Source organism: Durio zibethinus, chromosome 4 (genome assembly GCF_047325235.1).
Source record: "Durio zibethinus cultivar Kanyao isolate XHJ-2024 chromosome 4, ASM4732523v1, whole genome shotgun sequence".
NCBI lineage: Eukaryota > Viridiplantae > Streptophyta > Magnoliopsida > Malvales > Malvaceae > Durio > Durio zibethinus.
In genome coordinates, this window is record NC_143165.1 from 371,062 (window position 1) to 630,110 (window position 259,049).

The following is a 259,049-nucleotide window of genomic DNA, read 5'->3' on the forward strand; positions in this document are numbered from 1 at the left end:
TTAATTTTAACATATATTTTTTAGATTATAAATTTTCTTAATGTTTTTTTTTTATTGATGAGTTCATAAAAATTAAAATAACTTATTTTGAAATGAGTGATTGTCTAATCATGAATTAATCTTATATTTTTATGTTCTTTATCACACATTTTACACTAAAATCCAAATCTCTTTTAATTTTATGTTACCAAACCTAATAAATAGGTTGTTGGAAAAATAAAGACAAAATATGCTTTCCAATTTTAACTGAAATTTTGTATGGAGAATTTTTTATATTTTGATTTCAAATTAAAATAAATACAATAACAACATATGAATTTAGTTAAAAAAATATAATATTATCATATTAAATTTAATTAATTAAAATAATTTTATAAAAAAATAAAAATCCCATGCGTCGCTCGGGTCACAAAGTAGTTATATACTTAAAGATAGAAATATAAGGCAAAATTTATTACTTTCATTGGTGATATAACGCTTCCAAATTTTTAATCTTTTATATGTAATTTTACTTCGCTAATAGGTATAAATGAAAACATATATATTAATTATTCAATCAAATAATTAATAAAACTTATTTTAATATGTAATATTTTACCATAAATTAGAAATTTTGAAGAATTTCTTAAAAATATTAACTTAATATATATTGTATATATTTATTTAATTTAGTTTTAATACTTACATTAATATAAAAAGTTATGATTTTAACTTATTATTATGTGTTAAACTATGAATAGTAAATTAAAAACATTCACTCTTATTTTTCAAGTCATTTACACTTGAACTTTTTCTTCTTTCTTTCTTTATCTTATGAATTACATTTGACATACACTGTGATTACTCTATTTTTTTATATACATAAATAAATGATAATATAGTAGTAAATAATTAATAACTTAATAGTTAATTGTTAAAAACTTAAATATAATCAATATAACTTAATATTAATTATTAATAACTTAATAATAAATTAGTAATAATTTAATAGTAAATAAATGATAGTTTAGTAGTCAAATTTGATAATTTTTAGTAAATTAGTAATAATACAATAATAAATGCATAATACTTTTATAATAAATCAATTATAATATAATTATAAATGCATAATCGCACAGTACTAAATCAAGTATAAGTTAACAAAAAACAAGTAATAACTTAATAGTTAATTATTGATAATGGTAAATCTATTATAAATGAATAGTCTATAATTGATAATTTAGTAGTTATTCATTGAAAACTTAAAAGTAAATCAGTATAACTTAATAGTAAATCATTAATAACATAATAGTTCATCAATGATAATTTAATATAAATCAGTAATAACTTGATAATAAATTATAGATAATTTAGTGATAAATTAGTGATAATTTTGTAATAAATAATTAAAAATTAAGTTTGTAAGTTAATGAAAATGTAATAATAAATATATAAAATATAATAGTAAATAATTAAAATTTTAATAGTAAATTAATAATTTAGTAGTAAATTATTAATAATGCAATTCTAATTTACTAATAATTTAGTTGTATTGCAGTGATAATTTAGTATGTAAATCAGTTAATCATTGATAACTTTTTAGTAAATAATTAGTAAATCAGTAGTAAATCAATTATAACTTTATATAAATCTTCAATAATTTAGTGGTAAATCACCAATAATTTAATGGTAAATCATTCATAACTTAATGACAAATCATTTATAAATTAGTAGTATATTATTGATAGCTTAATAGTAAATAACTGATAACTTAATTGTCAGTTATTAATAACTTTTATTATACTTAAAGTTACTAGGGATTGAACCTTGGATATTTGTAAAATCAAAGTCAAAACTTTCATTTTAAGGGTTATAAACGTGCCATAAACATATTTAATAAAAAATTATTAAAAAATTTATAAACTTGAATAAAACAATAATATTATTTTATATAAAGAAAATTATTTTGTATATTATTAGTGGACCTTTAAATTCATGTTTGATAATTGTAAATGCATAACAACATATTAGTAAATTAATGATAAGTTAATAAAAAAAGTGAACTTAATCGATAATTTAATAATAAATCAATAATAAATTAGTGATAACTTAATAGAAAATCAATTTCAATTTAATAGTAATTAATTGATAAACTTAATAGTAAATCATAAATAACTTATAGTAAAATCAATTATAATTTAGTAGTTAATTATTGAAAACTTAAAAGTAAATCAATAAAAATTAGTAGTAATTAATCATTAATAATTTAATAGTTAATCAATAATAACTTAAATAGTAAATCATGAATAATTTAATATAGGTTAGTGATAACTTAATAATAAATTAGGGTTAATTTTATCATAAATCTATGATGATTTTGTAGTAAATAATTGAAAACTGAGTAGCAAATCAATGATAACATAATAATAAATATATAATAATATAATAGTAAATTGTTAATAATTTAGATGTAAATTATTGATATCTTAATAGTAAATTACTAATAACTTAGTAGTAAATTAGTTAATCATTGATAATTTTATAATAAATCATCGATAAATTAATAGTAAATCAGTTATAATTTTATAACAAATTATCAATAACTTAGTAGTAAATCATCAATAATTTAATAGTAAATCAATCATAACTTAGTAGTAAATTAATACTAAATTAGTAGTAAATCATTAATAATTTAGCAGTATATCATTGATAGCTTAATAGTAAATTGTTAATAACATAATAGTAAATCAATGATAACTTAATCGTCAATCATTGATAAAGTTTTTTATACTTGAATTGTCAGAAAATTGAATTTTTGTTGTTAGCAGAAATTGAGCAAAAAATTTTATCTTGAGAGATTAAGATAAACTTATAGTAAACCTATTCAATAAAAAAGTTTAGTGAAAAAAATTCTAAATTTAAATGAAAATATAATGTTATTATATAAAAAAAATTATCTTATACTAGAACTAAATCATGGTTTTCCTACCGAAATCTATTGTTAAATGTATGATAACATAAATTTTATTAATAATTATCAAAAGTATATCATAAGTTATTAAAAAATTACAAAAATTATATCAAGAGATTATTAAAATTTACAAAAAATTATTAAAATTGTATTGAAAGTTACAAAAATTTTATCAAACATTATAAAAATCAAAACTATATAAAAAGTTATCAAATTTTATTTATATTATACCAAAATCAAAATTAAATTATTAATATTTATCATTATCAACATAATATCAAAAAAATTATTTATTAAAATAAATTTTTAAAAATAAAAATTACACATACATCATGTATGCGTCAAAAAATAGTATTTATATATATATATATAAATATATCTTTGATCTCTTCCCTCGTACAGCTGTACTTTGAAATTTAGAATTTTTCAACAGAAATTGGAAAAATAAAAAGAAAAGAAAAAAGCTTTTCAACAGCAAGCCTCTATTAAAGAGAACTTGAAAGTCAACTGTACCGTGTGTCCTGATCTGTTGTTTCTTTTTGAATTGCTAGTACCTTTTCTTTTATGAAAAGGGTGGAGGGAGCAAGCATTAACTAATTAATTGTAATAACGCGGTGTAATAACTAATTAAATGTAATGATTAATTCATAGTCGGAATCAGTTTAAGAAGCTGGCAGGCGTTTACCAAGAAAGAGAGACCATGTCATTGCCATTCCTTTGCTTATATAATTCATTCTATATCGATATGGAAATGTCAAGTATCAATCCCATTTGTGAGAGTGAGACAACCAGGTCAGCACCATTCACCATAAACAAAAGGAGTTCTTCTTTGTATATGAAAATATAAATATTACAACAATCTTTTCCCCTTAGCCAATGCTATTAAAAAGTAAAGTATAATGCAATTTTCAATGTTCATTGACTCTTAGAAGAAATCTCCCCCAACCCTCACCCCCCCCCCCCCCCCAAAAAAAAAAAAAACTCATATAAAAGTGAACTATATATTACCCAAACTAAACCCATACATCCCACATGAACGGTTCTTTCAAATGTAGTTACTTGCTACTACTGTAACAAATTGTTTAAAATGTCAAATCCTTTCCATTAATAATAATAATAAGAATAAAGCAAAGTCCTCCTTTTTTTATAAACATATATATATACATATACACACAAAAATATCAGTTAGATTAATTGGTTCATTACAAATAATTTGTGAAAGTAAGGTCTTTATTAATGCAATTCTTTATGAGTTAATTTGAAGGAGGGAAATCCCAAATGATACTCAGCTTTACAAAATCTAAGAAGTAAACGGTTCCATAACATCACTTTCAATTAGTTTTTAGATAACCTTAACAAGACAGTATGTCCAACGTCACAATCCACAACCTTATCAGTAAAATAAAAAATATATATTTCAAGCATCTTCAGGCTTTAAAAAAAAAAAAAAAACTTCCCTCGTACATTAAGTTGGTCAAATAGTGAATCATAAATGTTAAAGTGGATTATTTCATGTCTCATAAATTTATAATTTTTTGTAGCCTTATATTTAAGTTGAATTCTTTCATTTATTGTTAATTGGTTATAAGTTAAATGCTTAACATGACATTAAAGCTAATATTTTTTTTCATTACCCTTTCTTAATTGTCACGTGAAAAGCTTATTCTATCTTTGCTTATACGTGATCGGGACCTGTTAAAATAGATTATTTCACATCTAATAAATTTTTAATTTTTTATAGCCTTATATTCATATTACGTCTCTTCACTTATTGTTAATTGGTTTTAAGTTAAATGCTTAACGATAAAGACTAGAAAAATGACCCCTAAACATAAATCCATAGCAAATGGATCACTTAGTAATAATAAACATTGACATTTAGATTATGTTTGGTACATAGGACGAAGGATAAGATAGTATAATAATTATTTTATATTATGTTTGATTTATATTTAATTGAAAGGGATAAAATTATAAAAAAGATTATCATCATTTTGGTATAAGATGATTCAATCCTCTCAAAATGAAGAAAATTATTTTTAATCCATGAGATTAAATTTACTGTCATAACATATAAATCCATAAATCTATAGCTGGACACAAAGTAAAGAATTGCCACCAATCTTTTTTATCATGTGTGATTGGCCACCTAATGAATCTATACTCTTAAGGAGCTCTTAAGCTTGACTAAGGGTCTATAAAAAAATAGGTTTAGGTCTATCAACCAGAATAAAGCTCGGGAGTTCAGTTACATATAAAAAAGTTTATAGCACTCCCACATGTCCATCTAAAAGATGGTACCATCTTATTTTAAATTTATTCTAAAGTCTTAATGCTAATGGTTTTAAATTTTATGTTAAAATGTTAGAAATAATTCTTCAAATTCTCCATTAATCTGATAAAATTCTTAAAAAATATTTTTTTCCTTAAGAGTATTCAAGGATCCCATTTGTTTTCTTGAAGAGGCTACATCATTGAAAAAAAAAATTTTGTTAGTTTTATTTTTTTATTTTTTGATTTTTTTAATTTAAAAATATATTTAATTATTCCACTATTTGGGCCAAATTAGAAATATTTTCTCTTTTAAATTTTTAAAATTTTTACCATTTGGGCCTATTTAGAAATTCTCTTTATTTATTTATGTTTTTGGATTTCTAAATTTTTCATTATTTAGGTCAATTTAGAAATTTCCTTTTTTAATTTTCTTCTTTTTTTTTTTATCTTCGGAAGGAAAATAACATGAAAATTATTTTTTTTGAAGTTTCATTTAAATTCTTCCACAATTTGGGATAAATTTAAAGAAATTTCTCACCTAGAGATTTCTTAAAAAATTTACCATTTGAAATATTTAAGAATCTCATCCTTAGATAATTATCACCTATTTTCAACCAAAATTTTATTTTATTTTATGTTTTATTTTGATTGAAAATAAAATATTAATAATTGTTATTGAAATTTTATCTAAATTATTTTACCATTTGGGATAAATTTAGAAAAAAATTTCTCACCTAGAAAATTTATAGAAATTTACAATTTGAAAATTTCTAAAAATGTCATCATTGGATAATTAATATTTATTCTAAAAAAAAATTATTCTTGTTTTATACTTTTTTATTTTTCTTAAAATTTATTCATGCAAAACAAACTAAAAAATAAATAAAATAAATAAAAAAGGAAAAAAATATCAAAATAGGAAAACGACTCGACTCGGTGACTTTGGTGGCTCGGCTTTAGGCACAGATAGCGACTCGGGGGATACGACTTGGCGGTTCAGCTCGAATCAATGGATTGGCTGATACGCAGGTCGACAGAAGTGGGTTGCGTTTGAGTCGAGTTATCCGAATAAAAACACGCAGATCTTGGGGCCTTTTAAATACCAAAATGATATCGTTTTAATGGGGGGATAAATAGGCCAAATTCCTTCTTTTTCCTTCAGATTTCTCTTTTTTTCTCTCTATCTTCTCCCTTTTTTCTCTCCTTCTCTCTCTAAAAACTCAGATGAACTCCAGTTGAAAATTCACTAAATTTTGAAAAATGTTACCAAAATTTGGGTTTGTTCACCAGAAGTCAATAGGAACTTCATTGGTCTTTGGTAATCTATCGTCAAAAATTAGGGAATATGTTGGAATCTGGGAATCCCATTGGAATTTGGTTGGATTCTGAAAAACCTGTTGAAAAATTTAATCGTCGTCGAAAAATTCACTAAAATATTCAACTAACATAAAAAAAATTCACCGAAAAACTAGAAATTTTTCAAAAAATTTTCTACAAAAATCCTCTTTTTTAACCCAAAAAACTCTAAAAATCTTTCGATTACTTTCTATCTTCCCTTGCGTGATGCTTTTCTGACTTGTGTTTCTATTTTTTTCTCTGTATTGAGACTTGATGCACATCTGTATATGTAGGGTTCAAGATCTTAGAACCCTAAACTAAAAAAAAGTTTCAATCCCTTTAATCTTCAATTCTAAGTTTATCCCAACTTTGATAACCCAGCAGAAACAATTCAAAACAAATCTAACCACCTAGAATTTTTCCTAATTTTTTGTTTCTACCTTTTTTTTCATTATTATTTTTAAGTAATAAAAATAAACAAACTTCGAACAAATTGAGGTGTCTACAGTTGTCTCTTTTTACGTATTTTTTTTGCAGTAGGAATTGTGCAAAGATGTAGACACCCTTTACATCCAATAATCATCCCAACATGTTCATTTTTTTGTTTTTTATTTTTTAATCAGACACTTACACTGGCTAAATAACACAAAACTCCCCTCAGCAAAGGCTCACAACTTTTGAAAAAAAAATAAAGCTCTCCTAATCAGAGATTCAAACACTTTTGAAAAATAAAGGCTCCTCTAAACAAAAGCTCAACAACTTTGAAAAATAAATAAAGCTCATCTAATCAGAGGCTAAACAACTTTGAAAAATAAATAAAGCTCCTCTAATCAGAGGCTTAACAATTTTAAAAAATAAATAAAGCTTATCTAAACAGAGACTCAACAACTTTTAAGAATAAAAGATCCTCTAAACAGAGGCTCAATAACTTTAAAAAATTAAAACTCCTTGACAATCATGTTTAGAGAAGTCATAGATCATGCCTGATGAAATTTGTAATGGAAACTCAAAGATTCTCAATTTGAGTTCAAAATTTAAAGGTTCACAATTCAAAGACTCATAAGAATTTTTAGATTCGCAAGAACTTTTCAGCTTTACAAAAACTCACCAAAATTTGATTAGGGATTTGCATGCAAATTGCAAGAATCACATCCAACATTTAAAGATTCAAATTCTGGAGATTCACATTTGAATTCTGGTGTTTCACACCCAAAAGTTAAAAACTTTAAGGTTTCACTTCCCAAATGTCAAAGATTTTGATTCAAAAAATTTTCACTTTAAAACTTGAGGATTTCATCCTAAATTTTCAAAACTTCTCATTGAAGTTCACACCTAATAATTTTAGAGTTTCACATCTAATTTTGAAGGTTCTCATTAAAAAATATAAAGCTTCTAGTTCAAATTCAAAGATTCATATCCAACAAATTTTGGGGTTTCCAATATCAAAGATTCTCATTTGAAACTTAAAGATTTTCATTTGAAACCGCAAAGATTCTCATTTAAAAACTCAAAGATTCTCATTTAAAAACTCAAAGATTCTCATTTAAAAACTCAATGATTCTCATTTGAAACTTAAAGATTATCATTTGAAACTCAATGATTCTCACTTGAAACTCAAATATTTTCATTAAAAAACTCAAAGATTCTCATTTGAAACTCAAAGATTCTCATTTGAAACTCAAAGATTCTCATTTGAAACTTAAATATTTTCATTTGAAAACTCAAAGGTTCTCATTTGAAACTCAAAGATTTTCATTTGAAATTTTAAAATTCTCATTTGAACCTCAAAGATTCTCATTTGAAAACTCAAAGATTCTCATTTGAGGATTCACAATCTTGTCTTAAAAAACTTTATTCAAATATTCAAAAAACATTTTTTTGGATGACTTTCAAACTTTTATCAAAATCAAAATTTTATATGTAATGAATGTCATGATCAATGATGCAAATGCAATAGTCTGGATTCTCACAATAATGTAGATGGGATATCCTAGGTCATAATTTAAATGTTTGTTGGCTGATGCATGTCCAAACCAAGTTATATATATGTAATGCAAAAAAATGTCATGAAATTTTAATTAATCGTGATAATATGGTTTTCAAGATTCCTCTATCCCATATTTCCTTTTAGTTGTTCAGAATAAATTCTGTCCATTGATCCATAATATTTGATCACCACTCACAAGTCATGTGTTCCGTCTACTGATCCCTATTATTTTCATCATTTGATCGTCATTCACAAGCTTTTCAACATTAGCCATGAATTTCGTCCACTGATCCATATTATTTCCATCATTTGATTATATCTCATAAATTATATCTAGCAATCCATCACCATATTTGGTCCATCCATGTATCATCTTTTCAAGTTTCTACCATCTTTTCATTTTTTTACCCCCTATCATCCTAGATTTTTTTTTCAAAAAAAATGCAAGAATCTTTCATGAACATCATCATTCATTCATCATCATTTCAAATCATGAAAAATATAATGCAATCATACTTTCTTGATTTATTCTGAGAATGCGAAAATAAGAGAACACAATATGAATCGAAAGAAAGGTAATCAATGAGAAGTGAGTCCGGTACAAAAACAAATGGGCAAAGGAACAAATTCAAAGTATATCACTAGGGATGGTATTGAATGTTACAATAATGTCCAAACAATGAATACTTAGACAATTCTTAACATTAATCCAGAATTCTTTTTCAAAAACTTATTCCATTAACTTCGAGATCAATTTTGAGCTTATTAAACTTTACCCCAGCTTTAAGGGATCTTTAGATGTCTTTGACCTTCTTCCATGTGAACTGTTTATCCAATTCTCAACTTAAAGATTTTTATACCCAAATCGCCCTTTCGGGTTTTCAATTTAAGTTTTCTTTTCTCTTATTTTCATCTTTTTTTTTCATTCTTTCATTTTTTTTTCTTTTTTTTCTTTTTTTCATTTTTTTCTCTTTCCTTTTTTTCCTTTTTTTTTTAATTTTTTTCATCCATTGGTAATATCTCTGACACGTTAATTTCTAGAGTAATGTAGCATGATTCCTATGTTCTATCATGAGCATGCCTTAACCCAATTATGATCATTCAATTCAAGCACTCATATTTGATCTAAATAAACTTTTAAAAGTTGTAATGTAAGCCGTGGTGAAGGGTCATGAAAAAAATGGATAAAATAGCTCAAAACATGTGTTTAAGGGTTCAAAACTAAATAATCATTTCTCATCATTTGATACAACTTTCCATTTTACCCCATTCCACATCATTTCACTACTTTTTTCTTTCTCATTCACCTTATTCCTCACAAAATGATTCTCATTATTTTGCGTCAAATCATGTGTGACATTCAATTTTTTTTCTCTCTTTTTTTCCTTTTGCTTTTTTTTTCTTTTCTATCTTTGAGACCTTTTTTCTTTTTAAAAATTATCCTCTAGTGTGGATGGTAATCCTTAGTCAAAATTTTTTAGAAAAATAAATCATAATAGGCTCAAAAAGGGTAACAATGGATGGTTTTTCAAATGACAAAAGAAAGATGATCATTTTTCATCTCAAATGTGAACTCTTTCCTTAAAAATCATCTATTGAACAAAACAAACTTGTTGATCTTTATAAAGATTGCACATCTTAAAGACATATTAATTTCACAACTGCTAGTGGCTGGCTTTTTTTGTTCAAATAGTTTCATCAGATTGAACTTTATCAATGTGAATGAGTTTTCAAAATTAAATCCCAAAATTATTGTTATCATTATCTAAACATTCATCATTTGAAATTTGAGAATGGGAATAAAAAGATGTGGTAAATAACAAAGTATGGAATAATGATTTGGATGAAAAAGTAAATGTAATAAAATGTATCAACTTGTCTTTTATGATAATGAAAGAAATCTTATTGCATGAAAGAATTCCTAACATTACTCTGAAAGAAATCTTAAAATGACAAGTAACTTTCAACTAGCCTTAACATCATTCTCAAAATTATGCCTCTGTGTGATCAAGTGAAAAATTTTTATTAACATCTTGCCTTACTAATTCTCGAAGCTTACCAAACCTTTTCAGATCAGACTTTGCACCTTATGTTTGAAAGCAGGACAAGTTTCAATGGAATGACCCACATTCTCATTATGATAATCGCACATCATATTAGTATCATATCACTTTGGATAGGGTGGCTTCAATGGTTCTACAATGACTGAAGATATCAAGTTATTCTTGATCAATTCTGGGAATAACTCAATGTAAGTCATGGGGATAGGGTCAATATGTGCCCTTTTCTTGGTTATTCTGAGATCTCCTTAAACCACTTCCTTGATTGTTAGGCTTTGAAGCTGATGCAGGTACTTAAAAGGTTAATTAGTAAGTTAGTGGGTAAGCTAATTATGGATATGGTTGGTAAAGGGCCTATACAATACCATTAATTATGGGATAGTAAACAGGATGAACTGACAGTGGATATGAAGCATAGCTTTTATATTGTTGCCCATCAAAATTCATAGCTTAGACTTTAGTTTTTTTCTTTTTAGGTAACCTTCCTTTTTTAGTGGTTTCTCCTTCTTGAAGCTTGCAATTCTTAATGGCATTTTCAATGATTACCATATTAGTTAAGTTATTCGTTGCATTCCCTATCATTTTTTCATAATAATGAGATTTTAAAGTACTTACAAACAGCATTATAGTCTCTTTCTTAGTCAAAAGTGGCTGCTCTTGAAAAGCTACATCCCTTAACCTTTAGACGTATTCCTTAAATGACTTATTTGCCTTTTTCTTTATGTTTTACAAAAACAAACAATCAGGGGTTAAATCTATGATATGCCAATACTAATTAATAAAATCACGGGCCATATCACTTCAGGATTGAATGCAAGTCTTGTCCAACTGGACATCCTACCTAACAGTAGAGCCAGTAAAACTATCTTAGAATACATGCATTAATAGCTTCTCATTATGAGCATGGGCAGCCATCTTCCTACAATACATGATAATATAGATATTTGAACACTTTGTATCATTATATTTTTCAAACTCTGAAACCTTGAACTTCAGAAGAATGATCATATCTGGGACTAAACAATGCCCAACAGCATCCATGAAATCATAAAAACTAATTTTCTCTACTGCTAGCAACCTTTCCTCTAACAAGTTTATCTTCTGTTCAGCTTTTGAGCCTTCTAAAATTTTTTTCTCTTTAGGCCTTAGTTTTTTTTTTATCTTATGGATTATCCAAGTTGGGGATTAATATTGGTTCTACTGCCCTTTCAGTAAAGATAAAATTTACATAACTCTGGTACTATTCTGGATTTGAAATTGATGACATTTCAGGATATGTATACCCTACTAGATATGTGAACTGCTGTGGTGGTGGGTCTTGTGTGGATTGGGCTTGATGCAGCCCAAAACCAGAAAGTTACAGAGGTTCATCCACCTCTTGTGATGGATGATCTTACTGGCTAGTATTTTTTTTATATTCTTTTTCCTTTGTTTAACTTATTCAAGGCATCCAAAATCTTACTCAACTTTCATTCTAGCTTCTCTTGAGCTTTCTCTATCCTCTCAAGATGATTAAAATTTTTTTATTTCATTTGTCTTGCTCAAGTTCTTGTATTATATTGGTAAGTTAGTTGTGTAGAGTTTTTGTTTAGTGGAGTTATCCTTAAACCTTGAGTACCATAATTATGTATTATTAGAAATGCTATGCTTTATGCATGATATGTTGATGCATGAATGAAATGTACATTTTTATGGATGAAATCTAATATGAAAATGATGTAGATGCACAATGTTAAATATGACAATGAAAATGATGCATGATATGATAATGCAAATGCACAAAGTCAAACAAAATGGTTAGATAAGCAACATATCACACAAATTATTCCTTCTTGTATCCTAATTTTAAGGTACATCTATTGATGGGTGGGAATAGCTCTATCTTCAGGTTGGCCTTTTAAGTGCAAACTATATGCTGAGTTAGGTAATTTTAACTACTAAAGGTTCTCAAATTGTTTCTTACATCATCATTTATCATAAACTAGTAAGGCAGTCCAATCCTCACCCATCATAGGCTACTAATAGAAATGATTCAATTTAAATGAGAGTATTTTGCTAGCCATTGCGAAGATTATCATCTCATGAGAACGTAGGTACTTTACTCATTTTTAAGAAGGATAGAGCTTGGGTATAGAGTTCATGTAATATAAATGCAAGTGATAATGTGTGTGAATGAACATAAAATTATCAACCCCCATAAATAAAATAAGAGACAAAAAAAAATGTTAGTAAACAAAAAAAACATAATTATTGCACTTTACAACCATTAGACCTAAGGATAGGATAAACTTAAAATTATTATGGCCTAACTCTCTATAGCGTCCCCAGTAGAGTCGCCAAACTATCATAATATATACATCTGTAAATTTATAGCTAGACACAAAGTAAGGAGTCACCACCAGTCTTTTTTACTAGGTGTGATTGGCCACCTAATGAATCTATCCTCTTAAGGAGCTCCTAAGCTTGACTAAGAGTCCATAAAAGAATAGGTTCGAGTCTACTAACCAGAACAGGGTTTGAAAGTTTAGTTACATATGAAAAAGGTTATAACACCCCCACATGCCCATCCAAAGGATAGTACCATCTTATTTTAAATTTATCCTAAGGTCTTGATGCTAATAATTTTAAATTTTATGTTAAAATGTTGAAAATAATTCGTAAGATTTTTCATCAATCTAGTAAAATTCTTAAAGAATGTTTTCTTATCTTAAAAGTATTCAAGGATCTCATTTGTTTCCTTGAAGAGGTTCCGTCGTTGGAAAAAAATTTTTTGTTAGTATTATTTTTTTTTTAATTTGAAAATATATCTAATTATTCCACAATTTGAGTCAAATAAGAAATATTTTCTCTTTTGAATTTCTAAATTTTCACTATTTAGGCTTATTTAGAAATTCTCTTTATTTATTTATTTATTTTTGGATTTCTAAATTTTTCACTATTTGGGTCAATTTAATTTTTTTTTTAATTTTCTTCTCTTTTTTTATCTTCAAAAGGAAAATAATATGACAATTATTTTTTTGAAGTTTCATTTAAATTCTTCCATCATTTAGGACAAATTTAAAGAAATTTCTCACTTAGAGATTTCTTAAAAAATTTACCATTTGAAATTTTTAAAAATCTCATCATTGGATAATTGTCACATATTTTCAACCAAAATTTTATTTTTTTTATTTTTTTATTTTTTTGATTGAAAATAAATATTAATTATTGTTATTGAAATTTTATCTAAATTATTTCACAATTTGGGACAAATTTAGAAACAAATTTCTCACATAAAAAATTTATAAAAATTTATCATTTGAAATTTTAAAAATTTTATCATTGGATAATTAATATTTATTCTCCAAAAAAACATTTTATTCTTGTTTTAGACTTTTTTTTTATTTTTCTCCAAATTTATTCATGCAAAAAATACTTAAATAAATAAATAAAAGAAAAAAAATACTAAAATAGGGAAACGACTCAACTCCAAGCACAAAAAGCGGCTCAAGGGATGCAGCTTGGCAACTCGGCTCGACTCAAAGGATCGGTTGCTACACGATTGGCAGAAGTGGGTTGCGCTCAAGTCGAGTTGCTCGAATAAAAACACGTGAATCTTGGGACCCTTTAAATGCCAAAACGACGTCGTTTTGATGGGGTATAAATAAGCCAAATTCCTTCTTTTTCCCTCAGATATCTCTTTTCCCTCTCTCTCTTCTCCCTCTTTTCTCCCCCTCTCTCTCTAAAAACCTAGAAGAACTTCAGTTGAATATTCACCAGATTCTGAAAAATGTTACCAGAATCTGAGTTTGTTCATTGGAAGTCAGTCGAAACTTCACTGATTTTTGTTAATCTGTTGTTGAAAACTAGGGAATACTCGAAATCTAAGAATCATATCGAAATGTGGTTAGATTCTGGAAAACTTGCTGAAAAATTCAATCAGCGTAAGAAATTCAAAAATTCAACTAGCATTGAAAAGTTTATCGAAAAACTAAAAATTTTTCAAAAAAATTTCCAAAAAAATCCTCTTTTTTAACCCTAAAAATCTTTCGATTACTTTCTATCTTCCCTTGCGTGATGCTTTTTTGACCTGTGTTTTTGGTTTTTTCTCTGTATTAAGGCCTAATGCACCTCTGTATTTATAGGGTTCAAGATCTTAGAACCCTAAACTGAAAAAGAGTTTCAACCCCTTCAATCTTCAATTCTGAGTTTATCTCAACTTTAATAACCTCGTAGAAACAATCTAAAATAAATCCAATCACCTAGAATTTTTCCTAATTTTTCGTTTCTACCTTTTTTTTTTCACTATTATTTTTAATTAATAAAAATAAACAAACCCTGGACAGATCGGGATATCTACATTTACATGTCTTATTATACTATTAAAAATTATATCAATACTTTTAATTGTATAAACTTTGAGGAAGGATGATTTTAATCAATAAATAAATTATTTTACCTTAATCCTTATAGACATCAAATATAAGTTATGATAGTATTATTTAATCTAATTCTATTCATACTATCATTTTATCCTATTCTATTAGAATTTTGTATACCAAATATGATCTTAGTGTGTTACAATGGCAAACATATGATTAATTCTTGACTCACGTACTGATTTCCTCCTCTAATGTCCCAAGCCCCTGTTAAGTCTTATAGATGAACCAACATCCATGATGAAAGCACCTATTTGAAGTAATGCTGATTCTTTTCCTTAGTGAAATGGCAATTAATATCTTGGATACCAAAACATATATACCCTTAATGCCCTCTGGATCAGGTTCAAATCCTAAATTCCCATAGAACTCCACAACTGCAATGAAATATAACAAAATTATTTGAAGCAATTCAACAATTTATATACATATAAACATACGGTATAACTTGTCAGCGGTAACAAAAGGGCCAATCTGTTTTAACCTTTCAGATTGGAATTTAATTTAATTTCATGGCAGTTAAGTTAAATTTAAAGGGTTTGATACCTTGACTATCAGCAAAAAGTGCTATATTACCACCCCTACGTAGAAGAGTCATTAACAGCTTTTCAACCATGTCCTTACCCGGGACTTGGCCCTGCATTGCATGTATACTCTTAGAAAGCAACATTGAAGATTCCGTGGAATTTTTCTATAAAGTCTAAATCATTTTCCTTGGGAAGGAGGGAAAAGATTCCAAGTACTTGGTCTACAAATATCACCTAGCATTGAAAAAGATTGTTGATATCCTAAATTAAAAATAATAGAATATTGTTTTGATGATAAGACCTATTCAATCTGGACTTCATTTGATTTAAATAGTTATTGCCGTTTGGTTAATACTAAGTTCCTTTATTTCCCAAACTAGCCAAAGTCTCTATTTTACACGTCAAAGGCACAATCATGATCAGCTATTCCAGTAATAAGTAGATATCCTTTTTCCCAATCATAAAGCACAAATGCCTTACGGTTATTTTAAAAGAGAATTTTAGCTTATTGACAAAGAATTCCCCTTTTAACTATGAGATTTTCAAAGATCTATCCAGATCTATGGTGTTGAGGAAATGCCCCTGACGTAAATACCCCTCCAAATCCCATGATTTAGATTTAGATTTCGATTTCGAGGAAATAACGACACCATTGAAAATTTCTTATGGAATAGTCTTTCGTAATTATTGTTCACCATAATATGTTGGTGGTCCATCTTAGAGCTGTTTTTTGGTTTTTTTCAATTGATTAAATTTCCTAGTCTTTGGGCCCAGTTTCCATTGAAATTTTCAACTTGTTGCATTGAATAGTAGTATGTGGAGGTTCGGTTGTTTCTTTGTGAATTACTAGTACCTTTTCTTTTATGAAAAGGGTGGAGGGAGCAAGCATTAACTAATTAATTGTAATAACGTGATGTAATAACTAATTCATAGTCGAAATCAGTTGAAGAAGCAGGCAGGTGTTTACCAAGAAAGAAAGACCATGACATTCCCATTCCTTTGCTTATATAATTCATTCTATATCGATATGGAAATGTCAAGTATCAATCCCATCCGGGGGAATGAGACAACCAGGTCAGCACCATTCACCATAACAAAAGGAGTTCTCCTTTGACTATGAAAATATGAATATTACAACAATCTTTATCCTTTTCCAATACCCAATAGCCTTTAGCCAATGCTATGAGAAAATAAAGTATAATGTAATTTTCAATGTCCGTTGATTCATAGAAGTATAATGTAGAGTTTGGTGGGAATTTGTCAGGAAACAAGTGAAAGCACCGAACCTTGTGATTTTGTACGGTAAGTCGAGGTAAAGGTTTTATTTTGAGTACCATTTCTCGAAGTTATTATGATTTATCCAAGCAAAGGATCATTCAACATGGGGATGATATTACCGTAAGACCTGTCCTGGATATTCATTTCATCAAGAAATTGTAGAATGTTTTTACTACTAAGCAATGTGAAATTGTTATGAGATAATTAAATTCAAAGTCATTCAAAAAAAAAATCTGAAACACTATCTTCATTATTAGTGATGATATTCTATTATTTTCCAGACAAAATGCACAATTTTAGTATTTACATACATAGCTATTGGTTTCCCATTTTTCACGTAAAATTAAAGCCATATACAGTGACTGAGCAGCCTCATTACATTTGCTTTCAAAATATTCAACATGATGAACTGATGAGAGCACATTTGATTCCAACATTGAGTAAACAAGGCTGCTTGCATCAGCGAGGCTTGATGGTGGGGATTACACCGCTAACAAGTTCACTTCCTATGATTTCAGTGGTCATTTGGGGATGGGAATTCTTTCCAAAGTAGAGATGCGATGAGCCAACCCCTGACACTTCGGAAATGGACGCATCTGACTCTGTTGGAATCATGTCGGACTCCGGAAGCAGTGAACATAAGTTCTCTAACTCTCTCACAACTTCCAACATTGTCGGTCGTTCCTTGGGATCATCCTGGCAACACTTCAGGGCCAGTGCCATAAATTTCTTGATGATTTCAGAAGAGTATGAACCCATGCTCCGGTCTATGATGGAAAACATCAATCCTGATTGACAAGCTCCATAAACCTGTAGTACACGTTTACTTATGATTTCATAAAAGAAAAAAGTTCAGGATTTCCAGATTGCTTGCCTGAATATGCTTATTTAACAATGATTCAGCAACAAATCCAGAGAAGATTTACGACTTAGAATGCAAACTTGTAAACTATAATATCATCACAGTGTTTCTAACTATTTTTTCTATTAAGAATATTGAAATGAATTTAGAGAAAGAATCAGATAAGGAAAAATATGTTTCACCTGACATTGATACAAACTCAATCACCAAAATCAATCAGGTATAATTATTACAGAATGATAAAGCTTAAAGATAACTGTTTTTTTTTTTTTCTTTTAGAGAAAAATCTTCCAGCAAAACTGAATAAAGTGCTTGCAGTGGAATAATAATTAGTACCTCTCGGACAATGTTTCTGCCATGAGAGATAGGCGGCATCCCTGTCAAAAGTTCCAGAAACACTATTCCAAGGCTATAGACATCACTTTTCTCTGTCAACGTGTGAGTCAAGAAATATTCAGGATCCAGATAGCCCTATACAGAAAACAAAATGGAAGTAAACTTCATGACAAATCAAAATAATTAACTAACAAAGCAGCATAAATATCCGACTGCAAGCAAGAACTCATGCTTCAACTGACGGGTGTATCATTTCTCAAAAATTAGGTGCAAAAAAGATATTTTTAACTGCAGCTCAAGCCATTGTATGAGTTCCAGGTCACTCAGAAATTGGAAGATTAAAGTCCAAGGTTTCTCTTATTGGGTGAAAATTAAATCCCAGGTGTTGTATAATGTAGAACTAAGTTATGCTAGTTTGCCTGTGGGAAATGTGATATAATCACAAAGCTCTTACTGGTGTGCCTTTCACAACTGTGGATACATGAGCAGCAGCTCCTTCAGTATCTGGTACTGGTGCAAGCCTTGAGATTCCAAAATCAGAAACTTTAGGAGTAAACTTGAAGTCCAACAATATGTTGTTTGCCTTGATATCCCGATGAATTATTGGTGGGTCAGCTTCAGTATGTAGGTAGAGGATGCCTTTGGCTGAGCCCAATGCAATGTGCAACCGCATGGGGAAACTCAAGGTATGCCTGCATCCATCTGTGATTTCCTCACATAAAGCAATGTGAAATTTTGCAACAACATAAAGCAACAGTTAAAATCATTGAAGTGGAAGATAATATTGGTAGATTTTCAGACAAATATCAAGATGAAGTCAAACAGCATGTACAATTAGGAAAATGGTCAGGATTTTCAGAAAGTATACATTTGAAAGAAACCACCTATACAGTTTTGGCATAGGAAAGGTATCGCTGTATTTAGCTTGTAGTTTCATTCTAAAAGGTAAAAACCTCTCGTGTGTGAAAGTTTTATCATGTTTAATTTACATTGCTGATCCAAATGGCATTATTCAAACCATGTGCGTCCACACAACTTGATTAACACAACTGTGCTCTCAACATCAGAAAGCTGAAGAGAAATTTACCTGAGAGAAGATCATGGAGAGAACCATTGGGCATAAACTCATATACTAACATCTGAGAACAAAAAAAAGCCAAAAATTAGCCTTTCTTTTTATACAGATATCAGGTATTGTTGTAGATGCATCTGACTTAAGCGGAATTTTTATCCCTTTTTTCATGAAAAGGGGCAATAAATTCAGTATATCTAACACTTGCATAGTCAGCCAATATGATCCGAGGAGCTTTAAAAGGATCCGGAGGGAATATCCAAATTTTATTGTAACCTTGAAATGTAATACGAAAGATATCCCTGGCATTTAAGCAAGTCTGCACCAAGATTCTACATTTATGAGATAAAAGATATTGATGATAGCTCAAATGAAATTCCATGGGTTAGGGTTCTTTTTTTTTTTTTTTGTGACGGAATCGGTTAGGAATTTAAACATATGGGCTCTTCTCATGATTTCATTGACAGATGGGTTTTTTTTTTTTTTTTTCTTGTTCAACTTTTGTTTCCCTTGTACTCAGTTATATTGGTTTGTAACCTTGAAATGTAATACGAAGGAACAGCCATGACTGCACCTGCTCGCCTTGTTCGATACAATATCCAACCAAAGAAACCAGGTTCCGATGATGCACTCGCGACAACAGTTCTATTTCAGTTATAAATTCTATCTGACCCTGCAAAGATCCTTGTTGGCCACGCTTAATTGCCACTACTGTTCCATTAGCCAAAATGCCTCTGTAAACCTTTCCGTAGCCTCCTTGACCAACTTGAGTGGTATCGTTGAAACCAGTTGTAGCTGCTTCAAGTTCTCCAAAGCTGAAGTCCTTAACACTATCAGTTCCGATCGGAATTTTTGCAACTGCAATGGGGATGAAACAGTAACAAGGAGGAGGATAAATTAGGTAATGATCATTGCCTTTATATATGACAAGAAAGAGATAATAGCCAGGCGATTGAGAAATTACATGTGGACTTACTTGACTCTTTTTTTGATATGTCATGCCCGGATTTGGTGCTCCATATATAGAAGAGGACCGTAACTGCCGAAGATATTACACCTACAAGGGACATGACCCCTAAGATTATTCCGATTATGGCACCTTTACTTATTCCTGATTTCGAGGACTGGGGATAAACTGCAATAACAAGAATCATTTAGCTAAAAATTGAAGTATACTTGAAAACTACTGGAGCACCTTGTTCAACGTACAATCTACTATATATATATATATATATATATTAATAAGAGGGTAGCAATGGGAAGTGAAGAATAAAAGACAAAAGGATTTATGTACATGCCTAAATTTAGAGTAACAATTGTAATTAACATGCATAATGTTCATTGAAAGCTGTAAAGCTATCTGACTTCATTTTCTACCTTCTGTTTTCCTTTTTATTTTCTATTCATGAATTTTTACCCTAGCCAAAGTTTTTGTTGCTGATCAAAGGAAATTTATATTTGTATCTTTCCAAAAATAGAAAAAACAAAAAATTAAACGAGTGTATTGATGAGTTATTAATGATAAGACACTGATAAGATGATCCTTCTTCCTTCATACTATAATTTATAGGAAAAAGTAAATAACATGCAAAACCTCCTATAAAAGACTACAACTTTCTAAGCCGAGACTTATAGCAAAAACTTTTTCCTGTTGCATAGAGTACTGTGCTATCTTTGACAATGACAAACGACGTACAGGATTTGCAATACATGATGATTAGCTGCATTAATAAGCGAAAAGTGTTTTGTTGACAGTTAAGATCATCAGTTATGCTTCTTGTTTTCTGTTTCTCATTTTTTTCTTTAACAGCAAGTAAAAAAACTGGTTTGATGAGATCTTTTTGTTCAAAGAAATAAAAGGAAAAGAAAAGGAGTCATTTATGATAATCCTGAAAAAGAAAAATGAAATTGAACTGTAAATTTGTAAAGGAAAAATTAGATGCTTGATTAGAACCAAACAAAAAAAATTGAGGAACAAGAAAAGAATGATACAGTAATGTAGAGATACCATTTGAGTAAAGTCCGAGTGTAAAACTGAGCAGCTCATATGAACCAAAGATGTCATCCGGAGGAATTGAAAGTGTAGCAATCATGTCTTCGATCTGTTGTACCTCAGTGTCATTGAATTTATGAGTCTTGTTGCTATATTGATATTGAGGGAAAAATTTTAAATACAGCAGTAGCCTAGGACCCGTTTGCCATATAAATGATTCCACAAATAGTTGATAAAGATCCAAGCCGAGATTGGACGTAATGAACATCTTATATGAATAAATATATGGACGAAAATCTGATATGGTAGGACTTTTTAAGCGTAACGTGACTCCTAAAGGTGCAGCACAGAAGCAAGGATCAGGAGATTCTGGGACATAATCATAGTTGTCACTGAGAGGACAAGATTGAGGTAGGCAGCTGTCATTATAGTTACTTGAGCTTCCATTTCCAGATACAAAATCATCATTTCCAAGAGTAATTCGACAGAATTGGGCTATGTTTAGTTGATTTGCTAAGGTACACACAGGATTGCCCTGGAGCCTAAGTATCCAGGAAGCACTAATTAGAGATTATCAAAGTATGTGCAACTGTTATGTTAAATTAATATATTACATAGCTTTACATGTACAGAAAAATAAAAGAAAATAAAAAAAGAATCAAGGCTCACCTAATTGTAACATTTGAAGGAGGATCTATTCTGCCTGAAAAATTTGAAAGCGAATTACTCCGGAAATCTCTGCAAGTAAAGCATGTGCACAGAGGACCAGGCAAGTCAAGCGATTCATCCACCATGCTGGACGTAGTTAATCTCAATAGCATAACAGATATCATAGATCTCTCAACAATATCCTACTTTTGTATTTCTTTAAGTAACTTTTTGCAATAAATGTAGCTCAAAATGATAGCTTTCTCCCCTAATGACTTACATGATAAGTCTTGCCTTAGCAGTAAAATTTACATTTCGCCAAATAGTGAAGGGAACATCTCCACTTAACGAATTGTTTTCCAGTGACCTGCAACAAAAAGCAAGTCTCATTAATTAGTCTGTTCTTCTTGCTATCATTCAACTTGTGTAAGATAGTCCACAATAAAATAATTCAATCAATATTGCTGAAACATGCAATATGAAATTCTTGTAAAGGAAGTTGGCAGTAAAAAAAAAAGATTAATTCTTACAATCTCTGAAGATGAGGCAGGCCTGAAAAGTTTGAAGGGATGGATCCGTTCAGCAAATTATAAGATAGATCACTGCCCCATTCAAAGAACAAAAACAATGATGATCCATTTTATCACATCAATGAAAAAGAGTCATTTTATCATATCAATGAAAAAGAAAATTCATATAATGGCAACAGCAGCTAAAATTCGTTCGTGTGTGCGTGTGTCAGAGAGGGAGAGAGAGAACTGAGTTTTAATGACTTTGTACATCAACAACCCTTACATAGTTGTGATGTTATCAGAAAGCTTATTCATTGGGATCCCTCCAGTAAGTTGGTTATGGCTCAGATCACTGAAAATATGAACAGCACAAATAAGTGAGATATACTTAAATTTGGTAATCAGCCGAAAACTATTTAAATTGTTTAAATCATCATGCATACAGAACAACATCAATGTCAAATGTCAAGCGTACAAAATCGCAGTATCTCATTATGACTAGCTTGATATCAACAATAGACCAAAGAAACTGGTAAAAATATTAACACACAAACAGGCATGTGACTAAAGGAACCAATTATAGAACACTCTTAAAAAAGCCCAAAGACTTACAGATAACGAAATGTTGTAATACTACTGAAATCAGGAATAGCTCCATGCAAGCTGCAGTTCCTAAGACTTCTGTTAAGATGAATGGAATAAAATTATGCACAAATTTAGCAGTTTGGGGAACATTATAAATTTAAAAAGAGGAACTGTAAAAGAATGTGAAGACACAAGACTATGAGAGCCCATGCTACAACCCTTGACATTTTACTATTATTAGTATCCTTTTTCCCCTATCTGAACAACATGTTTGATGGCATATTTTGAAAGGAAATTAACCCATGAATAAACTGAAAGTCAATAGAGAGGGAGAAACAGAAGCTGACAGTTTCAACAGGTTGGGCATGTTGCCGTAAGAAGCAGGAATCTCTGTTCCACCAAAATTGTTATTATCAAGTTGGCTGCATTAAAAGGAAATGCTAGTATGAGAATTAATCATAATTCCATTCAAGGAAACCATATTTATTTCAGTAGACAGCATGAATATGGAACAACTTTAGGAAAGAGTATCTGAAACCAAATGATGAAGCTGTTTAATTAATCCTACAACTAATGATTAGTAAAATTTCACAGGTTAATTCGTTTTGTAATAAAATGAACGATGCTTCATTGCATCAAATGCATTTAGTTCGTTTTTAAGTATCAAAGGCATATAGGGTAGACATAGCAATAGTACTTGATCTCTTCTCGTAACAAACAAAAATATGTGATTCTTTATGCACTTTGCATTTACATGATATTAGTTAATTTTGAGCTAAATCGCTGATATGCTTCATTCAATAGCAGCAAGATACAGAAGGAATTGGTCTGGGACTAGCACTCAAAACCATGATATTTTTGTACACTGGTAGAAGAGAAATAATAAGTTAAACATATGAATACTTGAAAAGGAAAAGCTTTCTCATACAGCATTTTCAAGTTTGGCATCTGTGAAAATTCTGGTGGTAGATAACCTGATAAGTTATTATTGTCCAACAGGCTGCAAATCCATGGATATAAGATGATTATAAGTGCCCACAATTAGTGACAAACACAAGAATATAGGAAGTTGTTCCGTTAAAAATAACACGCGCAATGCTATTGATTATCACTGAGCTTACAAATGCTCAAGTTGAGGCATGGTGAAGAGCTCTGGTGGAATCTGACCACTAATTGAGTTGTTGTTCATGTGACTGCGGTCAACAAAAAGCATAAAAAAAAAAGATTATTAATGCAATTACTTCCTAATATAAAAGCATTTAATTTAAATATATATTATTTACTCACAAGTGCTTGCACTTGGCCAGATTTGCAAAAGATTTGGGCAGTGATCCTGATATCTGATTCAAATCAACCTGAAACACCACTAACTTGGGCAGATAACCAAGCTCGTCTGCTAAAGATCCAGAAAGCTGATTTCCACTTAAAAGCCTGCAACCACGAGTAGTCTTGTAAGCTTTGTGCAATGAAAATTTGTAATATTTTTAACAACAAATATCTTGCTCTATTCTCCGGAAAAAAACACAAAACAAAAGAGAGAAGCATATCAAGAACTATTTCTTAGTGATCATGTAATCATCTCTATCCCCAATCAGATGATGGATGAATTCAAAGAATCACATCTGAACTTACTTGCACAAAATAAGAACTTAGAAAATTTAAAAATAGGAGACAATGCTCACCTAGTAGTATTAAACTTACAGAAGAATGCTGATACTTAATGAAGAAAAATGCCAACTAGATTTTGAAAGTTCTGTCCCTCATTAGTATGTCCCACAGTGTTATTATGTGCTTTGAGTTATAAACTTTATAAATTCTACTAGCCATTAATTGATTATATATCATCATTTTATTTGTATCTTATCTGCAAAAAAAAATATCTGGACCTAACATATTAAAACTGCCTTTACACTTGTTTTGCCAGTGGAGAAAGCAGTTTGTCTTGCTAAGCACAAAATTTCTTTCCAATCTATAAAACGAGAGAAAGCTAGAAATTTGTCACAGCCATCAGCAAGGAAGAACTACCATGGATAAAGTCTCTGATAGGAAAAAATTTCTTTTGTTTGTTTCTGAATAGGAATTACTTACAGAAACTTCAATGATTTTATATTGCCTATCTCCTTTGGTACACTGCCAGTAATATTATTCCCCATAAAATTCCTGCCCAAATTGAAGGAACAGAAGTAGTAAGTTATTGATGATGATGCAAGAATTTGACAATAGCTCAATGACATAATATCTCCAGCAAGATCAACCCAAAACTTAGGTGTTGATCTGATACCACTTACAATATAGTCAAATTAGGTAGTTGGCCGATTTCAGGGGCAAGATCTCCAGAAAGATTCAATTTTAGCATCCGCCTGCATCACAGCAGAAACCAGGCAAAACAGTAAACATTATCTTGATGTGTAAATTAAACAGACCATCTTAAGTCTAACATTTCACTAATGTTATGGACTGTTGTCTTAAAGGCCACTAGTGAAGTGAAATTATATCACTCTCCTATTCTTCTTTTGTTTAAAAGAATTGGCCATGTGGATCCATCACCTTAACCACTTGAGGTGCATGTCCATATAAAACAACTTAGCTCTTAAGATAAGAAAATCATGCAAGTGACAAAGTGAGAGGAGAAAAATGCATCATCTGAGTAATCATTTGGTGCTGAGATTATTAGTTCCCAAAATAAAAGTTGTTGCCTCATATCAAGGATAGATGTCTTCACTCTTCAATTAAATGCACAGTTTGATAGGGATATCACAAAACAATCAAAAGTCTGATATTGTAGAAATAAACATTTCAAAGATGAAATTATAATAACAAAAGTTAGATTAAAAAATCAGAATAATCAGAACAATCAGTAAGGAAATGAATAAGCATACAATTCATGAACATGCCAATAACCATCATCTTGATACGTGCAGATTACCCCAGTCCATTTTGATACACATGGATCTCTTTTTGTCCAGTTTCTGAGGTTTTTCATTGGATCTTGGAGTTTACGCCAAATGCCATTCAGTGCGTCAACTGTAATTCAACACAAACAATCATTTAATAAATGATTAACGATTCAACATGATGAAACACTAAATGGTCTCTAGAATTTATCATTTTCTCTTCTTATTAACTAACAAAATATGAGCCCAAAGAAAGAATGTAAACCCAAAACAACATCAACCTTCAGATGGATAAGTAAGCTGTCCTGAAGCAAGAAGAGCAAAGCAACATGAAACAGCAATAAGAACAATACTTAGTATTGCCTTTGCCATCTGTCAAACATACATATTCAACACAAAACATTCTTATATCAGTACAAATATATTAACGAAAAGGTCATTAAAATCTATATGAAGAAAAAGGATTGCAATAAATTACTTCATAAAAGAATTCTAAAAAACACATTTATTATATTTGTGTAAAAATTATTTTTTAAAAAAAGGAACGAAACAAACTCTAGACTTCTTAATTAGCAAAATAAAAAGTGTGAAATGCATGCCTTTCTTTCCTGTTCTCTTTATTCTTTATGGGAACCACAACAAGATAGTGTTAATGCATATAAGAGCATTAAAAAGACGAAATGTTAAGGACAAGCAAAAGAGAACAAAGTCATACAGACTATCTAAAGATGGTACCAATTAATTTTGTGTCATCCATCCATCAAGCCTAACAAAAATTTTTTTTTTTTCAATTCAAGAAAATTTAATACTTGAAATTAATCTTAAATTACTTCGATATTTTAGTAAAAATTTAAGAATATTTTTTCACTTTAGGAGTATTCAAAATATCTATTAACACTCTTGAAGCAGCTCTCGTCGGATCTAAAAAAAATTTTTTTTGTTGGTTATTTTCTTATTAAAATCTTTAATATTGGACAGTTTTCTAAATACTCTAATATTTTAGCACTATTTAGAAAATAATATATTGCCTAAAAATTTAAGTAGAAATTACTATTGCAACCTTTTAGTAATTTCATCATTGGAAAATTTAAAAGTTTCATTTTGTAATTTTTAGAAAAAGATTGATATTTCAATTTTTTCTTAAATATTTTTTCTTAAAAATTTATTCTAAAAAAATTGATATTTCAACTTTTTTCTCAATATTTTCAAAATTATTTTATTTGTTTTTATTGTTAAAGAATTTAGAAAAAATGATATTTTAACTTTTTTGTAAATATTTTAAAAATTTTATTCCAAGAAAAAATTGATATTTCAATATTTTCCTTAGCATATGTTTTTAACAAACAAAAAATTTTATTCTTAATCTTTTATTTTATTTTTTATTATTTTTGTTTTCAAAGAATTTAAGAAAATTTGATATTTCAATATTTTCTTAAATATTTTCAACATTTATCTTAAATAAAATTTAAGTTAAAACATTTCCTTTTCCATGCAAATTTTTAAAATGTTTCTAAAGTCACATCCAAAATTCACCCAAAAATAAAATAGAGAATTGCAAAAATAGTAATAAAGAATATAAAAAATACAACAAAAAAATCAAGTAAAAATTAACAATATATATATAAAGAAAAATATCACAAATGCCTTGGTAAACTCAGGTCAACGGTTCAGTGATTCAAGCAGTTGGATGGTTTAGAGTGGTTCAGATTGGTTCAACAGCAGTTTCCATGACTTGAAACTATTTGATCAAGTTTAGTGCCAATTTGCAAGCAATTCACCTAAACCTATCTAGGGCTCAAACCTTTGGTCAGATCTAAAACCATGTGTGGATCTTGGCATTTTTTTTTTCCACTTATAAAACTCTAAGTTTTTTTTTCTTCTTCGTTGCATCCTTTCTCTGAAAATAAACCTCTCAAACTCTTTTATTTTTTTCAGACAACCAGCCACCATTTTTCAAAAACTGACGATCGATCATCATGCCTATCATTATTTATTGCCACTAGCTGCTAGTCATCCGCATTTGTTGGATTCCAAAATTCAGTAAAAGGTTCCCCTTGACCCCTTTGTTATCATTGTGACTTTAGTTTTTCCTAAAATAGTCTCAAGAAACCTAAATCTACTCTTAAAGTTTCAGGCAAAACTTTTTGAGATCTTAAGCCTCACCATTCTAAAAAAACCCAATTTTTTACTATGTTATTCACCTTCCCAAGACCTTCTTTTCACCCAAAAAGCTAAGCTTAAAATCCTTTTAAAACTTCAAAATCGAGACCTTCTTTCTTCCTTAGTATTTTCATTTTTTATATATTTATTTTATTTTTCTCTGGCGTTGTTGTTCCTCACTCTCCTTGAGGGATGTGATTTTTTTTTTATTTTTGTGAGAATTTTTAGGGTATTTGGTAATGAGTCTCGGGTCTATAGGTTTTTTTTTTGTTTATGGGCTTTTTTTTTTGTAGAGCTACCAACAGTGGGTAAGGGAATGGGTTTTTGATGGTGTTTGTGGACAATGATAGGTAGTAACTTGGTTGGTTTGGCTATAGGTGTAGAACGATTTTTTTTTTGTAGTGCTCTTGTTTAAGATTGGCCTAAAAAATTTTCCCCCTAAATTCCCTCTCTATTGTCTGTGATTTTCATTTTCATTTATAGAATGAATTAGGCGTTCAAATTCCAGATTTTCTAAGATCACAGAAGAAATTTTGAACCGTTGCAGAAGACTTTTAGAAGATTCAGTAGGTGGCTAGCCCTGAAAAATGGAGGGCGATAGAGTGGTTGGTAGCCTGATTTTAGCTAACAGCCCTATAGTGTTGCTAAAAAAAAATTTTAACTTTTTTTGTTCATTCATTTTTTTTTTTAATTTTAATTTTTCTTAATTTTTAGTAAAAAGAAAAAAGAATAAAATTAAGTAAAAATTCAATTTCTAATGGGCCTTAACAAGTGCATTGCACTCTCAGGACTTGACTTAATAAGTTTCAAAATAAACAATTGGCTCAAACAAAATTAGATGTTTACAGCTGTCTCTTTTTGTACATTACTAAGAATTATTATAGGGCAAAGACCAAAAGGCAACAATTTTGTTCGGGAAGCGTGATTTTGATATTTCAATAATCCATTAGTTTTTTGCTTATTATTTGCAAAAATTTATTCTTAGTAAAAACAATTTCTTGAATTATCCTAACACTTAAAGTGAAATTCAAGAAATATTTTTTTACTAGAAAAAATAGAACTTTTTCAATTTTCCTTAATAATTATTTTTTAGTTTTATTAAATTTTATTAAATCTAACTAGAGGTAATTAAACTTTAAAAAGCTCCTCTAACTAGAGGCTATAATACTTGAAAAAATCTTCAAACCAGAAGCTACAGTATTTTAAAAAACTCCTATAACTAAAGGTAATAATACTTTTAAAAACTCCTTGAACCAGAAGCTATGATATTAAAAAAAAAAAATCCTCTAACAAAAGGCTATGCCATTTTAAAAACTCATTTAACTAGGCTATGGCACTTGAAAAATCTCCTTCAACTAAAGGCTATGACACTTTAAATAAAATTCTAAAAGGTCTTATAATTATGCTCTTTGGTCTTATAAATCATGCTTAATTTTGAAATAGTCTTTTAACTAGAGCTCTTAAACTTAAAAAACTCCTAACCAGAGGCAATGAAACTTAAAAAACTCTTAACTAGAGGCTATGACACTAAAAAATAAAAACTTATTTGAAAGGAACCTCAAAGATTCTTATCTGAAGAAATAAAAGATAAAAAATTTGATATTCATATCAAAAGTTTTCATCTTTGATATTCTCATCGAAAGCTCGAGATTCACACTAAAAGGTTTTTGAGATTCACATCGAGGGTTCGAGATTTACATTAAAAGTTTAAGATTCACACCAAAGTATTCTTATGATTTATATCAAGAGTTTTTGAGATTTACATCGAAGGTTCAAAATTCACACCAAAAAGTTCTTGAGATTCCCATTGAAGGTTTAGGATTCACACTGAAAGATCCTTAAGATTTCATCGAGTGTTTAGGATTCACACTAAAAATTCAAGATTCACATTAAAAAGTTCTCAAGATTTGTATCAAAGGTCTTTGATATTCACATCAAAAGTTTGATCTTCATATCGAAAAGTCCTCAAAATTTGCATCAAGGGTTCAAGATTCATATTGACAGTTCAAGATTCATACTAAAAAGTTTTCGAGATTCGTATCGAGAGTTCTAGAGATTCACATTAAAGGTTAGGGATTCACACTAAAAGGTCCTTGAAATTCACAATAAGGGTTTGGGATTCTCACCAAAAGGTCCTTGAAATTCATAGTAAGGGTTTGGGATTCTCACTGAAGTTCAAGATTCACACTAAAAAGTTCTTAAGATTCACATAAAAAGTTATCTAGATTCACATCAAAGGTTCGAGATTCACACCAAAAGATTTCGAGATTTGCATTGAAAGTCTTCGAGATTCAAATCAAAGGTTCAAAATTTGCATAAAAAAATCTTTGTCTCAACAGGCTTTGAGATTCATATCGAAGGTTTAGGATTTACACTCAAAGATTCTTGAGATTTACATAAAAAAATTTTCATATGTCTTTGGATATTGCCATTGAAGGGTTTTGATGAAAACTTGAATACTCAGATATCACTACGAATGAATTTGATTAAAACTTAAATACTCGGATATCACCATCGAGATTTAAAATTTTAGAATTTGAACACTTGGATAGTGCCATCGATTTTTCTTTTTTGTAGAAAAATTTTTTTTATTCTTTTTGTTTCTTGAATGTCATTTATCTTTTTTAATTTTTGGCAACTCTTCTCATTTTTCCTGAACTGTTTTTTTTTCTTTTTTTTATACTTTTTCATTCGATTTTTTTTTTTGTTCTTAATAGACTCTTTTTTCGTTCTTTGCTTGACAAACCCTATTTTCTTCATGATAATTTTCTTCTTTTCCTTTTTTTTTTGTTTTTATTTTTTCCTAAAAGAATATTTATATTCCTTATTTTTTCTCAATGTTTGCAAAATTAACAAATGCTATTACGATGCAAATGTTTAATCTTAAGATAAATGGTGAAAATATGAATATCTCTTCACCAATGCAAATGATGTATAATTCTTTTCTAGAATGTACCTAACAAAATGCTTAACAAAGATACAAATGTAGAACTTATCCTAATGATGCAAATGCCAATGTCCTTTTCATGTAGATACCTTTGCATATACTTTTTCTCTAATGCAAATGCAAATGCAATTATGCAAATGCAAATGTTTTTCTTATGATGTAGATGCAAATAATGTAAATGCAAATGTCTTTTTTATGATACAAATACACTGGTGCAAATACGAATGTGAATGTCTTTAACATAATGTAGATGTCAGTTATGCAAATGTAAATGTCTATGTTGTGATGCAAATGCCACAATCCAAATACAAATGTGAATGCGAATACCTTCTTCATAGTGCAGATGCACTGAAGCAAATGTGAAATTTTCAACTACCATAAAACCAATGCAAAGATTTTTTTTGTTTCATTTCTCTGTTTTTTTTCAAGAACAAAGTCTTTTTTCAAATTCTCATCATTCAAAATTTTATTCATCACAAAAATGCCAAAATAGTCATAAAATTTCCTCATAAAATTTTCAAGATCAATAAAATATAAAAAGTGTATTGACTTTTGAGTCCCTTAAAAATTAATGACTGTTATTTGGAATGCCTATTAATAGGGAGATTGCTAATTTAACTCTTTTCACTGGTGCACAGTTCTTAATAAGGGATTAACATGGGTTGTAATGAAAAAGATATTACCCCTTTCCATTTTTGACTAGGCTCACAAGAAAAAATATTTTCAAAACACTTTTCTTTTCTTGAAAATCAAGCATGGCTTAACACTTTTTCAATTCCTTAACATGATATTTTAATGTGCATCAAAACTAGCCATTTTTTTATAAAGATTTGAAAGAGAAACAGTTTTGGCTTTCAATTTTTCCTGTTTCACTAGATGAAAAATCTGTAAGGGTATCATGAATTTCTCTTTTGGATAAAGCTTTGAAAACTCTAGAATTCTTTTAAGGCATCAAGAATGATTATTGTAACTTTAAACTACCCTTTTAGGGTTTTCACCTTAGATTTACATTTGGTGTTATCATGCATTCTAACATTCAATAGATTTACACTAAACAAAAGTTTCTAACAAAAAGGTACTTAGTAAAATCTCTCCAACCAATAACAGGTAATACAAATTTTCGAAGATATAGATATTTAATTCAAGTGTCCACATTTAATCAAAATAAACTTTTCAAAATATGTAATGTAGGCCAAAGTTCAAGTTTTTGAAAGAATGGATAAATAAGCCCAAAATATATTTATAATGATAATTAGACCAAGGATCATTTCATGTCTATGGAGCATTTCTTTTGGATGAAAAGGCAAGTATCTCTTTTTTTTTTTACGTTTTTTTTTAAAACATTTGACTTCAATTCCAATATTCTACTTTCTTGAATTTCATCTTTTTTTTTTACTTGAGATTTTAACTTAAAGCTTAATTCATTCACTTTTTGCCCCAATTTCCATCTTCAAGGTACATGTCAAAATATCTCAATGTTAGATATTTTTCTTTGAAGTCTGGCTCTATTGCCCATGATCTTTGAAGATGTCCCTACTTTGCCATTCGGTATAGAAGAAAATCCTTAGTTGGGGTTCATTTTGAAAAGAAATTTAATAAACTCAAATGAGTAGCAAGTGAACAATTTTCTATATGTAAATAATAGAGAAAGATGGTTATTCATCATTTAAAAATGATCACTTCAATTTAAGAGTAAGTCATTAATGAAGGGGAAGTTATATAAGAAGGGCTAAAAAATGCTTTTTTGTTTTTATTTGTTTTTGGTTTTGGTTTTTTAGTTTTTTTTTTTAATTTATGTTTTGTCTTATAATAATTTGAATAGCTTAAGTGCATGATATAACCATCAATTAATTTTTCATGACTGATGCCCCATCTTGTTTACTTACTTAAACGGGAATTCATATAATAATGAAAGTCATGTTGCATCAGATGTCTCAAATTTCATTGTGAAGTGAATAAAAAGCTTTTGCATATTTTGCAAGAATTAAGGAAAAAGTATCATGGCAAGAGATAAATTGTCTTAGGCAATAAAGAATTTTACTTTTTGGTTAATGTGCCTTAAGGCGTGGAATAAGAACTACTTGAAAGAGAAAGTTCAGGTATTTTTCATGTCTATGGTTATAAAAAAGATTCGGATGCTTCAATCATTTCAACCAAAACTTTGACACTCATTTAATTACCAATTAAAAAGTTTGAAAAAGTATCATGCTGAATACCCAAAACTCAAAATGAATTTTCAAAATGAGTCTATTTTGTTCTTTACCCATATAATAGCTTCATTTTTTGGTATCATGAAAATTAGGTTAATGCAGCTCACACTCATGATTTTCAAAGCATTAGACTTATTTTGGATTTGAATCAAAAAGCATTTGGTGAAAATATTGATATCTAAGGTAAATTCATTTCCAATAATGATCACCAATTATTTGGAGACTCACAAAAAAAATTTTTATTCTCATCATTTAGAAATTCAAATTATGCTAGGCTTTTATTCCAAACCATCTTTTACATATAGAGAATCATTACATTATTTTTCTTAAAAATTTATACAATGTCAAAGTATAATGTCAAACATGTACAAAATGCAAACCTAAACAAGAAATGCCTCTTTTATTGACGTCAAAAATTCAAATTTAATGTGAGTTATATATATAAAAAAAAAAAAGCAAAATGTTAGTCTACCAAAATTTTCTTTCTTTTTTTTCTAAAACAAAAAAAAAGGAATTTTACCGTCTAAAATATACATTGATAGATGTACCCCTCTTTAATGGGATTGAAAGCAAAGTATTTACAAAGATGATGCAACATTTATGTACACATGATTAATGATACGCAATACAACAATGTTTTCAATGATAAATCATGTGTTCGCATCATTGATTATGTACTTGCAATACAACAATATTTACGATGCACATGAAATGAACATATTTACACAAAATGTAAAGTATTTACCATGTAGTGCGATCAAAATTTTTATTTTTATTTTTATTTTTTACTTTTTTGTATTTTTTAAAAGAAATTTGAAAGAAAAAAAAACATTTTGTTTTTTTAATGAAATGAAAGAAAATAACCCTTTTTTCGATGTAATTTTATTGTTTTTATTTTTATTGATTTTATTGAAATAAAAACTTTATGCAATCCTAGACGAAATCAATTTAACAACAGATAGATAAATTATAAAACTAGGAAGGAAATTCAAAAAACATACAACAATGCATTTTCATGTGCCCTAATCAAGATGTATTCTATAAAAATTCAATATGACTCTCTCTAGGGTTGGCCTTTTAAGGTGCATTATATGTAGGGTTTAGGATTTGATATAAGTTAAAAGTTTCCAAAATTGTTCCTCATTGTCATCTATGCTAGATTAACAAGGCACTCCAATCTGATCCTTACTCATGACAAGTTACAAATAAAAATGATTCAATTTAAGTGGGACTATTTCAGCAATCATTACAAAGACATTAAAATCTCATCAAAGCATAAGTATTCTACTCCCTCCTAAAGGGACAGAACCTTGGTACAGAGTTCATGCTACACACATACAGCATGAACGATAAAATATTAAAATAACAAAAATAAAATCAATAAATAAAAGAAATCAAAATATTGAAATTCAAAAAAAAAAACCAAAAAAGATTTTTTTGTTAAAAAAAAGCCTTGATAAGACAAAATCAATTACTAGCTCAACTCTCTTGGTCTTTAATGGGGTCGCCAAGATTTCATAATGTATTTGTTTAGGGACTTGATCGCTAGACATAAAGAATATAAGTCACTACCAATCTTTTTTAGTGTGATTGGCCACCAATCTCATTTTTAAATAAATCCTAAAATTAATTAAGATTTATTTTTAAAAAATTTTGGTTTGTGAATCAAAGCTGGATTTGAAAACACAATTACGTATGAAAAATGTTATAACACCCTTATAACGCCCATCCGAAGATGATACATATCGATTTTGTATTATCCATCAAGCCTAACAGTTTTTTTTTTAATTTAAGAAAATTTAATATAAAAAATTAATCTTAAATTACCTTGATATTTCAACATAAATTTAAGAATATTTTCTTACTTCAAGAGTATTTAAGACATCTATTAACACTCTTAAAAAAATCTATCATCAAATCTAACAAATATTTTTTGTTAGTTATTTTTTACTAAAATCTTTAATATTGGACAATTTTCTTAATACTCTAATATTTTAGCAGTATTTAGAAAATAATATCTTCCCCAACTTTTTAGTAATTCTATTATTGGAAAATTTGAAAGTTTCATTTTTTAGTTTTTAGAAAAGTATTGATATTTTAAAATTTTCCCAACTATTCTCAAAATTTCATTTTAAGAAAAAATTGATATTTCAACTTTTTTCTTAGCATTTTCAAAATTATTTTATTTATTTTTATTCTTAAAGAATTTAGAAAATGTTGATATTTAGGAAATTTTGATATTTCAACATTTTCCTTAGCATATTTTTTAACAAACAAAAAATTTTATTCTTAATCTTTTATTTTATTTTCAAAGAATTTTAAAAAAATTTGATATTTCAGTAGTTTCCTAAATATTTTCAAATTTTATCTTAAATAAATTTTAAGTTAAAAGATTTCCTTTGCTGTGCAAATTTTAAAAATATTTCTAAAGCCACATCTAAAATTCACCCAAAATACAATAAAAATCATAAAAATAGGAATAAAAAATATAAAAATACATTAAAAAAAAAGTAAAAATGAATAAAAAGAAAATATATATAAAAAAAATACCAAAAATGCCTTGGTCAACTTTGATCAACAGTTTAACGATTCAAGTGGTCTAGGCAATTTTAAATTGTTTAGATTGATTCAGCACTAATTTTCCTGAATTGAAGCTATTCAGTCTAGTTTAGTGCCGATTTGCAAGCAGTTAACCTAAACCAATCCAGGGTTAGTTAACAAATGAGGTAACTGAGTCAAGCACGAGGACCCTAAGTAAGATCTTGGGCCACGAGTGGATCTTGGCCCCTTTCTTTTTTTTTCACCTATAAATCTCTAAGTGTTTTTTCTTTTTCATTTCTCCCTTTCTTTAAAAAAAAAAAAAACTCCCAAACTCTCTCATGTCTTTTAGACAACCAACAACCATTTTTCAAAAATCAGCGATCGGCCATCGTGCCTACCACCTTTCGTCACCGGTGGCCATTGGTTACTCACATCAATTAACTTCCAAATTTTAGTAGAAGATTCCCCTCAACCCCCCATATCACCATTTTAACTTTGGTTGTTCCTAAAAACATTTCAACTTATATCTACCTTTAAAGTTTCGACTAAAACTTCTTGAGATTTCAAGCTTCGTTATTCCAAATAACCTAGTTTTTCACTATGTTCTTCACCTTTCTAAGACTTTTCCCTTCACCAAAAAAGCTAGGCTTAAAATCCTTCCAAAACCTTCAAAATCAAGACTTTTTTTTCTTCCTTTGTATTTTGGTTTGTTTTCATGTATTTATTTTGTTTTTTTTGGCACTATTATTCCTTGCTCCCTATGGGATGTATTTTTTTTTATTTCTATAGGTATTTTGGGGTGTTTGGTAATGATTATACGATCTGTGGGTTTTTTTGTGTTTATGGGTTTTTTGTGTAGGGATGCCAACGATAGGTAAGTGAATAGGTTTTTAATGGTGTTTGTAAATGATGATGGGTAGTAGTCTAGTTGGTTTAGCTATGGGGTTTAGGCAATGGGTGTAGAAATCATTTTTTTTTTATAAAGATTGGCCTCAAAAAAATGTTTCCCAAAACTCCCTTCTTATTGTCTATGATTTTCATCTTCATTTATGGAATGAATTAAGGGCTCAAATCCTATATTTTCTAGGATCACAGAAGAAATTTTGAACCACCATAGAAGACATTTAGAAGATTCGATAGATGGCTAGCCACAAAAAATGAGGGGTGGCAAAGTGGCTGGCAACATGATTTCAGCTGCCAACCCTTTAGTGTTGCTGAAAAATTTTTTACTTTCTTCTTTTTTTCTTTCATTTTTTTTATTTTTTCTTAATTTTTATTAAAAATAATGGGTCATAACAAGTGGACTACACTTTTTGGATTTGACTTAATAAGTTTCAAAATAAACAATTGACTCGAATAAACTTAGGTGTCTACACTCAGTACAATGCTAAGAGCATTCTTGATCAAGTAAAAAAGAGTAGGTAAAATGGCATAATCTAAGTTGGGAATTTTAAAATTTAATTATGGCTTTTAGGCTCAAAGACTTTGTCTTTTAACCTTAAATAAAGACAGGTTGAACTTTAGGGAAAGCTTAAGTCATATAGGTGCAAATATATATATATATGACTTAAGCTCAACGTAAAGTTCAACCTCTCCATATTTAAGCTTAAAAGACAAAGTCCTTGAACTTGAAAGCCATATTTAAATCTTAAAATTTCCAACTTAGGAATTGCCATTTTACCTATATATATATATATATATACATATATAATTCAACTCCTTATGACAATTATACGTTATATATTTATATATCATCCATATTTAAGCTTAAAAGACAAAGTCCTTGAGCCTGAAAGCCGCATTTAAATCTTAAAATTCCAAACTTAGAAAATGCCATTTTACCTATATATATACATATACAGTTGAACTCCTTTCTTATGACAGTTATACTATATATATATTTATATATCATCCATAAAAGTGAGTAAAAATAGTGATTGACTTAAATACTTTATAAAATTTTAAATTAATAAATTTATACTTAAATATATAAGTTTTATCAATTTATTTAAGTTTAATTTAAATTAACCAAAATTTAAAATAGAGTATATGCGAATTAGACTATTTAAAATTTTAAAAATTTAATTACCAAAGTATTAAAAGTGATTGGCTAAAATATTTGTTAGCCTTGAATTGATAAAACATTTTGAAATGATGAAACAAAACTTTGCTAAACTTGAATTAAAACGATTTGAACTTAATTTGAATACTTTTTTAGCTTTTAATCTAAATAGAAATTTATTCAAATTCATCTAGCATAGTTTAAAAATAGAATTGGGCAATTTAACATAGAAGGGATTGATCCCCCTCTCAATGGCATCAATTGATTTTTTGGCCAAAAAGCTTTGTTGTGCAAATTTCGTGAAAACTAATCGATTCTCTCCTTGTATAGATTGATTGGTTCAACAGTTTTAAAGACAAGATTGATCCCTTCGTAAAGGAATTGATTAGTTTTTTACATAAAATGCAAACTTTGCTCTAGACTTTAAGAGTGGATCGATCACCCAGAATAGAGGATCAATCATTTGAAAAAGGGATCGATTGGTTATTGATATGGATCGATTGGTTGTGCATTTTCATACATAAAATTGTTTGATTTTTAACTGACCCAATCAATCCCCCTTAAGAGGGGATCAATCACCTCTTATCCAGAATGCTTGTAACAATTATTTATGTCTAAAATTTTGCAGAGGCTCCAAACAATAAATACAACTAATGGCTATCTTTCACTTTTAATATATAAATGAAGGTCTCCCACCATATTTGAAGCAACTAAGAGTCAAGAAAACTTATTTACATCTATCTACCATTTTTTCCAAATATTAAAAAGCATTTTAGTGTGAGAAAAGTACCTAAATTCTTATTGTATCTTATTTTCTCTTAATATTCTTTTCGATCTTAATTGTACATTAAATTAGTAAACACCCAACTTTTGAGAGGTTCTTTGAGTTTGTAAAACACTTTAAAATTTTGAATTATGAGGTTGTGAGCTTAAGAGGGAGGATAACCCTTAAGAGATTATGTTGTTGATTGTATAGAGCTTTAAAGAGCTAGATTGTAACTTTTGACACATAGTGGATTAAACTTTTTGACAAGTGAAGCTAAAGAAGAGGATATAGGTGCCTAAAAGAAGGGTTGTATCTCTATAAAATTTGATGTTTGATTCTTTATCTCAGTTTCTTGCTTTTAAGATTATTAGTACTCATATTTGTTATGTTTACTTACTTAGAAAAATTGATTTGTGATCTTTGTGCTTGCTGAATATTGAACTTATAAAAAAAAAATTTATTATCAACCAATTTACTCTCCATCTTGGTTTAATTCAAGTCTTTGAGCTAACAATTCTTTTAAGACCTCAAGCACTACCAATTATCCCAAAAATAATTGCTATTAGGAAGGTAAATACACTAACCTTTTAATGCATTCAGCACATATAAGTGCCTACGGCATTTAAGCACAATGAGTTGATGGATGAGGCCAACCTCCAATATGCCAATAATCTCTCCCCCAACAATACCATTGGGACTCAAACCCATGACCTTGGCTCTGATATCATTTTTAGGACTTCAGGTGCTACCAACTCTCTTAAAAGCAATTATTATTAGAAAGACGCATACCCTAACCTTATAATACATTCAGTACACACAAGTGCCTATGACATTTGAACATATGGAATTAATGGATGCGGCCAACCTCTGATCTACCAATAACATCTTTAGTAAATATTTTTATAAAATTTAATTTAAATGAATTTTTTATTAGTAAACTCTTTTTTATAACTAAACAAAAATGTGCTAAAAGCGATTGACTAAAATACTCTTAAGGGTCGTTTGGTTCACAGAATATTAAATTCTTGAAAAGAAAGTGATCTTCGAGAAAGTGTTGATTTTTAGAAATGAGAGTCATTTTACTAGTATGAGAATATTAGATTTTTTTATTAGTTTAAGGAAAAGTCAGATTATTTAAATAAATTCTTTTTACAATAATGTCCTCATTACATGTCAAATATATTGTTTATGTTAATTATAACATAGTCTCTGACCAACAAAATTTGAATTCTAATATAGTTTTTTTTATTAAACATAATTAAAAATAAAATAAAATATAGTTTTACAATGTTAATGTAATAAAAACATCAAGATTGCCTTGAGGAAAAACAAAAGTTACACAAATACCATATTTTTTAAAACAAAAATGTAGTATTTGGTTCAAATACGACATTTCTATCTTGTAAAACATCATATTTGAACCTAACAAAAAATTAAGCAAAGAACAACCACGACGTTTTTCTAATAAAAACATCATATTTAACATTTAAACAAATACTATGTTTCCATATAACGAGAATATTTCCATATTGAAAAACCCCGTATTTAAGAAAAAATAAAAAAAATTTAAAGGTCAATTACAACATTTTTGAATATAAAAATGCCATAAATGACAAAACATTACAGCTAAGACATTTGTTAAATCGCATCTGTCTGCTTTGTGTTAGACCAATAAATATAGAAAGATAGGACAACTGGCTCAAGTCTTGATGCGATGACCCCTATGCTTATGGCACATATTCCCTTTCCCAAGTCTTAATGAAACCATACTACATTTACATCAACATTATAATACCTACACTTGTCTTTTATGTTCTATCTACAATCTCAAATTCTTTACAAATATTTGACATTTTCATCATAGTAACCATTTCATTATAACTCTTTTAATTTAAATGAACAAAAAGGAATTTCTTAAGATTGGGTTCTAATATCTTTAAATTGTAAAAAGAATTTCTTTGTTATTTGAAAAGTTATTTCATTAAAAACTATGACGTTTGTTATGTCAAAAATGCAATCTTGATAGCAAAATGATAAAACATTACATAGGTGATAAATTAATTATACCATAGCAACTACAACGTTTTGTTCATGAAAAATATCATTGTTGTAATAAAAATTTTTAAAAAAATTAATAAACAATAATTGCATTCAATTCCATACAAACGTCATATTTGACATTGAAAAAAATAATAATAATCAAATACTATGTTAAGTTTCCAAGAAATGCAGTATTTGTGCTATTTGTTTTTCAATACTACATTTGTAAATAAAAAATTTATTATTATGTTTCTTTCTATACGTAGATTTTCAAAAGGGTAAAATATAATAAAATAATTTTTTATTAAAGTTAAAATGTTAAAACAATAATTTTTGTCTTAGAATTTTAAAAAACCATAGAGAGATGTAGGTTTTTTATTCCAAAACTTATAGGTACTGTTGAAAAACTAAAATTACTCCTAACAATTAGATACTTGTGAACCAAATGTAGGAATCACCTTCCCACAAGCAAGATTTTGAGGAAAAATCTCATATTCCCCCTAACCAAATACCTCATTAATGAAATCTTAATTTCAAAAATGTTAACAGTGATTAATTAATCTATCATTAGTAATTTTTTTATAAATATTAATTTAAAAGATTGCGTCTTCTTGTTTTTCTTGAGCTTTGCCTTTCCAATGGCTTATTTCCTTTTCGAACTCATCCATTTCATATTGTCAACTGAGGTAAGATTTAGTAACTTTTCGAAACATGAGTTGGACTCGTAATTTCTTGTTTTCTTGGTGCAAATCTCTCAAATCATTATTGGCCACACCTCTTTCTTTTATGAACTTTTCTATCTACTCTCTTATACTTCTACTCGTATCTCAATTGTCTTATTTTTTCATGAAGTCTCCAATTTTCTTTTCTTATTTCCTCATTTTTAGCTTTCAATTCTTTCCTAATAAGCTTGACTTTTGATAATTATGCTTCTACCCAAAGGTTAGCTAATTGATGCGAGCCGTCATTAAAATGGAGCATAAGTTTCTGAGTCTCTTTGCTCCCTAAATCTGGTAATTATGAGTGACCTTGTCGAGAAGAGGCCCTAATCTCAACATTCACATCTTTTTTCATCCTTTGATTAATTGCTCCAATGTTCTTTGTGGATCGGGTTTCCTATAGATGAATTCTACTTAAGCTAGGCCATAAATGGTAGGAACAAACTATTTTGCATTAAATTACCTTAACACTATCAACGGAACAAACTATTTTGCACTGAATCCCATCATCAAAGGCTCATGTTTATTTTTCAAAAATTAATGATAAGCATGCAATGTAAAATTAGAACACATTTTATTTAACATTTTTTTAAGAAAAATTTTTTTATTAATTCCCTTTTTATTTTTATTTATTATATTTTTTTAGAAGAAAATGGAAATTTTTATTATATTGAAAATTTTTAGAAATATTCCAATATATAACAACATTTAATAAAAATCTTTTTGCCTAGAGATTTCTTAGGCATCACTACTCATATTACTTTAAAATCTCATCATCAAATAAAAATTTTCTTTCTTTCATTTTTTATTATTTTATTCATTTTTATTATTTTAAAGAAATGGTGGAATTTAAACTTACCAAAATTTTAAATTTTATTTTCATTTTAAAAATAGGTAATACATATTTATTTAAGAGATTTAGAACTTTAATCATACATAAATAAAAAAAATAACTAACTTAAAATAATAATAAAAAGTAACAAAAAAATTTTTTAAAAAAAACTTGAATCGAGCCGATCAACGACCTGGTCAACTATCTGGGCACTGATTCGAATGGTTTAGCATTATCCAAAGGTTGTGTTTTACAGTCAATAGGTTTTTGAATAGTTTAGTTGAGCCTATCTAATCAAATCAATTCTAGGTTTGAAAGAGAAATAGGTTAACAAGTGAAGTGCGTGGACTAATGGGTCAAGTTAAACTAATGCATGGATCTTTCTAGGCCCAAAACGATGTCGTTTCGACCTCTTTTTTTTATATAAAAAGAATTTTTTAAACTCATTTCACCCTTTTTCTCTACAAAAAAAAAATTATAACAAAAATTTTCTCTCTACCATATGCTAATAAACGATTGACCATTGTCTTGTCACCATTGTGCCATCGTCGCCATTGGTCACCATTGTCAATTACCAAAAAATCCTTTTTAGCCCTCTTTTTAATTGTTTAAAGCTCATTTTCTTGAAAGTGACCCAAAAAAAACCCAGATTAGCCTTTAAAGTTTTTGGCCGAAAACTTTCACTTTTTTTTTTATGTTGGCACTATGGTTCCCTACACTAAAGCATTTTTTTTTTTTATGTTTGGTTTGGTTTTTTTCTAAAAAAAAAATTATGTAAACACCTTATTTGGTCCGAGCTGAAGGCCATTGGGCCTGGTACAATAGGATTTAAGCTAAAGCCTATTGGATCCGATTCAAGATCCAATTAGTAGGCTCAATTGGCTTTTATTTTTATTTTTATTTTTATTTTTATTATTTGTCTATTTATTAATATATATTTTTATTTTTATTTTTTAATCTATTAATATTTTTATTATTTATCTACTTTTATTTTTTATAATTATTATTTATCTATTTCTTTAATTTATCTAATTATTTTTTGTTATCTATTAATATATTTATCTTTTTTATTTTGATTAATTTTCGGTTAAGATTAGGATTAGGATAAAAAAATTGGAATGAATTTGACCGTGATTTGAGAATTGACAGAGTTTGGATTGAATTCAAATATTGAATTCAAACCCCAGAAGGAGTTGGGATTGATCAGAAACTTTTCTGATCAATCTCTATAAATAGGTCCATAAATCACACGTAAGGGATAGAGAAAAAAAAGAAAACAAAGAAGTGAAACAGAAGCAAAAAAGGTTTAGAGGCAGTATAGGATTTTTAGAAGTTTTTTTTCAAATTTTTGGAGTTCTTTTTCTGGAAAACTTTTGAAAATTTTTCAGAATCTGACGAAATTTTTCGACGATTTTTTCGGTCAAATTTGAAGTTTCTTGTGGCTTTTTTCAAATTTCGATAAGAATTCAACTGGAATCTAGAATTGTTTAGAGAGAAAAAGGAGAAAAGAAGGGAAGAGAGAGAAAAGGAGAAAGGAATTCTAAAAAAAAATTGATCTTCAGCCTTATATACCCTCCCCAAAACGACGTCGTTTTTGCATTAGTAAACCCACAGAATCCGCGCTTTTTGCCAAGATTCGACCCAACCCGTAGCGTACCCGAACCAATGACCCGTTTCTTCGCCTGGGTTCCAACCAAGCTGAGCCCAGTTGAGATCTCGAGTCGCGCATTTGAGCCGTGATTTTTGGTCTTGAGCTGAGTCGTATCCCAAGCCTGAGCCGAGCCATTTTCAAATTTTTGGTATTTTTTTTTATTTATTTTTTTTATTTATTTGTTTTACTTTTTTTATTTTATCAAAATAAAATAAAATAATAAGAATAAAAATTTTGGGAATAAATATTATCTAATGATAAAATTTATAAAAATTTCAAATGAAAATTTTTATAAAATTCCTAGGTAAAAATTTTTGTCTAGATTTGTCCTAAATTATAGAATAATATAAATAAAATTTCAATAACAATAATTAATATATATTTTCAAACAAAAAAATTAAAAAAAAGCATAAAAATATAAAAAAATTTTGGAATTCAATACAAATTACCCAAAAATGAGATTTTTAAAAATTTCAAATGATAAACTCCTAAAAAATCTCTAGGTTAGAAATTTTCTCTAAATTTGGCCCAAATGGTGGAATGATTTAGATGTAATTTCAATACAAGTAATTGTATTCTTTTCCACATAAAAATTTAGATTGAAAATATTTGATAATTATCTAAGGATGAGATTTTTAGAAATTTCAAATGGTAAATTTTTAAGAAATCTCTGGTGAGAAATTTTCTCTAAATTTGACCCAAATTGTGGAATAATTTAGATGAAATTTTAATAAAAATAATTGTCATATTATTCTCTTTCCAAGGAAAAAAGAGAAAAAGAAAATTTCTAAATAGACCCAAATGGTGGAAATTTTAGAAATTCAAAAGAAAAAATATTTTGAATTTGGCCCAAATGATGGAATAATTAGATTTATTTTCAATAAAAATAAAAAAAATAAATCATTTTCCAAAGACAGAGCCTCTTCAAGAAATCAAATGGAATTCTTGAATACTCTTGAGGTGAGGAAGTATTTTTTAAAAGTTTTACCAGATTGTTGGAGAATCTTAAAAATTATTTTTAATATTTCACATAAAATTTGAAACCATTAGACTCCAAACCTTAGGATAAATTTGAAATAATATGGTACCATCCTTGGGATAGGCATATGGGGGTGCTATAACCTTTCTTACATGTAACCGAATTCTCGAACCATGTTCTGGTTAGTAGACCCGAACCTATTGTTTTAATGAACCTTAGTTAAGCTTTGGAGTTCCTTAAAATGATAGATTCCCTAGGTGACCAATCACACCTAATAAAATATTGGTGGCGACTCCTTCAAGTCAATGTCTAGCGATAGATCCCTGGATCTAGACGTTATGACAAATTGCTTTCATAGAACCCCTTAAAAGAAACTCTTCCTTTTTTTCTCTTTTTCTTCGACAAAATTTTTCCTTCTTAAATCTCTTTTGTCTATCTTTTGGTATTCTTGGCAGGCTATATTTATAAAGCCAAGAACAAACCCCAAATCCTAGATTTTTTGAGATATTGGTGGAATTTCAAACTCAAAGTTAGGAAATTTGTCAAGGTAGCTGCCAACTGTTAGTGGCCAACTGAAATCTTAAACCTATTTGGCTGGTTAGCAAGTTGCGCATGAGGTGCATTTAATGCACCGAAGACTCTTAGTGAAAACATAAGAGAAGGAGAAAAAGCAAAAAAAAAAGAGAAAAATAATAAATAAAAATAAAATAAAATAAAGATGAAGAAAATAAAATAAAATAATAGAGTAAAATAAAAACAAAATATTATTTGAATTAAAATTTAACTGTGTCTTGGTCCAATTGACATAAAATTTAAGCCTCACATAAATTTTGGCCTTGAGGCTAAATGGTTAAAATTTTGGCTTTTAAGCAGAATTAACATAGAATTTAGACCCTTTAAGTCCAATTGTCATCAAACCTAGCAAAGTCCAATGAACGTAAGATTCACTCAATTGAAATCGAAGCCTATTTCAGGTAATATGGATAAAATTAGGTGTCTACAATGGCCATCATCATCTTTTTCTTTCTCGAATCGATTGTAATAAATCATCTCTTCATAATCACCAATAATAAAAATTGTAGGATTATCAAGTTCTTATAAGATAGTCACATTTCGTAGAATAAAAATTTCAACTTCTTGGTACAAGTCTTCATTTAAATTAGTTTTTTGTTCTTCATCTCCATCAATATTACTTAGCTGATATATGCTCTTGGCTTTTATTTTGAAAGCTGCCTACCAATCATTCTGATATCTTCCTCTAAAAAGAAAACTAGTGTAGGACACTTGATACACTTATGCAACTAAAATAAATAGTTCTTTGCTAGCAAACATTGCATTGTATTTAATTTCAACAAGATCATAACGGGGATCTACCTTTACCCCTTTCTCTATGTTAAACCAATGACATTTAAAATTATAACCTTACTTTCTATCCGAAAATACTCTAACCCAATTATATCTTCTAAGATACCATAAAAGTCACGCTCATAATCATTGTAACAACTTCCTTTCACACATATGTTACAATTCATTGTTTTTCGAGTTTGGCCATAGTTGTATGAAACTTAAAATCATTCATAAAGTAACCTTTGAAATGCCTAACCATGTATCTAAGGCTATAAACTATCTCAACTAGAGGATGATCAATTTCACCATTTTGCTCTTCAACCTATCCAATCATAAAACATTAAAATTGATCATTGTTTAAATTTATACAAAAATATAATTTCTATTCATATTTGATATTATGCTCAAAACTTACAAATTGTTTTAACCATTGTGGAAATCTTACATCACATGCTTTCTTCAATTCTGCATCATTTATATTTCTAAATTCTCTTTTCATCAAATCATCAAATATTCTATCATTGTAAATTACGAATTAAAAAAATTGTCAACTTACTAGCAACATGCATTAAAAAGTTGATATAGTATGTTATACCCATTAAAAAAGGAGGGACTATTTTAAGTATCTTTTATAAGTGGAGGAACTCTTTAATAAAGAATGAAAAATGCATAGGACCTATTGATAAATAACCTAATTTTCTTAATAGGGTTAACTTATTTTACTATTTTTGGTTCATGACTAATCGAAAGAAAAATAAAAGCTTAGTTCTCTTCTTTTTTTTTATATAGAAAAGACAAATCGAAGGATTCCAAGTGAAGGGTAACAACAAAATCAACAAGGAGAATTGTCTGTCAGATGTGAGTAAATAATTTTTTTCCATTTTAGAGTGTTGATTGTTAAGTTTTGAGGTGTAATTTATAATCGAGAAATCCTCAAATTTTAGGGTTTTCATTATCCCTCTTCAAAATTAGTTTGGGCAAATAATTTAAACTTTAATTAAGGTCTAATTAAGTGTTGAGAAAGTTTGGTAATGTGATTTTATTGCTATAAAAATAAAAAACATGAATTTGATGGAGTTAGAAAGGAAAATTTATGTCTCATATGAACCTTGATGTTTGCAGTGATGGATTAGGATAATATTCTATATTAAAGGATAAAATACTACTATGATTGTTATATATAGTGGAAAGCTTGCTGAATTTACTTTTCAAGAAAATAAACGAAAGTGAATTTGGAGTTTCCTATGAATAAATAAGTAATTTTTATTAGAAGGTATACAGGCTATTTGGTAGCAACATATGTTGTGAATTTTAAAAATTATTTTAATTACTCCACAAGGAATCACGAGATGGGCCATATATGGTTGGAAACTTATTGAGTCTATTTTCTAATGCATTAAAAAGATTTTAATTCTGAGTTGGATATCTTGAGATATGGTCATTTTAGTGAAAACAGGCTACCAAAATTAGTTACTTGAGTTAAATCTTGTTTAACTTAATTATTTTTGGTATAATTGGTCTAAAAAATGGAATGATTAATTACTGTCATATTGAAATTATCTTGAATAGGCTATTAATTATTTTGGAGAAAAACTAAGTGATGAAATCAAAATAAGGCAAGTAGAATCTTACACACTTTACTTATTTTCAAATCTATGTATATATGTATGTTTCTAAATTAATGAATGTTTTATTTCATTATTTTTGATGTATGAAAATAGGATCAAGCATATGATTATTTTGTGTTTCTCTATATAAACTTTGGATTATGCTTGTAAATGAAATGAGAAAATGATTTATGTTTAAAGAATGATTTTATGATAGCTATGTTTTTACATTCTTGAAAAGTGGGATCATCGACACCAGAATTAGTTCTATGGCTCTGGCTAACAAGTAATAGTAGTCAGTATAGATATGATCATGCGACTCTAATAGGTTATAGTTATTAGTATAGGGCCCTGGCTAGCGGGTTATAATAGTTAGTAATAAACATGTGGACAAAATAATCGATACAGCCAATATTACGGGTTATAGCAATAACCGTAGCTAACGATAAATGAATGATAATGGTGATTTATGATGAATTTTTTTACAAATTGATCCATGATTTGGTGACATGTTTGATAGTCATTTATGATTTATGAATGCTTGACAGAATGCTGATTTTTTAATTATTTTTGACATTGTGAGTGTTGAATATTTTTGAAATGATCTATATAATACGTATGAAAACGATGTTTGATCCGATAAGGTGTGTAAACCTATACTTGCTGAGCTATGGTTTACTTATTCCCCATTTTCTTTTCTTTTAGATATGATATGAATAATAAGTATGATTAGTCTTACAAGGAGCTAGAAGAATATGAGCATTAGAGAACTACTTAGTTAATAGGATTTTATGAAGTATCATTTCTTTTAGTTGTAATACTTGACATTGAACCTTTGAAAACTTGTTATTTAGTTATTTTACAGATATTAAAACTTATTGAGAACCTTATTTTATTTAAAGATTTTTCAATGGTTATGGATTAGGCTTCGTATTGCTTTGGGGTTTTACTTCAAAATAATATAGTCATGTTATGTCTCGATCTCGAGGTGTAACATAATACTTACTTAATATAAGGTTTTATCCCTTCACAATTCAATAAAACATATAAATGTGTCTTGGTCTGTTCATTCGCTGATAACCATTGAGACTTATCTTGTGGATCCAATGTTCAACCAAGATGAGTGAAAACTGAAATGTCCTCTAGATTCCATCACTTATCATCATTACGTGAAACCCAATTCAATCTTGTTGGCATATTTGGATCAAAATAGAATGAGTAAAAAGTGGACATCTCTTCTATAACATATGCCTCACATGTAAATACTTTAACAAATGCTCGATTGATGTATTTTTTTTCATGAGATGATGAAGAAATCTAGTCATCATCATAGCATAATATAAATGTTATTGAAGGAAAATTCAATTACTCAACGTTAATGTGTAACAACTGAAATATATTACCTTTTAAATGGATGCATCCATCAATAATGAACAAGTCCACCAATTTTTGTCTCATTAGGTAAGTGACTCAATGAATGCTTCATAGAATCAAATAAACCTAGAGGAAAAATCTTTTCTAATTTGTAGATTGTTTCCATAATTTTTTTCTATACTTTTATATGATTTACATTTATTTTTGTAGAACATAGATTTCTAAAAAAATGAGATAGCTCAGTAATTGCATCCCAAATAGAGTTAAGCACCAAATCACAAAGGCAATTGAGAGCAATCATTGTATGAAAATATAACAATCATGACTTTTCATCCTATAAAACTTACCGTCAGCCATATTTAAGTATCGAGCTATGTTAGATGCAAAATCATCAAGAAATCCTACTTGTTTAAACCATGCACAAACATTTTTGTTCTCTACTATTTGCTTAAATGTAAGAAGCTTTAGGCATGAAAATTTTTTTCATTCCTTTCAATCAATTCCAACTTGGGTTGCTCTCAATACACCTTAAGATCTAGTCTAGCTTTTATGCTATCTTTGGTTTTACCTTTAAAATTTATCATTGTGTTAAAGATATTGTCAAAAACATTACGCTCAATATGCATCATATCAAGAATGTACCAATTAAGATTAATATGTCGATAGGACAACTCTCAAAATATAATTTTCTTCACCTAATTATGACTTTTGCCTAAATCGTCTAACTTCTGATAACTAAATTTCGTGCCAAATGTGATATCATAGAAACTATCTAACCAAGCCATAATTTTTTCACCAAATAATGGAACAACAAAGGAGTCACACTTAACTCCTTTTTGAAATTTATCTCTTTGCCTTGTAAAAGCATGATCAAAAGGCAAAAACTGATGATAATAATCGAAAAAGCAAGGTTTTTTATTATAAGCCAATCAAAAAAATTTTATTGTCCCATGCAATAAGGACATGATAAGTTTCCATGAATGCTTCATCCATACCATACACCATATTTAGGAAAATCATTAATTTTCCATAAAAAAGCTACCTTCAAATGAAAATCTTATTTTTTATAAGCATCATATGTCACAACACTATTTGACCATAATATTTTTAACTTCTCTATTAAGGTTTCAAGAAAACATCTATATTTTAACCTAGATTATTTTTTCCTAAAATAACCATATTTAACAAGATATATTTATTTCTTCATACACAACCATGGTGGCAAATTATACTCTAATAGCATTACTAGTTAATAAGAGTATGGTTTCACACTTGAACCAAATAGACAAAAACCATTCACACATAATCCTAGTCTTGCCTTTCGAAGTTCACGTACAAATGATTTATGCCTGCAATTGAAATGTTCCCAAACTTCACCATCAACAGGATATCAAAGCACATCATCATAACTTTGATTATAGGCATGCTATGCCATATATTTAATAGTTTTAGTTGACATATAAAGTCTTTAAATTCTCGATTTCAGTGGCATATAATATAAGATTTTATAAAGAACTCATTTTTTTGTCTCATTACCAAATTTCTTCATTAAATATCGAGGATGATCACATACTAACAATATGTCAAATTTACTACTTCATTAAAAAACAACATGTAATTGTTTTCGTATACATGAATTTTCTTATAACCCAATCCAAGTTTCATTATCTTTTTTTTCATTGTATAGGAGTTTTTTGGTAATTTATCATCCATCGGCAACATATCTTTCATTATGCTCATCAGATGATTAAAACATGATTCACCCATATTAAACTCTGATTTACAATTTAAAAGTTGTGACATAGCTAAGAGGATTGTGTGTTTTGTATATTCTGACCACAATGGTTCATCTACATCATTCAACAAATATTATAAGCTTGCCACATCTGCACTTGGATCTTCCTCGTCAACTCTTATCTCACTTGCATCCACCCCAAAATCAAGATAGGCAATATCCATAACTGTTTTTAGTATACAAATTTTTTGTTCTTACTTCATTAATTGATTCAAAGTTGTTTCTATTTATTAATGTTTGTCCTATTTCTAACTCTCCATCTGAGACCTTACTCTTATAATCAAAAGTAAATCCCTTATAATAAAAGTGCTCACTTACAGCATCCACTTTTAAAAATCTTTTGTTCTCACATTGGGCATAAAAACACCTAATATTCCCATTACTTACAAAATATGGTTGAGAAAAAGTATATTCAATAAATTTATCCACATTATCGTGGAAGTTTTGACTAATTTATTCATTTACATCTAAACAAGAATACATTAAAAAAAAAACGATCTTGGTTCATTTTTTTAACCGTAATTGCATCATCATAAAGGTTCACAAAATATAATCTTAGTATCTAAATTGAAATATAAGTAATTAAAATCTTATAAACAACTAAAGTCCTATAAAGTGTTAAATATTTTTATTGATTGATTACATGAGCAATTATTGGTATACTTTACAAAATTATCTAAAGGATAACATGAGGTAATTATTAATCTATTTTAACAAATAGACATCAATGACACAAAAAATCTTGAAAATTCATCATGCATACTATAAAATAACATCTTCACAACAAATCCAATGTTCAACACAAAAATAATATATTTTTAGTTTCAATGACTAAAGAACATCTTAGATGCTAGGTTTTTCAGTACAATTCAAAGTGTTGTAGGAGATTTTCTCAAAACATTTCTATGAAACTTATTCTACTTTCAAAGTCAATGGAATGAAAAATAATTAAAGTAAGTATTATAAAAATAAATGACAAAAAGAATATTCATTAAAAAGAAAAGATTGAAAATTTCATACTTCACCAATAAATCATGAAATTAATATCATAATAAATTAGTAAATGAACATAACAATGCAATTAATTTCTTGTGTGATTTAAAGTTTATATTTTGGTTAAGTCTTGAAATCGAAAATCACAATTTGTTTATTATTTTTTTGAAACAATTAATTAATTTATTTATTATTGATTTACACGTTTGCTTGTGAGCAATTAGAATAGATTAAGACAGTGATGTGAACAAATTAAGACATTTACCAAAATTTAAAATAATTAATTAATTTATTTATTATTGATTTACACGTTTACCTGTGAGCAATTATAATAGATTAAGACAGTGATATGAACAAATTAAGACCTTCACCAAAATTTCGCCAAGTTGTTTTTCTATAACGTGATAAACATCTTTTTTAATTTGCATGCCCCTAAGGTTTTCTTTTTTAAATCGTAGTCAAGCACTGAAATTGCAATTTAACTCTTTCCCAAATTATTAATTTTGACTTTTGCTAGTCAAAACTCAAATGTGGACTTCTACAAGAAATAAAATTAGAGATATATTAATACGGATAAGATCAATTTATATTAGTATAAAATTATTAATTTTATATCACGTTTATATCTTTTTAAGTTTTGTATGATATTTATTTTATTAATTCAATCGCTAAATGTTATTCTTTATATATATATATATATATATATATATAAAAATCATGCACATAAAAATTCAAATTAATTAAAAATACATAACCATTTTTGAAAAATAAATATTTAAATATTTAAATTTAAAAAATAAGATATATATTCTTAAATTATATGATATATATATAGCAGATTGAGTTGAAAATTTACATGAATAATTTCAACTATTATTTTGTGTTTTATAATAGGTGCATGTCTGTTTAGTTATTGACTTTATAAACAATATAGAATTTTAGTCATTTTAATTGCTTGTTTCAGGCATATTCACGTATATGATGAGACTAAATCTTTTTTCATTCTCTAAAATTAAACCAAAGCCACAGACTTTGCAAAGCAATTAATCTTAAAAAAACAAAGATGAATTCGAATTGCATTCTAAATCGATATGGAAATGTCAAGTATCAATCCCATCCGGGATACTGAGACAACCAGGTCAGCACCATTCACCATAAACAATAGGAGTTCTTCTTTGAATATGAAAATATGAATATTACAACAATCTTTTTCCATTTCCACTACCCAACAGCCATTACTCAATGCTATTAAAAAGTAAAGTATAATGTAATTTTCAATGCTCGTTGACTCATAGATGTAGACATCCAATTTGGTCCAGGCTCGAATCAATTGGACTTGGTCCAAATGGGTAAAATAGGCTCATTTTTACTTTTATTTTTATTAGTATTATTATTTTTTTATTTTTTATTTTTTAAATATATTTATTATTTATCTACTAGTATAATTATTTTTATCTATTAACATATTATTTTTTTGTATCATTTATCTATTAATATATATATATATATGTTTTCTTTATATTATTTATTTTTTTCTCTTTAACTTTATCTTTTTTTGATAATTTTCGGCTGGAATTAGGATTAGAAAATTGGGATGCATTCTACCGTGAATAATGGTAGTAGAGAATCATAGTTGGATTAAACCATTAAAAACCTAATCAGAAAGGGAATTTGGATTGTTCAGAGATTTTGAGATTGAATCCCTATAAATAGATCTACAGAAAATGAACAGAACACACACAGAGAAGAAACATAAGCTAAAAAAAAGTTTTAGTGCATTAGAACAGTTTTAGGAATTGGTGAGAATTTTTTTTCGAATTTTTGGCTTTTTTTTTTGAAAAATTTCTAAAAATTTTTCAGAATCCGACAAAATTTTTTGCCGAACTTTGAATTTTTCGACGAGTTTTTCGACCAAATTTGAATATTCGGGTGATTTTTTCAAATTTCGATAGAAATTCAATCGAAATCTGGGATTGTTTAGAGAGAGAGAGAGAAAAAAAAAAAGAGAAGAAAAGAGAGAGAAAGAAGCGGTCTGCTGAAAAATAGAGATTAGAACATTTTAAACTTACTGAAAACGACGTCGTTTTGACATTACTATTCCCAGAGGATCCATGCGTTTTGAAATCGGGCGACCCGACTCGAGTGCCAACCCGCGTTTGACCCGTGTGTGACCCAAGTGCTAGCTGACCCTTAGAGCCGAGTCAAGCCAACATCCCCGAGCCGTGTCTTCGAGCCGCCCTTTCTATCTTAAGCCGAGCCATTTTTTGAGCCGAGCCGAGCTGTTCAAAAGGTTTTTTTTCTCTTTTTTTATATTTATTTATTTATTATTACTTATTAGATTAAAATTATTTAGTATTTTTTTTATTTTTATCTTATTTTATTTTTTGATTTTCTTTAAATAAAATTTTAAAAAAAATATTTTTGAGGAGAAGTTAAAAGTATCAATTTTTCTTGAAAATAAGTCTTCAAAAAAAATATTTTTGAGAAAAAATTGAAAGTATCAATTTTCCTTGAAAATAAGCATTCAAAAAAAATATTTTTGAGGAAAAGTTGAAAGTATCAATTTTCCTTGGAAATAAGTTTTTTAAAAAATATTTTTGAAAAAAAGTTGAAAGTATCAATTTTCCTTGAAAATAAGTTTTCTAAAAAATATTTTTGAGAAAAAGTTGAAAGCATCAATTTTTCTTGAAAATAATTTTTTCTAAAAAAAATATTTTCAAGGAAAAATTGAAAGTATCAATTTTTTTGAAAAATAAAAGTTTCAAAAACATTTCGAGGGAAAATTAAAATATTAATTTTTCTTGAAAATAAAATTTTCAAAAAAAAATTTTTTGGGGAAAAATTAAAAGTATCAATTTTTCTTAAAAATAAAATTTTCAAAAATATTTTAGAGAAAGTTGAAAGTATCAATTTCCCTTGAAAATAGAATTTTCAAATGCTTTAAAGAAAAATTGAAAGTATCAATTTTTCTTATATAAAAGCAATGAGTGTTTTTTTTTAAAAAAAAAAGAAGATTTATATCGAAAGTTGAATCACTATTCTTTTTTCTTATTTTTTTAATTTTCTTGATTTTTTTAATATTAAATAATCCGATAATAGAGCCTCTGTAAGTGAAACAATAGTCTCCTTGTATACTCTTGAGTTGAGAGAATTTTTTCAATTTTTTGCTAAAAGTGTTAGAGTTAATTGAAAATAATTTTCAATAATTAATTACTTGGTAAAATTTTAAGGCTTATTGGATAACACAAAATTAAGCTAGTACCATCTTTCGATAGGCGTTGTGAGGGTGCTACAACCTTCCTCACACGTAACCGTACTCTGAAACCTTGTTCTAGTCAATAGATCTGAACCTATTCTTTTAGGGACCTTTAAGTTTATGTGTTCCTTGAAAGGATAGATTCCCTGAGTGGCCAATCGTACCTAAACAAAAAAAATTAGTGACGACTCCTAAAGCTAATATCTAGCGATAGATCTCCCAGATCTAGATTTTATGACAATAAAAGAAATCTCCACCACCACCCCCAAAAAAATAAAAACTAATATAAGAGAGGAGAATGGAGATAACTTTTAAAACCCATGAGCATGAACCTGATGCAGTCTGAGTCAGTGAAGTATATATTACCCAACATAAACTCATACATCAAACATGAATTGTTCTTTCAAATGTAGTTACTTGTTACTTCAAATGAACTCAATGCATTTCTTTATGAGTTCATTTGAAGGAGAGAAATCCCAAATGATATTCAGCTGTGCAAAATTTAAAAAGTAAACGGTTCCGTAACATCACTTTCAATTAGTTATTAGTTTTTAGATAACCTTAATATCCAACTTCACAAGCCACAACCTTATTAGTAAAATAAAATAATATATATTTCAAACATTTTCAGGCTTTAAAAGAAAACCCCTCATGCATTGAGTTGGTCTAATAGTGAATGATAAAGACTAGAAAAAATGACCCCCTAACATAATCGATATTGCAAATCCATTGCAAATGGATTACTTAGTAACAAAAAACATTCACATTTAGTGTGTTACAATAACAAACATATGATTAATACTTGACTCACATACAGATTCCCGCCTCTAACGACCCAAGCCCCTGTTAGGTCTTTATAGATGATACAACACGATGAAAGCATCAATTTGAAGTAACTGCTAATTCTTTTCCTAAAAATATCTTGGATACCAAAACATATATACCCTTAATGCCCTCTGGATCAGGTTCAAAACCTAAATCCCCATAATTCCACGACTGCAATGAAATATAACAAAATTATTTGAAGCAATTCAACAATTTATATACATATAAACATATGGTATAACTTGTCAACAGTAACGAAAGGGCCGATCTGGTTTAACCTTTCAGATTGGAATTCAATTTAATTTCATCGCAATTAAGTTAAATTTAAAGGGTTTGATACCTTGACTATCAGCAAAAAGTGTTATATTACCATCCCTATGTAGAAGAGTCCTTATCAGCTTCACAACCGTGGCCATACCAGGAACTTGGCCCTGCATTGCATGTATACTATTAGAAAGCAACATTGAAGATTCCGTGGAATTTTTCTATAAAGTCACAATTATTTTCCGTGGGAGGGAGGGAAAAGATTCCAAGTACTTGGTTGACAAATCTCACCTAGCATTTAAAAGAATTTATGATATCGTAAATTAAAACTAATACAATATTATTTTGATGATAAGATCTATTCAATCTGGACTTCATTTGATTTAAATAGTTGTTGCTGGTTGGTTAACACTAAGACCCTTCATGTAACAAAGCAGGCCAAGTCCCCCTTTTCCGCGTCAATGTCTCTATTTACACGGCAAGGGCACAATCATGTCATGATCAGCTATTCTAGCAAAAGTAGATATTCTTTTTCCCAATCAGAAAGCACAAATGCCTTGGAAATACATACGGATAAGATAGGATAGGATAGAATAGAAAAGAACTTGAAAATTGATTTCTTGACATGACAATTTGCAATAGGCGATTGTCTTTATGTTTTTTGTAAGTGGTTAACGCAATGTGCTATGTTCAGCCTTGACTTGACTATGGGCTCCTTCAATACCTATCCTGAATTTGTCCAAACTTAGCATCCCAGAGCCCACCATGAAACGGGCCTCTCAATAAGAAAGAAACAGGAAAAAGGGCCTGAGGCTGCTTTCGGATATGTAATACATGTTATATAGAAGCAACCAAATTAAGTTAGTTTATTCCAAAGTTATTAGCAGAGAAGAGAACATAGTTCAAATTGACAAAGGGTTGGAGAAAGTAAGTAGCATATACTACTTTCTCAAATTTATTCTTTTGTGATTGATAGGACTACTTTCTGATCAAATGAAACATTATTAACCTATGTCTTCAAAATCATGAAGGCTAGCTGAAATATGCAATCCATATACAGCAAGAGAAATTGATCATGCACCTCCTTGTCCCACCAGACACCTTCGAATCTGCATGAATATATAACATAAATAACAAATTAAACCAAAAAATTTCATCACAAGTTCGTATATATAAATATATATATATAATTTAATCTATGATTGTATATTATATAATGCAATATATATATATGTAATGTGTTCCTTTCATTCTTTTTCCTTTTTTTCTTTTTGGGCAACAATGATAGGCTTGAAGTCGAAGAATGATAAAATAGAAAGCTTGGTAATAAGTGGTGAATATTGATTGTATGGTTAGTAGTAAATATAGACCTGACCTGAGGTAGTTTCTGTCTGAAAGCAACATCCAGGCGTGCATCTAAAGTATTCTCCAACACTATCTTCCCGTCTTCTGAAGCCAACACAACTCCGCCCGAGCTATTTCATATATTTCATGCATGTATAAACCAAGCAAAACAATAAGGTTTTCATGTTACTCCCGATTAAGGCAGGAAGGCAGAAAATGATATTACGTACCAGTAAGGTTGATGGGAATCAGCCTTGGTGGGAGGCGGTGGAAGGTAGACATTGTCGATGGTAACCTTAGGGGTTGCTACTTTGATTTTGTCAGCGTAATCTCGTTTTGCTTCTTCTAAAACCGACTCAACCACCTTTCGATCGACCTCTCTGCACCTCAGCAACACTGCTGTCTCCCTCAGCCTCACCAGACTCTCAACAACCAATGCCTTGAGGAGGTTTTCATATCCCCTTTTGTCATTTGAGAGACGCACCAGCTGCTTTCTCGCACTTTCCTTTATGGAGTTCACCAAATCATCCTGTGCTTGAAGCACTTTTATTCTTGACGCGTTCAGTTGCATTGAGTACTCACTGCAAGCACTCAATTATATTTACTTCATCAATATTTATTTATATATATATGTATATATATAACAAAATACTCACATTTTCTTGCGAATTTCCACCTGCTTTCCCTTCCGCTCATACTCTTGTCTGATCTTTCTCCTTTCAGCTTCAACTATTTGCAGCTTTTCAATGTTAAATTCCTGATTCTTATATGTACAGGTCTATAATTATTAGCTGGATGCATGCCTAGGAAAATACTAGTGTGTGTGTGTGTGTGTGTGAATATATATATATATATATATATATATATATATCAAAACAAAGAAGAAGATCAATTACAACCTCTTCAGCAGAGACAGAAATCTCATTGGCTTTCTCCTCAGCCTCTTGGCGGATGAATCTCACCATCTGCTGAATTTGCCTTGACACATCTCCATCATTCATTCTTCTTTTTTTTTTTAATTTGCTAATTGATTGCTAAGGATTTTTTAATTAATAACAAATCAATCAAATAGGATTTATCAAGTTATAATGAGAATGAGATTCTTTTTCTTTTTATTTAGTCAATTCTGTACGTTGGGAAGCTAACAAAACTGCTTGCCTCCCCTGTCTATGGCGAAATTTCCTGCCAAATTCTTTATTTCTGTTTTGGACCTTGAATGATTCCGAATTTTGAATGATATTTTAATTTATTTATTAAAAAATGAAAAAAATTTATTTTTCTATATACCAATTAATTATCGTATATGTTCACTTTAAAATTTTAGTTTTTTAATTCTTATAAATATATTTTAATGAAACATGGATCAACTCTTGTAATCTTTAGTTTGAAATTTATAAACAATTTTTTAAAATGGTCGAAAGTTTGCTTTGAGCTTAATCCTACGTGATTAATAACAAAATTCTTATCAATTGAATTAATCGGTGTGAATAGTTTTTTCTTTTTATTTGAAAATACCAAGTGAGCATTGATTTGCTCCTCTCTTTATTTTTTTTTTCTATAAATGGTTAATGATTGTTACATTAATTAATTCATTGTGACCAAGGATTACACGTCAAATGTAGGTTGAGATTTTGGTCAACGAGTAAACATGAAGAAGAAGAAGCCCATTGCTGGTGAGAAGGCCAATGTCAAGTGTTATTGCAGAGGCAGAGGCGGAGGCAGGGGCATTCCCTATTGTTTTTGGATTCATTAAGGAACACAATACATTGGATTCGGGAGTTTGAAAGTTCGGTTGCCCAAACATTCTCCTTGCAAATCAGTCCATTGGTCGCCAACATTCCCCCATATCCTGTACCCTTCTTCCATTAATTGCTTTCGAATTTCAGACTTGAAAACCACCGCACTTTTCCCTTTGAAAGGTTGGGTCCTGTTAATTTAGAAACAAAAACAAATTAAAAACGATTTTAATCAATCTATTACTTGGTTTAAATGTCTCAGTGATTTGATTAGCCTCCAAATATACCCATCACTTCAATCTTCATGATAGTAATTTGGCTAACAATGATTCTCACTTCAAGACCGGACAGGTATGTCAAGTTGCGTGGTTTGGCAGCTTAGGATGAAGAGGAACCTGAATCGATGTGTCTTTCCTTATCTAAAACATTTGGGTGTCTGATAACTCCAAATTAAGATAACAATAATAATAATAATAAAATAAAGACTTGCATGAACGTTGACTACATATGACAAAATTCCACAACTATAAGCAGCATTAAATTAATAAAACTTAATTAGCTAAGCCTATTTTGTAATTTATGATTCAAATGTTATAAATAGTATCTGAAATTTATGCTAACTGGAAGTAGTGTTAAGTAATTAATATGTGTTTGCAACTATTCATTTCCAAATTATTTTTGGAATCTAATTGACCTTCTTCTCTTAATGTTTCAAAGCAAGCAAGTTAGCTTTCTGTGTCCATGCGTCAGCTTCCTGGAAATTTCTCCTCATAGAGACATTGACCTTTCCAAGATATTAATACCCCACATATCATATAAAGAAGAAAAGTAAAAGTTGGTGTACCAATAATGCACGCGTCTTACCTAAAAATCACCCTTTCATAGCCGACAAATCCTTGGTTATGCAAATTAGCAATGGTGGAGGGGGCTAGCGTCTCCTCGTCTCTTCCAGTTAGCAGGAACACCTTAAATCTGCTGTCGATCAGCTTGGTAAACAATCCAAGTACAGCAGGAACCGCTGGACACCCTCCCTTCATTGCCCATGCCTTGAAAGCCGAAGGATCATAAGGGTCACACCTATATATATGGCTCACAAATTAAGTTGAAATTCAATTAGCCAGGAAGGATCTATTGATCAAATTAAACCTTGATAATAATTAATTGAGGTAGCAAATTAAAATTAGTACCCGTATTTCTTTCCCTTGTAGTAAAAGATATTTGAGATGCAGGTGTCATCAACATCCAGGATCCAAGCATCCATGCCATCGCCACCCACAACTAGATCCCTAACGTAGCTCTCTATTTGTTCCACGATATAGTTAACGTCCTGCTCGTATTGCCCGCCAATCATGTAAGTTTCAATGTAGCCAAGGCAATGAGTTGGGACGGTGCGCCATCCACGCACATTGTTGGTCTCCACCGCCATTCTCCAGCTCAAGCACTCGTTAGGGACACTGTCAGCTGGTGCACTTCTTCTCGAGTAAGCATTTGTGCCAATTGCCTTGGAAAATATTGCTAAAATGAAAAATATGAATGTCTCTCGCACCCAATTCACCATTACTATAATCATATTCTGTCCCTAGGAAATAAAACCCAAATGCAAAATATCTCAGTTATTATTGGAGCAAGAATTAGTTAAAGAAGAAAACTTATATAAATAAATATATGTATAAATACTATGTTTATAGCATATGTCTAATTATATTTGTTCTTGTGTTACAGGCAAATTAAGAGAGATGATGGAGGAAAGTAAAGATGTCAACCCGCTAATTAAATAGTAAATCATTTCGAACTTATATAAGTGCTTGTGTAAAATGAATAGAATGACAGTTTTTATCTAAGATATAGAAAGAAAAAAAAAATCGCTGCTTTCAAGCATTTGGCATCATGAGTACATGTGTCTCTGGTAGGATTCGAATCCCTTTTCCTTCAAAAAACCCATTAAGTCATTAACTGAAATAGAAAACAAACATATCATTAGGAGAGATTTGATAAAGATGGCAATCACCATGATGAGGGTATTGCAAGCACATGAATTGCCAGACAAACGATGGCGCTAAGCGATGTGGTTTGGTTTGGCTGGTTTATATAGTCTATAAAGAGCATGAAAAAGGCACGATGACCACTCGACAGTCATCAATAGTGATGGCAGTGGATAACGCAAGCAGTAGGAGAAATTAATTTTACGACCATAGAATCCGCATAGATATAATTTTCTTGTGGAAATTTGAGGTAGCTAGCAGAAAAAAAATGGCAGGCAGCGAGGATAATATATCTTTTTGCTCTGACTAGCAAGACCTTGTCTGCCACGTGAGTTGCACCGAATTATATAAAAGTATTCTTGGTTGACTCCTGCTCTACTATTTTGGCCTATTTCAAGAAGCAAGGTTGAAGAATCAAGCTTCAGTGAGTGGCTGGGGAAGGAAACGGTAATATTAGTATTACGGAAATTAAGACCGTGTCTGATCACTAATTAATAATCGGTTAATGATTGTTTCTGATTTAAATATTAGTCTCCCACATGATATCTCTTCTAATTAACTAAACAAAGAATCCAAAATAATGAGATTTAAATTCCAACATATTACTTGCAACGATCAAACCTCATTTGCAACGGTTGAAGCAAATGGTCCCTAGCTAGCTAAGTTCTTCAATATATGTTTCCAACCTTACAAGTTCAGTGCATATTCTTGCCATTTTTTTTACTTATCAAACGCACACAAAATTGATTAAACATTTGATAACTAGCCTCTGTGTAAAGGATGAGGAGGACGCCAATCAAACCATAAGAACTGTATTATGAAGAAGTACTTATTCTAATTTCTAAGACTAAGAACACAAATACTCTTGGAATAAAGGAAGAGGTCAAAAAGATATTAGAAGATGGAGGCTGCTGCCTTGAAAGAGATCCGAAACAGCAAGAAATTAATATATATAATCTCCAACAAAAGAACAACAAATCATATACCAGATTTGAAATGAGAGAAAGAATATGTAGACTGTCTGAGATAATTTGAGTGGAGTACTGTTTGAGCAGTCATAGCTTGTACCAAACGTCTCTCAATTTATAGTTGGATTCTTTAACCCATCAGTTACGTCCACAAATTCATTGGATGGATCAAAGTTTAATGATTGACTATAGGTATTGGACTCTTTTTTCAAGAGGATCTATATATGATCTCTTAATTTATTGTCCCAAATGAATGAAGTGTTGAAAGGTGCAATTTAAAGCGAAGGAACAAATGATAGGTGAGATGAGATAATTCAATTTAGGCTAAATTTTCAACACGTGCTGTCTAACCTAAAATTAATTGCAAATAAGTAACTCAGTTTAAATGTAAATTCACAATATATATAGGTTTTGGTTTATATTAGTGTCCATATATAAATTATATATATTATCAGTAAATTAAATAATTTATTAATGAGATAAATTAAATTATATCATTTTATTAACAAATAAATTTTTAAAATATATATTAATTATTTGTATATTTATTTTAAAAATTTATATTTATTTATTAATAAAATAATATTATTTAATTTATTAACAGTTAACATATAAAATTTATATACTAATAATACATTAAATATAATCTTATATAAATCCAAAACTTAACTAATGTATATTTTATTACATTAGGTGTATCCTGACAGTTTGTCAAGCAAATAAGGGATAATTCCAGAACAATAAGTAATATGAAACACTTGAAAATGAAAAAAAAAAAAAAAATGAAGTCGGTCTAGTATCATGGTTGTCTATCTGTAATTAGTATCCTTTAACAATTACCAATAAAAACTGAGTAAGTTGAGATTTGCGAGAAAAATGCAAATGAATCATAATCACCCAAGAAAAAAGATGCAAATGAATCACCTTGCAAACATTGGCTTGAGAAAGGAAGGATGGCACACCTAAAATAAGGGAGACTCGGGTAGCAGAGCTAGCAGCAAGTAGAAAACTTTTTTTCTCGAATTAGAGAGAAAAGCATTTTAACATGGCATTCCCTTGAAAAAATGAAAAAATGCTAAGACTTGCAATGCTATCTAATGAAGCAAAAGCAAAGAATGAACAACCAACAAGCATAATTAGGAAGGTATATAAATGGGAGAGCTAGAGAATAGATTATGAGGGCAGATAGAACCCTAAATCAGGCTCTAAGCAGGATAGGTGCGGGTGTCGTCAGAGAGCACAAAATTAAAGGGTTGTGATGTGGCCCAGAAGAGGAGTTACCCAGTGAAAATAGATAATAATCAAATCGATCAGCAAAACCAACGGCCAGGGTCTGCAATGGGGGGAAGCCAAGGTTTAACCCAAAAGTGTGGTTGGAGTCAGAGCCCATTCATTGGGATAAAGTGGAGGCATAACCATCTCTGTCTCACGATGCCGTACTTTAGTTTTCGTCTGTGCATTATACAATCCCCAATTTCATTTTTTCCATTTAGCATTGTGATCACCATATGCATGCGTATATAGATTTGATTATTTAATTATGATATAATTTGTTGGTTGATTATAATATAATTATAACTTTTCTTGTATTTATTATTTCATTTGAAAAAAAAAAGTCTTTCATTCACTATTACGTAATTCCATATTAATCTATGTAAGTCAACAATGTGCTGACCAATCCATATTCGGTGTATAAATGTTAGGAATTATTATTCATACAATATATATATATATATATATAGTTAGTTAATTACAATAATAAGGTGCTAGTCAGGGAAGTTGGATGCTTCTTATCAAGCCAATGCCAAGTTTCAGTGCGATTCAAGAGACCAATGAGGTATCCTCTCAATGGCAAAGGCAAAGAGGAGGCTCAATACCTTTGGACATCATGTTTAAATTTCACCATAAATGACTTTGTGAATTGATTTGTTTATTAGGTTTATTTTATTGATTTTATATGCAGGATGGTAATAGTTGCTTTTATTTTTAATTATCACTTGTATTTGTAACTTTATAAATAAATAAAAAGGTATGATTCAAGAGATGATGGAATATACATCATTAATTACTTAACGCCAGTAGCTCGGAGGATTTAAAGATGATGTGGGATATATACAATCTCTCTTTCTATGTATTGTGTTTTCAAGGTTGCAAACTAATAGTTGATTCAATTCAACTTTAAAATGAATTTATAGAACTAATAATCGTTATAGATTTGAAAGTAAGATCATGCACTATTCCCAGAACCAATATTAGTACCATTACCTACCCGTGCCACTATGACATTACTTTTTATGTAATATATATATATATATATCATTAATTTCATTGCAACATCTCATTTTTCCCACCACAATTAATTACCTTGCAACTCAAGTAGTTCATGATTAGATCTGTCCTGAACCGGATAGATCGGGGATTTTATTAAGATTTTAAATTTTTAATTCAATTTGATCCGTTCAAAATATTATTTAACGAATAAAAATAAATTTTTAATTTTTAATTTTAAAATATATATTGCAAATATATATTGCAAAGATCCTCTTTAAAAATATTAATATTTTAATAACTTTTTAAAAATTAAACATGGTAAGTGTCACAATCCATATTAATTAGTACAATATTTTTACTTCAACCCATTAAATTTTACAATTTTATTTCAAAAAAAATATTTCAGAATATTTATATTTTAAATTGTACTTTAATTCTCAATAAATGTAAGATTTATGGCCTCTTTCTAAATTCATGACACGATTCCTTAACTAAAGATTTCCAAAGATCAATCCGATCCAACCCCACTACAAACGCCTATATCCATGATTCTTCTCTTTCGAACCACTATTGCCAATTCTCCTTGCCTCTGTTGGTTTCAAGTCCATCCAATTAGAGGTTAGCTAGTTAGTCTTTTCTGTTTTCTTTTTTTTTTTTATTCCTATTAAAACATACGTCAACAATATTGCTTGATTAATTTATATTTATATTCCTCTTGAAGTTGAACAACACGTTAATTTTACCTAAGAGATAAACAAAAACAAATTGTTTGAGGCTTTAGCCGTTTGACCCAGATTAAAATAAATGGCATGTTAAATTAATTAATTTAATTTCTTCAGCACTTAATCTGAGTGCCACTTTCTGAAATCTTCTAGTGTTTGGAATTGGGTGGAGCACAAAATCTTGAAACTTCTTGGAGCATGCAGGAGGCACGATTAGCCAAATGGATGGAGAACTAAGTGTCCAAGCGGTAATTTTATTGGATTAATGTTTGTAAAAGAAGTAATAATTGCAATGTAATGAACAAAATAAAAAAATAAAAAAAAAGATCAACCTAAAGTAGTAATTAAGGAAAGGTCAGAATTACTAAGTCAACCCTATTGGATTATTGGAGGATTGTTGTTATGATGATGAGATGAGAGAAGATTTTATTTATCAATTATTAGTTATCCATGGTAAATCGATCGAAACCCAATTGGTAAAATAATAGTATATAGTATTACTTGTATCTTTCAGATGAGATTACAAATTAAAGTCGGTGCATGCCTCCAGGAATCAAGCTAAGATGATTTGTCAATCTCCCATTATCAGCTACCAAACCCACCTGCTGGCTGCTTGCAATTTTATTATTCAAATCTTGTGTGATGATATTGGAAATGATGGCATTATTACCAATTTTATCATTTCTCTCTTGCTTGTCTTAATTGGGTCACTGAGACATACCACAAACCATCTTTCCACTCAAAAACTGACATGAGTTTTTCATCGCTTTGCTTCTAAGGGATTTTCTTATCTGGTGGTTCCCAATCATTATTATCATTATTACTAGATAATTTGCCCGATTCCGATCGGGATCAATTTTTCATTCTAAAATAATATTAATTATTTGAATTTAAATGTATACATTTTTTTTATTTATGTATGAAGATATAAAAATCGTAAGTTCCAAAATTTTAAAATTCTCATTTTAGGATTTTTTTGCAATTAAATATATTTAATTATTCAATTTAATTTAGTAAAAAAATAGATAAATTGATATATTTTAACAGGTTTTCTTTTAAAAATTTTAAATTTCTTGTTTTCATTGAGTTATTGATTTTTTAATTCTCTTTTAAAGCAAATTGTAAGGAAACAAAAGGCAAGGCCTAATTAAATGAAAATTGTCTTTCAATGGTACCTTTAATTTTTAAAACAATATAAATTATTATATTTCCTTATTTATGTATGAAGATATAAATAAATATAAAATAAAACATTAATTAAAAAGAAAAGTAGTCTTTTAAGGGCTAATTACTTGAAACTCATCAAACAATTATCGATATTTTGTAATTTTTGTAATTTTTTTATCAAATTATTTATCAAAAATTGTTTTTATTAATTTTTTACTCAAAAGCTTCTTTGTCTGTAAGCTTATAGAAGCTATTTGCTTTTCTTTCTTTTTTTTTTCGATTTTAAACAATTTAGATTGACCTTTAATTTTAAATAACATAAAAAAATTATTAAACATCCAATTATAAGATGACAAATGTCATCAAATTGAATGCCCTTACGAATATTAATAGATTTATAGATTACTTTTTTTTTTTATTTAGTGGTAAAAGATTTTTGTGTTCTGCCAAGTACATTCTTCTCTAAGCCGATTTAAATAAGTTTATTTACATAGGCTCTACTGAATTTATGAAAAGTTATTTTTTTTATAGCCTTCCAACGAATTCGAACTTAAGTAATAAAGAATAAAATTTTATTTTACGGCTTGAACTAACCATTGATAGCTTTGGAAACTATTTTAAATAATAATAATAGATTTATTAAAATTTAAAACAAAAATTTATTGAAGGATAATTATTAAATAACATGTGTCACGCAATGAAAATTTCAATTGAATAACTATTTACTGTTACAATTGAGGGATAACTTTTATATTATGGTATAGATATATATAGTTCATATTGAGGTTGGTTCCTAATTAAATCCTAATCTAATTTACCCATCAAAGTCCAACCTACAATACAATATGTAATTTCTTATGATATTGCATCTATATATAATAAAAATTACAATCATAATCAAATAAATTATCATATCCATCAAGAAAAAGAAATTAATAAACAAGTACTTGTAAATCAACAATCAGCAAATCAAAAAGCTAAACATGGCTGTAAAGCTTGAATTTAAGAGTTAATAAATATTATTCTAAAATCTCACCCTTTATTATCATTAAAACAATTACCCGATTGCTACAGTAGAATATATAATATTAACATATATATATATATATTCATTTGTTTAACAAATTTGGACATGAAATTGCCCCAAAGCTGCTACTGAAACAACGATATGACTAATGGTAATGGTGTTGCCAATGACTCAAAAGAATTTCTTATACAACGCACTAAACAGCAGTAAAAGGAAAAAGAAAAAAGTTCCACATGAGATCCTGTTAAGTTGCTTTCTAGATCCAAAATTTGCCATCAATAATTGATGGCACATGTGAGACATTGACACCCCAATCCTTTTGCCATTTATTTGTCCCATGCATCGATCCTATCTCCTCTCTTTCTCGTGGGTCTTGCCTAGTTACTTCTCTCGACTGTTGCAAGTGTTGGAATAAGGTTTGAATGAAAAATATGCATGAAAAATGGAAATTGGGGAAGGATGAAAATGTGAAATAATTTCACTTATTTTGGCGAGAGAGAGAGAGAGAGAGAGAGAGAGAACTGTTTTAAAAAGCTGAGATCAAATCAGTTAGATATTCATTTCTCCGTTCAATCGGTTGGTCTAATTAAAGATGTTTTATTTATTAAAATTATGAATTTGATATTACAGGAGTGTTAAATATAATAAATATTTAATAAAAATATGAATTTAATTTTATGATAAGATAATTATTATAAAAATAAGGTATCAAAATTTTAAATTTTGACACTTATAAATAGATTTTAAGTTATTAAATATTAAAAAATTAATGTTAAAAAATAATTTAACGAGGATCTAACTTTATTAATGGAATGTAATTGATTTGTTCTTAACTGATCCACATGCATCTATTTGAAGAACTGTCCCGGACCGGATAAGCTCCACCGTTCAACCGGTTCTGGCAACAGTGATAAATAACATGGGATCATATGTGAAAGAAGAATTTTATTAAAAATAAATTCCAAATTAAAGAAGGATTAAATTGCAGAGAAAGCACAAGCGAAGAACATCCGCCCACAGGTCGCTTTTAAACGGAGGTGGTAGTGTCGGATTCCTCTATTGTTTGATGAATATTTTAGGAAGGAAATTAAATTTGGTGGTGGGTTAGAGCATTTGATTCTTTCGCACCCTTCATTTTATGAAGGATATAATAATATATAGATAGATAGAGAGAGAGAGAGAGAGAGAGAGATCGTCCTGCAATTGGTGATGAGTGTTGACGGACGAGGATGACCCTTCCATCTAACCTCCTTTATGCAGTGCAGGTGCAGGCAGAGGCTCCCCCGCCATGGATGGCCCTCCACGATTCAAAACACGTGTCACGGTATTTGTTCGGTTTGGTCCACCCAAAGGACTCCTGTCACGTCCAGGCTTATATCTTAATGGCTTCCGTTTGGATTTCCATAACTCACGTAAAATCATATTATAAAAAATTTTGGAATATTTGGATACCGAGTCGGTGACGAATCCATTTATAACAAAAGAAGGTTCAAGTGACAATAATCATTTATTTTGATATAAAAATTTTGAAATTAAATTAAATTAATAATTTTTATTAAAATTATTTCTAATAAATAATTTTTAATTATTATTTTTATATAATCAGATACAATATATCTGATTTTTATTTAAAAAAGTTAAATAATTTATTTATTTTTGAATTTTTCTAAAAAAATTTTTTTCACTGTATAAATCCTTCGTGCACGTCACCAAAAAAGGATTATAGGTGAGGGATATTATTGTGCTATGTTGTATTAGTTTAATGAGCGTTAAAGAAAAGACTTGACCAAAGCAATAGTGTTTCTCTTTTAGGTGAGGAAAGTAACCTAGTTCAATTGTCACATATATAGTACTAAAAATGAGGCTTATAATATGCTTTGATATACCTCATTAAGAAAAACTAAATTTAAAAGTATTCTAATAATTTGGGAATAAAATTTTAATTAACCCTTATAGTGGAAAAAACTCCAAAATTTACAAGTCTAATCATCACTACTCTTTCTCTATGTCATGACTAGTTTTTCCATAAAGGGATACATGTTTTATTTTCTCCATTTAATGATTACAAGTTCAAAATATTATCTAGGACAGGACACACACTTGGCTGTTAAAATATTTAAATATATATTTTGTAGTTTAATGATATTTTAATTTCATGTAATAAAAAAATTTAATTTAATTTTTTTTAATTAAGTTGGAGGTTTACTTATATATTATATTCTTTACAAATTTAATTTAGTAATATATATATATATATATTACTAATTTAATCACATGAATCTTTTAATTTGTCATTTTCTTATCATTTTTATCCAAAGAATTTTTTTCAATAACGAAGGATTTTTTAACATTTAATTTTTATCATTATTTTATTCCTCATTTATTTATATATGTAATATATTAACTAACCTCTTTGATATTAAATTCACAAAAAAAAATAAATATAATTATTACGAATTATGAACCACAAATAAAACCATCATTTTTTGAATCTTACTTTAGGTTTTAAGTATGATTAAAGTTATTAAAATGAATGAGAACCCAACATTTGAGACCTAAAAGTCATAAATATTTAATTCATCTCTTATCAACTTAAAAATATCAACTTCACCTCATAGAATAAGTGTTAATAAAAGAGATCATATAGTTAACATTCATTTCTAAGATAGATATCATATAATTTATGATTAAAAATAAATAAGAGAATGTGTTAAATGAAAAAAAAAACAATAAAATAAATCAAACTGTCTAATGAAATAATTACAAATATATCACTAACTAATTCTTATAATGATGTGATTTAATCCAAACTTAATTGCATAAATAAACACTCGTACCTTTTAGGAAACTTTAATTGTTTCTAAGCCATTCAACTTTTCTTGTAAGTTCTTTAAAAAAAAAAAAAAGCCTTTGCACCTAAGTTAAAAAAGCATTAATTAGTCGATTAATACGCAATCCAACAAACCAATACAAGTCATGACACCAAACAATTTTTGGGAATATTATTCTGAAAATGCTTTGCTATAACGTAGGATAAGACCTGGATTGGATCAAGTTTATGTCTAATATTAACAACTTATTTGTTTGTACAAATCCACCTCGACGTAATAATTCGGGTCTTAAATTTTTTCAGGTTCGATCCTAATTGTAAAAAGAATACTTAGGTTCGTTCGTTAAGACCCAATTTATGTAATAAATAAATTCAAAAAAAATAAAAAATAAATAAAATATTAAAATAAAAATTTAGAAAAATATGTTTTGTAATATTTATAAATTTTATTTAAATTCATTACTAAGATTATAACTAAAAACCAAAACTTGACTAAAACAGTTATAAACAAATAACTAAAAAATTAGAATATAAAACTGAAAATAAAAATAATAAGAAATTATAGGATTATGGAATAAAAAAAATGACGCATAATATATACCTAAAAAAAATTATAAATGCTGAGAAAAGAAAATTTTAATCATTAAATTCTGATAAAAAAATAAAATGGATGCTTCGCCGTTCTAACTTATAGAGTGATAACTGATGAGAGAAAATTAAGACAAATAAAAGGAGAAAGAAACTTGGAGATGTTAAAGTACAAGGAAAAACGGAAAAGATACATGGAAAAGCCTTGCTTTGAGAGAAGATGAAATTTATGAGAGGAACGGCTATTAGTTTGGGAGAAGATAAAAAGTTACACAGACAAAACAAAACCCTATAAAGTCATAATGTTTGATTTTTACTTCTTTTTTGTTTATACTTTCAATGTTTTGATACATTTCTCAATTTGTTTTCAAATTTAAAATTAGTTTTTTAACTAAAATGTGATATTTTTAATAAAATCTAAATATATAAAAATAATTATAATAATTTAATTATATATAATTTAATTGAGTTGGGCCAGATTTTAACATTAATTTTTTTTTAAAAAAAAAAACTTGTTCCAAAATTTAAAGGAATTTAAAATTTATATCTAAGTCCATTTAATAGGTCTTAATTTTTTTTGTTCAAATTTTCTTAAAATTTAGACAATTTTTTTATTTTAATAGGTAATCCAATTTTTAAATAAGTTTACTAAGATATAAGTCTATCCCATAATATTTTATCATATCAAAATTGTTTTTAAGAATTAAAAATTCAATTCCTATACCTAATAATTTCTTTGAACGGTTGCCCTTTTTTGTTGAATAACATGAGATAATTTGTTAATAGAGCACTTACCATGTTTAATGCTTTTTTTTTTTGACTCAATAAATAATTCTTAGGACACAGATTATTGGGCTAATGTCTCTAAAAATGCTTTATAAAAGTTACTTTAAAAAAAAGAAGATTCCAACAGTTCAATTTTGACTTTAAGACAAGTTCATATATAACTCATTTTTAAAAACTCCAATTCAATTTTTTTTTCCCTTTAAAAATTTATATTAAATACATCAAAATCAACGTTTTTTTTAAATTTAATAAAAAATAAAAGAAGTGACAACTAACAATTTAAAAATGAAAGAGTAATAATTGTATTAGTATTAGATTAGTATGATTTATTTGGGTTTTTTCATTTCCCTCTAAACGGGTAGTTGGTGGAATTAGAATCACGGACATCTTTTACTTTTTTTTTTTAATTTTTCTAAATTTTGAGATGAACAACAAATGATCGATGATTGATTTAATTGATTAAGATTTATATTTTTTTATAAAAAAATTTTAAATTTAAATTTTATTGATAATTATTTATTAAAATCATTTTAAATATACGATTTATAATCATTTATTTTAAATTATTAAATATAATATATTTTATTTTGACATAAAAAATTAAATAATCTATCCATTTCTAATTTTTTTTCACAAAAAAAATTGAAAGATAAATAAAAAAAAAAGGCAAAGCAATAGCATCATCAACATAAGATTCATAAAAAGTCATTTTCCTTTAGAGGGTGGGACCAAAATGTGAAATACTATCCATCCCTTACCAACCTTCAACTTCCATGTTTCCACCTCAAAAAAAAAAAGAAAAGAAAAAGAGAAAAGCCACGCCAAATATTTTTTTTATGTATAAATAAACCAAACTGATAATATAATAATGCGATTTTTTTTTTGGATGAAAAAGATGACATGAGCATGGGATCGGTTTAAGACTTCACATCGACACCACACCTGCCATTGCAAATAAATTTTGTTTTATTATTATTATTATTATTATTATTATTATTATAGGAGAGGAAATAAACAAAAATAAATAAAATATTACCATTATAATACTTAATGATTAAAAAAATAAAAGCTGCTTGCGTGAAAAAGGCGGGGACAGAAGACGCAGAGCACTGCACAGATCTAAACACCCACTTCACTTCCCCACGTATGACTTTATAATAATAATAATAATATTTAACATAAAAAAATTAGAAAGAAAAGATACAGTAACAGCCCGGTGATTCTCTGTCGCATTCCCCCATTTCTCTTTCGCGGTAGATCTCAAGCTGCCTCAACCCTTCCTCTCGCTCTCCCTCTCTCTCTTTCTCCTTGAGGCAACCTGCATTTTCACCAAAAAAAAAAAAAGTAAAAAAAAAGAAAGAGAGATGGGGTTGGGGTTGGAAGCATCAGGCTCAGCATAGGAGTGGCACCACGCAATTTGTTGGAACACCCAACCCAACGAAGATGATAAATAGGAATTTAAGGGACTCTCTGGTGAGCGGCGGCTGGAATATTAATAACAAAGTTCCGGCGGCCTCCCATCATCACCGCCGTGGTCAAAGTTTGAATGGTGGGTTTTTTCCCAGGGATTCAGACGAGAATTTGGATCTCTTCTCCAAAAACCGCCGTAGCCTTTCCGTCGCTTCCTCCGATGAATCCTCCGATGGTAATCACAATGCACTTATTTCTGAAATTTTTTATTCTATTCTATTCGTTTCTTTGTTTGTTTTCCCTTAGTTTCATACTATTATTGTAAGATTAGTTTGTCGGTTTCAAAAGGGGCAGTTAGCTGAGCTTCTTTTCAATGGGGAGGAGGGGATGGAAATATGAAAAAGATTGATGGTTTTCGTTTCTATTTGCATATTGCAATGCAAATATGGCCTCAGTGGGAACGAAGTCTTTTAATAAATGAAAGAAGGTTGACCCAAGTGAAATGAAGAACGCTTTTAGTTTTCAATTACTGAAATACGTTTGATGTTTTGATCTTGCAGTATCAATAAAAGTGGGAAGACTATCACTTGGATCAGCAAAAGTGGGAAAGGTTGGGCTTGATGATCTACTTTCCTCTGCAGATGGAGGAAAGCATGACTATGACTGGTAAATCAATACTGTTATTAGTAGCAATAATAATAATACTAATAATAATTTCCTTTTCTTTATATTCAGATAAATCACAGCTCTCCCATTTCCAATTTTAAACTAATTAATTGACATGTAAAACTCTTCATTCCATCATTTTCACTTTGGATCTGTTTGGTTGACAGGATCTTTCAACTTTGAATTGGAGTTAGCTTTTATTTATTTCACTCATCTATCATCAAAATTGATTTTTTTTTTTTTTTTGGTGCTATTTTTGCTTTACCTCTATAGCAACATCATGGTGAAGGCAGGATTTAGCTTCAGTTCAATTTTTTTCTTTTCAAAAACCAAACTGAATTCTCCCCTATGGCTAACACTTTTCCCCTAACGTGATTTTGCAAAAAAATAAATAAATAAATAAAGGTGACGGGAAAGCCATGCTTTCCCCTTGAAGAAATTAAAGTCACAATCTATGATGTTATGGATCATAATAGTAGACACATCCACTTTGCCCTGATGCTTAGCGTTTCTCAGTATATCACTTTGAAGCTGGTCTGCAATGAACAGAATGCAGAATACAAACATCTAAATGAACTACCTTTCTTCATGCAAATTTCTACTTTTCACGTTATTTTTACACGTATCAAGTTATCTTTGATTGATCTGAAGTTTAAATTGTATGATAATAATTTTACACTTACAATGATGTTAACTTACTCAAAGTAAACAAACTTTGAGATGAATATGTACACCCTAAGTTTTAAAAGGCAAAATTTAATTGCTTTAGTGGTCCAATAACTATTTGAAGAGATTATTGGGTAACATATTGATGTGCTAACTCAATTGAAACTTGAATTTAGACTCTGTTTGGAAATCCTTGTCTCTCTGTCTATGCATATAATAACTACTTGTGTCATTAGGCTTCTGACTCCACCTGGAACTCCGCTTTTTCCTTCATCTGAGGGATCCAAATCTCAGTCAACTTCCCTAGCTCCACGAAGCAATACCAAAGTTAGATCAGTTTCAACCACAAAGGCTTCAAGGGTATGCATTTCCTTCTTACTTTTAGACTTATTTTCCCCTAACTTTTATGTTCCTGCAGTTCTGGCAAAATTACGGATTGATGTTTACATGGTTGTTCTCTTTTTTGGTTGGCATTTGATTCTTGTTGAGTTAGCCTCTGCATTGGCCAGTGTACAGTGCCTCAACCACTTGAAGTTTTCAATCATGAGTAACTAATTTTTCTATTATCTCTGTTTCAGCTTTCAGTTTCACAATCTGAAAGCAATCATTCCTCAAGATCCACTAGAAGCAGTTCAGTAACTCGGCCTTCTGTCTCTTCTTCGTATAGTACCTATTCCACAAACAGGGGCACTTCAATTCTCAATACAAGCTCATCTTCTGTGTCATCTTATACTAGACCATCCTCTCCTAATACCCGCTTACCATCAACAGCAAGACCTTCTACCCCATCTGCCCGCCCCACATCATCACGACCCTCAACTCCTTCAAAAGTCTCTTCATCTCTCACCAGCTCTTATATTGACAAGAGTCGACCATCACAAAGTTCAAGGCCATCTACTCCAACTTCTAGACCACAAATCCCTGGAAACTTGAACTCAACAGCTGTTCGATCAAATTCTCGTCCATCGACTCCCACACGTCGGAATCCAATGCCTTCTCTATCTTCAGCGGCTGGTGTTTCGCCTTCTGCTGGGCACATTATTTCAAATGCTCGCAGTGCAGCTCCTTCCTCCCGACCAAACTCCCCCGGTCCACGAGTCCGGCCCCAACAACAGCCAATTGTGCCCCCTGATTTTCCTCTTGACACACCACCAAACCTTAGAACAACTTTGCCAGATAGGCCTATCTCTGCCGGTAGGTCTAGGCCTGGTGCTTCTGTCAACGTGAAGGCAAACCAGGATACTAGTAGTTCTGTAAATATTCCAAGAAGACATTCATCCCCAATTGTCACAAGGGGAAGACTTTCTGAACCTCCTGGTAGGACTCGTGTCCATTCCAATGGGCATGCATCTGACATTCATGAGTCTCGAAAGACATCACATGTCTCAGATTTAGCTATGCGGAAACCTGTAAAGTCTTCAACAACCACTGCAGATAGCACGGGATTTGGGAGGACTATCTCAAAAAAATCACTGGATATGGCTATTAGGCATATGGTATGCTTAACTTCAACTTTTGATTGAATGAAATTCTTTACTCCAAGGAGAAAATCTGCTTGTTGCAAATGTTAGCCATTTGATGTGTTTTAAAACCTTTTTTCTTTTTCTTGATCATGTGCTAAGTAATTTTAATGCAGCAAAGGAATAGTGTCATTGAAGTAGATTATAATTGTTGGTTTAACAGTTGGAATTGGTTGTAATCTTTTCCATGGATGCTTCTGCACTAGTAAGAGACTGCATCGTGTTAGGTTACTAAGAAACAAGCATTCCCACTTCCATGGGATATATATGGTCTATCATGCGGGATAATCCTAACACCATTTATAATCTCTGATGTAGGACATAAGAAATGGCACAGGGAGCATTCGTTCCCTTTCTGGCACAACCCTTTTCCCTCAGAGCATCCGATCTGCTACTTCCAAAACCCAACCTCTTCGTTCCTTAAGTGCGTCAAACTCTGTCAATAGCAATGGAAGCCCTGGTAGCTTGAAAAATGGAGACTTCTCTGAGAATGGAAATAGTCTTAGCAGATCTGCTTTGAACGGATGTGATTTCCATGATGGGAGATACTCTGCCAAATTAAGTGAGGTGGACATCTATGAGAGCTCTCGTTATGATTCAATATTGCTGAAGGAGGACTTGAAGAGTACGAACTGGCTGCATAGTATTGATGATAAATCTGATCAAGGATCCATCTTTGATCATGGATTTGAGCCTCTGCCCGAACCTTTTGGGCTTTTATAACATCTAAGAAGTGGGTTTTTTCATCTTTACAATTCATATTTATTCTTTTTCCTTTTATAATTTGTTGCCTTATAATTATTTGGTTGCTTTGAAAGAATGTAATCTGGCAGCTTTTACCACTGAATTAAATGAGTGAGTGAATAAGGCAGTGAGAATCTGTTTCTGCAAAAGAAATTTTGATATACTAATTGGTCTTAAAGTATTCATCTGTGGGCCTGTAAAGATTGAAGCAGATTTTTGGCATTGTGCCGGTGCCCAACTTCTTCTCATCCAGGGTATTAGGTGCCTTACATGGCTAAAGTTCTTCAATGGTAGAAAACACGGGAAAATTTCGTTTGCTAAAAGCCAACCATGATGAGCTTATTTAACTTGTAGGGTCATGATTTCAGACCATATGGTCCTCGTCGACTAACAGTGTTCATGCTTCTCAGCCCATGGGGTGGAGGAGCCACACTGGGCCATCATTCTATTCTGGCCCAGGCAACACAACAGTTGAATGCATTTTAGTAAAGATGAACAGGGGAGCTGTGAACCAAAAGGAGTTAGGGGTTTTTTTCTTTTTCTTTTTTTTTTTTTCTGGAATCTCTCAATGTTCTGTAGTAATTTTGGATCTCGATTATTTTAAAATCAAGTTCGGTTGAATCTCATAAGAGGGATAAACTCTTTTAATATTTATTTTTTTTATTCATAAAATTCGAAACTAAAATTTTATTTTAAAAAAATTGAATTTTTTATCACTCGGATTAATTGACATTAAAAAGATTTTAGTCAATAGAAAAGAATGACATAGTTCTGGGGAAAAAACGCATATTATTAATACGTAACTAGAACATGCCATTGACGGCAATATTCAGAAAGAAAAAAAAAATGATTAACCTAACACGTAGCAGGTGGGAAGGGAATACCGGCTTTAAAATATATTCCACTCAAAAATTCAACTGAGTATGGTGTAGGTGGTTATGAAATGAATATGACATTCTTAACTTTGGCAGCAACTAACTTCAAAAAAACTTTGGCAGCATCTTTTGAAACAATTTACCTAACGCTTAAACCAGAATAATAAAAAAATAAATAAATCTTAAGCTGGCGACTTTACAATATATTAAGCTAACTAAATCTAAACAAGATATTCTTCATTATCTTATTATTAAGTGAAGGCTAATCCACCAGTTTAAGTCAAACCCTTTTCTTTTATTAATAATAATAATAATTAAACTTTGAGAACAAACCCACCTTCACTTGCTTCAATTATTAAGATTCTCTCTCGAATATGACTTCACTTAAACCATGTGATCAACTAATCTAAAGGATTCTTCTATCTATTGGATTGAAACATTATTTCGAATATGACTTCACTTAAACCATGTGATCAACTAATCTAAAGGATTCTTTTATCTATTGGATTGAAACATTATTTGAAAGGAAGATTTGAGCTTTGCAACTTTCTTTTTTAGTTTTAGAGAGAAACGAAAACCCTTTCTTTGGACTTTTATTAATAATGTAGCCAGCCTAACAAGGGCAGGGGGAGTTAGAAATCAGTTTCAAGTAGAAGGGCACTTATCTTTTGGTAATTTTTAGTATTACTAAGTTACTATGGTATCCAAACCCAATCTTCCACCTAATGTTGGCAACAAATTCTTGAATCAGAACTTATCTGTCATCCCAATCCCCTAAATGCATACCAATTTCTTGTTCCAAGAGATGCACAAAATAAGTTAATGGCTTCGGCCCAAAGGTTCATTTGTACCTCCTTAAATGAATTGAAGTGTCCAATAACTACAAGTTTTAAAATCAAAACATAAAAGCCTTCATGGTGTCGGACTATATGGTCCAATTCCAGCCAACAAATTTGGAAAGCTGTATGCTTTCATGATCCTCAGTGTCACGGGCTAAGCTTTTTCTCAATGAAGCGATAGACCGTATGACACTAGAATGGACGTTTCTACCCAAGTCAACCTAAAATAGTTTGATATCTGAATAGGCAACAACAAGCCACAAGTTAATCTCAAATATACACGAGTAAGCACATTCATATCGGAAGAAAGGAAAGCACATCGGAGCAACACTTGAGATTTTTGAATAAAAATAATATTTTATTAATATCGAGAATAGTACATCGAGATTTCCCACCATGTTGGGACCAGAAGGGTAGCCTTTGACAGGTGGCCTAGCACATACATTAACCAGTGGGCAGCCCAACAATATGCCGACTGCTCACTCCCTTTAAAGAGCAAACGAGATTTTAGAGTTATGCTACCACTAACCGTTACAATGTTTGAAATGTGGACACTTTTCCTAGCACAAAAGATCTAGCCTCCCTTTTTGGCACCTCTACCTGGTTATGGCCCTATACATGGGTGGCTCATGACAACCTAAGCCCGATTATAGCCCTATACAAGGTTGGCTCATGACATCCTCCCCCACCTATTCTATCGACGTCCTTGTCGACTTGCTGACTTGAAATTCTTCAATCTTCCTCTTGAATGCTCGGAGGTCATGGTCTCTTTCCCAACTAGTTTCTTACAGTCCTAATCCCTCCCACTTCACTAAGTATTCACGGACTAGTCTTCGAGATACCTTGGTTTCCCTGTCAGCTAGGATCTCTTCAACCCGACGTTCTGAGGGTGGCTTTATAGTGATGACGGCCTTGGTTGACTCCCTGTGGCTAGCGTCTATAGGGTCTATATGAAAAGGTTTTAAGTTGTTCACATGAAATATTGGGTGCACCTTCATCCACTTTGATGGGTCGATTTTGTAAAAAGCGTTCCCCACCTTAGAGAGGATTTTCACTGGACCCTTATATTTATGCACCAATCTATGATCTCACTTCCTCAAGAACCTGGTTTGTTCAAAGATTAGTCGGACAAGAACTAAATCACCAACTTGGAATTATTGCACCTTGCGACCTTTGTCTACCCATTTCTTTATTCGTTTTGATGCCTTCTCCAGGTAGGCTTATGCAATCCCTGTGTTTTATTTTCATTCTTTGCCAAGGTTGAATGCTCACGGATTCTTCTCTCCATATTGCTCCAGAGACGTATGGGGTAGCCTTGACAGTTATCCAGTGACCACCTTAAATGGAATTTTATTATTAGAAGAGCTCTTGTTGGAATTAAAATAAAGCTGAGCAACATCTAATAATGAAAGCCAATCCTTTTGATTGGCTTGAACAAAATGCCTTAAGTATTCCTTTAGCAACCCATTAAATCGTTCAGTTTGGCCATCGATTTGGGGGTAGTAGCTTAAAGATATGTTGAGTTGGGACCTCAATATCTTGAAAAGTTCTCTCCAAAAGGACCTCGTAAATCTTGGATCCCTGTCGCTTACAATGTTCTGAGGAAGGTCATAATATTTGATCACATGTTTAAACAGTAGCCGAGCTGTATCTTTCACAGTACAATACTTTTGGGTGAGAATGAATGTGGCATACTTTGAGAAACGATCGATCACCACCAAAATAGCCCTAAGATCGCCAACTTTGGAAAAGCCTAAAATGAAGTCAAGAGAGATACTTTCCCATGATCTAGTGGGCCTGGTAGTGGTTTAAGCATGCCTGCAAGTTTCTTGTTGGCAAATGAGGCAAGTCTTTGTATAGTCCATCACGTCTTACCACATGTGAGGCTAATAATATCCTTGTTTCAATAGAGCCAAAGTGCGTTGCCAACCCAGATGTCTTACCCATAGTGTGTCATGGCATTCTTTCATCAACATCTGTCTCAGACCTCCTACTTTTGGCATAAAATCGAGGGCCTTTTGTCTATAAGACCCTATTCTCTTGTCAAAAATATTTGGACTTTTCTTCTTCAACTAACTTCAGAATGACATTGGCCTATGGGTTCTTTCCTAAATTATCTTCAATCAACTTGTGAACATCTGTCGTAACTTTACTAGCCACCATCGGGGCAATTCTCCTAATGGCCATTAACTCTACTTGTTTGCTCAATGCATCGACCACTTGATTGTTCTTTCTAGCGGTATGCTTAAAACAAAAGTTAAACTTAGCTAAAAATTCTTACCATCTAGCTTGCTTCGCTATGAGTCTTGGTTAGGTGAGAAAATGGCTAACTGCCGCATTGTCTGTCTTCATGACAAAGTGTGAACCTAACAAATAGTGTCTTCAAGTCCTCAGACAATGAATTACCACCAAGAGTTCTTTTTCTTAAGCTGTATATTTCCTCTCAGCTTCGCTTAGATTTTTACTTTCAAATGCTATTGGGTGATATTCTTGTAAAAGCACTCCCCCGATAGTGAAATCAGATGCATCTGCCTGAACTTCAAAAAGCTTCTCAATGTCAGAGAAAGCTAAGACATGGTCTTTCATAATGGCTTTTTTCAATCTCTTAAAGGTCTCTTGACACTTGTTTGTCCAACCCATTTATGCTCCTTTTTCAATAGCTCCGTGAGGGCCGTAGTCTTACGAGAGTACCTTTCTACAAATCTTCTGTAATAATTGGCTAATCCCAAAAATGAGTGAAGTTCACTAACATTCTTCGGTGTTATCCACTCCTTGATGACCCTAACCTTTTTCATGTCTATTTGAATATGGCCACGTTCAATAAAGTGACCTAAAAAGTGGATTTAGGTCTGGGCAAAAGCACATTTCTCTCTTATCACATACAATTGATGGTCTTGTAATCTTCGAAACATAAGGCGCAAGTGTTCTTGATACTCTTTCAAAGTAGAGCTATATATCACTATGTCATCTAAATAGATGACCATGAATTTGTCAAGATAGTCATAAAACACCTGATTCATCAATGTACAAAATGTGACATGAGTATTAGTCAGTCCAAAAGGTATAACAAGAAATTAAATGCACCATACTGTATTACACAAGTGGTTTTTGGCTCATCTTCTTCCATAATTATGACCTGATGATAGCCAGATCTTAGGTCCAATTTGGAAAAATACTTGGCTCGACTTAGTTGATCGAACAAATCTGTAATAAGAGGGACGGGATATTTGTTTTTCACGGTGACTTTGTTCAGGGCCTTGTAGTTTACATATAACCATAAACTTTCATCATGCTTCTTCTAGAATAGCACGGGTGCTCCAAAGGGTACCTTTGATGGCCTAATAAACCCGACTTGTAAAAGCTCGTCTAATTGTTTTCTTAGTTCGACCAACTATGGTGGGGCCATGCAGTAAAGGGCTCTAGCAGGGGGTTTGACTCCTGAGAGGAGCTCGATTTCATGGTCCATCGATCTTCGAAGGGGTAGGACCTTAGGTAATTTCCCTGGCATCACATCTTCGAACTCTTCCAACACTTGTTTCACCCCATTGGGTATCGATTCCAACTCCATCCCTTCTTTGTAAATCGGTATGGCCACAAAATAGGGTTCCCCTCTCTTTACCCCTTTCTTGAACTATAGAACTGAAATCATTTTTTTCCATTCTTCGATAAGATAGTGGCCGACACCACACATGGATGTTCTCCTAAGAACAATAGGCAACTAGCGACAATGATTGGGATCACCTGAGCCAACATCATGAAGTCTAATCCGATGACAACATCAAAGTCATCCATGAGGGTAACTGTAAAGTCTACCTTCCCTTTCCATGACCCTAACTTGGTCATCACACTTTTAGAGCTTTCATTGATCGCAAAGGCTGGTGAATTAATGCCTTTTATTTGCCTACAGTCCTTACTGACCTTCAGACCATACCTTTGTGCTTTCTTTGGTGTGATGAAGGTGTCGGTTGCAACTGTGTCTACTATGACCTTGGTGATCTTCTCGTTGAGTATTAGGTTCACATGCATCAGGCCTCTACCCTGTTCTTTCTTTATGGTGCTTAATTGGGTACGAAGGGCATTAAAGAACCTTATTGAACCCATCCTGGCTGGCTCCTCTTCAACTGTCTCTGATGCTTTTGCAGACTCTTGAGATGAGGCTCTTAAGACATTAAGGGCTCTTTTGTGTGGGCATTCAGCCACTTGATATGGCCTTTTGCATAATAAGCAAGCTAGCGGTTACCTAGGCTTGAAAGTCACTACATTGTTTGCCTTGGGTTGGGTGCTGTCTTGACCAAAGGGCCTCCTATCTGATCCCTCACTAAAAGGTCAATCCACTCTGGTCATCTTTTTCCCACTCTCAAAGTTGAAGTTACTACCACCTGATGGAAGATTTTTTTCATTTTAAGGAGCCATCATTATAATCATGGAGACGTTTGGCTGCAGCTATGGCAGTGGCCACATCTTGCACTTTCTGTCTTTATAGTTCTATCTTGGCCCAAGGCTTGAGGCCTTCAAGGAAATAAAAACATCTTGTCATTTTCGAACATGTCTCTAATATCTAACATCAAGGTAGAAAAACTCCTTACAAACTCTCGCATTGTTCTCGTTTGCACCAATTCTCGAAGTTTCTTTTGGGCCATATACTTTACATTTTCAGGGAAGAACTGGTTTTTCAATTCCTATTTCAGATCCACCCAAGTTTTAATCGAGCACTTATCGTTGACAAACTTTGAATGCCACCACAGTTTGGCATCCCTTATAAGGTACATCAATGCCATTGCTACCTTATCTTCCTCTGAATCAGTGTGTACAGCTTGAAAGTATTGTTTCATGTCAAATAAGAAGTTTTCTAGCTCTTTAGCATCTCTCGTCCCCTCATAGCATAGAGGTTCCAGCAACTTGGCCCTTTTTTCTTTTTTCGTCGAGCCAGAACCTGATCTGGCCACAACCATCTGTAAGATGCTTACTTGCGCTCTGAGCTCTTCAAACTCTTTTTGGAGAACATTCAAGGCATCTCTAGCCTCCTTGCTCAAGCTATGTAAGGTATCAGACAACTCCCACTGGGTTGTCTCGATCTCCCTCAGTCGATCATTGGTCACCACATGAGCTTTTAACTCGGCCATCGAGGCCTCAAGCTACTCAAGTCTCTGTTGATAAGTGGATCCACCACTCGTGACCATTTCATCAATTCTCTAGCATTTCTCAACCGTGCTCTGATATCACGTATCACGGGCTAAGCTTTCTCTCAATGAAGCGATAGATTGTGTGACACTAGAATGGATGCTTCCACCCAAGTCAGCCTAGGATAACTTGATATCTGAACAGGCAACAATAAGCCACAAGTTAATCTCAAGCATACACAAGTAAGCACATTCATATCGGGAGAAAGAAAAACACATCAGGGCAACACTCGAGATTTTCGAATAAAAAAAATATTTTATTAATATCGAGAATAGTACATTGAAACTTTCCACCATCGTCAGGGCTAGAGGGGCAGTCCTTGACGGGTGGCCTAACACATACCTTAATCAGTGAGGCAGCCCAATAATACATTGACTGCTCACCCCCTCTAAAGAGCAAATGAGATTTTAAAGCTATGCCACCACTAACCGTTACAATGTTTGAAATGAGGACACTTTTCTTAACACAAAAGATTTACCTTCCCCCATTGGCACCTCTACCCGGTCATAACTCTATATATGGGTAGCTCATGATAACCTAAGCCTGATCATGGCCTTATACAAGGTTGGCTCATGACACTCAACCTCTGACCCAATCGCCTCAGCAGGAACCTTCCCTCTCTTCGTTACGTTTACCTTCAGCGTAGCAATCGGAGGTTCTGCGCTAGTGTATTTTATGTTGCTTTACTCTTACATCAAAAACCGAAAGGTGCTCGAAGTGAGAAACCTAAGGAGGATTTTGGGAGTGGGATGCAAGAGGCTGAGAAGAACAAGTTGGAAAATTCATCCATGGCAACATCAAGTACTGAAGACTTGCATGGCTGCATTTCTGATTTGGTGTCACTGTTCCATCTAGAAGCGAAGGATTTCGAGATCCTGGGGTGATTGAAACTCGAAAATTTACTCAAAAGTCCGATGTCTACTGTTTTGGTGTACTTCTACAGATGCTGACAGTGACACCAGTCCAATCATCAGGGCATGAAGATATGATTGACCTTCCAAGGTGGGTTTAGTTTGTTGTTAGAGAGGAATGGACTGCTGAAGTGTTTGATTTAGAGCTGATGAAATATCAAAATGTTGAAGGATCGCTGGTGTAGATGCTTCAGATAGCAATGAAACGTGTAGCAAGGTTGCGGGATGCCAGGTCTACAATGGAGGAAGTAACTAGGATGATTGAAGAATTTCGGTCATCTGATTCTGAAAACCGGCCCTCTTTGGAGGACAACAGGTCCCAGGACTCGAATACTCAAACCCCATGATCAACGCAGCCATGCTGTCGATGTTATGAGTTCAGACGTTAGGCACAACAACGAGGATTCAAGGTGGATGTTAAGGAGGCCACCATCTATGTTTGCTCCAACAGTCAAATGCGTCGTCGTCATATGTGGAAGAATAAAAGGCCCAAAATTGTAGAATGTTGGGAAAATCAGTGGAATAATCGCACCCGATCAGTATATATAAGAAAAACATTAATTATTACAATGAAACCCAAGAAGTTTTGCTGCATGACAGGCCATTGCATGTCCTTCGGACGACCATCCCATCCGATATAATGCAAATGGTTTGAACAACACCAACAAGAATGACAGTTATCCACAACACCAAACATAAAATTAGTGCTCCCTCTCGGCACACATATTTATCAGTCACAAAACAATGTAGAAGGCCCAATTTAGGCCCATCTTTAATCTCTAGTTCAAATGTAAACCATGTAGATTCCAAATAATAATAATAAATATTATCGATAGTAAATGAAAAATGCTTCTAAGCTAAGACGCCGAGCTTAAAGTGTCCTTGTTAGTTGTTAACCAGGTCAGCGCCACTAACATATTTAGCCGCAAACGATATTAACCGGAATGGAGCACCAATCAAGGGAGCATCTGAGATTGGCACAAAATTTTCTTCACCGTCAGTAGCTTGTGACTCCAAATCCCGAACATCAGTATCATCCAAAGGAATTTGCACAATCTCTCCAGAGTCCTCAGCCTCTATAAAAATTGGAAGAGGAGCAACATGTTGCCCATCCACATTCTCACCATCAATTTTCCCATTGTAAACTGGAGCAGCTTCTACAGCATCCATCTTTGGAGCCATCATAGAACCATTCTCAACGGATAGAGCTACAGAATTAGACACACTTGCAGTTTCAGCAACTTTAGCCATCGGAACACTTTCAATGCCTGTAGAATGTCCTGCTGCCGTACTTTGTCGATTAAGCTTAACATACAACTCGTTCACCTGACACAAAGTTAGGCAAATTCACAACATGAAAAAGTCCTGTACATTGTCTTTAAAAAGAAAAAATAGTACCAAAAATAAATCAGTGTATTGCAGGATGAGAGGCACCTTCTCAACAAGCTCTGCATTCTCCATGATCAGTTTGTCAACCAGAGCAATTGCTGCTTCAATCTGAGAGTTCAGGTCCTCATCGCCAGAAGCTTGCTACATTAGAGAAAACTAGTCAACTACATTGTTCTCTCTCCCAAAATTTCTTCAGACATAAACACTGTACGTTGTAACCTTTAATTGCTAAGTAGACCATAAGTAATTATTTGTTCATTTGTTTGAATATTTCTGAATAACTTCAATACAACAAAGCTTAAACCAACTTTTGGCAGAGGAAACCTCCCAAAATAACAAACAACCATGGAGGCAAATCCAAACATCTCTCATGAATCCTCAATTATGGTGAAACTAGCGAAATTTGATACAACCGAAAACAGAATAGCCAACACACTAGAGAAAAAGGGAGCTAAAAGTAAGTTAAAGGAACCAAACCTTTTTAAGTTCATCTGATGACGGACCAGAGGTCATGTTCCTCTCAAGGTTTTGAATATATAACTGCAGGCCGGATACATTTTCTGTGAGCTGCTGATTTTCTTGCAAAAGCTTGCTCCTGGATTCTTCCAACTCAACCACCTGCCAAGCTTTGTTTTAATTTCCACATCAGAACAAAAAGAGTTGTATTGCAAAATGGTTTGAGTTTTGTGCAGCCCACAGTTGGCAATACTGATAATTGAGAATCACTCATTGAATTTTGTCAAGCAAAATAGGGGATAAATCACACCATAGAGCCCAATAACCTGCTAACAAAGAAGCCTTCATAGTAAGAGGGTGAAAATGCTGTACCTGCATTTTTAGTCTTGTAATTTCACGATTAAGGCTAGAAATTGCTTCTTTGGTGGAATTCTGCAAACGGTCAATATTTAAATCAGAACAACAAAACTGATTATTATACTTTAAAATGCTTAAGATTCAGAATTCAATTCAATCTCAAGTCCTTATTCCTTATAAAGCACCATTTCCCAAAAAAAACCATAAATGGTCAATGTGATTCTGAACACTCTCCAAATAGAATCCAACCAGATCCCAGGCTCTTAGTTCCAACAGATAACCATCTCCCAATAAAATGCATTATTCAAACACATGATAAGAGCAAAATTGACTACCTCTGTCAGAATCGAAGACTCTTTCTCTTTCTCTAGCTGTTTAATATTCTCCTCCAAGTTTGCCTGCATGTTATTATCCAACTTTTTCAAGATTACAAAACACAAATTTGTGGGAAAGACTACACAATTAGGCAAGCAACACAAATAAATATACCCAGAAAAGATTTAAACCCAAAAACACAGACACAAAAGGCAAATCAAGACAAACGGAAAACTAATGAAGCCAAATAGAAATTTACCGCTTTCAGATCCAGAGCAGTTTTTTCCTCCAGTAACTGATTGTTATTCTCCTCCAAGCTGGCCTGCATGTGGCATGTCATCAAATTACCAAATTCATCCCAAATTTTGCTAAATTCCTTCAAATGACAATGCTAAATATACAAAGAGACAGATAGCTGCTTTATTAGAAGTTCATTTGTCATTAAAGGATAAGGGCGAATATGGGGAAAACAAGATGTCAAAAGATGTTTCCTAATATAATAATCTATCAACCTAAATTACCTTTTCTTGAAGCCAGAGTTCTTTTTCACTATGTAATTCTACAATATTCATCTCTAAACCAACCTGTAAGTCATCTCATTAGATAAAACAGTTTCCAAGAGAGAAGGGAAATAAAGGACATTAAATTAAAGTCAGGAAAATAATAGCCCTTTAACCCCACAAATATGTGCATATGAAAATACATATTAACTTTAGTATGTTGTACCAAAAAAAAAAAGAAAAAGAAAAATTTAGTATGTTACCACTTTCTGCATATGTGATTCATTTTCAAATTGCAATTGTTGGATTGTCTCCTCTAAGGAAGCCTGCAAGAAGATGGAGGGCTACTTTATGCTTCAACAAGAGAGAAGTTTAAATTGCAACAGAAATTTTTATATGACGACACGCAGATAGAAAAAGGTAAAGCCATCCTTTATGTATTCAAAAAGTTGAAGAGAATTTTAGCTGTTAACCCCAGCATTACCTCTTTCTGTAGGTGTGTATCATTTCTATGTTGTAATTTCAGGATTTTCTCTTCTAAGGAAACCTATAAGAAAAAAGTGAGTCACACACGCTTCACAAAAGAAATCAAAACAAGGAAACATTGAAACACGACCAAACTAGAGAACAGTTTTTTTAATATATATATATATATATATATATCTGAAAGCAATTTCAAGAAACATTTTTCAGTTGATAGGGGCAATTAGATTCGCATGATATTACCTCTTTCTTTAGGTGTGAATCAAACTCATTTCTTAACTGCTTGATTGTCTCTTCTAAAGTAGCCTGTATAACACAAACGCTTAAACTACAAAATTAAGTACACAAGAAAAGACAGGGAACAAAACAAACATTTTCTAGTTTAAACAAAATTTAACAACATAATTTGCTTATTTCCTCCCATTATAACATCAAATTAACCTCTTTCTGTATGTATGATTCGTTTTCATCTTGTAAGTGCTTGATTTTCTCTTGCAAAGTAGCCTGTAGAAATGTGATGGCAATCAAATCCAAGGCAAATAAATAAATGATAATAAAGAGCGAGTTGAGAGATTAGATGAATCTATATTACCTCTGTCTGTACATGTGATTCATTCTCTTTCCGTAATTCTTTAAGCAAATCCAAGGCAAGAGCGCCATTAGGCTGATGCGTATCCAGATCCAGCTCCGCATTGTCATCGTGGAAGCAATCGCCGATATGACCATTGAAATCTTCGTCTGCTTCGGGAGTTATGCGCTGCTTGTTTTTCTTTTTCTTGTTTCTCTTATTGTTCTTCTTCTTCTCATCCTCCATTTTCGTTTAGACTCGATCCAACGAAGAATAAAGACAACAATTTATGGATGGATGATGGAGCACCAAATCCAATAGAGAAACTTTTGATGAAATCTTTTTGTCTTTACTCGTTTAGGGCTTTCGATCCTTCCCCTTTTTTTCTTTTTCTCTCTCAACTTAATAATTAATATTTATTAATTATATAAAAATGTTTTCTTTTTTATATTTAATACTTATAAATTTGTACCTCTTAAAGCTTCTCTCTCCATTATTAATTAACGACAAAAGGGAAAAAAATTTTCAACAAAAATTTAATAATTATTTAAATTTTTAATATTTTAGACATAAATTTATGTTTATAATTAATGAATTTTCGTTCAATAAAAATTTAATTGATAAAAATAAATATTTGAATATTTAATTAATTATAATAAAAAATTAAAAAATTAAATTATTAAATTTTTATTTAAAAACATTTTTACCTTTTAATCTAATTAATACCTAGGTTTAAGGATAAAATTTTTTTTAATTTTTAAATGCTTAAAATTCAAATAAATTACTTATTAAATATGAAATTTTACCTTTTTTTTTTTATGAGGTTGCCTATCTACAATTTTTACAAATAGTAATTACACCTGAAATTAAACAATTTTTAGTGTACATACAATCAAACATTTTTAATAGAAAAAAAAAAAAGGAGACAATATGGCTTGAAATGTAAATTTTTTACTCAAAATTTGTCTCGTAATTATCAATTGAATTAAGTTAAAGTATTTAAGTAAATCAATTTTTATTATATGAATATAATATATTCAATAAAAAATTAATAAACACATTAATTCTAGATTAAATTTTAATGACGCTTAAACTTTCAAGATTTTCATTGCCATTGAGAGAAATAAAAAAAAAAATCAATACAATTTTATATAATAAAAATAGAAAAGTTATCTTTTTAATAATATTTTTTCCTAAAAATGAAAAATAAATTATAGTAGTTTTTTTTTTAATAAAATCTATATTACTTTCCCTTTTTAACTGTGAAGCCGTATGTAAGACTCAGACATGTGTATAAGATGGCCTAGAAGCCCCCACTGTTCTTTCTCTCTCACTGTCTCTCTGTTTTCAGCGACCGACTTTGAGTGTGAAGTGCGGGAGGAGAAAAGCGGTGTTTTTATTTTTAACGTGTCCTTTCCTTTCTGTTACTTTCTCCCAGTTTTGTTTTCCCTTTGATGCCATATATTGTCATTTATGAGATGGGTTTTATTGTGATGTTCCTTTTCCAGGCTCCAGTCCGGGTAGGATCCTTGTGTTCTGATCAAGCATCATGGCTTCAAAGCGGATTTTGAAGGAACTCAAGGATTTGCAGAAGGATCCACCCACTTCTTGCAGTGCAGGTTCCATTGCATGTTCTAGATATGCTTTAATTTTATGCCCTCCTAATAATTATATTGTTGATCTTATCCGTTATTTTGCTCTGATAGTCGTTTATGAATGGGCAGACTACTTTTTCATTGTTTCCAACTGTGTCGTTAGTCATTAGCTTATGAATCGGTTAAATTCCAAACGAGGTTGTGTATTTGACTATATATTTATACATGTGTACACAAGTTTGCTTTTATCCATTCTGGCTGCTTATTGCCCAAATTTTTTATCCTGAACAAAGTTCTTCAGGCTAAAAAACCCCAATCCAATCACATCATATATACATATGCGTACACAAGTTTGCTTTTATCCATTTTGGCTGCTTATTGCCCAAACTTTTAATCTTGGACAAAGTTTTCCTTTATCTTAGGCTAAAAAGCCTGATCCAATTACATCAGTGGAAGCATGATTGAACAATCAATCAATCACACAAGATACAATAATTTAACATGGTTCGGTCCAATCAACCTATGTCCATAGATGAGAAAAAAAATCCACTAGTTGTAGAGAATTATAAACATACAACAAATCATATCAGTCACATCAATACCCATAGATACTCTCAATCTCCTTTAGTCCTATGAGTATTCTCAACTCAAACAAACACATATCCTTGTGCACACATTCACCATACCTATGTGGACCCTTTTAGTCTCCTCTAGTTCACTCAAACATACACACATTAAATCCTTAGTAGTCCTATGGGTTGTCTATCTCATAAAACCTTACAACTTTCTTACATCTTTTTTTTATACCTAACCTTATAGAGACTTCACATATTTATAAGTATATAAACTTGCCTATTAAAAATCTCCTTTCTCTTAGAATTCTTCTCCTGCAATCTTTTTGTCCATCAAGCAATATCTCACTAATCCCAAACAAATATGTTATTGGATTTGACTCACTATTCTTAACACTTTATACTAAAACTTTCATGTGGTGTTTTCATCTCTAATCTCTTCTTCATCCAACTCGATTTTTTGATGCAATTGGGAAGCTTCTTCCTATAAGCGTGATTAGCTTTAGATGAAGTATGGTGCTCCTATATTAGAATGACACATCATGGTCAAACCATTCTGGTAAAATATTTCTTTCATCTGGTTTTAAAAAAAGGCTTGTGTTGACTTTTTGGGTATAGTTAAGTGGTATTTAATCTCTCAACCTCTCAAAGGTTAGACCCTCTTGGGGTGGTTGTGGTTTATCATTCGTTGCTATTTTTAATTTTAATGGTCATGTGCATCAATAGACATCATTTAGTAACCTTTGGATGCTTGCATTGTTTGTTATAGGTCCTGTAGCAGAAGACATGTTTCAATGGCAAGCAACAATTATGGGCCCCTCTGATAGCCCTTATGCAGGAGGTGTATTTTTAGTTACTATTCATTTCCCTCCAGATTATCCTTTCAAGCCTCCTAAGGTAATTTTCTGCTCTTGCAATGTTTTAACCCTTTGTGGTATTTGTGAAAGCTTGTTATAAGTGAATCATACTCTTTTGATGGATATTGCTGCTCTGTTGTTTAGGTTGCATTTAGGACCAAGGTCTTCCATCCAAACATCAACAGCAATGGGAGCATTTGTCTTGATATCCTAAAAGAACAGTGGAGCCCCGCACTAACCATTTCCAAGGTTTGACTTTACTTCGGCTAATATTATGCTAATTCTAGTCCAAAACCTCTGTTTTATGGCATGCATTTCTTCCATTCATGGCTACACAGTATTTTCCCTGGGAAGATAAAAAAAACATGGCACTTCTAAACGATTTCAATCTTCAGTTGGTAAAATGACTGTCTATTGGTTACAGGTTAGACTTGCACTCTATGAGTTTGAATGCATTTTCAAATTTTGAACAATCACTACTGTTCCTTTCTGAGTTTAAATTTATTTCTGGAACTGAATGATTAATATCAGAACAGAAAGACCGCCTCCGCTCAAATCTTATTGGGAATATGCATCAACTTAAGCCACTTTCAATGACGAAATTATTACTAATCTTTCCTTGCATTAGCCTCTGCTGCTGCTTGTCAGTAGAGTTTGTCTCGAAGTGGGAACACATAGTAGAAAAACTAACACAAGTGCAAATCAGGTTCTGCTCTCTATCTGCTCATTGCTGACTGATCCAAACCCTGATGACCCACTTGTTCCGGAGATTGCTCACATGTATAAGACTGATCGGGCCAAGTATGAAGCTACTGCACGCAGTTGGACCCAGAAGTATGCTATGGGATGATGGTAGTTAGCGTGTAATAGCTATGGCTCTTGTTTTGGGAAGAGAGGGGGTGTTTTCCTAGAGGAACTTGTCCTTAACCTTGTTTCGTTCAATGTTGAAGTGGCCTAAATAATGTATCAGACAGAGTCTGTAGCCCTAAACTGCTTATTGAATGTTGTGTATTGAACATTATGCAAGGTTGTAAGAGATGCCACATTTCATTCTTTTGCTGCCATTATATGAAGCGTTTTGTGGTAAACCAAATTTAAACTTTTGTAAGTTTCACTCTTTGATACTTCATCAAAGAAATAAAAAGAACAAAAATGAATCCTTCATCTTTCTTTTTTTTTTTTTAATGGGAAAAGAAAAACTGTTATCTCTCTTCTTTTTTTTTTTCAAAAAATTTTTCATTTTCTTAATCTTATTTTATTTTGGATTATTTAATCTATATATTGGTAGTCAAAATTTTAAACTCTATAGCTAGATTATATGATTGACGTGCATATATTTCAATAAGTTTAATACTCCTCTCGTCTTATTTTTATTTATAAAAAATTGATGTATTATGATATTTAATATCAAAAAGTATAAAAGTATAAAATATAATTTTGAAATATAAAAACGTAAGAGAATTTATTGTTAAACAAAAATATAAAAGATAGAATTTTGAGACCAAGAAAAGTAGAAAAATATGAGAGAGAGAGAGAGAGAGAGAGTAGTGATTTGGTTTAATTATAATTTGTAAATAACAAATTTATGACTTGGCCAAAAAAAAATTATAAACTTATTTTTTATTTATTTTTTGAGTTGTTCTTAATACTTATATAAGGTAAAGAGCAAATATGATATTAGAAGTATAAATGATACATTAATATTCACAAGTTATTTGGATTAGATTCGAATAAAATTCAAATTCGGTTTAATTATTATTGAGTCGAGCTCGAGCTCGAGTAACTTGACTTATCGATCGAGCTGAATTAGAATATTCTTATATCCAGCTCGAGTAACTTATGAGCCTAATCAAGCTTTTATATTTAAATATATTTTTAGTATTTTAATTAATAAAATATCTTAAATTCAAGTTTAAACTCTAGCACAAATAATAAACTCTTATCGAGTATATGAATTAAATTTATTTTTATATATTAATCGAGCTTAATCGAGTGAATTCGAGTAACTCGATTTCAATCACAAATTAAACTCGAGTTAAAAAAATGAAACTTGATCAAATTTGATCAAAATATCGAATCGTGAGTTGAAAGTCAAATTTGAGTTTTAACTTGAGCTTATCACTGTATTAACTCAATTACACCTATAGTCAGTACTGGCTAAATTCAATATTTTTTTTTCTTTACAATTTTCTATCCATTAATACAGAAAGCAAATGTGAAATAAAAAAAGAAAAAAAAGAAGCAGTACACAAGGTGATTAAATTATTAAAAAAAAACTATTCCGTAACGGAGAATATTTGGGGGCATATAAGTAATATCTAGTCAAAGGCGAGGACGAAATGGACACGGTTTGAGGTTTGACTCTGGTTGTCTGATACTTGGGTTTGTCATTTTTCCATGTTCGCCAATCGTTTATTGATTTATCAGAAATTTCAAAGTGTTCCAATCCAAAAAATCATAAATTTTATTTAACCCAAATCTTTCTGGTTAGGGTTTCTTAGTTTTTGGTTCCAATAAGAGTTTTTCAACTGTAAATGTTGCATTGATTAACGCATCGAATTGGGGATTACGCGCTTAATTTTTTCAGGTAAATTAACTGCTGCTTTGTTCATTCTTCTTTGAGTTTATTCACGTTGCTTTACATTCCTAATTTGCCTTTCTATCAATTTGTTTTAGATTACTCTTTGCTGTTTCCTTTTTTTCTTGGTTTCTGTTAAAAGCAAAAGAAAAAAAAAACATCTTTTTTCGTTTTCAAGAATTAAAGCTTAAAATTTTGATAAGTGAAAAAGCCGTGTCTATTTGTTAGTATTATGTTAGAATTGTTATTACATTTTGACTATGTTTGCTCAATCGGATAGGAATTTCATTTTTGGAGATTTACTTTTGTTTTATGGCAAAGGTTTCTGGTCTTTTAAAACAGGATCTACTAAGATGGAATTTTTATTAATTTTTGTTTGAGAAAGCTGACAAACCTGTAAATGCTAAAGAATAATACTCATGTCTAGAGAGACGTTCTCCTTTCTTCTTCCATAGCTGTTATCAATGAATTAAGAAAAAGAGGGAGATTTTGGAATTTTCTGTGTTGTTGAAGTTGATAGCTCCAGTTTTTTGTTCTTTACTGTTATAATACAATTTCATTGGAACAGTAGGATATTGGGACTGCTAGATGGACAGTTAGATTTCATTTGTTGTTGTTGATGACGACTTTTTGTTAATAATGGTTACTTTTTAAGCTTAACAACTCCTTTAGAATTTTATCAAAGGACTGTTCATTAGGCAAAACTAGAGCTATTTCGCCTTTAGAAGTTTGTTGCGGGTATGGAAGTAGAAGGATTTAATTTAACTGTTTTATTAAAATGAATTGATAGTTAGATTGTTTTTTACCATGGTTTCAGTCTGTGATTTCTGTATTTTGATGCCTTTCCAACTTTCAGGGTGCTGATAGCTGCAGCTGGCATTTTGGTAGTTTAGAAAATATGGGACAATGCTTCCCCAAGGTAAGTGTTTTTAGCACAATTCATTTACTTTATTTTTTGCCTAAGAGTTTTTGTTTTTGTTTTTGTTCCTTTTCTTGGCTTTATTGCATTTATTATTTTAGTTCCTTTTCTATTAGTGAACAAAAATTGATAATTTTAGTAACTGCACTACCACAAAAAGAGGAAATGTTTTTTCAATCTTTTGAGTTTGGAATAACTACATGTATCTGATGAGAGAATTTTGTTGGCCAAAATGTAATGAATCTTTGATAAAGAAACTTTAAAATTCTGAAACATTTTAAAATTAAAGTTTGTTGTTATTTTACTTCAATTGTTGGATGTGTGAGCTGGTTTGAGTTCCACAGCTTTGAATAAGAAAACTAAAAATGCAAGAACCATGAGAAGCAGAATAATGGAGCTCCTAGTGTTTCTTGCAAATTGAATCAGTATATGTTTTTATGTAGCCATTGGATTTTGTTCTTTTTTGTGTTATAGTGTTGCAATCTGGTTATGCTAATCAGATACCATAGATTGATTTTTTTTTTAATTTTATTTTATTGTAGGTGTTGAGTATATGGATATATTTTGTAGTTTGTTAATTAGGGGAACCAGTTTTCTAGCCTCTTTGTTGGCTCATTATGATTTATTCATTGTAAAAAATCAATTTAACATTTATTTATAGAAAAGAAAATAAGGATTTTACATTAGTGACAACTCTAATGCCTTAGAGAGTGTGCCTCAAAATACTATTGTCTTGCTTTGGGGAATGGGGTCCTGTCTCAGAACAACATTCAGAACACAATGCTGAGTTAAACAGTAATGATTTTATTAATGATGTGTTCCTTTAACCAACAAAGGTAATTATTTAGTCTCTACTTACCTTTTTTTGTTTCAAGACTTATTGGACCTTTTTTTGTTTCAAGACTTATTGGATAATCCTGCATGGATTTTCATTCTGCCTTGTTTGAGTTGTATGAAGAGAATTTATGATGCCTGTGATATTTGTAGGCACACTCCAATGAAGCTGATTCAGAACGGTTTGTTGAGTTTGTTGGTGGAAATGTGCAACCTGTTACCTCCAAAGAGGATTGGGATCAGAAGTTGTCTGAAGCAAAGAGAGATGGCAAGATTGTAAGTTTCTTATCACTTTCTACTTGGGCAAGAATAAGAGAGCAGCAGTGACATTGGTAGAAGAATCTTACTATCATTTCTCAAAAGTCCCTTTGCATTATATCTCTTCTGATTACATGTTAATTTTTATACCTGTTGGAGGTAAAAAAACTAGCCCTTCTGTTATGGTCTCACACATGAAAATTCTATATGTGATTAGCTACATCTATGATGTTACGTTGTTCATCATGAAAGTTTTCTCTAGAGAACTCATCAACAATAACTAAATCTTGGTTTGGGAAAAGATCTGTAATATTTCTATTCAAGATAAACATAACTGCTGGAAAAATGATTGGACAGGAAGATACAAGTTTTCTGTGATTTTATTTTCTTCTATGTTATATTCAGTTTTAAGTTGGAAGGGGCCCAAAAAAAAATTTGTTTTACTCTGTAATTTGACTGCATTGTGCATTTTTCAAATATTTTTTGGTTTACATTGATAAGGTGGCTTTAGGACCGTAATTGACTTGAGTTGAGTCGATACAGTGAAAAGCTCGAACTTGAGTACAACTCGAAACTTGGCTCAAGCTTGATTCAAAGTAAAAATCGAGCTCGCTCGATTAGGCTCGTTTATCGAAAAATGAGCTTGATTATAATACCCGATTTCAAGCTCAATTATTTGTTAGAACTCGAGCTCAAGCTCAAATTGATATATATATATATATATATATAAGGATAAAATAGTAATTATAATAAAATACATTAAAATATAAAGCTCGATTAGAATTGCAAGCTACTTGAGCTGTGTATTAGGATGCTCAAACTCTGCATGCTCAATAATTCGAGTTTGGCTTGACCATGATTGAGCCGAATTTGAGTTTTATCTAAACCAAGCTTGAATGGTTTGTGAGTACTAATGTATCATTTACACCCCTAGGTGGATTCATAAGCAAGAAAATATGTATTATTTGTCTTTTTTTTCTTTTTTTTTATTTTTTTATAATCCTCACAGCTTTATGGATCCCTTACTTTTTCAGTTGTCTTTGCCTGGAAATACTACTTGCCCTTGGTTCACTCATCTGAGTAACATGCAATACATGTTTACTTGAGAACTTGTTGCTTCCTTATGAGTGCCTTAATGTATCTAATGTCTGAAGCCCAATGATTTATCAGGTAATTGCAAACTTCAGTGCAGCTTGGTGTGGGCCTTGTAGAATGCTTGCACCATTTTATTGCGAGCTCTCAGAGAAATACCCTTCTCTGATGTTCTTGTTGATAGATGTTGATGAACTAACTGTAAGTACCGAAAAGTATTTTGTAAAGTCTCTCTGCCACCTCCCACTTTATATCATAGCTGTGAGTGTGTGTATGTGTGTTTGTGTTTTTTTTTTTTTTTTGGTAGTCTCATTTTATTTATTTATTGCAATTAATGAATATATATATATATATATATATAAAATTAAGACATCAACTTAGTAGAGTGGTGTAAACCATATCCTGATAAGTAACTTACTCTTAGTACTGTTAGTGGAACTTGTTGCTGCAAGAAGTTTGTCTTGTTGCATAAAAAACAAATTTGGCTAGAAATATATGAATGGTAGTATGCTCACTAGCAGATAAATAAACCAAGTGGGGCGGCTACCAGTTTGATCTTGATATATTGGAGGATTCAAATCACCCTAAAAAGAAATTAGGGTTTATACTTTATATGATAGTGGGTCCCCCTATGTAGCTAAGAGATAAATTTATAAATAAAGAAACACAGTGACTTTCTAGTAAATATCGTAAGTTGTGAAATATCCAAATTGATAGGTGAAAAAATACAAATGGGGTTGTGTGATGCAGGAGTTAAGCACCTCATGGGATATTAAAGCCACTCCTACTTTCTTCTTTCTTAAAGATGGGCAGCAAACAGACAAGCTTGTTGGGGCAAACAAGCCAGAGTTGATGAAGAAGATTAATGCCATTTTAGATTCGGAGGCCAATTCTGGGAAATGACATTTGTAATGGTTTCTATTTGAGAGCATTTTTGTGTTGTTGTGAATGTGAGCTTTGGTTGCTTATTTGTAAACCCCCTCCTCACCCCCCCCCCCCCGCCCCCCCTTTTTTTTTTCTTGTTGTTTTTGTATATGTGTTGATGTATGTGTGGTATTTGTTTTAGAAGGCCTTGTAATCAATGACCTGGTTCTGGCAGCTTGGGAATCTTTTCACTTATATTCTTCAGAGCATAAAACATTCATCCGAAATGCAAAAGTTGTGTTTCATATTCATGTGTTATCACTATTTCCAATGTTGTTTTTGTTTCTTGTTTTTTTAACAATCTATATTTTGAAGATTTCAACATTTAACTGAAGCATATGTCTTCGAATCTTTTGAGCATTTTTAGTATTTGTTCTTAAATCTTTGTGTTTCGGAAATATGAAGAAAATATATAAAGTTTGTCTGTGAGTTTTAAGGTCAAAACTCCAAAGCGGATGGTGGTGGAGGTTTCCCAATAATTGGGCTCACCATGTGGACCATCAAACCCCTTCCCTTCCTTAAAAAATCGCAACAATTACGTAATTTTAAGACTCTCCATAAAAGAAAAAAATAAACAAAAAATGGTCAGAAAGAATTCTTTTTTTTTTTTTATTTGGAAAATGAAGGATTGATACTTGGTTTTTTATTTATTTTTCATTTGTATAAGGAATACCTTATCCATCCCCATCATCGAATAATATGAACTTCCTTATCACAAGTCTATTAATCCAAAACATTCATTCTCCCACTAATTCCATCCCACGTTTTGCCACCCCATCCTAATATTTTTGTCATTCATTGTCATGTACAATTGACGTTAACACTAGACTTATTAATTTTGATCCAAACCTGAAAAATCATTCAATTCATATAAATTAAAATCCGATATAATATGATTTAATTATAAAAAAAAATTAACAATTCGTACTCATTCAATCCGGAATTGAAAACAACTCAAATTTAAATTAATTCAAACCTGAAATAACTCAAATACAAATTGGATAAAAAATGATATGAAAAAATTACTCAAAATTATTCAAAATGATCATCACCCAAAACAACCCGAAACTATAACCATCCAACCAAAATTATCTAAAATTTTCAAGACCCAAGATTGGCCTGAACTAAAACCCAACCCAAATCCATCCGCCCAATTGACCAGTCTAGACTTTACACCAAACTAACATGGACCCCACCCACATTGCTTTGCGTTGGCCTTTAGCTAGTGTTCTTTTAGGTCCTCTTTCCTCCTTGTTCTCAAATAGGAGGAACGGACAGATTGTTTTGTATCATCATTCATCAAATAAGCGCGTGACATAACCAAATACACAGTAGTAGAGGACTGATTAGTTCAATCCAAATGTCAGTGCAACCCATTAATTTTACACTCTTTATGAAATTTTACATACAAATTATAACTGACTTGACCAAAACATATTGAGTGAAGGGATAATATATATATATATATATATATATCTATATCTATATCTATGTATATATATATATATATATATATTAAAAGTAAATGAATACAACAAAGAAAGCCTAATTTTGATTCCGTGCTCAACTAACAACACCAAGCGTGTTGGCTTACCGAGTTCTGGGCAAGCTCTTGCCAAATGCAGTCACTTCTGCCCTTCTAATCTCAACGCCCTTTAGGGTTCATGATCTGTGAGAAAAAAGCACTAGGTGTCAATCCATCAGAGTCTTCACTTGCCAGGCTGCGACCACCAATACTCATAATCATCCCGCTGCTCCTAGAATCTGTCACATTACCATCAAAACCATGGGATGCATTGGGATCTTTCTTGCCTTTACAGGTTACATCGTAGGTCCCCTCGCCGTCCATTTCACCAATTCCCTGGCCACTCTCTTCTGCGCTTTCCTGTAGCTGCAAAGCAAACTCCAGGTTCCACAGCACATCACCCATAGATGGTCTGTCAATCCCCTGATCAGCCACACACTTCATAGCAGTCTCAGCAAACTTTTTGAAGCATTCCTGTGCTATCTTTCCTTTCAGATATGGATCCATAATCTGATCGAGGATGCCTTTCTTGTAACAATGTGCTGCCCACTCTGCAAGGCAGACTTGCTCCTTTGGCAATGCAGGATTCAATGCTGGATGAGCACAAAGGACCTCAAAGAGGACGACTCCAAAAGAGTAAACATCAGACTTATCAGTTAGCTGCTGCCGTCTGAAATACTCGGGATCCAAATAGCCAAAGCTACCCTTCACAACAGTGCTCACATGAGTATGATCCAATGTGGGGCCAGTTTTTGACAATCCAAAATCAGAAACTTTCGCCACCCACTTCTCATCCAGAAGAATGTTCGTTGTCTTCACATCCCGGTGAATAATAGTGTGTTTGGCACCAGTGTGGAGATAGTGTAAGCCACGAGCAGCCCCAATGCATATTTCAAGCCTTTGCTTCCATGGAAGAGGAGGCTTTTGGGTTTTGTATAGATGTTCACGCAATGTTCCATGAGCCATATAATCATAAACTAGGATCATTTCACAGTTCTCCTCACAGTAACCAATCAATGAAACAAGGTGGCGGTGGCGGAGTTTGGAAAGCATTTCGATCTCAGTCTGGAACTCATGCACACCTTGCTCAGATAGGGGGTTGCCACGCTTGATTGCAACTTTAGTTGTCCCACCATCAATTTCTCCCTTGTAAACTTTGCCAAAACCTCCCACCCCAAGGAGTAAAGCCTCATCAAAGTTGTTTGTGGCAGCCTTAATCTCAGCAAATGAGAAATGGCGGCAAAGGTTTGAAGGAAGGGAGGAAGCATAGCTCCCTGTGGTATTTGTCTTTGCTGAACCTGCAGAATGTGAATTTCCATACAACGAAAGGGGAAGCCATCCTGATGGACCATCACTTGTGCTAGTATCCTTTCCATGCCTATGACGTGAAACAACAATAACGCAGAAACCAATAACGAGAGCTAAAACCACTCCACCGCAGACTCCACCGGCAATAATTGCCTTCTGGTTCTTTGAAGGACCTTGATGAGATGGCAAAGCCAATGACGGGTCAACTAAATCCTGTTTTGGACCAGGGGTTGGATTGGGCCCTGCAAGGTTGCTTCTTGGATCACTAATCTTGAATATCTCCACACCATTTAAGATTGCATCATAATACTGGGGCTTGTCACTCGTGTCTGGATGCAATGCAAGCCAAAGATACTGCTGTGAATTCCCTTCAGGTACAATGATGATGTAATCCCTATACACAGGAACATCAACTTGTTCTTTTGCCAGTGCAATGACATCAACCCCATGCTCAGCAGTTTGATTGTTGAGGAAGACATTAAACACTCTCTGATTAATCTTAGTGATGTTATCTGTAAACTCACAGAAATGTAGCCTGACCAAGTAAGAGAATCCAGAGTCAATACCGAACATCCAGGTTAAATTGAAATTATCATTTATTTGAGCATTCGGCCCCATGGATCTAGCAGTAGTGTACACATTTTTTGGTGCAATATAAGTAGGATCAATTGTAACATTTGGATCAGCAGCTCCTGGTACTCCAAATGCTGCCCCAAACAGGTATGGCTGATCATCATACCAAGACCTAAACAAACCTGTATCGCCAGAAGGTGGGATATCATTTCCACCCACATTTAGTCGGTAAAGGTTCTCGAGTGCTGTGCTGTTATCAATGGTGAGTGGAGTTTTTTGACCCACAATCGTTATCCCATCGGTATTACTATAAATATCAGGCATTGACAAAACCTCAATCCCATTAACAAAGGCATACGCATTTGAAGGCATCGAAGAGGGACTAAATGTTAAGTTCAAATGGTCACCATCTACGTTAATGGAATACTCCTTAACAATGAAGGCGTAATTCAAAGCTTCACTTGTTTGAGCAGCGCTGAAATTCTTAAGAAGAGTATAGAAACCACAAGTGACTGAAAACAAAGCATTGGTTGCATTCTGTCCGTCATACGAATTAGCATAGAAATACAACCTAACAAACTTCCAACCCGCTGCTACTGGGAAACTAAAGGTGAAGTTAGAGCGAAAAACCCGGGCGGTCAAGTAAGGAACTTCAGGAACCGCAGGATCTTGCGTGGCAGCTTGGGAAGTGACAGAATTCCCACTTCCCACCAGAAACTTGGACCCAATATCCGGAGTCCATTTCCTATTATCGTTATCGGTAAGCTCAGATTTCTCACCACAATTTAGGAGAATTTTCTCAGTTGGTACATAGTCAGCAGCAAAGACAACTTGAAACAAGAAGGAGGCAAAAATGATAATAGACATAGGAATGAAGTGATGACATGAGTTCCTCATGGATTCAACAAGTCAAATGGAGTTCAAAACGCGAGATCCGGGACAGAAAAAGACTCAATCTTTGAACACAAATGAAAATATCAAAGGAAACGCAGAATTCCTTAGCTAAAGGAGCATAAAGATTTCAGATCCAAAGGATAACCCAGCAATCTCAAGAACAAAAAAAAAAAAGACAAATATATCTAAAAGAATGCAAAAATGAAAAAAAAAAAAAAAGTAGCGTGAGAAAGAAGTGGAAAGGAAGAGAATTTCAAGCCATTTACCTTTTAGGAAGCCGAAGAGAAGAGAGAAGTCAGTGAGTGAAAGTGGTAAAGATTGCAACAGAGAGATATGAGGGCTTTGTTTATTTTGGCTTGAGAGAAAGAAGAAAGAAAGCAGATGCTTCTTGTTTCTACATTGTGGATTTGTGGTTTTAGTTTAGTTGTTGTGTTGTTTTATGTTGAGTCTGAATTGGAAGGCCCCAGCCAGACGAGCTTATTTACCTTTTTAAGTTTGTTTAGTTGCAGTAACGTTGAATTAGCAGTAGTCGTAATACTTTTTTTTTTTTGAGAAAAAAGATGACATATGCAATTGTATGTTGAAAAGACAAAAGCACCCTTCGATGTGTTAACCCTACTTACGAGGTTTTGATGATCGGATAACAGATGATAGATAATGCTTGTATTTTATTTAATTTAAACTTTGATTATTTCCTCTCTTTTCCTCCATTTTCTTTTTGCTTTTCTTTTTCCTTTAATTATATTCTAAATTTTTTTAATTGTTTATATTGTAAGTAGAAGTTTTTTACTTGTCATTGTATCAGAGCCTAAAATCATTAGCTTCAAGCTGGTGGAGCAAGGAAGTGTAATCTTGTGTTTGGTTGTTGCAGCGCTGCTTACTGGTAAGAATTTATTTTCTCTGTGTTCCAAATGAAGCCTGATCTTGATGCCAAATATCCCATACTGATGTTAAAACTATTCTGTTTCATTACATATTGCATTGCCCGGTGTACCAATCCCACAAATGATATCGGATAATAAGGCTTAACAATCTGTTCCTGAATTTTTTCCCTGTTTCCACCAATAAAAGGAGGTTGTAGGAACAGAAATCACCGAAAATTTGTGTAATTCCCATAAACTGCCATAACAGCAAGAAAACTCACAAAAATGCATCTACAATATGTGGAGTTGGCAAAAAGAACATATATATATATTATGTTGTTGAGATAAGTTCTTTCAGAGACTTGCTATCCCATATAAAAGGCCATCAAGGTCATATATAGATGTTATAAAGTCATATCAAGTCTTTATCTTTAGCAAAGCATGGCTACCAGAGATAATATATGCTTCAGTTGTCGACCAAAAAAATCAGTCTCCTTGGAGCAAAGGTCATAATGACATAGGAATATACTACAGACATCAAGTAATACAAGTATGTCCGTCTATACTACCAGTTTCTTTATGAAATTCACTGTCATTAAATAAATTTATCCAAAAAGAAACCCAGTGTACCAAATTTTGCATGTAGAAACAAAATCCAGCCAAAGAGAAAATAACAAATAAAAGTTAAGTATTTGGATGGTCATTCAGATTAAACACAGCGGTAGTAGTGAGATTAGACAAATTTTGTGTTTCTCTATTTGGCAGAGACAGATGAATGAATGATGGATCTTCATTCTTCTTTGGTCATTTTTTGAAAGGAAATATTATAACTATAATACAGTAAACTGATACATATATTGGAAAAATTCAAATTCAGAGGCACTCCTCTTTGTCTTTGACTAAAATCTTCTTGTTTTAATCCTTAGGTAGGGCTCCACAACCTTTTCTGATGAGGCCATAGAAGAAAAGGCCTTTCCTGATGAAACCATAGAAGAGAAGACCGTCTGTAATCATCATTCACATACAAATCTTCATACCAAATTTGGACATATACCAAACATATTCTCAAAAGAACAATCATTTTTTCTTCTTTACCCAAAGTTTTTTGGAATTTGATGTACCGGGGTAACCACAAGATAATCATAAATAATCTCAAATATAACATAAAATAAGGTAAAAGAATAAAAATATGGAGATTATACAAAAATAACAGCAATTTGAAATATCAATGCATGCCTTTATAGCATTGTTGTTGGTACACTAAGAAATTAAGTAGGTTCTAATTCTACAACTGGCATACTCCCTATCCTTTGGAAATCTAAAGGGGTTTATGTTGGAAAAACAAGCATTAGGCACTTCACGTGAAATGCCTCATGCAACCAGAAACTGTCGTAAAGAAGTAGCCAACATGAGCCTCTAGGTGCATCCAAGCTCGTCTTTGCCACAAGACAAGCCTCTGTTTTCGGGAAGAGTAGAAGGTATGGAAGCACCTAAGATGTAAAACAGTCAGAGTTATGATCTTGCAATATCATCCCTCAAAAAACTAGTCATCCTTAAGAAAGTCCTTATAGCAGATAATTATGAATAAAAGATTATTTTAAAATCAATGACCACATACTCAGGATAAACAGAATGGAGCTTCCAAGACGATTAACCCTACATCTTCATTGCATGAATGATAGATCTCCAAATTCCACTAACAGAATTTCCAATGGTTATTGCAGTTTACACATGTTACATAGGTTGTCATAGGTTCATCTGCACTCCTTGTTTGCATTTGATAATATGTAGTTTTGCGTTGACCACAACGACCACACTTAAATTGATCTGTTGTGGCCTTCGGTGCACCACCACGCTCACAATCAAATAGAGCCTTTTCTTTTATTTCTTTATTTTCATGTTGCCTTTGTGCACTGGCCATTTCCTCTGGGGTCATACTAATAAGCCTTTCAGGCTTCACTTCTCCCAGAAGAACCTTCCTCCTTAAATCTGGATTGTTTGGATCCTTCAAGTTGAACATTATAGATCTGTACTTAAATTTCTGGGTGCCATTTGATTTACCCATCTTTTCAAACATCACAGCTTCTACAGATACAGCAACCCGGATGGGATCACAAGCGTTCACTTGATCCAACATGTCCTCATCAACCTCACTGGGAACTTTAGACAATGCCTCTACAAGAATTTCCCGAAATTTGTCACGCAATGGATCATTACATTTGACCAATGACATCAGCTTTGGAGGACCAACCAGCGGCTGTGATGGTTTCTTTACATTCAACACTCGTCTCTCATCCTTATAAATCTTTTCAACTTTACCAGTCTCTCCCTGATCTGTATTCTCAGCCATTGCAGTATCTCCATTTGCTTCCTTTTTCTCAACTTTGATGGGCTTTGTTGAATCGCTTTTAGATATTTTCTCCACCTTTACAGTTTCTGTATTAGAGAGCTTTTCAGCCTTCACAACACTTGGCTTCTGAAGTTTCTCGACCTTGACAGCACTAGTGCTGCCATTTTTCTTACTCTTAATAGTCTCTTCAATAACAATTTTTTTCCAAAACTCAAGCAAGTCTGAAGCCATAGTTTGGATCTTCTCCTTAGTATGCTTTGTGAGAGGTCGAAGCCTTTTTCCAACCTGTAATATAGACATAGGTTAAGATTTTTTTTTTCTGAAATGTACACATTCACCAACATACATGTAAGTAGGTGCGTAACAACACAAAGAAGAAGCAGATGACAAATGACTTGGATAAGAACCGGTAATAGGGTGAAAGAAGATATAAATAAACTATAACTACTTGCCGCCATTGTGTAATGCTATCATCAGATCTGACTATAATTATAAGGATCTCCTTCAATGTAATGGGGCAATGTCTTCAAGAAGATATAATTAATCTATAACTACTTGCAATGATAAATGTAATAGCTGGGAATTATAAGATTCGATAATATACCAACATTAGCCTTTTTATGTTACTATGACAACATACATAATACATTTTTTCATGATAAATCTACACATAAAAAAAAAAAAAAACAGCCTATTGCTTTCATTCATGAATAATTTAAAAATTACAAAACAGAAAAGCCTTTACATGCTTGATTAAGAAAAGGCAATGCTACAAAAGATGGATGGAAAATGAAGGAAAGAAACACTTTGTTCCTTTACTTGATTAGAAAGTGAAGTGAGAACCAATAAAATGTGATGGATGGATATTTTCCCACCAAACCATGATGGATGGATATTTTCCAACCAAACCAAAAAATAGATTGAGGTTAGGGAAAACGAGGAAGATATAAGATATATCTTCAGATCATGTTTGGTGCATAAGATAATGGATAGGATAGGATGATAATCATAATATATTATGTTTGGTTTGCATCTAAAGAAAGGGATAGGATTATAAAGAGGATTAATCATCCTCTTGGTATAGGATGATTCAATCCTCTCAAAGTGGAGAGGATTATTTTTAATTCATGGAACTGAACTTGTATGTCCTATTATACTCTTAAAAATTACATCAATAATTTAAATTGTATAAACTTTGAGGAAGAATAATTTTGATCAATAAATAAATTATCATATCTTAATCCTCGCACACGTCAAACACAAAGATGACATTATTTAATCTAATCTTATTCGTAATATCATCTTATCATATCTTATCCTATCCTATTATAACCTTGTGTACTAAACGCATCCTAAGCAGCAGCATCGATCACTCCAAATTGTGTGTGTATGTGTGCAAAATCAAAAGATTCAGGCAATCCCTGTTTTACCTAGAATAGTATATTTATACTTGAAAGAACACAAGGAAATAAATTGAATCAGCTGGTCTGAAGTTTATAAACTGCACTGCTAGTGTATAGAATTAATAATCCCATCTATATACTTCAAACGCCCTATATTAATGGAAGTGAAAAACCTGAGTAGAAACAAGAATATCGTAAGTGACAGGGAAAGCCTTGAGCTGCTTCAACGCGTCGACGCATCTGGAAACCTCGTGGCCATTGGAGGAAACGGCATCAGTGGCCGCCAAATCAGCCGCTTTCTTGGCGGCCTCGAACAAATCCACCACCTCCCTCTCCATCGACAAAGCGGAATAACCTAAGACTGAACAAAGATACGAAAGAGATCTGGAGGATTTCCTATCCCTCACTTTTTTAAGGATGTTTTGAAGAGAAACAGAAACCGATTTCAAATAAAAGAGAGGTTTTGGTTTTGGTTTTGGTTTTGGTTTTGGTTTTGTTAGGTGTTTTGGACCGGACTGGGTAAGATCAAGTTAGAAACTTTAGGGAAGGGATTTTGGAAATACAGATCCAACGGTTATAGTTCTCAGGCGTCTCTTGATCAGAACGGAATGGGCGGTATGTGATCATGCTTGTTTCGTTTCTATCATTTGGGCTTCATTCTGGACATAGCAGACTATAAACCTGATTGAACTTGGACTTGAAAATTCCCAGACAAGACCTGGCCCAATGAACCGCCTATTTAAAGGACAGGTCTTGGTTTTTAGGACTCAAAAAAACAAAAGAGATAATTAATAATAAAAGACTGGAAATTTGAAACAGATATTCATTAACCACGTTAAAGATTAAAACACTTGATAAACTCCAAAACACTGGAAAAGGATTGAACCAAAAACACAATTTTACTTTATCCAAAGTTTTCTACGGGTAAAGATAAATTTTCAAAATGAAGGAAAATAAAAATATTGAAGAAAAAAAGAAAAAAAGTACAAAAGGGCAAATTTGGAAAGACAGATTTCAGAGACAGAAGTTAGAACTTAGGGGACAGTTGCACGCGTTTCTGCGTAAACGAACATCTTAAGTTGATTGCCCGCCCACGGTAAAAGAAGAAAGAAGATGGGGAAGAAGCACTTCTGTCTATGTATTGTCCTGCCCATTTCAACCACGCAATTTCTTGTCCTAATGACGGCTAATATTAATTTCGATTTTTTCATGTTTTATGCACTACTTTTAATAATTTAAAGAGATTATAGGATGCAATATATTATATCATTAATTAGAAACTGTGATTTTTAATCATCATAATAATACGATATTTTTATTCAAATTTGTTTACCTTTATAACATAAGAAAATATAACAATTAGTACCCTTTATCAAATCATATTATTTGTGATTTTAAGTAGTCTTTCTCGCTATATGAGGAGCTGGTAAATTATTTACAAGACTGAATATTAGTATTTTTTTTGTCTATTTTTTATTATTTTTAAATATCTTAAAATTATATATTTTATTTGAATATCTAAAATATTTATTTTTATATTTTAAAATTTTTTTATTTTTTGATATTAAAAATTATGAAATTTTAATTTTATAAAAAATTTTTAATTTTAATATTAAAATTTGTAAAATTAATACATTGATAAGAATTTTGAGATGGTGAAAGTATTATTATTAATTAATTAGTTTATAGTTTATAGAATTTTATAAATATAAAGTATAGTTAAATAAATAAATTAAAAGGCAAAAACTGAAGAAAAAAATATGTAATTGTATCGATGCCATAGTCGAAAAAATAGAGCAAGCAGTGGCAAGATTGGTGCTTATCCACCCGTCTCTCTTCCGATTTTCTCGCAATTCGTGACCTTTCTTACGAAACTTAAACTTTCCTCATTTATCACAATCGATCCCATCTTTGCTTCCCTCAGGTGTTTAGATCTCTTCTCTGTTTCGTCATTTTATTTTCTGAATGCCATTTCACCATGATTTCGTTTTCAGTGCATTCATTCGCGGCTTGCTCTTTTCCCGACGATAACTCCTCTCTTTTCCATTTTTTTCTAATTTTTTATTTAAAATGTGAATTAGGGTTTTCAGGGCTGTGCTGATGATAAATGCCGCAAGTATTATCATTTGGTGTTTTCTATTTTTGGCATTATATTGAATAGAGGAGATCCGTGGAGCTGAGTTCAGTTGTTTCTATCAGAGATCTGTCAACGTTCCATTCAATATCGTCGGCAGAGCTCTTCCTTTTTTTTCTTTTCTCATTGATTTCGTGACATGGTAGATTTTCTGTGGGGTCTGTTATGAATCTGCTGCCTCTGATTGGATCGACGATTGCATAGGGCGCTTATGCCCTCTTTGTCTTCTCTTCATTTGTTTTTTGAGCTGCATAGGGCTCTGATTGGAAATTTTGGTACAAATTCACCGGCTTGTTGGACGGGAACATAGATAAAACAAGGCAGAGTTAGTTGTCTGATACTAGCACTAGTATATTATATTATAATACTAACAGGATTCTCCAATGGGGACTGTGGCATTGGAGAGTTTATATTATTTATGAATTCAGGACACCCTTTATTGCCTTCATCTGAGTCTTCCTCTGTGGTGGTGCATCGCCGTGGTACTCCTACTCGCACCTTGTCCTCCTTTCGCTGCCTCAGCCGCAATGTGTCTTCCTCTTCTTCCGCGTGCGATGAGACTCAGACCAACTGTTTTGAGTTAAAAGACCAACAAGAAGAGGGACAGGAAGAAACTGCTGGGGTTACACCCCGTTCTTCTTTGAAACCTCTTACCTCTCTAGCACGTTCGCTTTCTGTTGTTGCCTCAAAACATTTGTATTCTGCTGACTCTCGTTCCTCTCAGCAGCACTCATTGGAATGCCCCACGAAGAATCGGGGAAGCCGGCTATCGTGGGGTTCCATGGAGCTGCATAACAACGGTAACACTTTTACAAGCTTTGATATTTCTAGGGGTTCGTCTGTGGTGCAAGATAAGTTGAGTAAGTCCCGCAGGGTTCGCAACGACAGCGTGGATTTTGATGATAATCTGTTATATGCTGAAAACCCAAGGTTGATCTACATTAATGATCCTAGGAGAACGAATGACAAGTACGAGTTCACTGGGAATGAGATTCGGACAAGCAAGTATACGTTTATCACTTTCTTGCCCAAGAATCTTTTCATTCAGTTTCATCGAGTGGCCTATTTGTATTTCCTCGCTATTGCAGCTCTCAATCAACTTCCACCTCTGGCAGTCTTTGGGAGAACCGTGTCCCTTTTCCCACTCTTGTTTGTGCTTTGTGTCACGGCAATTAAGGATGGTTATGAGGATTGGCGAAGACACAGGTCAGACCGGAATGAGAACAACAGAGAGGCACTAGTTCTCCAATTGGGCGAATTCCAAATGAAGAAATGGAAAAAGATAAGAGCTGGAGAGGTTGTCAAAATCCTTGCTGACGAGACAATTCCTTGTGACATGGTTTTGTTAGGGACAAGTGACCCTAATGGACTTGCCTATATCCAGACCATGAATTTGGATGGTGAGTCAAACCTGAAGACAAGATATGCTAGGCAGGAAACAGTTTCTTCAGTATTTGAAGGTTGTAATGTATTGGGGCTGATCCAATGTGAACAGCCTAATAGGAATATTTATGAGTTCACAGGCAATATGGAGTTCAATGGACAAAAATTCCCCCTCAGCCAATCAAACATTGTTTTGCGTGGTTGTCAGCTGAAGAACACTGATTGGATAATAGGTGTGGTGGTTTATGCTGGGCAGGAAACAAAAGCAATGCTAAACAGTGCAGTATCCCCTTCAAAGCGAAGCAAATTGGAAAGCTACATGAACAGGGAAACATTATGGTTGTCCATTTTCCTTCTTGTCATGTGTTCTGTTGTTGCCCTTGGGATGGGCCTTTGGCTTCATCGTCATGAGGAAGAGCTTGATACCTTGCCTTACTACAGAAAAAGATACCTAACAAAAGGAATGGAGAATGGGAAAACATACAGATATTATGGGATCCCTATGGAAACTTTTTTCTCCTTTTTAAGTTCTATTATTGTCTTTCAGATAATGATACCCATCTCTCTTTATATTACAATGGAGTTAGTTCGCTTGGGACAGTCTTATTTCATGATTGAAGATAAGCACATGTATGACAGCAGCTCTGACTCAAGGTTTCAGTGCAGATCATTGAACATAAATGAGGACTTGGGTCAAGTACGATATGTTTTTTCAGACAAAACAGGGACACTTACTGAAAACAAAATGGAATTCCGAAAAGCAAGTGTCTATGGGAAAAATTATGAAAGCTCCGATCTTGCAGATGACTCACTACAGGACCATAACATCAGAGGTATAGCATGTTAATCCTCTGCTGATTGATAGTGTCCTTTACTACATACTATAATTTTGTATTAGACTGTTGGTTGCTACTTGTTCGCTCTCCTTCATGTTTTGCTTTTTATTTGTTGTTTTCATAATTATTACAAATTTCAGTTTCTTTATTATCCATAGATGTGCAGGATTAAATCTGCTCTTTTTTTTTTTAATAAATTTCAAATTCTTTTAGTTATTCCTGCTTGCTTTGATTGTTGACTTGATAACTTGAGTGGACTTATTGAAAAAATCTTTCTCACAACTTTCTGTTCTATTCTTGATTTGATAGACTACTTAAACACCTTTTTGGTCTTTCTTTTTTTTTTCTGCGTCCTTGAGGTAACAAGAAAATTTTTAAATCTTATGAAATGATCGGTTAGGTTATCAGAGAGGATGACTTTGCTGTTGCACCGGTCTCCTATTCATAGATAATGAAACTCAGTGCATATGATCAATTCCTTTTTTATATGTTATCCTGTAAGGCTGTATCTTACATCACTAAGAAGCTAGTTGATTCCATATATATTGGTTGATGATCTTCTTTCGAATGATAATCTTGTAATCAGGGGAAATTGATCAGGAACTTATTTCTGCAGCATTACTTCCTCCTTTTTATATGTGTTTGCAGCTGCTGCTGTTCTTAACAGCAGATGGAAGCTTAAGTCTAAAATTTCTGCTGATTCTAAACTTATGGACTTGTTGCATGAAGACTTGGCTGGCGTTGAAAGAATTGCTGCACATGAGTTTTTCCTCACCCTTGCTGCATGTAATACTGTGATCCCAATTGTTTCACAGGATACTTCTTCTGATCATGAAGGAAGTGAATCATGGGAAGAGGTGGGAACTATTGATTATCAGGGTGAATCTCCTGATGAGCAAGCACTAGTTTCTGCTGCCTCTGCTTATGGATACACTCTCTTTGAGCGGACATCAGGTCATATTGTAATTGATATCAATGGCAATAAACTAAGGTATGTACTTTTTGTAGTTAGTTCTTGCTTCTTTCTCCTTGCTGCCTATTAGATCATTTTCTATCAATCCTGCCCTAATAACTTTGCCATGGCTGAGTATCAAGCAGTACAGCTTTCACTTTCTATGTGCAACTTGTTGTGTTCAGATGGAACGTTCATGTTGCAGGTTGGATGTTTTGGGGTTGCATGAGTTTGACAGTGTGCGTAAGAGAATGTCAGTTGTTATAAGATTTCCAAACAACACAGTCAAGGTGTTAGTGAAAGGTGCTGATACCACAATGTTCAGCATTTTAGCAAGAGACACAGAGAGGGATGATCAGATAAGACGAGCAACTCAGAGTCATTTGACTGAATACTCATCGGAAGGTCTCCGCACTCTTGTAGTTGCTGCAAGGGATCTTACAGATGCAGAACTAGAACAATGGCAATGCAGATATGCAGATGCAAGCACTTCTTTAATTGACAGAGCTGCAAAACTACGTCAAACAGCAGCTCTAGTAGAATGCAACTTAAATTTACTTGGTGTGACGGCAATTGAGGATAAGCTACAAGATGGTGTACCGGAAAGTATTGAGGCTCTTCGGCAAGCAGGAATTAAAGTCTGGGTTCTGACCGGAGATAAACAGGAAACAGCAATTTCTATTGGTCTCTTCTGTAAACTTTTGACTGCAGATATGCAGCAAATAATCATAAATGGCAATTCAGAGGAGGAATGTAGAAATCTTTTGGCTGATGCTAAGATTAGGCATGGTGTGCAATCAGCAACCAGAAAAAAGCAAAACTTGAAAAGGGAAAACTGTGAAAATGGATATCTTGATATACCTGATGATGCAAAATCTTCCGATGTGCTACAGTGGCATGCTGGAAAGGAAGAACCAGCTGTGGGTGCACCCCTGGCACTTATAATTGATGGGACCAGTCTGGTCTATATTTTGGAGAAGGATTTGGAATCAGAGGTAAGAGTAAGTTATATTCTTAAGATTAACTGCTCATAGCATGTATCTGTAGTGTATTCTTTAGAGATTGTTCAATCTTTGCATTGGTTTTTGGAATGGCTTTGAATCTATTTACTCTCTTTGTTTCTTCAGTCCTAAATATTTCTATTTCCTCTTTTTGCATCTTTCTACAGCTTTTCAACATTGCAACTTCCTGTAGGGTAGTGCTATGTTGTCGTGTCGCACCCTTGCAGAAAGCTGGAATTGTTGATCTTATCAAGAGCCGCACTGATGACATGACACTAGCTATTGGTGATGGTGAGTTTTCCTTTCGATAACTCCCTTTGCAGTTGCTAGTGAAGGCTGTGTTTAGATTGCGTTTCCTTTGCTCTAGAGAGGTTTCATTAGTTTCTAAAATTCTCACGTTTTAGGCTTGTAGTGATTTCTGAATACTGATTTCAAAGACCTCTTTGTGGAATTGCATTTGGATGTGCCTACAAAACTCCTGTTGCTTGGGGAACTGCTTCTTGCTTTTCTCTACATTCTTATCTCTGATAATCATATTTTGACAGGGGCTAATGATGTTTCAATGATCCAAATGGCGGATGTTGGTGTTGGAATATGTGGTCAGGAAGGGCGGCAGGCAGTGATGGCATCAGATTTTGCTATGGGCCAGTTTCGGTTTCTGAAAAGATTACTTTTGGTGCATGGTCATTGGAATTATCAGCGTGTTGGTTACTTAGTTCTGTACAACTTCTATCGCAATGCTGTTTTTGTGCTGATGCTTTTCTGGTATGTGCCATTTTTTTGTTGTGAATTTGCGCTTTCTGAATTTCCTGGGTGCATTGGTCAAAAAAAGCAAAAAAAAAATTCTAGGGAATTTCCTCTCGTAGGTCATGAATTGATACCGAATTACCATGTAGGTTTGCAAACTAAAAGTCGAATCAAATTTGGTCATTTTGTCATGATCATTGCAAGTGACTGAGTGCTGATTTTGCAATGACATCAGTAACCACTCTGGACTGATTGTTTTACTTTTCCTTTTTATTTTATTTTATTTATTTATTTATTTTGTTCCAGATTTTCAAGTTCTTTCTCTCTTTCTACTCTCTGCCACCTTTTTCCTTGACACACCTATTGACAGTGCTGGCAAATACTGTCAACTAACTACCAATTTTACCTCCATTTTTTTTTTGTTTCTTTATCTTTTTTATTTTCCAGGGTTGTTCCTCTCTCTCATTAATTCTCAGCGGCCTCTTTCTCTAGAACTTGCTACGTTTTTCATTTTGCCTTCCTCTAGGTGCAGGGTGGCCAGTTGCTGGCTCTGCTTCAGTCTGCTGCTCCCCTTCAACGTTTCTCCAACTCTCCTTTTCACTCTTTCTCCCTTTCGTTCTCACTCATGTGTCTGGTGTGACTTTTCATTTGCTTGATATTCTCTCAAAAACAAAAACAAGATTCAAAAAAAAAAAAAAAGAGGATAAAGCCTACCTTTATTCTTCCATAGTCATCACCTCTGACTTCCATTAAACTTGAAACCTGCATTTAAACCCAAAATCAAGAAAGAGAGGTTAATTGGTAGCCAGTAACTGGCAGTGGTGTGTAAAAGATTAAAGAAGGCTGAAAGAGTAAAGAGAGGAAGCATATGACAGGCCGAAATAAAGAAAAAGAAGGGAAAGGAAAAACAAAGAAGAAGAAAAAAGTGGGTTTAATGTGACCCACTACAAGCAAGCATGGATGTTGATCTGACTGTATATCAGCATTTTTTTTAATCACTCAATTTTAGTAGTCAACTGCTGAAATGACCAAATTTAATACAAATTTGTAGTTTGCTGATCTGATTGGCACAAATTAAGTTCAGTGACTTAAGTGGAAATTTGGCATAAGATTAATGACCTCTAGTGCAGTTTATGTGAATATCCTTTTCTACACTTTAGGCTCTTCTGCCATTCTTTGGTGGGAGAGCATTTGATACAGGAATTTCTTTATGTTTGTCATTCTTTGCTATCAAGCTTTGATGAGAGAAACATTTGATTTTTGCAATTTCACATCATAATTAGTTATGAAATTGTGGTCTGCTTCTACATATTTATAACTACTGTTGGATGTTTAAGGAATTTTTAACTAGATTGCTTCCATTTTATCCAAAATGACATTTAATGTAATATAAGATTAGCTTCCTAATGACAAACACAGTTTCTTTACTGCCTCAAAATCTAAACCTAGTAGTGGGCTGTGGCTCTTTACATGGGCGAACACATAGTGATGCAGTATCTTTAGTATCAAGAAGTATTCTCTCTTTCTTCTGCAAATGCAAGTTTCACATTGGATGCTTTTCTATGTTGTAGGTACATATTAAGCTCAGCTTTTTCAACAACTTCTGCATTAACAGATTGGAGTAGTGTATTTTATTCCGTTATTTACACATCTGTCCCTACTATTGTTGTTGGCATTCTCGACAAGGACTTAAGTCATAGGACACTCCTACAGTATCCAAAACTTTATGGTGCAGGGCATAGACATGAGGCCTATAATCTGCAACTATTCTGGATCACAATGATTGACACACTCTGGCAGAGCCTTGTTCTGTTCTATATACCTCTCTTCACATATAAGGAGAGCTCAATTGATATATGGAGCACGGGCAGTTTATGGACTATAGCAGTTGTTATTCTTGTTAATATACACTTGGCAATGGACATTCAGGGCTGGGTATTCATTACTCATGCTGCAGTGTGGGGATCAATAATCATTTCCTATGCCTGTATGGTGGTATTGGATTCTATACCTATCTTCCCAAATTACTGGTTAGTTTCACCTCAGAGCATATGATTTCCTGGTCTTCAATTCTAAAGTTTTATTGGATTGACTTTTATATTATTCTTACATTTGGCAGGACAATCTACCATTTGGCAAAGTCACCCACCTATTGGCTAACCATTTTGCTTATAACAATTGTTGCTTTACTTCCTCGCTTTCTTTTCAAAGTTGTGCATCAGATTTTTTGGCCTTCTGATATTCAAGTAGCCAGAGAAGTAGAGATACTAAGAAAAGTGCCTCCTAATTTGAGGTCAAAGCTAGATGAAGGTTCCAGTTAAAATGGACATTACACCCGCTTCTAAAATGATGTCCCAACCCTATCCATCATATGGCTGTCCTATGGCATGAAATTGTAAGTTATGGTAAGTGCATATTTCTGTCTCTTTGTGTTAAATTTCATGCACTTCTTAATGCTGTTACTAATGAAATTAGTCTCCATTTATAACTGAAGCATCCTGTGTGAATGTTTTTCGGACAATTACTAACTTTTTAATATTGGAAAATTGAAATGGACAAAATAAGGTGATCCCTTTGTTAATATCATAAAGAATCTTCTTGGTTGTGATATTGACATGATTTTTAATATCTTCAAGAATTTTACTTATAATAGGTTCAAAGGGATATTTGTTGCTAGTTTCGATGTTATAGATACCAATGTGTCAGAACTTCATGATAAAACGATAGTATGGAACCATTGCAAGTGCGGATAAAATGCATTAACACAGCATACTATATTTATTATTCTTGATGTTATATGATTCTCATTTCTGAGACGAGTTGCAAAAGCTGATTTTGCACCAGCTTGTGAAACATGGCAGCACAGCAGAATAACCAGTTTCTTATGGAAAGGGAATGAGAAAGTTGGTCAGAGCCAAGGAGAGTGGCCTGGTCCTGGTGTACACAGCATGTCATCTGGATGCGAGGAAGAAAAAAGAAATGGTGGAAAGTTGCCCCTTTTCGAGATTTGTATTTTGGTGAAAAGTGAAATGAATACTAGTCTGGTGAGCAGAAGAACTTCAGAGTGTTTGTTAGGGCCTTGACTATCAGCATTTGGCAGAGAATGAGTCAATTAAAAGGAAAAATAATAGAAAAATAGTGGAAAAGTGTACAGTATATAAAATAGCTGTGTAAAAATCAGGTCAACCCTCGTATCAGCTATTCTTATGATTCTGATTCTGTTTGTTTGCTGATATAATCTTTTTAGAGCGCCCATTAACCCTCACTGTCATTTTTTTCATTAAAAAAAAAAATAGCAGATGTAAGTCCTAAACAATGAATTTTAGGTAAATTTAAATATTGGTGTCATATAAAATATTAATAATTTATATAATTATGTTATATTTTATATAAAAATTATATATTATAATTTATATCTATATAAAAATATAAAATTTAATTATTTTTAATTTTATTAAATTTATTTATAATTTTTATTAAAATTTTAAATTATATTATTTTTATGTATTTTATTTATAGAGTTATTTTATTTTGAAATTATTAGGCCTAGGCATTGTTTGATAGATATGGAGTGGATGAGATTGCAACAGGTATGATGAGGCCTAACCACACAGTGTGATCTCTAACTGCATGTTTATACACAGTGAGCTTATTACATTACTCATAAATTATCAATTGATTTCGAACAACAACCCAGCTATTGTCGTCTTTATCGCACGCACCCAATAATTTTCCATGTCCAAGCACCCAATAATTATCCTTTCATCAGCTAAATTAAAATACTAAATAAATAAGCAACTGGTAATTTTTAAATGAGGAAAGCCAGGTGGCACTGCTGCTGACGATTAAGTTGCATCAGCTTCATAACATCACTAAACAATCATAAAACACTCCAACGTCTCTCACGCGCTTCAGCTAACGACCGTCACATTGCCTTTACAATCCCTACAAGATTCCTTCCATAGTTAGGCGACTGCATGAAGCGCGCGTGGGGAACCATAGCAATAAAAAGTCCGCGATCCGTGGAATTTTCGTCCTTTGTTTCCATTTCTCTTCCCTGCTTTTGCAAATTTAGCTGTGCTTTAAATTTCTTGAATATAAAGGTTTCTGTATCCTCTTCGTTTTGGTTAATAATCAAGCACGAAAAGTAAAAAGAAAAGATGCAGACGGTTTGGTCGGAAAACATGTCTTCCGACAGAAGGAAAGCAATCGAAGAACTTGGGCGAGGCAGGGAGTTGAAAAATCAGCTGCGAGATCTGCTAAATAGTAAATCTGTGGGAGATGAGGGTTTGGCGGTGGTTAGTGAAGATCTAGTAATGAAAATCTTCAACTCTTTTGCAAAATCGCTTTCCATAATAAGAAACATTGGAGATTACGATGACGATGAGGTTTCACAGAAGTCAAGGAACAACAACATGAGTTGGGATGATAGGAAATCCGAGGATTTGGGAGACAGCATTAAGAGTATTACTGCTACTTCAACACAAAAGGGTCGAAGAGGATGTTACAAAAGAAGGTACATACCTATCATTGCCTTGCCTTGCCTTGCCTTAGATTTTGAGCATGGAAGAAAATTTCAAGCAGTATCCAAAGGCAATTTCTTTGCCTTCTCTTCTTTCTCTTATTACAAAAAGGGTTGTTCAATCTGAATCTTTTCAGTGACAAATTATTTACTTGAAATCTGTTTGTTAACGCAGTCGCTAGCTAATTGACAGTGAGTTGGAATTTTATTAATTTATGGTAGGAAGTGTGCGGAGTCATGGACAAGAATCACCCCATCTCATTTTGATGATGGCCATGCATGGAGAAAATATGGGCAGAAAGTAATCCTACATGCCAATCACCCAAGGTACTTACTTTTCCCAACAATATATCCAGATTCTAATTCATAATCAACAATTAATACATCTAATCTAATCTAATCTAATCTAATCCAAGTTACTTTTTCAAACCTTTTTCCCTAAATAATTTAAGAAAATACTAATTAGAATCAACAATTAATACATCCAATCTAAGTTACTTTTTTCCAAAATAATTTAAGAAAATATTAGTCTTTCCTTTTTTTGGAAGCTTTAAATTTTTATCTTAACGGAAATAAGAATGGGTATTATATTGTAATATATTGTAAGTACGAAAAAGAAATGAAAATTGATATGATTTTAAATTTTTATTGTGTATGAAAATAAAAATTGGTAATATTTTATACTCGGATTTTATATATATATTTATATATATTTAATATATAAACTTTTTATTAAATAATATAAAATATTATTTAAATTAATTAAAATTAATATATTTTTATTAAAAAATATATATTGATATATATATATTTATAAAAATTATTTAAATATACAAGTTAAAAATATCAAACTAAAAAAAAATTTAGTTTTTAGTTTTTTTTTGAAGTCATGAGTTTAAAAATTATTTACACCCATTAAATATCCATGAAAAAGAAAATATGAATAAATTTAAAATATTTGTTCCATATAAATATGAAAATGGATATAAAATAAAAATATGAGGATGAAAATGAAAAATATTCTATCTTGTTTATATCTTATCCATTTATATCTCTTACAGGAAAGGTTCAATTTTTTTTTATTGAGTATGATTTTTTTATTATTTAAAAAAAAAAATTGCAGTTAGAGACAAAGTTGCCTGAGATTATTTTTTATATATTGGACTGCAGTCAGAGACAAAGTTGCTTGATATTTTCATTTACTTAGATTGAATAAAATGATGTTACTTTATCCATGAATAAAAATAAACTTTTATAAATTTTTAAAATAAATATATAAAATTTATTTAAAAAATTTTTATTAATAAGTTGATATTATCTGATTTATTATAATATGTAAAATTTATATATTTATAAAATATTAAATTTAAATTTAAATTTCATTATTCATTTTTCGTGGCTTAGATATCCTTAGTAAAAAGTAAAAACCTAACAAATAGAGCCGCCTCCTGGCACTTTAGAAAATTGATTAAATTAGTATATTTCCTCTTCTAAACATGGGTTGCAGCAAGAATTCCTCTCATGATTTATCTAAAACATTTTCCAGATTAAATAACACTAAACTTAATTTACAGTCCAAAACTAAAGTGCTTGTGATATGACATGAATTCATTTAACCCTATTTAATTAAATTTTGAAGCTTTTCACCATTCATTAAATTGCCAAGTGTTAAAAAAAGAAAGAAACCTAATTCTAAAAGATTCTATGTTCGAGTGCAGAAACTACTACAGATGCACCCACAAGTTTGATCAAGGCTGTCAAGCAATTAAGCAAGTCCAGATGATTGAGGACGATCCCCCAAAGTATCGAACGACTTATTACGGCCATCACACTTGCAAAAATCAGCTCAATGCTTCTCCATTTGTCCTGGATTCCACTTCCGATGACTCTTCCATACTCCTCAGCTTTGCAAACAACCACCTTACAAACAAACATGACAACCCCTTTTTCTCATCTTTCTCATCGGTAAAGCAGGAAAGCAAAGAAGATCATGACATTACCTACAATCCATCCTCATCGCCCAAGTATCTTTTATCACCTGATCACTTAACGACGTTCGAGCCATCAGCTCAAATGACAATGTTGCCCGCTGATCACACCGACGCGATCTCCGGGGTGGTGGATTCTATTGATTTAGATGACTTGCTTGTGTTTTGAGGGGTAGCTTAAGAGTGACTAGAATTTAGTTTCTTTGTAATCTTATTGTAGAAGCATTGCATGCGTTTTCGCTTCTTAATTAGAATAGAGCTTCCAAGTGCAAACAGCTCCTTCAATGGCACTCTGCTGTAAAATAAAAAAATAAAAAAAAGAAACGTGTTTTATCGTTCTATCAATTTCATTGGGTTTTCCTAGTTAAATCTTGTCCATAAAATTTTATATCCTTTAAGAAAAGTGAATGTGAAACGTCTACTGTTGCGATGACAATATGAAAAATGGAGCGTGGAAAAAGAACAGTTGATCCATGATCTTCAAACAACATCATCAGCGTATTGACTATTTCATTCAGAGAAAACTTTTGGCCATAATTCTAGAGAAAGGGACATGATTATATAGGATTTGAAGTGACTGCTTGTTGGTTTGTATAATAAGGAAAAGAAATAGTATTTTAGCTAAAGACAGACACACGTACAGTTTTCGCAATAAATTCAAAAAAATTAACAAAACATTTATCTAATATACGGTGCATCATTTGAGTGTAATCTTTTTTTTTTCACAAATTAAAAAAAAAAAATTGCAGCTCAAGATAAAAAATTTTGCAAAATTTTAAAATATTATTACATAAACGAATTGAGTTAAATCTAATTTCTCACGGAAAACTCAGAAACCGAAACTATTTATCTAGCAAGGCAGTTTCAAGCAAAGCGATCAGCTATTATATGAAAGAATGGATCAATGTTACTGTATATACTCGCTCCATGTACAACAATTTTATTGATATTTTTATACAAAGAATATAGTATGAACATGTTTATTGTCTCTATGTTCAAGCCATCAGTCAACATATGCCACCCAGAAAACGAGAGTCACGCACTTAAAACAAAAGGGGAAAAAGAGAAGGTGGTTGGTTGGGTGACACACATAAAACAGTCAGACAACAAAAAAAAAATGCATCATCCAGAAACAGAGAGGACGAAAATAAATTATAACGAGGACATGAGTCTCCAAATTCAAATTAACCAAATTTTGCCTTTATTAGCAAGGCATAAACTGTATTTGAAGGTGACATATACAACACTAATTCTATCAATATATATAGAACCCTAATTCTGGTTGTTGTAGTGGTTCCCCAGGGTTCAATTATGCAACTACTATTGGGAAATTACTTCCAGCTCATACATGCATGTGGCAATTTTTGGAAACTAATAGTAAACTCTTGGCCCTTTTAATAATTAACTTTGGATTTTATTAAACATTTTCCTTGATTAATTATTTTTGTTTTAAATTGATGGCAACAAAGAGGTTTTAAATTTTTAGATCATAGGTTTGAGTACTAGCATATGTATTTATATTGATTTGTTAGTTTTGCTTCAATCATAGTTATTTTACATACACGTTAAGGAATATCTAACAAAAGCTTGGTTACAAACAACAAATTTTATTTTTTCATGACAACATATGAATTATGATCTTTAAAAAAATTTTTACCAAAGAAGGCCTCTAATTTTTATTTTATTTTTTTGTATTTTGTAAAAATGTATAATTTTAAAGGTTTGGATGACTTACTCTTGAATGAACTGTATCAATCTCGTCCAGAAACTTGATTTTTTTTTTCTTAGATTTGTATGTCGAAACTTTAGAAACTTTATTCGTTGAAATTTTCTACCTTGGATATATGTGTTGAAATAGAGGAGACTTGTGATTTGAAAATTTTTAATTCATTTACTGAAAGATGTAACTAATCAAAAAATATATAAAATTGAAAAGAAAAATGGAGAGACATGTGATGCATTGTAGCATCTTATAAATTATGGACTGAAAATTCTCTTCCTATGAACCTTAATATTGATATTTTGGAGCCACCACTTCATAGATGATCAGCTAGAGATTGAAGCAGTTGATTGATTATTTTCAAAAGAAAAAGGGAAGTCCATGGCGTGGTAGTTGTGCAAAGGCAAGAACAAGAAAAAGGGCGTGGAATTGGAAATGACAAAAGCAATTTCATGGACAGAAGGCTTTGAAAGTGAAAGAAGAGAACAATTAAAAGTTCATAAACCGACCTTTGGCCATCAACCAATCAACGTATCTTTCAACGCTGCTTTGGAAAAAAAAAAAAAATTGCAAAGTGTGAATGAGAGAAATATGAAGTTACACCTGCTTTTGAATTCCACACCTCGTGGGTTTGGAAAGTGGGACTCCCCTTCTTATAATTTTGGGGCTCAATCACAATTCTCTTTCTGGTTAAAGCTAGTAATTTTTTACATATACATATTTAAATGTCTACTTGATTCGTCAGGTTTATGGATTTTTTTAAAATTTTAATTATAATTTTATACATAGTCGTAACTTTTAATTAATTTTTTTTCCGAGTTGTATGTAGAAAAAACTTCAACTTCCTATATGTTTCTAGAAGGCATTATTTAACTAAATTTATCCCAATGAACCATTTTATTGAATTGTTGCAATTGATATTCGATTCAAAATTAAAAAAAAAAAAAAAAAAAGAAGAGATCTTCAAAAAGTTAATTTTTATGATTTGATAAATTACCCAAATCTATTTAAATGTTCCCACTATTCTATATTTTCTTGAAAAAAAAAAGCTAAACCCAAGGAGATAAAAAAAACAGCCTTTCCAAAATTTCATGCCAATGCCTGTGCGAATGCTAAAAGATAAACATAATTGAGGTTGTTAATGTTATTCCCTAAATGCAAGATAACGAAGTGTGTATAACCTAGTCAATTGTTATTAAAGACAAATATTAATAGGTTTAGAATTTATCTACTTCAATGTCAATTTCATTTTTGAGAAAACTACTTAATCAACCCCACATATATGATTCTCCATACAATTACTCTTGAATCGCATCTTCATACTTGTTGTTTATGGAATAATTATTTCTGAAGACCTACTTCTCCACAATATTTCTATTTTTTAATTGTTTATTCATCCTTCCCCATTTGAAACCTTCATTAAACTTTTTGAATTGAGGAAACAACATTTTTACATGTGTAATTAAAATTCATTTTCATAAAAGCATGTGACTATTTATTTATATATATATATATATATATATAAAATTAAGAGTTAGATTTACTCATTGGTCCAAAATCTATAGAATAAACCACATTAACGTTGGTGCCAACAAGAGAATATGCTTTGACTTGCCCAATATTCCGGACTAGGCTGGCAACGACAATAAGCAGCAGATTTCCCAATCCTGCATGCGAGGAAACAAACTTTCCCAGATAGTAACTTAGCAACCTGGAATAACTAGTTGATAAGTTCTTAAATTACTATAAGTTATATACAAATTTGACTACTTCTGTTTGCCCTCTTCCGCAAAGAGTTTTTCTAAGGGAAGTACCAAAAATCTAACTGCAATAGTTGCAAATTAGAATAAAAAATTATTCCTGATTAATGACATTGACATAGTATATATATATATGGTCCATGCACTTATAACTGCAGAGTGCAGACAAGGACATGACCCTGACATATGAGCATCAATGATTCTTTAATATTAAAGCTGGTATAATATTGATCACAGCTTCAAATTATACATACTTGTCAGTGAAACAGTTGGTGGATGCATGCTAAGGTTGTGGGATTAAACTTGTGTTGTAGACATCTAACGTTAAATTTAACTTTCATCAACCAAAGAAGTGTGTGCTTTATGCAAAATAAGAATAAAAAATTGCTAGTTATAATTAAGCCATCTCAAGATAATATTAGTGATAATCTCTTAAAACCATTTTGTATTTGGAGAAGGAAGTTTGAAGAGAGAAATTAGGAGACGGAGAAGTGCGGTCATCAAGTATCAAGTTGGGCTGATCAGTAGGGTGGGTTAACACTTTAGTGGTTTGGGCTGAGAAAGGTTAGTGATGGGAGAGTTGAATGGACTCTAGGAAGCCTAGAGCCAACATAGAAATATCATGAACCATCATTAATGGTAGTAGTGGGTCGATGAATAATAAGGAAACGGGCGTTGGTTAGGACTCTGGCTGTTGGCCTTAATTACCTCTGCTTGGTTTGATATATTTTATTTCTCGAATGTAGTTAAAAAATTGGAATACCATTTGACAATCATTTTCCATGGTTTTTTTTATAGAAAATTGAGAAACAAGGATGTCTTACTAGCCTTATTTCATTGATAGAAGATGAAAAACATTATCTAATACTAAACAGGCCATTAGCTTTCATTCTTGTGCAATTTTTAGTTATATCTTATTTGCAGCGGCTTTTATATATATACAAGGTAATCCTTCAATAAACATTCCTGCAAAGGAGCCTAGTGTTTGGCAACATGAACCGTGTTGGGTTTTGGTATTCCCAATTTATAATTTATTTTTTAAAGTTTATATAGTGTAAATCATGCATTTTATTTTTTAAATATCAAATTGCATATTTTTATTTAAAATTTAAGTACCAAAATTGTTTAAGCTACATGTGATTATATAACTCTGATGGATTAGATGAGGATATTTTTATGCAACATAATCTCTCAAAATGTATGTTGATAACTAAAATCCCCGCCCCCTACACTCTTAAAATAATTATAAGAAGATATTTCTATTTTTATAATAACACTAATAATTATTAACTGTGTTTCACTTCGGGATAAAATGATTATTTTTTAATGATGGATTATTAATTAGTAAATTAAAGAATTAGTTAGTTAGATTAAAAAAAAAAAGTAACATAAATAAAATAATGCATAACTATTAGTATAGTTACGTAGTTTAAGAAATACTTTTCCATCTTAATTTGTTTGAGTAGTGTTGACTTTCATCGAATTTTTTTTTAAAAAAAATAAATTTTAATGTATTTAATGTTAAAATAAAATTTTTTTTGTAAAATTAAAAATGTATGATTTTTAATATAAAAAAATAAAAAAAAATTTTAAAACATAATTTTAAAATATTAAAAAAATATAGTTTTGAGACATATTAAAAAAATAAATAAATTGAGACTAAAGAAGTATTAAAATAATACAAAAAGATAGTGCAGAATTGCAGAGTTTGAAGGAGAATTATTTAACATTTTTATATTGTGAATAAAATAACATTTTAATTCAAAGGAATTAGAAAACACATTAACTAAAATGAACAATGTGAAAATTTACATGACAAAATCCAATGAAAATCCAATTCTACCTTTTTAACAAAACCATATATCAAACTTCATTCACCTAATAAAAATTTTAAACTTTTTTTTAAAGGCTCATTTATTTATAATTATTTAATTATATAAATATTTTTATTTTATTTTATAGTTTATAACAAAAAAATAATTCTAATCCAAATGAATAAAATAAAATAAAAAAAATCAATCTTCACGTAACGCATTACAAACCTTTGTTGCAAAAGCTTATAATTTAATATAAACTTTTATTCCAAAACCCAAATTTGAAATAACTTTCATCCAAGTCAAACAATTATCTAATAAATATCCTACTTATAACTTGTTTTATCTAATCATTTTTTCTTTATTTGTCAAAGCGGTCAGCGGCGATGCGACGAAGGGGATGGGGTTGTTAATTCGGCATGACGTGTTGCAGCCAATCAAGAAAAAGAACGCGTCTATTTCATGTTCCCTACCCTCTCGGCTTATTCGTTAAGGGAAATGACAAAATGGAGCAATGGTACAAAAATTTTGAAGTTTGCGGACATTAAAAAAAAAAAAAAAAGCTTAGAATTATTACCAGGTACGATAAAATATTAAAATTTTAATTTAATGATAACAAATAAATTTTGAATAATTTTAAATATCATAAAAGCTTTGATAATAATTAAAAAAAATTAAAACTGTCAGTTTATCTATAATTTAAAGGGACTATTTTAACTTTTTAATAAAAAAGAGAGAAAAAAATAATAAAAATGAAACTAATATCATCTATATTCACTAAATGAATAAAATTGATTTATTAAGATAAAAAATAATCATGAATAAAATTAATTTATTAAGATTGAAAATAATTTTGCTTATATTGAATTTAACCTTTCAAACTTATGATCTCAACAAATAATGGTCTTAACAAATTGGATCACAAAAAAAAAATTAGATTGGTAATAAAAAATCTAATTTCATTACACTAATAAATTTGAATTATTAATACATAAAATAATATCATATGATTTAATTATAAAAAAATAAATTTTTTCATTAACATCTTTCTTTTCTTTTTCATTTTCACTCTATGACACTTTCCTTGTTTTATCAAAAAATTAAAAAAATAAATTAACAAAAAAGTAAAATAAGTAGTCCAAAATACCAAAAGTGTCATTTCTTTATTAAAAATTTTATGTTATGATTTTAGCTCTAAATAATTCAAAATGTTACCTCCTTTTGTAATTATGTATTGATTATTCATTCCTCTCACGTTCGTTTAGATTTTTTGGAATTAGAAAAATAGAAAAAAAAAAAAATCTCTTCGTTTATTGTTTAACTAAATCTAAGCCCTTAAATTAATCAACTCGGTTTAGAAGTAGGTCTCCCGGCTATTTCCACTTTCTTCTTCTTTGCAGTGTAGAATAAGATAAATCGATAGCATATATAGCCAAAGCCCAATCTTTTTCTCAAACATTGGATTTTAACTTTGAAAAAGCTTACAACTTGTTCCAACTCTAGTTCTTCTTCTCTGAAAATTCACCTGATGAACCTGGAAACTTAAACTGCCAAAGAAGTTACCTTTATGCCAAGTTATTGATTTAAAGATTCCCCATCTTGGGTTTTTATCAGACAAAGTTTCTCACTTCGCATCGAGGAGAGATGAGAGAAAAATTTGAGTTTTTAATTTGCGTATGCATTTTCTTATGGGGGAATTGTTTGGGGAGGTTTGTAGTCGAGAAGAACAGCTTGAAAGTGACCTCGCCAGAGTCAATCAAAGGAATCTATGAATGTGCGATTGGTAATTTTGGGGTCCCTCAGTATGGCGGAACCTTGGTTGGCACGGTTGTTTATCCTAAAGCAAATCAAGGCGCATGCAAGATCTTTGATGATTTTGGTATCTCCTTCAAATCAAAGCCTGGTGGACTCCCCACTTTTCTCCTTGTTGATCGTGGAGGTCTGCCTTTTTCCCCCCTTTTTATTTCCCATTTTTATCTTTGATGATCCAATTTTGGAAGTAAATGATGTCAGTTATGATGGGTTTTGTTTACGTTATAGTTTTGTAAACGTAACACTTATGATAATTCAATGAAGTTTGTGCTTTATGACTTTTTACACTACTTGTTAAATTTAGCAGTGCCTGCAGTGTTAATTTAAACTTGTATGTCTTACGTATTTGAGTTATTGTTTCCATGGTTTCGGTTTTGCTCCTCTCAACTTTTAAATGCACCTGCTTATCATCTTTAACTTTGCTGTTCTGTCAGATTGTTTCTTCACCTTGAAGGCATGGAATGCTCAGAAGGCTGGAGCAGCTGCTATTCTTGTTGCTGATAGCAAGGAAGAGCCCTTGATTACAATGGATACCCCTGAAGAAGAGAATGCTGGTGTTGAATACCTGCAGAACATTACCATTCCATCAGCCCTCATTAGTAAATCACTAGGGGACATCATGAAGAAGGCCCTTACTAGTGGGGATATGGTTAATATGAATCTTGATTGGAGGGAGTCTCTTCCGCATCCTGATGAGCGGGTTGAGTATGAGTTTTGGACAAATAGCAACGATGAGTGTGGGCCAAAGTGTGACAGCCAGATAGAATTTGTCAAGAACTTCAAAGGAGCTGCTCAAATACTTGAGCAGAAAGGGTACACTCTGTTCACCCCACACTATATAACTTGGTATTGCCCTGAAGCTTTTATTTTTAGCAAACAGTGCAAGTCACAGTGTATCAATCATGGGAGGTACTGTGCTCCAGATCCTGAGGAAGACTTTAGTAAAGGTTATGATGGTAAAGATGTGGTGGTTCAAAATCTTCGCCAAGCTTGTCTTTTTAAAGTTGCAAATGAAAGTGGAAAGCCATGGCTTTGGTGGGATTATTTTACGGACTTTGCTATCCGCTGCCCAATGAAAGAGGAGAAGTATACCAAAGAGTGTGCAGATAAAGTTATCCGATCTCTTGGTACTTTAATGCTTTATACATAATGCTTTCTATTATATATGATTCTTAAAATGCGCTGCTCACAATATGGCTGCTACTATACTGCTGAGAAGGTGCTAGTGTTACATTTTGATTGATTTTATTTCTTTAAAAATGGAGCATAAAACCTCTGAATTGGTCCCCTTTTGTTTGGATAAACAATAAATAATTTATTCTTCCTGTTTACCCCCTAGTATATATCAAATGTTTTCTCTAACTTTTTCTGCTATATGTTTACCAAAGTTAATGACATTTGATAATTTGTTGTAGCACTAATGAATTTATATACATTTATCAGTGCATTTACCTATATGTGTATTGATGATGTATTTGTTTGTAACTCTGTGATTTTTTCGGGATCTAGAAAAGCAAAAGAATTCTTATTTGCTGCTGAAAATGTTGATTACTTAAATCACCTGTTAAGTATGGATAAAAAGCAAGCTTATTTCTTTAGATCTGACAGGTATTCTTACGTTTAGTATATTTGTCTTCCATTTTCTGCTTTATAGGTGTTGATCTCACTGAAATAGATAAATGTATTGGAGACACTGAGGCTGATGTGGACAACCCAGTTCTTAAAACTGAACAAGATGCGCAGGTCAGGCTATTATTCTTAGACTTTACAAGTTTAAAGAATTCCTGAAGTCCCATCTTTGTAATATCTCGTCATTGAGGTTCTCATCTATGCTGTAATTCTGGTTTCAGATTGGCAAAGGCTCCCGTGGAGATGTAACTATACTGCCAACTCTTGTGATAAATAATGGACAGTATAGAGGTTTGAATCAGAATTTAGTGTTATTGCAGCAATATGATTGCATGAATTACCTTTTTTAACCCATACCTTTTTTATGGATTCAGGGAAGTTGGACAAAGGAGCTGTTCTCAAGGCAATTTGTGCAGGTTTTCTAGAGACTACAGAGCCAGCAATTTGTTTAAGTGAAGGTTATCATCTATCGCACTCAATTCACATACATTTTTCTTCTTGTGGTCTCCTTTGAAACATTTAAATTTTATGGCATTCAACAATCATCATTTTATTGGCCAAAAACAAAAAAAAAACATTTTATTGCATAGTCAGCACATGCTATGCCCTCCTTTATTTATCAATGAACCAAATGAAAGAGTTACTTCAGTGTTGTTGAGTGGTAAAATGATTACAGAAACTGTCCTTTATTAGCAGCAGACCTTTTCTCACATATCTATTTCAGTGTTTCTGATGAGCTTCAGTAAAGTAATAGTTATCTCTTTACAGAGTTTTTCCCATGCTGTTATAGTTAGACAATGATAAATTTGTATTTGTGTGTAGAGACTACCATAGAGATAATATTAATTATTTTATTATGTATTGTCCTTGGCAGATATACAAACTAATGAGTGCTTAGAAAACAATGGTGGGTGCTGGCAGGACAAGACTGCTAACATTACTGCGTGCAGGGTATGTCAGTTACGGAAAATTTTTGTAGTTCAACTATATGTTCATTTTGACTCTTTTGCTGATGCCTTTTTTACTTTTAGGATACCTTCCGTGGACGAGTGTGTGAGTGCCCAATGGTTAATGGTGTGAAGTTTTCAGGAGATGGTTATACACATTGTGAAGGTAAATATTTTTCCTTAGCAAGGAAGACAGTGTGAAATTATACAACTCGTTTATGCTTAGTTCCTATGCTATAAGATCTGCTTTTCTGATTTAACAGCTTCTGCGGCTTTACGTTGTGAAATCAATAATGGAGGATGTTGGAGGAAAACACAGGAAGGAAGGACATACTCTGCCTGTGTTGTGAGTGCCTCTCCGTGTCTGTCTGTCTCCATCACTGTTTCTCTCTCTCTCCCTCTCTCTCATTTTTCCTGTTTCTTAGTTGTTTGGTTCTGTAATGGATTGATTGTTCAGGATGATCATTCACATGGTTGCAAGTGCCCGCCTGGGTTCAAGGGGGATGGAGTCAACAGCTGCGAAGGTACTAGGATTTCTTTATCTGGTTTCTTCATTTAATATCATCAAGAGTTATGTTCAACACTAGAAATAGACAACTCATTGAGATTTTTGTAGTCTGTTTTTATTAAATTTCTGGAACCCATGTGAATTGTAAGATGATTAACTGATACAGGTTATCTTATCTAGATTTATATTATAATGTGTGTGTGTGTGTGTGTGTGAAGAATGATTTCTTCAGTGGAAGATATTTCTAGTAGCAGGAACTTTTGGTCGCTAGCCTTCTATAGCCCTATTTGATGCAGTATTTTAGTCTCAATTTGTGTTCTAGGCATCTAAAGTGCTTTGATAGGAGTCTGGTGAAATCTTAAATCACTTCTAGAGGTTTTTGACCTAGGAGGAACTTCTGGTAAAAGCTGAAGTCTTGGTGCCTTCTATAAGAAAAGGATGAGTGGAGCTTTATATAAGTGCATAAAATATGGATGTTCTATAAACCATCTTATGATATTTTCTTTTCGGCAAAGCTTTTAACCAAACGGTGCCCCTTTTTACAGCTGCATCAAAGAAGTTTTAAGCTTTATAATCATTTATATCTCGGTTGGTGAACCATTTCTCACATTTGATTCTCCCAGATGTCGATGAGTGCAAGGAGAAGCTGGCCTGCCAATGTCCTGGGTGCAAATGCAAAAATACCTGGGGCAGTTATGAGTGCAGCTGTAGTAGTGGCTTGTTGTACATGCGAGAGCTTGCCGTATGCATCCGTGAGTATCCTTGCGGCCTGCTGTGATGGACAGCATTTTATGCCATCTTACTCTTTGTAGGATGGTCTCAATTGGCTATAATTTTTTTCTTATAATGTGTTCATACATCTTGTACTGTGTTTGGAAATGCTGGTGTTGGGTATAAGATTAAGCTAATTGTCCATTCAATTGCTCAATTTGGAGATTGGCATATCATGTTGAATGGCATTTAGGACCTCGCAAGACCCCTCAAATTCATTGTTTTGTTCGATACTGCTGATATGTTCTATTGCAAAATATCCAGGCAAGGATGTTAAAACAGAGGTAAGCTGGGGCTTCGTTTGGGCAATAATTCTTGGATTGGTTGCTGCTGGAGCTGCAGGATATGCCATTTACAAATACAGAATCCGGGTGAGATTGTTGTTGCACTAATATATCAGGTGTTCCTATGTATTCCCCATAGATTATAGATCACATTTTAGAACCAATTTAGGTATTCTTGATAAGAGGCATCACATGGTTGTTAGATGCCTGGGTTGATCACGTGAGCAGACCTTTATAATCTTGAGTCAAACTTAATTAATCTGGTTTGACGTTGTTTCTTGTTCAGTTTGGCCTTAAGTTTAGAAACCAAACTACAACATCTGAAGTTCAAGTCGCATCAAACCCCCTCAAATTGATCCAAATAGTGCACAGTTGTAGTTAGGAGTTAGGACGCACCAAAGCACTTGACACTGTTTCTAGTAAGAACAGGCGTAGATGGTCAGACAAAGTGGGAAAGGAGCACATTTTTCTATCAATAATGGTGAAGTCATTTTTATTTGTTCTTGAACTTCATGCAGAGATACATGGATTCAGAGATTCGGGCTATAATGGCACAATACATGCCATTGGATAATCAACCTAATAATGTTCACCATCCAGATATCTAAAGCAGCTGGATTGCTAGCAACTGCCGGGAGGACAAGAGGCTGGCACAATGGTGGCTGCATTCCCTTATTTTATTGTGTTATTAGTAGGTGTGTAATGTATTCAGTCAGTTGCTCTACTTATCTAGTGGGAAGTTGGTTTCTGTTTGACAATGTAAATCTAAATTATAAGGGATGCACATAATTCCAGTTTCATAGGAAAATTTTTAATTTGCATGGCCATTCATCGACTTGTTTGGGGTTTTTTTTTTTCTTTAATTTTTTTCTTAAATTCCTTTAGTATTTTATGCTCCCAATTATTATGTTGCAAATCTCATATGAAATTGACCTGTGTATACTAGGTTTGACTGGAAAGAAACGGACAATTATTATTTAAAGCCTCTGATGGACATAGGGGAAGAACAAAATAATTTTTTTCATCGCCAAGCACTCCACTCCATTCTTTAAACTACCACTCATGTCATCATCCTAATGGATTCACAACACGTTATAAAACAACAAACTAAGTCTCACAAAGACTTAAAATTCTAAATTCGACAGCACCAAGAGCTTGTACTTTGTTCTTGTGGTATTAATTCCGCTTTCTTCATAGCCAAAATGATGCAGTATATGCATATATTTTCCTCCCTGTGTCAAGGGAAAAATTATTCTCAGAAATGTACAAGACAACTAGGAATTTTAACGATGGAATCAGAAATAAAAGTACCCTGCCTGAGAGATTCAAATTTTACTGAGAGAAAAGTTGTGTGTGTGGATGGGTTGGGGAGGGGAGGGGAGGGGGGGTTGAGGACCTCATGACAGAAGCTTTTCCAAAACATATTGAGTGCAGTCGTTTGAGAATAGAACCTATGTTGTCATGTAAAAAAAAATGAAGAATAACAAGTATACATAAATATGCACATATTTGTTGGGACAAGGCTCAACTCCAACTTTATATGCAGCAGATTCAAATTTTATGATAAACAAAAATAAGGTAAAGAATAGATAGGTAATGAATTGGAAAGTGCCCATAGATGGCGATTAGGAACTATTGTACATGTACACCATCTGGAGAAAAATTGAGACAGAACTGAACATACACATCAATAAAACTAACCTCAAAAGAGCACATCAGTGTTCTCTCCCAGGTTCCGATCTTGGCTTGTCATTTGGTAGAAGCTTATAGATATAGAATGCCACCACTGCACCACTGTGCAGGAAAAACAACTTGTCAGACAAGCTGAACTTTTGTTTACTATAATAAAAATACCTTCAAAAACTAAAGCTGTAGGTGTGAATCCAAATAAAAAATAAAATAAAAAAAGGAACTGCAATATATATATCTAACAGGGGTGTGTGCTAATGAACATTAACACATGCTTGCAAAGCTAATATTTTCATGCAACAGTGAAAGAGCAAGACACAACAAACTTTTCCAGAGGAGGACTTCAAGAAGCAAGATAAAAGATCAAACAGAGAGCGAATACGGTAATACTTAGTAACCGGACGCTAAATTCACAGATGGTATACATATTCATTCCTCTTTTATGCCAGCATAACTGAACTTTTCTCACCCTATAATCATGTTTTAGAATACCCAAGGTTTGTAAACTAAAAGCCATCCATGTCACACCCTTCTTAGCCACAAAGTTAGAAGCACCCTCTAACTTCCATGTACATAACAGAAATTTTAAAAATTCAAAAGAATCTTATGAACCTGACTAAGGTTGTGAGAAAGGTGCCCAGATTTGATCTCTGCAAAAAAAGAATAAGAACAACAGAAAATAAAAAAATAAAAAAAAAATCACTAGCTAGGAAAAAAATAGTGGGAATTTAAAAAAAAAAAAAAAAAAGAAGAAAGAAAAACAAAGTTATACACAGAGATAGAAGCCGCACCCGAATCAGCAAGCTTAACTCCCTCATAAGTATTACAGATGCGATGACTGCAGAAAACATAATCCCATTACTAAAATACAAAAGATAGCAATCTCTTTTCTATTTAAGGATGTAATAAATTTGCAAATTAAGAAACATGTAATAACCTGCTTGTCCTTTGGTGGCAAGAGGAGAAGACTCTCCTCTTTTATATGATTTTAAACTTGATAAACTTAATGCCAAAAGAGCTCCACCTAGAATTACACCGAACCTAATGGCAGAAATGCTCCCTGTCACCATGAAACAAAGGAATCCCCAAACTGAAAGAGTGAAACCTGCCAAGCCAAAAACCAAAAACAAAAAAGAAATCATTTTTTTTTTTTTTTTTGGTTTATACAATTAAATTGAGTATGAAACATCCAATGTATATACAATACCATAAGGTACCCCAACGTGAAAGTCGAGAACACTGGAAACGTCATTGATATCATCGGCAGACGAAGAGAATGTTTCGACAATTTCTTTGACTTGTGGAGGGGAATTCTCGGCTGCCGTTGAGAGGTAGACTTTGCCTTCTTCACTGATTTCTTTTGCTATTTCAGTCAAATCATCTTTGGCCTTTTCTGCTTGAATCTTAAGCTGCTCCGAAGTCTCTTTCAGAGTAACCAAAGCTTTCTTGGAGTAAATTTCGTAAGCTTCTTGGGACACGCTTTGCATCTTCAAAGTTTGCTCTTTGAATGTTTCTAAAGCTAGTTTCCATGCTTCATTTGATTCTTCTTTACTTCCCATTTCCACTTTATCATTTTCTCCCTCCACTTCTATTTCGGAATGCTTCTAAAAAAAATTCAAAATTTAAAAACCATTTCATTAATATTAATTCCAACAAATTTTAAAAAAAAAAGAACGAAAATTGTAAGTAACACAAAGTCATTGGAATTTCAACTCACGGATTCCTCGTGGGAAGCTGCCAAAGCGACGACAGATTCATTGAAGGAAATCCGTCTATCGAGAGAGCTAAAACCGAGTGTTAACCACTTCGGAGAGGCGAGAGAGACACTGCTAGAAGGCGGCCTGAGTCGCAGCGACGGCGATAAAGACAGTGCCATTGAAGAAGCAGAAGCACGAGTCGGTCTCTTCAACGGCTCAAAGGAGCAGCTAGGGTTAGGGATTTTGATCGATAACATTGCCACTAGCGGTAAAGCTTAATCATTGGATTTAGGTTTTTAAGAGAGACAAAAGGATAGCGAGGGCGACATACACGAGAAATTAAAAAGGCTTTTAAAACTTAAAATAATATAAAATAAATGGGAGTCGAAACGACGACGCTTACAGAACATTGTCATCGACGTGTCTTTGCCTGCGAAATAATCTTTTCGACGTTGATGTTTTGTTGACACGTAATCAGTAAAAAGTTTTGTACGAGAGGACCCCACAAAAAAGCTGTAGGTGGTAGCTTTGATACGGTACATAAAAACTACGTTGTTCTCGCTGGTCCACTTCTCGTTCTAAGTATGATCACTTATAATCACGCGATTCTGAAGTGTCGGCCGTTAGTTCTGTTTACTGTTTAATTTCTCAACCTTCTTTTACGTAATTTCTTTATATATTTTTTAATCCACATGCTGAATTTCATAAAGTGATTAAAGAATATATATTAATAAATTTTAATTAAGAAAACAAAATGAAAAGATGCAATAAATTTTGTTTTTGATTGACAACCTTAATATTATCTATCCAACAATACATAAAACCGGCCTTTTCGCAATGGAAAGATTTGAGGTGTGTGAGTGCCTTTATATAAGATTTTGAGTTAAGTTAAAATAATCGGTTTTAGAGCTAATAATATGTTATTTGAATAAAAAAAATTATATTGATATGTGCATCCGTGCGTGCCTGATCTTGCTGAAATACTTTCACAGACTCATCAAAGATGACCTGTTGAGGCTTTCAAAATAAGTGCATTTGGGCCTCCGTGGGGCAGATCTGCCCATGTTGAAAAGATTTAGAGGATATTTGTGCATTTATATGAGATTCTGTGGTAACCCAAAATAATTGATTTTGAAATTAACGAGTATTTTATTTATCCGAAAAAAAAAAAAAAGAACATAGAGACAAACACGGAAAAGATTAAAGAAATGCTCTTTTCCATGTACTAATAACATATATCACTGGACGCCACTCATCCCAGATCTTCATTATATATAATCCTATGTAGGGATGAATACGGAAAGTGTTACCCGACGTATGAGGATGTGGACAAATACAAATAAAAGATTATATTAACAAGTCTTCACTACTGAAATTGGCTGATTATAGTGATAATTATTTGTATGGTGGCCTTCCGTATTCAATGCAGAAGCTTGGTTCATGTACTTCAATCAGTTTACGAGGAAATTCTTTCAGGGGACAAGTTCCGGACTGGATTGGAGAATTGACAAGTCTTGAGAGTTTGGATTTTTCTGCAAATAATTTTTTCCTGGTGGAGTTCCATTTTCTCTAGGAAATCTACAGTTTCTGAGGAATTGAATTTGTCAATGAACCAGTTTGCAGGTGCATTGCCATAGTCAATTGCTAATTGTTTTAACCTTTTCACTATAGATGTCAGCCAGAATCTGTTAACAGGCAATGTTCCATGTTTAGGATGGTGTGCGGAGTACGTTGATTTCTGGGAACAAGATTACTGGGAGCATGGAAAGTCCTTTACTCACTTCAAAAGTGCCATCTTATCAAGGCCTTCGGGTCTTGGATCTTTCTTCAAATGCTTTATCCGGTGAAATTCCATCAAAACCTTGGGGTTCTTAGCTGCTTGCTCTTCTTTAATATGTCCAGGAACCATCTTTTTGGTTCTATGACGGCCAGTATAGGAGATTTGAAGACCACAGAAGTTATTCATTTAAGTAACAATATGCTGAATGGAAGCAATCCTTCTGAAATTGGAGGAGCAGTCTCGCTCAAGGAACTGAGGTTGCAGAGGAACATTCTATCTGGGAAAATTCCAAGTCAGATAGTGAATCGCTCATCTTTAACAACTTTGTAAGTTCTTCCTTACTTTTTTATTTATTTCTTTTAAGGGCTTTATGTTGAGTTATATATATTGCTCTTTAAACTTTTAAGGATTTCTTAATACTGAAAAATTTTGCATTCAACACATTCACTTTACACTATTCGGCTCTATCTATTTGATGTTAGCCATTACGACTGCCTTTGAAGCATTTATTATTCATGAGGCTGATAGTGTGCTTTTATGTATCATGGTTATTTGGATTGGCACTGATCAGGCAAAATACAGAATTAGTTCCTTAAATTTATCATATAATAAGTTTCTAAGTTGTTGTATAATCCTTGTCATTCTCTAGGGAGATGACAGGTCCCTTGCTGTTCCATAAGCTAATGGGTTGTTGTACATTGTTTTATTAGGGGCTCTTGCTTGCAATGTTGTAAATAGACAAAACTAGTTTTTGCTCTAATTGAAGGATTGGTCCATTTGATTGTCATTTTTCTTTTTCCCCTTTTATCAGCCTGTGATTGGATGTTCTCCTGTTTTTGGTGTCAATGTAGCAGAACTCATTCCACATTCAAATTTTTTACATTTTTGTTCTGGTTTCTGTTTAATTGGTACAGAATTTTATCCCAGAACAGCCTATCTGGCTCAATTCCTCCTGCCATTGCATACTTAAGCAACCTCCAGTATAGTCATTGAATGACCTAACTGAAAGCTTACAAAGAGAGCTAGCAAATCTTTCTAAACTCAAGTCCTTTAATATCTCTCACATATCTCTCACAATCACCTCCGCGGCGAACTTCCTCTTGGGGCCTTCTTCAACACCATACCTACTTCATATGTCTCTGGAAATACATCGATGTGTGGTTCCGTTGTCATCCGCTCTTGCCCAGCTGTCCATCCCAATCCTATTGTCCTCAACCCTAACTCGTCCAACTCCATTGGTGGCTACTCTCCAAATCACCATTGCAAGAAAATTGTGCTAAGCATCTCTGCCCTCATTGCCATTGGTCCAGCGGCTTTCATTGTCATTGGTGTAGTAGCTGTCACTGTCCTCAATATCCATGTCCATTCTTCTATGTCACGTGCTCCTGTAGCTCTCACCTTATCTTGAGGGATAGATGTTAGTTGTTCTCGCACCAATCATCCAAACTATGGCAAACTTGCAATGTTTTAAGGGGATGGTGACTTTATTGCTGGGGCTCATGCCCTGTTTAACAAGGACTGTGAGCTTGGTCGTGGAGGGTTTGGAGTTTTTTATCGAACAATCCTTCGTGATGGGCGTTCAGTTGCCATCAAGATGCTGACTGTTTCGAGTTTGATCAAGTCTCGAGGAGTTCGAAAGGGTGGTAAAGAATCTTGGAAAGACTAGACACCACAATCTTATAGCTCTTGCGCGATATTACTGGACTCCTTCATTGCAGCTTCTTATTTATGAATTTTTTTCCGGTGGGAGTTTGCATAAGCACCTCCATGACGAGCCTGGCGGAAGTTACCTATCTTGGCGACAGAGATTCAATATAATTCTTGGGATGGCCTAGGGTCTGGCCCATTCGCACCGAATTAATGTTATTCACTATAATCTTAAATCAACTAATGTTCTTATAGATAGCTCCGGTGAGCGCAAGATTGGAGATTTTGGCCCGGCAAGGCTGTTGCCAACATTAGACCGCTGCATTTACATGGCTTCTGAATTTGCTTGTAAGACTGAAAATAACTGAGAAATGTATTGCGTATGGCTTTGGAGTCTTGGTGTTAGAGGTGATAATAGGTGACAACAGGGAAGAGGCCAGTAGAATATACGGAAGATGATGTGGTGGCGCTGTGTGACATTGACAGGGAAGCGCTTGAGGATGGTAGGGTGGAGGAATGTGTTGATGGGAGGCTTCAGAGTAACTTCCCAGCAGAGGAGCTAATTCCAGTTATAAAGCTTGGTTTAATATGCGCATCTTAAGTGCCATCAAATCGGCCATACATGGAAGTAGTAAACATATTAAAGCTAATCCAATGCCCTTCTGATGGCCAGGAGGAGCTGGAGTAAGTGCTTAGAGATAGAGAAATAATGAAACATCAAGTGGTTAAAGATTGAGAAAGAATGGAACATTGCGTTCCTGGTGAAGAATTATACAGAAAGAAGACTCAATAGTAGCCATTGTTATCCAGTCAATTTGGAGAAAAAAAAATATGAATAAAATCAGAATACATTTGATTTCATGAGGTTTCCAGAAGGTAATGCCTAACAATACATAAAACGGTAATTATATTATAACCATTTTATCACATTACATGCCCCGGGTAAAAAAAATTTATCACAAACTCTCTCAAATGAATGCTCCTCTACATGTAGGAAGAAGGTAAACTCAAGCAGAGTGTGGCGGCAACAAACATCGCCATCACCCATGATAAAGGCTAGAAAAACATATGTAGCTCCATCAACGCCTTATAGGCCCTTTTTGAGGACTTCCTATCACCATGATGACTGCAAATGCTAGCATGGCAACTGTGTGAACCAATTTACAGTTATATCAAGTTGCCTGTTCCTTGTATTATCTATTCCTTTTCTTCTCTCCTTCGACTTCAAGTGATTCACATTCTTACCTTCCCCTTTTCCAGTAAAAAACCTAATCATCCCAGTCATTTTCCCAGCCATCTCTGTTTGAAGACTTAGCAGTGAGGCCATTTGCTGAGATATTTGATACAGGGCGTACCACTGGTGATTTCACTGCCTTCTCTTTATCCTGATCATCATCCCAACCCTGGTCCCAACCATCAGCTCTTTCTACTTCAGTAGCTGCCATGGATTCTGGCAATCCTATTTCTAGCTCTTGGTAAGGTATACCATCATACCGTCTCCTCTTCCTAACATGCAACAAGTGCAGGACACTCCAAAAATTACAACTGTTACAATCAAGAAGTACACACCATTTACCGGAGTCACCAACTTGTCATAAGAAGGAAGGTTTAAGAAAAAGTTTCCTTCAAATACAAGAGGCTTCAGAGGAAACACACAATCTCCATTTCCAGCACTTAAACACTAGCTCACTACTTTTGCTAACAGTCAAAGAGATATTAATCCAAAAACAAACAAGCAAATACAAACATCAACTCTGGATACAAATAAGCACATGAAAAGGGATACAAGTATTAAGCATGAACACTTTTTGGAACATTGTTCAGAGTCAAGAGTGTATAACCTCATAAATTCATATATCCTCATCCCTTATGAATTAAAGTTACTTAACACAATATATTATAGCATTGAAGCCAGTAAAAGGCCTGTTAAGTGTTGTTATCTGATATTAACTTTGGATTTCATGTGCATTTGCACTTAGTTTTGGCCTCTCTTGTTACCATTTGGTTTTAACTTTTAAGTAACATGCTTAACATGGTATCAAAACGATGTTGGGTTTATTGCCTCATTTGCTGGTTAGTGTTGGGCCTGTTGGTTTATTGTTCACATAAGAAGCCTATTGGTTTCAGTTGTTAGTATTGGGCCTACTAATTAAGGGGACTATTAAGTGATGTCAACCCACACCAATTGAGAAAGTTAGGGATTTTGTGCCTTGTTATTTAGGTTTGACCCTATACTTATTACCAATTAGTCTTAGGTAGATTGCTTAACAAGGTACTTTATAGCAAGCTTTTTAATATTGTTATACAATCAATTATCATTCAAAGCACATTTATGGCACGTTTGGGTGAAGAATTTTGAAATTTCGTAGCATTTTGAAATGCATCAATTCAGAATAACAAAATTTGTAATTGCATTGTTTAGATAATTATTTTTTAGAAAAAAAATTTAAATATTAGAATTCAATGAAATAAAAGATATAATTATAATAGATAGAGATAGAAAAAGCAAAATACTAAAAAATATATGTAATATGAGTGTTGTAAAAAGATGTAGATATAACAATATGCAAAAATTTAAACAAAATTATAATGAGTTTTTGTAGTTAAATTGAAAAAAAAAAAAAAAAAGCTGCATAGAAAAAGGAAACATAGTAAGTATTGACTTTTTACTATAAAAATAAGGAATTTCACAAATTCCACCTTTTTTGTTGGAATTTGAAAAGAGAATTCGAGTCCTCCATAATTCCTCATTCAAATTCCAATAGTTTTGATAATTCCAATTTTTATTTTACCAAACAAGGTAAGCTTATTTTAGAATTTAAAAAGTTTCTCTATAAATGAAATCCCTCCTTGAAATCCCTTATTCAAACGCACCCTTAGGGCCCCAACATCAACCAATATACAGCAGAGTAAAAACATCTTATTTTTTCCCTTTTTTATTCACTTAGCTCAGCAATGATTTACTAGAAGTCCTAAAACTTAGGCTTAAAAATTTTGTCACTAAATTTACATTTTAGGGTATGTTTCAATAAGTCCAAGGAGAGAGAGGGAAACTGTTATGCCCAGCCTAGCTGTTTCTTCTAACAATAATCAGTTGATAAACTTCACGCCTAGTTTAACAGCTCAGTAGAATCAATGAAACCTAGATGAGATTTAGAACTTCTCCTTTTGTTTGGCCACTGGCTAAAGCCCAACTTCAACTTTTATATGCTGAATCTAATACCTCCATAAAATAGGTCTCATAATGTCCCAATATTATGAGAAAAAAATTACTAAGGAGAAGAGAGAGAAAAAACATACCCTTTCAGTAACATGTTTTGGTACTTTAAGTCCCTTGGAAAAAGATTCCCCGGAAAGGCCAGCAAGATTGACTTTCAAAGCTTTTTCTCCACTATTATGGACCAGAACAACCAATTTTTTGGACTGTGGAAAGGACAAAAGGAAATCAAATAAATTACTCTCCCATCAGGAGTATTGATCACTAAAAATAACTCAATATATGAATTCTCCATTGCCAACAATCACTACGTACACAAAAAGTAAGTTCACTGTCTTCTTCATTTTTTACAATTAGAAAAGCAACGTGAATGGTATCAACCTGATTAAGCAGACAGTACATTATATACTTCCTAAAATTTACACGTATTTTAACTTAACATCTATACTGAGATCCATTTCTTAGCACCAGGACAAGAATATAACATTAAATAAAAATCCAGCCACGATTTGTTATAGATATGAGAACATTTTGTGTTCAAGAATTTGCTATTCCTTCTATTCCCAAATAATTATTCACTTATAACCCAATGATTAGGTAAATTCATTTAAAGGCATTGCAATGTGTTGAAATTTTCTGCCAGTTTTAACCCTGCGTAAGGAGTAGCTTTTATTTCTCTTCATACATAGTGATACAAAGGATACAAAAACATATACTATTCCAAATTGCTCAACTAGAACCTATCCTTTTATTGTCTTTAATTGAACCCTAATTTGTTTTACACAATTAACCTATTATTTTGATGGAATATGGTTAAGTAACTCATAAGAACCCAAGATCCATTGCTAGCATGAATTTTCTTTTGTCCTGTGGCAATAATGACATGGAAAATTTGACAATGTCAGCAGATAACGTGCCAAAATTTTAAAAAAGAAAAGCATTGATGAAGGATGGAAATATGCTTCGGGTTTGAGACAGAAACAGATGCAGTGTAAGTGAGAAAAAGAAAAAACATGAAAAAGAAAAGAAATGGAGGGACCCTGGTGCTAAACATCAGTACCAGGTGGTACATCAAGAGGAGGAGGTAAAAGGAACTAGTAGCAGATTGAGGACACATAGGTGGAGAAGATGTTGGTAGTTTAGAATGTGGTGAATCCCACATTGAGTAGAAAGATCACTTATATATGGTTTAAAAGAAATCACTTATATTACTTTAATAAAGAGTTAAGTGTTGAAGTGGGCCAAGTCATTTGGGTTTGCTAAGAATTTTTCTAGTAGGTCAGATAATTTTAAAAGTCAAAGATGGGCACTTGGGCTTGTTTGGCAAATAGATTTAATTTTTAAAATTTTTTTTTTATTATTTTTTTATTTATTTCGGAATATTACTGATTCTGAATAAATATGTTTGAACAGTGAAAAACATAATGGTACAAATAAACATATCCAAACAGGAAAACATGACTGTTTAAATAAAGTTTATTTAAACAATAAAACATGACTATACAAAATATCATGACTTTTTGAATTAACTTGATTGGTGACTATTCATTTATTATAAATAGATCTTTATGCCTAACCAATTTCACTACTTTTGATTCAGAGAGTTGGCTTTGTTGTATCCTATAAGTATAATTGCCTTTAAGATAGTGTTGTTCATGCCTCAAAGCCATATTTTCTTCTTTCTTACTATTTCTATTTTTCTTAATTTTACTAACAGAAGAAAGTTGATGGAGAGAGATGATGGGATAGAAAGCAGTAGAGTGAACAAGTTTCAGAAAAAAAAAAGCAGAAAAGGGAAATAAAATGGAAATAGAAACAGGAAGCTGCTTTTGCAAATTTTACCTGCAGACATTTTAAATTAAATATAAAAATGATTTGAACAAATATTCACCAAAGATTTAATTGAAAATACATTTATCACCTTTAGATGAATTAATGAAAACTTCACTAATTTTTAAGTAGTAGAGAGGATCTTCTCCCCATAAATAGATAGAATGATTGATGAAGATTATAATTTAATTATAACTTAGCTTAAAAAAGTTTATGCTAATTGTACTTTTAATTATAATTAAGATGCATTCATATGAACTTGTCTATTTATATTTCTAAATACATTTTCAATATTAGGGGTATTGGTGGAAATTAACCTTAGACTGCATTATCTATATATTCTTAACTAATATATCAACATTACATTCCTAGCAATTTAATATACACATTCACATGATTATCAAAACAGTTAACCTTATATTCATAAGAATTTAATCCATAGTAATCACATTCTTCACAATCAGATTCCCATTATTTATACTTCCTAGGCAGGCCAAAAAAACTCCTAAAAGGAAGTTACAATTCATAAAACTGTTCATGGCATTGAACTTCTTCATTTAACCTAGAACTTACACCATAAAGAAGCATTAACTTTCCCACCATTTTTTATTTTAATCTTAGTTAAGTGTAAATTTTAGCCTCCAAATCCCTTCCCCTGTTCTTATCTTATATATCACTACACTTGCAAATGAATGAAAACCTCACAGCATATAGATAACATTTAGAGGTAAAACATCACACTGGCAGAATTAAAATAAAGAAGTACCTTACAGCAATATCTTAAAAGGAACACAAAAGGAAAGTTATTTACTCTTGACATACATGCTTTGCAGGAGATATTGCCATCATTGTTGCTAGATACTACTATTTTAAATCCAGGACAAAAGAAGCAAAGAAAAGAACGGATAGAAATATTTCAATCCTGAGCTCCTACCTCCTACCTAGAAGGCCTACTGAGATTTTGTTGCCTAAGGAAAAGTGCAGATAGCCTTAGCGAGGGAACACAGGGGTTCTCTCTTGTTTCTTTTAATTTGTTTGTCCTTTAACCCTTGAATTAGTAGTTATTGTCAACTTTTAAATAATTACAATGGAAATAATTATTCAGTTGCAGTTGTATATATGTACCAGCAGTTGGCAAGTTTGATTCTTTAAGCATTCAACCAACCGACCACAACAAAACTCCTCACCTAAACGATCAATCTAAATATAAGGATACAACAAAATCCCAAAGGCAATTGACATGGGATAGCACCACTTAAGTATCAGATTCAATAATTTGTACATGGACACCACAGCCATGCCCATGCATTGTTTTACAATGATGGAACAGTTCACAACCATATCTTACAAACATTTCCAAAAATGCAACAAGCCTGGGGCATATTTATGCTTCAGTTGACAGAATGAAGAGAAAGTACAATTGATAACATATTTCAATGGACATAATTGCTCTAGTAGGCAGCTAATGCATACTCAATTCCACTTCAGTAATCAAAATAATCAAGCCATTTCTCTAATAAAGGCAACAGCACAAATCATTAGTTCATTTAAAGTTCCATATAAACATTAAATCACACTTTTTATTCCTTAGAATTCCACCACTACCCAAATAACCAATTAAAAAAAAAAAAAAGCTTAAAGAGCAATTGAATTACCAGTTCCAACACCCTTAACGCAGGCAGTCAAGGAGTTCCCGTCTTTGCAGCTGTCACCAACACCAACACACGTTTCCGCAATCCCTGACTTGGAACCACTTTCATCCCTATGTGTCTTCTTCTTATTACTATTCTTATCCTCCTTTGCTTCAGCTCCCTTCTCAGCATCCTTACTGTTTGGATTGTTTTCACTATCTATATTCTTTTTCTTCTCCTCATTATCCACCATTGTTTTTTCATTCTTCAAATTTAAAGCTAAACTTGAATTGTTTCCACTATTTTTCCTTTTGAAGAGGTGTTGGTCTGAATCTGTTTTATTCAACAATTTTGGATCCAATTTCGCTGGACTACCCGGTTTAGGATCCGATTTCTTGGCACCCGAACCCCATAAATGACTTGGGGCCGGAGAACTCTGAAATCGGGAAAAAATAATTTTTTAATACTAAATTGTTTAGCGAATAAAAAAAAAAAGAACGAAAAATAATAAATGATAGCGATAGACAGAATGAGAGAATAAATTAAAGGCGGCGTTGCGTTGGTGGTGTCGTTCTTTGTTGGAGATTCATCGGCTAAATATCGAAGCTTCCAAAACGACGAAGCATTGGAAACATCGGCGACGATTAAAAACAACAAAATCGTTGTCGTAATTGCATTTCTCTCCATCGCCCTTCAAAAAAATTAAAAAAATAACAACAAATTTCTTTTATTTTTTTGTTACTTTCGAAGATACAAACACTAACTCGAAAGAAATCATTAATCAAAACGAAAAAATTCTACAAAATTCAGCTTTAACAAAACGCCAAAACTTATATTTCACGCAATTCGCTTAAATTTTTAGGAATAAAAAGTATAATTGCAGACGACGAATGAAGACGATGATGAGGAGTAATAGTATTGAATTTCTGGTTGGTTAATTCACAAGAAGACAACTTAAGCTCACTCACTGAGTCACAACTTTTTTTTCTTTTGTCAAAGTCACGCACAATTTCTAAACGGTAAATTTAATACAAATGAATTAAATAGTTGATACGCGTTCATTTAACATTATATTAATTTATTAATTTACTTAATTATATCCAAATAAATACGGGAGAATCATTTAAATTTACTTATAAATTTTTAAAATTTCAAAATTGATGTATAAAATAAAATTTCACCTTGGAATTAAACAAAAGCCATTAAATCGATAACTGTAAACAACATTTAAAATTTTGAGATCATTAATGATATTTAAACATGGATTATTTATTTAAATTTTAAAATCATTAAATAATAATTTAGCTGGTGCTTTGAAATTTTGAGATGATTACTGATATTTAAAGATAAATTAATTATATATTTGGTACCAAAATTATAATTCAATTAAGTAAATTCAAACTTCTTTGTTTTAATAAAAACGGTTGTCCGCTTTACACTATGAAGACTATCCAGACATTTCCATAAAATCATTATGTAAAAATTAAAAAAAAAATCTAGAAAAACATTTGTGGTATATATTTTTCAGGGCCAACAAAAATATATTGTTGAATTAACATTGATTTTTTTAGTACCTCTTCTGTCCTTTTTTTTTCAATTATTTTTTTATATCCCAAAATTATATTTTATATTTTTTTAAACATCTAAAATTTTTAATTTTTTAATATTAAAATTCATGAAATTTTAATTTATAAAAATTTTAAATTTTAATATTAAATATATTAAAATTAATTTTTTAAAAATTTCGTAAAAATCAATACATAAAAAATATTATTAAATCATATCTAATGCAAATATCCTAAACAAATGCTTATAAATATTTGATTTTTTGAAAATAATAATGTGATTTTCATGAAATATGAATATATTTTTCTCTCTCTGTCTCTCTCTTTCTTTTATATTGTTTTAATGTTATTGTTTAAATTTCTGTTCTCGAAAATAAGAAATTCAATTCAAGCCGTATAAACATAACTGTGATAGTTGGGAAATTGGAAACCATTAACTATGCACATTTATATTGAAATTGTTTGAAGCGTGAATTTATTAATTGTTAGGAGGACAGAACAGAAACGGCCATTCAATTGCCACTTGCTAGTAGCTGCAGGACACTGACTAGAGATTGTAACGTGTTAGGTTGAGGCGGGATTTTATTCATCTTGAATTCTATCTGATTTTATAAATTTAATATTTAAATTAGATCTAAATTTATATTAAAATATTATTTTTATATTCAGATATGATTTAATTTGTATTTAAATTCATAATTGATTTGATTTAACTTGAAATTAATAAAATATTAATTTTAAATATAAAATATTATTTAATTTATTTTTTAATATAAATATTATCTTTTTAAATATAAATAAAAATATATATTTATATATACATATATATATATATATATTGTGAATTGAAGTGAAATCGAAATCCATCTAATATGGTTAAGAGTACCAACCCTAACAGTGATTCAAATTCCTTTTTTTTTTTTTTTTAAGTTTTGGATGGAATAATTTAAATTCAATTAGAAATTTAATAGTCTAGCTAGTATTTATGGAATGTAAAAGCATTGGAAAAAAAAGGAAGAGGAAGGATACCTTCCCTATTTACAGCCAAAGCTTTGAAAGATTGAGAAGTCCATCCAGTAGGTAATCTGTTCTGTTGACGCTTTGCTGCTACTTTGCTAATGATTATGAATAATATGACTTTTGAGCAGCTAAGGAAAATGGGTTCAGCTAATGAAAACAAAAGCATGGACGAGATATCAGTTTTTCTGAGAAGGTTTGGTGACGAGCAGAGCACGCTGCTGGACCAGTTTGAGAGGCTTTCCTTCGAGGTGCAGCTGAACCAAGCCATATTGGGTAGGAGTCTATCGGAGCCAAGCGTGGCTAAAAGGTCGCACTGCTTACAGGTCCAAGCTCCACCGCCAACGGTGCCACAGGTGCGTAAAGGGCGTCGTGGGTCTGGCTTCAACAGGGTCCTGAAGACGTTTCTCAAACCAATTCTTGGTAGGAAAGAGAATACTGGAAAAAGGCCAGTGGCTGACCCCGCAAATCCCATATCTTGGAAGGCTTTTAGCAGATCTCTACGCTTCTGATGAAAATAGACGTTCTTTATTCACTTTGCCATCCATGTTGTAGCGATTTTTCTTTGTTTTTATTACTTCTTTGGCAATGGCAATAAATTATTTTACGTATTCATTAAGCAGATGCCGTAACAAATAGCTAAAGAAATCATATATGATAGGATCAGAAGTCTCTTTCAGTCCCGCCTTCACTGTCTTTTTCCCTTTTGAGCTTCTATAGTCCAACCGCTTACTATAACAAAACCGTTACGTTTCGTTTGAGTGCTTTTGTCTCTGGATAAGGATCCATCACAACGCAATCCATTGCAAGCTTCTGGTTATTGCGAGGGTATCAGTGCCATGCAAAAACCTAGCGGAACAACGTCCTCACGCAGCCTCATTTCCGCTGACAGGAGCTCCATTGACTTTGTTAAAGGAGGGAAGCCAGACAGCTTGCATTTTGATGAGAAAACTGGTAGAATTTGGGTTGTAAATTTCCTGGACAAAATTAATGCAATACCCTTTAAAGACACGAGTGAAATTCTCAACATTATGGAGAAAGATGCTACCAACTGGACCTTACCTGATTTCAATGGTCTGCCGATGGCATTGGTTACAGCAAATGAACCTGATCTAGCTTTGTGAAGGATTCAAGCGCTTTGCATGGAGGGAAAGGTTTGTGAGGCATTGGTAGTGTTGGTTAACATGTATGAAAATGGTAACATCCTATAAACAGGGCCGGTTGTTCTACGGTGCTGCTTTGAAGCAGGGGGTTATTCCACAGAGGATACTGCTAGGATGATGGCAAAATTGTTCATACAAGCCATCTTTCCTGTAATTGTTCATACAAAGACGTAAAAATCCAAGAAAACAAATGCACAAAATATCTACGACCATATAATACTGGAAACTACTGCGTGCAACCTCTCACCAGTCCAGCTAGGGCTGGTGCAAATTCCTTAAATCAAAATTTAAAGTAGAACAATCTGGCATTGTTAAATGTTAATTTATATAAACAAATAAATTAAAAGGAAAAAAAAGCCAATTATAGGAATTCTCCAAGCCAAAACTTATGCGCGGTTCATATATTGCCCAGTTCTTGTATCCACCAATATTTGATCGCCTATGTTAATAAATAGCGGAACATTAACGACTGCTCCTGTGTCAAGAGTTGCAGGTTTGGATCCACCTATGTCAACATTTTATTTCTCAAAGTGATTAGGCCAAAGAAAACCAAAAGTAATATGTTGCAACTTGCAACAAAATCAAAATAAAAGAATAAAAAAGTGCAGCAAACATAAGGGCTGACACATAATAGTTGCATGGTTGTGACTCTCGTGAACATAATACAGCAAATAGTCTTTTCTTGCTTTCTGTTTCAAGGAAATGCAAAAAAGGAAATGCAGTGGAGTGATATTCAGGAATTCACAAATCAAACAATTTATAGTCAGTTTTATATCATAGTAGAATTGTTGCAAATTTACAAATTAGACCAATAACATAATGGATTAGAAGTTAGGACCTTAAAGAGAAGCTATATTACATTACCTGAAACTGTGTCACCTTTGAGGCCAGGATCCACATCAACCACAGCAAGCTGAACCGTGATGGGGAGTTCAAAATCAATAACCTACAAGAAGGTGCAGACAGATAAGCAGCATCAATAGTAACAGCAGTAACAAGCAACTACTACTCCGGTAATAATGCTAATCTTTGCTATTAATTACATGATTCCATAAAAAGCAACTGATAAGTCATTTTAAGTAAACATAAAATGCTGATGCTACAAGAACAGCATCTAAGAGAGGGAACTATCTCAGTCTTTCTAAGTGCTATAGAGCACCCTCTTGAACACAGATTTCAAACAAGAGCATAAATCCATATATATCAAAAACATCAAAATTCAAATAACACACAGGAGATACATGAACTAAAAGATATTATAAAGTACCTTTCCATTCCAGAAGAGCAAATTGCAGTCCATTCCCTCTTTCAACCACTTTGTCTTGTCCCCAACATCTGCCTCATTTAGACGGATTTCTTCAAATGTGTTCTGTAAGAAGTTAAAACATCATTATAAGAATGACATGGGAAAGAAATAAGACAAGCATTTTAATACAACTGTTAAAGAGAAAAAGACTAAATCGGCACAGTTATTGAATCTTCCTAGCATTAAGAGCATGAACTAATTCCATTGCAAGTATCAAAAAGAGGATCATTAGCTACTGATTATGCAAAAGATAACCAGCTACTACTTAGTACATGAACATATGGTATTTGCTCAAATTTTCAGTAGATTGATAATAAAGGTATAAGCTATGGAATTCATTTATTTATGGCATCCAATGAGTTGTATTATATGAATATACTGAAAAATACCAAGTCCATGAAGACAAATTGGGATCCATCTTTGTATGTGAACTGCTTGGCTTCCTTGAAAACATTTGCCTCATCAATCTGTTAAAACAAGTGTACATATGAAGGCATGAAAAATTTTTTTGACATATTCCTAAATGAGTTAACTACAAGTTTTGCACCTGAACTTTGGAAAAGGTACAAATTGATAAAATGATATATTATTTGAAAGTTTAGGGTTCAAATTCTACATTTTATTTCTTTAGGCACCACTTTGTACATTTTCCCAAAGTTCAGGTACCAAAAAACCTATAGACATATTCCCAAAATGCATGCATTGCTAAAGGCTTCACAAGGACCCTTCCTAGTCCAACATATTCCTAATCTTATCCTCAACAGAACAAGGTCATAATCCTATCCTTTAAGTGCTATTAACCTCAAACTGTGAGTTGAAGTTGCAACGTATTATCATAGAGAGTCAAATGACACATCAACTTCGTGTTAAATAGAGATTACCGTACTTCCAGCTCGAAAAGTCTTCTCAACAGTGTTTCCTGTTATATAGTTGCGCATTTTGGTCCTCACAAATGCAGCCCCCTTTCCAGGTTTCACATGAAGAAACTCTTCAAAGAGCCAAAATTTCACATCAGAAAGACTAAATACAGCAAATAACGAAAACAATCAACCACATTTCATGCAAATTAAACTACTCAATACTTATTAACAAAGCACTTGAAATGTACCCAAAACTCGCCAAGGAGCTCCGTCAACTTCAAGGTTTGTACCCACTTTGATATCGTTACTAGACAAAGCGTAAATCCCTGCAACCAAATAAAAAATAGATTATCAAAGAAATGGGTATTTTAAAATAGACAGAATCAAGTGGGAAAGAGGAAAGGTACTGAGAATTCTGGGAGGAAAAGGCGTTTTTGGAGAAAAACGCGTTGGAAGAAGCAATGGCTTTGAAGAAAACTTGAGTGAAGATGAAGTGTGGAAGATGGAAGTAGCGGAGGAGTTATTGAAGGTTACAGTTCCCAGCGTGGCCATTTGGGAAAAGCAAGAGAAAAAGTACAAAGATGTCCGAAAATGCTAGATACAAGAATTTAGATTGAACATAAGCTTTTGCTTGCTTTGCTTAGATAAGGGGAAGGAAAGTCTAAAAGGATTGGGCTTTACCGTTTCTTTAGTTTATGTTTGGACTACAAAGCAAACTTCTTCCTTTGTTGCTGCCCAAATTTGTTTACGTGGGCCTTTAAATTTTTGTTTAATTTTTTATTTTTGTTATTTATACTTATGAGAAGCTTCTTGATCATTAAAAATAAAAAGGGATAAAAACAAAAAGAAATTATTAATCAATTAAATAAACTTCAAATCAATTAACATAAGAGACTATGGAAATTAGTTGAATCAATAACAATCAAACACTTACAAAAGTTAGATTCAAATTTTCTTACAATCCATTTTTTTTGATAATTGATTTATAAATTTAATATAAATTCTTGTTCAGAGTTACTATATATTATAATCATAATTTTCCTCTTTGCTAATCCGGGAAACATGTCATACAAATTTGATTACACACTTGTCAGAACCTCTTGGAAACTCTTCAATCATATCTTTATTTAGCTCTTGCTCTGAAGAATCCTCATCAAACATGATACACATCTTCTCCAAGACTCTGCCATTTTCTAGCAAATATTTAACCACTTCTGCTTCATCTTCCGATCCCCATAGATATCTCATCTTAATTTCCTTGAGAAGTTGCAATAAACAGTAAGGTTGAGGCATGGGTGGAATCCAACAGAAATTAGCCTCAACATCAAGTTCACCGTCGGATTCATCCAATGCTTCAGTCAATAACTCCTTTCTTTCCTGATGAAAAAGCAAAATTATAACTAGGGAAGTTAACCGTATGAACCATTTAGCTAAAATATTTCCATTAGATAAAGAGCACTCACCCTCTCCAACACAAGGAATTCGAGAATAGGTGAGTTCCTTAAGAAGTGAGGCAATGATTTCCAACCAAAGAAATGATCAATCCCCATTTCAAGACGCAGCAAAAATAGAAATGTGGGAAAATCGTCATCAAAAACAAAGCTGAGAGCCTTCAATCAACATAGGAACAAGTATCAAATCAATAAATTAATCAGTAGCACTGAAAAACGTAGCAAACAGCAGAAGAACGACCGTGAAAAATAACTTACGGCAGTAGTACTAGCCGAAATATTTAGAAATTTGGCATTTCTAATTCCTTTGAGAATTCCCATCATCACTTGATGGGCTTCTTTCTGGGATACTTGATCCTTGTAGAAGAAAGTAGAATGGCCAATGCCCACCTTGGCTTCAAGTAGGGAGGGTATTTCATCTATCACAAAATAAGCCATGGAGTCATCTTGAATGGTAAGATATTCAAGGTTTGGGGTCTGAATAATGAATTTTTTATTTGAGAAATACTCAAATCCTCTGCAAAAGGCAATCTTCAACCTTTTCAGAGTTGGTATAGAAATTGTGAAAGTATGCTCAACCTGATCACCACCATCCTGCTTAAGATTTCCATAGATAAACAAATCTTCGAGCACCGGACATCTACAAAATAACCTACTCAAAAACTTGCAATCCGGATGAGTGACATCAACATGAAGGACTTTCAAACTGGGGAAACATTTGATTGTTGAAGGAATAGTGAAAACGAAGTCGCTTCTAAGTTTTAGTACCACCAGTGATTCGCAACTTGAAAAGTTTTCAGGCAACCTAACAGGGATTCTTTCCTCATATTCCAACAAAAGGAAGAGATCAAGCTACTTCACATTGCAACGCAGCGCATAGCTAATCCATGCATTGACGCGACGTAAATCGCTTTGTCGTTGGAAATCATAAAATCCCAGAGTGAATGTCTGAATATTTCTGGATCCACGAAGGCCAAGAACTTGGTCCACAAAGTCCGTAAAAACCTGATTTCTACCCTCCATTTCACGGAAGTGAAAATCATTGAAGTTAAGACTGTGGATATAAGTCCAAAGGTACCTCCATCTTCTGGACAATACGGCCGTTTGAACCGCTTCTTTTGTGTTAAGATAAGAGAGGATATGAGCCACAACGTCATTAGGCAATTTGCTGATAAAATCTTCTTTGCCGACTTTCCTGGTATCCATTTGCCAAGTTAGACTTCGGACGCTTGTACCTTACCCTGTTGCTGCAACTGCAACACCCCAAAAAATATATATAGAGTTTTGGAATATGGCAAAGACAAAAACCATGTAAAACAAGTTGGCTGTCAAGAAAAACAAGCATGAGTAGACGAAGAAACAAATTTCCATAAGATGTGACCTTTGTATGACTCCTAAAAAACAACTAGAAAAAGACCTTGGGAAATGGTGTTTCATGTTCTCTTCAACCGTGATAGAAGAAGAGCATAAAGATTTCGAAAGAAAATGAATGAAAAAAGAAACGAAGTTTGTTCAATTTTATAGCAGTAACAGATATTGAGAAAAAAGAAAGAAAGAAAGAATGATTACTTACGAGAAAACAAAGTTTCTAAACCATCTAAGTAGGATCAGAAACAGAAACAGTGAAATTGTTGAAATGTATAGAAAAAGTTTTTGTAATATTTGTTGAAATGATAAGACTTTTCATGAAATAATATTTGATAAATAAGTATGATTTTTCGTTAATAAATAAATATATCTTTTTTCATTTAATAAACAATTGTAACTGAGCCAATTAGGTTGAAAACCAGTTCCCAAGCCAAGACCAACGCTGTTATTGGAGTTGGCTTTTTGATGTATTCATTTTTTTTTTCACAAACCCAATATCGAACTAAAGAAAGACTTTGAGCCCTAGAAAAAGACCAAAAACGAAACAACCTTAAATCTAAAATAATCTGAAATTGACTCGAGTGGTGGTAGTTAACGCAGGAGCGGATATATAGAAGAAAACTCTGATCAAGATTATGAACATATAGTATATATTTATATGATAGCGTTCGGGAATGGAAGAAAATAAACGACTACTCCATTTTCTGATCGGGCTTGCACTCTTATCTACAAAACAGCATCCTCTTTACTCATCATCAATAGAGGGGCAAATTATAAACAATCAAAATCCTTCCATACTAGCCCTTCTAAGGGTTGCAGATGATGATCTCCAACTTTCTTGCCTTCTAAGGGTAGAGGAACAAGCTCGAGGGGGAAGAGCCAATGGCAAAGTAGGTGGTCTTGTAGGAGAAATAGACAGCCGGGCTCCTGATGGTGGTGATGGTGAGAAACTTAACCTGGGTGCAGGAGTAATGATCCCATTGAGACTAGGGACCTTGACATCTGTTTTCCAGCAATTGCCACTGGCTCGAGGAAATGGACAGGAATATTTCATGCCTTGGATGATTTTGAGACGTTCAACTATGGTTCTCAGTCGGCCTTTCTGATGGGTCCTTCTAGAGACATCTTTGTGCAATGTCAGCCACTGTACGAGCAACTTTCTCAGGAAAGCGACCTTTGAGCTGAGAATCCATGATTAGTGACAATCTGCAATCATCAGCCAGGAATGGTGGGCGCCACTTCACTAGGTTCCTCTCTTCCCTGGGATGACAGCTATCAAGGTTTGTACTTATATTGGCTATTTCAGACCGACAATACGATACAATGCGAAAAAAATTGCATATATATTTTTAAAAATATATTTTATATTTTTTTGTGTTTATATAATTTTTGATATAATATAATTCATATTATATACATATTAATTAATTTAAAGATGTGATATAACATAAATAACACGTTTAATTTAATTTTACTATATGAATATATATTTAATATATTTAACACATTTAACATATTTTTTATATTTATTTTAATGTAATATAAACCTATAAAAATTATTTTAATTTTTAATTTTTTAATTATAAATTTAATTAATTATTTAATATCATATAAAAATTATTTTAAATATTTAATTATGATATTCATTTAATAATTGTTATAAAATTATTTTTTATATTAATAATATAAATACAATATAAATATTAATATTAGTTCTATATATTATTATTTTAATTTTTAAATTTTAATAATTTATTATTTTGAATTTAATATTAAAAATTAATATAGTTATATAATATAAATATAAATATAAATATATATTAAATACATATTAAATGAGTATTAAAATTTTTTTAATATGTAAGTATTTTTTTATATTATTAATATGATAAATTTATTAAGTTATAAATTATAAAAAATTTATAATTATTTATTATTTTAATCATGTTCTTATATATATTCATATTAATCGTATTTCTTCGTATATATCCGTGTTAATAATATTTATTCATGCATATTTATATATTCATGTTTATTTATATCATATTTAAATAAATTAATTATAAATATATTAATTATATCATATTACATCTAATCCGTATATTAAATATATCATATTTATATTTAAAATTTAAACGTAACAAGTTAAAAGGCAAAGGCCCAAGTAAGCAAATTTGGGCAGAAACAAAGGAAGAGGTTTGCTTTGTAGTGCAAACATAAGCTAAAGAAAAGGTAAAAAGCCCAATCCTTTTAGACTTTGGCATTTTCAGACACCTTTGTTCTTTTTCTCTTGCTTTTCCCAACTGGCCACGCCGGGCACTGCAACTTTCAATATCTCCTCAGCTACTACTGTCTTCCGCACTTCATCAATTTAATTCAAACCAAAATGATTTTAATTCTAACAGATAATTAAAAATTAGTAATTTAAAATAAAATAATTCAAATTAATTTGATGAAAATGTTTGAAACAAAGATTTTTTACTATTTTTAAGTTCAGGGTTTAATTTTTTTATTTTTGTTTATTTATATTTTTAAAATTATGAAAAAATTGTTGAATTTTGGAATTTGTTAAGTGGAAAAAAATTTTCTCCACATAAGAAGATTGAGCTTCAAAAATATATATTTTTTTATAGTACCATATACTGTGACTATAAGAAGCTTCTGCATTATTAAAAAATGGAAAGGGATAAAAATAAAAAAAAATTATTAATCAATTAAACAAATTTCAAATCAATTAATATAAGAGAATATGAAAATTAGTTGAATCAATAACAATCAAATACTTAAAAAATTTAGATTCAATTCTCCTTACAATCGATTTTTTTCTTTTTGATAATCTATTTATAAATTTAATATAAATTCTCCTTCAGACTTACTACACATAATATAATCATAATTTTCCTCTATGTGCTAATAGGGGAAGACGTGTCAATCAAATTCTATTACACACTTGTCAGAACCACTTGGAAACTCTTCAACCATATCTTTATTTAGCTCTTGCATTGAAGAATCCTCATCAAACATGATACACATCTTCTCCAAGACTTTGCCATTTTCTAGGAAATATTTAGCCACTTCCGCTTCATCTTCCAATGCCCATAGGTATCTCATCTTAATTTCCTTAAGATGTTGCAATAAACAGTAAGGCTGAGGCATGGGTGGAATCCAACCGAAATTATCCTCAACATCAAGTTCTTCGCCTGATTCATCCAATGCTTTCATCAATAACTCCATACGTTCCTAATGAATAAGCAAAATTATAAGTAGAGAAATTAACCATATGAACCCTTTAGCTAAAATCCTTTAGATAAAGAGCACTTACCCTCTCTAACACAAGGAATTCGAGAATAGGTGAGTTCCTTAAGAAATGAGGCAATGATTTCCAACCAAAGAAATGATCAATCCCCATTTCAAGACGCAACAAAAATAGAAATGTAGGCAAATCATCATCAACAGCATAGCTGAGAGCCTTCAATCAACATAGGAACAAGAGTCAAATAAATTAATCAGTAGCACTGAAAAACGTAGCAAACAGCAAAAGAACGACCATTGAAATGGAATGGAATGGCATGTGAATGGCATACCATGATTAAGAAATTAAGATCGTTCATCAGGGCGGTAAATAATTAACTTACAGCAGTAGTACTAGCCGAAAGAATTAGAAATTTGGCATTTCTAATTCCTTTGAGAATTCCCATCATCACTCGATGGGCTACTTGCTGGGATACCTGATCCTTGTAGAAGAAAGTAGAATGGCCAATCCTAACCTTGGCTTCATGTAGGGAGGGTATTTCATCTATCACAAAATAAGCCATGGAGTCATCTTGAATGGTAAGACATACAAGGTTTGGGGTCTGAATAATGAACTTTTGATACGAGAAATTCTCAAATCGTCTGCAAATATCAATCTTCAACCTTTTCAGAGTTGGTATAGAAATCGTGAAAGAATGCTCAACCTGATCATCACCATCCTGCTCAAGATCATTTACATAGATAAACAAATCTTCAAGCACCGGACATCTACAAAATAACCGACTCACAAACTCGCAAGCCGGATGCGTAGCAACAACTCGAAGGACTTTCAAACTGGGGAAACATTTGATTGTTGAAGGAATAGTGAAAACGAATTCGTTTCTAAGTTTTAGTGCCACCAGTGATTCGCAACTTGAAAAGTTTTTAGGCAACCTATCAGGGATTCTTTCCTCATATTCCAACAAGAGGAAGAGATCAAGCTCCTTCACATTGCAACGCTGCGCATAGCTACTCCATGTATTGACGCGACGAAAAAATCTTTGTCGTTGGAAATCATAAAATCCCAGAGAGAATGTCTGAATATTTCTGGATCCACGAAGGCCAAGAACTCGAAGGAATAGCGAAAACGAATTCGTTTCTAAGTTTTAGTGCCACCAGTGATTCGCAACTTGAAAAGTTTTTAGGCAACCTAACAGGGATTCTTTCCTCATATTCCAACAAGAGGAAGAGATCAAGCTCCTTCACATTGCAACGCTGCGCATAGCTACTCCATGTATTGACGTGACGAAAAAATCTTTGTCGTTGGAATCATAAAATCCCAGAGAGAATGTCTGAATATTTCTGGATCCACGAAGGCCAAGAACTCGGTCCACAAAGTCCATAAAAACCTTATCTCTACCCTCCCTTTCACGGATGTCAAAATCATTGAATTTAAGACTGTGGATATAAGTCCAAAGGTACCTCCATCTTCTGGACAAGACGGCCGTTTGAACCGCTTCTTTTGTGTTAAGATAAGAGAGGATATGAGCCACAACGTCATTAGGCAATTTGCTGATAAAATCTTCTTTGCCGACTTTCCTGGTATCCATTTGCCAAGTTAGACTTCGGACGCTTGTAACTTACCCTGTTGCTACAACTGCAACACCCCAAAAAAAAAAAAAGGGTTTAGGAATATGGTAAAGGCAAAAACCCTGCAAAGCAAGTTGTTGGCTGTCAAGAAAAACATGCATGAGTAGACAAACAAAACAAATTTCCGTAACATGTGACCTTTCATATGACTCTTAAAAAACAACGAGAAAAAAAAAAAAAAAAAACTTGGGAAACGGTGTTTCCTGTTCTCTTCACTTCAAGGTTCCCAAAACATAGAGGATAAAAATCATGTAAAAGTTGTTCAGAAGAAAATGGGAAAGCGTGATAGAAGAAGAGCATAAAGACTTTAAAAGAACATGAATGAAGAAAAAAAAACGAAGTTTGTTCAATTTTATATCATGACAGATATTGAGAAAAAAGAAAGAATGATTACTTACGAGAAAACAAAGTTTCTAAACCCTCTAAGTAGGATCTGAAACAGGAACGGTGAAATTGATTCTAAGTTATGGTTGCATGTATAGACAAATATATATATATATATATATATATATTTTAAATATTTGTTGCAGTGATACGTCTTTTGATGAAATAATATTTGATAAATAAGTGTGATTTTTCGTTAATAAATAAATATAACTTTTTTCATTTGATAAACAATTGTAACTTTCATGAACAAACATAATATTTTATAATTTTTATTTAGAAATAAAATTATATGTCACACAAAAATATACTCTTTTAAAAAAAAAGAAAACACCAAAAAATACGTAAGCGTACCAAAAATATATTCCAGGTTTTTATTAAAAATAAGTGAAAAGATATGTATTGAATCAAACCAAAATATAAAATAATCTGAATCCAAAGTGATACATATCTGAAATTAACCTGAGTGGTGGCAGTTAACGCAGGGGAGGATTTAATATGCAAGCAAAATGCATAAGAATCACACATCCTCTATGTATAGAAGGAAACTCTGATCAAGATTATGAACATATAGTATATATATTTATGTGATAGCATTCAGGAATGGAAGTAAATAATCGACTACTCCATTTTCAGATCAGTCTTGCAATCTTATCTACTAAACAGCATCCTCTCTATTCATCATCTATAGTGGAACAGGAAGGAAGGTGTAATAATCACATCTTTATCTTCTATATGTTGTGTTGAATTTAAAAGAAGAAAATAAACAAAAAATGAAAAAAGAGCATATTATATAAACAATCAAAATCCTTCCACACTAGCTCTTCTAAGGGTTGCTGGTGATAATCTCTAACTTTCTTGTCTTTCAAGTTCCTCCAACGAGATGGTACAGGAACAAGCTCGAGGCGGAAGAGTCACCGGTGTAGGAGAAACAGAGAGCCGGTCTCCCGATGGTGGTGATGGTGAGAAACTTAACCTGGGTGCAGGACTAATGATCCCATTGAGACTAGGTGACCTTGACATTTGATTTCCAGCAATTGCCGCTGGCTCTTCCAGAAGAAACCTACAGGAATATTTCATGTCGTGGATGATTTTGAGATGCTCAACTATGGTTCTCATGGTCGGCCTTTCTGAGGGATCCTTCTGGAGACATCTTTGTGCAATGTCAGCCACTGTACGAGCAGCTTTCTTAGGAAAGCGACCTTTGAGCTGAGAATCCATGATAAGTGACAATCTATAATCATCAGCTAGGAATGGTCGGCTCCACTTCACTAGGTTCCTCTCTTCCCTGTGTTGAGAGCTACCAAGGTTCTTCCCGCCAGTGAGTAATTCAGGTAGGACAATTCCAAAACTCCAAACATTGCTCTTTGGAGTTAGATATCCTCTCTCCAGGGTCTCTACTGAAAGATTTGCCACAGCCTGCACAGATGGAGAGATAATTAACAACCAATAACTCAAACAAGTAAGTTTTAAGGAGTAGAGAGATCCGATGAAAATCTAGTCAACTCAACACAACATGGTTTGTCTTTTAAGGCAAAATAACTTACAACTGAATTAGTGGAGATCTCTTCTTTTTCTGGGATATGACCAACGCACCCATATCCCAAAAGCTTTGCACTGAAATCTTTGTCAATCTGTATCTTGGCAGTTGAAAATTGATTGTACATTGCCTGCATATGATCGAACCTTTCTGTAATTAGGCAAGCATAAAAATGGAATAGTAATTGGGAAAAAAAAAGCAAATTTCCAAAAGCTACTAATCTATGCAGACTAATGTAGCAAAATGGGGAAATTGTTTCATATCATCCACAAAGGACTAAATAAATAAATTAAAAAAAAAAAAAAACAGAGCTTGTTTCAAAGAGAACTGTCATGCCCGTTACACATGATCAAAGTTTAATCCATAGGGGCATATGATAAAATATCATTTGGCTTTTATCATCTCAAAATGTAGATGTACATTGAGATTTTAACTACCAGAAATGGTCCTTCCTCATGTAAGAAAGTAAGACCCTGTGCAGAACATAAAGCAATTTTCATTCGGGTATTCCAATCAAGTGGTGGTCCATCTGATCTTCCTTCTTTTAAACTAGCAACCACGTCAGGCTGGCAAAGAATCAATAAGTAGAAGAGCGTAAAAGAAAAGGAAAGGGATGTAATTGGGAAGTAAGTGGTTCACAAAACGAAGCGTCCTATAAAACATAAATTTTCTTGTACCTGGGCGGATGGGTGAAGGCGAGTAACAGTAGCTTCAAACTTCTTTGATCTTGATGCATCATCTCCTTATACATAACAGAAGAAAGACCCTCAGATGTGCATAAGTGAAGTTTCGTAGTGTTCCAGAGGGAGGCAGGGGCAATTGTCCAAAAGCAAACAGAGGGCCACTGGCATTCCCTGCTTTAAATCTTTCCATTGTCTTCAGGACAGCACCACTGGGAGATGGAAGTGGAAGAGGTTGTGGACTTGATATCATCTGTTCCTTCACTCCTCCGACACGAGTCTTCAGCTCTTCCTGTTCTTCAAATTCAACTGATGCAAGCGCATCTTGCTCAGCACCATTAAGACTTGATGGAGCAGATAATGCTCGTGTTCTATTGCTGGTTGGCTTGTTATTAGGTTGAACTGGTTTTACTCTGGTTCTAAAACTTGGGGGTGCAGATTGCACTGATGGGGTCTGGACTTGGGGCTCAGGCAGTGTGGTGGGCACATGCTCCTTATGAGCAAGCGTTTTACAAAAAATGACTGCTCAGACTTTTTCTTCCTACTTTTCAAAAGTGTAAAACACCCCATCTTATATACAAATCCCTTACGTATTCAATGTTTCTGCAAGAAGAAAAATAAGAAAGCACACAAATCAACAGAAGTTTCGAATTGGCGATAACATAATTAATGCCAATATATAGGCATAATAACTCCATTGCAAACAGGGGCTGAGAAGGACAAAAAGGAATTGGAGTAACTCATTGTCTTATCCTATAGGATGAACAATTCATATCCACCAACAAAATTAATAATCCCAAATCCCCACTGCCTACGCTACAATTTGAGCCATCGAACATCTCTTTTTGATAAAATCTACAACTTCATTTCTGGAACAAGTTACATAAAGTGGTTATTGTAAAATCATATGTAAGAAAGCATTTTCAAATAGTTACTTTAATTTAATCACAAGTTTGTTTTATATTCGATAAGTATTAATATATAATATTAATATTAGGATTGTATAAGAGTTATTGATGGAATACATATTAGAGTCAATGTATCAAATACAGATGCTCCAAAATATTGTGGTTGAAAAGAGAACCCAACACAAAATGTATTGAGAGCATGTTCGTTTGATTTAAAATTCACTTATGTATTATTTAGATGGGAAGGTATTGCATTTGACTTAAGAATTATGAAAGATGCACTATCAAGATAAAATAGATTTATGATTCTAGAAAGTAATGAATATATTTATTATATTTAATATAATTACGTATGAAATTAAAATAATGATATGATTACAATGAATTGGTAAATATTATCTTGTTGATGCTTGATTTATGTTGAGAAATGGATTGATTGCACCATATAAAGGAGTATGGTATCATTTGAAAGAATGTTCAAATAACTCACCAAAAAATTCTCAAGAATTTCTCAATCTTAGGCACTCATCTTTGCGTAATGCAATTGAAAGAATATTTGGTATCTTAAAAAAAGATTTCCTATTATAGTAAGTGCAAATGCACTGATTGATGGAGTTAAAACCCAAAAAGTAATAGTTTTAGCTTGTTGTATTTTATGTAATTACTTAATGATATGATCCTGGTGATACTCATATTGATGAGGTTGATTGTGAACTAAATACTGGGTCCATTGAACAACAGTATCGTGCTCCTAGAAATGAGAATGAAGATGCTATTCGAGGATTACAAGTAAGAGATTCTATAACTAATACTAAGTTGATAGATTATAGAAATTGAATGGTCATTATTATTTGTGTATTTTCTTGGATCTATATTTGATTTATTGTTATTGAAAGAAATGTATTTCTTTGATTAAATAAATGTATTTCATTTGAACAATTAAAGTAATTCTTTCTCAATAACTATATTTAATTATTATTATTATAACTTTTTGCATGCATGTTTCTTTTTTTATTGTGTAAATTTAATTATGCCAAGAAAGAAAAAAGTGATTATAATTATTGAAAGTGACAAATGGACAAATAAGGATGATGTTTTGACATGGACACTAACAATGGATGATCCTTTTGTTGATGCATTTTTGAATCAACATAATATGGGGAACAGGGTAAATGGAACTTTCACTAAACTTGCCTATGATAATATAGTCATTGAGCTAAAGAAAATTTTAGGAGAAACATAGAGAAGAACAAAGTGAAAAATCATTGGAAGACTATAAAAATAAATTTCTTAAAGTGGTATGACTTATTAAAGTAAGGAATGAGTGGATTTTCTTGGAATTTAGTTACTAAATTATGAGGTGTTGAACCTAAAGTTTAGCATAGATTGATTGAGGTGAATTTTATTAAAGTTAAATTTTAATTATTGTTTTATTAATTATTTTACATTTTATTATTTATATTTTCACAATATAATACATATAAATTTTTAGGCACATCCTCATGCCAAGGGTGGATGACTAAACCCATTCTAAATTATGACAAGATGGTGATTTTTTATGGTAATGATCAAGCCACTAGAGAATATATCAAGACTGTAGCATAAATAAAATGAAGCAATCTTATGGAATCGATGATAAGTTAAGAGAGAATATTGATGATATTAACAATTTAATTCTCAGAATATAGTAACATTAGAAAATCATGATATTTGGGTTAACGAGTACATTGATCTCTTGAAATCCCTTAGAACTCGTTCTAAAAATCCATTTGCTTTTCTATGTATTTCAATAAAATAAAAGAGCTAAAAAATCAAAAAATAACAAAGACGATGAACTTATTCAATAGGGATTTGAAATGGTTGCTAATGTACTTATTGCAGGAAATGCTATTTATGAAAAGCTCAACACTTGTGTTTATCGAATTTTGGAAAATGAAATATAAAATCTATTAGAGGATATAGGAATTGACTTACAATGAATCACCACTGCTTACTTATATTTTTTTAATAATCCTAAAAAAGTAAGAGCAATACTTGGATGCCTATGGGATAATAAAAAAAAGGTCTTTGAAAGGTTGGTGTCTGGCTCATCTAGTCATTAAAGATGTCAAAAATATCTTTACTACTTAAGTTTTTAATTTGTTGAAATAATTTTTTTGAGAATAGAAATATTTATTTTTTATTTGGGTAAAATAAATTTATGTTAGACAACTATATGGTGATATGTTATTATATTTTGTCTTGTGCAAAATGGGCATCTAATTCACTAGTATGTAATGTTTTTATATTATTGCATTTTTTTTATTAATTAAAATTTATATGAATACATCGCTAAAGTGATAGTTGTTCTTATCGGCATGAACTCACCAATAAACTCTTTTCTTTGGTTTGTGTCACAAAATTTAGTGGTAGAATTGCTGAGTCACCATCGACTATATCAGGCTTGACAACCTACAAAAATGTTTAGTTGTTATTAGCCAACCTCTAAGTAATTCATTTAGCTAATCAGGTGTCATGATAATGATGCTTCCAAAATTCATATAAACAACAGAGTTAGGCTTTTTTTAGTCTAGCCATGAAAGACACTCAATCTTTTCCTCCCATAAATTTGACCCATATTGTTTCAAATCGATATCATGGACCTTATTATGCATTGGAAGATGTAAGGGATTAACAAAGTAAATAGGATGTAGCATTGAGGAGAGTGCACGTAAAAGTTCATGCTTTATGTCATCAAATGTATTCAAAATTATTGTAGAGGCCTTTTAAGCTCTTTTGGTTTCTCTGAAAATGAAATCTAGCATCAAGAAATCCAGGTCAATTATCCTGAGAAAAAATGGTAAATCCTTCAAATGAATCCCTTTTATGGCAAGTATCCAATCTATAACAGTATCTAAGTGAAGTGGCATCTACCATGCTACCTTTCTAGATTAGTCATTGTATTTATAAACCTATTACTCACCAAAGATGTAATCAAGAACATAAAGAAACGCTAAGGAAAATGGATAAAGGATATAAGCACTAGAAATATATTTTTATATTATATCTTATTTATTAAAAAATGGTTATAATTAAAATAATATTATAATGAATCATTTTCTTTATTTTTCACCCTTTATCCAAATAATAGTTGTTAGGATTCTTGTCATTTCCCTTCCTTTATTAATTTTAGTTACTCAAACAAGGGGTACATGTATTATTTTTTTTCTTTAAAAAACTTTCCTTTCCTTTTCTTTATTAATATTTATCTAAACATACTATAAAATAATTCATTGAATAAGCTAATAAACGGGGTATCAACTTTCAAGTGCATATTTATTAATATATCATTGACATGGCTCTATAAAATAAGAAAAGTGACATCAATCACATGGCACAATGTGATTAACTAGCTATAGAATTATAGGAGAAATTATTCTTTTTTAGAACTACAAACTAATAGCACCTAAAATTATATTGATTTTATATATCAAAATGGGTGAAAAATTTTAAATTTTGGTTGATTTTTTATGCCTTAATGCTTATTTTGTGATTTTAGATTTTCAAGCTTATGGACTTCATTTTTATGCAAAACATGCATGTATGCATGCAAAAGCACATTCAACGCTACCTTGGAAGCTTATAGCTGAACCTTATTGGCTCAATTCCAATCATCCATTTGACTAAAAAGATTTTTTTTCATGCATAAAAACGCCTCCACTTCCTTTATGGCATTTGACCAAAGCAAAATACAAAGAGATTACTTGTATATTTAAAGTGTTTGGCTTACATGAGGACTCTTACACCATTTGGCCATATCCATGTCAAGCACTTTCAAGCTTACATGGACTCTAATACACTTGGCCAAAGAAAGTTTTATATAAGAATGACTATTTTGTTTTGCCATAAAGAAATTTAAATGCACAAGGACTTTTATCTCCCATATCTACTTAACCAAGATACAATTCAATAGGACTTTATGCAACTTTAAATCAATAATGACACTAGGTGTATTCGGCTAAAGATGCATGTTATGGATAATGACTCTTTTGCTTGCTCTTTAAAAAATCATGATAAAAAAAAAAACACTTGCCATTTGAATTAAAAAGAGTTTGGATGAAATTCAAATACATGATTGTGTAATCCAAAAGCTAGTAGAACCTATTTAGAAGATTGAATCAAGATGAAAGCAAAGATAATAAAATGGCCAAGATGAAACCCCAAGACTCCCATTTAGCCAAAATTTATCCAAAATGAAAAGCCTTATTTGGTTGAAGCATTTAGAAGATAAAAATTAGCTTGATATTTAGCCTTTAGATAAAAATATAAAAATAAAACTATTATAATTTTTACCCTATATAGGCGAACCCTCTATTATAAATAAAGAGTTTGCTTACCTCATTTCATCATCACTTATCCCTCACTTCTCCTTTCTTTTCTTTTTTTTTTTAGTTTTTTTCTTTATTTTTTAGTTTAATTATTTGCTTAGGTCACAAATTTCCTAATAACAAAAGCTTATTTCTTAAATTCTTTTCTTTAAATTCAAGAAGTATTTCTTTTCAAGCTCTAGTTTTCTTCAAGTATTCTTGCTCATTATTTTCAGCAATCTTTGTTTTTGTAGATTAATTTGTTTTCATGCAACCTTTGTTCTTTAAATTTTCTTTTATACAATACAAGTTTTGGCTACCATTTCTTTAATGCTCTACAAGTTTAAGTATTATTTAATCATTCTTTTTTGCTCTAAGTATTCGACAATCTAAATCTTTCTTTGTTTTCAAGTTTGCAATTGTTATTTCTTTTAGATTTTATTTTTGGTTATATTCTTTTACTTCCCAAGTGATAGTTGGTAAAGTCAAAATCTAAGCTATATTGCTTTACAATATATCTTTTCTTATTTTGCCATCAACCTTAAATTATTATTGTTTAGATATAAGATTTTAGGATTTCACTTTTGTTAATTGAAAGTTACTAAACATTACAATCTATAATCCTTTAGGAGATGATATTAGAATACTTTCATTTTATTACTTGATCTTTGTACTTTCAAGTTATAAAAAAAAAAACAACAATTAAGTTTTTGGTACCGTTGCTTGGGATTATCGTGGTGTTCTCAATATCAATAAGGATTTTTTAAACTTTTGTAATCTAAATTCTTTTTCTTTTATTTGCTTTTATCTTTTTTTGATCTTTTCTTGTTTGCATGCTCAGATCCAAAAGTGTTGACTTAGCTTTAGTTGATCAAGAAATTAAAAAGACATTCAGAAAAAGAAGAAAAAAAACAATCAGCACCACCTACACCAATGCCAATGGCCAATACAAATAATGAAGTTCAAAGAACTTTAAAAGATTATAGAGTTTTCGATTCTAATAATTTTCAACCCTCCAGTAGAAGACCAGCCATTTAAGCAAATAACTTTGAGGTCAAGCCTTCAATAATACAAATGGCATAAATTTTTATACAATTTGGAGGATTACCAAGCGATGATCCTAACTTTTATCTTTTTAATTTTCTTGAATTATGTAATACTTTTCACTATAATCACATTTTTTATAATGCTATTTTTTCTCTCAAGGATAAGGTAAAAAGTTGGTTAACATTACTACCACCTGGCTCTATCACAACATCGGATGATTTGGTATAAAAATTTTTTGTAAAATTTTTCCAACCAACCAAAATAGCCAAGTTGAGGTATGAGATCATCACATTTTTGCAATTAGATGGTGAAACATTGTTTGATACATGAAAAACATTTAAAGAGTTGCTAAATAAATGCCTACATCATAGATTATCTTAATGGCTACAAATCTAAATTTTTTACAATAGTTTTACACCACCTATAAGAATCACTTTGGACTTAATTATTAAAGAGGCAATTATGAGTAAGACTCTTGAAGAAGCCAATGAATTGATTGAAGAAATAACTATTAACAACTAGTAATGGAGCATGGAGAGAAAATTAAAAAATTTGTTGGTTTATTTAAGATTGATGTAATACCTTCATCACTTTCAATCAGTCACTTTAACCAAAAGAATAAAAGCCCTAAGAGCCCAACCTCAAATCAACCATATGAATATAATCCAAAAAACTTTTGTTTTTTGTAATATCTGTGAAGGAACATAGTTTAGTGAAAAATATCAATTTAAGATAGAACCTATCTAATTTATCCAATAGTCCAAGCCTAATTACAATCCCTATAGTAATACATACAACCCTGGATAGCGAAACCATTCCAATTTTTCTTGAAACCAACTAAACCACCAATCCACCAATAACAAAACAATAACTACCACCCTAATCCACCAACTTACAACCCACCATAAGAAAATAAACCTAGTTTTGAAGATATGTTGACCCAATTAATGTAAGCCAATAATGTAAACATCTAAAGTCAAGCTACATCAATAAAAAATCTTGAGAACAAGATAGGTCAACTAGCCCAAGTTCTAGCCAATTGCGCCCTATAAGTACCTTGCCTAGCAATATTGAATTCAAACCTAAAAGATAAGGCAAGAAAGGTTTTGATGCCATTTATTCATTAAGAGATGTTGGGATGGAAAACTTTGATGAGTAGGATGATTTTATGGATGAACCAATAGTGGTTAACCTCTATAGTTTTCTGAAATAACCTAAAGTAGATTTTATAGGAAAAAAAAATATTAGAATATGAAGAACTTTTAAGATTTGAAAGAGAAATTTTGGAGGGATTTGACCTCATGACACTAGAGGTCCTTAAGAATATTGAATCCTATGAGAAATATCCTGTGATAAAAAATGATGAGATAGAATATGAAAAAAATCTTGAAGAATATATTTAAGGGTCTAATGAAGAAGTGTAAATGCTATTATAAATAAGAAGAGCACTACTAGAAAGCGTTTAGCTTGAAACTAATGAGGCAATCTAAGAAAAAATAATTTAGAGGAGGCAGACCAAAAAAAAGTAAATCAAGACGATAAAGTATAAGAGAAAGTTTAAGCAAAGCCAATGATAACTACAAGAATATATAGACAATGTTTCGACATAGCACCACCTTCTTTGAAAACCTCTTCAAAAGGAGTTGTTTCAAGAATTTAAAGAAGCTATCTTTTTTTAAGATTGCAACATTGAACTTCAATAACTCTTGCCCAGAAAGTAAAAAATTTTAGAAAATTTTACTATTTCTTGCAAAGTTGGACATTTGAGCTTTGATGATGCTTTTTTATATCTTGGCTTTACCATAAACCTAATGCCTTTAAATATTTTTATACAACTAGGGTGTAAAGAGCTGAAGCTTACAACATCCAATTTGAAATTTGCTGACTAGTCTATGAAGCTACTATAAGGGATGTTGAAAAGTGTGCTTGTAAAAGTTACTAAGTATGCATTCCAAATAGATTTTGCTATTTTCCTATTGACTGCCAAAGCTTTAATAGATGTGTACAACTTTAGCATTACCTTTAGTTTTAAAAATAAAAAGCTATAGTTTATATTATTTTTACTAAGAGAGCTAATATATTTTTTAAGACCAATTCTGTTTATGTCATTCCTCAAAGAAGGATGCAATAAGGTAAATTCCCCCATAAAGGGATAAGATAAGCCATAGATTTAGGGATGGTCAAGTTTAACCAAAACTAACGTTCTTTGGGAAGCAACCCAAATTTTATTTTCATGGTTTATGTTTTTTTTTTTTTTTTAAGATAGGTATGTTTTGATGTTTTTAGGTTTTAAGTTGTTTTGTAAGATGGAATGAAAGCAAGGAGAATGCCTTGTACCAATGAAAATTCAGCCTTAAGAAAAAAATTTTGAGGAGTATTTCTTTTTTTCCTTACTTTTTGTTTGATATATTGTTCAACTTAAGAATATGGAGGGAGAAAATGCTTTTTGAACTTAAAATACCTTGTGAACTTAAAATGAGTTTTAAATTTTTATCCCATTTTTGCTTCCAAACCAATTGACATGCTAGATCTCTTCATTATACACACTTAGTTGATTTTGCATAAATTTTCAAGATTGACTTGAGTATGATATGAAGTGTGATTATAAATATGATAAAACTTGAAAGGAATTCTTAAGCACATTTTTCTTTGGATATGATTTTTGTACATATGTTTTTATTCACTTTAAAGGAAATGCTTTGATTTTTGTGAAAATTTTGTGCAATGTGGATTTGTATGAGATTTGAGAATTTAAATAAATACTCTAAAATTCACCTACTTAATCCTTAAGGTAAAATCTTAGATTGCATTTGACTCAAGAGATGATCTAGGTAATTTTTTGAACCGTTTGAGTATTTTTCAAGTATTCTGTTGTTATGCATTTCTAATATCTTTATTTTAAGTCTAGTATATTATTCCATTTTCTTTGTTTATTTTAGCCACATAATAAGTTAATAAGGCTTTTCTTTGATTATTATTATATCTTTTTTTTGTTTTCTCCTTTCTCAATTGTGCTTACTTATATGTTATGGACATTATTATGTGTTAAAGATGATGGAGGTGCAAGGAATAAAGAGATACCATGAAGAATAAAGAGATGCATCAAAAGTTAAAAGTTTCAAAAGCTTAATTTTTCAAAATTCAAGAAATTTCAAAGAAAATAAGCTAAGGTTTTAAGCCTAAAATTTTGTTTTGTCTACCTTGACCCAAGCCTAACATTACAAGTCGAAAAGACTTTTTGATCTTGAGTCAAGTACACAAGTCTAACATTAGTGAATAGGGAAAAAAAAAATGAACATATGAAGTCTATTTTATTTTTGAATAGAAATGTGATGAAATATTTTACATTCTTTTTACTTGAGTTATATGCATGAAATAAGGATTGAGTAGATGCACATGTGTAAAGAACATAAGATAATGGAAGCTTGTTTTTTAAAGAATTTCTTATAACCCTATGTTTATATTCAATTTTGTATTATACAACAGAGCATAATAAGAATATTATGTAATTTTTGACTTTGTGAGTATGTATAATGATTTATGGTTTTGTTGATTTGAGAATTTTACTTGAGGATAAGTAAAGATTTGATTGTGGGGGTATATGATCCTATATCCATTCGGTTAAAAAACAATCCAATAAAACTTCATGTAGCTTCAAACTAACAAGAACACTAGGTGTATTTGGCTAAGGATGCTTGTAACGGATAAGAACTTTTTTTCTTGCTCTTTGAAGAATCAAGATAAAAGAAAGACTCTTGCCATTTAAATTAAAAGTGTACGGATGAAATTAAAATACATGATCTTGTAATCCAAGAGCTAGCAAAACTTACCTGGAAGATTGAATGAAGAAAAAAGCAAAGATGATCAAATGGCCAAGAAGAAATCCTAAGACTCCTATTTAGCCAAAACTTATCCAAGATAAAAAGCCTTATTTGGTTGAAGCACTAAGAAGATAAATATTAGCTTGATTTTTAGCAATTAGATAAAAATCAAACTCTTATAATTTTAACCCCCATAGCGGAACCTTCTGCTATAAATAAGGAGGCTATTAACCTCTTTTCATCATCCCTTATCCATCAGTTTACCTATTTTCTCTTTTTTCTTTGTTATTTTCTTTTCTTTAAATTCAAGAAGTATTTTATTTCAAGCTCTAGTTTTTTTTAAGTATTCTTACTCATTACTTTTGGCAATCATCTTTGTTTTTCTAGTTTAATTTGTTTTCATGCAACTTTTATTTTTTAAATTTTCTTTTATGCAATACAAGTTTCGACTACCATTTCTTTTATGCTCTACAAGTTTAAGTATTATGCAATCATTCTTTTCTATTTGAAGCATTTGGCAATCTCAATCTTTCTTTGTTTTCAAGTTTGCAATTGTTATTTCTTTTAGATCTAGTTTTTGGTTATATTCTTTTACTTTCTAAGTGATAGTTGGTGAAGTCAAAATCTAAGCCTACATTGCTTTTCAATATACCTTTTCTTATTTTGCCATTAACCCTAAATTTTGATTGTTTAGATATAAGATTTTAAGATTTTACCTTTAGTAATTGAGAGCTACCCAACATTATAATTTATAATCTTTTGGGAGATTATACTGGAATACTTCATTTTTATTACTTGATTTTTGTACTTGCAAGCTATATAAAAAACAACAATTAAGTTTTTTGCACCATTGCTAGTGATTATCGTGGTGTTCTCAATATCATAAGGATTTTTTAAAATTTTTGTAATCTAAACTCTTTTTCTTTTATTTGCTTTTATATTTTTTTGATATTTTATTATTTGCATGCACAAATCCAAAAGTGTTGACTTAGCTCTAGTTTATTACAAAACTAAAGAGACATTCAAAGGAAGAAGAAAAAAATAATCAACACCACCTGTACCAACACCAATGGCCAATGCAAACAATGAAGTTAAAAAAATTTTAAGGGATTATACAGTTTTCAATTCTGATGGTTTTCAACCGTCAATTAGAAGGCTAGCCATTCAAGCAAATAACTTTGAGATCAAGCCTTCAATAATACAAATGGCCTAAATTTTTGTATAGTTTAGAGGACTACCAAATGATGATCCTAACTTTCATCTTTCTAATTTTCTTAAATTCTATGATATTTTTCGCTATAATGGTGTTTTTAATGATACTATTAGACTAAGACATTCATTTTTCTCTTAAGGATAGGGCGAAAAGTTGGTTGACATTACTACCACCTAGCTCTATTGCAACATGAGATGATTTGTTATAGAAATTTTTGGCAAAATCCTTCCCACTAACAAAAATAGCGTAGTTGAGGTATGAAATCACCACATTTTTGTAAATAGATGCAGAAACATTATATGATACAAGGAAAAAATTTAAAGAAATGCTAAAGAAATGGCCACATCATGGATTAACCTAATGGCTACAAATCCAAATTTTCTACAATGGTCTCATGCCACCTATAAAAACCACTTTGGACTCAGTTGTTAGAGGGGCAATAATGAGTAAGACTCTTAAGGAAGCTAATAAACTGATTGAAGAAATGGCTATTAACAACTACTAATGGGGCATAGAGAAAAAATTAAGTAAGAAATTTATTGGTTTATTTGAGATTGATGCAATACCTTTATAACTTTCTAGTCAGCCGCCCTAACCAAAAGAATAGAAGCCATAAGAGCCTAACCTTAACCCAACCATATGAATGCAATCCAAAACCATTTTGTTTCTAGTGATATCTATAAAAGGCCATAGTCTAGTGAAAAATGTCAATTCAAGATAAAACCTGTTGAGTTTATCCAATAGTCCAAGCTTAACTACAATCCCTTATAATAACACATACAAACTTGGATAGCGAAACTATCTCAATTTTTTTTGAAACCAACCAATCCATCAATGAAAACAATAACTATCGCTCTGATCAACCAACTTACAACCAAACCCAAAAAAAGAAACCTAGTTTTGAGGATATGTTAACTCATTTAATGTAAGCCAATAATGTAAACATCCAAAGCCAGGTTGCATCAATCAAAAATTTTGAGAATCAGATAGGTCAATTAGCCTAAGCTATAGGCAACTGCACTGTAGGTACCTTACCTAGCAATGTTGAATCCAACCCTAAAAGACAAGGCAATGAAGGTTGTAATGCTATTTATTCATTGAGAGATATTGGGATGGAGGACTTTAATGAAAAGGATGATTTTATGGATGAACCAATAATGGTTAACTTCCCTAGCTTTGTAAAACAACCTAAGGTATTTGTGAGAAAAGAAGTTATATTAGAAGATAAAGAACCTTTGATATTTAAAAGAGAAATTTTGAAGGGATTTGACCCTATGACATTAGATATCCCTAAGAATATTGAACCCCTATGAAAAAGATCTCGTAGAGAAAAATGTTAAAATGGAATATGAAGAAAATTCTGAAAAATATATTTAAGGGTCTGCTAAAAAAGAGTAAATGCAATTACAAGTAGAGAGAACACTAGTAGAAAGCATTTGGCTTGAAATTAAAGAGGCAGTATAAGAAAAAACAATTTAAATAACGGTAGTCTACAAAAAAGCAAACTAAGAGAAAGAAGGTCAAGAGGGACAAATCCAAAAAAAAGTTCAAACAAAGCCAAAAATAACTGCAAGAATGTATAGATAATGTTTCAACATAGCACCACCTTCTTCAAAACCTATTCAAAAAGAGTTGCTTTAAGAATCAAAAATAGCTACATTTTTGGAAGATTGTAACCCTGAACTTCAATAATTCTTGCCCAAAAGCAAAAAAGTCCAAGAAATTTTGCTATTCCTTGCAAAGTTAGACATTTAAATTTTGATGATACTCTTTTTTATCTTGGCTTTAGCATAAACCTAATGCCTTTAAATATTTTTATAGAACTAGGGTGCAAAGCGTTGAAGATTGCAACATTCAATTAGAAATTTGCTAACTAGTCTATGAAGCTACCACAAGAGATGTTGAAAAATGTGCTTGTAAAAGTTAATAAGTATGCATTTCTAGTAGATTTTGCTATTTTAGACATGAAAGATGATGATGTTTTTCTATTGTTAGGAAGACATTTCCTAGGGATTGCCAAGGCTTTAATAGATGTGTTTAACTCTAGCCTTAGCTTTAGTTTTAAAAATAAAAAATTATAGTTTATGATCAGAGGGTATGGTGTTCTTAGAGATACCTATGACAAATTCAAGCTTTGTTTATATTATTTATACTAGGAGAGCTAGTATACCTCTTAAGACCAATTCTGTTTATGTCATTCCTTAAAGAAGGATGCAATAAGGCAAACTCTTTCTTAAAGGGTTAAGATAAGCCATTGATTTAGGGATGATCAAGCTTGACCAAAACTAACGTTGTTTGAAAGGTAACTTATTTTTTATTTTCATGGTTTATTATTATTTTTTAGGAAAATTATGTTTTGATGTTTTTTTGTTTTGAGTTTGTGTTTGTAGGATGGAATAAAAGCAAGGAAGATACCTCGTACTAATGAAAATTTGACTTTGAGAAAAAAATTTTGAGGAGTATTTCCTTTTTCCCTTACTTTTTGTTTGATATATTGTTTAATTTAAGTATGGGGAAAAAGGGAAATGCTTTTTGAACTTAAAATGCTTTGTGAACTTAAAATGATTTTTAAAATTTTTATCCCATTTTTGCTTCCAAACCAATTGACATGCTAGATCTCTTTATTATACACACTTAGTTGATTTTGCATAAATCTTCAAGATTGACTTGAGTATGATATGAAGTGTGATTATACAATGTGATGAAACTAGAAAGGAATTTTTAAGCATGCTTTTCTTTGGATATGATTTTTGTAGATATGGTTTTATTCTCTTTTAAAGAAATGCTTTGATTTTTGTGAAATGTGGATTTGTATGAAATTTGAGAATTTGAATATGTACTCTAAAATTCACCTACTCAATCTTTAAGGTGAAATCTTATACTATATTTAACTTAATAATGATCTAGGTAGTTTTTTGAACTATTTTGAGTTTTTTTCAAGCTCCCATTTATGATGCATCTCTAGTACATTTATTTAGAGCCTATTATATTATTCCCTTTTATTTGTTTATTTTAGCCACATAATAAGCTAATTAGCCTTTTCTTTGATTATTATTATCTTTTCTTTTGTTTTTATCTAACCCAATTATGCTTACTTGTGTATAATGGACATAATTATGTATTAGAAAAAAGGAGGCACAATGAATAAAGAGATGCCTCAAAGTTCAAAGTTTTAAAAGTTTAGTTTTTCAAGTTCCAAGAAATTTCAAAGAAAGTAAGCTAAAGTTTTGAGCTTAAAATTTCATTTTTCTTAACTTGACCCAAATTTTACATTACAAGCCGAAAAGACTTTTTGATCTTAAGTCAAATATATAAGTCTAACATTAGTGGAGAATGAAGAAAAAAGTAAACATATGAAGTCTATTCTATCTTTGAATTGAAATGTGATGAAATATTTTACATTCTCTTTATTTGAGTTATATGTATGAATTAAATATTGAGTAGATGCACATGTTTAAAGAGCATAAGATATTGAAAGCTTATTTTTGAAGGAATTTCTTGTAACTCTGTGTTTATGTTCAATTTTGTATTATACGATAGTGCATGATAGTAATATTATATAATTTTTGACTTTACGAGTATGTATGATGATTTATAGTTTTGTTGATTCGAAAATTTTACTTGAAGACAAGCAAAGATTTAATTATGGGGGTATATGATAATACATGAAAATATAATAATTTTATATATTAAAATGGGTGCAAAATTTTAAATTTTGGTTGATTTTTGGTGCTTTAATGCTTATTTTATGATTTTTAGGGTTTTAAGTTTGTGGACTTCATTTTTATGCAAACCATGCATGTATGCATGCAAAAACATATTTGCCACTATTTTATAAGCTTATAGCTAAACCTTATTAGCCTAATTCTATCAATCCATTCAGCTAAAAAGGAGTTTTTCATGCATAAGGACACTTCCAATTCTCTCATGGTGTGTGTCTAAAGCAAAAATGCAAAGAGATTGCTTGTTCATTTGAAACGTTTGGCTTACATGAGGACTCCTACACCATTAAGTCATATCCATATTTCCAAAAGGTTCCAAGCACTTTCAAGCTCATGTGGACTCTAACACATTCGGCCAACGAAAGTTTTATCCAAGAATGACACTTTTGCTTAGTTATGAAGAGCTTTAAATGCACAAAGACTTTTATCTCCTTTATCTGTTCGGCTAAGAGACAATCCAAAAAGACTTCATGCAGCTTCAAACCAACAAGAACACTAAGTGTATTCGGCTAAGGATGTTTGTAATGGATAAGAAATTTTTTGCTTGCTCTTTGAAGAATCAAGATAAAAGAAGGACTATTACCATTTGAATTAAAAGTTTTTGGATGAAATTAAAATACATGATCCTGTAATCCAAGAGCTAGCAAAACCTACCTAGAAGATTGAATGAAAAAGGAAGCAAAGATGATCAAATGGCTAAGAAGAAATCCCTAGACTCCTATTTAGCCAAAACTTATCTAAAATAAAAAAAACCCCATTTGATTGAAGCACTGAGAAGATAAATATTAGCTTGATTTTTAGCAATTAGATAAAAATTAAACTCTTGTAATTTTACCCTTATGGCTGAACCCTCTACTATAAATAAGGAGGCCATTAACCTCTTTTCATCATCTCTTATCCCTCACTTCTCTTTTTTTTTTCTCTTTTTTCTTAATTATTTTCTTTTCTGTAAATTCAAAAAGTATTTCTTTTCAAGTCTAGTTTTCTTCAAGTGTTCTTACTCATTATTTTTGGCAATCATCTTTGTTTTTCTACTTTAATTTGTTTCATGCAACATTTATTCTTTAAATTTTCTTTTATGCAATACAAGTTTCGGCTACTATTTCTTTTATGCTCTACAAGTTTAAGTTTTATGCAATCATTCTTTTCTACTCCAAGCATTCGACAATCTCAATCTTTCTTTGTTTTTAAGTTTGCAATTGTTATTTCTTTTAGATCTAGTTTTTTGTTATATTTTTTTACTTTTTAAATGACGGTGAAATCAATATCTAATGCCTATATTGCTTTTCAATATATATTTTCTTATTTTGCCATCAACCCTAAATTTTGATTGTTTAGATATAAGATTTTAAGATTTCACTTTTGGTAATTGAAAGCTATCCAACATTACAATTTATAATCACTTGAGAGATGAAATTGGAATAATTTTATTTTATTACTTGATTTGTGTACTTGTAAGCTATGCAAAAAAACAACAATTACTTTGATAAAATGCACGAAAGGCAAGAAAAAAATAAATGATAAAATGTACCTAAAACTCGCCAAGAGCTCCATCAACTTCAAGGTTTGTAACTACTTGATATCGTTATTAGACAAAGCATAAATCCCTAAAACCAAATAAAAAAATAATCCAAAAAATGGGTATTTTAAAATGGACAGAAAATGAAGTGAGAAAGAGGAAAAATATTGAGAATTTTGAGTGGTGAGGATGTTTTTGGAGAAAAACGCATTGGAAGAAGCAATGGCTTTGAAGAAAACTTAAGTGAAGATGAAGTGCGGAAGATGGAAGTAGCAAAGAAGACATTGAAGGTTGCAGTTCCTGATGTGGCCACTTGGGAAAACCAAGGGAAAAAGAATAGAGGTGTCTGAAAATGCTAGAGACAAGAATTTAGTTGGAACAGATGCCTTTGCTTGGATAAAGGGAAAGAAAGTCTAAAAGAATTGGGCTTTATCTTTTCTTTAGCTTATGTTTGGACTACAAAGCAGTTGCTGCCCAAATTTGTTTACTTGGGCCTTTGCCTTTTAAGTTGTTAAACAGAGAATAAAACATGTTTTGATAATAATTTGATTAAAAGAAGATAATAATTTAAATCTAAATTAATTCAAACCAAAATGATTTGAATTGTAATAGATAATTAAAAATTTATTTGAAAATTAGTAATTTAAAATAAAATAATCCAAATTAATTTGATGAAAATGTTTGAATAAAGGATCTTTTACTATTTTTATGAAGAGTTATTAATCAATTAAACAAACTTCAAATCAATTAACATAAGAGACTATGAAAATTAGTTAAATCAATAACAATCAAATACTTACAAAATTTTTATTCAATTCTCTTTACAATCGACTTTTTTTTTTTTTTTTATAATCGATCTATAAATTTAATACATATTCTCCTTCAGACTTACGACACATATTATGATCATAATTTTCCTCTATGCTAATAGGGGAAGACATGTCAATCAAATTCGATTACACACTTTTCAGAACCTCTTGGAAACTCTTCAATCATATCTGCATTTAGCTCTTCCTCTGAAGAATCCTCATCAAACATGAAACACATCTTCTCCAAGACTTTGCCATTTTCTAGCAGATATTTAACCACTTCCGCTTCATCTTCCAATGCCCATAGATATCTCATCTTAATTTCCTTAAGATGTTGCAGTAAACAGTAAGGCTGAGGCATGGGTGGAATCCAACCGAAATTATCCTCAACATCAAGTTCTCCGCCTGCTTCATCAAATGCTTCCATCAATAACTCCATACGTTCCTGATAAATAAGCAAAATTATAAGTAGAGAAATTAACCATATGAACCCTTTTGCTAAATATTTCCATTAGATAAAGAGCACTCACCCTCTCCAACACAAGGAATTCGAGAATAGGCGAGTTCCTTAAGAAATGAGGCAATGATTTCCAACCAAAGAAATGATCAATCCCCATTTCAAGACGCAGCATAAATAGAAATGTGGGCAAATCATCATCAACAGCATAGCTGAGAGCCTTCAATCAACATAGGAACAAGAGTCAAATAAATTAATCAGTAGCACTGAAAAACGTAGCAAACAGCAAAAGAACGACCATTAAAATGGAATGGCATGTGCATGGCATAACATGATTAAGAAATTAATATTGTTCATCAGGGCGGTAAATAATTAACTTACAGCAGTAGTACTAGCCGAAAGATTTAGAAATTTGGCATTTCTAATTCCTTTGAGAATTCCCATCAGCAGTCGATGGGCTTCTTGCTGGGATACTTGATCCTTGTAGAAGAAAGTAGAATGGCCAATACTAACCTTGGCTTCAAGTAGGGAGGGTATTTCATCTATCACAAAATAAGCCATGGAGTCATCTTGAATGGTAAGATATACAAGGTTTGGTGTCTGAATAATGAACTTTTGATCCGAGAAATTCTCAAATCGTCTGCAAATGTCAATCTTCAACCTTTTCAGAGTTGGTATAGAAATTGTGAATGTATGCTCAAACTGATCATCACCATCCTGCCCAAGATCATTTACATAGATAAACAAATCTTCAAGCACCGGACATCTACAAAACAACGTACTCAAAAACTCGCAATCCGGATGCTTAGCATCAACACGAAGGACTTTCAAACTGGGGAAACATGTGATTGTTGAAGGAATAGTGAAAACGAAGTCGGTTCTAAGTTTTAGTGCCACCAGTGATTCGCAACTTGAAAAGTTTTCAGGCAACCTAACAGGGATTCTTTCCTCATATTCCAACAACAGGAAGAGATCAAGCTCCTTCACATTGCAACACAGTGCATAGTTAATCCATGCATTGACGCGAAGTAAATCGTTTTGTCGTCGGAAATCATAAAATCCCAGAGTGAATGTCTGAATATTTCTGGATCCACGAAGGCCAAGAACTCGGTCCACAAAGTCCATAAAAACCTGATTTCTACCCTCCATTTCACGGATGTGAAAATCATTGAAGTTAAGACTGTGGATATAAGTCCAAAGGTACCTCCATCTTCTGGACAATACGGCCGTTTGAACCGCTTCTTTTGTGTTAAGATAAGAGAGGATATGAGCCACAACGTCATTAGGCAATTTGCTGATAAAATCTTCCTTGCCGACTTTCCTGGTATCCATTTGCCAAGTTAGACTTCGGACGCTTGTAACTTACCTGTTCCTGCAACTGCAACACCCCAAAAAATACATAGGGTTTAGGAATATGGTAAAGGCAAAACCCAAGCAAAACAAGTTGTTTGGCTGTCAAGAAAAACATGCACAAAACAAATTTCCATAAGATGTGACCTTTTATATGACTCTTAAAAAACAACGAGAAAAAAAAAAAAAGAAAAAACATTGGGAAATGGTGTTTCCTGTTCTCTTCACTTCAAGGTTCCCAAACATAGAAGATAAAAATCACGTAAAAGTTGTTCAGAAGAAAATGGGAACGCGTGATAGAAGAAGAGCATAAAGACTTTGAAAGAAAATGAAAAAAAGAAACGAAGTTTGTTCAATTTATAGCAGTGACAGATATTGAGAAAAAAGAAAGAATGATTACATAAAGTTTCTAAATCCTCCAAGTAGGATCTGAAACAGAAACAGAAACAGAAACAGTGAAATTGACTCTAAGTTATGCTTGAATGTATAGAAAAAAGGTTTTTTTTTTATATATTTGTTGAAATGATACGTCTTTTCATGAAATAATATTTGATAAATAAGTGTGATTTTTCGTTAATAAATAACTATAACTTTTTCCATTTGATAAACAATTGTAACTTTTCATGAACAAACATAATTTTTTATCATTTTTATTTACAATGAAAATTATTTGTCACACCAAAATATATATATGCACATATTTTGTAAAAAACCACCCAAAAATACGTAAGTGTACCAAAAATATTTTTCAGGTTTTTATTAAAATTAAGTGAAAAGATATGTATTGAATCGAACCAAATACGAAATACCAATCAAAATCAGAACTGAGCCAATTATGTTGAAAGCCAGTTCCCAAGCCAAGACCAACGTTGTTATTGGAGTAGGCTTTTTGATGTTTTCAATTTTTTTCAGAAATCCGATCAAACTAAAGAGACACTTTGAGCCCAAACACGATACAACCCAAAATCTAAAATAATCTGAATCCAAAGAGATAGATAGCGAAATTGACCTGAGTGGTGGTAGTTAACGTAGGAGAGGATTTAATATGCAAGATCACACATCCTGTATGTATAGAGGGAAACTTTGATCAAGATTATGAACATTCAGTACATATATTTATATGATAGCATTCAGGAATGGAAGCAAATAATCGACTACTCCATTTTCATATCAGCCTTGCACTCTAATCTACAATCAGCATCCTCTCTATTCATCATCTATAGTGGGATAGGAAGGAAGGTTGAATAATCACATCTTTATCTTCTATATGTTGTGTTGAATTTAAAAGAAGAAAACAAACAAAAAATGAAAAAAAATGCATATTTTACAAACAATCAAAATCCTTCCACACTAGCCCTTCTAAGGGTTGCGGATGATGATCTCTGGTTTTCTTGCCTTTCAAGTTCCTCCAACGAGATGGTAGAGGAACAAGCTCGAGGCGGAAGAGTCAACGGCAAAGTAGGTGGTCTTGTAGGAAAAACAGACCGCCGGGCTCCCGATGGTGGTGATGGTGAGAAACTTAACCTGGTTGCAGGACTAATGATCCCATTGAGACTAGGTGACCTTGACATTTGTTTTCCAGCAATTGCCGCTGGCTCTTGCAGAGGAAACCTACAGGAATATTTCATGTCTTGGGTGATTTTGAGATGCTCAACTATGGTTCTCATGGTCGGCCTTTCTGATGGGTCCTTCTGGAGACATCTTTGTGCAATGTCAGCCACTGTACGAGCAGCTTTCTTAGGAAAGCGACCTTTGAGCTGAGAATCCATGATAAGTGACAATCTACAATCATCAGCTAGGAATGGTCGGCTCCACTTCACTAGGTTCCTCTCTTCCCTGGGATGAGAGCTACCAAGGTTCTTCCGGCCAGTGAGTAATTCAAGCAGGACAATTCCAAAACTCCAAACATTGCTCTTTGGAGTTAGCCATCCTCTCTCCAGGGTCTCTACTGAAGGATTTGCCACAGCCTGCACAGATGGAGAGATAATTAACAACCAATAACTCAAACAAGTAACTTTTAAGGAGTAGAGAGATTCGATGAAAATCTAGTTAACTCAACACACCATGGTTTGTCTTTTAAGGCAAAATAACTTACAACTGAAGTAGTGTAGATCTCTTCTGTTTCTGGGATATGACCAACGCACCCATACCCCGAAATCTTTGCACTGAAATCTTTGTCAATATGCATGTTGGCAGTTGAAAATTCATTGTACATTGCCTGCATATGATAGAACCTTTCTGTAATTAGGCAAGCATAAAAATGATATAGTAATTGGGAAAAAAAAAAAGCAAATTTCCAAAAGTTACTAATCTACACGGACTAATGTACCAAAAATGGGAAATTGTTTCATATCAACCACAAAGGACTAAATAAATAATTAAAAAAAAAAAAGAAACAGAGCTTGTTTCAAAGAGAACTATCATGCCCATTACAAATGATCGAAGTTCAATCCATAGGGGCATATGATAAAATATCATTTGGTTTTTATCATCTCAAAATGTAGATGTACATTGAGATTTTAACTACCTGACATGGTCCTTCCTCACGTAAGAAAGTAAGGCCCTGTGCAGAACATAAAGCAATTTTCATTCGGGTATTCCAATCAAGTGGTGGTCCATCTGATCTTCCATATAGAAGCCTGTCCAAGCTTCCATGAAACAGCCTCTCATAGACCAACATTCTTTGTTCTGAACTATCACGTGCATGGTATCCCAGCAATTTACAGAGGTTTTGAGCATAAAGTTTCTTTTTTCCTACCTTCAACTTCAGTCAAGTATGTAAATCTAATATTAGTAGAGAGAGACTGTAAAAGTAAACATAAAAAGTCTATTCTATCTTTGAATTGAATTGTGATGAAATATTTTACACTACTTTCACTTGAGTCACGTGCATGAATTAAAGATTTAGTAGATGCACATGTGTAAAGAGCATAAGATATTGGAAACTTATTTTTGAAGGAATTTCTTGTAACTTTGTATTTATATTCAGCTTTGGATTATGCAATAGTGCATGATAAGAATATTATGTAATTTTTGGCTTTGTGAGTATGTATAATGATTTATAGTTTTGTTGATTTGAGAAATTTACTTGAGGACAAGCAAAGATTTAAGTGTGAGGGTAAATGATAGTACTTAAAAATATAGTGATTTTATATATTAAAATGGGTGCAAAAATTTAAAATTTGGTTGGTTATTGGTGCCTTAATGCTTATTTTGTGATTTTTAGGATTTCAAGCTTGTAAACTTCATTTTCATGCAAACCATGCTTGTATGCTTACAAAAGCACATTCACTCTTATATTGGAAGCTTATAGTTTAACCCTATTGGCCCAATTCTATCCATCCATTCAGCTAAGAAGGAGTTTTTCATGCACACGGACACCTCCAATTCTCTCATGATATTCAACCAAAGCAAAAATACAAGGAGATTGCTTATACATTTGAAGCATTTGGCTTACATGAGGACTCCTACACCATTAAGCTATATCTATGTTTCAAGAAGGTTTCAAGCACTTTCAAGGTTACATTGATTATAATATATTTGGCCAAAGAAGATTTTATCCAAGAATGACACTTTTGCTTAGTCATGAAGAAATTTAAATGCACAAGAATATTTATCTCCCGTGTCCATTTAATTAAGACACAATCAAATAGGACTTCATGCAACTTCAAACCAACAAAAACACTAAGTGTATTTGGCTAAGGATGTTTGTGAGGGATAAGGACTTTTTTGCTTGCTCTTTGAAGAATCATGATAAAAAAAAGGACTCTTGCTATTTTAATTAAAAGAGTTTCGATGAAATTCAAATACATGATCATGTAATCCAAGAGCTAGTCGAAACTACCTAGAAGATTAAATCAGGATGGAAGCAAAGATGATCAAATGGCCAAGATGAAATCCTAAGACTCTCATTCAGCCAAAAACGTATCCAAGATAAAAAGCCCGATTTGGTTAAAGCACTAAGAAGATAATGATTAGCTTGATTTTTAGTTTTTAGATAGAAATCAAACTCTTGTAATTTTTACCCCTATAGCCAAACCCTCAACTATAAATAGGAAGGCTATTTACCTCTTTTCATCATCTTTTGTCCCTCATTTTTCATTTTTTCTCTTTTTTCTTAGCTATTTTCTTTAGTTTTTAGTTTAGTTATTAACTTAGATGACAGATTTACCAAAAATAGAAGCTCATTTCTTAAATTCTTTTCTTTAAATTCAAGAAGCATTGCCCAAAATTTGGATAAGTTGGCCTTTACATAAGGATTACATTGCCCCAGTTTTTATGAAATACAAGACGCTCATTAAATGATAAGAAACTAATTACAACTTCAAATATTTAAGGAATAGTTGTACATTCTCTTCTAGCTCAAACGGAGGAATTGAGGTTTCATTCATATTCTTTTGGATAGGCTAATAAATAAAAAGAAATAAAAGACAATACATCAATACGAGACATCTAAGTCCTACAAGTAAAAAGATCTATTCATTGATAGTAAAATGACAAACCATAAGCGGTGATTGGATTGATGATAAAATACAATGTCGAGTCTCGAATAGTGAGTTGATTAATGAGAAAGAAAAAGAAGTCTTGGTTCAGTTCTCCATTTTAATAACAGAAAAAAAGATTAATCAAATTCTATTAAGTCAACTCATAGTGATCTTTTATCAAAGAATGACTCTAGTTATCAAATGATTGAACAATCGAGACTAATTTACTTATGATACTTAGTTGACATTCATAAAAAGCATATAATGAATTATGGGTTCAATACATCCTTTTTAGGAGAAAGGCTTGTATTCCTTACACATTATCAATCATTTATTCATAAACTTCATGTGGGGATCCTAAATGGGGGAATTTAAGGGAGCCATCGACTCTAACTAGCATCCATGCATGATCTATACTAGATTTAACTAACCACCCATCCTACCTCTTCTACATTCTTGACAGCCATATTTATCTCAATAGAGTCTTTCAGTGGCATGTTTATCACAAACTTTGCAAATTATTATCACAAACAGCCTAAATTTTTTTAGGTTTTAGATTCATAAAGCTTACTTTGAAGCTTTGATTCTCTTAGCCTATAAATTATCTGAACAAATGAATTATACTATTAGAAAGTTTATTTTTCATACTACAAAGGCCCCTAAAGAATCAATCAAAAAACTTATCGAAAAGTTGAGTTTTGACAACCTAAAATTGGGCTTCTGAAAATCATTTTGCTGAAACTAAATTCTAAATTATATTATTACATTCCTTCTTTAAATTTATGCCTCCCTTTATTTTTGGGAACTATAGGATGTTCAAAATTTTATAACTCAAAGTAAACTAGATGATAATGAAATGCAAAAATTTCAAAACTTAAATAATTTTGTTTTCAATTATTTTAAAAATTATTTTCAGCCAATATTTGATGTATATAGTTATAAATTACTTGAATATTAGTTATATCTTTTAATGAATTTTTACTTATTTTAATATATTTTTACTATATTAATTCTATGTTATTAGTATTGTTACTAATAAATTATATTCAGATTTACAAAAAAAATTATTACTATTAAATGTTAAAAATTAAATATTTGTAAAAATTTATATTGCTACTAATTTTTATGTTTTAATCTTTAATTTCATATTTATACTCAATTTTAGACATTTTGTTATATTAAAAGAAAATATTTTATTTGCTAAAGGAAAATACTTCCAAATAGTTTCGAACTGTCGAAAAAGTTACCATACAACCCAATTTGCTTAGGATGATATGAAGAAGGTTTGCCTTGTTAAATTTATGTTTTTGGATTAAATTTTAATTTTTTGAATATTTCTTGAATTATTAGGATATTAAGAGAATTGAGTGATTTGCTATTTAAATTTCAGTTTAGTGCATCACAAAAGTGACTTGATATCCCTTCGATTTTTATGTCCCTAAAAATCAGTCTCAATATGTTTAGAGTTGAAATAAATAATATGCATTGTTTTGTCCATTTATTTTGTAAATCGAGTTGAGCATGCAAAATATATATATGATTTATTTGTTATGAGTTTAGAATATGGTTTGATATTATTTTGATTTTCATGTATGATTTTGTAATAATATATTTTTTTACCCATCAGTTATCGAAATATAAAATTTTGCTTTGAAATGATTATGGAATTTACTTTGTATGAATTATGTTTTGAGAAAATTTATAAATATTAAATTTGTATATATTGGGTAATCTAAATATATATATATATATATATATATTGGTCTCCTAGTATGACTATATTTTGACCTTGTCAATGGTAGTTAATTGTTGGCCATGTTGACATATACTTTGTGATATTGATACCGATTTCAAATCGTGCTACTAGTTAAGAATAGTGATTTTGGTTCACCGTATCATTGGTAATATATTTTTGTCCCATTGCACTAAAAGGGTTATTGTGATTTTTGATTCTATCTCATTGCACTACAAGTTAATTATGATTGTCAGTATAATGATTTAGTTGTTTTTTATATTCTTCTATCCTATTGCACTAGAGAAAAAATTTTGATTTTGACCTATGCTATGGGGTTAAGTGTGGTCATAGTATGTTACAGGAGACTAATAAACTTTATAATTAGATGATATTTATTTCACTTTGTAATCTGATAATCTAATTATGAAAATGTATTTAAATACAAAATTACAAAAAATATTTTTGAATCACTTAGTTAATGCTTTAGTCTAAATGTTTTATGGCATGCTTAATCTAACTAAAAGGAAATCAGTTACTTATTGAGTCACTGTACTCATGCTTTTCTTTTTTTTTTACTTTTTCAAATTTCAATGTTTGTGTTTTGGGAAACTTAATCATGACAACTAATTGAATTAGTAAGATTAACATTTATCTTTAGTTTGGTATTACTTTCGAAATGAGTATTTTATTATTGATTCTAAAAAATTTGTTAATAAAAACTTTGGTATATTCGACTAACTTGCAAGCATATACCCATCTTAATCTTTCTTTATTTTCAAGTTTGCAATTGCTATTTCTTTTAAATTTAGTTTTTGGTTATATTTTTTTACATTTTAAATAATAGTTAGTGAAGTCAAGATTTATGCCTAAACTGCTTTTTTAATATATATATATATATATATATATTTTTTTTTATTTTGCCATCAACCTTAAATTTTAATTGTTTAGATATAAAATTTTAGAATTTCATCTTTAGTAATCGAGAGCTACCTAATATTACAGTCTATAATCTCTTAAGAGACGATATTAAAATATTTTTATTTTTTTACTTGATCTATGCTCTTATAAATTATACAAAAAATAACAATCACTTTAATAAAATGTACAAAAAGTAAGAAAAGAATAAATGATCAAATGTAACCAAAGCTCGCCAAGGAGTTTCGTTAACTTCAAGGTTTGCATAAATCCCATAAAAAATAAATTATCAAAGAAGGGTATTTTAAAATGGACAGAAAATGAAGTGAAAAAGGGAAAAAGTACTGAAATTTCTGAGTGAAGAAGATGTTTTCGGAGAAAAACGCATTGGAGTGAAGATGAAGTATGGAAGATAGTAGCTGATGAGACGCTGAAAGTTGCAGTTCCCGGCGTGGCCATTCGGGAAAAACAAGAGAAACAGAACAAAGGTGTTTGAAAATGCTAGAGACAAGAATTTAGATGGAACAAAAATCTTTGCTTGCTTTACTTAAGGGAAAGGAAAGTCTTGAATGATTGGGCTAAACCTTTTCTTTAGCTTAACCTCTTTCTTTGTTGCTGCCCAAATTTGTTTACTTGGGATATGCCTTCTAACTTTTTAATAAAAGAATAAAACATGTTTTGATAATAATTTGATTAAAAAATATAATAATTTAAATTTAAATTTAAATTAATTTAAACACTAAAATTATTTGAATTCTAACAAATAATTAAAAATTAAATTTGTTTAAAAATTAATAATTTAAAATAAAATAATCCAAGTTATTTTGATGAAAATGTTTGAATAAAGGATCTTTTACTTTGCTTTTGGGGTTTAATTTTTTAATTTTTGTTTATCTATAGTTTTTAAATTATAAAGAAGTTGTTGTTGAATTTTGGAATCTATTAAGTGGAAGAAAATTTTCTCCAAATAAAAGGATTAAACTCCAAAAATATCTTTTTATATAATACCACATAATGCGATTATAAAAAACTTTTCAATCATTTAAAAATGAAAAGGGATAAAATAAAAAAAATTTATAAATCAATTAACATAATAGAATAATAGAATATGAAAATTAGTTGAATCAATAACAATCAAATACTTCTATAATATGAATAAAGATTATCAAAATCCATAAGCATCCTCTCCAAGACTTTGCCATTTTCTACCAAATATTTAATCACTTCCTTTTCATCTTCTGATCCCCATAGATAACTCATCTCAGTTTTCTTAAGATGCTGCAATAAACAGGAAGGCTGAGGCATGGGTGGAATCCAACCGAAATTATCCTCAACATCAAGTTCTCCACCGGACGCATCCAATGCTTCAGTTAATAAATCCATACCTTCCTGATAAATAAGCAAAATTATAACTATAGAAGTTAACCATATGAACCATTTAGTTAAAATATTTCCATTAGATAAAAGCACTCACCCTATCCAACAGAAGTGATTCGAGAATAGGTGAGTTCCTTAAGAAGTGAGAAAATGATTTCCAACCAAAGAAATGATCAATCACCATTTCAAGACGCAGCAAAAACGGAAATGTGGGAAAATCATCATGAACAGCATAGCTGAGAGCCTTCAATCAACATAGGAACAAGAGTCAAATAAATTAATCAGTAGCACTGACAAACGTAGCAAACAGCAAAAGAACGATCATGAAAATGGAATGGCATGTGCATGGCATAACATGATTAAGAAATTAAGTTTGTTCATCAGGGCGACAAATAATTAACTTACAGCAGTAGTACTAGCCTTAAGATTTAGAAATTTGGTATTTCTAATTCCTTTGAGAATTCCCATCATCACTCGATGGACTTCTTGCTGGGATAGTTTATCCTTGTAGAAGAAAGTAAAATCGGCAAGACTAACCTTGGCTTCAAGTAGGGAGGGTATTTCATCTATCACAAAATAAGTCATGAAATCATCTAGAATGGTAAGATATTCAAGGTTTGGGGTCTGAATAATGAACTTTTGATCCCAGAAAATCTCAAATCGTCTGCTAATGTCAATCTTCAACCTTTTCAGAGTTGGTATAGAAATGGTGAAAGTATGCTTAACCTGATCATCACCATCCTGGTACAAAACTACTCTGATTAACAAATCTTCAAGCACCGGACATCTACAAAATAATGTACTCAAAAACTCGCAATCCGGATACGCAGCACCAACACGAAGGACTTTCAAACTGGGGAAACATGTGATTGTTGAAGGAATAGTGAAAACGAAGTCGTTTCCAAGTGTTAGTGCCACCAGTGATGCGCAACTTGAAAAGTTTTCAGGCAACCTAACAGGGATTCTTTCGTCATTTTCCAAAAGAGGAAGAGACCAAGCTCCTTCACATTGCAACGCTGCGCATAGCTAATCCATTCATTGACGCGACGTGAATCGCTTTGTGGTCGGAAACTAGAAAATCCCAGAGTGAATGTCTGAATATTTCCGGATCCACGAAGGCGAAGAACTCGGTCCACAAAGTCCATAAAAACCTGATTTCTATCCTCCATTTCAAAGAAGTGAAAATCACTGAAGTTAAGACTGTGGATATAAGTCCAAAGGTACCTCCATCTTCTGGACAATACGGCCGTTTGAACGGCTTCTTTTATGTTAAGATAAGAGAGGATATGACCCACAACGCCATTAGGCAATTTGCTGATAAAATCTTCTTCGCCGACTTTCCCGGTATCCATTTGCCAAGTTAGACTTCGGATGCTTGTAACTTTCCCTATTGCTGCAACTGCAACACCCCAAAAAAATACATAGGGTTTAGGAATATGCTGAAATGATACGTCTTTTCATGAAATAATATTTGATAAATAAGTGTGATTTTTCGTTAATAAATAAATATAACTTTTTTCATTTGTTAAACAATTGTAACTTTTCATGAACAAACGTAATTTTTTTATAATTTTTATTTAAAAATTATAATTATTTGTGACACCAAAATATATTCTCTCTCTTTTTTTTTTTGTTAAAAACCACCAAAAAAATAATTAAGTGTACCAAAAATAAATTCCAGGCTTTTATTAAAAATAAGTGAAAAAATATCTATTGAATCAAACCAAAAACGAAACACTTATCAAAATCAAAACTGAGCCAACTATGTTGAAAACTAGTTCCCAAGCCAAGACCAACGCTGTTGTTGGAGTTGGCCTTTTGATGTTTTCAATTTTTTTCACAAACCCAATCAAACTAAAGAGACACTTTAGCCCAAAACTACATGACCTAATGGCAACCCAATTCCAGAAAAAAAAACAAACACGATACAACCCAAAATCTAAAATAATCTAGATCGAAAGTGACAGATATCTGAAATTGACCTAAGTGGTGGTCGTTAAGGTAGGAGTGGATTTAGAATGCAAGCAAAGTACATGAAGGAAACTCTGATCAAGATTATGAACATATAGTATATATATTTATATGATAGCATTCAGGAATTGAAGTAAACAATCGACTACTCCATTTTCTGATCAGCCTTGCACTCTTATCTACAAAACAGCATCCTCCCTATTCATCATCTATAGTGGGAAAGGAAGGAAGGTGTCGCAATCACATCTTTATCTTCTATATGTTGTGTTGAATTTAAAAGAAGAAAATAAACAAAAAATGAAAAAATGCATATTATAAACAATCAAAATCCTTCCACACTATCCCTTCTAAGGGTTGCTGACGATGATCTCCGACTTTCTTGCCTTTCAAGTTCCTCCAACGAGATGGTAGAGGAACAAGCTCCAGGTGGAAGAGACAATGGCAAAGTAGGTGGTCTTGTAGGAGAAACAGACAGCCGGGCTCCTGATGGTGGTGATGGTGAGAAACTTAACCTGGGTGCAGGGGTAATAATCCCATTGAGACTAGGTGACCTTGACATTTGTTTTACAGCAATTGCCGCTGGCTCTTGCAGAGGAAACCTACAGGAATATTTCATGTCTTGGATGATTTTGAGATGCTCAACTATGGTTCTCATGGTCGGCCTTTCTGATGGGTCCTTCTGGAGACATCTTTGTGCAATGTCAGCCACTGTACGAGCAGCTTTCATAGGAAAGCGACCTTTGAGCTGAGAATCCATGATAAGTGACAATCTACAATCATCAGCTAGGAATGGTCGGCTCCACTTCACTAGGTTCCTCTCTTCCCTGGGATGAGAGCTACCAAGGTTCTTCCGGCCAGTGAGTAATTCAAGTAGGACAATTCCAAAACTCCAAACATTGCTCTTTGGAGTTAGCCATCCTCTCTCCAGGGTCTCTACTGAAAGATTTGCCACAGCCTGCACAGATGGAGAGATAATTACCAACCGATAACTCAAACAAGTAACTTTTAAGGTGTAGAGAGATCCAATAAAAAAATCAAGTCAACTCAACACACCATGGTTTGTCTTTTAAGGCAAAATAACTTACAACTGAATTAGTGGAGATCTCTTCTGTTTCCAGGATATGACCTACGCACCCATATCCCGAAAGCTTTGCACTGAAATCTTTGTCAATCTGTATGTTGGCAGTTGAAAATTCATTGTACATTGCCTACATATGATAGAACCATTCTGTAATTAGGCAAGCATAAAAATGGAATAGTAACTGGGAAAAAAAAAAGCATATTTCCAAATTTTACTAATCTACACAGACTAATGCAGCAAAAATGGGAAATTGTTTCATATCAACCACAAAGGACTAAATGAATAATTAAAAAAAAAAAAAGAGTTTGTTTCAAAGAGAACTGTCATGCCCATTACATATGATCAAAGTTCAATCCATAGGGGCATATGATAAAATATCATTTGGTTTTTATCATCTCAAAATGTAGATGTACATTGAGATTTTAAATACCTGAAATGGTCCTTCCTCATGTAAGAAAGTAAGACCCTGTGCAGAACATAAAGCAATTTTCATTCGGGTATTCCAATCAAGTGGTGGTCCATCTGATCTTCCATATAGAAGCCTGTCCAAGCTTCCATGAAACAGCCTCTCATAGACCAACATTCTTTGTTCTGAACTATCACGTGCATGGTATCCCAGCAATTTACAGAGGTTTGGATGTTGCAATGATGCAAGAGTGTTTACTTCATTTATAAACTCCCTTAAACCCTACAAGAACACAGAAAGAACAAAGTAAGACCGGACAACAATATCCTCAAACTTTTCTGAAATTAAAGGCAAACCATTTTATTTTTGCAGCATAAGGAGCACAATATTCACTACTTGTTGAACTCAATTCTTTCTCATCACTATCGTGATAGCAATAATTTCAAATTTAAATTATTGGCATGCATACAAGGAAGAGTGGATAAAATAAAATTGTACATTTAATGAAGGCAGTTAGTTTTAACCGAATGACAATAGCAAAAATACTAAAATTGTGTAAAGGAAAATAAAATATAAGGACCAGCAACAATACCAACTGTTTCCCATTAAATAAATCAACATTGAAGGATCATGAAAAATTATGCAAACTAATCTAAATTACCAACAACTTCCTTCTTTTAAACTAGCAACCATGTCAGGCTGGCAAAGAATCAATAAGTAGAAGAGCGTAAAAGAAAAGGAAAGGGATGTAATTGGGAAGTAAGTGGTTCACAAAAAAAGCATCCCATAAAACATAAATTTTCATTAGTAGAAATTTTATTGTACCTGGGCAGATGGGTGAAGGCGAGTAACAGTAGCTTCAAACTTCTTTGAACTTGATACATCATCTCCAAAAGAAGCCTTATACATGACAGAAGAAAGACCCTCAGATGTGCATCGATCAGAAGAGAAATAATGGCATGCAGCTGCAATTTCTTCATAAGTGAAGTTTCGTAGTGTTCCAGAGGGAGGCAGGGGCAATGGTCCAGAAGCAAACAGAGGGCCACTGGCATTCCCTGCTTTAAAGCTTTCCACTGTCTTCAGGAGAGCGCCACGGGGAGATGGAAGTGGAAGAGGTTGTGGACTTGATAACATCTGTTCCTTCACTCCTCCGACACGACTCTTCAGCTCTTCCTGTTCTTCAAATTCAACTGATGCAAGTGCATCTTGCTCAGCACCATCAAGACTTGATGGGGCAGATAATGCTCTTGTTCTATTGCTGGTTGCCTTGTTATTAGGTTGAACTGGTTTTACTCTGGTTCTAAAACTAGGGGGTGCAGATTGCAGTGATCGGGTCTGGACTTGGGGCTCAGGCAGTGTGGTGGGCATATGCGTCTTATGAGCAATGCGTTTTACCAAAAATGACTGCTCAGACTTTTTCTTCCTACTTTTCAAAACTGTAAAACATCCCATCTTATATACAAATCCCTAAGCTGTATTTACGTATTCAATGTTTCTGCAAAAAAGAAAAATAAGAAAGCACACAAATCAACAGAAGTTTCAAATTAGCGAGAACATAATTAATGACAATATATAGGCATAGGAACTCTATTGCAAACAGGGTCTGAGAAGGACAAAAAGGGATTGGAGTAACTCATTGTCTTATCCTATAAGATGAATAATTCATATCCACCAACAAAATTAATAATCCCAAATCCGCAGTGCCTACACTACAATTTGAGCATTCAAACATCTCTTTCTGATAAAATCGGGGACTTCATTTCTTGAACGAGTTACATAAAGTGGTTATGGTAAAATTATATGTAAGAAAACATGTTCAGTTCATGTCACAACTACATCAAACGAAAACCCCCTATATTCAATTCAATAACTTCATAGATTCTGTAGTTGAGGCATAAAGCCCAACTAGTAACACCTTGCTCAAACAAAGGCGTTCCAAGTACAAATCTTTAACCAATAACAACAAACGACTACATGGATTACTTATGACACATTACACGCCCATAAACTCTAAAATAATTCATTGAATAAGCTGACAAGCAGGATATCAACTTTCAAGTGCATATTTACTAATAAATCATTGGCATGGCTCCATAAAACAAGGAAGATAACATCAATCACACGGCACAATGCGATTTAACTGGCTAAAGAATTGCAGGGGAAATTCTTCTTTTTTAGAACTACAAAAACATCCACTGCTCCCAAACCATTTTACAGTTCCAAATCACCGTATAAACAACTGGGCAACATAAATTTGTAACAACCAAAAATTAGCAAATGGGTCAGTCTACCAGCACCTGGGTAAAAAATTCAACCCCAGATCCAAAAGAATCGAAACGTGAAAAAAGTAAAAAAAAAAAAAAAAACACACACACAAATTTACACATCTACTTATCAGCTATTAGAATTTTCGTATCTGCATGACTAATATAAAGCAATAATAAAACCAAATCAGGCAAAACCACAACTTTCAGAAAAAACCCACCATGAAATCATTAATGAATTTCAATGAATTCTAGCAAAAAAAGTATAAGGAAAAAAAAAAGGTAAGAATCAAACCTTATGAAAGAAGGTCATGCAAGCCAAACTTGAAACAGATAGGGGCAAAATGGTGAAAGATGAAAACCCAGAAATCCTGTTTTTGTGTTGGGTAGATGAGGAAAACACCTTTGCAAGTCAAAGAAAGCTAATGGGCAAAGGTGTTTTAAGAGTGAAAGATTTTTGAGTGAAAGAAAGAAAAAGTAGGCAGAAAAAAATGAGGAAAAAATTTTGAAGAGAGAGAGAGAGAAAGAGAAATGAGCAGTGGTCAAACCAACCAATTAAAATTTAAAATTTATCATTATTATTATTATCGCTACAACAGAAATGTGCTTCCCATTTCTTTCATTTTGACATTTTTACCCTCTACTTCTTTTTTTTTTATATAATACATACTATTTTTAATTAATACAAAATAAAATATAGAAATTTTCAAAATATACAATTTTTATAATGAAATCATTTTTTAAAATAATTTTATTTTAGTTCAATCTCAAAGTAATTTAATTTTGTTATTTTAGTTTACTGTCTCAGAGTGTAGAAATTAGTTTATAGAGGCAGTGGCTTGAAGGAAAATATTAAAAGATGCGTGAGTAAAAGGGTAAATTAGAGGTGCACCACGAATTTCAACAATGAGGGCATCGATTGAAGTGACAGGGCAGTCAAAGTTTGGAAAATTAGTTGTTTTTTTTTTTAAAAGCATGTTTCCCGTCTGGTCAAAATGACCTATCAAGATTGGCATTTGAATATCGATGTTGATCGTCCGATTCATTCAGTGTTGAAAGATCGTCGGTCAGGATCTACTCTTTAAAAAGCTTGGTGGGACCCATCGAATCAACAAAATTTTGTCCTTTTCCCTTAATCGGGAAGAAAAAAAATTGTGGGTCGGATCTACTGGGCCTAATTAGGTCCATTTTCATTGTTCAAACTTCAACGAGTGCGGGGTTCAATGTGGATTGAGGCTGGGCTCATGGGCTTATGCTCAGTTTTTTATGTTTGAAACTAGGTTTTTATAAAGCTGAAATCAATTCACATTCCATAAAAAATTAATGGAACTTTGAGCTGGAAAAAAATTATATGAAATATTTACTCCACATTTAGTTTATGTTTTTTTTTTATGTAAATTATGTCACATTAGTATGTTATTAGAAAAAAATTAATTATTTATTACACATCACATGTAATAATTAAATGATAAATATTTATTTTAATAAATTTATGTATGTGATATGTAATAAATAATTAAATTTTTTATTTATATGATTATGTGACATAATTGAAATGAAAGGAACACAAAATAATTGTTTCATATAATATTTTTTCTTTTGAGTTGGGATTCTCGTATTCTAGAATTCAAAATTTAGATCATGAATAAGTAAATGTAAAGGGGTAGAAAACTATCAATAAATGGAAGGACCTAATTGAAATATAAAATTAATTGCTTGACAAAAGGCTTAACAAAATCATGAATAAATGTTAATTTTAGAGTGCTTATGTAACTTAAATATTTAAACTTTACATGATTTGGACATTTTGTATATTTGGTAAATAAAAGACAATGTAGTAAAAGAAATTAAAAGAATTTATTAATGAACGGATAAGCATATTAATGGGTCATAAACATTTAACAACAACCCATTTATTATATGACACATCTATTTGTCTATAATTTTTAGCCAAAGAATATCTAAACCAATTTATTAGTGATGAAGAAGGGCAAATGCCAAATGACATGTTGGCAAAATGCTTAACCAAAATGCCAATTGGGTCAAGTCAATTGGTTTTGGCCTTTAGTTCAAGTGGTAGGATTGGGGTGAGATTGAGCAAATTGGACTTTAGCATTTATTTCAAGTGGCAAGAGTGGAGTGAGATCTTGACAGAGATATTAGATTGATTAACATATAAATATGAAGATTCTACCATCAATTTTCATGTTTAATGGATTAACAGAAAGCTAGGAAAAAACCTGCGTATTAGATCATGAAGTAAAAATGACCAATGCCTTATTACCATACTGTTTCAATCGATTCATAGCAGATTTAACATCTGGGTGTCGGATAGTTAAGGTTTTCTTCCCAGGCGAAGTACGAGTTTTTCAAGAAGACTGTGGAATGTCGATTTCAGGTTCTTTTTTGTTCCGTGGAAATTCAAACTGTTGATCCTGATTTCAATTAAAACTTGAGAATGAACTTGTGGAGCTTAAGCAGGAGTGAGAATCGCTGGAACTTCCCGGTGGGTAAGATTTTTGTTGCTTTTAGTTTGAAACCGAAGTTTTTGACTCTGGCTTGAATGTTTACTTGCCGGGGTTGCTACTGCTGCTGTGCTTGCATTTTGCTTTGAAGAGTAAGTGCATTGCTCAATGAAAGAGTACTAAACTTGTTTGTGCTTTGACTAGCCGTTGAACCAGTTACCCTAAAGAATTATGGTTTGCTCAAGGGATGCAGCCTAAGCATTTTGGCATGTATTTGATGGGGGCTTTATGATGAAGGTGAAACCCACTGTAGATTGTTTTCTAGGAATCTACGGGAAAGAGTGCAAGTCACCAAATGGGGTAGTAGACCAAGCGATCAACGTAAAGATCGGGAAGAAAGTTGAAAAGTGCAAGCGAAATGGGCCAGAGCTTGAATAATGTGTGCAAAGCATGTAATTCATGTACACATGCCTTGTGCAGTTGCACATGCATAAAAAAGTTGCATCAGATCAGATTAGTTGACCTTAAACTTGTCATAAATTTTTTATTTCTCTAGACTCTGGATGATGAACAGTCTATCGTTATTGTAACTATCTTGTAACTTAAAACTTTGTGAGACTTAAACAGGAAAAGAAAGGAAACATCCAGTATTTGACATTGGCTCCTACAAATCTGCATCAATTAATTTCCTCTCATATGTTGAAAATCTAACAACCACAAGAACAGTAAAGCTCTAATAGACCTCCAGTTCTCACTCTGGTGGTCAAATTGCACTAACTTCCCTCTTCAACAACTAAGACAACGCTGCCATGCTGATGATTACCTAATCCATTTTCTGGTGGTTGCCGGCCAGTGACTTCCTGGGATGTTTCAGGATTTGCTGTATCATGTTCAAGTAACGAATGCCGACAATTCGGGCAGGATGAGTTTGACACCAACCATGTGTCTATGCACCGCACATGAAATCCATGGTTACATTTTGGCAGCACTCTAACTTTGTCTCCATCCACAAACTCTCCTAGGCAAATAGGGCACTCAGTGGACGGAAAATTCACGCCTGTCCCATAAACAGCCACAGGAATTTGTCTCAGATCTCGTTCTTTGAGACCTGTTGCTGCCAGGCGAACCGCTGCTTGTTCCGGAGTCTCCGGGGCAAACCTGCGGCCGCAACGCAGAGCGCAACGCACTATTGAATTCAACCCCAGCGCACAGATCAGAGCACATAAAAGGGCTGCCAATATAATCACCATGTTGGAGTCAAAATTTGCCTCGCTGATGTAAGAATCATGAGTTTTGTTTCCATTTGCTGGTGTCAAGCTCACTTCTGTCTCAAGTAAGCGGCGATGCATATTCACAGCTGCTGGTAACATTGCTGACCACTTGAAATTTTGATGGAAAAACAAAAACCAAGCAAGTTTGGTGTCGAACGAGTGTTTCGAACCCCTAAAAGGTTTATAGCTTTTGATAGTTTTGTTTGATAAAAAGGAAAAGGAAGTGGAAAAAAAAGTCAAGTCAGTTTTCCTTGGGCAGAACTGAAAGGCCTTGGGAGGTTCTTTGGGGCTACAGTAATGTTGTCAAGATTCTAACTAGAAAGAGACACAGAAAGAGCATCTTCTTTGTCTCTAGGATAAGGAAGACTGAAAATTGTTTTGTGGGTGGCTGTAATCCGAATCAGGGACCGTTTTCGCTGCAGGATTGCCCAGCTTCTTAATCAGCAATGGTCCTCGCATTACTGAAACATGTATCTTCTTGTAGCCGAAAACAAACAACAAAGCAAAAGACGATTGAGATTTCAAAACAAAGAAGATGATTGAAAGCCTTACCTGAGTCTCTCTGTTTTTGCTACAGACTTCATGGCTACAGGTTTTGCCCAAGGAGATCAAAATTCCCCCTTTTCATCGCGTGAAAACTAGTTGCAGTAAAGAATGGAAAGGCTAATTTATATCAAGCCGATTGCTGTCTTTGCAGGGATCAGGCTTCAAGAGATCCATGCTAGCATACAAATGGAAGACCCAGAGTTGAAGTAAGTTGTAAGTGTGGTTGCTCTGCCTACCTAATCATATGATTGGGTCACTTTAAAACCTTTGATACTTGGTACCAAATCCACTCATGATTCCCGGATTAAACAGTGTTCATAACCTAGTAATTCCAGCGTGTTCAGCCAAGGACAAAGATCTTGGTCATATTTGAGGTGCAGCTTGATTCATAGTGGAAAGTTTGCTGCCATTTTCTGATTTGGCTACTTATGACTTTTGACATCATTGGCCTGCAAAATATCTCATACACTTTTTCCCTTCCAAACTACCAAGTGAACTGATGTTATCCATTTTTAACGATGCAAGCAATTTTCATGAAAAGAAAATGCAACTTGGTCATTCTACCCACAAACCAAAAACATAGAAAAAGAAAATGCAAAATGGGAAACTACTCAAATACCTTCGTAAGTTTCATTTGGGAGCACCATACCCACCAATCGGACACTTGTCATAATATACTCTCCCGTTTCAAATTGACTGTATTAATTTTTACGAAATTTTTTTTAAAAATTATTTTAATATTTAATATTAAAATTAGATTTTGAAACATCTAAAAAACAATAGATAAAAGATTGAAACAGAGAAAGTAATATTTAAAGATTTACCATCTTGACTTAAAGAAAACCTCCCAACATTAATGTATCAAATAATAACAATTTTTCCTTTAAAAAAGAAATAATAATGATAATTTTGAATTGAATTAGCAACTATTTTATAAGTTAAATATTGATATGGTTAAAATTTTCAAGAACCCTTGAAAATTAATCAAATTCTTTTGTCTCAAACTATGATAAAAAAAAAAAAAAAGTCAGATGGGACTTAGATTTTATCCCATATTTTGGGATAATCTATAAAACTTCTTCCCCCCTGATGAGGACATTGTACCATTGCTGACAAAAGCTAATCGCGTGACCGACGGATTGATCTCGTGACCGTAAGCGACACGTTGAGTGGACAAAAGATTAAATTGTGGGGTTTTTTTGTTATGGTGTTGTTGATTTTTGATCAGGCGGTGGACCCCGGATGGAACAAATGGGGCTCCATAGTTGGTGTTGGTGAATTTCGGGTTACACCAATGAGAAATATACTATGCTTTGAACCACTTGGCTAACGAAGCTCATTTTTTAATGTTTGTGCAGTTGGGTAATAAAGAATGTAAAAGCTGTTGGCAGTTGGAGAGATCCACCCATTTTCCCATACATATACTTTACAAGGCCAAAGCTTGGTCGGAAGAGATGGATTCAGCGACCAAAACCAAAATTAGCAAACCCAGTGCTTAGTTAAACTAACCTTAATTGTTTATGCACACTTGGACGTCGTAAGAAAACATAAAGGAAAAGGTTGATCAGAGGTATTTTGATTTTTAGTTTTGAGCTTTTTTTTTTAAAGTCAATTGATATTTATTGTCAATTTAAATGATTATATAAATAAAAAATTAAATTATAATAAATTTTTTAAAATTTAAAAATCGCGAGCGATATTAACTCATTTATATATCCTAACATTAGCGGTCACATTTAATTCGCTTTCATTTTGTTTTGACTTTCGAGCTACCGCCGAATTCTTTCAATAGCCGTTTTGATGTTGGCCTTGTGGGGTTATCATTTTTCCCCCTTATTATTAAATTGAATTATCGAACATTAATGTTTGGCCTCGTGGGATTATCTGATTGCACATCAGCTTTTCTTCTCCTTATGAAGCGAAAACACGCCCGTCCGTTAATGTGATGTTATTTTATATTTAATAAATATTTATAATTTTATAATTTTATATTTAAATTGAATATTTTATTTATAGTTAATTAATTTTAAATTAAATATTTAATATAATATCAAAATTAAAATATTTTTTTGTTATTTTATTTAAATTTTTAACATAATAAATTTTTTTATTTTTGTTTATATAATTTCATTTATATGTGATGAAAACATATTAATGTGATATTATCTTACATTTAATAAATATATAATATTTTATAATTTTATATTTAAATTAAACTCATTCACTTATGATTAATTGATTTTAAATTGAATGTTTAAAATCATCTACAATGGTAATCTTAAAATTAATGTTTTCAACAAATTAATTATTCATTATCTGGGCAGGTAGCTTTTTATTTTAATTCATCATTCAAGATTTTTTTTTAAATATCCAATTATTTATATATAAAATTATAAATAATAAATTGTTGGTGTTGCACCATTTTGTTTAATTGACAATTACCTATTCATAAAAAATAGTCAACGTTTTTTCACAAACTTTGATTACTGCGTTGTCTAAAACGTTAATACTTCTATTGTTTTTAGGTTTACTGTGTTTACTAAAGAACTGCATTTATCAATTTTATTACTGATAAATATGTTTAAAAAAATTTTTTAATTGTCTAACAAAATTTTACTTTTCAAATTTTATTATTTTTTCACATGGACATCGCACCTATGACTTTGCATCCTCCTTTATTCATGATTATTAAATATGGTAATTTTATATACAACATAATAATATGACACAAAAATAATATAAAAAAATATGTATATATTTGATATAATTATATTTTATATTTTAATTGTATCAATAAGATTAAAACATGATATTATTCATGTCGTGTTTGTGTCAAATAATAATGATATGTTTAAGATACAGTATTGTTCATAATATAAAAAATTTTTAAAATTATTTTAATTTATTTAAAAATAAATAAATTATTGTATTTATCATATCATTTTGGTGTTTAAATAAATTATAAATTATTAAATTTTAAATAATTTTTTGTTTAAATATTAATTTAAATTATATTTTTATTTAAATAAATGAATTAATAGTATCTAATAGTATTATTCATATATAATCGTATTAATTATGTCATGTCTTATCGTATTATTTTGATAATTAATTATGTTTAATCATGTTATTCGTATATAATCATATTAATCGTATCATGTAATGTTGTATCGTGTTTTGTCATGTCATGTCGTGTTAATTAAGTATAAATTAATTTTAAATATATTAATCATATTGTATCACGTGTAACACATTTAATAAATATCTCATGTTCGTATTTAAATTATTTATGTTTTTTGTATATTCATATCATATTTATGTCGAAATTATTCGTATCGTTTCTGAAACGTATATAATAAAAAATACGATACGATGATATGAATTATTAAGTTTAATGATTATAATAAGGTTTTTTTTTTTTTAATAATGAGATTAAGAACATCTCTCTAATTCTCTTTCAAACAATTTTAAAAGCATAACTTAATACATTCAAGAATTTTATTTTAATACACGTAAAGGTCAAAGCTAGGTTGAAAATTAAAAAAAAAAAAAAAAAAAACTCATTTCCATATAATTAGACTAATCTTCGTGGTTTATTGATATACCATTTTCGAATGAACCTAAATTATTATAAAATATTTAATATTATATTTAAATTTTAAAATATTTTATTATAGTACTTAAATTAAGAATTTATTAACTAGTAGTATTTAAAATGTTATTTGATTGTCACTTATTATTTAAAATTAATCATGTTAAAATAAGTATCATATTAATTAATAAATTTATAATTTAAATATTACATTAAAATATTTTAAAATTTTAAATATTTTATTATAATTCAATTGTGATTTGTTGTGTTACTCCGACTACAAAAAAAAATAAAAACTCGAACTTTATCACAATGAGTTGGGCCGTTCAGGGATTGGGCCCAAGTCATTATTTGGATTATAAGTCAAGAGTTCAGATTTTTAGTCAAAAACATTGGGCCACGACCACTCAATTTCTAAATATCCAAGTTAAGTGTTTGGGCTAAGAATATTTTTGGCCCATATAGCTAATATATTGCAAATAAATACAGATATTAACAAGTACAATTAAGACAAAAAAAAGTGTTACAATCCTTTTGGTACTTTAGAATTTAGATAAATAATACTACGTACTAAAAATTATATATTAATCGGTGATTTATAAGTTCAAAAAATTGTAAAAAATTTATAAATTCTTTTATGGAGTAATGGTTTATCCTAACCTTGAAAAATGAAATAATTTCTCCTAATTTTTTAACACCAAAAAAAATTCTAATTATACTAAATAAATAAAAAAAAGTGACTTAAAAGATAAGCAACTTTTTTTGTGAAAACTATATTACCTTTTCTAGTTTTAATTAACTTTCTATTTTATTATTATTAAAAATAAATTTCATGAATTAGTAGAGTTATTATTCTTTTGGAATAAATAACTTTTAAGAAGTAAAACAATTATAAAAATTGGAAAAAATAGTTAATTAGAAACTGTTTTTTTTTTTATATATATATATGTAATTAGAAACTGTTTTTAATAAAATAGTAACTAAAATTTCTAATAGGAACTTTCTCACTTTCTGTATTTTAAATGATCAATCTTCCAAAAAAAAAAAAAAAAGTGATTAGTTGGCTGAAAACACGACCACATCATCAGAACTTCAATTAATAACATGTGATAAAATGACTATAGCAAACTGATTTTTTTTTTATTTTGATCATGAATTTTTTTTTCAATGAAACCAATCACATTAAACATAACTAAGAATTTTATTTCAATATTCTTTTTTATAATATGATTTAAAAATTTTTGGGATGGCTTTTTTTTCAAGTTATAAATCCAAAAAAAAAAAAAAAAAGAAGGGTTTCTGGTGTTGATGAAAGTTGAAGTGATGCAGAGGGGAATTTATGGGTGGCGAGGCAGTTGGAGTTAATAGAGTCTTAGTGGCTTCAACTGCAAGCAATTAGGAAAACGCGTGGAACAACTCAGCTCCAACTCAACTCAACTCAACTCCTGTTCTTTAATTTCAGGGTTTCATTTTTACCTCTTACTCCAACCGTAATTTATTTAATCAGAGTTATCTATTAAAGATAATAATCTACATTATAAAACTTTCAAAATTTTAATAAACTCTAAGCTCAAAATATTTTTATATTCTATATATCCAAAATAAATATTTAATTTCAGACGAATGAAATATTATATATATATAAATAATATTTCATATATATACCTCCAAAACACTATGTTTCCATGGGATTTTCATTGGAAAGACATAATAACATAAGAAAAATGCACTAAAGCTTCCCCCAAGTCTAAAAATATACACATAATTAAAAACAAAATGTTGGTAATTAATTTAATGATTTTATTTCTCTGGTTTTCCTTTTTTTTTTTTAATTAATTTACATCTAACTATATCCATTAAAAGAAGGCGTTGAGAAAATAGAGAATATAATTGTGGCATCCAAGAGGCAGGGTCCAATGAATAAAAATTTGCATGTGCTTTTTGATAACTATCTTTCAGCAGTTAGGTTGCTTTGCTGCTATGGCAGCCTCCTTAGTGCAATATCTTTTTCTTTTAATGCTGCTTTTCTATAAATGCCTGTACCCTTTTGCCTCTAATCCTCAAACCCTTGCTCAAAGCTAGCAATAAAGCCAACCAATTGTTTGAGCTAGCTCTCACTCAAATGGCCACCACAACAATAATATTGCCAATATTGTCATTTCTCTTCTTCTATCTGTTCAGTATCTGCAGCTGCTTCCATGCCACTAATGGAGATGATAATGGCGGTTGGCAAATTGCCCATGCTACATTCTATGGTGGTGCTGATGCTACAGGCACAATGGGTGAGTTTCAGATTTGAGAATAAAATAATTCTTGAATGAATTTTCTTTTTTTAATTTGCTCTAAAATGTTTCTAGGCTATATGTTTGTGATGTTCGTTTAGGGGGAGCATGTGGTTATGGAAACTTGTACAGCCAAGGGTATGGAACCAGCACAGCAGCTTTGAGCACTGCACTTTTCAACAATGGCTTGAGTTGCGGTGCCTGCTACGAGCTGCGGTGCAATGATGATCCTAAATGGTGCATTACTCGAACCATAACTGTGACAGCCACCAACTTTTGTCCTCCTAATTACGCGTTGTCTAGTGATAATGGTGGGTGGTGCAATCCCCCTCGAGAACACTTCGATTTGGCGGAACCCGCTTTCTTGCAGATTGCAGAATATCGAGCCGGAATTGTTCCTGTTCTTTTCAGAAGGTAGAAATCCTCTCACTGAACCTGCTATCTTCACCTGTTTTCATGACGGATGATTGTTCCTAACAGACCAAATGCATTTGGACTTGGCAGGGTTTCTTGTGTGAAGAAAGGAGGAATCAGACTCACCATCAATGGTCATTCTTACTTCAACTTGGTGTTGATAACAAATGTAGGAGGTGCAGGGGACATAACTTCGGTGTCAATCAAGGGTTCCAAAACAAGGTGGCTACCAATGTCAAGAAATTGGGGCCAAAACTGGCAGAGCAATGCCTATCTTAATGGCCAAAGCCTCTCCTTCAAAATGATTGCCAGCGATGGCAGGAGTATCACCAACTACAATGTAGTGCCTGCTGGTTGGCAGTTCGGACAAACTTTTGAAGGAGATCAATTCTAGACAAATTACTTCCAATATAAACAAGATTTGGCAAATTATTATATATATAATATATATCACGCACATGAGCGTATTATGCAGAGGTAGCAAAATGGCACCCGCTGGCTTTATGTGTGAAATTGGCGAGCGAGTGCCATGGCTTATGTAGGTACATTACTATATATATAGTGCGTCCCAACTATCAAGTTTGGAGGGAATAAGCTGGACTTTCCTTCCATAAGATTAATCTGTCGGAAATTTGTTAATTGACCATAATATTTATTGTTTTCCCGTGACTAAAATACTTATATATAAATAATGATACCTCAAGTGTCAGAGCTTTGACCTTTGTTTTGAACACAGATTTTATGATCATATTCCAATACAGTAACGAGAAATTAGATTCACCATTGGATCTCTAACAGCCCTCTAACATGTAGAAAGAAAGATACTTTCTTGATTAGAGCCCTGCCAAATGTGGGACATCAGTCACCATAAAGTAAATCTTTTGCAAATACCTTTCATAGGTGCATAGCAAACGGCAAGAGTAGGAGGAAAAGGGGGTACTTAAAATCCAGATGAGAACAGGAAGAAAATGACTCAAAAGGATTTAGGAGTCTGATTATGCTATAATTACCTAGAAAGTGTGATTTGTCCAAACCCCTTTCTCATGTTAGATAAAAGAGACATCTTCGGAGGTGATTTTTTTACAAAATTCACAGCACTTCCAAGAGTATAGAAGTTGCTAACTAAAACTGGATGAAACTCCATGTCTGCATACACATTCTCACCTACTCAAAGCACAATTCTTTACAAGCATGATGAACACAAATGGACATGCAAAAGAAACACCACCTCTACTGAAAAATAGCCAAGACAGCACAAAATCGTACGAAACCATGCCAAGAGATTCAATAATTCAACAAGGAGTACTTCACTCTCAAAACAATTTTGCCTTTCTCAACACCAAGCTTTCCACCAGTAACCAACCAATGACCTGGAGGATCTTGCGGCCCTTTGCTCATCTCAGACATATCAACTAATTTTGCCAACTTGTTTACAATGTTTTCTTGTGAGCCGGAACTTGAGTCACCAGGGTTGCTAGTACCCGTAGTAGCCACGACTTTCTTTGATTTGTCATTTGGACTATGGTCCCACAAAGACCTTCTTATTGTGCAGCCTGGAAGCCTAGAATACAAGAGCTTCATGTATAAGACGTTTCTTGACCCAAAATCCCAGACTCCAAGTTGTGCTCCAGTGACAATGTAGACGCCAGAGAGATCACCTATAAAGGTATCAGGGTTCTCAATAGGTGCAGTACTAACATGAGAAAAGTTCTTCCATTTCACAGGTTCAAACCATCTGCTATCTTGCTCCTCAGGTCCCTGCCACTTGGGAGCACCTATTGCCACATGGGTATCCCAGTGTGGAAGTAGGATCTTTGGAAGAGAAGCTAAGTGTTGAAGATGAATACTCAGACGGTTCTGCTTGATTCCTTCTAGGCGTAACCGCAAGCCTGTCACTGGCTTACGTCCAACTGAGATCTGCATTTACATTGAGCCAAATTAGATGCAAAATCTTGTTATAACAACTCATGTTACCACTCCCGAGTAACTTTAATGTGGCGATTTATAATCAATGCTCTATATTCAAAGACTCCAGAACTGAAGCAAAGTTGTTTCATGGGGTGATAACCCAAAAACAAGGAATGGATTTTCTCAGATATATATATATATATATATATATATATATTTTTCTCAAGCATCCAAGCACTAGTTGTCCAAAAAAGCAGTAATAACAATAAAAATCTTTTGTATTTAATTATAAATAATACAGTAGTCCAACACCTCAAAATTGTCTTACTCTAATCAAATTTATGGTGAGTAAAGAGACTTATTTAGCGAGTGCCAGTAAAGAGACTTATTTAGCAAGTGCCAAAGCACCACCTATAAAAGGTAAAGTCTACTGATAACTCGCAAATTTAATAAACAAAAGATCCCAATATTTTAAGGTTTCGCTTGACCAAAGAATTTCATAAGGTTTAAAATTAGTCAAAACAGGACAATCGACTATTTAACAATGAGCCAAAAGAGCGGGCATTCTTTAGATGTGGATGTGACCTAAAAGCTCACTTTTGCTTCATTCAAACAATTGTAGGGATTGCATTTTAGTCATATGCCCATGCCACATTCTGGTTCTTAGAATGGGCACTGAGGTTATGCAATTGCAAAGGAAATTCCAGCTAATGAACAAACAAGAAAAAAAACTCAAAGAAAAACTCCTCTATTAAGGGCAAAATCAAGCTAGAGAAAGTTCAATAGTCAGGAAGGAAGAGAACAGATACTAAAGCTGGTAAAGTTTCTCATATTGGGAGACATAAAAAGGACGGTGGCTTTCATTGTTTAACATTTCAGGACAATGTTGCTATTTCAATTTCCAGGACTGCAACAAGCATCAGCAATTCTGTATCATATGCATAAATGCATAAAGTACAAAACTATCAAGAAGCCCTTATACCTAGAACCAACATATTGCCAACAATTGTGCTCTTTTGCCATTCTTTGGAACAAGTCTCATCAACAAGTGGCAGAGCTTGAAGTTTTAAGATGAAAATCTATGTTGCATAAACCTATACCTGCTCTTGGCTGACATAAAGTTTTTGCCCCATCATGCTGAATTGTAAAGATGGGCAAATAGGTTCCTTCCTTTGGTGGCCAGGAAACTTGTCCGGTATAGGAGCCCATATCCTAGGAATCTGGAACTCTAAAAAGTATCTTAGTTCTTCAATTGGAGGCTTGTCTGCAGACAATCAGACCGAATATTTTAGGACAAAGAGTTAATCATTAGCAAAATATAAATCAGAAAGAAAAGATTGCATCCAATCAACCACAAAGAATTAGTATTACATTCAAGATAAAGACCGATAGCATGAGTAAGATGCTCCTTTCCAGCTACCCCGTCAAGCAGAGCAGTAATAGGATAGAAAGTCATTTCAATGACATCTGGAGAGGACGGGACAGTTTTTACCCACTGGGTGTGGTTTTGCTCCAAATCATCTCCTCCCCTCCTCCGAAAAATAACTGTAACATCCTGCAACAAGAAAAATTCCAGAAAATGAGACCAAGGCTTCATGGAGATTAAGTGAAACAAGGTCTAGCAAGTCACGCACTGGAATTGACTAAAAAAAGCATATGATAAATAAAAAATTAACACTAAAATCAATGATTTCCTGGTAGAAAGCAAATAAATTTGCCCCATGCAAATAACATCTCTTGGCCACCAGAGGCAAGCTGCCATATGCATGTTCAAACATTATAAGGGATTTGTGCCGATGACCTAATCCTGAAGCAATCCATGGTAGAGTATCAAAGCAATAAACTGTATATATTAGTTAATCTTGCATGCTCAGTCATGATCAATGATATTGTAACTGTTCAATATCATTGCAATAAAAACATTTTAAGAGGAATAGTTGAAATACAACAAGAACAACCACAAAGCTTTTTCCAACAACATGACATTGGCTACATGGATCCAACTCAACAATGGAGAAAACAAAAAAATGAAAATACAATATCCACCCCATAAAAGTCAAGAGCTACCAAATTCAACAAATCATTACCAAAACAACCAACCATTCCAAACCAATGGTACGAACTCACATGTTTGATTAATGACATTTAGATAAAATGTGAGGAAAATGCTGGGGGTGACTGGTTCAGTAGTTTGAGTAGTGGATCTCAATATAAATAACTATCTATGCCTATTGCTTGATGTCCAACATGCTACATTGCATACGTGTACAAAGAACAAAGGCTAACTTTGTTTTGCAAATTAGTTTGTTTTCGTAATTTCAAAGCATTGGCACATCATATGACAAAACCGAATCCAAAATTTGAATATTAATATGCAAATCAATTTCCACTAATAAACTGCCAAGATATCTGAATACCTCTTTCCCATTAAGATATGGTGCACTGGTAGGCTGAGGGTATATCCCTTGACTGTTGAAGAAGCCAGGATCAAGACCCTGTAAAGCTCAAAAATTATATTAAGTCAGCAATGGTCAAGAAAGACACAGAAAGGTTGACAAAAATATGAAAGAAAAAGTGGAACTAGCCTTATCCTTTAATTTGATTTGACCTGAACTTGTAAGACTTGCTTTGTCAGAGAATCTATGATTTCCAATATCCTGCACATACTTTTTAATCTCCATGGTAGACAAAGGCGAAGAGTGATGCTGTTTGATGTATATCACATCTTTACCACCGACAGTTACAGAAGTAATAACATGTGTCCCAAAATTTTCAATGAAACTGTCAAATAAAGCAATATTAGGAATTGAACCTATATTATAAGAATTTTATATTTAAGACCAAATGGCTCATACCTTGCCAAAGATGGTGGGTCCCAAGAAGATGGGACAGCCCGTTTAACATTTTCTTGTAATGCGGATGGGGACTTTGTAAGCTGAAACTTGGCAAGTGGAACATAAAATCCATCCATAGAGAGTGTCTTTGTGGTCGCAGCATCAATATTTGTTGAACCAGTAAAGCTAAATGCAGAATTAAAACTACCAAGCGGAAAACCACCGGACACATTAGCTTTTTTATTAAAATATTCCACCATCTGCAGTTAGTAGTTAAGAGAAGCAAATTAGAAAATGTTAAACCAATAAAAATCAGGTTTGAAACAAATCAAAGAAAAACAAACCATTGGAAATAGTCTAAATGATGCTCTTAGGATCAGAAATGTTAGTGATGTTAATTCTGCATTCCATCATTGACAAACAGTGCCCTTTGCTATTCAATTAGCATTATCTCTTTCTCCTGAAGATAACTACACCCATCATAATCAAATTCATTGATCTTATGCATTGTCTTAATCATCATCATCAATAGTCAATCTAAGTTAATCCCTTAAACACTGGACCAAAAAAAAGTTAATCCCATAAACCAAATTTCAAACTCGCAACATAATTTGGAATAAAACACTATCAAAACATGAGCCTATTATTTGAGAACTCTATTACTCGCAGATGCAATGAGTGTTGGTTATATTAGATTAGCTTAATTGTATTTTCAAGGGTCACTGGCCCTCCTTTGTACCCAAAAAAAAAAAAAAAAATGAGCTCGTTATACTTTGGTAGGAAAAATACATAATTAAAACATAATCAATTGCTAGAGATTTTAGGCTAACAGTTAACATCAACGGACAATTGTACTTATCAAATTATATCTTAACAAAGCACATACATAAGAAATATTCAATGATGATAAGGAAAGACTTCGTGTGATAACTTCAAACCAAGTAGGGAAAGTTTAGATGAAACTGGAAGAGTACTCATTGAATAGATTGTACTCAACATGACAATTTACTGAAAAACAAATCAAGATCATCAAAATAAGAACTAATATAAGAGAGGTATAAATTTAATCAAAGACATCATGATACAGACTACACGCAGGAAAAGAAGTTCAAAGAATTTTCTACATCCTCAGGCAGGGTTAATTACTTGCACGTGGTTGGAGTTTGTTCTATATAGTTACATTCATTCTTAATCTCAAATATCAATCAATTTAATTGGTCCTTGTTTCTCGTTTGTTTCATAGTCCAACTGCCACTTTTTTTTATCACCAAGATAATAAAGACTATATCTTGACTACAACCTTGTCAGAGGTCTCCAAACCTTTAACCCTAAAGTCAAGGCTTTACTCTGCATATCTAACAAAGCCACAGAAGAAACACAAGAACATAATTGTAAATTTGAGCAAACCCCTAAAATTAAGAAACTAGCGTAATTCAACAATAAAACACCCCAAAAAAGCAGAAACCAAAACCACAACATTACCTCATGAAAACTGCGAAGCCCAGAACTGTGACGGGCAATAGGCTCCTGGGAGTTCTTGATATCCCTAGAAATATTGGGCAGAACAGTTTGATCGTCCAAGTAGATATCCCTACCATGATCCTCATCGATTTCAACTATCCTAGAACCTGTCACACCTTTACAGTACAATAACCTCGTATCGAAGTTAACATCAAATCCCCTCCCTAATGCCTGCACTGCGTTCATTGCAGTGTGCATGAAAGTGGCATTTCCATTTCCATTTTCCCCCATGTTTTTCATCACCAGAATTCCTTTCAACCTGCAACTTTTTCCTTGATCAGAATCATACCCACGTCACCAAATAAGCTCAGCTCAAAGACCCAATTCCCTGTTCCACTAAATTCCAAAGAAATCGAATGTGGGAGATGTGCTGATGGTGAAAACAACAATTTTGTTTCTCTCTTGAGAATGTGAAGTTGACTGAGAGACTATTACTGGGGAGAAAAAATTCGTTAGAGAGACGGCGATGAGAGAATCAACAATTCTACTTTGTATTTAGAAAGGATCTGAAAGATAGCAATCCAATCTGATGGTTTTTCTTGAAATTCTCTTTTTCTGGAAGTGTTGGGTTAAAAAAAGTAAAAATAAATAAAAATCTGGTTTTGTATGCATTCACTGTAGAATTTCCAATAGCCCTTCATTGGCTCTCTCTCTCAAAAGTCTCTTTGGCAAATAGACCATAGAAACTGTGATGTGAATTTTGCTTTAAATCTTAACCGTTTCTTTCTTCCAGACTCAGTCAGTGTTTCTCGAGTAAATGTTTTTTTTTTTTTTTTTTATTTGCTTAGATTTTAGAAGATATACGATGGGGGATGGAAATACTTTTATGACTTCGAAATTCAATATTAATCTCTTTGAAAATTACTACTTTTATTATACGTGAATTGACATTTAATATTAAAATTATCTTTTTGAATTGATAAAAAATTAAAATATCAAACGACTAAATTTTTTTTTAATTGAATCAAAATGTAAGATGTACTAATGTTATTATATTCTTTTTGTTTTAAAATATTTGTGATGTATTAATTTTTATAAAATTAAAAAAATTTTGATTTAAATATATTTAACATTAAAATTTAATTTTTTTAATAAAATTTAAATTTTCATAATTTTTAATGTCAAAAATAAAAAAATTATAAAAAATAATTTTAAATATAAAATATAAGAATTTTTAAATGTTTAAAAAATATAATATAATTTTGAAATATTTCAGAAAAATAACAAAAAAAAATGAAACTGAAAAGATAATATAAAAAAAAGTAACATTTTAGGAAGGGATAAAATTTGATTGGTTATAGGTAAATTGAAACATATTAACATATACAGCACAAGCATATTAGTTTATTATCCATTCAACGTCAAAAGACCAAAGACCAAAGACCAAAACTTTGATTTAGTCTTTAAATATAGCTAATATCTTCTTCGTCCACCCCCTTGGTCAGCTTTCGACATTAATTTTTTCTTTAACGTTACATCGTGGAATGAGTCTACTTTTCTTAATGACAACTACAAAGCTTTAGAAAATGCGGAAATTAAGCCAATACTATCCACAAATTCTTTTCCTTTTCAGTCCCTGATTAATAAGTTCCTACTCTTTCTCCACGTGTCATGAAAACCAACAGCATGATCTGACACCCATTCTTTCACAAGCATTCCGGCCGGCATCATTAATTATCACAAAACCAAGCAAACCATCGAGCTACTTCTGGTCCCGGGAAACAGATCGCCCGCTGCCCAAAATCAAAATCAAAATGTTTTATATTATGTAAAATATTAAATTTTATATATTTATATCATATTTTATATAAAAATTATATATTATAATTTATATAAATATAAAAATATTTTTTTATTTTATTAAATTTATTTATAATTATTATTAAAATTTTAAATTATTTTATTTTTATATTATATTCATATTATGTTATGATATTTAATTTTAAATTAATGCTAAGCAAACTGCTTTTGCTAGAAAAATAGAAAGAATGTATTTATTGTAAGAGATGTGAATCCGTTTGTCTAACAGACTTTTTGTGCCTTGAGTTTATTTATGACATGAAAGATGTGAATCCAACATGACTGTATGATAAATGCCAAATAAGGGGACATATCTTCTGGAAGGCAAGGTCGCTCTAGCTGCACGCTCATATGGCATCAAACTAGTCAGTTATCTGTTAGTTCAAACTTTTGTCACGCACAACAAGTATGTGCGTTAAAGACTTGCAACTTAAAAGCAGCAGCATACACTGCCTGCAAATTGGACATGCTTTCAAATGGCAAGCGATTCGTCAACAATTCCAAAGCTGCAAACATCAACCTTCTTGTGTAATGCTTTTTCTCTCCCTGACGCAATGTCACTGTGCTATACAACTACAATGACACAGATTGACAATAAAAGAGTGATAACCAAGAAAGAATAATTGTATACAAAAGAGATTAGTTTTTGTTGCATGAACAAACCATAACCATGACACACTGGTGACAAAATATTGTCCTTACATTATTGCCAGTTGTTGTCCAAAACTACAACAGACTAGAAAGTGGTTCCAGAGTACCTTACATCTATTAGTCCTGTCAGCTGCTAAATGATCCATGAGTCTATAAGTGTGAGAAATACATTAATTTCCAAGGTAAGAATGTGCCATACTCCTTCGAGCAGAAAACACAATTCATTTGTGCATACTAATAACTAAATTCCCTTAAGATGGATTCTCATGCAATCTCTTAGCCAACCTGCAGAAATTGTAAAATTTGGGCAAAAAGAGTATGTGATTATATCTGCAGCTAACGTGTTCGCCATCAACTGTGTGTGTTTGTCTGCATTACAGACAAAAGACTTATGGCTGAAAAGAACATTCCATGACTTACAGGGAAAGAAGCTTAAATATTGCATCTAACAAGATGAAAACAAAAACAAAAAGCTTCAATCTTCCTTGTAAATAGGATTCTTTGTCCATTTTGCTAATACAATAGTGGCGCGAACCTCAGGGGCCATCCAGCGATAAGTCCCAGTGTCGGCAGTCATCATCTCTGTCACAGATTCTTCACTCGCAAGGCCAAAATCTGCAAGTTTCACGGACCTCTGGTTTGCTGTAAGCAACAATTTGTCCGTATTGATAAATTTCCATATAAATTTACAATTAGTTAAAGGAGTCAAGAAGTAGATATTGAACAATGAACAAACGTATTACATCAAAGAGGAAATTACAATCCACATTCTGCTTTTAGTGGCATAGATTCAATCAGATACAGGCCTTAGCCACTGCAACTCCTAACCTAAAGTGTAGTATAGGATAGTTGTGTAATGCACATGCAGGTGTTCTTCATACCAATCCTATATAAAATTGGGGATAATATTGCTTGAACGAAGCATAAAAAACAGTGACAACAAAATACAACATTGCAGAAACAAAAAATTCAAAATGAAAATTATCTAAGCCACCAATGCACATCAAAGAAAGAAAAGAAATAGGAATTAAAGGAAAAGTGGCGAACTGTGTCCTAGTTGGTGGTACATAAACTTCAGTTTCTGCACACCTATGAAATAATTTGAAAGCAATGTAAGACTTCATGAACGCATGCATTAGAGAAAGAGAGAGAGAGAGAGAGAGAGAGAGAGAGAGAGAGAGAGAGAGAGAGAGAGAGAGAGAGAGAGAGAGAGAGAGAGAGAGAGAGAGAAGAACCAGATCCTGCTATGAAAGAAATGATTGGATGGCCTTTGAATCCAATCACTAACAAATATTTCTATAAAAGAGCATTCCGTTGTAGCTGATGAGGTTTGTTAAAGAAATACCAGGCTTTAGATCTCTATGTATAATCCCGTTGGCGTTCAGACAATTCATGGTTAGAGCAATGTCCAGTGCAAAATTCGAGGGTCCAAAACTTTCGGACGGATGCTAATTAAATACTTGAGAAGGGACATTCCTGGTAATAGCTCAGTTACTATCGCCATCAGCGGCCTGACAAGCTCCAAAGAACTGCCAAGGCAACAAATTCCCTATTGCGGGTCAGAAATAGATATATGATAGATTCCATCACATGACAGTCATATGAAAAGCATCAATAAATATACCATATTGCATTTCAAGTTTTGAACAGTCACCTTGACAAGGTTCTCATGTTTTACCCGAGACATCATGTTAACCTCACGAGTAAAACGACTCCCCAGTGCCACTCTTTCCTTTACAGTACTCCCAAGGTGAAGAACTATAATGGCAACAATCCGATCACCATACCTGGAAAATACGAGACACATACCTATGTAACTGAGACGGTACCCTTAGTGCACAGCCAAAATTGTACAATTTATTGCCATCAAATTGTTTCACTTAGAAACTTAACAAATTAAAACACTATCTCCAACCTTCATTCAATAGCAAATTATTATCTCTACAAAAAATCTTGCAGAAAGTAACAACAAAGTTATTCAAAGTAATATCAAGCTGATATTATATGCTTGTTTTAAGTTATATGATTAGAAAATGATTTATTTGTTTAAGTTTTAGTGTTATTTTCTTTTATGTTTTAAGGGCCAATGAGAAAATGCTTGTTTTTTCTACTCTTTCCTTCACTTTTTTCCGAAGAATAGTAAGGAATTTTTTGAGAGAGCTTAAACTAGCAAACGAACAGTACTGAACCTGAGACGTAGGCAAACGAACTGCCACACCGTGCCAGCAAATACCACCATTGCACATCTCATGATCATGAAAGGAAGCAGCTTGATCATGAGAAATCGCACAAATGGCTTTACGAGTGATACCCCACGTCAAGGTCCCTAAGATGAAACCCCCCGCCGTGCTCGACACAATCAGGGAAAAGCCGCCACTGACGCTCCCCCCACGTACTAAATCTTACGCCTTTATCCCCACTATCACAGCCACATAAATGATAATCAACTTCCTAATCATCGCATACGATATTACCATATCCCCTACAATTTCTTAATGTATGTATTACAAATCTCTAAATACAACATTTCACTTTTCTAATTCTTATGGTAAATTTACAACTCAGTAAATAATTAAAGAGCTCGCTGGGGTGAAGGTAAAAAAAATTAGAAGTACCCCTGAGAAGGAAAAAATTAAAATACTTTTTGTTTCTTCACTCCAAAAAAGCTTGTTACAACTATGATATAATATAATATATTTTATATTATATATATGCACCAGATTTTCTTAAAAATTTTTTCTTTGTTACAACTACACTTACTTGCAATATATGAATTAATTTAAAAAATAAAGGATTAATTACATATTTGATATTAAAATTATAATTAAAATATTTATTTGGAATTTAAAATATAAAAAATTATAATTAAATATTTAAATTTGATTCCTAACACCGTTGATGAAAATAGATAGCAATCATTTCAATTTTCACTTGCAAGTTTTTCTACCGAAAAATATCAACCACGTGGAGCTGAAGCGTGGCATCTGCCACGTAGCTATTGGACAGGTGCGCGGGGAACATTGGTAGGGTCCGGCATCTCCGTCAAAAACAGTGAAAAGGTGGACCCCACTTTGTGTCCATTTGCTCCGAAACTCGCAACATTCATTTCATCAGTCGCTGCTTACGTGTTACACTGTGCGCATTGTTTCTATGCTGTTTAACACGTGCCAAAAAGGATGAAAAATCCACGTGGCTCTGTCTCTTTTCTTTACAATTCACGCGAGAACAACCCGAACGTAATTTTTTTATTTAGTAGTGTTTGGGTTTGTTATAGCGAAAGCTAGAATTTTATTGAATTTAATCAAACTAATTAAAGATATAACCTCATTTTAAAAAAATTAAAAATTATAACCTAAAATGAACATTAAGTTTTAAGTTAAAATCTTGATTTAAACATATAACCTAAATATCACCCTACCAATAGTAAATTGGTTTTATATTAGATATCTTTCTCATGATCTCAAATCAAATGTTGTTTTCTTGATATTTGTTTTATCATATGTACTAAGCTTGTTTATGCTTGATAAGAGAATAATTTTAAAATGGTAATAAAAAATTGGTTCAATTAAATAGAGTATCTAGACATTATTTAAGGATAGTTAGAAATTATTTTAAGATATTTTTACATTTAATATACTATTTTCACCAAATTTAATTAGAAAAAAAATGCATTCATTATAATTTTTTCCTTCAAATATCATCTTAATCAATGTTATTAGGTAGTAGTTAACATTGTCATAAAAAATGCAAATTAATTAAGTTTGAGATATATATACTAATAAGGATTACACTTGCGCAAGTGAATCCTTATGCATCAAATTTTTAGCACATAACAGATATTCTCTCTGTCGAATTATGTTAATTTTGATTGATTTTCACGGAATTTAAAAAAAAGGAGTTCGATTTTAGTCTATATAATATTAAATTTAATTTTTTTCCATAAATTTGAAGTTTCCGTAATTTCTAATGATGAAAAATAAAAAAAAAGCATGAAAAATAATTTTAGAATATAAAAAAATAAGACATTTAAATGTTAAAAAAAATAAACATAATTTTAAGACATCTAAAGAATATGAACAAACAAATTGAAATGAAGGAATACGATGGTTTCATATGGAGGGAAAGGAATCAGAGGATATTCAAGCAAGAGGAGATGACAATTGCACAAATGATGGACAAAGTCCAAAAAATTGTAAGATACAGGCTGCATGGATTGAAACATATTGCAGGAGATATGATAAATAAAAAACTTAGTGAAGATTGAAATTTGAATGTAGAATTTTTAGAATAAACTATTAACAAATTGTTTTTCCTGTATTGTTAAGTTGTAAAATAGTTATATCGTAGCAAACTTCTGCTGACTTTGGATAAATAAAAATTCAATTTATCCAAAAAAAAAAAAAAAAGATCACTTGAATTATTACCAAATGATTTTAAATTAGATTTTTGTCTTAAAGTTTAACTAAGTATTAAAAACCTTGATTCTCTTTATATAAAAAGAGAGATCAATGGTTGACAAACATAGCTCCTTAATTAAGATAAGGTATTCTAACTTATTCCCAACATCCAAATTTCTAGTATATTTGATTGGTATCTAATTTTTATAATCCAACCTTATATCTTATATAGTTATATGTTTCCTTTTTCTTTTTTACTTTAATGAAACTATATCTTATGTGGTTGAAAATAATAAATTAGAGAGGGTAGTATTTGAATCTTGTACCTTCTAGAGTTGGTTGAGAGAATTATTTTATTATCATGATCTATTATAATAATTGTATCACACATTTTAAAGGTTTAGATTAATTTATATTCCCTATTATTCAAATCATTATTTTATTCATATTTTATTAATTAATAGTTGACGTACAAATATCAATCAACACATTTTAACAAATTAATGGCATATTTGGTGTACAAAATTATAAATAAGGTATAATAAACTAATATTGTGAAAAAAATTAGATTAAATAATGTTATTTTATTTTATATTTTATGTGTGCAAGAATTAAGATACAATAATTTATTTATTGATCAAAATTATTCTTTTTCAAAATTTATATAATTTAAATTATTCATGTAATTTTTAAATATATAATAGAACATTTGAGTTTAATTCATACATAAAAAATAATCTTTTTTATTTTGAGAGAATTGAATCATTTTATATCAAAAAAATAATTAATTCTCCTTATAATATTATCTTTCTTTTTAGATACAAATCAAATATGGTATAAAATAATTATCATTTTACCCTATTCATCATTTTATGCAACAACACATGGCCTAAAAGTTTTAAATTCGCCTAAAGTTTTATGAAAAAAATTGTTAAAATGTTTTCTTATAATGGTTTTAATCAAATGCAATTATGGGAAAAAAGGAATTTGAATTTTATTTTTAGAAAAAAAAAGCAATTGCCAATAAACTAATATTACATGTAAGTAATTAATTCAAAGTTTTGTAATCCTAAAAGAAAAAATAAATTGAAAACATTCTAAAATGGAGAGACAAATGCAGCAAATTTAAATTAAGTTTCATGATTAATTATAAAGATTAAGATTTAAAGAGCAAAGATAAACACACACATCTTTTGATTAGTCATTGATGAAATTGAATGTTCAAATGTCAAGAGCATGCGCTAGCCATAAACAATATGGGTGATAATAATTTAGGTCGAATTGGATTTAATTCGATTTTCTTAAATAATGTATAAGATTATAAATTTTTAAAATTTAATTTAAATCTTAATTGATTTTTTTTTAAATCAATTTGATTTGAATTAAATTATAATGATTTAGTTCAGTTCATTAGTTTTTAAAATTTAATTTTTTTATATATTATTTTAATATAATTTTAAATATATTTAAATAGATTTATATATTAAATAATTATTTTTATTATATAAAAATTAATAAAAATATATAATTTTGTTTAATTTTATTTTTTTTTTAATTTTCATATCTTGATCCGAAATCATATTTAATTTTAATATATATATTTAATATCTAAATTTAATTCAAATAAAAAAAAATCCAAAATCAAATATTACGATTCCAAACTACTTAATTTTTTTCATTTTTTTCCTCAGTCCTAAAAAACAAAATGCTGGATGAACATCACTTTTTGTTTGATATCTTACTTGGCACCTACCGAAGGGCAGAGCGGTTTCAATATGGGTCCCATCCTAGAAAAAAGAACAAACCAAAGGGCCCCAAAAGCGAAAGGAGAAAAATTCTGATGGTATCTCGAAACGTGTTGCGACAATTTGAATGATGACGCGGCAGGAGACAATAGGGCTGTTCAAAGTGGTTGGAAAAGGTAAAAGTAGTTTTATGATTGCTTCTAAAGTTCCAAACCCAATGTCCGAAGTCCAACCAAAACTAATCAACACTTTTAACAACATGGAAAACGGTGGGAGGCTGTGCCGGGGACGGTGGACGATATGTCGGCAACGACCATTGACGTGACCATCTCATCTCAGCTGACAAAAACGTGATCAGGAGGATCTTGTTGGGTAATATCCATCATAATAATCGTTTGATGCTCGTACTCTTTTGTTGTTAACCCTTTGCCTTTGGCTTTGGACACTGAAGTCTGGACAAGGACATTGGCTTTGCCTTTTGCTCGTGCTTTTTCTTCCTGGCTTGCATTGCATTCTGGGTTTTCTTCTCGGATGTCTGTCAAAGATAAGAATTTTTTTTAAAAAAATTGACTGACAAAGTGGAGTCTTTTTAATAATATTTATTATCATTTTTATTGTGGTTTATAATTTCGAGAAGATATTTTAGATCCGGAATATGGGTTTTGATTAGTTTTATATTTAGTGAACTTTTGGATCAATATATAAAGCAATCAAACAGTGCAGTTACAACTTAGAATGGCTTGAGTTTCTGAGTTTGTTTGGATGGATTTATAGATAAGTAGCTATCCAATGCAGGCAAATTAATTATTCAATTTAGTTCAATTTTAAGTGAAAAAAATGGAAATGAATACCTTCAAGTGTGCATTTAGAGAAAGCTGTACTTACCTTATTGTCTTAGCAGTTACTATTACTGGTTTTCGATGAAGATCGAAGAAGTGCTGTATTGTCTTGTTTCATCTAATGGAGATGGAGAATTTGTTACTCCATATATATGTTTTAGCTTTGGTCTTGTTTGGTTTGTGGTTGATGCATTATACTTTCTCAACATAGATATATGGATACAGATACTTGATACTAGTCTAGAATGATCGATCAAATTAAAGCTTTTCAGGTTCAGGTTGTCCCAATAGCTATGTTATGACTGATCTTGTTATGTCTATTTTCTTTTCTGGTTTTTATACTTTGCAAGTTCCAACTTGCATTACAATGCATTTGCTTAAGATTTCAGAGTGAAGAAATTGAGTTGTCAAGCATGCTAAATCCTTTGGTTGGTTCCCACATATCAATAATGTAAGTAACCTCAACCATTTCATCCACTTATACGTATTTTGCCTAAATTTAGGCAGTTTTCTAGAAAGCCTATCCTTGGAGTAGCCTTTCTAATTTGGTGTTGCAGTGAATCTACATCAATTAGCTTTCCTTAAGCTAGATTGAAATCCTATGCTACAAAAACTATTCTTTGCACTTACAAAGTAAAACCATATAATGGAAAATTTTTATTGGAAAATATGAATTGCCCTCCTGCTAGTAGTAACGAAAAGAGAATATCGATCAAATTCTCACAGTCAACTCTTTTTTTACCCCTTTCTGGTCCATAATATTTTGGTTTTGTGGTGCTTTATATGTGCCACTGCTTGCCATATAGGAGGCAGGCTGAAAATCTATAATACTTCTCCATCTTGCTACTTGAACTAAATAACTCTTTTTGTCTATAAATTTCCTTGCCAAATTGTATATCATAACTCAGAGGGCTGTAGTTGTTGTTTGGTTGCTGCTGACTCATTCCTTCTGTTATTTCATTGATATTTCTGTTTTAGTACCAATCACCAGCTTTTGCTTTATCTATATTTGAAGGATATAACTTATTGCCCAGCCTTTTTTGTAGACAGACAATTCATGTATTCGTATTATGTATAATATTGAAATTCATGTATTTGTGCTGTATATTCGTGTATTTATTTATTTATTTTGGATAGTTAAACCAGTCAGTTATTTAACATTCTATGACATAGAAATTTTGCATTTGCTTTCGTTTTCTGCAATTTCTCAATAAAAGGCTACTGATTTAAATAATCTTTTGTCTACCTGGAAAATTCTGTTAAAAAGCTGTCTATCAACCAATTTTCTATTGGAAAGTCAATGATCTGTGGTAAGTAGGCTGGTTTCTAAATCATCTTTGCCTCCTACATCTTTGCCTCCTGCAGCTAGGGTCAGCTCATCGGCCCGTTTAGCCTGGTGCTTCCAATCTGTTCTAATCAATGTGTACACCATCATGCACAGGCACGATATCTGTGCTGCTAGAAGCCCAAACCATAGACCTTCAAAGCCGAATTTGAATTTGAAAGTGGTGAGAATTGCAACTGGCAATCCAATAAGGTAAAATGAGCATAAGTTTATGAGGACACCATCTTTTGGACGTGCAGTCCCTGTTAAGACTCCACAAGCTGCCGTTTGCGGAGAGTTTCCAACTTCACATAACCCCAAAATTGGAAGCGCAGTTGTGATCAAATCAAGAATTTGGGGCTCATCTGTAAACAATTTTCCCCACCATGATCTCAGGGCAGTCAGTAAAACAAAGGCTGAGATGCCAAAAGCAAAGGCCATGAGGAGGCCAGTTATCGCTGTCCGATGGGCACAGGATGGTCGGCCAGCACCCAAAGCCTGACTAACTCTTGTAGAAATGCTGGCGCCAATTGAGAATGGAAAATTATATAATAAGCCTGTTGTTTGGATGAGGATCCCCATTGCTGCAACGCTAGCCTTTGGGTTGTTGAGTAAGCCACAAAGGAAGAGCATTATCTCATACCACCACCACTCCAGGCACACTGAAAGGAAGCTAGGCAGTGCTAGCGCTAGCAATGGCCGCCAACCTTGAAACATTGAGAGAATTGTAACCCCATGCCATGGTTTGAAAGGTGCTTCTGACATGACCGTATAAATTATCAACCCCAGGTTTAGATTGAATGTATTACAAGCAAGAGCCAATGCAATACCTTTTACCCCTAACTTAAAATATATTGTTAATATGTAGTTCATCAGAGGGTGCAGGAGGACTGCGCATATGGCAGCAATTGTAAGAGGGGTGGTTATGCCCTGAACTCTGAGAAAAGTCCTCATCGGATGGAGGAGAGATTGAGCTATCAGTTCCGGAATGAAGGCAGCCATGTAAACTTTGGCGATTTTAGTAGCTTCCGGATCCTGACCTAAGTATAGAAAGATGGGTTCCACATTTAGCCAAAGGATTGAGATAGGTATGGAAATAAGTAGCAGGAGACAAAATGTTCTATAGAAGGTTTGGCTGAGGACTGAATATCTCTTGGCTCCATAGGCTTGACCGCATATGGCGTCCATCCCCATGGACAGACCTTTGATGACGGATAGACCTGTAATGTTTCCAAATCCCATTGCAAGTGATCCTCCAGCAAGCTCTTCTTTGCCTAGATGGCTCAGGAAAAGCATGGAAATAACTGATCTGGAGTGTATAAGCAGTGTTGTCATGATTATTGGGCCTGCAATCTTTCCAAGTGACAGCACTTCCTCTCCCACCTGCATGGAATTCACGTTCATTCATTGGCTTACTTTTGACAAATATCATGTGCATTTTCTCCTAAGCTTACTCTCAAACCTTTCCTTTTTTTTTGTTTTTTAATTTCACATGGCCAGCTGGGAAAAGGGAGGAAAAGAAAATGAAAATGAAAATGAAAAGAAAAAACATCAACTTTAAACCTTTGCCTTGTTATTGAAGTGCAAGTTGCCAAAAAGTGAAGTGAAAATGAAGTTTTATTATAGTACTTTGTATTCTATACAACAAAACTTCACTACATCAACTTTACTGAAAAGTAAATTCTTTCAAAAAAGAAAGACAAATTCCCTAAGACAATTTTATACTGTCATCAATGGGTTCCACTATACCCTTATTTTAATGTTAGACGGGTGTTTACATATTCTTTACAAAATTAAACCCCATCACATCGATTCCATGAAATGAGCATTAGGCCCCACCAACGCTTGTTGGTAGGTTTGGGAGAATTTATCTATATAAAGTTTAACTCGGCTCGATTATAAATTAATTAAGTTAATAATTATTGGATACCAAAAAATTTTAAATTAAAAAAAAAGAGAAATGAGCCATAGGCCCCATAGCTCAAATGATTGTGGTACTAAATTTAAGTGTTATGTTATCCCACAATGAGAATAATTATAATGAAACATATACCATGTTTATTCCTGTGAAATATATTGAGAATTATGATTCTTTAGCAGTGGGTTTTTTTTTTTTTTTTTTTTAATTTAGTTGCAAAAAACTAATAAATTTAATGAAAAAAAAGTAAATGGTGATTGTTACCTTTTCTTAAGACGGAAATGTTTGAGGTTCCAATCCTTCTTTTCTTAGAATTTCAACATTCTCTCCTTATCAAAGAAGAAAAAGAAAGGAAAAAGAAAGGAATATTTGCAAAGCTGGTGTGGTCACTTTTACAGTCCACTTGATACTCAAAAAGCCAAAAGACAAGAACCTGAAAATGCTGTTATATATCGCATTGTACGTGAATGGTTTCTATAAACAGGCTAAGCATCTCTTTTAGAAGAACGCCAAAAAAGGAATTAAAACACCATTGTTTTATTAATGCAAAAAAAAAAAAAAGTTGAAGTAATTATGAAAACAACTCTCAATCTGATAAATTCTTTCCTAAGAAGAGAAATAGCAACAAAAACTAAACAAGTCCCAAATTTTATAGTTTACCAATGAGCAGAAATTGATTTCCATGTTTTCCAAATTGCTTCAAAACTTTGTTTGGCAATGAAATGAGAAAATGGAAACAATTGATTATCTGAAGAAACGGACATAACTTAATTTCATTCTCACATTAATAAACTGATTCTCATGAAAGAGAGAGGAAGGCTTGCCTTGTTCAAAGGCTCTCTTGTCTCGTTCAATGGCAGCCATCTCAGAAGTTGACTGACTTGACTCTTTCGTAAAAACCCAGAAATGAATTTATCCCCATCATTTTCCTCATTATAGTTCATCAAATGCTGATGCTGATGATCACCATTTACACCACTTTCCCTAGATTCAATATCACTTAATGAGCACATGATTTTTTTTTTTCCAGAGCAAGAGACTAGTCAATCTTGCCAAACAGCAACCCTACGAACAAAAACCTGCAAACCACCCAGCTCAAACTAAGAAACCAATTCCAAAACAACGCAACTGAATGAAACGTGAAGAAACACACAGTTTTGCATATTTTTATTTGCAATGGCAGAATTAAGTTAATAATAATAATAATAATAAGATAGAGGGTAACCTTGGTTTTCCCAGAGCTTCAACGCCGTCCAATGGCTTTGCTGTTGTTGGAGTTTGTTCCTGGTTATGGACACTGAATATATACTGTTGATGTACTGCAGAAAAGAAGGAAAACAAATAATAATTAATTCCTTCAGCTTTAAAGTACTTCAATTATATATATTCTTCGAACTAATTAAGTTGATGAATGTTATATCCAGCTCTTCTTTTTGCTTGATCCACGATTCTCTAGTCTAATGCAATGTCAATGATCAGCTTATTAAAAAGGATTGATTAAACTAATGCACAGAACAAAGATTGCTCAAAGTTAGGACATTCCCTTTTCTTATTACCTTGGGTCAATCAAATATTAGTACGTACATAGGATAGTTAATAATTAAAACAGATATATTGATTTAAAAAAAAAAAAAAAACTAAAAGAGCTCGAAGCTTAAGGGATATTAAAACGGTAATTAAAATATTGAGATCAAATCTCATATTTGTATGAATCCATCTTTTAAAGGAGATAGACGAACTATTTAGAATAAATCTTAGATTCGATATATTAATTGATATATACAATAAGAATAAAACTTTGAGTAATTAAATTATATCAATAATTAATTAGTCCGTGATTTTTTGCAGTGTTTTATTTTCTTTTCATTTGCAATTTCATCAGCAGCATCTTGATATTATTCCAAACTCATTAACGATAAGTTGATGGACAGATGGATGAATTTTCAGCGACTTAAAAAAAACTCAAAAATAAAAGAATATAATTTTCAAGTCCAAATGAAAGCATACGTTATGAAAAGACACGAATTGGTAGAATTTACTCTAAAATTTTGGATGACTTATCTGAATAAAATTGATCATATTGCAGAAACTTTTGTTAAACTAATTAATTAATGAGGAGGGGGTGCTTACTATGACAAAAGAGCTTTGAAAGGACATTTCAATTGATCATCAATCCTATGAAGTAAATAAGTATGCAGCTGTATAGAGTTGATATGTGAGAAAGCGACCTAGATTTATATATATAATATAAGATTATTAGCATTAGTTATTAGATTAATTAATGAATATTTTTCTCCTTAATTTCCTTTTTTTTTTCTTTTATATGAAAGTAAGCTTTACAATGCTCGTACGTGTAATAAGGCTCAAAAGAGTTACTGATCTTCATTTTTTGGGCACAAAAGAAACATTTGCTAAGTCCTTAACATTAAAATTTAATGCAAAACTTATCTCAAGTGATTCATATAATTATTTTTAAAATGTGACATCTTTATATAATATTTTATATGCACATTATAATAATAATTCACATATTTAATATATAAATATATATGGACTATATCATTGATAATTAGGTCAAAAGGAGAGGTTTATAGTCTTTTTTTTTTCCTTAACTAATTAAAATTTTTTCTTTGAATTATATATATATATTTATAACTGCAATACAATAAACGTAATTCTTTATGGATAAAAACTATTAAAATCGTTTAAATAATAAAAAAAATCTAATCCTTGTAATACACAACAAATCATCTTACGTAAACCAAAACAAAAAACAATAAAAATAATATAACTATATATAATCTTCTTGATTGATATTATGGATTTGTAGTGCGTGTGGATAGTGGATTAGGGTGGGTTTTGATATTATTTGGTATCATAATTGCTTATCAATCAAAGGTATTACCTAATTACCTAATAAAATTTGTACCAACAAAGTTTTACGCAATGCGTGACGTTACAACATTGGTATATAATTATAGAACTTATGGGGTGTTTAGGGAATAATTAATTAATGGAGTAGCATATGATTAACAATAAGAACAAATTATTAAGAAAAAAAATTGGAGTGGGGATCAATTTCATGAGAATTTGACACGTGTCTTCATTTTAAAAATACTTATTTGGAAGGAGACTGTGTTATGGGGCATCATGGTGACATGGTATCGGTGTCGAACATTCATCTTTTTCACAAAAATTCCTGATTCATTCTCACTGCTTCAACCAACTCAATCGACTGGATTGGATTGGACTGGAGACCTCCTTTTCACTATCTTACCCTCTTTTTCTTTTTTTCTTTTTTTATAATTACATATAATTAATTAGCATTTAATTTAACGTTAACTATATGTGACATAAATTTGTATTTCATTATGTTGTATCTATTTATTCAGTCAATAAAATTAATTCTCATGATCACCTAATTACACGCTAGATTCATGTCATCACAATTGAAGATTGATATTTAGATTCTTAACCAGGAAGGACTCCCCAACCCCTTCATTAACAGCCCTTAAGGTATCTTTTCAAAACAACACAATTAGCTTTTAATTTGTCTAAAATCATTAAAAGCAATTCATGTTTATCTAGAATCGTTAAATATGTAATTTTTAATCATTTACGTTTCCCTTCCTTGAGTTTCATATAAATTTACTATAAACTGTCAATCATCATTATTATGTTAATACTTTTACTCTCATATGTAAGATAAAAAAGAGATCTAGGTATATAACAACTAAGTAGCCTTCTCCTCAAAACTTCTTTAATATTCACTGTTTATCTTCTAGCTTATTAAATCCTTAAAACATTTTAATTGACTAGAATATTGGAACACATTTTAGAGAAACACTCATTGACAGTATTTTCTTGCTGCAAGCTTCAGCTTCTTTTCACACAACTTTCAGATTGTTTCTTTTTAGCTAACAACCCAAAACACCATCAATACACACACTTCTGGAGGTGCTGAAATTTTATTAGTTTGCTTGTAAACAGAAAAAGATTAAAAAAAAAAAGAAGATGGTAGCTTTCATTTTAAAAGTGAAACAATTAAATTAAATGTTAAAGATTTAAAGGCAGGGAGAGATTCGATTCAACAAATGGGACATGACTAACTGCGACCACAAGGACAGACTGACGTCCTTTTGTTCGGTAATCCATGACCTAAATCACAAATCATAAATAAAAAAACTCCTACCCTTTATTAATTTGTTAGGTTCGATCATATATCACCTTTAATTTCTCTATCCTCCATAATCATATAGGTAATGACTACTTAACATTCATACACTTTTTTTCTTTTTCTTTCCTTTTTTGCAGAAAAAAGAATATTTAAATGAAAATTTTCAAAATTAAAAAGAGAGAATTTGTTTATCTTATATGTTAGTCAAAAAGTAATTAAAAGAGAATAAAAAGAGAATGAGAAACCAAAAAAAATTAGGTTATGTTGACGCATACTCTTCATATGACTAAGATAACAACAACTCAGAGAAGAATATTTATAATTACATGACAATTCAAACAATTCATCCAACAATATCCCATTAGCTTCTGTTCAGATGTTAAAAAAAATTGAAGGTCAAAATATGTTTGAGAAGCAATTGGAGAAAATATATTTTAAAATATGAAAATGTGTCTATTTTTTTAAAATTGTTTTGATCATTTTTAAGTACAATGAGAAAAAAACACGAAAAATTGTAAAAACAAAGGTATAGAATAATTTTTATGTTATCTATACTAAAAATTTATGTCCAAATCTCAAAGATAACAAACTTTTCAATTATTTGAAAATTTTTAATAATTTTTCAAGGACACATGTAATCTGCAAATTTAAAACATGTTTCTATGTATTATTATGGTAATGAAGCATTTATTTTTCTTTCTTTTTCGCCAAATGACACACTTGTTTGGAATAAGCACGATTTTAATTTAGCTAAAATATAATAGGAGATATCCTTGGAGACTTTGAATCTAGATAAGAGTTGTTTATATACTTTGAAAAGCCTCAAGAATTTATAGTAGTTATTAATAAATTAGACCCACTAGGCACAAAATTTTCAATTAGTGTTCCAGACATTGACAAGACGTTAGTGGAAATAAAAGTTTCTTAGGCAACCTAAAATAAATGGCTGGGGTAATCTATAATTAGCCAGAAAAATCAAATCAAATCTCCATAAAACCTCATTTTATAATCTCCCTTTAAAAGAAAAAATTAGTAGTCTTACTAATAGTACTGTGTAGTATTTGCAAAGACTTTGCACTATAATTATTATAAATTTAAGTTGCAGTAGTCAAATTATGCATTCCACTTTACCTAACTCAGGAATGTTTTAGCACAAATCCAAAAGAAATGATAATTTAAGAGAAGTGGGGTGAACAAGTCTAGCTTACCACCAGGAAATTGAAAGCAACAGCTGAAAAACCAAAAGAGAAGAATGCTTCAAATTCTATTTATATAATTAATCTGACCGTTTTCATCAGTTAAAGGTTTAAATACTGTTTTTCCTACTGACATAATTCTTACAATAATTTTTTATATATACATATTGCTTGATTCCTCATGTTCTATGAGTACAATAATTAATAAATTATTAAAAACGAAATTTATTTTATGTGATTCATGTGTAATATTTTTAAGAAATTATATCTAATAATTTTACATATGCAATTTTGACCTGATAAAAAAAAAGAAATTGCTCAATGAGATTTTGTTTCATTGGTGATTTTTTTTTCTTTTAGATTTATAAATATTACATTCAAGTGTTATGTTTATATATGAATTTATATTTGTTTATTGATTCACTTATTTCTTTATATTTGTTTATTGATTCACTTATTTGTTTACATTCAAGTGTTATGTTTATATTTGTTTACATTCAAGTGTTATTTCTTAAATGTTTGATTCGTTTATAATGTGAAAATATAAATGAAGAAAAAAAATTTATGAATAGCTTTTTTTTTTATTTGTTTATATTCATTTATTAAATTTAATTAATAAACGCTCATGAACAACATTTAAGAATTTATTAATTAAACAATTAAATTATAAACATAACAAAATTCGTTTATATTTGATTCGTTCACATCTCAATTAATAATAGGATTTTATGCCCTCTTCTTGAGTTAGATTTCTTGTTTTGTTATTCAAGGACAATTTAAGAACAAATGAAGATTGTAAGTGGGGGCTTTTTTCAAGATTTATGTCATATCAAATCATTTTCTTAAATCATTTTCTTAGCCAGACCTTTTGAACTTCAAGAGACCTTTTCAGGCTCTAAAATTCAGCTAAAATATATAAATCATGCAATTGGTCAGTTAATTGCTGATCGAACATTTAAAATATTGAGTTCCTACACTTTAATTAGTTCTTGACTTCTTTTCCACCTAGGATGGTGGCTTTAAGATCTATGTCTAAGGCCAAACATGGCTTTTCCATTCTCCAAAATGGTGTATATTAATTCATGTACCATTATTCTGATCAAAGCTTTAATTGGTTATGAGAACTAACCAATAAACTAGAAAAAGGTATGCCAAATATTTTTTTTTCTTTTTTTTGAAAGTAAATGGTTAATGGGTTATGTTTTTTCCTTTTCATTGGTTCTTCTTACCTTCAATTATTTGTGGGTTTAACAAACAGAATGATGGGTGATAATGCCCCTATGTTTCCCTTTCCCCTACACTCACCTAAATTGTTAAGTTTCAAAACTTTCAATCAATAATTTTTTTAGAACTTTGTTTGATGTGTTGAAACCTGAAAGGGACAGCTTTAGGTTTAACATTTCTCTGGCCCTTATTATGTGGGGATTGCTTTCACATAGGAGCCAATAAGAAGTGACCCAGATCAAACCAAAAGCAGCTGATGGTGATTGGACAATTACCCCATTAGAGAGCAAAGACAATTCTTTGAATCCTTGCCCATAACCTTTGTTTTTTCAATGTTTGTTTCTCTTTTTCCTCCATCAAATTCTTGGTATCTTTCAGCAAACATGGTTCCATATGCCATTGAATAGTGACATCAACAATGATTCATGAACCTTTTTTTTTGGTCCACTTGATCCATTGATGCTCAGCTTAACCAATTGAATTTTCAATTACAACCAATTTGTCTGAAATCTTTAAGTACTTGCTTCTGGGTGTTTTGAATTACTTACTATATATGAAAAAAACAAATATAAAAATACACGTGTCACGTGATCATTATTTTTTTTAGTAAATCAACTTAATGAAATGTATAACATTAACGTTTATATGTCTAATAATTTTTTTTTAATCTGACATAAAATTGAAATATTCTACGTATTTTTAAAGCGTTTGACTTGACATATGCGGGCGTGCCATGTCAAAAATTGCAACCGCCCCCATGTTTGCGTTCAATCGGGACCATCACGTTGGAAGGGCTTGAGGCCTCCCTTCATTTTGTACGGAAGATGCCCTATGGGACCAACCACTTTTCCAGCATATGCTCTCATGGAACTGAAAAACAGTTTCTCCATCTTGTTAGTTGGTGCCATTTCTTTATTGTGTTTCTTTGTTTTAGAAAACTAGGACAGTGTGTTGGAATATTTTCATAATATAAGAAAGAATGAATGTTAATTGATTAAAAATAATGTATTAATCAATGAAAAAAAGAAACTAGTGAAAGCTTTGAAAATGTTTTAAACCAAAAAAATTGATTTAAGATATGAAAAATCGATTAGAGAAACTTTGAATGCTGTAGACATCCATTTTAGTTCAGGTCTAATCGTGTTCATTTTGGTCCGAGCCAAGTAGGACACCTGTTTTGATTTAGGTCCAATCGAACCCATTCTCATTCAGTTCAGTTAGACCTATTTTGATCCCGATCCAACTAAGTCCATTCTGATTCGAGCCTAATTGGGTTCATCTTGGGTCAGCCTATTTGGGCCCATCTTGGGTCGAGCCTAGTTGGGCTCATTTTGGTTAAACCCGACTAAGCCCATTATAGTCCATTCTGATTCAATTAGATTATGCTATTATTACTATTATTATTGTTGTTGTTATTTTTACTTTTATTTTTATTTTTATTTTTTTTTCCTTTTCTGCTCAATCCGCACGGGACCGCAAATCAGAATCACCATATTTTCAGGTAAACACAGAATCAAATGAATATTGCTGAAATTTTGGACCTAAAATCTTGTCTGGATAGAATGTAATCCCAAGAATCAAGCCTGGGATTGATTCTATCCATTTTCTGAATTGATCCTAGGTTGTATATAAATTGACTGATTCTGACACACAGAAACACATAGAGAAAATAAGGAGAACGAAGAGAAATTGTTGAGAAAATTTTGAGAAAATTTTGGCAGTAAGGATTTCTGAGATTTGATCTTGGGATTTTGGAGTTAATTTGTGGATTCTTGAGTTGAATTCAAGTTTCTGGGGTGAATTCAGGGTTATAGAAGGTTCGGAGAAGGTTTAGAATCATCTGAAAATTTTTCTAGATTTTTTTTTGAATTTTTTTTTTTGGATTTTCAGGGTTTGGTTGAGTTTTTTTGGTGAAATATGAACTTTTCGATGAAGTTTTCGGTGGTCGGTTGAATTTTCGATCACATTCTGGCCAACTTCCCAGAAATTGACGATTTTTCAATTTTCGGTTGAATTTTTTGGTAAATTTTTCAGAAATCGATGAATTTTTCGGCTCCAGTTGAAGTTTCTGGCAGAGATTTCTAGAGTGAAAGCAGAGCTTCTCAGTCTATAGAGAGAAAGCAGAAGGATTTTTGAAGAAAGGCATGGAAATTGGCTTATATAGTTGCCTGGAACGATGTTGTTTTGGTAAGCCAAGATCCACGCGCCGACCTGAACTCCCACGCGCTGACCCACTTCTCGACTCAACCTAACCGTAGGTTTTTCTTTTTTCATTTTCTTTTCATTTTTTGATTTTGATTTTAATTTACTTATTTTTAGCCATATCTTATTTTTTGATTTTTTTTATTTTTAGAAAAAAGGAAAAAATTATTCTATCTTTTTCAAAAAAAAAGAAGAAAAAAAATTATTTTGTCTTTTCTAAAAAAAATAAAAAAAAATTCTGAAAAGGGGAAGCATAAAATTTGCTATCTAGTAAATAAAAAAATATTAAGTAAGGCTTGGATAATCTGAAATCAAACTGGTAATCATCCTTTGGATGGATGTTTTGGGAGTGTTATAACCTTCCTCATGCATAATCGACTTTCGAACCTAACCTTTATTTTACAGATTAGCTTAAATTAGGTGGCCAATCACACCTAACCAAAAAAGATTGGTGGTGACTCCTTTCCATTTTGAGTCTAGCAGTAGGTTCATGGATTTATGATTATGACAGCTTGGTTACTCCGTTGGAGACGATTATGAGAGTCAAGTAAGTAAAAGATTTCTTATTATTAAAGCCTTGTTTAACAAATTTTAAATTATTTCTTTTCATTGCTTATATCTACTTTATTATTATTTATTTGTCTGACTTATTATTCAATATCTATATTGGCCTAAATATATGCTTATTGTATCTGTCATTTACTTGTATGTGTATAACATAAGCCTTCCACCCGAGCTCTACCTTTAGAATGGAGTAAAGTACCTATGCCCTCGTGAGATTTCATGTCTCTATATGGGCCTGCAAAACACTCCCACTTAGATTGAACCCTTTTTGATTGAAGCCTATGATGGGTGAGGATTGGGAAGTCTTACTAGTCTGTAATGGACCATGATGTAGGGAACAATTTGGAAACCTTTTAGAAGTGGCCCAAACCATATATAATTGACTTTAGAAGCCCAACTATAGATAGAGCCTTATTTTCCCATCCTTTGTAGAAAATCCAAAATTCTAGGTCATGTTGTTATCTTAATTGCTATATTTTTCTTGTATTTCATTGAAATGACTAACTAATTTCTTTATTTCTTTTTATTTCTTTTTCCACACATTCATAAACATGTTTTCAGATTGCATAATATTCTTGCCTTAAAACTATTTCAGCAAAAGTCCTTATGGATTCCATAAAACGTCAAGTTTGTGCCTCAACTATGCTATTTAAATGTGATTCTCCCATCGAGGTGAAGATTGAATCGAAAAAGAAGCAATTAGAAGAAGGGGATTGTTTACCACTTGGTCACATCTCTGCACTGTCAAGAGAAGTCCACTTACTCTTTAAACACAACACCTTGAAAAGCCTATCAGACATATGGAGTGGGATGACCCCTTTGAGGCAAGAAGCCTTTTGTGAGAAGTTTGGACATATAGCATTTCTCTTGTTAGTGGAGGTTGACTATTCACTAACCAGGGTAATGATACAATTTTAGGATCCCTTATACCAGTGTTTTATCTTTAATAAGGTTGATCTGGTACCAATAATTAAGGAGTACTCGACTCTGATGGGTATGCATCTATTGTATCTAAATCAAACATACATAAAGAAATACAAGTCAAGGAGTCACAAAAAATTGAACCAAATGCTAGGAGTGGGAAATGAGACTATAGATTCATACATTCGAGAGAAAGGTGATCACAAAGGTATTCCATGAGCAATCCTTCGAGATTTCATTATCAAGCATCCGAATGATGACCAAGGAATGAATGTATTTGCTCTAGCTATATATGGGTTGGTTATCTTCCCCTAGGTCTTAAGACACGTTAAGATAGAAGTTGTGGATCTGCTCAAGCAAATCAAAAGAGGTTGTAACTCTTCACCAGTTATTTTGGCAGAAACTATAAGATTTATCAGTTTTTATAGGTAGATGGACAAAGAATGTTTCATGGGCTGTATACTTTTATTATATGTATGGATAAAAAGCCATTTTGAATGCAAGAAAAGTGTTTTTACCAAACTTTATCTCCATACTCAGAATCTGATTAGAGAATTCTGTCAGACCACTTGGCCAGAGGTAAGAACTCAGAAAAAGTGGAAATGTTTGCTACAAGGACTCACTGCTAATAAGGTAAAATGGTTAGCTTCATGAATGGGCAGAGAACTTATGCTTTACCAATGTGGAGATAAGATAGGGGTCCCACTCTAGGCCTATGGGGGTTAACAAGTTATGACTCATTAATGGTAAGGAGGTAGCACGGAGCTGAACAGTTGATTCTCATGACCCACAAGCTCAGCCAGTTCGACTACTCATATAAGAAGCCCGAAACCTTTCAAAAGATTGATAGCATAATCAAAGCCTAGAAAAAGCCCAAAAGAGTAAGCCTAAGACCATTTATAGATCAAGTTACTTGGGGATATTTGGCTTGAAAAAAAAGAAAGGTCAAGAGATTGTATTTATGCCTCAGGATTACCACTTACCAGTAGGTTAAAAGTTTGATAAATAGCTTTCGAAATTAGAGCATGAGATGAAGAAGGAGAAATTGAGACAAGAGGTCTTGAAGCTGTAGGAAAAAAAAGACCAATGGTAAAACAAAGTAGAGAAACTCGAAGTTCAAGCCCACAGAATTTCCAAAGAATACAGTAAGGCCCAAAAAATTGTTTGGGAACATGGGGATGCCCTAAAAGAGATGAAGAAGTTACAACATTAGCATAAAAGGTTACGTATATAGGTACAAGCCAAAAAAATAAATAATATTGAATTAGCTCATAAAAATAAAGAGTTGAAAGAGGAGCGCGACCATATAGAAAATGCTTTCATAGAGGTTGAGCAGGAGAATCAATGGCTCTCAGATCACATCTTAACTCTGATAATAAAATTGAGGGAATAGAAAAATTATGTTAGAATCCTTATAGAACAACACAGAGAATTATCCCATAAGATGTGGTACAACAAAAGAGAGGGGTTCGAAAGACAGAGATACATAGAATACCTCACTACTCAGATAGGCAAGGCTGTGATCCAAGCAAATGAGATGATAGAAAAGGTTGAGACTCTGAGAGCTTTGATCACACTAGCAAGGGAGCATGGATAGAAATTGTTGAACTTCATTGAGGAGGCTAAAGACCAGTATGAGTAAGTTAGGTATTTCTATAAAGGAACAGTATTAGGTTTGATGTAAAACAGACTTCTATGGAATAAATGAAAGTTTCTTTTATTGGATTTTTTTCAAGGGGCAAATTTTTTTTTCCTGTTTTCTTACATTTGCATCACATTCATTCATGCATTCATTACCATAGCATTATCATTGAATTTTTAATTGTGGTACTAAGGTATAAGAATAGCTACTCATTAGTACAATACTCGGGCTTTAGCAAGGAGGATGGAACAGGATAATGCTAGTCACTTCGAAAGGATAGAAAAAGCCCAATAAGCATTAGAAGAAAAGCTGAGCTAAATTCTAGAGGCCCTAGAAAAGATAAATAGAGGAAAATAATCGAAAGAAAATACCTCATAGGAAGCTACTAATTTAGCATATCCTTCAGGCTACGACCCACCATAGAATTAAACCACACCATTCTTCCAGCTTCAACAGGTAACCCTTCCAAAGTATAATTACCTAGGAATAACTTATTTACCAGGTCATTAAAATGTCCAAAGCTATAATAATTCTGTATTTACAAAAAAAATAGCTGAGCTTATTCAATTTTTTACTATAGATGAGATAAAAGAAAAGGAAAAGCACATGCAGTTATGCCATTGAAGAATTTTAAAACTGATTAGGCTATGAACAGGCTAGAAGAAAGACTAAAAGCTATAGAGGAAATAGATTTCTACGGATCTATGGATGTAGTGAGACTTTTTTTAGTACCAGATGTAGTGATGCCATCGAAATTTAAAGTACCAGAGTTTGAGAAGTATGATGGTACCAAATGTCCTATCACGCATATTACCATGTACTACTGTAAAATGACTACACATGCTAGTAATAAAAAATTACTCATACATATGTTTCAAGACAGTTTGACTAGATCTGCGGCTAAATGGTATATCCAATTAGATGAGACTCATAGCAAAACATGAAAGGATCTTACCAGATCTTTTATTAATCAGTATTGATATATCATTAACATGGCTCCCGATCACCTCTCCCTATAAGCAATGAAAAAGAAGTCGTCTGAGTCTTTCAAGCAATATGCTCAAAAATGATGGGATGTGATCACCCAAGTACAATCATTTTTAACAGAAAAATAGACCACTGTGTTATTTGTGAGTACTCTAAAGTCACTTTATTACTAGAAGATGATTAGAAATATGACTAAGAACTTTACAAACATGGTGATTTCGAGAGAAATCATCGAAAATGCCATAAAAAATGACAAGCTTGAAGGAGATGAGTCTTCCAAGAAAGCACCCAAGAAAAAAAATGAGACTCAGGCTATAAGTCTTGAGGGAAAGTAATTCAGAAGCTATTTTTGACCTACCTACCCCATATACCATTACATAGTAAGCCATACTTTCGTATCTTTATACCAGTCAACTACTCAACCATATTATTCATTTTTTTCAAGGTCCTCTGTTCAACCAGTCAGTGCCACAAGCAAAACCAGAGAACTACAAACTAAAGAAAGACCAACCTTTGACCCTATACCTATGAGCTATACGGAGTTATATCAAGAGTTTTACAAAAACCATTTAATAACTCTTGTCCATGCAAAACAACTTGAACCTCTTTACCCTAAGTGGTTTGACTTCAATACCCGTTGTGAGTATCATTGCAGAGTAGCGAAACATTCTACTAAAAATTATGTCCCTTTTAACTATAAGGTATAAAATTTGATTAAAGAAGGGTTAGTAAGTTTTGATGCAAGTGAAAGTTCTGCACCTAATGTCAGTGGGAACCCTTTGCCCAGTCATATGATTAATGCTTTAGACACAGATAAAAAACATGTGAAAAGAGAGTAAATGAGCTTAAGATGCCATTCGACCAGTTATATGAAGTCTTACATGAAGCTAGGATGATACAACCAATGGTTTCATGCACTCATGTGAAAAAATCCAACCCAGTTCAAAAATGTAAATATCATGGTGGAGCTCCAGGTCATTCAATTGATGTTTGCAAGCAGTTTCATTGTATAGTTCATAAACTAATGAACTCTTACCAAATAGAGCTGTATGAAGAATCAAAAGCTTTAAAGGACACCGAGGTGGCTATGACAGACATGTGGGTGCCAAAACCTATCATTATATGCTATAAGGAGAAACTACAATCAATTGAAAATAAGTTTGTTCCCAAACCAGTAGCTCTCAAAGTTTCACACCTATTTCCTTATAAAGTAATAAAACAGTACCCTAGAATTATGAATATGGGGTAATAATTCAAGGGTAGCAAAAGAATGTGCTGAAAGCTGAAACTGTTTACATAATAAGAGTATAAGGTATAAATAGAAGTGAGAGATGTTATACTCTAAAAACTTTGAATAAATAAAAAAAAAAAGAAAAGAGAAGCAACTGAACCAAAAATCTCAGAGAAAGATACGTCAAGACTTGTGACTGAAAAAGAGGCTTGTGAGTTCCTGATGCTAGTTAAACACAGTGAGTACTTTATGGTAGAGCAATTGAATAAAATGTCAGCCATAATTTCTTTGTTATCACTTATCTTGAACTCTGAACCACATCATAATACCTTGTTAAAGGTATTAAATTAGGCTAATGTGGCCTATAATGTCTCCATGGAGTATGTGAATCATTTGGCAGCAATCTAGTAGTGCCACACCATATCTCATTTAGTGATGATGAAATCTCATTAGAAGGCAAAAAAAAACACCAAGGTATTGTATGTCACTATTAAATGCAAAGGCCATATAGTAGCCAAGGTCCTTGTTGACAATGAGTTGGCCATTAATGTTATGTCCATGTTGACTGTGACAAAATTACCCTTCGATATGTCTCATATTCAGGATAGTCAAATATTGGTCCGAGCATTCGATGGGACTAGGTGAGAAGTATTGAAAGATGTCAAGTTACCCATACAGATTGGTCCATGTATTTTTAGTATAAAATTTTAAGTTATGGATATCTCTCCATCATACAGCTGCTTATTAGGAAGACCATAGATCCAGAAGGCAGGCGCTGTTCCTTTTTCATTGCACCAAAAAATCAAGTTCAATATGGAAGAGTAATTGGTAATTATGGTTAGAGAAAAAAATTTACTGGTAACCCAACCCATAAATGCCTTATATGTAGAAGCGACAAAAGAATCGTTATAGTGCTCATATAGATCCTTTGAACATGTTAATGCAGTGGGTGAAAGGCTTAAATTCAGTCGAATCATGATTAACCAGATGGTTAACAAGGGTTGAAGTATTGGGTTTGGTCTGGGCAAGAACCTTCAAGGGATAAGGGAATTCCCGAAGCTTAAGGATAATAGTGGCAGAGCAAGATTGGGTTATGAGATAGAGAAAGTACCAGACCTTAGTAGAAGAGCAATGAATGAGTTAACGGTTGTTCCCCACTTAAATGAGATTTTTATTCTTGGAGGATACATATTCCCAAAAGTTGAAGAGGATGCAGAAAAGGAACTAAAGTGGGAAGAAGCTTTTGCCAAGCTATCTATTCACATGATGGATGATGGAAGCCAAAATGAAGAAGCCGTGGTTTACCCTTGCCCACTAGGATATGAATTACAGAATTTGAGGGTTATCCAAATGCTTATTGTTTCTAATTTTCCTTCAATGTAATCACATATCCTAATCGCTTATGCCCAAAAGTATTAGGATGAAATCTCATGTTTGGGCTTTTTATTTTTTATTATTTCAATAAAAGTAGGAGCATGCATTTTGTTTATTTCTTCCATTCCATTCATTCCACCATTAAAGTGTTTTGCCAATATTTTATATTCTATTAACTTTCAGGTTTCCAAATGAATAAGAAGTTAATCATGATAATGATATGAGGTTCAACTTTAAAAATTTAATTAATACTGATGAACTCAATATTGAAAAAAATTCTGATGAATATACTTTGTCTTCAGATTTAATGAGGCTAATTGAACAAGAGGATAAATCCATTGAGCCTCATCAAGAAGTGATCAAATCAATCAATTTGGGTGATCTCAAAAACAAGAAAGAAGTCAAGATTGGTACTTTACTCTCAATTATTGACCGACAGTGGTTAGAAGATTTACTCTGAGAATTTATGGATGTCTTTGCTTGGTCTTATCAAGATATGCCTAGACTCAACACTGAAATAGTAGAGCATAAGTTACAATTAAAGCCATAATGCAAATCGATACAACAAAAGCTAAGAAGAATAAAATCAGAGATGTTGAAAATCAAATAGAAAGTAAAAAGGTAATTCGATGCAGATTTCTTGCAAGTGATCAAGTATCCCGAATGGGTGGCTAATATCATACCTATTCCCAAAAAGGATGGCAAGATATGGATGTGTGTATACTATAAAGATTTGAATAAAGCTAACTCTAAGGATAATTTTTTTTTATCATACATCGATACTTTGGTGGATAATACAGCTCAACATTTAGTATTCTCTTTCATGGATATATTTTTTTGGGTACAATAAGATAAAAATAACTTTGAATGACATGGAAAAGACTACTTTTATCATTATATGGGGGACTTTTTGCTACAAAGTTATGCCTTTTGGGCTAAAAAATGCTAGGACAACTTATCAAAGGGCTATGGTGACACTCTTCCATGATATGATACATAAGGAGATTAAGGTGTATGTGGACGACATGATCACTAAGTCTCAAAAAAGAAAGGATCATGTAATCAACCTAAAAAAGTTATTTGAAAGGTTACGGAGGTTTCAGCTTAAACTGAATCCAGCTAAATGTACGTTTGGAGTCAGATCAAGAAAGTTACTGTGATTTATAGTCAGCGAAAAGGGGATAGAAGTAGATTCAGATAAAATCTAGGCCATCTAGAATTTATCACCACCAAGTACTCAAAAAGAGGTCGAGGCTTCTTGGGCAGATTGAATTATATATCTCAGTTCATTTCTCAACTCACTCTTAAATGTGACCATTTTCAAACTCCTTCGAAAGAACAATCCCAAGGTATGGAATGAACAATGTCAAGAAGCTTTTAACAAGATCAAGCGGTACTTATCAAATCCTCTAATATTAGCACCTTCTATCTCAGAAAAACCACTAATTTTATACTTAGTGGTACAAAAGAGCTCGATGAGATGTGTGTTGGGCCAACAAAATGAATCTAGCAAGAAAAAAAAAGCTATTTATTATTTGAGTAAAAACTTCACAGAGTATGAGTCTAAGTATTCATCACTAGAGAAAATATTTCATGCTTTAGCTTGGATGGCTAAAAGGCTTAGGCAGTCCATGCTGTACCATAGCGCTTTACTCATAGCTAAATTAGATCCCATCAAATATATCTTTGAGAAACCTTTGCTATTAGAAAGAACTGCAAGATTGTAAGTGTTACTTTTTAAATATTACATAGTGTATGTAAGTCAAAAGACAATCAAAGGAAATGTCATTGCTGAATTATTAAAAAATAGGGCTACCGAAGATTATAAACCCATGAAGTTTGATTTCCCAAATGAGAAATTGATGGTCATTCTAAAATAAAAAAAAGATAATGATGATGATGTCGAAGAAGCATGGCAGATGTATTTTGATGGGGTTGTAAATGCTATGGGGCATAAAATCGGAGTAGTTTTGATATCTCCAATGAAGCACTACTATCATGTTATAACAAGATTAAATTTTAACTGCACCAATAATGTCACTGAATATAAAGCTTGTGTCATAGGGCTGCATATGGCTCTAGACAGGAAGATTGAACTATTAAAGGTGTTTGGAGACTCAGCTCTAGTCATTTATCAGTTGAAAGGTGAATGAAAGACGAGGGATTCAAAACTCATCCCTTATTATAAATACATTTTAGAGCTATGCAAACAATTTAAAATAATTCAGTTTGAGCATTTGTCTAGGGAAGAAAATTAGATTGTGGATGCCCTAGCTACCTTGGCCGCTATGGTACAGATTAGTGATACTGCTGAAATCCAGCTAATCAAATTGGACATCAAAGATATGCCAATACATTGTGCCAACTTGGAAGAAAATGAAGATGGCTGCCCTTGGTATTATGATATCATGTAGTATTTAAAAAATTAGTAATACCTAGATCAAGCAACAAAAAATGATAAGAGAGTCTTACAAAGATTGGCCATAGGATTCTTTCTGGATAGGGAAACTTTGTACAAAAGAGGCGAGGACCAAGTGTTACTTCGTTGTGTAAATATATATGAAGCTAAAAGAACTGTTGAAGAGGTGCACAATGGTATATGTGGGGCACATACAAATAGACATATGATGACGAGACAGGTCATGCGAGCTGGATATTATTGGTTGACAATGGAAAGAGATTGCATCGATTATACTCGAAGGTGTCGTAAATGTTAGATTTATGCTGATAAGATTCATGCTCCTTCTAGTGTTTTGCATATTATAGCACCACTTTGACCATTTTTTATATGGGGGATAGATGTTATTGGCCCTATCACACCAAAGGCTTCAAATAGGAATAGGTTCATTTTCGTAATGATTGACTACTTCACCAAATAAGTTGATGCTGCCTCTTTTACGACATGACTAGATCAGTGGTCTGTAAATTCATAAAAAGAGAAATAATTTACAGATATGGGCTTTCAGAAAAAATTATATCAAATACTGTCAAGAATCTGAATAGCAAGATGATGCAGGAAGTATGTGCTCAGTTCAAAATCAAACATCATACTTTAGCCCCATATCATCCAAAAATGAATGGTGCAGTGGAAGTCGCAAAGAAAAACATCAAAAAGATTATGGAAAAGATGACTGAAACATACAAGGATTAGCACAAGAAGTTACCTTTTGCCTTACATGCATATCGAACTTCTGTGCGCACCTCTACGATAGCAACTCTTTTTTCCTTGGTTTATAGGATAAAAGCTGTATTACTAGTAGAAGTAGGAATCCCATCTCTAAGAGTCTTAAAGGGAGTGAGACTAGAAGAAGCTGAATGGATTCGGGAACGCTATGAGCAATTAAACTTTATTAAGGGGAAGAGACTAACGGCCTTATGCCATGATCAATTGTACCAAAGAAAAATGATGAGAGCTCATGATAAAAAGGTCAAACATCGACAATTTCAAGAGGGAAAGTTGGTGTTAAAAAAGATTCTTCCAAGTCATCATGACGATAGAGAAAAATAGATTCCAAATTGAGAGGGGCCTTATGTGGTAAAAAGAGCTTTTTTCGAAAGAGCCTTGATCTTGTCGAAGATAGATAGAGATGAACTCCCTGGCCTTGTCAACTCTGACGTAGAAAAGAAGTATTTTGCTTGATTCTCCAACAAAAAAAAAGAGAAAGGTCAAATTGAAAATCCAAAAGAGGGATTTGAACCATAAAAAAAAAAAAGAGAAAAAGGTCAAATTGAAAACCCATAAGGGCAATTTGGACTCAAAGGAAAATATTCGGAGGTGGCTTCAATTGGCACTACTGGGGAAGGCATATCATAGGCAGTAAATTTTAAAAAACTTTGAAATGTTCAGGCATCAAGTTTTAATTGAGTTTTTGAAGGAGATCAAAGATTTATTGTTATGATTATCTAATCATTTGTTTTGGAGGCACTGTTATCCCTAAATAACCACTCATGTACATTCTTCTTTCTTCACACTGGCATTTGTAATTGATTACCTACATAAATGAAAGCTAGCTTAGCATTCTTTAAATCTTGTACATTGCTCTTCTCCTTTATACCTTACCATGAATGGAAAAAATGCATAATTTGCATCATCATACTTTAGAATTAGGATAATGATTAATAATTGAACAAAATCATAAGAAGTGTGTTATTTTGAAGGGTTGAAAGAGATAAAGGCAAAGGTTGACCCTAAAAAAAAAATTTCCATGGTTCTCTTTGGATGAGTAGACATGTGGACGCAAAAATTCCTCTACTAAAATGCCTCCAGGTTGATGGCTTCTTGCATACTTCTAGGTTGATGAAAGATGGTTTTTTTTGCCAAAGATGCACCTCTAGATTGATGAAAAATAGCTTTTCATGTCAAATGTGAAGGGGAATTTCTTCGTTAAAGTGTACAATGAACGTGAACATGTAAGATAGTATCCGATGGTTTCTCTTCTGAAACGAGAATACAAAAACCTTAGTACCACAATCAATGATTTATTTGCATCCTAGATAAGGCATACATTTGCATTATCTCACTCATTTAATTTTGGCTAAATCCAGATCATTCCTCATTATTTGTGGTTTCATTTCGATCATTTATTCTCGACTTCGACTAGGTCTTGGTCATTTTATTTTGACTCGTGATTTCGTCTCGGTCACATGATTCATGGTTTCATTCTGATCATTCATTTTTTACATCGACTCGGTCCTGATTGTTTTATTTCGACTCATGGTTTTATCCTAATCACATGATTTGTGGTTTCATATTGATCATTCATTTTTGACCTTGACTTGATCTTAGTCACTTTATTTCAACTCATGATTTCGTTCTGATCACATGAGTCGTAGTTTCATCCCAGTCATTCATTTTTGATCTCGACTCGATCCTGGTCATTTTATTTCAACTTGTGGTTTCATCCCAGTCACATGATTCATAGTTTCATCCCGATCATTCATTTTCAACCTCGACTCGATCCTGATCACTTTATTTTGACTCGTGATTTCGTCCCGATCACATGATTTATGGTTTCTCCCGGTCATTCATTTTTGACCTTGACTTGGTCATGGTTGCTTTATTTAGACTCATGGTTTCGTTTCAACACATGATTCGTGATTTTATCCCGATCATTCATTTTTTATCTCGACTCGATCCTAGTCGCTTCATTTGGCTTGTGGTTTCATCATGGTCTCCTAACCTTAGTTTAGTCCAGGTCAGTTTTTGAATTCAAGTCCATAGTAGGTGTATAAGGCTTTACAACATCCTTGTCTAACAAAGATGTGCAAAGAGGGACAGCTGTAAACACCCATTTTGGTTTAAGCCTAATCGAACCCATTTTGGTTTAAGCCTAATCGAACCCATTTAGGTCTAAGCCTAGTAAGACATTTGTTTTGATTCGGGTCTAATCGGACCCATTCTCGTTCAGTTTAATTGGACCTATTCTGATCTCGACCCAATTGGGCCCATTTTGGTCTGGGCCTAATTGAGCCCATCTTAGGTTGAGCCTAGTTGGGCCATTTGGGTTAAACCCGACTAGGCCCATTACAGCCCATTTTGGTCCAATTAGATTCTATTATTATTATTATTATTATTATTATTATTATTATTATTATTATTATTATTATTATTATTATTACTTTTATTTTTATTTTTATTTTTTTTGTTTCCTTTTCTACTCAATCCGCATATGACCGTAGATCAAAATCACCATATATTATTATTATTGTTATTTTTACTTTTATTTTTATTTTTATTTTTTTTGTTTCCTTTTCTACTCAATCCACACATGATCGTAGATCAGAATCACCATATTTTTTGGTTAACACAGAATCAAATGAATATTGTTGAAATTTAGACCTAAAATCTCATTTTGACAGAAAGGAATCCCATGAATCAAGCTTGGGATTAATTCTGTCCGTTTCTTGAATTGGTCCCAGGCTGCCTATAAATTGGACTGATTCTGACACATAGAAACATATAGAAAAAATGAGGAGAACGGAGAGAAAATTATTGGGAAAATTTTGGCAGTATGGGTTTCTAGGATTTGATCTTGGGATTTTGGAGTTAATTTATGGATTCTGGAGGTGAACTCAAGTTTCTGGGGTGAATTCAGGGTTATAAAAGGTTCGGAGAGGGCTTAGAATCATCTGAGAATTTTTATGGATTTTTTTCTAAATTTTTCTAGATTTTCTGGGTTTGGTTGAGTTTTCTAGCAAAATATGAATTTTTCGATTAAGTTTCCGACGATCGGTTGAATTTTTCGATCACATTCTAGCCAACTTCCCAGAAAGCCGATGGTTTTTCAGTTTTTGGTTGAATTTTTCAATAACTTTTTTAGAAATCGATGAATTTTTTGGCTTCGATTGAAGTTTCTGGTAGAGATTTCTAAAGAGAAGGCAGAGCTTCTCGATCTATAGAGAGAGAGCAAAAAGATTTATGAAGAAAGGCGTGGAAATTGGCTTATATAGTTGCCTGAAACGACGTTGTTTTAGTGAGCCAAGATTCGCGCGCTGACCCGAACGCCCGCATGCTGGCCCACGTCTTGATTCGACCGCAGGTTTTCTTTTTTTCATTTTTTTTATTTTTTTAATTTATTTTTAACCATATCTTATTTTTTGATTTTTTTATTTTTTTAAGAAAAAAAGGAAAAAATTATTCTATCTTTTTCAAAAAAAAAAAAAGAAGAAAAAAGAAAAAATTATTCTGTTTTTTCTAAAAAAAAAAATTCTAAAAAGAGGGAAGTATAAAATTTGCTATCTGGTAAATAAAAAAATATTAAGCAAAGCTTGGATAATTTGAAATCAAACCGGTAACTATCCTTTAAATAGGCGTTTTGGGGGTGCTACAACATTTTTCATGTGCAATTGACTTCCGAACTTAACTTCTGTTTTGCAGATCAGCTTAAATCAAGTAGCCAATCACACCTAACCAAAAAAAATTGATGGTGACTCATTTATATTTCAAGTATAACGATAGGTCCATAGATCTATACGTTATGATAAATGCCTATGCGTAAAATTTAGATAGAAATAAATGCTTTGCATGCATTATGTATAATATTTACAATATCATAAGTAAACCTAATGAAAGCTGAGGATTCAAAATTACATCATTAATGTGAAGAGGTATATTTGATCTTACTTGTTGCATTATATGGGACAAGGGATTTTTTTTCTTCTTTTTAAAAGGTATTTCAAAGGTACAAGTAATGTGCTTTAACAACATGATGACTTTTGCCAATGTATAGCACAATAGCCTGCAGCCATTGGCTGCTTAATTAGAATACATTTATAAACTAAATTTTGTTGTCTCATCATTTGATAAATTAGAAACTCATCAATCCTTTCCTAATTCCTTTGTGTAAGCTCAGTTTAATCATCCTGTCTGATCAATGTTATGCAATTGAGAAATACTTTCAGAAACGACATGATTAAATCTTTTGACACTGACGAGGTTATGCCTATTTATTTTGAGGAATGGTTTAATTTCTCTTCACGCAATTTGAATATGATAAAAAAATAATTTAAAGTGCTTGAGAAACCTATTTAATTTAGTAATATTCAATCAAATAGGTGATATGTTCAGTAAATGGTCTTCACATGATGAGGCCTTTCACTATTTTTTACCCCTTCTTCTTTCTTGGTGGCCTTTCACCTCTTATAGGATACATGAACCCTTGAAATCTTCCTGTTCTTGTAAAATTAAAGGTGATTATGGATTATACAAGTGGAAAGCTCTTTTTCTAGGGATTTGTTTAGTTTTTCTAAAATCATTCATTTTTTTTTATGCAAAAAAAATCACGATTTAGAGATAAAAAAATGATTACAGAATCTAAATGTAAGTATGATGATTCTTAAAAATTGTTAAATCGATCGAGTTAAGATATGGATTAAAAAGAGTGCATTTCTCATTTCCAAATGATTCTTGGTGAATTATTTACATAGAAAACCCTACAAATTTTAATTACATTAATTCAACATAATATTGACATTTAAAATGTTACAAATTCATCAAACTTTGAATCCAACTGATATGATAAACTCGTTAAGAGAAGGATTTGATATAGAAATTACGTGAATATTTAAAAGGATATAATTTAAGAGAAGGATTTGGGCTAAAAATGTCAAGAGATAATGATGAAATTGCAGTGATATGGAACCATATATATTCAAGGAGAGTCAAATGCACTAGCATATGATTCAGATTTTTAACCATCTTTGTGAACATTTTCTTGTTTTGCTCACTCACTTTTAGGAATGGTCATATTTGAAGGATCTCAATCAAGAGGAAACTGCTTCATCTTCTTATTAGGACTATATGATTTCCTTTTGTTCACAGCCTAAAAAATGGTTCATTCAATTCAACTCTATCTTAAGTCTTGACCAAGGGCAGGAAAAATATCCTCACATACACTAGTAAAACAAATATGAGGAAAAACTTATTTAAATTGAAAAAATATGTAATGATGAGTGCTGCTGTAGCTACTGATAATAATAATCCACATAAAAGAGCTGCATAACCTTAATATCATCGTACTTACGTGCATCATTAATTATTGGGATTGAAGAGCATACGCTAATATTGTGGATTGATGCATTTTGGTTAAAAAATACAATATGGCAAAGCTTTGGGTAAAAGTAACACTTGATGTGATTATTGCGCTTAAATCATTTTTGCGTTTTAAATAGAAAACCATATGAATAAGGGAGAAATTCAGAGAAAGAAAGATTAATAATTCATATAAATCACTTAATGAAAAATATCCTAAATAAATCCAATGAGTGATTAATAATTCTATTATACTAAAGAAAGTAACCATTGTGCCCTTTTTCTAATGAATCATATAGTCCTCCGACTTCATCAACCAGTAAGAACAAGGTTAAAAGCCTGAAAAATGGCTCATTCACTTCAACTCTATCTTAAGTCTTGACCAAGGGCAGGATAAATGTCCTCACATACACTAGTAAAACAAATATGAGGAAAAACTTATTTAAATTGAAAAACTACGTAATGATGAGTGCTGCTGCAGCTACTGATAACAATGTCACTTTAATCTCTGATTGCTCCTCCTTGTCATATAACCATCACAACCATCTCTCTGCTTTACTTTAAATCGTAATATCATTTTCAACAAGTTTCTGAAAACTTAAAAGCATGACTAAATTCAAAACCAGCCAAATGAAAAAGGAAAAAAGAGAGAGATAGAGAAAGATTTCGACAAACAAACAAGCATACTGACCAGGTGTATCCGACGAGCACATGTTTTGGCCATTGTTGAGGATTCCAGAATTGTTTACGAATGTTTGGATGAATTTCAACATCTGTTGAAGGTCAAAATAATAAGAGTTTCCAGTCAACTCACTGGAAAAGAAATAAATGTAACTGTTATGATCTGTTTGAAGCACTGGATATGCCATTCTGAAACTAATGAAAATGGAAAAAAAATCTCTGTTCAAAATTCACAAATACCCAAGTCGCAAAGCCCAACAAAGCTGTGGATCAAATTTCAAAGCAATAATCCTCCCATCTCTCCTGATTCATGAACAAATTTGACCACCAATTCTCTGAAAATGTTGTAGAATGTTATAATTTCTGAACAAGCTCTTACTTCCAATAGACTATATAGACAAAAAGAAGTACAAAGACTATACGGTGCCCTACGTTTCAGGAAATAGTCTGGGACAATTGCCCTCTTATTCTTTTATAAGGGGTAAGAAACGTGTGCCACTTGTAACAAGTAGAAATCATTTAAACTATTTTTGCTTGATCAAATCAAGTTCCACGGATACCCAAGAGAATCATATTAAATAAATTTAGTAAAGAAAGAATAGCATATCTTCAAGCATGATTAGGTACATCTACATTTCTTAGCAAACTAGTACTAAATTGAAACATAAAGTAAGATAACGTTGCATACAATGATGAGGCACATCCACAAATTTAGCAGTAACGACATGAAAATCACCCCCTGAGTACCTCTGAATAACATAGAAGTTGAAAACCACAAGAAGTAATTCAAATCAAGCAAAATACACTGAAACATTCTCCAAGAAACATGATTTTCTAGGAAGTTAAAATTTCCCAAAGCGAGGGGTAAAACTATAAAGTTATCTTACCAAAGCATATCAAACATCGGAACTTCCAATCTCTTACGATTTATCAGAAAAAAGACATGGAAAGACAAACTTCTCTCTCCCAACTTGGAATGATCTACATGAACGTCAAACGTTATAGAACATGAATTGCTATAATAATTTCCAGAAAGAATGCATTTGTGATCTAGAACAACATTTAGACAAACAGTTAACATTAGCGGTGTACAAAATTTGGTTTTAACGGAATTAATTGACCAAACCAATTAAATTTGATTAATCCATTGGTTATCAAAAATAAATTTGAAAAATTTTTAATTTTCAGTTAATTCGATTAAAAAATTTGAATTAATCAAAATTTTAATCGAAATATAATAAACCTATATATAAAACTAAAAATATATAAAATTATTCATTTTATTGTTTTTAACTTAATACTTTGGTATTTAAATATTTTTATTAGATGATTTTATTTAAATTGCTTTAGATATAATAAATTAAGAATTTAAAATATAATTCAACTTAATATATTTTATTTTTGATTAATTAAAAAAATTAATTGAATTGATTGAATTAATTTCAATGAGTTAATTTTAAAAATAAAAAATTTTAATTTAATTAACAAAAATATAATTTAATTAATTTAATTTTAAATAATTTAATTCGAAATTAACCGATCATTCACATGATCACTCCTATTTAACATAAAGTTTATGAAAGCATTTTAGGAGTGGAGAGCTAGGATCAGAATAATACCAGAAAAGGTTCCAAAAGTTCACGCTAATCTAAAAGCCAGACTCATTATTCACAGTTTGCAAAAGGCTTATTCAAAAAAACTGAATTAAACGACAATTTTGGACTCCAAAACATTTCATTCATGAATCTGAGGTATTGAATTAAATAGTTTAATTTCTTCCACTATTTTCTTCATTTTGCTATCCAAGGAAAGAAACCCTAACAATTGCAACTAATACAAAACGAAAGGTTAAAAATAAACCATAATCATAATTTAAATAAATTCAAAAGCATAAATGATACATCAATACTTGTAAAATACTCGAACTTTCAATCATTATCGAGTCAAGCTTGAACTTGAACAATTTGATTTATCAAGCGAGACGAATTTAGGCATTATAATATTTAGCTTGAGTAATTCACAAGTCTGATTGAATTTTTAAAATTAATATATTTTTATTATTTTAATTAAAAATTACTATTTTACTTATATATATATTAATTCGAGCTTAAGTTTGAATTTAAATATGAATTTGAATATATAATCGAGTTTGAAATCGAGAATAAAAATTACGTTCATTTTTTTTAAACAAGCATAACCGAACGCGCTCGAATAATTTAATTTTTATCTTAAGTGGAGCTCGAATTTAAAAATTAAAATTCAATTGAGCTCGAATCAAGTTTCGAATAACAAATTTTACTATATCAGCTCAACTCATTTACATGCCTAAATAGATTCTTACATTTTATAAGGGTTATGGATACCTAATTTTGTCCGGGATAAATAGATCTCAATCGATTTTCAAGCCTAATTGTAAGTTTTAATTTGAGCCCAATTTGGTGCTTAAATCAAATTCACCCTTTAAGCCTAAGCCATTTTTTTATTATTAATTAAATTACCTTAAAATCCAAGAAAAGCCAATATTGTGGCTCAATAACGATGTCAATTTTTTTCAGACCGTTGACTCCAAATTGGGTATCATTCTTAGCTTTTCTATTTTCACCATATGCTTTATCTGATTTTAACACAAATTCATTGATTTTCTCCTCCCCCAATTCTACCATTTACCATTTTAAGCTTTCTGATTTTTACTCTTGTTTTTACCTATTGACCCTATCATACTTTCATCAAAAACTCAATGTTTCAAAAGCAACATGCTTCACTAGTCCCAAAAAGTCAATAGCTATTGTTGCACTTCTACCATACCAGTTTAAGAAAACAATTCTAAGACGATTAACTTATGGCTAATAATAGGATTGAAAAAGAAAACAAGAACGATTTATATTTTAGGGACCATTCAAACAAAAAAGGGCTTCCCTTTAAAAAAAACCATTTAGTTACTAAAAAAAACTTCAAACAAAAATCTCAAACCCTGAACACATACTACTTTAGCCCTATCCCAAATCAAACCAGTGCCAAGCACCTTATTCCACACTCACCACACTCAACCTTCACACCATCGTGACTACCCATCTCACTATACGCACTCATTCTCACACTTGTACCACTACCAATCCCCAAACCTCTATACTAGAAACCATACCATCACCAACCATCAGGCTATCCCCTAGTATCGTCAATCACCACTACTGTAAACCATTATCATAACCTATGTAAAACACCATCACAGCCCCATGGCTCGAGATTTCAATAAATAAAAATGACCGCTGCACCCGCCCAGAACCAAACCCCTACACTCTAACCAAAAAACCAAGTAAACCATAACCCAACCCCTGTACCAACACCCTAGCCAACCTTTAGCAACACCTAGATTTACCTGCATCCTTGCCCGTGCCAAAACCAGCACCAATACCAAGCTTGTACTAAAACCCTGGCCTTTCCCATAATAAAAAAGTCATCCATCACAAAAAACTTCTCAAATCAAAAAAACCTTTTCATTTTTTTTTCTCTTTTTTGCAAAAAAAAAAAAATCTCAATAAACCTAAGCCATAAGAATTAGCGCCACAATAACAAAAAAAAAAAAAATCAAAGATGGAAATATGGATTTTTTTAATGTCAAAAGGTTTATATTTTTTAGAGATCTTTTAGAGAAAGAAAAAAAAAAGAAGAGAAAAAGAGAGAGAAAGTAGAAGAAAAAGAAAGTAAGTAAAAAAAAAAAAGTAGGCATCAAGTCTAAAAAGTGGGGAAGGAGAAAAGTAAAGAAGAAAAAAAAAAGAAAGAAAGAGAAGAGAGAAAAAAAGAAGAAGAAAAAAGAGAAAAAAAAAGAGATTTGAAAAGTCAAAAAAGTGATTTAAAAAAAAAAAGATTTGAAACGCCAAAAAAAAAAAAGAGAGAGATAGGTTTTAAAAGCAAAGTAAAAAAAAATTTGAAAAATAAAAGAAAATTTTTTGAAAAGTCAAATAAAAAATTTTTAAAAGTCAAAAAATTTAAAAAGTTAAAAAGAAAAACCTTTGAAACGTAGAGAAAAAAAAAGAAAATTTAGCTTTTGAAAAGTGAAAAAAAAAAACGACTTTGAAAAGCCAACAAAAGAAAAAGCTTTGGAAAGTCTAGAAAAAAAAATGTGCTTTAAACAAAAAAAGAGGGGAAAAAAGAAATAACTTAGTTTTACTAGTGGCTCAACCTATTTAGAGGTCTTTTAGGCGATGAATTTCCTTTTGGATTCTAATCCAAAACTTTATTTTGAGGTACATTTTATTTTATTTTTTTGTTTTGTTTATTTATTTTATCATAGGTTTGGTATTTTTATTTATGCTAATTTGTTTATAAATGTTTGATATTATGATATTATTATGAATTGCTTGCAAACAAAAGTTTATTTAAAAAAAAAAGATAATTTTAAATTAAAAATATTTTTTAGAAAGAGAGTTTTAGAAATTAAAATGGAATAATAGTTTTTTTTAATGAAATGAAATGACTTTGAAAACCCTATCTAAATGTTGAAAGGAATTTAAATTATGTTTTGAAAATTTTAATTTTGCCTAGATTTTAAAGAATTAAAGAATTAAAAATAAAAATTAATTAAGTAAATTAAATTAGAATTTAAAATATAAAGTAAAAATTTTCACAAGTAAATTAAATAACAAATAAAATTAATTTCACTTTTAATTTTTAGAAAAAAAATGGTAATAAATAAATAGGAACAAAATATGCATAAAACTTATTAAATTGGTTGTTTTAATTTTTAGTTTTCATTTGCATAATTTATTTGTTTCATGTTGCATTAATATAAAATTGTCAAGATAATTTTTAGTTTTCATTTGCATAATTTATTTGTTTCATGTTGCATTAATATAAAATTGTCAAGAAAAAAGAGAATTATAAAAACCAAATTTGCTTCGAAAATCCACTTAAATGTTAGGGATAATTGACGAAGTTTGAGTTATCAATGATTCTCATTTTCTTTAAAAAAATTGAGAACCCTCAAAACCCTTGAAGCCTCAAAACCATAAAATCTTTAAAACTCGAAACCCTAAAATTCAAAACCCTAAAATTCAAAACCCTAAAATTTGAAACCCTAAAATCCAAAATCTTAGAACCCAAAACCCCAAAACTTTGAAACCATAAAATGAGAAACCTCAACTTAAACTTATACCTAAAAACATCCCAAAATTTTAAGGATATGTGTGAAAATTTCACGTAAAATAATTTGCTTTTGAATGTCTCTTATTTCATCAAGTTTTCATGCAAATCCTTAACCTGTAATAATAATAAAATTAAATATAAAATAATAATAAAATATGATCTTAAATATAAATAGTCACATTTAAACTCTGTCTAGATATCGAGAAGTTAATATAGTCTTATTATGTTTAAAAACCCATTTCTAAAATTGTATTTCATCATCATGCATATCATCCATTAGCATATATGCACTTATTTATTACTTTCATTCATTCTACATGTTTATACTTTTTACTATTGTTTCTTAGTTAACCGTAGCACCATTAGTTTTTTTTGCACAAAATGTTTTTTTGAAAAGTATTATTCAAAAAAATAAATTTTTAAATAAAACTAAATTAACATTCTAAGAGAAATAATTATTGGTAATTTGTCTATATGTTGGAGAGTTACCAACAATTATCATCTACAAAGAATTTTTTTTTTATTTTAAGGAATGTTGTGACAAATCTTAGGTAAAAAGAGTTATCTATAAATTTTACCTAGACGTTGGAAAATTTTAAAATAATTCTTTAACTTAAAATTTTCTTGATATTCCTAAACAAAGAATTTCAATAATATTCTTTTCTTTTTTAAAATGAAAGGAATTATTATTAAATTTGAAATCGAAACCATTTTATCCAATATAAAAAATAATGCATGATTAATGAGTATTTTCATGGAAATTGTGGGAGTGCTAATCTTTCCTCGCACGTAACTGATTCTTGAACTCAATTCTATTTTTGTAGACCAAAAATTATCTTTTTGATAAACTTTGAACTCGTTTTATCATTTTATTAAAAAGATAAACTATTTAGGTAGCCAATTGCGTCTAACAAAAAAGATTGATGGTGACTCTCCATTTTTCTCAATTTTAAAATCTAAACGTCTAGTGGTCCCAAAATCGTTATAACAATTTGATAACTTCGTTGGGAAAACTTTTAAGAGTCAGGCCAATGATTAATAATGCATTATCCCATGTTTTGGATTTAATGGCTTAAGTGATATTTAATTTTAATTCTTCTAAAAAATAGTGCATGTTAGTTACATCAATATTTTGATTTTGTCATTTTATTTTCCTTTACTTATATTGTTCTATTTGTTATATCCCCACACACTTTACATAGGCACTTGGATGCATAAGCTCTAAACTCGAGTTCTGTTTTTATTAGAAGGAAGTTAAGTATTTACACTCTCGTAAAGTAATATCTTCTACTCTTGTTAATAAAATACTTTCACTTAAATTGAACCATTTTCTTTTGTAGCTTGTCATGGGTGAGAATTACGGTGCCTTACTAGTTTATAATAGATAATGATGTGAGGAATAATTTGAGAATCTTTATATGTATAAATTCTTAACTCAACATATAGTGAACCTTAAAGGACCAATTTTAGGTAGAGCTATGCCAACCCTTTCTGTAGAATTACTCGAATTAGGACACGTGAAAGATACTCTGATACAATCTATACTTTAGGGGTCATAATAATACAAACGAAACTAAATTTTGAAAAGAAAAAAAAATGCTTCCAATAAAATTTTCTTTTAACATACTATTTGATTTGTCTAATGTTTCTCCAAAAATTGCATCCTTATTTTTTTAACAATGAGAAAAGAAAAACCCACAAAAAAGAAAAAAATTTTTAAAAAAATTTTTTCTTACTTTTTTTGTTAGCCAAATAAGGATTAAAAGCATAAGAAAGAAAAAGTGTTGAAAAAAAAAAGAGATTTTTACCTCTTTTGTTTCAACCCAAATATTTTTTTTGAATGAATTAGAATTAAGCAATTTTGTATTTTTAGTGTAACCACATTTTAAATAAAAGGGAAGTTTTCAAACTGATTAAGTAGATTGGTGGACTTTATAAAAAAATGATATGGTAAAAAGTTCAAAAAAATAATAATGATAAAAAAAACATAATTTTTCAAAAAGAAACAAAAAAATAGAAAAATAGAAAATTTTTTTTTAACTTCTTTGTTGGCCAATAAAGAATAAAAAAAAAAACTTTTGAATCCTAATCATTCTGTGTGAAATAAAAAGAACATGTGTCTGTTTTTAAATTTTGCCCATTTAAAAAAAAATAAAAAAAGTCAATGTTGTCTAATTCTTCACATTTTATTTGATCTTGTTTGTATACATTTTTATGTTTTTAAAGTTAGAAAAAATATGATGTTACATGCACTTCATTTTATCCGCATATAAATAGATAATAATATACACATTACATCTCATGCATATCTTAATTAGGTAGTACACATATTTCATGTCATGTACATCTTAATTAGGCGGTACATGCATTCTATCTCATGCACATTTCAATAAATAGTACATGTACTTCATTTTACATATGTCTTAATGGCAATGTCAAATTCATTAAGTTTGCATAATAAATGCATTGCATTTCGTGTAAACATATCATGCATATGGTATATCAATGTATTACATATAAGTATATTTCATCAGTCTTATACATACATCTAATTACTAATGTTGTTTGTCATTGTGTTTTATACATTAATAAGTGACATGATTCTAAACTTGCATTATACATGCATTGCATTTCATGCAAACATATAATGAAATAGGACATTATATTAGATATAATGAAATACATGCATATGCATTCACACGTTTTGTGTTGTACATATACTACATTTCATATAAATGTGTCTCATTATTCATTTCATGTGCATATATTCATAAATGATACAATTACTATCATATTGTATAGTAAATACACTTCATTTCATGTGAATATGTTTTGTTATTTAATGTACATACGTGAATAAATAATGTGATTCTCATCAAACTCGAATGCTATATTTATGGCATTTTAGAGAAATATGCATAATCTTTATTGCACACACATTCATAAATTCATCATGAAAATTTTATGTCATCCATGCATTTATTTAATTGTTCTTTATAATATCCCATCATTTGTTGAATAAAGAATGCTCCCATAGGTAAAAAAAAAAAAATTCTAAAGTTCTTACGAAGAAAAATCATATCATGAAAATTTGATAGAACCTAAGTCATCTTTCAGCTAGTTTACGTCTTTTTTTTGTTTGAGTTTGGCAAGAACTTTGAAGTTGAATATTGGAAAGGATTCAGCATATTGAACTAAATAGGTCTAAAATGAAAAACAACATTGTGGAAATGAAAGCATAATTGTTGATCTTAGACAATTTTTGGTATCTCTAATGTTGTGCATAATTTTATTTTCGAAATTCTTAAAAGCGGATTGTTGTTTCTTAAAAAAAAGGATGAATTTTAATTTTTAGACTTTGTAAATAATAACACATTGACTGATTAGATTGGATTTGTAAGTATTATTTTTTATATACTTTCTAACTTTTGTTTGAGAAAAAATTTAAAAGATTGATTTGTAAAACCTCATATAAGTAGTTTTCAAGATCATTTAAGAAAACTAGGATAAAAAGAAAACATAAAATTTGGAAAAATAGACCTTTTCAAAAACATAAAGGAAAAGAAAAAGAAAAAATCCATAAAAGAGATGAGAGTCTTAAAATAATTGGTGATCATTATTAGAAATAAACCCATCCAATACCTTCGCACCTCTCTTTGAACATTCTCATGTTTCAACCACTTGCATGATTTTGCTCATCAACCATAATCCCTTAAGGGACTTGTACTTGAATTTGTGAATCTTATCTTCACTTGATTATGTTCATAGGCAATGAATAATAAGACAATTAATTTGAAAAAGAGAAGGAAAACTTTTTTGATTTTTAGAAAGCCAAGCAAAAATGACTTTTTTTTTACAATCTAGATATGGGTAATTTGATGTGTCAAGACTATGCTGTAATCTCAAATGTGCCAAAACCAAAATACTTAAATTTCATTAAATGACCTCGAACAGATAAAAGCCTCAATTCTCATCGTACCTTATTCCATGTTTTGAGGCAAATCAACTAGAAGAGCAAAATCACACATTGATCTTAAAACAACTTGATTTATGCCATAACCTTCTCTTTTATTGAATGACACGGACCATTTGAGACCCATTTTGAGTTCATCGATGTCATTGTCATTTGAAATGTCACATTGAAATGGAAAGTTTCTATGAATCGTGTTTGGCAAAGTGGATTGATATGTGAGTTATGGAGGCATGTAAAAAAAAGAAAGAAAAAATGTAAAAAAAAAAAAAAAGATTGTGGCATTATGCAATTGCAAAGTTTAATAAATCCAAACAAAGACTTGAAAAATCCAAAGTAAAAGCCAAAAAAACCAAAAATTTGTAAAGGAAACCAAGATAAGCCAAAATAAAAATAGTAACCAAAAGAGAAAGTTGAAAAACTAGAAAAATCCCAAGAAAAAAAATTTGAAAAAAAAACTTTCTTCAATTTAAATTCCTAAAAAGAATCACTTTTCAACTTAAGTGATCATGCTTGAGATGCCAAATGATCATTTTTCATTATCCTTTCACAAATAAAAAAATGAATTTCTTTTGCTATCCCTTTAATCTTAATGAATTCTTTCTCAATGAACTTTGATCAAGGATCACCATCTATATTGGGGCAAGAAATGGACATATTCAAGAATCACACATGATAAGGTCTTATTCCAGGTATATGGCAACAACTTTACATACCAAGAGACTAATATCTAATAAAATAAGTTTCCAAAAATTTTTAAACTCACAAAGTCAGAGGTGGATATGTATAAAGAAATGTAAAAAAAAAAAAAGTA

The 259,049-nt window shown here is 31.7% G+C and overlaps 21 protein-coding genes, 1 non-coding gene and 8 pseudogenes across 50 annotated transcripts; 8 read left to right on the plus strand and 22 right to left on the minus strand.

The window, feature by feature from the left end:
* Positions 1-17,051: 17,051 nt before the first annotated feature.
* On the minus strand, positions 17,052-26,404 carry LOC111286979 (putative LRR receptor-like serine/threonine-protein kinase At5g37450). 4 transcript variants are annotated; one of them, XM_089758931.1, is made up of 21 exons: positions 26,334-26,404; positions 26,016-26,106; positions 25,720-25,864; positions 25,129-25,200; positions 24,929-25,000; positions 24,128-24,271; positions 23,962-24,033; positions 23,769-23,840; positions 23,188-23,262; positions 22,868-22,936; positions 22,539-22,607; positions 22,274-22,345; positions 22,024-22,110; positions 21,765-21,833; positions 21,111-21,637; positions 20,079-20,237; positions 19,677-19,960; positions 19,118-19,169; positions 18,485-18,732; positions 18,031-18,165; positions 17,052-17,642 (listed from the first exon to the last, which is right to left on the minus strand). In XM_089758931.1, exons 2-21 carry the CDS (start codon positions 26,104-26,106, stop codon positions 17,292-17,294), a joined length of 2,865 nt encoding a protein of 954 aa, XP_089615057.1. In that variant the 5' UTR covers positions 26,334-26,404; the 3' UTR covers positions 17,052-17,291. The 4 variants fall into 4 exon arrangements, with proteins under 4 accessions (XP_089615057.1, XP_089615056.1, XP_089615058.1 ...); XM_089758930.1 differs by lacking the exon at positions 26,334-26,404 and adding an exon at positions 26,213-26,227; XM_089758932.1 differs by lacking the exons at positions 23,769-23,840; positions 26,334-26,404 and adding an exon at positions 26,213-26,254.
* A 29,275-nt stretch (positions 26,405-55,679) lies between these two features.
* Positions 55,680-58,627, minus strand: LOC111288241 (V-type proton ATPase subunit E2-like). 7 transcript variants are annotated; one of them, XR_016341902.1, is made up of 7 exons: positions 58,346-58,623; positions 58,103-58,209; positions 57,677-58,027; positions 57,473-57,577; positions 57,112-57,211; positions 56,179-56,269; positions 55,680-56,009 (listed from the first exon to the last, which is right to left on the minus strand). XR_016341902.1 is itself a non-coding variant. In XM_089760286.1 (7 exons), the coding sequence occupies exons 1-7, from the start codon at positions 58,445-58,447 to the stop codon at positions 55,981-55,983; spliced, it is 813 nt and encodes a 270-aa protein (XP_089616412.1). In that variant the 5' UTR covers positions 58,448-58,627; the 3' UTR covers positions 55,683-55,980. The 7 variants fall into 7 exon arrangements, 5 of the variants coding, with proteins under 5 accessions (XP_089616412.1, XP_022734778.2, XP_089616410.1 ...); XM_089760286.1 differs by having other exon boundaries at positions 55,683-56,009; positions 57,184-57,211; positions 58,346-58,627; XM_022879043.2 differs by having other exon boundaries at positions 55,686-56,009; positions 57,184-57,211; positions 57,478-57,577; positions 58,346-58,621.
* A 462-nt stretch (positions 58,628-59,089) lies between these two features.
* On the minus strand, positions 59,090-63,318 carry LOC111288240 (acid phosphatase 1-like). Of its 3 annotated transcripts, none has more exons than XM_089758935.1 (4): positions 63,095-63,318; positions 60,370-60,761; positions 60,047-60,259; positions 59,090-59,373 (listed from the first exon to the last, which is right to left on the minus strand). In XM_089758935.1, the coding sequence occupies exons 2-4, from the start codon at positions 60,750-60,752 to the stop codon at positions 59,196-59,198; spliced, it is 774 nt and encodes a 257-aa protein (XP_089615061.1). In that variant the 5' UTR covers positions 60,753-60,761; positions 63,095-63,318; the 3' UTR covers positions 59,090-59,195. The 3 variants fall into 3 exon arrangements, with proteins under 3 accessions (XP_089615061.1, XP_089615060.1, XP_022734777.2); XM_089758934.1 differs by lacking the exon at positions 63,095-63,318 and adding an exon at positions 61,191-61,473 and having other exon boundaries at positions 60,370-60,755; XM_022879042.2 differs by lacking the exon at positions 63,095-63,318 and adding an exon at positions 61,191-61,472.
* Positions 63,319-72,712: 9,394 nt separating this feature from the next.
* LOC111287476 (uncharacterized) lies at positions 72,713-76,705 on the plus strand. Its single transcript, XM_022878071.2, has 5 exons — positions 72,713-73,168; positions 73,494-73,599; positions 74,502-74,625; positions 74,844-75,761; positions 76,104-76,705. The coding sequence occupies exons 1-5, from the start codon at positions 72,967-72,969 to the stop codon at positions 76,506-76,508; spliced, it is 1,755 nt and encodes a 584-aa protein (XP_022733806.2). The 5' UTR covers positions 72,713-72,966; the 3' UTR covers positions 76,509-76,705.
* Positions 76,706-85,277: 8,572 nt separating this feature from the next.
* On the minus strand, positions 85,278-88,800 carry LOC111288058 (uncharacterized; annotated as a pseudogene). The gene is made up of 12 exons (XR_016341323.1): positions 88,428-88,800; positions 88,277-88,339; positions 88,079-88,141; positions 87,837-87,899; positions 87,616-87,678; positions 87,374-87,436; positions 87,112-87,174; positions 86,873-86,935; positions 86,553-86,612; positions 86,202-86,342; positions 85,770-85,865; positions 85,278-85,661 (listed from the first exon to the last, which is right to left on the minus strand). The product of XR_016341323.1 is annotated as an uncharacterized LOC111288058 (transcript).
* Positions 88,801-89,661: 861 nt separating this feature from the next.
* On the plus strand, positions 89,662-92,494 carry LOC111287630 (ubiquitin-conjugating enzyme E2 28-like). Of its 5 annotated transcripts, none has more exons than XM_022878296.2 (6): positions 89,662-89,793; positions 89,912-90,022; positions 91,340-91,467; positions 91,572-91,676; positions 91,766-91,851; positions 91,959-92,192. In XM_022878296.2, the coding sequence occupies exons 2-5, from the start codon at positions 89,953-89,955 to the stop codon at positions 91,832-91,834; spliced, it is 372 nt and encodes a 123-aa protein (XP_022734031.1). In that variant the 5' UTR covers positions 89,662-89,793; positions 89,912-89,952; the 3' UTR covers positions 91,835-91,851; positions 91,959-92,192. The 5 variants fall into 5 exon arrangements, with proteins under 5 accessions (XP_022734031.1, XP_089615063.1, XP_089615062.1 ...); XM_089758937.1 differs by having other exon boundaries at positions 91,964-92,192; XM_089758936.1 differs by lacking the exon at positions 91,766-91,851 and having other exon boundaries at positions 89,662-89,810; positions 92,134-92,494.
* Positions 92,495-93,763: 1,269 nt separating this feature from the next.
* Positions 93,764-98,290, plus strand: LOC111289105 (thioredoxin H-type-like). 2 transcript variants are annotated; one of them, XM_022879986.2, is made up of 5 exons: positions 93,764-94,014; positions 94,862-94,924; positions 95,912-96,034; positions 97,187-97,309; positions 97,859-98,290. In XM_022879986.2, exons 2-5 carry the CDS (start codon positions 94,904-94,906, stop codon positions 98,009-98,011), a joined length of 420 nt encoding a protein of 139 aa, XP_022735721.1. In that variant the 5' UTR covers positions 93,764-94,014; positions 94,862-94,903; the 3' UTR covers positions 98,012-98,290. The 2 variants fall into 2 exon arrangements, with proteins under 2 accessions (XP_022735721.1, XP_022735720.1); XM_022879985.2 differs by having other exon boundaries at positions 93,874-94,014; positions 97,826-98,227.
* Positions 98,291-99,542: 1,252 nt separating this feature from the next.
* On the minus strand, positions 99,543-102,473 carry LOC111289104 (receptor-like protein kinase FERONIA pseudogene; annotated as a pseudogene).
* Positions 102,474-104,391: 1,918 nt separating this feature from the next.
* Positions 104,392-107,444, minus strand: LOC111287530 (transcription elongation factor TFIIS-like). Of its 2 annotated transcripts, XR_002689996.2 has the most exons (3): positions 107,122-107,426; positions 104,814-105,830; positions 104,392-104,685 (listed from the first exon to the last, which is right to left on the minus strand). XR_002689996.2 is itself a non-coding variant. In XM_022878153.2 (2 exons), the coding sequence occupies exons 1-2, from the start codon at positions 107,284-107,286 to the stop codon at positions 104,892-104,894; spliced, it is 1,104 nt and encodes a 367-aa protein (XP_022733888.2). In that variant the 5' UTR covers positions 107,287-107,444; the 3' UTR covers positions 104,392-104,891. The 2 variants fall into 2 exon arrangements, 1 of the variants encoding a protein (XP_022733888.2); XM_022878153.2 differs by having other exon boundaries at positions 104,392-105,830; positions 107,122-107,444.
* Positions 107,445-108,660: 1,216 nt separating this feature from the next.
* Positions 108,661-117,374, plus strand: LOC111287082 (phospholipid-transporting ATPase 1-like). 6 transcript variants are annotated; one of them, XM_089758938.1, is made up of 9 exons: positions 108,684-108,872; positions 109,030-111,298; positions 111,950-112,292; positions 112,459-113,248; positions 113,422-113,545; positions 113,800-114,019; positions 115,573-116,031; positions 116,121-116,406; positions 116,863-117,374. In XM_089758938.1, exons 2-8 carry the CDS (start codon positions 109,501-109,503, stop codon positions 116,320-116,322), a joined length of 3,936 nt encoding a protein of 1,311 aa, XP_089615064.1. In that variant the 5' UTR covers positions 108,684-108,872; positions 109,030-109,500; the 3' UTR covers positions 116,323-116,406; positions 116,863-117,374. The 6 variants fall into 6 exon arrangements, with proteins under 6 accessions (XP_022733034.2, XP_022733029.2, XP_022733032.2 ...); XM_022877295.2 differs by having other exon boundaries at positions 116,817-117,231; XM_089758939.1 differs by having other exon boundaries at positions 116,846-117,231.
* Positions 117,375-118,078: 704 nt separating this feature from the next.
* On the plus strand, positions 118,079-120,856 carry LOC111287800 (WRKY DNA-binding transcription factor 70-like). The gene is made up of 3 exons (XM_022878468.2): positions 118,079-118,517; positions 118,746-118,850; positions 120,242-120,856. Exons 1-3 carry the CDS (start codon positions 118,162-118,164, stop codon positions 120,678-120,680), a joined length of 900 nt encoding a protein of 299 aa, XP_022734203.2. The 5' UTR covers positions 118,079-118,161; the 3' UTR covers positions 120,681-120,856.
* A 6,295-nt stretch (positions 120,857-127,151) lies between these two features.
* Positions 127,152-132,591, plus strand: LOC111286992 (vacuolar-sorting receptor 1-like). 2 transcript variants are annotated; one of them, XM_022877115.2, is made up of 12 exons: positions 127,152-127,744; positions 128,052-128,744; positions 129,272-129,360; positions 129,468-129,537; positions 129,621-129,704; positions 130,121-130,197; positions 130,278-130,359; positions 130,457-130,539; positions 130,651-130,717; positions 131,325-131,453; positions 131,737-131,843; positions 132,275-132,591. In XM_022877115.2, the coding sequence occupies exons 1-12, from the start codon at positions 127,450-127,452 to the stop codon at positions 132,362-132,364; spliced, it is 1,866 nt and encodes a 621-aa protein (XP_022732850.2). In that variant the 5' UTR covers positions 127,152-127,449; the 3' UTR covers positions 132,365-132,591. The 2 variants fall into 2 exon arrangements, with proteins under 2 accessions (XP_022732850.2, XP_089615066.1); XM_089758940.1 differs by having other exon boundaries at positions 130,457-130,717.
* Positions 132,592-132,709: 118 nt separating this feature from the next.
* LOC111286993 (protein FATTY ACID EXPORT 3, chloroplastic-like) lies at positions 132,710-135,412 on the minus strand. Its single transcript, XM_022877116.2, has 7 exons — positions 135,163-135,412; positions 134,653-135,049; positions 134,383-134,550; positions 134,237-134,283; positions 134,058-134,095; positions 133,458-133,550; positions 132,710-132,988 (listed from the first exon to the last, which is right to left on the minus strand). Exons 1-6 carry the CDS (start codon positions 135,397-135,399, stop codon positions 133,472-133,474), a joined length of 966 nt encoding a protein of 321 aa, XP_022732851.2. The 5' UTR covers positions 135,400-135,412; the 3' UTR covers positions 132,710-132,988; positions 133,458-133,471.
* Positions 135,413-136,517: 1,105 nt separating this feature from the next.
* Positions 136,518-139,288, plus strand: LOC111287636 (putative LRR receptor-like serine/threonine-protein kinase IRK; annotated as a pseudogene).
* A 413-nt stretch (positions 139,289-139,701) lies between these two features.
* LOC149518996 (uncharacterized) lies at positions 139,702-146,069 on the minus strand (annotated as a pseudogene).
* Positions 146,070-148,101: 2,032 nt separating this feature from the next.
* On the minus strand, positions 148,102-151,789 carry LOC111287488 (elongation factor P (EF-P) family protein). 3 transcript variants are annotated; one of them, XR_016341324.1, is made up of 8 exons: positions 151,566-151,788; positions 151,407-151,484; positions 151,180-151,286; positions 150,688-150,765; positions 150,260-150,361; positions 149,857-149,938; positions 148,892-149,140; positions 148,102-148,806 (listed from the first exon to the last, which is right to left on the minus strand). XR_016341324.1 is itself a non-coding variant. In XM_022878084.2 (7 exons), exons 1-7 carry the CDS (start codon positions 151,708-151,710, stop codon positions 149,379-149,381), a joined length of 711 nt encoding a protein of 236 aa, XP_022733819.2. In that variant the 5' UTR covers positions 151,711-151,782; the 3' UTR covers positions 149,210-149,378. The 3 variants fall into 3 exon arrangements, 2 of the variants coding, with proteins under 2 accessions (XP_022733819.2, XP_089615067.1); XM_022878084.2 differs by lacking the exons at positions 148,102-148,806; positions 148,892-149,140 and adding an exon at positions 149,210-149,497 and having other exon boundaries at positions 151,566-151,782; XM_089758941.1 differs by lacking the exons at positions 148,102-148,806; positions 148,892-149,140 and adding an exon at positions 149,504-149,681 and having other exon boundaries at positions 151,566-151,789.
* A 665-nt stretch (positions 151,790-152,454) lies between these two features.
* LOC111288259 (F-box/LRR-repeat protein At3g59200-like) lies at positions 152,455-153,880 on the minus strand. Its single transcript, XM_089758890.1, has 3 exons — positions 153,466-153,880; positions 152,868-153,414; positions 152,455-152,768 (listed from the first exon to the last, which is right to left on the minus strand). Exons 1-3 carry the CDS (start codon positions 153,813-153,815, stop codon positions 152,589-152,591), a joined length of 1,077 nt encoding a protein of 358 aa, XP_089615016.1. The 5' UTR covers positions 153,816-153,880; the 3' UTR covers positions 152,455-152,588.
* An 878-nt stretch (positions 153,881-154,758) lies between these two features.
* On the minus strand, positions 154,759-156,644 carry LOC149518997 (uncharacterized; annotated as a pseudogene).
* A 125-nt stretch (positions 156,645-156,769) lies between these two features.
* LOC149518998 (F-box/LRR-repeat protein At4g14103-like) lies at positions 156,770-158,818 on the minus strand. The gene is made up of 4 exons (XM_089758891.1): positions 158,475-158,818; positions 157,613-158,375; positions 157,300-157,446; positions 156,770-157,217 (listed from the first exon to the last, which is right to left on the minus strand). Exons 1-4 carry the CDS (start codon positions 158,816-158,818, stop codon positions 156,906-156,908), a joined length of 1,566 nt encoding a protein of 521 aa, XP_089615017.1. The 3' UTR covers positions 156,770-156,905.
* Positions 158,819-159,699: 881 nt separating this feature from the next.
* Positions 159,700-162,059, minus strand: LOC111287133 (uncharacterized; annotated as a pseudogene). The gene is made up of 3 exons (XR_016341903.1): positions 161,220-162,059; positions 160,790-160,912; positions 159,700-160,661 (listed from the first exon to the last, which is right to left on the minus strand). The product of XR_016341903.1 is annotated as an uncharacterized LOC111287133 (transcript).
* Positions 162,060-168,030: 5,971 nt separating this feature from the next.
* LOC149518999 (small nucleolar RNA R71) lies at positions 168,031-168,137 on the minus strand. The gene has a single exon (XR_016341986.1). It is a non-coding gene; the product is annotated as a small nucleolar RNA R71 (small nucleolar RNA).
* Positions 168,138-178,980: 10,843 nt separating this feature from the next.
* LOC111287638 (F-box/LRR-repeat protein At4g14103-like) lies at positions 178,981-180,636 on the minus strand. Its single transcript, XM_089758892.1, has 3 exons — positions 179,686-180,636; positions 179,378-179,524; positions 178,981-179,292 (listed from the first exon to the last, which is right to left on the minus strand). Exons 1-3 carry the CDS (start codon positions 180,634-180,636, stop codon positions 178,981-178,983), a joined length of 1,410 nt encoding a protein of 469 aa, XP_089615018.1.
* Positions 180,637-181,884: 1,248 nt separating this feature from the next.
* On the minus strand, positions 181,885-183,547 carry LOC111287135 (serine/threonine-protein kinase PBL34-like). Its single transcript, XM_089758893.1, has 4 exons — positions 183,527-183,547; positions 183,182-183,418; positions 182,750-182,872; positions 181,885-182,621 (listed from the first exon to the last, which is right to left on the minus strand). The coding sequence occupies exons 1-4, from the start codon at positions 183,545-183,547 to the stop codon at positions 181,989-181,991; spliced, it is 1,014 nt and encodes a 337-aa protein (XP_089615019.1). The 3' UTR covers positions 181,885-181,988.
* Positions 183,548-188,907: 5,360 nt separating this feature from the next.
* On the minus strand, positions 188,908-190,517 carry LOC111287648 (F-box protein At4g22280-like). The gene is made up of 4 exons (XM_089758894.1): positions 190,238-190,517; positions 189,571-190,181; positions 189,263-189,409; positions 188,908-189,177 (listed from the first exon to the last, which is right to left on the minus strand). The coding sequence occupies exons 1-4, from the start codon at positions 190,515-190,517 to the stop codon at positions 188,923-188,925; spliced, it is 1,293 nt and encodes a 430-aa protein (XP_089615020.1). The 3' UTR covers positions 188,908-188,922.
* Positions 190,518-191,220: 703 nt separating this feature from the next.
* LOC111287134 (putative serine/threonine-protein kinase PBL1) lies at positions 191,221-195,431 on the minus strand. 2 transcript variants are annotated; one of them, XM_022877389.2, is made up of 5 exons: positions 195,183-195,431; positions 193,449-194,118; positions 192,648-192,905; positions 192,222-192,344; positions 191,221-192,091 (listed from the first exon to the last, which is right to left on the minus strand). In XM_022877389.2, the coding sequence occupies exons 2-5, from the start codon at positions 194,073-194,075 to the stop codon at positions 191,459-191,461; spliced, it is 1,641 nt and encodes a 546-aa protein (XP_022733124.2). In that variant the 5' UTR covers positions 194,076-194,118; positions 195,183-195,431; the 3' UTR covers positions 191,221-191,458. The 2 variants fall into 2 exon arrangements, with proteins under 2 accessions (XP_022733124.2, XP_022733125.2); XM_022877390.2 differs by lacking the exon at positions 195,183-195,431 and adding an exon at positions 195,109-195,152.
* Positions 195,432-198,009: 2,578 nt separating this feature from the next.
* LOC111287657 (RING-H2 finger protein ATL74-like) lies at positions 198,010-199,407 on the minus strand. The gene is made up of 2 exons (XM_022878332.2): positions 199,176-199,407; positions 198,010-199,084 (listed from the first exon to the last, which is right to left on the minus strand). Exon 2 carries the CDS (start codon positions 198,720-198,722, stop codon positions 198,126-198,128), a length of 597 nt encoding a protein of 198 aa, XP_022734067.2. The 5' UTR covers positions 198,723-199,084; positions 199,176-199,407; the 3' UTR covers positions 198,010-198,125.
* A 5,410-nt stretch (positions 199,408-204,817) lies between these two features.
* Positions 204,818-206,188, plus strand: LOC111287101 (expansin-A4-like). The gene is made up of 3 exons (XM_022877334.2): positions 204,818-205,043; positions 205,145-205,457; positions 205,548-206,188. Exons 1-3 carry the CDS (start codon positions 204,884-204,886, stop codon positions 205,849-205,851), a joined length of 777 nt encoding a protein of 258 aa, XP_022733069.2. The 5' UTR covers positions 204,818-204,883; the 3' UTR covers positions 205,852-206,188.
* Positions 206,189-206,480: 292 nt separating this feature from the next.
* On the minus strand, positions 206,481-212,522 carry LOC111287100 (MACPF domain-containing protein CAD1-like). The gene is made up of 7 exons (XM_022877333.2): positions 211,682-212,522; positions 210,221-210,459; positions 209,951-210,146; positions 209,783-209,860; positions 208,737-208,920; positions 208,466-208,629; positions 206,481-207,374 (listed from the first exon to the last, which is right to left on the minus strand). Exons 1-7 carry the CDS (start codon positions 211,958-211,960, stop codon positions 206,742-206,744), a joined length of 1,773 nt encoding a protein of 590 aa, XP_022733068.2. The 5' UTR covers positions 211,961-212,522; the 3' UTR covers positions 206,481-206,741.
* Positions 212,523-214,438: 1,916 nt separating this feature from the next.
* On the minus strand, positions 214,439-216,214 carry LOC111287102 (serine/threonine-protein kinase STY13-like; annotated as a pseudogene).
* A 6,235-nt stretch (positions 216,215-222,449) lies between these two features.
* LOC111288488 (protein DETOXIFICATION 53 pseudogene) lies at positions 222,450-224,125 on the minus strand (annotated as a pseudogene).
* Between the last annotated feature and the right edge of the window lie 34,924 nt (positions 224,126-259,049).

Coding starts and splice junctions, on each gene's coding strand:
- LOC111286992 (XM_089758940.1), top strand. CDS start 127,450: ATGAGAGAAAAATTTGAGTTTTTAATTTGCGTATGCATTTTCTTATGG. Junction 130,198..130,277: donor CTAACATTACTGCGTGCAGG/GTATGTCAGTTA, acceptor TTTTACTTTTAG/GATACCTTCCGTGGACGAGT. Junction 131,454..131,736: donor AGAGCTTGCCGTATGCATCC/GTGAGTATCCTT, acceptor CAAAATATCCAG/GCAAGGATGTTAAAACAGAG.
- LOC111287630 (XM_089758936.1), top strand. CDS start 89,953: ATGGCTTCAAAGCGGATTTTGAAGGAACTCAAGGATTTGCAGAAGGAT. Junction 90,023..91,339: donor ACCCACTTCTTGCAGTGCAG/GTTCCATTGCAT, acceptor TGTTTGTTATAG/GTCCTGTAGCAGAAGACATG. Junction 91,468..91,571: donor ATCCTTTCAAGCCTCCTAAG/GTAATTTTCTGC, acceptor TCTGTTGTTTAG/GTTGCATTTAGGACCAAGGT.
- LOC111287530 (XM_022878153.2), bottom strand. CDS start 107,286: ATGGAGAGGGAGGTGGTGGATTTGTTCGAGGCCGCCAAGAAAGCGGCT. Junction 105,831..107,121: donor ATATTCTTGTTTCTACTCAG/GTTTTTCACTTC, acceptor TCTATATTACAG/GTTGGAAAAAGGCTTCGACC.
- LOC111287135 (XM_089758893.1), bottom strand. CDS start 183,547: ATGCACGTGACTCAAGTGAAA. Junction 183,419..183,526: donor TGCACGTGACTCAAGTGAAA/GTAGTGTAAAAT, acceptor ACTTGACTGAAG/TTGAAGGTAGGAAAAAAGAA. Junction 182,622..182,749: donor AGATCTACACTACTTCAGTT/GTAAGTTATTTT, acceptor CCATCTGTGCAG/GCTGTGGCAAATCCTTCAGT.
- LOC111289105 (XM_022879985.2), top strand. CDS start 94,904: ATGGGACAATGCTTCCCCAAG. Junction 94,925..95,911: donor TGGGACAATGCTTCCCCAAG/GTAAGTGTTTTT, acceptor TGATATTTGTAG/GCACACTCCAATGAAGCTGA. Junction 96,035..97,186: donor CAAAGAGAGATGGCAAGATT/GTAAGTTTCTTA, acceptor ATGATTTATCAG/GTAATTGCAAACTTCAGTGC.
- LOC111288259 (XM_089758890.1), bottom strand. CDS start 153,815: ATGGATACCAGGAAAGTCGGCAAAGAAGATTTTATCAGCAAATTGCCT. Junction 153,415..153,465: donor GCGCTGCGTTGCAATGTGAA/GTAGCTTGATCT, acceptor AATCCCTGTTAG/GTTGCCTGAAAACTTTTCAA. Junction 152,769..152,867: donor TTTCGGCTAGTACTACTGCC/GTAAGTTATTTT, acceptor TGTTGATTGAAG/GCTCTCAGCTTTGTTTTTGA.
- LOC111287488 (XM_089758941.1), bottom strand. CDS start 151,710: ATGGCCACGCTGGGAACTGTAACCTTCAATAACTCCTCCGCTACTTCC. Junction 151,287..151,406: donor AGCTCCTTGGCGAGTTTTGG/GTACATTTCAAG, acceptor GGCTCTTTGAAG/AGTTTCTTCATGTGAAACCT. Junction 150,766..151,179: donor CTTTTCGAGCTGGAAGTACG/GTAATCTCTATT, acceptor TTGTTTTAACAG/ATTGATGAGGCAAATGTTTT.
- LOC111287657 (XM_022878332.2), bottom strand. CDS start 198,722: ATGTTACCAGCAGCTGTGAATATGCATCGCCGCTTACTTGAGACAGAA.
- LOC149518998 (XM_089758891.1), bottom strand. CDS start 158,818: ATGGATACCAGGAAAGTCGGCAAAGAAGATTTTATCAGCAAATTGCCT. Junction 157,447..157,612: donor TTTCGGCTAGTACTACTGCT/GTAAGTTAATTA, acceptor TGTTGATTGAAG/GCTCTCAGCTATGCTGTTGA. Junction 157,218..157,299: donor AATTCCTTGTGTTAGAGAGG/GTAAGTGCTCTT, acceptor CTTATTCATTAG/GAACGTATGGAGTTATTGAT.
- LOC111287082 (XM_022877299.2), top strand. CDS start 109,501: ATGAATTCAGGACACCCTTTATTGCCTTCATCTGAGTCTTCCTCTGTG. Junction 114,020..115,572: donor TTTGTGCTGATGCTTTTCTG/GTATGTGCCATT, acceptor TCTATGTTGTAG/GTACATATTAAGCTCAGCTT. Junction 116,032..116,120: donor CCTATCTTCCCAAATTACTG/GTTAGTTTCACC, acceptor TACATTTGGCAG/GACAATCTACCATTTGGCAA.
- LOC111287648 (XM_089758894.1), bottom strand. CDS start 190,517: ATGGATACCGGGAAAGTCGGCGAAGAAGATTTTATCAGCAAATTGCCT. Junction 190,182..190,237: donor ATTCACTCTGGGATTTTCTA/GTTTCCGACCAC, acceptor AGCTATGCGCAG/CGTTGCAATGTGAAGGAGCT. Junction 189,178..189,262: donor AATCACTTCTGTTGGATAGG/GTGAGTGCTTTT, acceptor CTTATTTATCAG/GAAGGTATGGATTTATTAAC.
- LOC111287638 (XM_089758892.1), bottom strand. CDS start 180,636: ATGGATACCAGGAAAGTCGGCAAGGAAGATTTTATCAGCAAATTGCCT. Junction 179,525..179,685: donor TTTCGGCTAGTACTACTGCT/GTAAGTTAATTA, acceptor TGTTGATTGAAG/GCTCTCAGCTATGCTGTTGA. Junction 179,293..179,377: donor AATTCCTTGTGTTGGAGAGG/GTGAGTGCTCTT, acceptor CTTATTTATCAG/GAACGTATGGAGTTATTGAT.
- LOC111286993 (XM_022877116.2), bottom strand. CDS start 135,399: ATGTTATCGATCAAAATCCCTAACCCTAGCTGCTCCTTTGAGCCGTTG. Junction 134,551..134,652: donor TCACGTTGGGGTACCTTATG/GTATTGTATATA, acceptor TTGGCTTGGCAG/GTTTCACTCTTTCAGTTTGG. Junction 134,284..134,382: donor TGCCACCAAAGGACAAGCAG/GTTATTACATGT, acceptor TGTTTTCTGCAG/TCATCGCATCTGTAATACTT.
- LOC111286979 (XM_089758931.1), bottom strand. CDS start 26,106: ATGGCAAAGGCAATACTAAGTATTGTTCTTATTGCTGTTTCATGTTGC. Junction 24,272..24,928: donor ATAAAATCATTGAAGTTTCT/GTAAGTAATTCC, acceptor TCGTGGTTGCAG/GCTTTTAAGTGGAAATCAGC. Junction 22,111..22,273: donor CTGCCTCATCTTCAGAGATT/GTAAGAATTAAT, acceptor TTTTTGTTGCAG/GTCACTGGAAAACAATTCGT.
- LOC111287101 (XM_022877334.2), top strand. CDS start 204,884: ATGGCCACCACAACAATAATATTGCCAATATTGTCATTTCTCTTCTTC. Junction 205,044..205,144: donor TGATGCTACAGGCACAATGG/GTGAGTTTCAGA, acceptor ATGTTCGTTTAG/GGGGAGCATGTGGTTATGGA. Junction 205,458..205,547: donor GTTCCTGTTCTTTTCAGAAG/GTAGAAATCCTC, acceptor TGGACTTGGCAG/GGTTTCTTGTGTGAAGAAAG.
- LOC111287134 (XM_022877389.2), bottom strand. CDS start 194,075: ATGGGATGTTTTACAGTTTTGAAAAGTAGGAAGAAAAAGTCTGAGCAG. Junction 192,906..193,448: donor GCCTTCACCCATCTGCCCAG/GTACAATAAAAT, acceptor GTGTTCTTGTAG/GGTTTAAGGGAGTTTATAAA. Junction 192,345..192,647: donor ATGAGGAAGGACCATTTCAG/GTATTTAAAATC, acceptor TATCATATGTAG/GCAATGTACAATGAATTTTC.
- LOC111288241 (XM_089760286.1), bottom strand. CDS start 58,447: ATGAATGATGGAGATGTGTCAAGGCAAATTCAGCAGATGGTGAGATTC. Junction 58,028..58,102: donor GTGGAAATTCGCAAGAAAAT/GTGAGTATTTTG, acceptor GAGTGCTTGCAG/TGAGTACTCAATGCAACTGA. Junction 57,212..57,472: donor CAGAAACTACCTCAGGTCAG/GTCTATATTTAC, acceptor ATATTCATGCAG/ATTCGAAGGTGTCTGGTGGG.
- LOC111287800 (XM_022878468.2), top strand. CDS start 118,162: ATGCAGACGGTTTGGTCGGAAAACATGTCTTCCGACAGAAGGAAAGCA. Junction 118,518..118,745: donor AGAGGATGTTACAAAAGAAG/GTACATACCTAT, acceptor AATTTATGGTAG/GAAGTGTGCGGAGTCATGGA. Junction 118,851..120,241: donor CTACATGCCAATCACCCAAG/GTACTTACTTTT, acceptor GTTCGAGTGCAG/AAACTACTACAGATGCACCC.
- LOC111287100 (XM_022877333.2), bottom strand. CDS start 211,960: ATGAAAAACATGGGGGAAAATGGAAATGGAAATGCCACTTTCATGCAC. Junction 209,861..209,950: donor AAATCAAATTAAAGGATAAG/GCTAGTTCCACT, acceptor TGAGCTTTACAG/GGTCTTGATCCTGGCTTCTT. Junction 208,921..209,782: donor CATATCTTAATGGGAAAGAG/GTATTCAGATAT, acceptor TTCTTGTTGCAG/GATGTTACAGTTATTTTTCG.
- LOC111288240 (XM_022879042.2), bottom strand. Junction 60,260..60,369: donor TACAAGGGAAAGAAATACGG/GTACTAATTTTA, acceptor CCATATATATAG/GTGTGACCCTTATGATCCTT. Junction 59,374..60,046: donor TATGAAAGGGTGATTTTTAG/GTAAGACGCGTG, acceptor CTAAATTAACAG/GACCCAACCTTTCAAAGGGA.
- LOC111287476 (XM_022878071.2), top strand. CDS start 72,967: ATGATAAATAGGAATTTAAGGGACTCTCTGGTGAGCGGCGGCTGGAAT. Junction 74,626..74,843: donor CAACCACAAAGGCTTCAAGG/GTATGCATTTCC, acceptor TCTCTGTTTCAG/CTTTCAGTTTCACAATCTGA. Junction 75,762..76,103: donor ATATGGCTATTAGGCATATG/GTATGCTTAACT, acceptor TCTCTGATGTAG/GACATAAGAAATGGCACAGG.